Raw genomic sequence first — 246,782 nt, 5'->3', positions numbered from 1 at the left:
TGATATATTATTGTCATAAATAAAAAAAATTATTTTAATATATTCATAAGCGAAAAATACTTTTAAATCTTACCTCAGTTTCCCACTTAATTAACTCGAGATTGAACCCTAATTACTAAAAAGAATATTATAAAAAATCAAGTACTTAATTTGCCTCAATGGTCAATGACTCACTAGCTATCATTTTTCCTTGCAAATTAGGTCTCTTTCACAGCCGCAATGGTCAATCAGAACATTATAAATAAGACTGCATTCAATGCAAGAAATTTATGGCATTGCTTGACGGAGACATTTGTATGGGTTGCATAGACTTAATTACATATCTTTATTAGAAATTAATGATTTGCTAACAAACAAAGATTAATTCTGATGACTTGAGAAAATTACTTACAGCACACAATCTGTTGCGGGTCTACTACCTTTGTTGACGAGCATTTCAGGAGCTAGGTTTATGCGTGTCGTAGAGGGGCATCGTTGTTGCTGTCACGGATTTGCCATGCCCTAACTGCTCAGTTTCGTCAAGCAATTGCTCCCCTTCTTTTGCTGCCTTCATCCATCTCGAACAAGGAAGAACACATGCTAAATGCCCAATGGATTATTCATTCCAAATGAGCTTACTAGTTAATCCCAATAATTTGATGTTTGGTGTTATTAGAAGCATAGTTATATATAAGAAATCGACCCGGCTTAAAACCTAGATTATAAGATAGGTGTATTAATATACGAGTCGAAAAATCAAACCAAATTTGAAGTAAAATTAGGTTCAAACCATGTTTTGCATTGACGAGTTATTAGATTGGCCCTCCAGACCGGATTTTATAATACTGATTTGAATTCTTGAATTAGATCGTATCATTATTGATTGATACTATTATAAAAAATTAACTAAAAATTAATGAATATTTTAAAATAAATAACATTGACCGTGAACAAAACCTTTGATTTGTGATTTCAATAACACTCTTAGCTATACGTTGTTATCTTCAGGGATGGAATAATAATTGATGGTTCTAGCTATTCATATAATTATAAGATATTTAAAGAATATAAAGTATAATTTAAAAATAAAAATAAAAAACACAGTGAAGAGAGGAGGTTGCCCGGAATGGCGAGTGTACATGAAGGGCCAGGCCAGCATAAATATGATCACTTGGTCCACATTTTCTAAATTATTTCATGGGCTCTTGACGTGGGATCACTGCTTCATGATTTTGAAAGCTCTTGCACTGCTTCTATTACTCCCTGTTTATGAGCTGTAAAACAGAACCAATTGAATAATTAAATGTACAAAACTATATTCTTTATCAATAAAGTGATTGAGAAAAAAAGTAATTAAAACCATCACTTTTTTTTATTCTCATAGATAAAATTATGTTCTTCAGATTAAAAAATAAAATACTGTATGATTGGTGTGCTTTTTGACTCATATAAAGAGTGTTTTTCACGTAAAATATATTAAAATAATTATTTATTTATTTTTTTATATTAATATATTAAAATTATTGAAAAATATTTAAAAAAATAATTTATTATTTTTCAGAAACAGCTATATTTTAAAAAAATATTTAATATATAATAGAAATTACAGCAATTTCAAACAAAATCTAAGAAACACGGATTGTTTTAGTATTGAAAAACTCTATAATTTTTCTAGATAAGGTATATATTTTAAGATAAAGAGTTGTCTCCCAGAATCATTTTTATATGGACAAGGACTTTCTCCTCGAGTCTTATAAGGTCAAGCAATTCTCATTGACTGCCTCGCGAGGAAGAAACAACTATGATTATGATCCAACAACATCAAGGGCTAAGGTTTGAGTCATTATATTCTTTGAAATTGTTTACAGGAAAAGACACCCTTCTTTATATTATCAGCCTTTGAAATCTTGTTAAAGATATATGAAGTCGATTTGGAATTTTCTAACTCCCACTTTAATTACTTTTACCAAAGAAGAAAATCCTAAATGCCATTATAACTACTTATAAAGTCTCGAGTCTTTTGACGGGTTAATTTGAAATCCAATAATTTCAAGATCTAAACTAGTTTAAATTAAAAAAAATTCAAAAAAAAATAACATAACTTTACCCTATTAAAAACTTAAATTAACTTACGATCGACTTGAGTAAAAACCGGTTAATTTTTTAATCATTTTTAAAAAATAAATCAAATTGATGTTATTTTGATCCCTTGAAAAAATCCAAGTTAAATCTTTTATCTCGTAGTGAGCTTTAAAACTATACCATTATGTGAGAATTGGACCACCTAATTACTCCTCTCTTCAATTATGCTCTGTTTTTGTCCATCTAGTTGCATCTTGATTGACATATAAAAATTCGATTTTAGATGTTAATGGCTAATTGGAATAAGAAGATATGTTCGTCTTCTATCTGTAAGACATTTTCTACTGCAACAGGCAAGCTAGAAACAAGTGAATAAATCCATTTTCGTGCATGATGGAATATTCATAGCTTTTCGAAAGCATGGATTTTTTTACTTTGGCAAAGCTAAAAAGTGGTTTACCTGCATTTGTTACGATAATAATCAATCCAGGTATTCAAATTTTCTTTTTTAAATAGTTTTCTGCTTAATTAACTAAATAAATAGAAAAAAGCTCATGGAGGGGAAGAAGAAAACAGAAGGCAGGTGTTAAAGACATGGACGAGTCTCTCTCTTTTTCTTAAATTTATGATTATGGAAGTCCTCGATCCTTTATCTAAATTCTAAACCCATTTTTCAACAATTTAAATATAGATTATTATTATAGTAATCTAAAGTTTTAATGACTAAAGGTATGTATTTTTAAATACTTAACTCCATTGATAAGTGAATATTTTTTTCATTGATATCATTTAAGGTTCAATTTCAAAAACTAGCAAATACAAATGGAAATAACAACATAAATATTTTCTTGGTAGTTTGTGGTAAACTTTACCGACATAATATTTTCTCATTGTATCTATCGATAAACACCTCAGGGAATTACAGTGGAATAGAAATGAATTATATATAAAAAAAAACAAAATGTACAGTGACAAGTTATTTTTACATACAGAATTATCGACGAGTTAATTTCATCGACAACATTTAATTTATGACCTGATAAGTGACTCTTATCTCCCTTTCCCTTGTTTCTTCTTTTTTATCCTATCTCTGCAACAAACAAACAATACACCTACCCTAATTTTATCATAAATTTGGTTACCTCAATATTCAGTTTGTCAGTATTCTTGTTCTGATTCAAATTTTATTAAGAACTCTCTACCTCAAGTAAATAAAACTATCCATTTTTTATTTGAACTCAATTTTAAAATGTTAATTTTTATTGTATATTTTTATGGTATATGTATTTTATTTGGGTCTTTAATTGTCCTATAGCTTTTTCCATAAAGATTTATTGTATGAATATATGATCTATACATGTTAAAGTTTGTTTGAAATTTTATAAAATTATATTTGTTTGTAAATTAATGAAATTTATTTTGAATTTATGACTTAGGTGTTTTATTATGAAATCAATAATGGCTTATTTAACGGATTTGTTTTATATTTTATCAATTTTATTGTTGAGTTGAAAATTCCGATAAATGGTAAGATTTTTTTTATTACTTTCATTTTTTTTTAATTTGTTGTTTTTTGTAAATATATTTAACTAACAACAGTTTTTTCTTTCAGGCTTCGGTTCTTGGACGCGAACCAAACCCTGTTGGTAAAATTCATGTTAGCGGACTGAGAGTATAAATACCGACAAAATATTCTATGGACAAATTTAAAAATTCTGGTGGTAGTTGAATTTTTTTTAAAAAAAAAAAACTATCCAATTTTTTTAGTGCAATGATCTGTTTAAAATCTCATCAATTAATTACTTAATCACAACAAATAAAAAATAATTGAATGATATCATCGTCGTTATGATAAAATATCCTTTTAGAGACACAAAATTTTTAGTTTTGTATTTTGTGAGTGAAAACATGCGAGATTATTTGGGTAGCTCCTGAGACTGGATGAAGATATTGCTGCGTATCTTCTCATTCTTTCTTTTTTATTTGATGGTAAATTATATTCTTATATATATATATATATATATATGGACAATTTCTCATTGTTTTATTAGAAAAAAGAGAAGGAGAAGGAGATGCACAAATCCATGGGCTACGCTCTTCTTATGACACGACATGACCCAAGAGACTCATGGGCTTTTCCCCACGTGTAGGATCTCGAGATACAGAATTTCTAGTTATGGGCCAATGGCAATTTCATTTTGAATTAAGCTTTATTTTTCTCCCTTTTAGCAATAAAATATGATACGAAGCTTCTGGAAGGATATGAAGATTCAAGTAAATTGAGGCAATGGGCCTCGTTGCTTGAAATGCCAAGGGGCATTGCCATTCTCGCCACACCCACTACTATGTTTGTCACATCCGGCGGCAAAAGACATGGATTATTGGATTATGTGGTCAATTATGGGTTAACTAGTACTAAATCTTTTTACCAAAATAATTTTATTTTGTTTTTAAAAAAATAAAAATTCTTAGGCTAAATTTAATTAGGTTAACTAGGTCTCAGATAAATCCACCAAGTTAACTGAATTTAACTAAGTTAATATCAAAACTAGTTAAAATTAAAATTTATCCCAATCAAACTTAATTAGATCAACCAGATCACAGGTTAATCCATCAAATTAACTGAATTTTACTAAGTTAATATGTTAAAATTAAAATTCAAATTAGGCTAAATTTAGTTTATTTTATTTTATTTTTAAAAAAACAAAAATTCTTAGGTTAAATTTAATTAGGCTAACCAGATCACATATAAATTCATCAAATTAACTAAATTTAACTAAGTTAATATCAAAACTAGTTAAAATTAAAATTTATCTCAATCAAATTTAATGAGATCAACTATATTACAGGTTAATCCATCAAATTAACTGAATTTGACTAAGTTAATATCAAAATCAGTTAAAATTAAAACTCAAATTGAGTCAAGTTTCAGATCATAAGTTAATCTAATCAACTTGTAAAATTAAACTAGATTTAATAATCATAAACACGAATTTACTCAATAAACTTGCAAAATTAAATAAGATTTAATAACTATAATAACATCAAAGAATATGATCCATTGGATACATGATATCAACAACCGACCATCCCAATGGATTATGATGTTTCTTGTTGTCATCGTCGTCTTGTTGCAGTCATTCAAGTCAATATATATATATATATATATATGATGGAACTCGTTGCCACGAACAAGCAGCATGCAGTCAAGATAAATGCAGCTGTGCACTTGCAAATCTACATTTTTTGCAAGAGCAGTCCAATTGGATCATCAATTTCAACTAAGACTAACACATCTCACATCACCAATACTAAAAAACGTGAAAAATATTTGAAGAGCACTCCATATTGGACCATCCACTAAGAGTAAAAAACACTAGAGTGCACCGTTAATGGAGAACCCAGAGCCGAAAGCAGGTGACCCATTGGACGGTGAGCTTCCCACTCATGGGCAGGCTAGCTAGACACATGCACCACATGGGCTCTAACATGAGAAAGTCATCACCTTTCCTCTGCCGAGTATAGTATTTTTGCATGAAATTCACGTGGTGAGCTCCAGATTTGAACAATCGCTGCAGCGAGGAAGCTCTTCTCGTACTTTTGGACAGAGACGTCGGGAGAAAAAAAAGCAATACGAAGATGTGTTCACAGCCCCCCTTTTGTCAGCCTTGAAATAGTAAAATACGATTAAGCAGATGAACCCTATAAATTAATTTAATGACATATCTTTTGGTTTAATAACTATAGTATAAAGTGCCTTTAGATATGCTTTTTGATGACATATCTTTGGATAGTAATAGCTACAAGGTGTCTAACAAAATCACATATTGAACTATTTTTTTTATATATATCTATTATCCCAAATGATTTTTTTTTCTTTTTTTTTCCTTGGAGATAAGGGTGGGGTCAAATTCCATTTGAGTTTTGTATAATTCATTCAATTACTATAGTTTTTAATTGAAAACAAACTAATTAAACCCGGTTTAAATCAATGTTTAGGTCAAAGGTTGATGAATTAACCAAAATAATATTGTTTTTATTAAAAAAATTAAAATAATATTATTTTAAAAATTAAAAAAAATATATAACTTGATTGATTCATCATGAGTTAACTTGCTATGCTACCCAAGTTAAATTGAATAAACTTCAAGTTAAATTTTTCAAAACTCGGCAAGAATCAGGTTACAAGCTGCCTGCCTCACCTATGCGGATTCTTCTGCTGTAATCATTTTGCAGTTGTTTTCTAAAAGATTATATTTATTTATAGAAAATAACTTTTTTTTTCTCCCTCTTCCTTATTTCCTATTGCTTCCCCAATTTTATATTAATTAATTCACACCTAAAACGGTCTTTTCACGTTTTTTTTTTCTTACAACCTTTTATAGAATTCAAGATCATGACAGCATAGAAAGTAGATTCAATTAACTTACTAAACTAAGCTTTCAATAATAATTAGAAAAAATATAATCTCTAAGGAAATAAATTAGGGTGAATTTAGAAGCTTATTAAAAAAAAATTAACCCAACACATAAAGACTTGGTTTTTTGTTTCGTAAAGACTTGAATTTCATTTATTTTATATAAAACAATTCGTCTTATTTTAATCCAATATATATATATTTTAAAAAAATTATAATTAAAAATATTTTTTTAAAATAACAACCGTGAAAGATATCACAATAACAAACATATATCAACTATTAAAATTTAATACGAATAATTTTAAAATGAACAACAACAAAAATATTAAATTGTTTTTAGATAATAAGAGTATTATTGGATTAATTTACGTAGTAAAAATAGAATAATCATAGTAAAGCTAGATATGATTTTCAGTTCTATTTTTACAAATCACTCTACATGATTCAATTCTCGTTTTGTTTTAAAATAATAAGAGTATTATTGGATCAATTTATATATTATAATAAAAATAGAAAATAGAACTACAATAGTAAAACTATATATATTTTCAATTGTATTGTTGTTGCATATCACTCCATATGATTCAGTTTTTTTTATATAATAAAAGTATTATTGGATGAAATTTTTCTTGAATAATCTTAAATATTCGCGCTCTATATTAAAACAATGCTTTTTAAAAAATACTGACTTGTAAATATTTCTAGAGTATTACTAATTTATTTCTTGACCAAAATTTTTTAAAATGTAGAAGAAATAATATTTATATCTTATAAAACTTTTCAATATTATTATTAATTTTAATAAATTTAAAAATTCTCGACCTGATTTTTATTTAATCTAAATTAAATTAAATCGAATAAAAAATATCTTGACATGATTTTATTAACCTGATAAATTTTAAAAAAATAAAAATAAAAATAAAAACAAGCTAGGTTAATCAATGAAAAAAGTATTTAGTAGAATCAGTAGTAAACATTCCATTTACTTAAACACATGAATCATCAATGAATTTATATATTAAACTCAACTCACGACAAACCAGAATTCAAGCCAAGCCAAACCTAATTCTTAAAACTCTGATAAATTTAATGAGTCGACCTTAATCTTGAATTGATTTCAATTAAAAAAAATAAAAAAATAAAAAAGATTTGGTTCACCTAGACGCCTGATCCATAGTTATCAAACCCGGTTCGGGGTTGACCCGGTCAAGGGAGCGGGTTTCGGGTTTCATGGGTCAACCTGGAATTTTTTTAAAAAAAATATTTAAAGTTTTAATATTTCATGTGAAAAAATCCATATGAATATAGGCTATACATGTTGTAAATAATAAAGTTTAAAATAATATTTTAAAAAGTTTTTTATTCCACGTTGAAAAAACATAATTTTTTTTCCTGTGAACATAGAGTATATATACTAAAGGGCTTCAAATCTCACATTAAAAAGATATTATATTATCTTTTTAAGTTGAAGTATTTAAACTATGAGTATATATACTAATGAGTTTCAAATTTCATATTGAAAAAATATAACTTTTTTCTTGTGAACATATAATATATATACGAAATGACTTCAAATCCCACATTGAAAAAATAAATTTTTTATTGGGAACATGAAAGTATATATACTAATGAGTTTCAAATTTCACATTGAAAAAACATAATTTTTTTCTTGAAAATATATAGTATATATACTAAAGGGCTTTAAATCTCACATTAAAAAGATATTATATTATCATTTTTAGTTGAAGTATTTAAATCAAAAAGTTTTTTATCCCAAATTGAAAAAACATAACTTTTTTCTCGTGAACATAGAGTATATATACGAAAGGACTTTAAATCTCACATTGAAAAAATAACTTTTTTCTTGGGAACATAGAGTATATATACTAAAGGGTTTCAAATCCCACATTAAAAAAACATAACTTTTTTTTTTGAAAATATAGAGTATATATAATAAAGGGTTTCAAATCACACATTGAAAAAATAAAACACTTTTTTAATATTTATACAGTGAACTTTAAAAAATGTTAATGACCAAGTAAAAAAATATAAAAAAAAAGGCATAGGAGAAAAAGCATATTTGAAAAAAAAAAACACCAAGTCTTACCCGGGTTTGCCCGGGTCATGGGTCGACCGGGTTTGGTTGGGTCGTTGCACTGACCATTCTTTTGGCAAACTCAGACTAGTCCAATCACCGGGTCTCGAGTTGATCCACCGGGCTAATCCAGGTTTAATAACTATAGTATGATCAGTTAAAATTTGAAAATCAATATTTTAATTGTTTTTATATAATTTTTTTTATTAAAATAATATTATTTTAATATATTAATTTTTGAAGGAAAACTTAAGACCTAGGTCTCTCCAAACTTGTTACACGAGCTTTGCCAAGAAAAACCCAGAATTAGGTTTTACAATCCAACGAAGACGTGGTCCTCTCTTCTCACTTTCACTATTTGTCTCGTTCTTTCCAAAGATCATCATTCTACTTCAGTAAAAGAAAAATTCTCCGAATCTTCTCCTTTTCTCGCTCCATAATATCTATCCGTGGCCACAAAACAATCCCCTATATTTCCTCCCTCTCTCTCAGCCACAACATCAAACACTCAATAATCACTTCTCTCTCTAATATTTTCTCTTAAGGCACTGATCTTTCTTGCCGTCTGTATAAAACCCATTTGTTTTCACATGTTAAAGACCACCATGGACTGCTTAATTATCCTCTAATCACTCAAGCCCTCAACCTTTTCTGTCTCACAATGCATAACCCTTCAGCAGTAGCCACCAACCAAGAACCAGGCCTTGCCTTTGATTTTTTATCTCAATTGGGTGGCTTTGCTTTTAATAAAGCAGTTCAAAGCATAAATTCAAATGGGTTCTCTTTATCTAAGTCAAACTTTCTGTTTTTTGACAGCCCAATTGGTCAAAAAACGAGAAAGGTTAATGCTTCATTGAGTTTGAGTAGTAGAAGTGGTTTTAAAAGTGTTTGGAGTGAGTTTAACAGGGCTATTAGGTTTCACTGTGAGAGAATCCCTATCGGGTTTGCTTCAGTTCAGGTTGGTTCAGGAGATAATAATGGCAATGATAACATTAGTAGTGATAATGGTAATGGTATCAATGGATTAAGAGATGATGGATGTGGTGTTTTGGTGGATGATGGTGTGCCTTTGAATGGTGTAGAAGGTGTGAGTCCTAAAAGGGTTCTCATTTTAATGAGTGATACTGGTGGTGGTCATAGAGCTTCTGCTGAGGCTATTAAGGCTGCCTTTAATGAAGAATTTGGTGATGATTATCAGGTCAGTATTTTTTTAATGGTATATAAATTTGCTTTAATTGGTCAGTGAATAATTGGGTGCTTTGGCAAAATAGGAATGAAAGGAAATGAAAGTGTTTTTTTTTTAATTATTATTATCATTTGGAACCTGAGAAAATGACAATTTTGTTCTATTAAGTGTTGTGCGGCTGTTTGTGTTAATTGAGTTAGTATATGTTGGTTTATGAGAATGAAAGCAATGAAAAAAAAAAGGATTTTGAATCTAGGCTTTATTCTTCTTCTTTTGATTTTTGTGATTTGTGAGCAATTTAGAGTGGTAGGGGGGAACGGTTAGTTTGTGTTTAGATATGTTTTTGTTGATCATGTTCTGAGTGTTAAGAGTGCATGTCGCAGGTGTTTGTTACTGATTTATGGTCAGAACATACTCCTTGGCCGTTTAATCAATTGCCCAAAAGCTATAATTTCTTGGTGAAACATGGAGCATTGTGGAAAATGACATATTATGGAAGCGCACCACGTGTGATTCATCAATCTAATTTTGCTGCAACCTCAACATTTATAGCTCGGTGAGACTTTCTATCCTCTTTGGACATATATCTGTGAGTTATCTTTCAAATAGCAACACCAGCTTTTGTATAATTCCCATCAACTTGAATGACCAGTTTTGTTTGTATTTCTGGGCCTAATTCTTCATCATTTTCACAGATGTTGAACTTAAATTGATTGTTCAGGATGGTTTTATGGTAGTATCCGTGTGTCATCCTGTTCTTATCCGATCCTTAATATCTGTGTTGTTGCAGAGAAGTTGCAAAAGGATTGATGAAATACCAGCCTGACATTATTATCAGTGTGCATCCACTGATGCAACATGTTCCTCTTCGTGTATTGAGGGCAAAGGGTCTTCTGCAGAAGATAATTTTTACCACTGTAGTCACCGATCTAAGCACTTGTCATCCTACATGGTTGATTCTGTGTATGCTTTTTTTTTTGGTTAGTGATACCTCTATTATTGAATTTTGACATCTTATATCTGTATGTTTAGGTTCCATAAGCTTGTGACAAGATGTTATTGCCCGTCAACAGATGTATCAAAGAGAGCAATGAAAGCTGGGCTTAAGCCCTCACAGATTAAGGTTTATGGCCTTCCAGTTAGGCCTTCCTTTGTTAAGCCTGTTAGACCAAAGGTTGGTTATTGTTCTAGTTGATCACTAAACCTTGGCACCTATTTCTCGTTTTCTCTTTGCATCCTGATGCATTAACATTGCGCCAGTATTTTAACAGTATTATTCTCTGGATGGAGGATAATAATATTGGCTATTAAATTTATGTGATATTATTGTCTATGCAAACTTGAAGTTGAAGTACGAAGTCATTGCAAGCAGTTCCTAGAAAAGACAAATGTGACTTGATAAACTTGACCGTAGACATGAAAAATAAAGTCATTTATTTAACTCTACCTTATTTCATTTGAATTCATTAGGGTGAATTAAGAAGACAACTAGGCATGGACGAGGATCTTCCAGCTGTGTTATTGATGGGAGGAGGGGAAGGGATGGGCCCAATTGAGGCAACTGCACGAGCACTTGGGGATTCATTATATGATGAGAATCTTGAAGAGCCAATAGGCCAAGTGCTTGTGATATGTGGTCGCAACAAAAAACTCACTAACAGATTACTTTCGATTGATTGGAAGGTTCCAGTCCAGGTATCAACTTATGATTCTTACATCCCAATCAGAGTCTCTCATGATTTTGCCAGTTGAACTCTATATTATGTGTTATACAGTCAGGCAGTTCTTGCTGGACAATAGTCTTTTCCTGCTTCTCATGACAATGTTTTGCATCCCCTTCAAATAATCCACATCTGTCTTGTCATTGATATAGTCCTTGAAAATGCTGCAGCAGTCATTGAGGCTCACTATAGTGTAGGGTTTTTACATCTCTATCACATTCACAAGGCATAGAGCATACTTGTGCATTCATAGCCAGCCACAAGGCATGCATAGTACTGAATAAGATGCTCCATCATGTAGGTGAAGGGTTTTGTCACTAAAATGGAGGAATGCATGGGTGCCTGTGACTGCATTATCACAAAGGTTAGTTTTCCATGACTGTAATGTTTACTTTTCTACTGCTTCATTATCATCACCCATCTTGTGATAACTATGTTTCTGCAGGCTGGACCAGGGACCATTGCAGAAGCAATGATTCGAGGTCTACCCATAATTTTGAATGATTACATTGCTGGACAAGTAAGTTGGCTAGCTTTTTTCTGGAGTTCAGCATATTATATGTTGTAATCATGCTTGAGTTTTGATTGGTTTCTGCTGTGCTGCTTGGTTTCTGCTGTGTTGCTCTAGCGTGTGGAAATCTTCCATTAGCAAACATGCAATGCTGAAAGACCTTAAAATAGCTATATCTGACAATTGTAGGATAAGGCTTGTACTCTGGCAAGACCTCTTATGTTGAGCTCTTTAGAAAATATCTTTGATAAATAACGAGTGGCAGTGCAATGTCCATCCTTCCTGAATTCAGGAAATTGTGCATTGTAGAAATCAAGTCTATAGAAGCCTGTTCTGGAAAGGACGTGAAGTTAGGAATATGATGCTTGGTGCTGAATTTAGCCAATGTAAAGTCATAAGAATTATCCCACAGGTCCTTCATTGCATTTATTTACCTCAATCATGCTAAATTTCCAAGAAATCGCTCAAGTCAACCTCTTCTATTTTAGCTTAAGCATTGGAGTAATTGGTATCAGACAAGGTTGAATTACCATTTAAAACGGTCCCTTTTCCTGTATTTGTAAGGATTCTGCATAAACATGTTTCCATAATGTGGATGGAATGCGAGATAATTGGTATCCTGAAGAAATTCTTGTTGAAGCAGGTTTTTGCAAGTCCCCTACTGGACATGCTTTTTCTCACACCTGACCTTTAATAATGCAGGAAGTAGGTAACGTGCCTTATGTGGTAGAGAATGGATGCGGGAAATTTTCAAAATCACCAAAAGAGATTGCAAAAATAGTTGCTGAATGGTTTGGACCAAAGGCAGATGAACTCAGTGCCATGTCACAAAATGCACTGAAGCTGGCTAGACCTGATGCTGTATTCAAGATTGTCCATGATCTCCACGAGCTGGTTAGACACAGAAATTTTGTACCCCAGTTTTCCTGTGCAACCTGACATTTTCACCACCTATCAATTTTGATGAGTCCAGTGTGGCGTATAGTGGGTTAGCCTAGGGCCTGTTGAACCTCCAACTGAACCCAAAAAAGAAACATAGGTGCACCTTTTCTACTTCATATTATTCGATTGCTTTGTATTGATTTCATAAAGAAAGAGTAAAATAGCTTCGAATTCCCCTTCTCTCCATTTCCCACCTTAATCCCATTTCTTCTATACACTGTTTCCGTTTCATTTCGGTAAGATGCAGTGTTAATTATCCCGAAATATTTTCCTGAATATGGTCAAGTCCTGCGAGACACTGACAATTAATGGTTGATGTTATTCATCTTCATCTTTGTTGTCACTGGATATTAACTTACCGAATCCAGATCTCTCTGTGCTAACGTTAACCATTCATAGGTATTACACTTAACTCGACAGGTTGACTCAATAATATGTAAATTCAGAGTCTATTTCGAGTTGAGTTTTGACATTGATTTGATTAAATCTGGAGTGACTTGATGGCTTAATTCATTACCTGGTTATTCTAATCAAATTCTAGTGGATTCGACCAAGTTAATTCAAGGATTTTTGATTTTTTTTTATTTAAAACAATATTATTTTAATTTTTTATTTAAAATGACACTCATTGTAAAAAGAATTATTGAAATAATAGTAGTTTAAAATTTACTCAACTACCTAGTGGTCATAGACTCTGTTTGATCAAGTTTATGGTTCTATTTTTTGAATTGTTTATTTTTGTGGGGATAAAATATTTTTGTAAAAATATTTTTGTTTCAAATTAATTTTTTTAATAATTTTAGATTATTTTGATATGATTAAAAAATATTATTTTAATATATTTTTCAAGTAAAAAATACTTTAAAAAACAATAATCATTACAATACCAAACAAACTCTATATAAAATAATACTTTCTATTTCAAAAGGCAAAAATAACAGCTTAGACAAACAAAATCTTAAACCCTTTACCACCTCAAACCCCACATCAAATCTTACAACTATGTAACCATTAGCTTGAAAAGAAAAAAACAACTGAATGCTTTAAAAGGGCTAAATTAGGGTTTTTAATTGTTTTTTAAAATATTATATATTTATAAATATATAAAAATATTATTTTTTATTTTTTTTAAAAATTATTTTTAACATTAACATATAAAAACAATTCAAAAACGCTATAAAAAGATTAATTTCAAACAATTCTTTTAAAAAAGTCATAAAAAACAATTTCTACCGACAGCCCCTGAGATTACCGACACATATAATCCACAAAGCCATGCACTTTAACCAAAAAAAAAGAAGGTATTGCCATGTCATCTGGAACACGTGATGCGCTCCAAACGTACCTGGCAGCATCTGATGGATCCCCTTAGATTTTCTTTCCTAAGTAACCTGATGAGCTGCCAAGTCATCTCAAGAACTGGACGAGTTTGTGTCGAAAAATCAACACATGCACAAGTCCTTGACAAGTAGCTGACGCTATGAAACTGAAAACTTCAATTTAAGATTACTTTATTATTTTAATTTCTTTCCCCCAAAAGAAACCTCGAGCAAGAGTCAAACTTGGGACGTTGGCATTCATGACGCCTGTGACTAAGATAACCAAATTTAATACAAAAAACCTGAAAAAATATCAGCTTAATAGCAAATTTATGATGGCACAGTTCAAGTTTGGGATTTGTTTTTCATTTTCTTAGGATTTGGTGGTGTTTTGGATAATGGGTTGGAAGTACAAAGCTGGGTTAGGATTGATTAGCACTGTTGTGATAATATGGGTCACTTCTGCAGAAGTCACTCAGGTAAGACTCCGTTTCATATATTCTCCGTGTTTCTTTCTTTTTTTATGTTTAATTTTGGTTATTTGTTTTCTGTTTGGTTGCCAAGAAGAGGTAGGAAAAAGAACGGACAGCTAAACTTGTGTATCCATGTTAATGAATTGGAAGAAAACTCTACTTCTTGAAGTTTCAGATTCTTGGTTATTGGTTTCCTTAATTCACCACTGTTTGACTGATAAGATTCCAGCTTACAACATCATGATTCCATCTTACCATGGAAATTGAATTGAAAAATTCATGAATTTCCATATGTTGCTTCCTCTCTAAGATTTATTATATGATAAAATTAGAAATTTGTAAAATTCACTTGCTCCCTTGTGCTTTGGTAGTTAATCAGGATTCTGAGGAATTCAGTAAGGTCAGCTGCTTTGCTTAATGTTGTTTTGGTCATAAAGTGTTGATAAACTTTCCTCAACCAAGGTAGAAATCTGTAGAACTCACAGTTGTTTACTGTTATTTGGGTGCCAAAGATTGGAAAAATTTAGGACATCTGAGTATTTTCTTTTCCCATTTTCTTATTGTTTCCCACCATGCAAAAAGATTTCTTGAACCATCATACTTTCTGCAGTTACCATGGAAGTTTTGAATGCTTTTTTCCCTGTGTTGGATACTTTTGGTATATCTTCCTTATTTCCGAATTCATTGATGGTATACATGTTTGGTGTTTGTCATGTTATTGATGATCACCATCCTGACGTTCATATAAATAACTTGAGAACTCACACTTCTCGTTTTCTGCAGCGAATCTTTGAAATGTATAAACAACCATTTGCAATCACGTATCTGGGGGTATCTCTTATGGTGGTCTATCTACCTATAGCACTTGTAAGAGACTGGTTCTGTAGCTTGTTCAATTCTGGTTTGTCTATGAACCTTTACAGTGGCAACTCTGTCATTGCCTCTACCATTGGACTCAATATCCCGCCGCTTAGGGTCAATGATATGAACGATGACCCGGAAAGTGACCTAAGAGGTTGCCTAATCACCGACAAGGATATTGGTGAAGAGGGAGAGGGGTGGCCTTTGAACGTGAAGGACAAAGAAGATGAACCCAACTTGCTTCAGCAGAATTCTGAACTTTGTTCATGGGAAATTTGCAAGTGCAGTTTATATCTTGCTCCAATATGGTTTATTACAGAGGTAACATGATTTGTGCTATTGTCATCTATCCCATAAGAGTCTTTTTTTCCCCGGAGGAGCTTGTTTTGGTTTTCGTGGTTTTTCACGAAACTTCAATAATAAAGGTCCCCTCTTAACTAGCTTGTCCAACTAATTTAGTTCCTTTGGCGATGCAGTATTTGTCAAATTCAGCACTTGCGAATACAAGTGTCGCAAGTACAACAGTCTTGACTTCTACTTCAGGGCTTTTCACCCTTTTATTTGGAGCTGTTCTTGGACAAGAGACTATAAATTTTGCTAAGGTTGTGGCAGTTTTTATCACTATGGCTGGTGTTGCTATGACCACAGTCGGAAAAACTTGGGCACGGGATGAAGCGTCGAGCTTTTCTGAGTAAGTCAAATGCAACCTGCTTAGCAGCGGAAAGTTTTTTTTTTCAAGGCTCCATACTTTCTCTCTTTCCAACTTCAATATTAATACATTGAGTCCCCTGGACTCTATATAGAATTCATATTTTATGCAATATATCATGTTGTTTTCAACCATGGATCTGAGATACCTTAAATGATCTAGTTTGCATTAAGGGCTAGAGTAAAGAGCTGATGCACTCTAGGGAGGAATCTATCTGAACTGTTTGAAGTAATACTTGTTTCCTTTATAAATTCGCAAAAAAGCATCGGTCTTTAGTCCCACGCACCATTCTGATTGTCCCATCAGAAGGCTTGCTCTCTTGAATCAAAGGGATCCTTTTGTTTTGTTAATCATCTTCATAAAATATAATCCATGGATCACATCATCTGCTCTAACCTATAATTGTCTTTCTTTTCCAGTTTTCTAATACGGTGTTTTGTTCATATTGTTTCCAAGGACAAGAAGGCACTCCATCATAGGGGACATTTTTGGTCTTTTCTCAGCAATATCATACAGCTTGTTTACTGGTAAAATTGGGTGATGAACAAATTTGAAAACTGCACAAATCTTAACTTTGACTCGATTGTTTCTTAAATTTCCTGTTCGATTGTGGACTTCTGGTCTCAAATGCAGTACTACTCAAGAAATGTGCTGGATCAGATGGGAATAAGATTGATGTGCAGAAGTGCTTTGGATACATTGGTCTCTTCACGCTTCTTGGCCTTTGGTGGCTTTGTAAGCAGTTTAATAATTTTTGTATCATTGGCACTTAGCTGTTGTAAATTTTTTTAAGACAAGAAATACTTGAACGAGAAGTGGCTATAAAAGTTAATTACTGATTACATAGCAATGTTGTTCCATGCAGTGTGGCCACTAAATGCTGCAGGGATCGAACCAGCATTCAGCTTTCCGCATTCATGGTCTGTTGGCGAAATTGTGCTGTTAAATGGCTTTGTGGGAAGTGTTCTATCTGACTACTTTTGGTACGTTGCTAAGTATTTGTTTCTCTGTTGTGGACTCAAAATTTTCTACCTGTCTTTTCTGCGAGCAACACTCTGTTTTGATTCCTATAAAAAACTTATAAAAACTGCAGAAGAGAGAAGATATATAGCACAGTTTCTAAATGCCTAGGTTATGTTGCTGCAGGGCCCTCTCAGTGGTTTGGACAACACCATTGGTTGCGACGCTAGGCATGTCCTTGACAATACCCCTCGCCATGCTAGCTGACATGGTTATACATGGTCGTCGCTACTCCGCAATCTACATATTCGGATGCATTCAGGTACATACGCTTCCTTTCATTAATTCTGGGAGTTCATTTCATACAAACCCTTCATCAGAATACAGTGAGACGTTCTACTCTAATTCTGTAGCCTTCATTTCTTCCTCAAATCAGCCAGTTTCAGAGTCAAAAAACTCTATACTGTCAAAATCAGCCAGTTTCAGACTCAAAAAACTCTATACTGCGGTGACGATAAGAGCACAAACTTCTACTAATTAGCTTTGTTGAACACAGGTTTTTGCAGGATTTATTATAGCCAACATTTCGGATAAATTTTCAGTGAAGAGGGAGTTATTATAGCAGAGGCTTGTAAACAACGGGAATATACACACCATCTGGGAAGAAACAAGCTCTCCCCCTCCTGTTGTACTGTGAACAAAACAAGTAGCTACTGCTTGTTCTATATAACGTCTACTATATTAATTTGTCAAATGTTTTCACTGGCACAGCAATCTTTTAGCACTGGAAATTGAGTTTCTCATCTGAAATTAGAATAAATTGCTAAGCTCTATATTCTAATGTTTGTTTCTAACACAAGCTCAGTAATCAACCTAGTTCTGCTGCAGACTGTCACATAATGTTATGTTCCTTTTCTTTTCCATGCCCTAGCTGAAGTAGCTAAATCTACCAAGATCATGCTGGGCTGGGCTATTTCCAGCATGCTAGCTGAACATAAAAAACCAGTGTTATATGGCTGGGCTTGCCTAGAGGTATTTTAGCTTGAGTTCATCCGTCAACTCAGGTCGTGGCTCGGGTTGAGTTGATCCCAAGTCTCGAAACTATACAAAAAGCCCAATCCGTTCATGTGAGATGTCTCTTTTTTGCATCATTTGAATGCAATGCATCAATTAATCAAGTTATTTGTTAATCAAATTATTTTAAGCTATATATGGAGAGTGCACAGCGTTTGTTAGGGTTTTAGACAGGTTATCTATAACCTAGTACAAAACCTCATGAAGCTTGTGGCCAGGCCTGAAGACTCCAGCTACGATTCTAGTTTTCAAACGATTTCAATGTTAAATTCATTAAATGACCTCTTTTTTACCATTGTTTTGAGATTCTCAACGGTTTTAAGTGTTTTGCTGGATATTATAACAATTACGGAGATTCATAAGGAAAAAAAAAACTAGAAAATTAAGAAAAAAAGATAAAAGTCTGATGAGAGTTCATTGATTTAGAGTTTTTTTTTTTCAAAAATATTTTAAAAAAAATTGAATTTTTTTTAATTTTTCTTTTCTTCAAATTTTTTTCATATTGTTTTTGAAAATTGAGTTAGAGCATTTTTTTTTTACATTTTAAAAATATTTTTTAAAAAATTGAATTTATTTTATTTTTTTTTTCAAATTTATTTTTTTGATTGTTTTTATATTGTTTTTGATGTGCTAATATAAAAATAAATAAATTTTTTTAAAAAAAATATATTATTTTAATATATTATTAAATAAAAATTATTTAAAAAAACAATTATTATTTCATAACATATTCTGAAAAGAAATTCAATCTCCTACATTTATCTCGGAAAATCATATCTCATAGAGAGTTAGGTGTGCCCATCAATAATATAAATACTATAGCGTTGCTTTAATTTTATTGACTTCAATGGCATATTTGTTATTTTTGTAGGCGTGTTGAGAATTGTATTTGTATTTGTGGTTTAAAGTATTTTTTATTTAGAAATATATTAAAATAATATTTTTTTATTTTTTAAAAATTATTTTTAAAATTAACATATTAAAATAATTAAAAAAATATTAATTTTTAACCCAAAAAAATTAAATTTTTTGATCCAAACGGTCCCTTAAGGATATTCTCTGTAATCGAAAAAAATAGTAAATAAAAGTTGAAGCTTTTTAAAAATTATAGGGGTATTATTGAAAATGTGTAAATTCTTGAAACATAAATAGAATATCAATGAAACTATAAGGACAAAAATATAGGTTTCCATTGCTATCTTACGAGACTCCATTCCTCATTAGACATCCACTTCTATCCCTGTCTTCCTCTTCTTTGTGAGATCCGGGTTATCAATCAAGATCACACAAAAATCAGTGAAACCTGACTGAATTTGCAAAGCCAGTCCAATGGACAAGGGGAAAGCAGTGATGGGGTCAGGGAGAAGATGGGCCGTTGACTTCACTGACAATTCAACACTCCCTTCTTCTCGTGATATCCCTGATCCTCCTGGCTTCTCTCGCGCCTCTCAAGATCAGGTTTGGTTCTAATAACCCCCCTCTCTCTATTGATTTGATTTGATTAGTAGTTAGTTTTTGTGGGTTTTTTATGGTGATGTGTTTTACAGGAGGATTCGGCTGTTACCAAGCAAAAAAAGGATGCTGAAGCTAATTGGAAAGCTCAGGTTTTTTTTGTCCAAATTTTTATCTTTTTTTTTAAGAAAAATTTTGGGTTTTTGCTATTGATTTATTGGCTTGTAGGAATTAATTGATATGCATAGAGGAAATGAAAATCATGTCATTTGTTAATTAATGCTGTATTTAGTAGATTTAGAAACATGTAGGGATTGAATGTAAAAGTTGTTCTATTCATGGGTAGTGGTGGATAAAAGGTAAAAAGAAAAAAGGGTTACTTTGAGAATTCTTTTTTGGGTTGGTGATTTTGACTGTGTTAATAGTTGTGTTGATGATAACAATGACTTGGAAGGATGTCTTATGATTTTATGGATGTGGTTAATGTATAAGTGCATGGTCATAAAAGGATTGACTGAAGGTACAGTAAGTTGATATGGTGTAGATTTTTAATTTGTGGCAAAATGGGATTGTTGAATTAACAAATTTGTTTTGAATCTCGTATAATGTTTATATAGTCAGTCAATGGTTGTAAAAAACTAAATTTGATGGCTTATACACAGAGTGGGGGGCTTGGGGGGGGGGGGATTGGGTGGATGTGGGAAAGGTGAGAGATTTCGTTGTGAATGATGGAAAGGGAAAGGGATTTCATGAGCTGAATGGTTGCAATTACACTGTTTTGAATCTTGAAACATGCAAAACAAATATTTCATACTTGGCTGCTCAAAGAAATTTGACTTGGACTGAAGGAGAAGAGTGATGTTTTTCCTGCATGCTGTTAAGAGTTCTATCAGCTCTGTTTTCTTAGTCAATCATATGTTACCTTGGTTTACTTGTTTCTGAATTTTCTTTGAAGTTTTCAAATATGTATATTGTTAACAACGTAATCATCTTTATATTGTGAACAGAAAGCTTGGGAAGTGGCACAAGCCCCCTTCAAGAATTTACTAATGATGGGCTTCATGATGTGGATGGCTGGAAATACAGTGCATCTATTTAGCATTGGGATTACATTTTCGGCTCTTTGGCAGCCCATAGGAGCTCTTCAAGGAGTTGGGAAGGGTGAGCTGGCCTGAGTTCAATTTGTCACTACTCTGTTTTATGTGCTTTTTGCTTGTTCTAAACCTTGTTTACATTTTCTTAGAATAATAACCTAGGAAGAGAAAGGGTGAGTGGGGGACTTTTTAGTGGGGAAGAGTGGAGGGTCAAGTTTTTCACGCCTGGATGATTCATGGTATTCAGCCAAACCTTTTATAAGGATAAGATACAAAATTAGGCAGGCATTCTCTAAACCTCTCTCTCTCTCTCTCTCTCTCTCTGGGAACTTCTGTAACAATACAAGATACCTTTCAAAATTCAAACCAGTACCCTTTTCTCCCTTCAGTATCATATTTCTTGCTGCCTATCTTGCTCCCATAAAGAGTATATTGTAAGTACTTTTATCAACTTCTGAATCAGGGCACTATATTTGCTACCTATTCCCTCTTGTAAAGAACAGAAGGGATTGTATCATTGTTAATCAACTGCTTGATCTGTGCACATGGGATTTGGATTGTGTCGTGGGAAAGTCAATTAGATGCTTCTTCTCTACTCAATAGTTTCCCTGCCCTTAACTTTCAGATTTTTGTTTTTTAAGTATCTTTGTTCTGTTTTTTCTAACTTGTGGCCTTTTCTTTGTAGTTCTTTCCATAATGAGTATCTGCTCTACCATGCATTAGAGTGGTTAGGGATTACATTTGTTCCCATGATAGTTGGCATTTGCATTTTTTTGTCATGAAGCTCATTGATCTGAGATTCAATTTATGTTGTTTTGTTTGCAGTGTTTGAGCCTTACAAAGACAGTAAAGTGGATCTTCTTGTACCTAAGTTAGTCTTTATTGCCCTAAATTTGGGTGGTTTAGCATTGGGTATTTGGAAGGTAACATGCATTTTCCTCGTCTCTCTTACATGAATTGCACTTCAAGAAAGAAAAAGAAAAAAGAAAATTTGAAGCAAGGATATCCAACGATTTGTTTCATGTTCAATTTCTTTTATTTTGGCAGCTTAACACATTGGGGCTTCTTCCAACACACGCATCAGACTGGGTTTCATCCCTACCCCCTGCTAAGGTTCATTTCTTCTTCGCAATGATTTCAACTTGCAACCAAGCACTATAGAAAAAAAATGAAAAAAAATGACAGGACTTGCATTTTATCTTCCTTTCATGTGTTATAATTTGTTTGCATGTTCTTATATTGCGTGGTAAACAACTTCTGGTTGGAGTAAAAGGTGAGCTTTGTATTAAATTGCCATGCAATGTATGGCTCCAGTGGTTTGATAAAATATATAGAATAATTCTTATTTTTTACTAGGACAAGGATACTGCAAAATTGTTACCTGGTATTGTTTTCCGTCTCCATTCAGGGGATGGTATCACTATTCCCTCTATACATACTTGAGGCATTGACTTGAATTAGTAGTTATTTTTACTTCCTACAAGGAAAAAAAATACAGGATAAAACCTATTAGGAAACCTGTTAGACTAAATTAAGAAAACCAAGGAGAAAGGGGATTACATGGCTTACTCGAGCTCTGTAGATGGGTTCTAAGAGTTCCAAACAATCTTATGCTTTGTATTTCTTTTTTTAGCAATGTCTACCGGACACTGCCACTACTGGGTATATCCTCCATTAATGATCTCAAGGGCCAACGATTTGTGATTCTTTCTAATGATTTCTTGACAATTTTTATGATTTGCTCTTTCGTTCTGCAAACCAGGGTTTTGTAGTTTATCTGAGAATTTTCACACTGTGAAGAGATTCTATAATTGCCTTTAAAGCGCACATTAACTCAGTAAAGACCTAGCTATTTAGTTTAAAACTTTCTATGTCATGAATTTTGCAAGCACAAATGTTTTCGGAGTTTCTTCTCCAGGACTAGGAACTTTACTAATATTCGTTTGCTTGTTTAATTTTCAGGAGGTCGAATATTCAGGTGGTGGTGTTCCTCTGCTCTAATGTGCTTCTTTGAGATCATTTACCTTCTGTGGGCAAGAAGACAGGTTGGAACAAAGAACTTCCCAAAGCCGGACCAGATTCGGATCTATTCTTGGGTGTGGCCTGTTATTTCGTGGGTGTGGCCACCATGGACAATGGTACCATTTAGATTGTTTTAAATTTCTTAAACCATGTAGACATTAACAGGATTGGGTTTGTTGTAATGCAGGAGTCCCTATGACATACTGTATAGATGATTATTGAACTTGAGAGGTAATAGACTAATAGTCCTTTTTGCTAACACTCAAGTTTATTATTTCTATTAAACATAAGGTTTTAAGCAGTGCTTGTGACAAATTTTGTTGCATTAGTGTGTGGTTATTATCTCGGCACACAGAAGAGATGAGGACAATAGGGATACGAATGACATGTTTTCATGTGCTTATTATTTTGAAATTACATAAAATCACTTTAAAATTGTCTTGAAAATATATTTATTTATGTTTTTATTTCTGTTTTTTTAACCAAATATGTTTTTATCTCATATATATATATATATATATATATATATATATATTTGTCTCATTTTGTTAGGAGACATTAATCAAACATAACCTTAATCAAACATAAGATTATCTGGATGTCATCAAATGTGTTACCCAGTCTTGTCTTCCATTAATGAAGAAATACTTTGCACAGGAAATTGAAAAACAGATGGACTTTTTGAGCATCTGTATTTCTGTATTGCTGTTTGGTTGGCATGTTTAGCTCACAATCTTCTCTCTCATAGATGCCATGAAATCACACATCAGCATTTTCTTCAACTTGAAAATTTTTATTATGAAATGCTAGTTGGTGTGGCTAGATCAAAGTTAGCTCATACCATCCCAGATTATTACAAAAACACTTGGAAAACTTCGTATGATGAATATTGAAAATTTTCAAAGCTTGTTACATGACCAGCTTTCACTGAGATTTAGAAATTTCTATGACAAATTTCTGTTGATTTTGTTTTATGGTCAGACATTTGCTTGCTTGTCGGCCCACGGTGACTTGCATTACAAACTTAAAACCTAGTCTGAATTGAGTTTAATTTTGAATTATTTAGAGAAATAGATTTTCTCAAAACTTAATTAAAACTTGAGTGAGAAATTATTAATGTTTTAAAAAATATATATCCAAAATAACATTGCTTTAGACAATTTTTTTTTTTTTAAATGGATCACTACTATTTGATAAATTGACTCACCCAACCCTGACTCGAGCATTGAACTGGGTCGGGGCACGAGCAGAATGTTATAATTGGTTAAAGGAAAACACACTAGTTAAGAAGTAAATTTCTTTTGCAACTCAAAACCTGTCAGTGTTTGACATCCAAAAAATAACGTGTGGTTAAAAACTAACCCCAGATGATAGATTAACGATAACTCACTCACTCACTGCCCTTGTCTTTGTCTCTCTCGCTCTCACCAACCAAAACCCACCAATGGATTTCACAACAGATCAACTTCTTCAATACAATGGCACGGACCCTTCCAAATCCATCTACGTAGCAATCAAAGGAAGAGTCTTTGATGTGATGACAAGCAAAAGCTTTTATGGACCAGGTGGTTCTTATGTAATATTTGCAGGCAAAGATGCAAGCAGGGCTTTAGCTAAAATGAGTAAAAATGATGAAGACATCTCTTCTTCATTATATGGACTTATTGAGAAAGAGATTGGTGTGCTTGATGATTGGGAAAAGAAGTTTGAGGCCAAGTACCCTGTTGTTGGTCGTGTTGTGTCTTAAAAAGTTTGGAGCTTTATGTGTTTAGTGTGGTCTATTTGTGTTTTGCAATAAAGGATCATATGACTTTTGTAAGAGATTGTGGGTTATGATGTTTTTGTTAGGTTTGGATAGTGAAGGCTGTGTGAGTGTATAATAATGTGTTCAATTTGGGGATTAATGAATAAATCTGGGTTGTGCGGAATTGAGATTTTTGTGTTTGGTTAATGATCTACTGTAGAAATTATGTTGTTTTAGGGCTATTAGCCATGCTGAACCAGGGCGCTTTTGATAGTTTTAATTGGTTTTCTTTTACTTGTTTGCAATAAATTTTGGTCTATGCAACTTGATTTTGTTCATCTTGTGGAGATTGTTTTGTTTGTTCCCTGCCATGTGCTTTTACTGATTCAATGCAGTCCTTGCTTAGCCTATTTTAGACAATTAAGGGAGTGGAAAGAATGCTTTTGAGGTGTTGGCAGACGTGACTGTTTGTAGGCGTGAAAGAATGCTAGAAGTTGAAATAACGCGTGTGTGCTTTGAATAGGAAAATATTTGATTGGAAGATCTCTTAGGAAGTGCAACGTATGAATATTGTCCGATTTCATCAATGATTTAGTTCATGTTATTGAATTAGGAAGTTTTACTAATTTTTAGTTTTGTTGTAAAAGTTTCTTGCTTTGTTCTTTAACTAGATATGAATGAACCATCACATGTAATTAAAATTAGATTTTCCCAATATCTGTAAAGAAAAAGATAGCGACCCAACATGAATGGAGATGGAGTGCATAGATATTTGTACATTGAAACACGGGTTATACTTCACAAAAATTGGCTTGTTGGAAGTATTCCGATTGATTTTTTTGATGTGTTATAGCCGTTTTAAACATGACTTTTAGCCTTTTAAAGGATGAAATAACTATTAATAAGGAACATTCTTATATGTTTCCCAGAGAAAGTCTGGCACATGAGTTTCTAGAGTGGTGCTGCTATCTTCAAATGGCAAAAATTTATGCAAGTGGTGATGTGTGATTTTGAGAACTCGTGCATTTGTGAATGCTAGAAATAGAAACTTTTAATTAGTGTTTGAGGTAATTTGAAGGTGACTTGGAACTTGAAAGTAGACTCATTTATTAAGTGATTTAGCATATGAGATTTGGGGATCTAAGGATGAAGGCTTACCCCCTACTCTTGAAGGCTTTAATGACTAAGAGAAAGCCAACTACCCTATTTTTGGATGTCTTATTTCTTCAGTTCCTAGCTTTTATTTGCTCATGTGCTTGTGCATTTCACTGTGGTGACTGGTATTTTTTGTTGTTTTGTTTGTTTAGGCAAGGGTGGTTGTGTCGATGCTAATAATTCATGAAAGAATGGATGGATGAATATGGTTACTTAACTGCTAGCATATTCTCCTTTGTTTTAATGAACCAAAATTCTTAAGTGCATTTGAAGTTAGATTTTCCCAAACTTTGTAAAGAAGAAGAGGGCAATGAACAAAAATGTACGGAGACGGAGTGTATAGATTTTGGTGATATGCTGACTGTTTTAAACTTGATTTATAACCTTTTTTAGGATGAACAGACTACTGATAAAGAACATTCTTATCAGTGTCCCTAGAGCATTCTGCCACATAGATTTTCAGTGCTTGGTGCAGCTATTTTCACTAGAAACAATTTAAGCATTGATGTTTGATTTTAAGGGTTAGTGCATCGATGAAAGCATAAGAGGAACCTCCTATGTCTTTTAAGCTTATCTTCGAGTAGTAGAAGAAATTGAAACTATTAATTAATATTTGAAGTTAGCTAAGGGTGACTTGCATTGGACTTGGTAGTGGACCAAGTGATTTAAACTGGCACATGAGAATTTAGATTCTTAGGATGAAGACTTCTTCCCTACTCTAGAAGGCTTTAATGACTAAGAGAAATCCATATACCCTGTTGTTGGATGTCTTGTTTCTCGAGTTCCTAGCTGTTATTTGCTTCTAGGTGTATGTATCTTATTGTGTTGACTGATACGTTTTGCTGTTTTGTTGGTTTAGGCTAGGAGGGTGATGTCTATGCTAATAATCCATGGAAAATGGATTGATGGATGAATAACTAGCTTTGGATTTGGAGTCCTTTCTTGATACTTTTGATCTTCTACTTTAAGTTGCCGCTGACATGCACTTTTCCCTACAACTTGGGTTTATTGTGAGGATTGCTTATTTCTTGGTATCTCTAGGACTGAAGCTTTGCCGAGACATTGCCTTTTTTGCTTGTACCTTGTTGTATGGATAGATGAATACTAGGGTTCCTAATAGGGGCAATTCATGGCTCTGTTTTCTTGATGTATCATAGTTGGTTGAAAAGAAAAGATTATTCTGTGTTTTTTCGTAGTTTCTTGAAAGAGTGCAATTCATGTGAAGAGGTTTGATAAATGATCTATAGATCAACTCCTTGACAGCGTTTCAGGCTTGCATGGAACTTGGGTACTTTTACTTTCACTAGAGGTACTGCTACACAGAAGATTGAACACTAAACTAAAGTGTGCTGGATTAGTGAAGTAAACAAGAATTTACCTAGACAAATAAATTCCTTCTACATGAGATCTGAACTTGAGACCATCACTTTGAGAGAAGTGCCACTCATTACTCTCAACTAATTCCTCCCAAGTTCTTGTAATGCCTGATGCCCTGGTTCCTCCCAAGATCCTCTTCAAATTCTTCAATGAAAGTTGTCAACTAGATTCCAATGACACTAATGCATTTCCAGGAAGGAATGAAGGGAAAAAGATGTGAAAGAGGAAACAATGGACAAACCCCATTAACATGGTAGAGTTCTTTGGTGGTTTAAATACTTCCATGACAGTTTTCCAAGTAGAAACATCAATAAGTCGATATGTCCGAGTGGTCAAGGAGACAGACTTGAAATCTGTTGGGCTTCGCCCGCGCAGGTTCGAACCCTGCTGTCGATGGTTTTCTCTTTTATAGATGGATGATTTCACTTTGGTTCTTTTGTGACATATCCACAAGTGATGTATGAAAAAAAACAGCTTTTAAATCATGTACTTGGAAAGAATATCCTTCATGAATGAGAATTATGGTCACTCATTGTCAATTATATCACCATTTCCTTTTCTGCTCATAGCCACATGGTTTCTCATCTTATGACTCCTTTTTATAATGTATAAAAAGCTTCTTTTAAACCCTATCATTGTAAAGAATATATAATACTTTTAAAACTTAGCAAATAAGAGTAAGGCAGGCTTGAGTTGAACTTAGTATAGACATCACCCTCCTAGTTAAACTTAATCCAAACAAGGATGAGATTAGTATTAATAATTTTTTTTAAAAAAATTGAAATGAATAAATAATATATTTTTAATAAAAATTATTGACATGATGACTCACAAATTAATTCAATAACTTAGCAACTAAGCTTTTTTTTTATATATATAACAACAAAACAAAGTCAAGTATAGTTTTGTGCTTGTTTCTTACATTTATGTAAAGCCTATTGTCAAATAACCTGAACTTTAAATAACCTTTGCATTAATGTCTATTATGATTGATTTTATTAGTCGTGAATTCTAATAATTTAGATTTTTTATGGAGTCATTTGAATTGAGAATCCATGTTGAATTCAAGAGAAAAGGTTTCATCATGATGATTATTTATTTCGGGATATCAAGAGATGGAGTAACAAAATGGTAAATATTCCATTTAATCAACCAAGATCAAGTGTAGTGTTTTCATGAATCTGCTTAAGTGCAACAAATGAAAGAAATATTTGCTCGTTCATTCTCCATCCCTCCATGAGTGCTGGAGGTGTCTGTGGTCCATGCTCAGGCCCACGGTTGGCCTCTTGAAAACCTAACAGTAACAGGCCATTGTCCTCTCACTTTCAGAAGAAACTTCCACTGAGCATTACTATCTTCCAATTCTATACCTTTCTTGGGCTTTAGTTCAGGTTAATGATCATATCCTTAAATATCAAGCAGCATTGAAACGAGTCCTTGTTTGCAAATACTACAACTTTGTACAGAAACCCTAACCATCCAGAGAAGCAAGCAGCCATGGACAAGTAGTGTCTGCTCCATCATTGACCCACTTTCTTGATTGTCTTGATCAACAAAATGAACGGTTCATATTCCTCCAAAAGAGCCAAGACAACCTTTTCTTTCGTAAAGAAATGAAAAGGTTAGTCTATTCATCGAGAAAAAGAAAAAGAAAAAGAAAAAGAAAAGCCCTCCTCTTCCCTTCTCTACTAAGTAACTTCCGTAAAGGTCCTCCAAGCTTTGCTTTATTCATCATCCCTCTCTCTTTGTCCCTCTCTTTCATCAAATCAAGATAACAAACTTGCAAATCTAATCTTAGATCTTTAGTATAGTATCTCTTATTGTTAGTTTCATTTAAAGATTGAGTCTTTTTGTAACCAAAACATCAAGGTTACTGTTTTTTTATGTATTGAGATTACCCATTTGATCTAATAAATTCTTGTTTTTTTGGTTAAAGATCAAAACTTTTATCTGTATTTTGTTTATGGAAACAAGGAGCTCTGTGTTTGCAAACCCAAAACCCTGTAAGCATCTTGCAGATTATAAGCTGAGGCATGGCTTGAGTGGATACAAATTCCTTCAAAAATGGCTCAAAACCTTTCCAAATGGAAAGACAAGCATTAAAATGTGTGAAACAAAGATGCCCAAATGCAGTTTTTGTAGTGGGATTCGTCAAGGTAGACTGTTTCTGTGTTTGATTTGTTCTTCAATGTCTTGTTCAGACCATACCCTTTTGCATAGTCAATCTGAGAATGGCCATGATATAGCTGTTGACATTGAAAGATCAGAACTTTATTGTTGTTCTTGTAGTGATCAGGTCTATGACCTTGATTTTGATAAGGTAGTTGTGGCTAAAAATATTGTGGATATGCCAAGTAAGACACGTGATAGTGTTGTTGATGATTTAATGAGGAGATCAAGCAAGAGGAGGAGGTTGAATTCAGTGGTGGATTTGGATTTGATAAGGTCTAAATTTTTTGTTTGGATGAGGGGTCGAAGGGCCAAATCGTGCTATCCATTGGGATTAAGAGGATTGAATAATTTGGGCAGTACTTGTTTCATGAATTCTATTTTGCAAGCTTTGCTCCATGCACCACCGTTCAGGAATTACTTCTTGAGTGAGAGACACGACCGTGAAACTTGTAGGAAAAGATCATCGGATCAATCGTGTTTGGCTTGTGATATTGGTGTAATTTTCTCAGCTGTTTATTCCGGGGATCGGACACCTTATAGTCCAGCTCAGTTTCTTTACAGGTCTGACATTGCTATATATGTGCACCTTCTAGTTTCAGTGTGTTTTGATAGCAAATCTATTTTCATTATCATGATTTTGTTGATTGATTCATGCTAAATTGTCTGCTATTATCTGTTTTAGACCTGTTGAGAGGGGATGTAATCCGCCACTATTTTCTGAGATTCTTTCTTTGACAAACTTTAGTACATTCACATAGCTTGTTTGTTTTATAGATTCAGTTTTTTCTGCCACTGTTAAAAGGTAGACTAGAGATATGTTATATCCCATCAGGTATCAGCTAGCAGAAAGTATGGTGTCTTAAGGATTTTTTCAAGCAGGTTTTCTTCTCTTCTCCTATATTTCTGATAGAAAATTTCATTATCTTGTGGTGGAATTGGTTCTTACTTGGGTGTATAAGTGATTCTAATCGGAAGTCTTCTGTAATGGTGTAGTTACTGAGCTGTTTTACTATTCGGATTTTGATATTGATTTAAGTGTGGTGTTAGATTCCTTCATAGGCCTTCCATTTAATTCTCCAGCAGATGTTTGGAGGTGACTTGTGCTTTAGTAATGAGATTTTGTTTCTATATGAAGTTGGTGGCAGCATTCGGCAAATCTAGCTAGCTACGAGCAGCAGGATGCTCATGAATTCTTCATTTCAGTGTTAGATGGAATCCATGAGAGAGAGGGAAAGGAGAGAAATCCAAACAAAGGTAATGCCTCTAGGTTCTGGGATAAGGTGTACTTTCTATTTTGTGTTATGTTCTGTTTATCACATGATGGTGTTTAGAGATGACGTAAGGTTTCGAAAAATGATTCCTAGATGCGTTAGAATAAATTTGGGATTACTACCTAGTAGTTTTTCTTTGTAGGATAAGATAACTTCTGTATTTTTTTAATGTATTATACATTGTATTCTAAAGAAGTTGGGTTATGATTTCCAGGAGTTTGAGTTCTGGGATTTAGCAAATAACTATGGGTTTGTCTACAAGGAAATGTCACTGTTTTTGTCCCAAATCATGTGAAAGAACTTGTTAATTTCGAAAACAAACTCTGATTTGCTTGCAGTATCCAGGGCACTAGGGGGTGGTTCACACAGTGGTGAATTTTACATTATATGTTATTTTTACTGTGTTTGACTTACAATATATAGATCTTTTTTTGTGTAGATAATGGAGATTGTCAGTGTATTGCTCATAGGGTTTTCTCAGGTATGCTAAGATCAGATCTAACCTGCACAACTTGTGGGTTTACTTCCACAACTTACGACCCTTGTGTTGACATTTCGCTCAACATGGACACAAGCAGCTTTTCTTCAGTGGATGTGGCTAACAAATCTGTTAGGCCGAATGAGGACACCGGCAGTTCTACCCTTTTGGCTTGTTTGGATCTGTTCACAAGGCCTGAGAGGTTGGGGTCTGATCAGAAACTGTACTGCCAAAATTGTCAAGAAAAGAGGGACTCGTTGAAGCAAATGTCTATTAAAAGGCTTCCACTGGTCTTGTCATTGCATATCAAGCGGTTTGAGCACTCTTCCTTGAGAAGAACATCAAGAAAAATTGATTGGCATTTACAGTTTCCTTTTTCTCTGGATATGACCCCATATTTATCTCCATCAATTGTCAGAAACAGGTTTGGAAATAGAATTTTTGGGTTTGAGAGTGATGAAGCGGATATCTCTGCAGAATTTGAGATTTTTGCTGTAGTCACTCATTCTGGGATGCTAGACTCAGGTCATTACGTGACTTATCTGCGCCTGCAAAACCAATGGTACAAGTGCGATGATGCTTGGATTACTGAAGTTGATGAGAGGATTGTGAGAGCGTCACAGTGTTATATGATTTTCTATGTGCAGAGGATGCTTTATTACAAAGCAAATGAGGATTTGAGTTGCACGCCAATGCCTTCAAGGAGGGACCCGTTTGTTCCGATTGCCGGTTGTTGCTGACAACAATTTTCAATTATGGGCTGGTGATTGGCAGGATGTGAAATTACTTTGCCAGATGCGTCCAAGGTTGGTTATCTGTACCTGTGAGATGAAAGAAATGGCAAACTGTTTATTGATGGAGTCTGCTCTCAGAACCAAATCAATCAGCCAGGAACGATAACACACTGCTAAGATCAACCCTGAGCCCCGAAGAAGTAATCAAAACTGCAGATTCTTAAAAGATCAACCATTTGAACAAGATATGCGATACCAATACGAATCATCTCCAAATTGATATGTTAAATGACTACTTGCCATTATGCTTTGAGAGATATTGGCCGGGAAGAAGCAGCTTGCCTCTTCATATGAGATTCTCATGGCTCTCATTTCATGATTGTTTCTGGGAATTCTTTGACTGCAGGTCAGTCATGTATAGAACAAATTTTTATTACCAACTAATACAATCACTTATTCCTGAATGCATATATCTCTTTTATGTGCTGTGTATCCATTGGTTTCCAAGAATGAAAGCAAAGCTCTAATTTGCTAACAATTTCGTATACCATCTTGGTTTTCTATCCTTGCAAATTGCTTTGTTCATCGATTACTTAAACTAGAGGAGGTTAACCACTGTGGAAGTGCCCTCTGCTCAGCTTTATGAATGCCAGCCATCTGGCCAGCCAGCCATCATTCCCCCCTAGTTTTGTGTGAGAAGTGGGCAGCCAGCCAAACGCAGTACATAGCTATGTGCCACTGAGTAGACTTGTCTTGCCCCATAAAAGCACGAACTCTGTGGACTCACTAGAAACCATTGTAGTTAATCACTTGACTGAACAAACATAAATCATTATCTTTATCAAGGGGCATGATTAAAAGCTATAAAGCATGTGGAAAGTATTATAAGATATTGTTCGGTTATTGTTTCAAAACAGTAAAGAGAAGATAAAGATAATGACAAGGTAACACAGGGGAAGACAAGAACTTCAAGAGATTATACCAATTCTATATACGATGATAGATATTTTCAATTTTTTTCTTAATTAATGTGATAGCATAGATTTAATGATATTTGAATTTATTTTATGAAAAAGAAATTCCACTCTTCTCCAATCTTTTAATTTAACCCAGTCAACAAATGTTTTTCACCCTTGCTCACAGCATGAACAATATATTTTGAATTTAACTTTAATTTATTTTAATCTAAACTTAAATTAATAAATTATAAAAAACATTGTTTATGATGATTCACAGCGGTGCACGGAACACGAATATGATTATATCGATAATAAAAATCATTATAAAATTATTGTTATCATGTTTAATAATATTAAATTAGTTGGTGAAAAAGAAAGAGTACGCTAGGAATCAATTGTAAAGGTTTTTAATCCAATACACTCTTCTTTTAGACTTCAAAGCTATCTACTCGAGAGTTGGCCTGGTAAGGTTTTAAAAAAATCGGTGACAGTTGACCTTATGAAATTTGGATAAGTCGGTAAGTTAATTTTAAATTTGAAACGATAACCTTGCATGGCAGGGTTATCCTATTAAAATCTGGTTTAATTTTTTTAAAATAAAATATATTATTTTATTAGAAAAACAAAATAATATTTTTTTAATCCATTCAAATTAACCCTTTTAACCTATGATAAGTCAAGGGTCAAGCCGGGAAGATGGCATTTCATAACATGGAAATGATATTTAGAAGTTACTTTTTTTAAAATATTTTTATTTTAAAAAATATTAAAATAATATATATTTTCATTTTAAAAAAAATTATTTTTGATATTAATACATTAAAATAATCTAAAAATATAAATAATAATTTAATTTTTTATTTTTTTTTATGAAATACTGATTTTTCAAACTGCTATGAAATAATTTGCCTGCTGCTTTCTTTAATATCACCAGCTATTCATTGATTTGTTTTCATAGCATCTTTATAAGGCAAGAGTATATTATAATTTAGTATTCGTAGTTTAACAGAACTAATTTAATTAGTCCTCAAATTTTCAAAACCTTTATATATAATCCCTATTTTCTTAAATTTTCTTACGAGCTAGTCCTTTTATCGACTCGATTTTCTATTTAGAAAGATAAAAAAGAAATGCGTAAGATGAACAAATCTAACGAGAAAAGAAGATATTTTGGAAGAAAAAAAACTATTAAATCAAGAGTTTTCAACGATCGAAGAACTGTTTAATTATTTTTGATATTATAAGGATCATAATCATATAATTAATTTTTCTAAACTATTGGGCACAGGACAGACATGATGATTAAGGTTGGTTTTTTTTTTTTTGTCCCATTTGAGAACTACTATAGCAAGAGTAGACTTTAAAATCGTCTCTTGTTCAGACATGACATGAGCGAAAGTGTCCCCACTTGACGGGGACCAATGATATTTCGACTCGTGTCACATCCAAATTGGTGTGCAAGAATTTTTTACCTGTTTCCTTGGCAGCTTGTTTTGATTCTTTAGTACAAGGAAAAAAAGAGTAGCCAATCATATGATTCAGTTTTTGTTTTATATATAGGTTAGTGTTGTACTTGATGAGGCCTCGTTGCCCATTTTTTTTAGAGCCTTGCTCAGGTATTGATTTTTGCAAGCCGGGCTGGTCAAATGTGGTAGGGAGTATCAAGACATCTTTCTCTTACATTGGAACCACCTCTCTTTGTTTGTTCTAGGTTCAAAAGACCTGTCTTCTCGCTGATGCATCATCAATCTTTACCCTAGGGACATTAGCAGCTAGGCTTTTAGATTTGAAGATGCCTAGATCAGAAAAGACTGATTTTTGAACTTGGTTGTAATTCACATTTCTTAAACCCTCTTTGGAAAGGTCACATCTCGCAGAGATATCAAGAGAAACCCACTTTGGGAACACACCGATTTGTTACAGAAACTGTGTTTTTGGGCTTTCAAGTTGAACCAAATTTAGAAAGTTTTGGCCTTTCTTAGGAATTAAGGAAAGATTGAGGTTTTGAGCTGATCAGAATATTGCTTCTTCTTTTTTCCTGTTTATTGGCCTGAAGATAGCAAGTTATGGTGGAGGATGAGAAGTTGGAAGCCTGTAATGAGGTTGTGGAGGAAGAATATGAACAAAAAGGACGGTTCTTTGACTTTTTTTGGGCACCGATTTATTGGTTCAAGATGCTTGCTAATGAGACACATTGGAGTTTTGTATTTGGTGTATTGGCTGTGTATGGTATAAACCAAGGACTTGGTGGAGCTCTTAATCGTGTTGGCACTGACTATTACATGAAGGATGTTCAAAAGGTACAGCCTTCTGAATCACAGATTTATCAAGGAATCATTTCAATTCCATGGCTGGTCAAGCCCCTCTGGGGCCTCGTCACTGATTTTCTTCCAATTTTTGGGTACCGGAGGCGGCCTTATTTAATCTTCGCTGGTAGATTTCACCTCTCATTGCACCTTAATGTAATATTGCAAGGATCTTATTTTGTGGTGTTGCTAGTGCCATTCTTTGATGTTAGCCTGTAAATGATGCTTTATAGCTTGACATTAACTTTTGTATGCATCTGGTAGATTATTCTTGCATCTTACATTGGTAAACAAGCATGATATGATCTCAGTTATGTGTCAACATTATGCCTTACAAAGTGAAAAAATTAGGCTTCTCTCTTTAAGTTCAGGATAGAGAGTTCTCTAGTATCTTAAGTAGCATGCTACATGCAGAAGTGTTTAAAGGATTTGTATGAAATAGCATGCTATAGTGAGAGAATGAACGTAGTTAGTGTAAGCAACTAACGTGCCTGCGTAACAATAGGCTGCAATGTATTGTGTTGCATACATTGGGTGAAATTTGGTTGCTGCTTACTCGAAGAGTGTTTCAATGAAGAAGGAAAAGACTTTATAGCGTTTCTGAACTTCAGAGGGGATCTTTATGAAGTTTACTGCCTTGGCTGATAGAGTAGAACTTACATGTTTTGTGCATATTAGGAAGGAGGCCATACTTTAACAAGTTAGGATGATCTGCAGTTCCTAAATCAGCACAGTTTAAGATGATCAATATCTGTTCAACAGCACGATCGTTTTAGAAAATCTATTTCTCCGTTCACATAACTGAGCATAGCTTGAAGATACAAGGGTAGTCGATGGTTAGGATTAGGTGTTTATTCTCAACAGGTTGAGGATCATCATTGAGCAGCATAACCTGTGCTTGATGTAGGGCATTTGGTAACAGGATGCTTGTTCTTGTTTGACCGAATTAATTCCTGTCTTGTGCAGAACTTGATTTTTTAAGTTATGTATGAAGCATCTTTTGTAGCCTTATGAATTAGAATAGTTTTTACTCACAGAATGAGGCCATTTCAGGATTGCTTGGCACCTTCTCCACGCTCTTGTTGTCGTTCCATGAGAACCTCCATATTGTATTTGCTCTGTTGTCAATGACGGCTGGAAGTACTGGTGCAGCAATAGCAGATGTAACCATTGATGCCTGTGTGGTTCAGAATAGTAATATTCGTCCATCCCTTGCTGCTGATATGCAAAGCTTGTGTGCTCTCAGTTCATCCATTGGAGCATTAATGGGATTCTCTCTCAGTGGCATTTTTGTCCACCTGATTGGCCCCAAGGTTGACTGTTGTTTAAGTTCTTTGTCCATTCCTCCAGCAATTTCTATTCACTTTTTCTTTCTTTCCTTTAAAAAGATAAATCAGTTTGCACACTGAAACTTGAATATTTCATCCTCTTCCCTGGCAGGGGGTTTTCGGTTTGCTATCAATTCCATATGGACTTGTATTTTTAGTTGGAATTTTGCTTGATGAGCCCTTCATGCCTGACTTCTCTTATAGACAGGTACCTTTTGCAGCTTATGTTCACTCTTTGTCACTTCCAGGCTCATAGCCTAATGTTTCTCTTCGTTGCTCAGGTAAACCAGAAGCTTTTGGATGCTAGCAAGGCAATGTGGAGAACACTGAAATTCCCGGATGTGTGGAGGCCATGTGTATACATGTACTTATCCCTTGCATTGAGCATAAATATCCATGAAGGGTTGTTCTACTGGTATACAGACTCAAAGGATGGTCCATCTTTCTCACAGGTATACATGGTTATGCACTCGTTTTCTCCGACGGTCAAGAGATTTGAGAATTAAGTATCAAATTATCTAGGTACATAGGGAGACTCACAATGCACTCTTTTGCAGGAGAATGTTGGTTTCATATTCTCGATTGGTTCGATCGGATCCCTCTTGGGAGCATTACTCTATCAAAATGTCCTGAAGGATCACCCATTTCGAAACTTGCTTTTCTGGACTCAATTGCTATTTGGTCTGTCCGGAATGCTTGATTTGATGCTGGTGCTGCGTTTGAACTTGAAATTCGGCATACCAGATTATTTCTTCATTGTCATTGATGAGAGTGTCTCTCAGATGATTACCAGGCTAAAATGGATGCCCCTTCTTGTGCTCAGTTCCAAGCTTTGTCCCCCTGGCATTGAAGGCACTTTCTTTGCCCTACTAATGTCAATTGATAACATTGGAGTTCTCTCATCTCAATGGGGTGGAGGCGTCATTCTTCATTTACTGAACGTTACTCGGACAAGATTTGATAATCTTTGGCTTGCCATTTTGATCCGGAACATATTGCGAATCACTCCACTTTGTCTATTATTTCTGATTCCCAGAGGTGATCCCAATGCTTCAGTACTTTCAAATGACATCTTGGGTGCAAAAGAGGAGGCTGAAACTCCTGAAAATGAGAATATCGAATTGGTGTCCCTTGTAAGCAGTGTTGATGGCAAATAGCTTTAACAAGATTGTTCAAACAAAACATTTTCAAGTTTTCTTAGTTTAAATATAGAGTTCTATGCTAAAATCCCTCAGGATCACCCAAGGTTGATGGTGGGGTGGTCTGCAGCAAGAAACCAGCACGAGCGGTGCTTGTCTTTTCCCATCTTCTTTACATGATTCTTTGTACATCATTGTTCAACATGATATGCTTGAGTTCATCAGAAAAAATGCCTGGATGGGCAAATAAAGAACGTTGTTTTTTTTTTGACACAATCATTTGATTTTGTACGCTAAATATTACAGATTTTTAGCATGTAATAGTGCAACAGCAGTTTGGGGTTAACTTTGAAAGCTTAGGAAATATGGATTGCCATATTTTATGCAGCTACATTTTGCTTTTCAGTTTTTGTTATGGTGCCCGCTATGTTTTGTTCTAATAATAGATTTAAAAGTAATTACATACTATAATTTTATATGAAATATATCTCTTGAAATTTTACTTGCAAGTTTTTCTTAAATCTACCTTTTCAAGCTGCAATTAGTGTGTTGCTGCATATTGGTTAGCGAAGAGAAGAGTGAGTGGAACTTTTAAACATAGCTTGAGTTCCTTTTTCATTGGTGGATACACGCATGAACAAACTCAAGGTGCATGGTCATTGACACGTTGACTTTAGACTTCACTGAGTAGGGGAGCCTGCAAAAAAAAAAAAAAATTCTTGTGGATGCACTGGTTCAAAACTTTATCAAGAGATACAAAAAACTTCCTAAAAAATGTTCAAACAATAAGGAAATAACATTAAAAAAGAGGCTCGTTAATTTGATTTACGATAATGAGCTCCATCTTCTAAGTTTTAGGACTGTTTGGAACGTAATTATAGTTATTTTTTAAAAAATGTTTTGTGTTGAAATATATTAAAATAATATTTATTTTTATTTTTTTTAAAATTGTTTTTGAGATTAGTGCATCAAAACAATTTAAAACATAAAAAAATTATTTTTAATAAAATAAAATTTTAATTTTTTTTGTAAACACGAGTACAAGCTCATTTTCAAACACTTAATAATATAATTATAAAACTTAACTAGTTTAATAAGTTAATTTAATGATTTATTTATTCAAAATTTAGTTTGAATCATGTTTTTTTATTAAAATAAATTTATTTTTCTTTTAAAAAAAAGATATCATTTTAGTAAAAAAAAAAAAAATAACCTATATACTAACGAGTTGATTAAATTAATCTCCGCTATAGAACTTAGGCCGGGTCTTCTAGCTATCTTGCATAGAGGCTAAAAGTAGTGAAAATTTTGAGCCCTAAAAGGACAAAAATTGAAAAACAAAAAACCAAAAGCAAACGTTGCAAGACACGAAACCTTTTTCACGAAAACACCGTGAATAAGTATAATGGCAAGGAGTGTTAATAAATACAACTCAATGGGCATTTTTATATTGTCTTTACTCTTGACTCCAAACTGTACACACCCACAAAGGTTGCCTTTGTAGCCAAACAGGAAGGGCAACTGAGAGGCCCCTTATCCCGGATTAGGGTTAAACTCTTTCACCACCACAAGGCCCTCTCTTTATCAGGCGCCAAACTCAAAACCCACCATTATATTAACAGGTAACGAAAACCCTTTTCATTAATCCTTAAATTAATGTTGTTTTGTAATTAATTACTACATAATCAAAGAAAAGCTGGAATCTTTGTTAACTTTGTCTGCTTTAAAACAGCAATTATGCTAAATTGATTCATTTTTAATTAATTCTGGGCTTGAATTCAATTGGTTTTACGGTATTTCCATAGAAAGTTTGTACCTTTCTTCTATGAAACAAAGAAAGATTGAGCCTTGCTGAGTGTAATGCAGTGTAATTTGTTGTAATGATGTTATTAGTGTAAATATAAAAAAATGGTTCGTTTGATTGTTGAAATTTAGCTACAAAAGTATGCAATTTTCATTGATAAAGGGGTGTTGCATTTTTGCTCTTTGCTTGTTTATATTGGTTTTTTAAGGTGATTTTAGATGCTACCAAAGATGTGTGAGTTTGTTTGATGATGATGCGAACAAAATCTTATGGAGTTGTAATGTGCCTTTTTGGTTCGGATTTAGTAGTAGGGGAGTAATGGGCACGCAAATACCAACAAGTAATGATCGTTCAAGAACATATTGGACACCAACAATGGAGCGGTATTTTATTGATCTTATGTTAGAGCAGTTGCATAGAGGGAATAGGATAGGCCATACATTCAACAAGCAGGCATGGACAGACATGCTGGCTGTGTTCAATGCAAAATTCGAGTCTCAGTATGACAAAGATGTGTTGAAAAGTCGTTATACGAATTTATGGAAGCAGTTCAATGATGTAAAGGAGCTTCTTGGCCAGACTGGGTTCGCTTGGGATGAAAATCGAAAAATGGTGGTGGCTGATGATGGTCTCTGGCATGATTACATCAAGGTGCATTATTTTTCTGTTCAAATTGTATAATAGAAGTCTCTGTGAAATATTTCGTCAATAACATAGGATCCATGCAGGTTCATCCAGATGCTCGATCCTACAAGACTAAAGCAGTGTTGAATTTTAATGATTTGTGTGTCATATATGGATATACCAGTGCAGATGGAAGATACAGTCGATCGAGTCATGATTTTGATTTTGATGATGAAGTCCAAGGGGTAAACATGGGTATGTATCTTTGTTTTGCTTTTCCCATGAACCTTGATTTAGATTTCTATTCTATTACCCCCTCATTATCCTGATAGTAACCTGGATTCTCAATAAAGTGGACTATAACCAATAAGTAGGGGTATGGAATTTTGATTACATGTTCCTTAATGTGCAGGTGATCCAACGAGTAGCTTGTCATCAAATAGTGAGCGTCCAAGGACAGAGTGGACAGCTGCTATGGACCAATATTTTGTTGAGCTTATGCTGGACCAAATGGGAAGAGGCAACAAGACTGATAATACATTCGTCAAACAAGCATGGACAGATATGCTTTCCTCATTCAACGCAAAGTTCGGTCCTCGCCATGACAAAAGGATTCTAAGACATCGATACAAGAAGTTAGCTAAGTACTATAGTGATCTGAAGGTTATTCTGCAACAAAATGGCTTTTCTTGGGATGAAACACAACAGATGATTGTTGCTGATGATGATAAAGTTTGGGATGCTTATATCAAGGTACGTGGACCCAACATTTGAATTTGATTTCTTTTATTCCTTTCCTCTCCTTCCCTTTTTCTTTCCATTGATATTACTTAATATGAGTGTAGGCACATCCACATGCACGGACATATAGAATGAAGACGTTGCCAAATTACAATGATTTGGTCCTTATATATGGGAATGCAAGTGAAAATGGTGTTCAAAGTAACTTCCTTGAGGACAAAGACCACGAAGCTGACATTTCCAGAAAGAAGGCTGGTGAGTTATTACTTTCTTTTATCATATTGTTCAGTTATGAGATCTCTAATTTGGTCCTTGGTTTATTTACTACAATCTCATGGAAAGTTTTCTGTGAGAGTGATCAAGTGGACAATGGAAGCCCATGGAAAGATAAAACTCAACATTCTCTTTACCTGTGTTTGGTTTTTCTATTGAATGAAAAATGGTAACTTTTCACTTTACATGTTGAAGTAGGCTTAATTGTTTGAGAAGTTCTTGAGCCATCATGGATGATTTTTTTTCCTCCACTTCTTTCTGAATTGTATATGTGCTTAGGAAAAACACTTGTGTTGATTGATTTGAGATTTCACCTTGCACTTGGTATTCAGACTTATATTTTAGACTTCACATATATTTTGATAGTTGAAGTTACCCTTACAAATATTTTTTTTCTGCCTGTAGAAGAAGGAAAGGGGAGCCAATCCCTTGGCAGTAGTGATCGTACAAGAACGTATTGGACACCGCCAATGGATCGCTATCTTATTGATTTATTACTGGACCAAGTGCATAGAGGAAATAAATTTGGACAGACATTTATAAGCCAGGCTTGGATTGACATGGCTGCATTGTTCAATGTCAAATTTCAGTCGCACCATGACAAAGATGTTTTAAAAAACCGGTACAAGCATTTAAGGCGTCTGTACAATGAGATAAAAAATCTTCTTGAAAATAGTGGGTTTTCATGGGACGAAACACGAGAAATGATAACAGCTAAAGATCATATTTGGGATGCTTATATCAAGGTGAACTGTTTTCCCTCTTATATGATTGGTCATTTTTGCATTCTGTTGCTTACCTGTGATGCATGCAGGCACACCCTGATGCTCGATCATACAGAGTTAAAACTGTGCCGGGTTATCAGAAATTGTGTGTTATAGTTGGACAAGAAAATTCTGGTGGAAGATACAGCCGTTTGGCTCAAAGCATAGATGCCAATGAGGAAATGCCGGTTTTGATGACTGGTAAATAACCGCTGAGACTTGCAATCATTGAATAGTCCATAATACGATGGCATAACTATACATCAGGATATGAATTGGGTACATTAAATATGAATTCTTGCTTTCCTTGTAAAGGAAACAACTAATAAATTGCAATGTGATTTCCCTGAAATGCCTCCATCTATATACAGAAGATTGGACTATATGCTATTTCTAGGGAGACTGAACTTCTAACCAAAAAAAGGAAGATGAAATTATTTCTTCTTTTCATATTGTTTTCTTCCTGTACTGTTGCAATTCACTGGACTTTTTGTATAATAATGTTTGTTTGATTTGCAGTTGACCCTCTGACAGTAGATTGGCAGCCAGAGATGAACCGCTATTTTGTTGACCTTATGTTAGAGCAGGTGCATGGAGGGAACAAGATCGATCATACATTCAATGAACAAGCATGGGCTCACATGGTTAAATTATTTAATGACAAATTTGGACTTACATGTGATAAATACAGTTTAGAGAAGCAGTATGTCAGTTTGATGAAAGATTGTAACGAGATTAGCAGTCTTCTCAGTCATAGGGGGTTTGCATGGGATGGAACTCAGCAAATGGTTGCTGCTGATGACGCTACTTGGGAAGATCATGTTAAGGTGCATTCCTGGTTCTATCAATGTCATTTCTCAATTTTCTCCAAAACCACTAAACTTCGCTCCAGTTTGTAACCACAGTGTGAGACAGTTGCATTAGCATCGTCCTATGCCCTCTTTATGGAAGAGAGAGCCCCTGCCATTGTGCAATGGGCTCTTGTTGCCTGTATGAGTGCTTTCTACTTTTAAAAATGACTTGTGCATCAGGCCTAACCGTAGAAATTTAGTTTGCCTTCATTATGATGTTGGTAGCATGGAATTTTGCAGGGACATCCGGAAGCCATAGCTTACAAAAACAAAGTACTAGACAGTTATCTTGATTTGTGCTTCATCCAAAGAAATGAAGTATCAGATACAAGACTTGGCGATCCAGGTCCACCAATGCAAAATGAAGAAACTGCCATGAAAGTAGAAATAGTGATGGATGGACTGCAGGGGAATGAGCAATTTCCAGTTGAGGACATTGAAATATCTGATGCACAGAAAAAGCGGCCTGCTACAGTTGCTGAACTTTCTTGCAAGGCGCAGAAAATTGGCAAGGAGATGCGATGTGTAGTTTCAGCATTTGCAAACAAGAAAGAGAGCAAGAACCACATGTCAATAGAAAGTGCAATAGAGACCCTTCAAACTATTCCTGACATAGATGATGAGCTTTTGCTGGATGCTTGTGATCTTCTGGAAGATGAGAGGAAGGCAAAGACATTTTTGGCATTGGATGCAACACTGCGAAAGAAATGGTTATTAAGAAAACTGCGTCCGAAGGAGTCTCAATAGTGAAATGTTGATACTTGTAGCAACTCGAACGTATAGTTTGAAAATGTAGAGATACAAATCATATATTTAGTATTTGTTTGGCAACACGGTTCACTGTAGCCTTAGTTCCCATAAATTTTTTGGAATCTATTTTTTATTTAATCATATAATAATAAAAATAGATATTATAATTCTTTAGAACATTTGAGGTAAATTGAAAGGAGACCAGGTTGGGGAATTAAAGAGAGAAACAGAAGGGCTATTTGGGTATTACAAGGAAAGGATGAATATAGAAATGGTGAGAAATATAAGACAATGATAATCATGTAAAAATTAAATTTGAATAAATAATGTCTTAATTTATGAAAATTTTCTAATCAAATGAATTAACATCAAAATCAACCTTAACAAATTAAAAACAATTGGGATTTAATTAAACCCTAAAATAATGAATTGGATGGGGGGAAAAATGTGAGAAATTCAAAAATTCAAAAAATATACAATATTCCAATCCATGATAAAGACAATGAACAACAATATAATAATAATAATAATAATAATAATAATAATAATAGGATAAAATGTGAAGCAACGGGGAAATAACGGATACTTGTCCTTGTACGCATCTTAAAGTTGCTCATGCGTTGCTCTAAAGGAAAGGGAAAAAAATCTGATAAAAACAAGAGTCCAAATCACTTGGCTATTTGCCGAACTCTGAAAAGACGGTAAAGACATTCATAGTGATTACGGCTTCGTTTGCATCTCTTCTCTTTATGCTTTGTTGTTGCTTGAAGAAAAGATGGCGATGGCGCTGGCTAGGGTTGTAAATGGCCTGGGTTTGTTCGTTAGCAAGCTCTGGGGCCTCCTCCAGGAGCAGCAGTTCCTGGCCACCTTCGAGGCTGTAACCTCTGCTGTCACGTGCATGACCATGTCACTGACGTTGTGCTTCTTGGCCATTCATAGACATGCTAGAGTAGAAGCAGGTCCTCTTTTCATTTGAGTTTTCCTTCCTTCAGCAATGTTTCTTCAATTTTCTGCCATGAAAACAAATTGCGGGTTCATACCCTGTACTGTATACATATTACTTAGCTAGGAAAATCCAGCATTCTGTATGTTGCCCTCTTTTCCTTGGATAATTGTTTAGTCATCTCTGATTAGTGAGAAAGCACAAATTCAGTGATGGTATAAACTTGAATATTTGAGTAACTGATAACTGAAGAGATTGCGTTCTTGAATCATGCATTTATTTCCCATTTTAACTCATGTGATTGGGAAGTCATGATTTACACATTCATAAATACCATTACTTGCAATCAATCAAAATATTAGGGTTTTAAGATATGTCATTTTATACCTATTATATATATATATATATATATATATATATATATATATATATATATATATATATATGTACACACTCTTGAACGTAATTCACGGTAAAATGTTATTTTTAAATAATTTGAAAAGCATATTTTGATGATGCTTGCGTGTATTTTTTTTTGTTTATGATTTTTCTGGGAATAAAAAACAATAATAAGATTGTCAACTGTGTTATTTTTCTAATTGCAATTTAATTTCATGTTGGCTTTACTTCCTTTTCTAATAGCTAGCTTGTGTTCTATCCAAAGGGAAAGTAGGAGGCTGACGTTGTGACAAAACCTCAAAGGGCAACAAGCCATTCAGTAGTAGCATAATTGTAGGAAGAGTGAGCAATTATTTTCTTGTCATTTTCCCAACACATTCTCTCCCATGGATTCTGACTAGATTTCTGATCAAGAAAGAATGCTGGCCGTTCCAATCCATATATTTTCCATCCATCTAATAATTAACGTTAGGTGGTGGCCTGGTAGGTCTACTAATTCCTCAACACCCTTTTATTATATCATATACACCTGGGTGGGTGCCTTGTAGAGCCTGATGAGCAGCAGCACCTCTCCCAGATTTCGAGTTTAAAATTTGCTTTGGAACATTGTTGGGGCCGAGTAGATTCAGGAGGAACCATATGGTGGGCTACGAAGGCTGGCCACTAGTTATTAACTTTGTCAGGTTGCCTCCATGCAAGGACAAAACTATCCAGGACTTTATCTCCTCTCTATTTACCGCTTTATTTTTTTATATTTTTATTGTTGAAACGCAGATTACACCGCTTGGAGGATTCCTCTTACCAGCAACCGATAGCAAGTTGCACGACAAGACATGCCCACCTAATTAATTATAAGAGAAATCGTTAAGCATGGACTTGGAGCAAATTAAGCCTCCTGTTTAGGAATGTAAGATGTCGCAATTTCAAGTTAAGTAAAATAGGTTTCCCATATCCAAGGTATCAGTGCTGTGCGTGTTTTAAAAAAAAAAAAAAACACCTTGGCTGTTCACATGAACAGTGCAGTGAACAGTAGGATATTTGTTTAAGCAGGATCTGCTTTTCAAGTTTTGTAGCCCATTGATTCAACTCCCTGATGAATAGATTGATAAATTTATGGTCAACTTCTGTTTGCCTTGAATGGAATCTTGCTATGATTTGGAGGCAATCATCCAGCCACTTTTCAGATCTGAAGGGGAAAAAAAAAGAATCTGACAACAGATTCAGAAACATGTGACTTGATGCAGCAATGCTCTTAACTTATCAGGCACTGAAATACAACCTCGATTAATTTAATTGTGAAACCGAAATACATGACTATTGGTACAAAAGATTATCATGGCAGGCATTCTTTAGCAAGCCAAGTCTTCTTCATCTCCTCCTATGCACCACCACAATGTTCAGTCTGATCCCCTGAAAATCAACTCATCAGTTGAAATTTTGCAGGGGGATATAAAATCGCAGAGTTCACACACCAATGGGCTCATTTTACACGTCTCCTCCTATCCCTGTCTCTGCCTCTGTCTCTGTCATGATCATCCCGCTCTTTGCTTCCACTCTTTTCTCGGTAATCGCGGTCCCGTCTTTCACTTTCCAAATTATTTCCCCTATCTCTTTCCCTATGCCTTTCCCGGTCCTTGTCTGAGTCATGTCCCCTCTCTCTGTCCCTAAGTGATAGTTTTCTTAGTGGGCTTTCGCTTCTGCTTTCACTGCGGTGTCGCTTTCTTGAGGATTCATGATTATCATCACGTCTATCCCTCCTTTCAGAAGATATTCTCTCTGGAGTTTCAAAGCAAAGGGAAAAGGTTATGTTTTCCAATTATAGAATTGGAATTGTTTCTAGCCTCTAAGCTCACCAAATACGCTGAGTAAAGAAGCAGATGTGACTAATGACCAAATCATCAGAGAAGGTAAAGAATTTGTAAAACTAGCAGAGCACATGGAAACAAATATCATAACTGGCAGAATGCTTCCTAAGAGATTCAGTCTTGCAAAATGACCACTTACTGTTGCCAGTGACATCTTCATTTGAACTTGATAGGCCATATTCAGACTCTAGCCGTTTCCGATGTACTGCAACTTTCCTCTCAAATTCCTCTGAATTTTTCATTCCTTGCTCCTCGAGGGATTCACGATACTCTATTAAAGCAACTTCCAAACGTCTCAACTTTTGTCTGCAATATCATAATAGCCAAAATCAGGCAAATGCACAAACATGGACAACACAACAACACAAAGCTTGTTTTGCCAAGGAAAGTCAATACATGATTGCCCAAAGTTGGAAAAAACAAGAGTTGGGGGTGGAAACTCAATGTGAAAGAAGATGATCTTTCCAAAACCAACTCATTTGAAAATCAAAGAGTATGATCACAGCAAAGCAAAAGTAGAGGTGCATACCTCTGCTCTTCATTCATTCCACTCTCAGGTTGCGTTGGAATGCTTGCGTCAGTAGCAAATTCCATTTCATCTTCCTTACCTTGACCATCACCAGCATTTTCACTTCCAGAAGATGAGTAGCTTAACCCAAGGTCCCTAACACTTCTCTTTTGTTCATCATCACTTTCATCATCATCTCTAGCCCATTTAGATGCTGGCAGAACAGGATCATTCTTCTCTTTCTTTGCAAAGGCTTTTAGTTCAGGTTGTGGAATTGGGAGGGTTGAAACCAAAGAGACAGACCTTTTATTCTGGGATGGCGTATCATCCTCTCCATAAATGTTCCACCCTGTCAATCCCACTGGCCCTGGATCAACATTCACTTCTCTGTGAACACTTGAATATCTACTGGAACTTGAATTGCTCTGAGCAATTTTCAAGTCACCATCTAATTCATACCCCCTTTGTTTTTCTGCCTCTTCCAGGTTCAGCAATCGTGCCACCATCGTTTCTCTACCACCAACGAGCGACAATCCATTATGTCTGCAACGTCTTTCCAACTCAGCAAGGGGAAGATCCATTAGCTCCTTCGTAGCAGCTCCTTTGCCCATTGCCAATGCAGCATCTTGATTGGTCTTTCCCCCATCAACTGTGTCTTCTGTGCTATTCTTTTTCTCAATTTCAGGTGCATCACCGCACATAGAATGAAACGGGATCACACCAGAGTTACTAGAACGAAGAAAAGTAGCACGTAGTCCATTCACATAAGCATCTGAAAACAGAAACCAATCCGACCATACTTGCAACACTTTCAGAACTCGTTCCTGTTGAAAGCCACACAAGCTCATACTTAAAGCACAAAACAGAGAACACAAATTTGAACTATGAATAGAAATCAACATTACAGCTCACCTTAAGGGCCTCAGCAGTGATCCTTCCAGTTATACTACGATACAAGTCATTAAAGCTCTCCATTATGTCAGGCAGAGCAGCTTCAAATTTAGTTCGATAAGCAGATGCATTTTTTACAGGAGCACTACTATTATGAAGGATATCAGAGACAAGCATGAGTCTTGCTACTTTTGTTGGAATAGGAGTTTCTTTAAGTGTCAAAGATTCTGTCAGAACTTCAACTACCTGCAGGGAGAAAACAAAGAAACTAATCACATTAACAGTCATCAAGATAAATTGCAGATATGCTTCCCTTATTTATTATATGATGGATCACAACATCTCATTTGCAGGTCTAGGTGAAACAATTTGTAGACTAGTAGCACAGAAAACATAACAGGATCGCAGAAAGTGCTGTTTGTGACTTTGATGGAGAACAACAGATAATGGTGCACTAAACCTATCAAACAATGTATGAAAAAGATAATGAAAACAAAAGGCACTGATATCAGGCAGTACCTCCCCTGCAGCATCAACATTATCCAGGGCAAAACCCATAGCATCCTTTATTTGACTTCTTTCCAATGTTAAAGCACGCAACATATCCTCAAACTCATCCCTTTGTGGATCAGTCAGTGTTCTTTCAGGGTCAACACGCTGTAAAAAATCAATCTGTCAAATTAACTCTGCAATTATACAACTTAGAAAAGTTATTCCTGCCAGAGAAAAGGAAATGTACCCTGCTTCTTCCAGCAGCATGTGTGCTACCAGACTCCTTCTCGTGCTCTGGACTCTTTGCTGTGGGCAGAGATGGTGGTACCCATCTAAAAGAAAAGGACAATGCTATGTTATTCTCCAATACAACGTATCAACATTGTAAAAAATGTGCACGAGTCTTTCAAAACAGGCTAGTACAGATAGCCATTGGAATAGCAATACCTTCCACTACCAGTTATCATGATAAAAGGCTCAGTTCGCCACCTTTGAAGAGTATCACCCTGCATTTCAAACATAATTGAACGTTCTCAAATTCCCATAGAGGTAAGCAAATGAAATGATAGTTTTTCTTTGCATAAGAGATCACTATATTGAAAGTATTGCATAAAATACAAGAAATCAAGAAAGATGATTGTGGCCCCTGAGAAGAACCTCAATAGTTTGAGCAGGGAATTCCAGCTATATTCCAGCTATAAGATCTTGGATCAAATCCTATTGGAGGGCATGTTTACGGGATTGGGAGACCTATCTCTAGTTATTGATCCCAGGTCTAACATATGTCACAGTGCACCAGAGAAAACAGCAGATGCCATATCTAGCAACCTCATACAGGAAAATAATGCCATTTTTCCAAGAATGTCCAAAATTTCCACTAAGTAAAGTCCCAAATGCATGTGATTCATGTGATCCATGCATACAAGAAGAGATACCTGAGCAAAAGAATAGAGCCTCCAAACATAATAAGTATGTTCCTTCGAGCCAAGCTCGAACAAGAAGTTGAAAAGAGGATTCCCTCGACCCCTCTGCATTATAGCTTGTTCAAAAGCACATCCTCCATCCAGAACATATAGAGCCATTGTATCTATCACATGGCGGAGATGATCATCCTCGGGTGGAGCGACCATTATATCAGGAACATTTGGAGTAAGAACCTAGACACAAAGTAACTAACATGTGCTTAGAATAGCAGATAAAACCTTGACAAGTGAAAATTATTTTATCATCTCAAGACAATGAATCCAACACTTCAATTCATGAATGGACCGTAGTAACTATATTTTACAATTCAGTTGTCATGGGCTCAGAAATTATCAACTAAAAATCATTTCATTTAAAAAGACATTAAAACCATATTTCAAAGGGCCAACGAGAATAACTATCTTAATACTAGACAAACAAGACCTCAAGATAGAAAACTCTTTATACTAGGATCAGATGACCATACATGAAAAGAAAAAAAGCTCAACACTCTACAAGGAATTCATTTGCGATAAAACAAAACATGATGATCCTCTAGCCTTGATACCACATGATGATTCATTTTCATATTATTGCTCTACTTCAGAATAAAGCCAACATGAAGTTAGTGAACCTACCAGTTCAGAGTTCTGATTTGGGACAGAAGTGACTGGCGGGCCTGATGGACCAGAGAGAATCACAGTTGCACCCTATCAAAAACAAATAACATTTTAGAATCACGGCATATGAAGACAGCGAGCAGCCTGCCTTGAACTGCCCATTTAGAGAATGTTAAATGAAAACGCATTGGCTAAGTTCTTCTGTGCACAGGAAAATCGGTCTCGCAGCATCACATTAGTATGCATATCCATGTACCATATATAAATTAGTAATTCACAAGAGGCAAAAACTGCATGCACATAGATCAACCTGATCTGAACAATAGGTTTAGGCAGGAAACCATAACATACCTCTTTACTTCTGATAGCCATTTGTCCTGGTGGTGGAGCAGGTAATGCCTGCGATGGAAGGGCCACAGATTTACCCCACCCGATTTTCAACTCATATTCATACACAATAACTCCTGTGACATCAAATACATCTATTCAATCATTTTACTGTTCCACAACATATAATGAATATTTGAATAGTAGCACAAATATAATGGCATCCTTCTAATATCAACCACAAATTAGTGATATTGCTATACAATTATAAAAAAAGAAGCATTTGCTCATGTCATATCAAGATATGCCTTGGGGCAAAGTTAAAAAACTGTGCAACATAAACCCAAAAATCATGGATAAACAGAGTAAATAACTAAACCTTGCATTTCATCCTTTGCAGCCTGCCCATCAGCTCTATTCATGAATGCTACGAATCCACAGTTTCTTTGCCGCCTCCGCTCCTCCTCTGTCCTGGGCCACATTATCTTCACACTAGCAATAGGCCCAAATCTTCCAAAAGTCCGCAGAAGAAAATTCTCATCAACCTATTGTAAGATAAAAAAGGAATTATTATGTCCTTGGCCACATAAATAGTAGAGCATTAACAGGGTAGAGGTGAAAAAAAATTCAAAGCAATAATCAGACCTGTGGTGAGAGATTCCCAACATAAAGATTTGTAGTTTGTGGATCACCATCATCAAATGATCCAGGCAGCTTTCCACTTGGATCAAAGTCATCAGGTAGTTCATCAAATCGACTAGATGGCTGGAGGGGAAAAACAGTAACCGTAGCAAAAGATTCATTTATGTTCAAGAGTGATGAAAGATGCAACAAGGATATAGTGTGTACATATTCGAATTTGGGACTTACAGCAGAACTTTCAGTATGACGTCCTTCACGCCAATGTTCCCGTTCTTGATTTCGCCTCTCCCTCATCTCATGCTCATGCTTCAGCTCCTCCATAAAATGATCTATGTTTCGAGTCTTTCCCTTTTCCTTCTCCTTTGGTCTTTCCTCCTCCCTCTGCAAAAAATATGGAACAGTGGAATTGATTATGAATTACAAAAAAAAAAAACAGCTTGCTTGAGAACCAACATAAATGATGCCTCAACCAAAATACTAACCTTCCTCTCAGGTTCTTTTCCTTTAGGTGCCATAGGAGGTGGTATAAAAGATGGAACATACCTGCAGGAGTAATATTACAGATAAACTTCCGTGTCACGAAGACAACTGTTTACTTTGTTGTTGCAACCCAATCAATCAAGTGCTGTCCACATCCCTTTCCAAGACAAATCTCATACTATCTTCTCATATTCTCTATTTTCAAATTTTAAATGCACCTCGGAGCACTATTAGAATGCTTTATTTTTTTGACTTTGCAGTCTTGTTTTAGTCCCTCAAATCCAAAAATTGTAAAATTTGATAGTCAACAAATAAAAATGAAGTAGCTTTTATCGGTCAGTATTATTTCTGTTTAAAATTCATCTTAGAAATATAAAATTGTAAAAAAACTTCAATATAAAGTTACTTTCTACAAAGATTGAAAAGTTGTAGTGTGAATAAAGCATATCAGGGTTCACCATAAAATCAATGCTCTTATAATTGATTCATCTGATTATCAATTTAGATTTTTAAACCGTCAAGTTCAAGAGGCACACACCAAAACTTCACTTCCTATTTTCTTTGATGTACAGATCTAAAAAAATCAAAATTACAATAGAGGATATCATTGCTATACAATTCTCTCAATTCTACTATGCCTTACCAAAATTGTATGGGAACATGGTTAATCAATCAAAAGCGTTAATTTACCTACTTCCCTTCTTTGGAACAGATACCCCATCTTTGGACTTTTCACCTGCCATCCGTGAATGATAAAAAAGCCCATATTTTTATTAATGTGTCCGGTAATAATATAAAACTATCTATTTATCCATAGCGTGAAACAATTCAGAATAAAGCAAAACAACAGGAGAAATAGACTGCACATGTAAATATTAATAAGTCGTCAAAATTCTGACTGACCTTCAGCATCACTCTTCAATTTCTCATTGGGATTGATGGTTCCACCTCGAACAAAAGTCTTCGATCCAGGTGCATTATCCCCTTGAAATGACTCCACGAACTCCGCATACAATCGAGCTGTTTCATCCTCCGCTCTCTTCACCAAAAAACAGAAAATCAGCCCATACAAAAGACTAGCAAATATCTTCCCTAACAAAACCACATGAGCTTAAAACTCAGCAATGATAATAAACACACAATACACACCTTTTTCTTTGCCTCTTCTTCCTCTCTATGCTTCTGGAATGGCGTCTTTTTTCTCGTAATGGAGAAAGAACTCATCTTTGCATTAAATTCTAACATTACAACCATTTCAAATTCCAAACTTCAGTCAAAACCCACAAAAATAAATCGCATTCAAACTTAAATCAGTAGATTAATAAATCAATAAAAAAATCACGTCAACATACATTAAATCTCTACAACAACAAAAAAAAAACAGCAAAACCCTAAATTCCATTCCAAAAACCACCAAAGTCGTACATCAATCAACCTCTAATCATTCAACAAATAAATCTAAAACCCCCAAACTTCTTATTAAACTGAACCTAATTAATCAAACAATTCGAATTAGGGTTTCTTTCAAGTTCTAGAAGCAGAACATTAACATCAAGTTTCTAAATTTACTGTTCCAAAAACAAATAAAAAAACATTAAAAACGATATCATAAAGAAATCGAAAGAGGGATAGTGGTGGAGAAAGAACCAACCGAGTAGAGCTGAGCTGAGCTGAGCCGAGCGAGTTGAATCAGCAAAAGAATTGAGGTTTTTGTGGAGGGTGATTTGGGGCTCGTCAGGGACGTTTTCGGCTCTTCTTGTTGATGTTAGAGCTGTTGATTGAATCAATTAAAACAATTTGTCTCGATAGAGAGGGTGGGTGAATTTTATGGGCGTTTTTAAGGAAGGGTACTGAGCCATAGGCCCGACTATTTAGCCCACCAAAATGAGAGCTCCGAATAATGTTATTTATCCCAAGATATCTAAAAATTATTATATGGATTTATAGTTATTTATTGTATTAAAAATTCGTGTAATATGATTGGTTTGACATATATATAATAATTTAACTTGTGTAATTTGATTATTTAATTCATTGTAATAATTTAATTTTTTTTATCCATATTAATAGTATTCATGGGATATACTCATACTGGTTAAATAATTAATATTATTAAGAAAATTAACTTGAATTAATATTCTAATATGAATATGGCTTTAATTAAATAATTTTTATTAGAGCTCATTTATTATGATGATAGTAAAAGAAAATATTTTTGATATTAAAATAATTAAAAAAAATTAATTTGAAGAAAAAATTAAAATAAAATATTATTTAAAAAAAAATATTTCTCATTAAACTTGTGGACTTGGGTTTATATGAAACGTAAACCCCTAATTTCAATAATTATCTTTTTGAAGGAAAAAAATCTCTCAACAAATTAACTACCTACGAATTTTTTAGATAATTTCGGTAAAAATATTTACATAAAAACAAATTGACTTTGATTTCAGAAATCAAAATTGAAAAAACTAAATCAAACAGGGGGGGGGGGGAACATTATAAACTAGGTCTTTATTAATTCGAAGACTTTCAAAGATAATCCAAGTAAAAAATTCATGAACTAAATTCGAATCAATCAATTTGATTTAATTAGGCAATGCTATGTGATCATCATCATACAAGTAGAATGAAAATTGTTGATCATTAAAAAATGGCAGACAGCAGTCCTTAACAACCTCAATAGCAAGCAATAGATAGTTAGATCACAAGGTCTAATTTCATAAACAAGATAACACTTGCCATGAAAATACACCGGTCAAACAACAAAAGTGGCTCCTCATCAATAACTTGAGCAGAGCTTCAATTGTTATAATTATACAAACGATAGTGAGTGAGATGAAAAATGAAGCGGTACAATTTTCATATCAAACAGCTTGAGATATAGAACAATGCCTTCACAAGACACCACACTGAATCAGCAGTTCCATAAATATTGCATTCCTATTGGATTCAACCCACGGAAAACTTTAGTAATAGATAAATATTGATCTGTATATCATTTGTCTAGTGTGCCAATTTCTTAAGATGTTGAAGAAGCCGCTGTTTGATCCATTGTCTGTCGTTTGGAAGATATGCCTGAATTGAGTGATCATAACTGCAAGACAGAAATAAATAAACAGGATATCTGTTATCCTGCCAAAGCAACAGTCTGAAGAGAAATGCAGCATGGTAGTAATTGCTTCTTTGGCCTTCAAGCAAGGCCCAAACAGCCTGAAGTACCTTAGTCTTTCAAAAGAAAACTCTCATTCTCAAATAAGATGAAATTAAGTCTTGTGAGTCATTCTCTTATAGTGTTTAACTGTAAAGATTTCTCTTGGCAATCATCAAAACTGTTTGGCAAGAACGTTTCTGTTAAACAGTAACTGTGATTAGCATTTGACATGATCGGTGGGAATTCATACTTTTCACCAGCCAAATTCATAGATATGTAAATAACGTTAATTTTTTTCCCCTCCTAGAAAAAAATATTTCCGAAGCCAAGATGCAACAAGCTTAGCTACCCAGAAATGATAATTGACACAGATGTCTAAAGGTGTTCGATTGCCAGCTTCAAAGTGCTTAGATGTGCATGTGTGTGCGGAAGGAGGGGGGGGGGGGAGAGGGAAATACACTAATGCACTCATGTCTGCAAGGCCATCAATGAAATTGTAGAGATCCGCAATATCATAAGTGATGTTTCTGTTGGCCGGATTTAGGTCCTTGAGCTTCCTTTCATATAGTGTGCAAATACCTGCAAATGCTCACAATGAACATACTCAATGAGTAGGGAAACTTTAAAAGTTACAGATTCGTCAAGAAGTAAATCTAAGTGCTAGGCAAGTGATAAGAGAGCTTATGTTGGGCTGATTACATAAAAAAATTACTTTCATACATTTCATGTGGGTACCATCATTATTTGACCGCCTATTTCATAAGAGTTGCTTCAGCCATTATGCAAGCAAAGACATAGAAGGTTTTTGGTAGGGTGAAAGCCTGGACTACCAAATCTCAATAAGATGACACATGATGAGAACAAAACCAATCAACTTCAAACACAGCGTGTAAAAAACCAGCCTTTATCTTCATTTCCAACAAAAAAACTACAGGGGGGTAAAAACAGAACAAGGTAAGGAGAATCAATAACCTTAAAAAAAAAAAGAGAATTTTCAGAATAGTGTCAGACTAAGAAAACAATATTCATGTAACTACTGCAACTAAGATGGCTGAATTTATTTACAGAGCTCCTTAAGCAGTAAAATACACAACATAACCATAAACCCACAATCCATCACACCAATTCCATTACATCTGCACTATGTTAAAAGCAAGAAACATGAAAAAACGAAAAAACGAAAAACCCTCCTTGACTGAGGACACAAATCATCAAATTAAACCAAAAAAAAACTGGAAGCCTTTCAAGCTACTGCATATACTCCAACGCTAAAAAAACAAAATAAATCTCACTCGGGCAATTAAAAAAAACACTTTCAGTAGCAATTCCAGTAATTCATCCAAGAATAATAATAATAATAATAAGAAAAAGAAAAAAAAACATAGCAAACATACCATCCATAGCTTGACTTATTGAGTCATAATCCATGAAAGTTCTGGTGGATCTATTTTGCGAGTTCTGCATCAAAACTATAGTGTGTCTATTTGCCTACACATCAAAAACAAAACCAGTCATAAACACTATGAAAAAAAAACACAACGCATGAAACTTTATAAATAAATAAAAAAAACCATTTCAAATAACACGAAAAAGCTCAATAATTTAGTATCCAACAAAAAGAAAACTCAAATTTCCATTAATTACAGAACCCTGATTTAGAAAAAAGAAAACGAATTTTAGTGAAAATATTAGTCATTTGAAATAGAAAAGAATTGGAAATTGAAAATCATATGAAAAATAGAGAAAAAATCTTAGTACCATAGCTTGAATTGCAAGCGGAAGCAGTGGATTCTTAGAGAGAAGAGAGAAGGAATTCAAGGGTTTATGGCTTTTCTGTTGGCATAAATCGAAGTATACGAATCATGGGAGTCCTTTATTATCAAAGAGTCACTATAAAATTGCCACGTTACTTCTTGTTACCTTCAATACTAAGGCTCCGTTTTCTTTCTTTTTTATTTTTTTATTTTAAATTACATATTTGAAATCTATATATTTATATATTCAGTACACATTATAGTTTTTCACTAGCTTTGATACTCGCGGGATGCCGCAGGTTATTTTTTTTACATAAAAAATATTAAAAAAATCAAAATTGAAAAATCTTGGGTTTTTCTGTAAAGTTATACCTAAGAATCTTGAGTTTGGCTGCAACGCCTGACCTAAGAGTAATATTTATAATATTAATAATATAATTAAACTTGCATGACCCAAGTTTAAGTGAGTCTGGCTGTAACACCGGACCCAAGAATACTGGATGTGGGTCTGGCTATAAGGTCGTGTCATAAAAGTGTGATAATTAAATAGATTAATTAAAAAAAATAAAAAAAAATCAACAGAAAGGAAAAAACTAATGAAGAAAAAAAAACATTGAATTATTTGGGTCAACCTTTTAAACCAGGTTATCCCGTAAAACCTGTGATTTGCGTCATGAAAGTTTGATAACTAAGTAGAAAAAAAAATGACGGGTTTACCTAGAATTAACCGGGTTAACCCATCAAACCAAGTTAACTCGTCAAGCCCAGGATACGTGTCATGAAAGTATGAAAGTCTGATAATTAAATAGAAAGAAAATTAACTTTAACAAACTAAACTAAATGAAAAAAATAACTCGTCAAATCAGGTCAACCCATCAAACCCGAGATTCGTATCATGAAAATCTGATAACTAAATAAAAAAAATTTAACATTAACAAATTAAATCAAACAAAAAAAATTCATTAAAAAAATAAAAAGAAAAAACAAAAGAAAAAAACAGTTATATAATATAATACAATATAATTATAATTATAATTATAATTATAATTATAATGAAAAAACGTGGGGAAAATTTAAAAAAATGAAAAAAAAAGGTGGGGAAAGCTAAAGCTAAAGCTAAATTCTCAACCAACTCAATATTGAAAAAATAAATTTAACAAAGATAATTTAAAAAAAAAATATGGGGGAAACACTGTAGCCAAACAAAAACCATGTAAGGGAAAAACTGTAGTAATCCATAGTATTTTTTTTAAAAAAAAAAGCTACAAAGCTAATCTCTCAACCAGCTCAATATATAAAAAAAAAACCGACAAAGGCTATCTAAAAAAAAAGTCAATTTTGGGTAAAAGAAATGAAAACAAAATGTAAAAAAAAGGAAACAAAAGTGAAAAAAAACACGTGGGGAAAGCTACAGTGTTTTAAAGAAAAAGACAAAAAAACTGAATTTTCAACCAGCTCAATAGTAAAAAAATAAAATCAACAAAAATAATTCTGAAAAAAAAATATATGTAAAATATGACAATTTTGGAAAAAAGAAAAATAAAAAAATATATATAGGGAAAGCTAAAGCTAGATTATCAGCCAGCTCAATATTGAAAAAATAAATTCGATAAAGATAATTTTTTAAAAAAATATATGGAGAAACACTGCAGCAAAACAAAAACTATGTAGGAGAAACACTGTAGCAATCTATATTGTTTTTTTTTAAAAAAAAACTACAAAGCTAAATTCTCAACCAACTTAATATAAAAAAATAAAATCTACAAAGACTATTTTGAAAAAAAAAAGAATAAAGAAATCATAAAAAAAAACAATGTATGAGAATATTATAGCAATCCACAATGTTTTAAAGAAAAAAACTACATGGTTAAATTTTCAACCAGCTCAATATTTTAAAAAATTAGCAAAGATAATTTTGAAACAAAAAAATTTTTTTAAAAAAAAAAAAGAAGAAGAAGAAATCAATTTTGGGTTAAAAAAAGCAAAAAAAAAAACATGTAAAAAAAACAAACCAAAAAAAAAACCTGCTACAAAAAAAAACCCTGCTACAGTGAATATCCCACGCGTTTTAGAGTTCTTTAATTATTATATTGCCGCTTCATGTCATATCAATATCAATTTTTTTTTAGCACCGAGGCTTCTGGCCCAATAATTTTGACAGGGTTTCCAACTTTCTATACCTTTGCATCCTGGGTTTAAGCTTCAACGTGCACGCTTGTCATCCCCGCGGTGCCTTACCTGCCTACTGGGCTTGCAGGGTGTTCAGTGGGTTCGGGGATTAGTCGTGATGCGCGTAAGCTGGCCCGGACACCCCGGGTTATATATATATATATATCAATTTTTAAAAAATATTATAAAAATATTAAAAGTTTATTGGCCTAAATAAATTGGATCTGGTGGTCATGTCACGTCCAAGCGACTTGAATCTGGCAAATGATATCAGACCCAGCAAACAACAACAAAAAAGGCAATATTGTAGTTTAGTTGGTAGAAAAGAGAAAAGAATAAAAAAACTCAAACAATCGATCACCAACGGCAATCCAACCATGATATGTCATCACGCGCCGCTCCATGTGGAAAAGGGCATGGTTGCGCATCCAGTGATACGACACATGGATAGATTTGACCACCGGGAAGTCTCTCTCGCGCCTCCTTAAAGGCGTGGGCGCCTCCCACTCATTGGGACGTGTGAAAACGCGCTCCAACAACTTTTTGATTAAAAAATACAAAATACAATGTGAAAATACTAAGATGCCCCTCATGATCCTCTTAATTACACAAAATACACAAGTAAAAATACCAAAATACCCCCAAAGGAAAAGTTTCTTTTTTTGTCCTTTTTAGGCTAAAATTGTTATTTGCTTATACTTGAAAATTAAAAAAACTTGATTGCCTTTATAGAAGAGAGCCAAAGAAACATTTATCTGCTCACGAAATATAAGAAATTAAAAGTGAAACTACTATTATAATCCACAGTGAAATGTCTCTTGATCTACAGTGATTTCCCCACACTATTTAGCTTTTATTATAATGAAACTTCATTGTCGCAATCTACAATGATCTGTGTCTACAATTACAGTGAAAACTCCACGTCATTTAACTTTCTTATATATATATATATATATATATCATTGAAAATTTTCTTTAAAAAATTTAGTTAAGAAAAAACTATAATTTATAAAAATTTTAAATCTATTATTTTCAAATTGTAACCATGAAAATTATTACAATACTGAATACATATTAATTATTGTTATTTTTCTTAATCCTTTAAATCTAAAAAGTTTATCTGATTATTACATGTTTAGCATTATAATTGAAATTGTTTTTGAGTGCATTTTAAAAGTGTATTTAACTTGAAAATATATGAAATTGATATTGTTTTTTGTTAGATTTGATGTGTTAATATCAAAAATTAAAAATTAAAAAAATCATTTTGATGTGTTTTCAAGCCTAAAACACTTTTAAAAAACATCCAAAACAAAAACTATCGCATGCTAAAATAGACACTTAAGAACAATACTCTTTGTCCTTGGATAGAAAAAAATTGATTTTGGTTACAAATAATAACTTTTTTAATTAATTTTTAAAAATATATTTAAATACGATGAAACAATAAGAGATCTTATATGAAATTGTGAATAACAAAACATAAAGTAAAAACATATTGTTATTATCCACATTCACTATTTCTAAAATCATAGAAAATCATGCATATGGATAAAGCTGAACAAGAACTCAAGCATCAAAAGGATATCTTCTTTTGTTGCCATTTTTTATATCTTTTATCGTTTTTATTTTTTTATTTTTATTTTAATAAATATAAATAAATTTAAAAAAAACATGAAATTGATAAACTAGAAGGAGGGCCAATTTGTAATTTACTCCAATTAGCATCACTTCAGATGACAATTGACATGCTATTTCGTCTTCTTCTTCTTTTAAAAAAATGTTTGAATCTGATGGAGCAAAGGAAAAGATATCTTATTGAAAAAAGGTATCATACACATAATGTTTCCAGTAAATGAATACAAGAATACATAATAACAAAATAATTATAAATTGTAAGCAATACAAAACAATAATTTTTGCGTGATTGTTAATCAAAAAATCATATCATCCTTTTAATAGTTAAGATTATTTTGGAAGTTCTCAAGCTATATATATATATTTAGTTTGAGTGAAAAAAAGGTGAAGATTGAGATATACCATTTTATACCAAACTTGAGAGAGAGAGAGAGAGAGAGCTAATTTCATCAACATATTTTTAATATATTATTGAGATATTTTCCAGTTTAAGCTATATATTATTGGGTTTAGCAAGAGAGAAGAATGATGATTCATCTTAACAATATCTAGGGTCACCTCTCCGTTAGATAATAAACAAATCTCTTCACACACATATCTTTTATTTAAAAATATTATTTTCATCTTCTTGATTTTTTACATATTCATTTGAGCAACCAAACTTAAAAACTGATTTAAGCATCAGAGTTTCTTTCATTTCATGAGGGACTTATTTTGTAGGTACAAGTCGGACCTATAAAATTTTTTATTTATATGTGAGGTTTTTTAATGACTTTATTTGTGACGATGTTTGTGGGAAACTCAACAAAAATCTTATTCATTTTCTCATAATTTCTATATAAAAAAAAATGTGACATGGTTGACAAGACTCTATTATATGGGAGAGTTATTGATCTCCCCACAAGAACTTCAGTTTTCTTAGGTATCCAACAACTCTCCCAACAAGAGTAAGTATATAATAACACATTTCTAGCTATACAGGAATAGCTTCGCTCTCTTCAGTATAACCAATATAAAAGTCAACTCAATGCACAAAGACAATTTCAGTTTCAACAAGAAACTAGACAAAACAACATGTCAAATATGCATCATACTCCAACTCTTCAAATGAGCTAGAACTCCCTAGCAAATCCAAGCCATAACATGGCTATCTCCACCAATATTCTTCTGAGTCTTGATGTTCTCTTTTGTATGCTCTCGTCACAAAAAAAAAAAACTAGGCATGACATTCATAAGATTACACCAACCCTAACTTTTGCACAACATTCCTACCAAGTGGAAGAGTCTCCACTTTGTCACAAAGTGTTACACATTCACCTCGCCAAGAATTATGTCGCTGCTAAATCCAACCTAAACAACTATAATGATCATATTGACTTGAGGAAGCACATGCAAAATGTTAGAAACATCTTAGAGCTAGTGATAATAAAGAATGAATCTTCCCTACAACTTTCCATCGATTTGCTAGATCGATTTGCTAGGGTGTGATATTATAGTCTTAAACCTGGCTTTATTTTAGGTCTTCAAGATCTTTGCTTGAAACTCATCTCTCATTTCAACACCAGCATTCCTACCAAAAACAACACCACAAAGCACTTTTCCATCACACAATGAGGTGATGAAAGCACGAAGGCATATCTCTAAAGACTTAATGAGAAAATGCCAAGCGTGAAAAATTTGCTTGAACTCATCATCACCAAAGCTTTGATCAACGAAGTGTAAAACTATTCCTTATAGGTAAAGTTATACACATTATCTGAAAAGAAAATCTCATTAGCATTCAACATGTGATGAAAAACTGCATCAGGGTGGAAGAAGCTAGTGTGACCAGATAAGGTCACCAACGCTTCCATACATAAGAAGAGTCTCTATCAAGCCATCAATCTCTAACAAAAGCATCTAAAAAAATCACTAAGAAACACATATATGATCGCTTGTCATCCTCCAAGATCATGACTATACCTCTTACAATGAGACATGCTAAGGTGTTGGCTGTCACAAAGGGAAAAGACTTCTTACAATATCCACCTCCAATAAAAAGTGGCTCAGACACAAGAAACCTCAACAAGTTTTGTCTTTTTCACCATGGTCATGGACACGAAATAAAAGAGTGTCATGCACTCACAAAAGATTGATCTTTAAAGGGTACCTTCAATAATTTATGGAGGAAGAGATACAATATGAACAAAAAGAAAAAAGTCATCGTGATGTACTACCTCAAATACGATAAATTTTAGAAATTGTATCTCCATCATCTTTTAAAATGACAATATATATCCAAACATGAAATGTCTTAAAGAAGTTTTCATGGTGAAATCTCCATTGAATCTCTATTGTGTCTCTAGGTCCCCATGACTATCTATCTCCAGGTCCTCGTGACCACTTGTCTCTAAGTCCCCATGACCAACCATCTATAGGTTATTGTGAGCACTTGTCTTTAAGTATCGTGATAAATTGTCTAAAAAAAACCTCTCATGAATTCAAAAAAAGACAAGTATTCAAAGGTAAGTACATAAAAGCAATATTTTTATGCAAAGACATAGATAAACTCTTACACTGTCTTTAGTTATTTAAAAGTCTTTTAAACATATATATTTACAAAGAGGGGGGGGATGATAATATATATAAAAAATAAGGTAGCTTTATATAACATTGTTTTTATCTTCTTAATTTTTTACGTACTTTATCGCTTGAGCAACCAAACTCAAAAACTGACTTAAGCATTTACTAATAAAATTTAGTAGAATCTCAAAAAATTCATGGCATAATAATGCTAAAAAGAGCAAAGTGGTGTTTGATGTTGGAAAATTTGTTTAATAACATGGTTAATGAACACATTTGAAACCAAATTAAAAGTGAGATTAACTCATTTTTTGTGTTAAAACTTTGTTGGAATTTAATCTCCAACATAAGCTCTTTAACATGAAACATTAGCACGATTTAAACAAATTATAGGTGAATAAAAAATTGATTTCAAACAATCATTGGTTGGCTCTCTAAAATAACTCTATCCCATATAAAAAAGATACAAAACTTTCTTAGTGTTTATAAAGTGAAAAGTTAAGAAATTAAAATTGAATTCAAAAGGTACCCAAGCTTTTAGAAAAAAGAAGTCCTAAGCAAAGCAAGCTTTATGTTTAAACCTATACACGCGTTGGCCTGTGCTCAGGTTGGGCCCGGACTTAGGTATGAATTTATTGTAAAATAATATTTTGAATCACAAGATATTTTACATTTGAACCTTTTCTATAGAGGATTATTTTTTTCAATCCATTATTTTGTCTAATCCTTGAAATGAAACAATTTCATAAATATTTAATATCATGACATATATATACCTTACTTCTTTACAGTAATTTCATAAATATTTTAAACTTAATTTATTATTTTACATGACTCGATACAAAATGAAAATCATCAAACCTTTATGAAAAAAAAAATGTAACATGAAGATTAATTTTTTAAAATAAATTTATACATTTTTTTACCAAGAAACAAATTTGTTTAAAGTATAAAATTATTCATTTTATAGATTACATTTTTATATTGTTTTTTTATATACATCAATTATCATGTTGTGTTAAATGATATGTAATTTATTTTATATAAACTCTCTGATGAGACATCGTTTTAGGTTTTTTTTTTTAAATAAAAAACTAGTTTTTTTTCACTAACTCAATCTTACAACACTGCTTCAAGTTCTAATATGTAACCATCGTATTGAACAATCCAAGATATATAATAGTATGATATATGCTTTAAAAATAATTTTTTAATTTAAAAATATATTAAAATAATTTTTTTTTCAGATTTTTTTTTATCAACACATTAAAATCATCATAAAACACTAAAAAACATCTATTTAATATATTTTTGAGCTAAAAACACCTAAAAACAGAAATAGAAGCCGTGCCAAAAACCTCCGTAGATACTACCTTGATGCTAGAATTAATCAAATGCTCAAATGGTCCTTCAAAGAATCAAAAGTATTTATATCAGACCCTCAATTCAAAAAATTTGCACATCATTTTTCGTCAATAAGCAACTGGACTTCTTCACTTGTCTCCTTAACAGGAACAAGTTCCAAGCCATCATCATCTAGACTTGCAGCAGAATTTGCTGTCAAGATATCCGACGGGATCAAGCTATCTGCTTGATCACCCCTGGGAACAAGAAAAATCAAACCTAGTGTTGCAAACCTCAGAAAATTTCTTATGAGAATGACCAGCCACAAGTTTGTGAAATCAGTCCTTGTGACATGAAATAGATGAAGAAGAACTCCTCCTCCCCATTTGGAAGAGAGGGCGCCAAGGCTATCAATGCACATTAATAGTGCAAAAAATGTCCCTTCGATGCCTAGAGGGCATAGCCGGGTGCTTAACACAATCATTGGCATCCACCTGATTCTGGATATGATTCGAGTGACACATTCTTCCGCTATAACAAAGAAGTAATCAGGAATTCCAAGGGCTAAGTTCCATCGAAGGACAAAGGTGAGATCAAGCATTCCGGACATGCCATATAGGAGTTGTGCATAAAGGATTAGGCTTCTAAATGGACAATTCTTCAGAGCCTTCTGATATATCAGAACCCCAGCAATAGAAGCCAATGCACCAACTGCGTAAATTATCCCGACAAACTCCTGTTGACAGGAAAAACAAAACCTTGGTTGGATTGAGAATTGCTAACTATGATTAAGGTGATGTACAATGCCAAGACATGTCAAAGGATTCGAGATGAGTAGTTTATAGAAAGTAGGATGGACCTGTGAGAATGCAGGACCAGCTTTAGGATCTGTATACCAATAGAAGTGCCCTTCATGAGTACTTATACTGAGAGCCAAAGATAGATACATGTACAGTGATGGCTTCCACACTTGCGGCAGCTTAATAGTTTTCGACATGCCCCTTAATGCTATTTGTAAGCCCTCCACTGCCTGCAAACATATTATTTCTGAAGTCATGGTCTCTTACTTTGCAAGTATCATCATAATAAAAGAAAGGAGACAACGAGTGACTGTTTTTCGAGTGAGGAACTGTCGGTGCCTTAATAATAAAAGTCAATACACAGAATCGACGATGAACAGGCCTAAAGTGTTTCAAATTGAGAACTGCTAACTGTCAGTAAATAATATAGGTAAACCATTTTCTATTTGGTTAAATCAGGAAGAAATTTCAGCCCTCCTGTCAACCAGGAACCAAGACAAAAACTTGAATGCAAGTGAATAATGTAAGGAGGTTTCTAGGAAGCAGGTTCGACGCGAGAGAGAGATCAAATCACTTTTAATTTTCTTAATCTCTAGTTGATATCTGGGGAAGGAAAAGGAATCAGTTAGAACTCCAAGTGACACTCATTGTAGGCAGCAACTGATACAATTTACTAACATGCATACAAGACCATTTTTCTTTCTAGACTTGAAAGAACAATAACAGGGCAGCATAGTTCCGTAGTATCTGAAAGCAAAGCTCTCTGTCATTGCATTACAATGGCATACACACGGTTACTCTGATGTTATGGCTTGGCATCTGGTGCTTAGTTTAATATATTTGATGACAAAAGGATAGCTTTTCTAATGTGAGGTTTCAACTAGTCCGACCTTTGCCGAAATTACTCACAAGGTAAATCAACAAATTAGATATCCAATGACCCGTTTTCCAAGAAGATCTTTCTTCTTAAGAAGGTGATTGGCTTGCTTTTATTGCATGCTGGGTTTTTTAAGCTCCGAGCACGAGGAAAAGGTAAAGCAAGAAATCATGAATTACTCGAGTGCTAATCTGCAAACAGTATATAGAGGCTTAAATTGGCAAAGAAAATTCAACTTAAACAAAGGCCATAAGCATATCTTGAATGCAAGAACAATTAAAATGGAAAATGCTATATGAACAGTGCACTCCATGATACACAAACTGTCAAGTTGTCCCTGACATAGGTAAGTCAGGCACTTGTGCAGTTTTTGATAGGAGAGAAGGTTGTTCCAGTTCATTAATTTGCAGAATCAAAAGAACAATGAAAATAAGGTGGATTGTTACCTTCTTCTTCTCAGATTGGAGACTTGTAGATCTCACTTCATAGATCACAAATCCTAACACTATCAATAAAGCTGGTGGGACTGCCAAAAGAACCAATGATACCTGCAAAAGCATGAACTTCCCTATCAAGCAAAGAACAAGAAGAAAGGAAAGATTAATTTAATGAAACATATAAACCTGCCTGAGGTCCAAGATGGTGAACAAAAAAACCACTAGAAGAGTAACCAATCAAAGCCCCAAGTGAAGAACAAAACCCACATAGAGACTGCATGTCTGGTGCCAATGCCCTGATCTCAATACTGTTTTTAGCAATACAGGCATCAATAGTCACATCTGCTATTGCAACCCCAGCAGTTATACCTATCAAGCAACTCAAGGCCACAGCAATAGGCACCTTACCAAGAAGAGCTATCATCAACGCTGAGACACAACCAAGAACACCCGCCACTATAAAGTATGGCCTTCTCTTATATCCTCTGACAGGAAAAACATCAGTAAAGAGACCCCAAATTGGTTTCATGACCCATGGGATGTAATATAAGCCCATGTACAACTGCACTGCTGATGGTTGAACCTTTTGAACATCTTTCCAGTAGTAGTCTGTAACAACTTTAAAGAAAGATCTAGATAAGCCCTGGCTAAAACCATACACCACAACTACACCAAAAATAAATGTGGGGTTTAGCTGAGAAGACAGCATTTGTAGCCATTGAAATGGCTCCATGAGGATGTAGAGAGGACTTGTTCTTGAACATGTTTTTGATGACTGACAATCATCTTTTTTTGAGGAATCTGTTGGAGATTTCTCCACTAGCTCTCGGGTTTCAAGAGGATCCATGTTGAAGGCTTGGAGGAATGTATGCAATTGAAAATGCTATGGCTGTTGAGAATTAAAACGTTAATGAGAACCTGAGAAGCAATGGGTGTTGACTTCAAAAACTTGAGAACGAGGTTTGGGACTCCATGATCCCCCATGTGTGATTATTGCTTAATTAATTAAAAAAGAGAAACCGTGGGGGTACCCCTGGCGTGGATATTAAATTACAACTCGCCATGAGTATTTGACCAATTAAATCTGCCTCTCTGGAAAGTTACCAAAGATGTCAACACAAAGTAACCCTACAAAACAGGAAGACAGGACAGGCTTTAAGCTTGCCCAAATTATCTAAGGAAGTCTTATTTCAATGGATCTTCGGGAATCTCCGTGCAAAACCCTGTCAATTAAATGATATTTTTTCCCCATTCGACAGATGGAATTGGATTCCTCGGTTGATATTCTCTGTTTTTTTAAAGCATTTGAGGGTATGCAGATCTCTTTGAATACGGTTAAAAATAATTTATATTTTTTTAAGAATATTTTTAAAATATAAAAACCTCGAAAATACTTTTAAAAAAATTTAAATTTATTTTACTTTTTTCTTTATTTCAAATTAATATTTTTTTAATATTTTTAGATATTTTAATATATTAATATCAAAAATAATTTTTAAAAATAAAAAATATATTATTTTAATATATATCACCAAAAACACACTCTAGAAAGCTACTACTGAAACTTATAATCTGAGGCGGTAAAGAAGTAGACTTCGTAAATACAGATTATAAGTTAATGAAAATCAATCAACACTTCACAGCCGGTCTCAAAAAAGAAGTAGAACACGACGACAAAACGAACAAAAGAAACTTCAAAAATTTCTGGCAATTGAAACACTATTATATTAGATTCCTATTACAGAAAACATTTGTATATAAACAAACTGTTATGACTGGAGCACAAATTTACATGTATTGATTTGTGTTTCTTCTATTAGTACTGATGATACATCTCATACATGTCACTGCTGCCAGCGATCATTCATGCCGCGAGGAGCTTCTGAATGTCCTTCTGTAACAGGAAAAGAGAAGAAAATTTTTAAGAAAGCTGGTTGATACTTGAAATGTGAAGACAGGATTGGTATGCAGGTGGCATGGTTTATAAGAGCAGATGTTGCCACTTCCTATCAGTCATGGCGCATAGAAGAATTCAAAGAACATCCAAATGCTTGAAAAGAGAAGAAAAGTGTACCTCGATTTGGAAAGGTGATGTTGTTGGTTGATATCTCTCCACAACCTTGCCATTCTTGTCCACCAAGAACTTCTCAAAGTTCCACTTGATCAAATCACCTAAAAATCCTCCAGCACTTGATTTCAGAAACTGATAGACTGGAGCTGTACTTGGTCCATTCACATCAACCTGTCATGCAACACCTTGAGTAATTAAATTGTTCTTTTTCCAAGAGACATTTTACAAAAATAGGAGAGAATAATTCCGCTTACCTTATCAAATATTGGAAATTCTGCTTTGTACCTGGTACAAGCAAATTGTTTAATCTCAGGGTTTGATCCAGGTTCTTGCCCACCAAACTGATTGCAAGGAAAAGCCAGAATTTCGAAGCCTGCAATGAAAGTTACATAATAGAGATTAGCTTCATCAATTTAATGAAAGAGAGATCTTTTCACTATTGCTTTAAATTTCTCAAATCAAGTAAATAGATGATGCAAATATGCTACTTAATGGTGTGGATATCGAAATATCCCCAGGGATGTTCTCTTCATTATATTGATATGGTGTCCGTAAATTTATTGATCTGACAATATTGTTACTCTTACAATCTTAACAAAGATAGAAGCCTGCTATGATCCTGGAGATTTTCAATGTCCACTAGTTGCAGGACACCACACGAATACAATGTCAGAAGAGCTTCAGGTGCATGACAAAACATTAGATTGCTCATTAACTAGGGATAGCAGAAATTAAAATCTATATAACATGCATGAGACGGGCACAAACTCCCTATTCAAATAGTAGTTCAAATACCACTCCCCTATCACTCCCACATACAAATTGAGCCACCTGTTTTAGATGTGTGAAGGCTTTGGGTGCCAAAAGAAAGCAAGAACATATCAAATAGAGCGAAAGATCACACCAATTCCATCGACAGCCTCATCGTAAAGGTATTAAGCTTACAAAAGCAGAACTTCTTTCCAAAACAATCAGGTTGCAGGCACTAAAAAGCCAAAAATCAAAATGCTTTCCTCACAAAAATTTAGCTTACCTTGAGTTTTGTACTTCTCGTATATGTGTGTGAGTTCCGAATAATTTGATGATGTCAAACCACTGGAGTCAGAACAAAAACTTCCAATAAGATCTCAAGTGTCGTGAAAAAAGTAGATAAATAAAAATTTGGTACAACTTCGAAATATATGTTCTTCATATACAAGACACGTAACAAACCAAGCTAATCAACCAACTATGAGAGAACAAATCAGATCACAGAATAAAGCATTCTCAAAGGAGAGAGTACCATTTCGAAGCGACATTAACAATCAAGAGAGCTTTCCCCTTAAATTTGCTAAGAGCAACATCCTTCCCATTAATATCCTGCATCAAGTAAATGGAAAAAAAGGTTATTCCTCACTTTACATCTTCATATTTTCAGGGCTAATTATGAATCAATATCTAGGATCTTCAAATCTTACAGCCACAAAAACTATATTCCAGAGTGCATAGCTCTTGATTCTTATGCACTCTACCAGTCCAAGAAGTGCAAAAACATTTCAAGTTCAAAACTTTTACCAATTCAAACAGCAAAGATTTATCTTTACATCTACTAAGTTGAAACCTAACAACCTCATGAACAATCAAGTCCAAACTCCTAAATCAAGCAAGAGAAATCAAAACAAATCCCAGCTTCCATGACTCAAAAAGGTGATAAACTGAACAGTTGAACCAGTACTGTAAAAAAACAAAAAGCTTTATCAAAAGAGCTACTACCTTAACAGTGAAGTCATGAACAGATTTCTCTGTAGCAGCTCTAGCAAAAACACCAAAGGACCGGGCTTTAGAGGCAAACCCAGGAAGATTTGGAGACTGTAAAGAAAACCCACGTTGCAAAAAAGCAGATTTGGAAGGCCCAAGTGAGGACTTGATGGAAGTGACAAAGAAAGCCATTTTTGTAGGGTTTGGATGGATTTTCAAACCCGGTACGGATGAACAGGAGAAAGGTAAGGAAGCCATGTGGTACTACTGTTTGATCAGCGGATTCTGGGAGTTAGTGAGAGTTTCTAGGGCGATGGAAGCTTATGTTTGTGTCCTAATAGCATGTGAACTGGAGCTAGAAGTTGGAACTCGATGTTGGGGTTTCTGAGGTGAAGTCTGTGGTGGAGGTGAATGTTCCACGAGTCTGCCTTTTGTCTGCTTGCTTGATTTTCTTACATGGATGAGAGTCCATTGTCTGAAAGTTGACCCTGGATTTGAAAGATTAATCCCCATATCCAATAAAACATTGCTGCATTGAAAAATCTTGATATGTATCACATCAGATTGCAAGTTTTAATGTTTTTTTTTTCTTTTTTTCTTTTGGTGAAGGTTAAAAAAACCATTTACGTATCCATTTCGCAGCTGTTTTAATTAGATATATGTATTTTTTTTTAATTATTTTTTAAGATTTAATTGTAAAAATTATTACAATATTAAATATTCACTAAAAAAAACATGACATGCTTGATTTTGTGGAGTTAATTAATGATTTGGAGAAATATTATTAATTTTCTCTTTGATATGATAGATGCACTCTTAATAAACTCATTCAAAAATATTATTTTTCATTAAATAAAAAAATATTAAAATCATTCTAGACAATGAGTTTTAGATTTTTTTTTTATTCCATGATAATAAATACTCTTTGATATTTTTTTTTATTCAATAATAATGTATTTTTTATATTGATTTGCTGCAATATGATGATTTTAGCAATTTTTATTTTTAAGTATTGGTTCTAGTATTTGAACCCATGAAAAAAAACAAATATCCTTATAAAACATTAAATTAAATTCTATGGGAAAATATAATAAAATAAATTTATATAAATTATTATTCCAAAAAATAATGTCCTAGCAAAAAAAATAAAAAAATATTGCCATCCACACCAGAATTCTATCTTGGATAGTAAACCAACCCAGATCAAGCAACATTGGTCCACGTGTCCACTGATATATCCATGTATCTTGACTCTATTCAATAATACCAAACCCTGCCCTGGTAGCTATCCACTATTATATCCATTATCCATGTATTTTGTCATTGTTCACCTATATCTCAACCCTCAATTTTTAGAACAAAAGTCCTAAGCTGTTTTGATTTTTTGATTTTAAATTATTTTTTTCATGTTTTTGGAATCATTTTGATATATTAATATAAAAATAATTTTTTTAAAATAAAAAAATATTATTTTAATAAATTTTTAAACGAGAAACACTTAGAAAAATAATCGTTATCATACTCTCAAACACTATCTTAATTCTATTTATTCATAGTGTATGTCGAATTTCAAACCAGAATGAAAAATAAAATAATATTTTATTATTATTATTTCAACCATGATTTAAAATAAATTATATTACATCGACAAACCAACCCTATTCAGAATCATGCAAATACAAACACTAGAAATGCTAACAAAATAAAATAAAAGAGGAATGTTACTTGATTTTGGATGGGAAGGGATGATCAATAGAGCCATGGTTTTTGTTTTGTTTTGGATTTGAGAATTAGTTTTTTTTTTTCTAAACCAAGCTATGTATACTAAAATTAAGTTCACTTAAAGTCATATAAAGAAAAATCAAACACCAAACAAACTAGAGACATTCTCAAGTTAATTTATACATCGATTAAGATTAAATTTATAGGATATTATTTTAATGATAACCTTTTTTTTTAGTTTATAAAAAAAAAGTTACCATTAAAATCTAACTCGGTTTGGTTAACTAATTTAAGTAAGATTGACTTAATAAATTTAATTTATCAAAACAAATTTGATTTAACTTTGACCAAATCAATACTTAATTTTTTTTAAGGAAATAAACTATGTTATTTTAAAATAAATTTTTATTTAAGTTAACCTAACAACTCAGTACATGGGCAGTGACTGTTTCTGCCTCTCTCACCTTGCCACAAGCCCACATGGGTGTGATGGGCCAGGCACTCCCTTGAAGGAACTGAGCTGAATAATTAAGCCCAAAACATCTACTTTGTAAATCCCTGTTAGCATTATTGGAGTACAAAAAAGATTTTTTAAAAAATATTAATAGTGTATATACAAAAAACTATCTCATGGATTTCTTATTAAATTTTAATTTTATTTATAGTAACAGGGGTTAGTAAATTCCACTCATTTTTTTTCAAAACAAAGTTTTTATTTTTTTAAATTTTTAAATGATATAATTTTAAATTAAATATAATTAACTTAAATTGATATATTCATGTGATCAGAATAATTAAAGGCTAAATTTTAATACCATATAACAATGTTTTAATCAAATTAAGTTATTATTTTTTTATTCAAATAAAAAATAAATAAAAAAAATTACTATAATTTTATTTGCTATAAACTCCATCCATCTCAATTAAAAAAGTTCTTTAAAAGCATGTTTAAAAGTATAATACATATTATTTTTAATTTTTTTTTAAAATATATTAAAATAATATATATTTTTAAAAATATATTTTTGATATTAATATATTAAAATGATTAAAAAATAAATTTTAAATAAAAATAAATTTTAAATTTTGATAAAAAATAAATTTAACCACAATTCCAAGTGATCACTAAATATATAAAAGACAACCCATAATATATATAGATTTTTATTTTTTTAGATAGTTTTCCAATACTGTAAAATAAATAAATAAAAAAAAGAAAAAAAAGAAGAAGAAGAAACAGCTAGTACAGGAGCACCATAAAAAGGGTTTTTTCTCATAGCCTCGGCTTCCTCTTTCTCTTTTGCAGACAGAGAGGGAAAAACCAAAACCCCTCTCCTTCTTTTTATCCCAAATTATTTAAAAATAATCTTAAATTTTAAAACCCTGCAATTGAAGTTTGAGTTATGCAGGCAGATCAGACGGTGATAAGCTTGAGACCAGGAGGAGGAGGTGGCAGTAGTGCTACCCGTGGCACCAGATTCTTCACCCCTCGCCTTGACTCTGCTTCTCTTTCTGATGCTTCTCAATCCTTTTCCTCTTTCCAGGTACCCGAAAAGATTCAATCTTTAATTCAATTTTCATGTTCCTAGATCTGGGTTTTTTTAGAAGATTCAATCTTTTCATTGTTTTTGTCAGTTATTTGTGGTTTGTATTGTGTAATTGCGTTAAAAGCTTATTTTTTTACAAGTTTTTACTGCCAATATTGTTATTTTGTTTAAAAGAAGCAATCTTCGGAATGGTGTGAAAATTGTAAGTGAGAATATGATTAGAATTGTCCTAATTCTTGGCGGGGCACTTAAGTTTTTGTGCTACCTTCTGTAAATATGGACAAAAAGTAATGATTGTATGTGGGATTTAGGTGGGTTTTCATGGAGTTTAGTGATGCCCATAAAGAACCTACATTACATGAAAACACCCCTTTAGAGAAAATTAGAGATGCAGCAGCATGTTGTATGATATGTGTTTTGATCCTTCTGATTGATCGCTATTGTGGAATAGACTGGTGACTTGCGGTTTGAAGACCATGAGCGCATTCGCTACACGCGAAACCAGCTGCTGCAGTTTAAAGAGGTAAGTGTTACAATCAGCTCTCCTATTTTTTTTTTTCTGTCATGTTAATTATTGAGTGCTAGTTGGAAGAATTATTTTGTAGTTTAAGGCTAAACTGTGGGTAGTTTTTTTTCCCTTTATTTTAATTTGCTGAGGTATATAATATGGACCAACTGCTTTAATGCTTCCTATTTAATAAAAGCAAACTGGTTACATCTTAACATCACGTGGTTGCACTTTTTTTCTAGATTGAAAACGTTCCAGAGGATATTCTGAAGATCAGACAAGAAATTGAGTCCGAGTTTGTTGGTGACGATCAAATTTGGAGCCGTGCAGATGGCAGCGTAAGTTTTCAGATTATATCTTTTCTTCATGCTCTCTTTATACTGTTATTTTACATGTCAAAATTAGGTGTTGCTGTCAAGATGTGATTTTTGTAATTTTCTATCTTTTTCCCTTTTCTTTTTTGCTTTCATTTCGGTGCCTGTGCCTGTGTGTAGACTGGACAAACTTTCTTATGACAAGTCTTTTCTTATGTTTATTTTTATAGCTACCAAACAATTATAACTTTAATCTATTTTTTTCTGCTTTGTGTAGCCTCAATCTCAAAGTCGTTATTCTGAGCCAGACAAGCGTGATTGGCGTGATAGGTCAGGAGCATTTGGAGAGGAAAAATCTTTGGAAGCAATTCGAGGAAATAAGGAGTTCTCCAATCGGCAAGACCAGCTAAACTCCCAGTTTGCGAGGGCTCAAATCACTGCTAATAAAGGGGTAACATTTCTAGTTAGTTCACTCAGAAATTCATAGTTATTAATAATGCAAAATGTATTAATACTGTCTTTATGTTTTAGTATAAATTTTTTGTTGATATTGATACAACATGGAGGTTCTCTCTCTCATAGATAGCCGTGACAGGAGAGTGAGATTTTGGTTGTTACGAAAGCAAGAATAATTGATGCCCTTTGGAAATGATTTTGGTTGCCATTTTTAATGCATGTGTAGCCTGATTTCAATATCTTTTTGAAAAAAGGGTATTAACATCTTGTTCAAACCAGGTAGGGCCTGCTCCTGCTCTGATCAAGGCTGAAGTGCCATGGTCAGCTCGAAGAGGGACTCTCTCTGAGGAGGAACGTGTCTTGAAGACAGTGAAAGGGTAATTAGTCATTTAGTTGATCTGCTAACTCTAACATTCCTAAAAGAAAAGGACCCAGATTTTTAGAGGCTTTGACCTTGGAAACAATTTTTGAATGTGTTCAGTGGAGAAGTTTCTTTTAGTGCTTTATGTTGTGACTAGTGCTCTATTTTCTGTGCAGTATATTAAACAAATTGACACCAGAGAAGTTTGATGTTCTCAAGGGGCAACTGATTGATTCTGGAATCACAACACCTGATATTTTAAAGGTTCCCATTATACATATCTTCAGTCATTCAGATTTTCAGTGATTTTTAATTTTATAGTCAATAATATAACTGGAGCTGTTTGTATTTCAGGGTGTTATCTCACTAATATTTGACAAGGCAGTCCTGGAGCCAACATTCTGTCCCATGTATGCTCTTTTATGCTCTGACCTTAACGAGAAGCTCCATCCATTCCCATCTGATGAGCCTGGTGGGAAAGAAATCACTTTTAAGCGGATTCTTTTGAACAATTGCCAGGAGGCATTTGAAGGTGATGACAATCTGAGGGCAGATATTAGCAAGCTGACTGCTCCTGAACAAGAAATGGAACGCAGGGATAAGGAACGATTGGTTAGGCTGCGAACTCTTGGGAACATGCGCCTTATTGGGGAACTTTTGAAGCAGAAGATGGTGCCTGAAAAGATTGTCCATCATATTGTTCAGGTCATTCTTGGAATCAAAATTTTTCCTCACTCTTTTTTTGCCATGATTAGATTGCCAAGTGACTAAGTGTGTGTATCTTGTGCAATGCAGGAACTATTGGGGGATGACAATAAGACATGCCCAGCTGAAGAGAATGTCGAGGCAATATGCCAATTTTTTAACACCATAGGCAAGCAACTAGATAAAAATCCAAAAGCTCGGCAAGTTAATGATGTATATTTCAGCAGGCTGAAGGAGCTGACAACAAATCCACAACTTGCACCACGGTTTAGGTTCGTGGTTCGTGATGTTCTTGATCTCCGGGCCAACAGCTGGGTTCCTAGGCGTGAAGAGGTTAATTTTCCATGCGCTCCCTACTTTTCTTCTTTGCCCTTTTGTTTTGGGGTGGGGGCACAGGGGGTTGTGATTTTTCAGCATATCTACTCATGTAGAGGATGGTAATATTTTGAGTAGGGTAAACTATGAAAACTTAATTTTAGGTTTGTTCTATCTCTGTTAAGATACTTCACCATTTAGTGGGTGATTGAAAATATTTTAAAACTCAGGGGATATTGCAAAAGTTAAAACATCATTTTAAGACCCTCAACTATTTATATTGTAAAACGTAGCTCAGAATATGAAGGTAATGCCGATAGTTTAATGGAGAAAGGCAATGGTATAAAATCAAAGGGATGGTATTTTATAAAGTTGTAGTTTAGGTTGAAAATTAACAGAACCCCTGGATGTTTTGTAGTCTCCCATTTTGAAATTGTTCTCATTCTTCCATGAATACGAGATCTGCTGAAATTCTGTAAATTGTTAAAACTGAAACATTAAATGACGTGTTAAATTCTAACATGCTTGAAAAACTGAAGGCTTTTGTGCTGATCCTTGTTGTTATAGGTTAAAGCAAAGACAATCTCTGAAATCCATTCAGAAGCAGAGAAGAATCTTGGATTGCGTCCAGGTGCAACTGCAGTCATGAGAAATGGTCGTAATGCTACTGCATTTGGGGGTGTGGGTCCTGGTGGTTTCCCCATTGGCAGGCCTGGTGCAGGGGGTATGATGCCTGGAATGCCTGGGATGATGAAAATGCCTGGAATGCCCGGGCTTGATTCTGACAACTGGGAAGTTCCTCGAACTCGAACAATGCCAAGGGGAAATAATTTTGGCTCAACCCAGTCCACTGGGCGTATCCCCACTTCCTTGATCAACAAATCACCATCGATTAATGCAAGACTTTTACCCCAGGGAAGTGGTGGTGTCATAGATGGGAATACACACTCCTTATTGCAGGGTGGTGGCACTCCTTCCCGACCTGGTTTTGATACAAGAACTGAACTTGTAGGTCAAACTCCTCAGCCTGTTGCTCCAACTGTGCCAACAATTCCTTCTCCTCAGAAGCCACTAGCTCCTACTACAAGGTCAAATCCTGAAGATCTTCGCAGAAAAACCATTTCTCTGCTGGAAGAATATTTCAGTGTTCGAATTCTAGATGAAGCACTGCAATGTGTGGAGGAGTTGAAAGATCCAGCTTTTCACCCTGAGGTTGCTAAAGAAGCTATTGCCCTTGCACTGGAGAAGAGCCCACCATGTGTGGGACCTGTCATAAAGCTTCTTGAATTCTTGCTCACTAAAAATGTCATAACAGCTAGAGATATTGGAACTGGTTGCCTTCTTTATGGATCCTTGTTGGATGATATTGGCATTGATTTACCCAAAGCACCAAATAACTTTGGCGAGATTCTTGGGAACTTGGTCGTGGTCCAGGGTCTGGACTTTGAGGTCATGAAGGAACTTCTGGAGAAGGTGGAAGATAACAGGTTCAGGAAAGCCATCTTTGACTGTGCCATGAAGAGCATCAATTCAAACCCTTCAGGGCAAGAAGTGTTGGCAACACAGGGTTCTAATATTCAGGCGTGTGAGAGTTTGTTCTCTTAATTAGGGCAAGGTGCTCGTTAGCTTTAAATGGGAAGCTGTGCAGCTTTGTGGAACCTACGAAACCAAACCATTCTGCCCGTTTGCTTTCCAAAATTCACTGAAACTTTCCCGATATTAAAGATTACCGCATATCAGAAGCAGACCAGGAAGAACAACAGATAGTTTAATTGAGTTGTACATTTTCCATGGTTTTCTCATGATATTTGCTTGTTATGTTAGAAGCATAAAACGTCTGTATTTCTCGAGTGCCCAATAAGTCTCCCCCGGGACATTCGAGATCAAAAAAAGACTTTCACATTTTCCAGTTTCTTACATTAGATTTCAAGTCATGTACCACAGTTGAAAATTTTGATACTTGCCCATTTAAGGGGCCCAATTTTCTTCATAAATGATGTTTTTTTTCCTGTCTTGTAGCTTAAATGAATGTTCACCTTATCCTTTGAGAATCTTTTGGTCCACAATTTTTTGCCACACAAGTTGCCTGTCTGGCTTTTCTCCTTGCAAAATCTATCAGTTAGATTGAAAGGAGCAGTGAACAGGTTATAGGAGACTGGAGAAGCAAAACCTTGGAACCGCGTTAGATTGTTTTGTCAATTAAAAATGGCAGGCTTGGCCTACAATTGCGTCTTGCCGTCCCCTGAAATGCGACAATGGAATGAGATTATCAAGAAACACGTGCTCAATGGTGATGCAGTTCAAGCTATGGTAACGTATGTCAATGTGCAAGAAATTGGCTTTCATGCTGATAACTTCACTTTCCCTATTTTACTCAAAGCAGCCGGGAGTTGGTCTAGTCCTTGTATTGGGCTAGCCCTCCATGGCCAGACAATAAAAGCAGGTTTCTCCAGCCATGTTTTTGTCCAAACTGCTCTGCTGAACATGTACAGGTCTCATAGTTGCGTTGCTGATGCTTGTAAAGTGTTTGAGAAGATGCCTGTCAAAGATGTGGTTGCTTGGAATTCCATTTTAGATGCCTATGCTTCTACTGATCAGATGGATGATGCACTCAAAGTGTTCAATTCCATGCCTTTAAAGGACCTCTCATCTTTCAATATCATGATTTCTGGGTACTCAAGCATTGGAAAGACACTGTCTGCGAGAAGTATCTTTGATAACATGGCAGAGAAAGATATTGTCTCTTGGAACTCAATGATATCAGCATATATCCAAGGTGAGGATATGGAAAGAGCTTGTGATTTGTTTAGGGAAATGCCAGCGAAGAACATCATCACATGGAATACAATGGTAAAAGGGTTTCTACAAAATCAACTTTATGGTGAGGTTCTTGATTTGTTTGACGAAATGAAGACTACAAATTGCTTGCCTGATTATCTTACAGTGACTGGTGTTTTATCTGCATGTGCCCATTCGGGATCGCTGAAAAAAGGAACCGAAGTACACATATATGCCATTGATAACGGACTTGCATCAAGTCCCCATGTAACAACAGCTTTGATCGATATGTATGCCAAATGTGGAAGCATACAGCAAGGTTTACAGGTTTTCTACAAGTCGCAAGTTAAGGATATTTACTGTTGGAATGCATTGATTTCCGGGCTTGCACTTCACGGCCATGGCTATGCTGCTCTCAATATATTCAACAAGATGAGAAAGAACCATACAAGGCCTGACGATATTACCTTCATAGGCTTGCTTAGTGCTTGTAGCCATTCAGGTTTAGTGCAAGAAGGTAGCCAATTGTTTTATAGCATGCAAAAGGAATTCGGAATATCTCCCAAAATAGAGCATTACGGATGCATGGTTGATCTTCTTAGTAGAGCAAGGCATCTTGATTGCGCATTACAACTAATCAAAACTATGCCATTCAAGCCAGGAGAAGCCATCTTGGGTGCTTTGCTTAGTGCCTGTATAGTTCATCAGGATCTTGAGGTTGGTGAGAGAGTTGTAAAGCTTGTTTCTTCTAGGGGTAACTACCTTAGCGATGGAGAGCTCATGATGTTCTCTAACTTGTATGCATCATGTGGTCAATGGGAAGAAGCGAACAAATGGAGAGAGATGATGAATGACACAGGCATTGTTAAAACTGCTGGATTCAGTGTGGTTGAAGTTAATGGAAAGTTTCACAAGTTCCTGGCTGGGTAAAAATCGGCTAAAATGTGAGTGGTGGTGCCAATTCTGAGAGACAGTTTTTTTACTACGTGCCCCTTTAGCAACACAGTACACAACGGTGCAAACTGCATTTCACCAACAAAAACATAAAAAATAATGTTTTTGTTGCGGTGCACTGCATTGATAAACTATGCCTAATTGATCTTGGCCTTGTGTCAAGGAAAAACTTGCCTTCTGCTAGTTGGAGGTGTGCCTACCACTGGCCCAAATAGTTAGGTGCAGTCCTATCATTGATACTCAGCGATCTCATGACTATGTTATTTTGTCCCAATTTTTCTAATAACACTGACAATTTTCTTATTATGATCTGGTCTTAGCTTATTTTTTCCCCATCAGCTACAAGAAATCTAAGCCTAACCCATAACCTGGTCCAAGACTCAGAGCCATGACTTGCACGAATTCTTTAAAAAAGTTTTGAAATGATGTGATTCTGCAATTCCTTAAAAAAATCAAACCGGATCTCATCTAAGTTTTGATTAGATCATGAATTAACATGTTAGGTTAACTCTACCCAACTTGAAAAAAAAACTCAGCTCGGTGAAGTTCTAAATAACGAATCATCATGTTAACCTACTAGGCAAGACCAGGTTTTATAACACAGGTTTTTCCTCGGCAAGGAACAGGAAATGCAAAAGCAGTAGAACTCCTATGACCTATCACTATGCAGAAGATGATGTCATGCTCCACATCTTTGTCAAATACAAAATGAGACTAATAAAACCATGGAGCAATCCAAGTTCCATTATCAAAAGGCACAAAGTGGGTGCTCACCCTACTACAAAAGCAATACAATGAGGAGAGAGTACTGAAAACTATAGCACAGAAACAAACAGGTAGCTAACAAGCTATCTAATTTCCCACTTCAAAGTTTCCATTGGTTTATACAAGTTCACATCTGGGATTACTTTTAACTTTCTGCAACAATTTAGCATTTGCAAGATCAAAATTTGGACTTTTCTAGAGCTGAGTTGGATTTTTCCCAACGTATGTGCACAATTTTCAGCTCAAAATACCATAGAGTCCACCGCTGTCAGAGATTTTACATATTGCTCTTTAGGGGGAGCTTCTCCTGCCATTGGGCTCGTAGGCCTGGCACCCATCGGAAAACTCAACTACTGAACGGATGGAGAATCTAAATGTGGCGTTTGGTCTGAAAACAGTGTGCTTACAAACTATGCTCTCCATATAAATAGCTTACGGACATTTGTTGAGATCAAAATTAATTTTTGCAATGCCCCTTTCGAATTTTCTTCTTAAACGCCCTCTTGAGAAGAATCATGAGGCAATCCGAATTTGAACCTCTTCATAGTTCCTGCATCCTTGTTCTTAAAGATGACGTGCCTCAAGATGTGATCAAATCTGGCCGCTTTTACTTCTTAGCTTTGCCCCCTTTTTTTCCATTTTTACCAAACTTTCTACTCTTTGAACCTCTGTTCTTCGTATAAGAAATTCTGTCTGCCTTCTTCTGCCTCTTCTTCCGAACTTGTTCAAGATCCTTAATTTCTGAACGCACATTAGCATTAGGCAGAGAGCCCTGGCTTTTGCTCCCTCTGAAGTTTCTATTATTCCAGCGTAATCGGCAGTCTCCTGCAACAAAATAAAGAAATAAGCATCTATTGCTATGTTTTTCTTCTCGATGTTTATACAGCAAATCACAAGAAGCTTTTCTTCTTATGCAATGAACTAATATCTACCGTCGAGAAACTGGAAAAGGCCGTAGTCCAAGAAAGCAAATGCATTGATATTCTCCAGGGAAACATGTAAAGAAACCCTTCAACATGTTTTAAACTTGTACATGAATATTAATTTCCATAAAACAAAACAAGACAATCCAAAATATTACGTGTAGTATCAGAAAAGAAAGTGATTTTGATCACCAAAATATATATTTTATATTGGAGAAGTACAGACCTTTTTTCTCAAATAAGTTTTTTCGATAGCTAGGAAGGATATCTCAAATAAGTTTCACACAAGTACTTCCCAAGTCAAGTCCTGCTAACTAGTTTTGGAGAAACTTCTTTCAAGTGACAACAAATTTCAAAGAGAAAACATCAAGGCGTGGATATTGATGGAGAAGCAAAACAGCCAAACAAACAAACATGTTTGTAAGGTTACAACAAACCTAGTAAATATCGACAATCAATATCTATCGAGAGGGATTTTTTTTTTTAATTAATGTAGGTGTCCGGGTTAGCTTGTGTGCACCTCGACTAGTTCCACGGGCCCTGAAATTATTGACTAGAGAGGGATATTCTTGATACCAGACATTATTGCGTTTAATAAATCAAGAACCTTAAATCACATCAATCTTAGGGACATTAATTTTTCACACGCACGAGTTGATTGCAGTTAAACAACTCAAGTCTAAATCAAACAATTTATTTTATAAGATTGAAAAACCTTAAAAAAAATTACATAGACAACTTAGTAATTAATTTATATTTTGTTATTGTTATCTCAATTAAAATTACATATAACAGAATCAAAACATAACATTTTTTATATAAGATAATTTAATAATCTCAAGTCTAATAATAACTTACACAACTGTTGTGTGAGCCTTTCCATAGATATAAGTGATTTTTTCTTATAAAATTCTCATGTAGGTCAGTTTAGTGTGCATATCTTATGACAATTATTTCCATATTAGTTTTATGTATCACTTATATCTTAACTTATAAGAATAATTACTTCATTTCATGAAAAAAAAAAACACAATGTGTACCAATATGTACAGCTCTAATGACCGTCTAGTATTTAAAAGAGCATCGATTAAAAACATTTTAGAAATACTATTTTAATGCAATATGAATATTCATGTCTCATTAACTTTATCTTTATTCCAGGTACATTAATTTAATATTATATAAATATTAAAAATAAATTAAATATTTATTAATTCCCACACAAGTATACTAAAATAACATTCACCTCGGCATCTTGAATCACAGCCTTAATCCTGGTGACGGTGTCGTTGAGCTTCTGTAATTAATTGATCCTTGAGCCCCCCACCATGGTGCAACCTCCTGAGCAGTTAGGGAACATAGCCTGTTTATTATTTCCTCCGTAATATCGAAGAGCACAACTTCAGCCATTATTTTTTCGTAAATGGTTAGAAATGATGATCAGTTTGTATGCTAAAAGGGTTCTGTATACTGCAGAAAATAATGCGTATACTGTTGAAGCTACAGCAGAAATCCTTCAAGGGGGCTATTATTAATTGCAGGCAGCAGGAGCTAATTAAGGGTAAGGGGCAAGTGGGAGAGGTGTAGGACACAGTCTAGCCAGCCATTTATGACGACTTGATCAGCACTGATTGCGGTAAAAGAGACAGGAATCATTAACATGGGAAGAGTTCAAGGTCACAGACCTCGAATGCCTGGGTTCGAAGTAACATGGCGGTGTTTCTGAGCGTTTTGAAAAGTCTGGCATAGATACAAACAGGTAGCTAGCATATTTATTTTTTCAAAGCTTTTTGTTTTTTAAAGTATTTTTTATTTAAAATATATTAAAAATATATTTTTTATTTTTTAAATTTATTTTTAATATCTAAACATCAAAATAATTCAAAAATACTAAAAAAATATTAATTTAAAATTTTTAAGAATTTACATATTTTTAAAAACACAATTAAACCATTAAAAAAGTTGTTATGAACAATTAAAAAAAATTAAAACCACATTTGTTGTTTTAGATAAAAAAAAAAAATGTTTAGAGTTATATTCGGGTCTCTCCGGGTTTGATAAGTCAACAAGTCAAGATATAAATGAAACTTGACATAAATTAGGTTTAGTAATTGAAATCTTTAACAATCTTCTCTTTGAGAAAAGTATGGACAAAATAAATGCACAACACAACCTTGGAGTTGATAAGCTTAATAAACTGCTTGTTTTTACAATTAAAACTGTGTTTGTATGTATTTTAAGAGTATATTTGGTTTAAAAAAATATCTAATTAATATTTTTTAGTAATTTTTTGAAGGTTTTAATGTGTTAATATTAAAAAAACCTTTAAAATATTTAAATATATTTTTAAATAAAAAATATTTTAAAAAAGTACTCATGATACAATACCAAGATTAACAAAAACAAAACAAAATAAAATAAAATTATAGAGAACTTGCAATGGAAGTGACACTAGTGCCTTCTAAGGGCAGCAATCTAGCCAGTAGACTTTTCTTTTTATTTGTTAATTACTTTATCACTACCTTTGTGCTTCAGCTTCCCCCCATAGCTTACTTAGTACTTTATCCTTTCTTTACTCTCTTCTTTTCACCTCTTTTTTATTTGTTTCTACTTTTCATTTCCAACTAGTTATATGCAACTGTAATTCTAAACTCGGTTTAATTTATAACTTAAATAATATATTAGGTATATCAATCTTCGAATCGGTGGGTTTATCATAGTTTATTTTTTAATTTTTGCTAAAAAAAACTAAAATAATATTATTTTTAATAAAAATTATTGTTTGAGTTCCTCGAGCACGAGTTGATTTGTTGAATTATTTAAAATTGATGAATTTAACTTCCTAAACAGTTTAATGCTAAATCTTGCTTGGACTAGTTCCCAGATCAACTGCTTACCGAGAAACCAAATCAATCTGTTAAAATGGTCAAAGATTTGATAAAAATGTTGAAAATAATTCGAGGGGTGCAAAAATCACCATGAACTCACTCAATCATGAGAGAAGAAAGTTGGCCCATTAACAGGTGAGAATATTCTTCGATGGGCCAATGGAGAAAAATGCGAAAGTGGATTGGAAAATCAGCTGATCAGAGAAAAAAGTAATAAAATTTGCTGAACTTTTTTTTTTTAAAAAAAAAAATACAAAGAAAAGTCACAAAAATCACACCACCGTGATTGGCTGGCCACATCATGGACTTCTTCTTCATCATAAGAGCCAAATTATTGGCAATTTTCGTACCGTAATTCAAACCACCACGAAACGGCAGCCCAGTGTTGTCTCTTTTGTCATGGACATGTTTGTCTCTTTCAAGCTGGAATTGCTTTCCCACCTTGACAAGAGGCACCTTCCTTCTATTTTCCTATGTCCAATTCAATCAATGAAAGCATCTTTGCTTGGGTTCACGTAGAAACTTTAATTTGATTGATCGTAGGTATTTGATTTTCTTTTTAAATATACTATATAGATGTAAAAGTTTGGCTCTTAAACTCACTATAAAACGATGTATGGAGGTTGCACCGCAATAAAATATCATTTTTAATATTTTTTCTAGCAAAATGTCATCGTGTTGCTAAATAGAAAATAATATTACAGGATTCTATCGAACATGCAACTTGGTAAATTCATGCTTCATGTCGGGAGACAAATTGATTTAGAATTGTCACGGATGGAGTAAATTTGTAGGAGAACATGCATCCCTTGCAAGATCTTCCCCACATGATAATGGAGATTGAGTTTGAATAATAAATGATAAATAATAATTCCAGACCTCCCGTGATCTTGATTGTTGAGATGATTAAGGTATAATGCTGGCTCAATGATTCAAGAATCTTTGAATTAAATTACAAAATAAAATCCCTTTAATTGTTAGATTAATTAAAGTATATATAATTAGATACCGTATCACATGAAGCCAAGACTTATAAAACTCAACAGTACAAACTGTAAACAGTTAAACAATCTGAGATATTTGAGATTTTTTTTTAATAATATCTTCAATATTAACACATTAAAATCATCCATCTCTTACAAATAATTTTCAAATTTAATGGAAGACACAATTCCAAAAATTTGATCTTTGCATTGAAGTATACAGGGAGAGAAGTCAAGAGGGAGAGGAGAAACGGTGACTAGATAGAAAAACAAAAGGATACCCCATCAGCGGTTATCTTCTTTTTCCATTTTCACTCAACAACTCAGAAAAAAACATCTTCCTCGACAAAGGCTTCACCTTTTTCTCTCCTTCTTATCAATTCCTTGTCTGTCTCTTTCATTCTTGAATTCCTGTTGGTGTCACTTAAATTCTTGTGTTTTTTCTCTGAGATTCTTTGAAACTTCTGATGGTTCTTTCTTAGTTTTGAAAAGGGAGTTCATTTATAGATATTTTGGATTCCATTTCTGTTTCCCTTTTTCTCTTGGTCTGTTTCTTTGCTTCTGATCTCTTTCTCTCACAACCAGGTACATAGCAGTTTAAAGTTTTGATCTTTCTTGATTTCCCATGTAAATTTTTTTGCTGCCATGTTGTGATATCTGAAATTGGTATCCGGGCCTTTCTGCTATGTTGTGTTGTTGATATCTTTTAATGTGATTGACCCCAAGAAAAGAGGAGTCTGGTTGTTTGCTATTTTTTAAATTAGGCTTCTTTTTATGGAAAGTTCATGTTTTTTAACTGCTGTGGTCCAAATTACTATCCGGGTATGCTGTATCTTTCTTTATTTTAGCATATCTCTAATGTTGCTATTTTCAATGTATATTTTATTTTGTTCTGTTCTGTTATATTCATTGATCTGAATCTTTTTTTATTCAGTTACTGCATTTCAAATTTGCTGTTGGATTTTTGTACTTGGCTTACTTGAGCTCATCTAGGATCTTTACTAGCAGTTGTTTTTACATGGACATTAATTATGGCTTTAATTCTTTTTAAAGATTGGACATTTTTTGAGTGAAACCTAATTTCTTTTCATGCTGCTTGTTTGTTAATGGTTTGAATTTGTTTTGATCAGTTAATGACTTCATCTTTGATCTGGTGCACTGTGATGAATTAGGAATAGAAACAAGTTTGACAATTATCTTCATCTGAAAGATTTTTTTGAAAAATGGCTTGATCTTTTCGGAGGGTTTTGCTAGTTTTAAGCGTCACAATCTAAATTTTCAGATTCTTGGTAACTGAAGAAAGCATTAAGGCTAGAATAAAGTGCATATAGGAGCTTGTAGTTGACGTTGTAGTTTGCTTTTTTTGTTGGCTGGAGTTGTTGTGTCCAATTTTTTCTTGTGTTTTTACTTACTCGTAAATACTTGCTCTTTGATTTTGGATAGTGATGGGGATATACCTCAGTTCTCCGAAGACGGAGAAATTCTCAGAGGATGGCCAGAATGGTAGGCTTAGATACGGTTTATCATCTATGCAAGGTTGGCGTGCAACCATGGAAGATGCGGTGAGTCCAGCATTTGATCTATGTGAATATGCTAGGTTTTTAAATCTTGTTACCAACAACCTTGATGCTTTAATTGCCCATTGATTAATACAACATATGAATATACTGATGACATTATGTGGGGGTGTCTTAAAGATTTTGTAACAGGATAGTACTAATGATAAATTTGGTTAGGCAGGAATTCATCCTACTGGAATGCAAATACAATATGTGATGTATTTTTTCAAAGTTTGAGGAAGTAACTAATTACAGCTCTTAAAAAAAGTGTTGTGTTATAGGTTCTTTGGTGCCAAATTATCTAGAATCCATTTAAATTTTCCTACCTTTTTTCCTGTAGAAGTGGGGGGAAAATATGATCATAAAAAAATGGAATTTCTTTAATGTTCTTGGAAATGTATCTAGAGAAAGTTTTGTGAAACAGTACTTGCTCCTCACTTCCAAAGGCATCTTCTGCAAAACAAACTCCTCTCTTCTCTAGTCATAGACTATATTCTCCTCCTCTTACCTTTTCTATTTTTCTTGGCACCGATTCCACAGACATTTGATCATTGCCACAAAAAACTCGTTTAGTATCGGCATATCATCTCATTTTTAAGGTGTCATTATTGTCTGTTTGTATTCCAAAATATTGTCATAGTGCTCTTCTCTTGCATGCTAGCCAACTTCATAGCATATATTATTACATGTGCTGTATAGTTGAGTTTATTTTTTACATCATGGATATGATGTCAGTTACGTGGTTATTATTATTTGTGTTTTAGCATGCTGCAATAACCGATTTGGATGCTACCACTTCATTCTTTGGTGTTTATGATGGCCATGGAGGTAAGAACTGCAAGTTTCAGGTACATGTGAATATGGTACGTGATCATTGCTTAACTAAAATGTGCTTTTCCTGAATCTTCACCAAGTCCGATTTCATTGTTTTTTGGGTTGATTTCTGGTTATGCCCTTAAATGAACAAAATCAAAGTTGTATTAGCAATGTTCAATTCCAGTGAACAGAATATTAGTCTCTGACCATTTTAAAATCTTAATATTATTTTGCTTATTCTTTTTTCAGACTTAAGTTTTTGTTTATTACTCATTTTAAGTTTGCAATCTGCTAATGATGATTGTGGGAAAAGAATCCATGTATCCAAACTCAACTTGTTCAGACATGAGACTTAGTGGAGTCTGGTTATTTGTGATGGAAATATGCATCCAGTAGACAATGGCTGTGGGGGTTATGCAATAAAATTATCTGCCAAAAAATTCCCTTTTTATTGTCAACGATGCTTATCTCATATGGGTGGTTTTTCAATTCTAAATGCGTCCTTGTATGCTCTGCTTGTACCTAGGTCAGTGTGTTAGTATAATTGACGTTTAGGTCATTGTCACTCATATTAATCCAGTAACTTACAGGTAAAGTAGTTGCGAAATTCTGTGCCAAGTTTCTCCATCAGCAGGTTCTCAAGAATGAAGCATATGCAGCAGGAGATATTGGAACTTCTGTCCAGAAAGCATTTTTCAGGTTACTTGATTTAATTACTAGGAGTTTTTTCTTTCTCCCTCTTGAAGACTAATTTGAAGTGCACAGTAAGGTGCGGACGTAATAATGTTGCCACAGTGGTTTATTATGATCTGATGTTATTCTCCACCGTCTATGCATGAGTTTTGAGCCTTAGTAATTATAAACTAGTCATATCAATAATATATCTTATTAGTATTTTGATACAATTTTCTTAATGTTAGTTTCTTCTCTCTATTGCTTTATATTTTTTTGTACTTGGAAAATTTGTCCCTTTGCATGGACGTTTGGTTATTTTAGGATTTATAGTTCTGTAAATGCCCTCTTTTTATTTAAAAGGATATTGCAAATAATCATAGGTGCTTGCTCATGATTTCATTTTATGCATCTCATGCAGAATGGACGAGATGATGTGTGGCCAGAGAGGTTGGAGGGAATTGGCATCTTTGGGTGATAAAATAAACAAGTTTACTGGCATGATAGAAGGGTTGATATGGTCTCCAAGGTGTGGTGATAGCAATGAACAACTTGATGATTGGGCCTTTGAAGAGGTATTTTATACACAAATGGAATACACTGCAGCTATTGCCTTAGTATAATAGTCTCCAACTATGTTAATTTAAGTTATGCTTCTAGGTTTGGTTCTTTGGATTATAGAGGTCAACCACCCAAGTAGTGGTTGTTCCTGTGAAATCTGGAAGTTCAAACTCAAGTGTTACTCATGCGTTGTAGTTTATCCTTCTATTTGTGCTTAAGAGTTCATATTCAGATTGGAATCAGTTGACAGAATTAGTAAAGTTTTTTGAACATTCTTAGTTCTTTTTAAACCAAAGGTTAATGATAATTCATTAAGAAACCAATTACCATTAGTCATTCCTTGGAAAATGATGGTTAAAGACCTGATATGTGAGTGGTTACAGCTGTCAGCATCAAAGTTCTTGAACACAGGGATCAGGATTCCCCGACTTAGCTGTATTTTCATTTTTAAATGCAGCAGTGTTGCACTCATTTTTCCCAGTTATTATCACAACACATACTGTGTGTGCATGCGTACACCCTTTTGAATTCATTTGGTACAACTTGCTTCGAGACTGTATAATACACACTGTCGTTCATTTTTCCCAGTTATTTTCACAACACATACTGTGTGTGCATGCGTACACCCTTTTGAATTCATTTGGTACAACTTGCTTCGAGACTGTATAATACACTGTCGTTTATTTCCCTTTGATGTCCATATGCATTTGGTTTGTCAGCCAAGATGAATCTGAGAAAATGGTTGGATCATTATTACTTATGAATGAGTAGATAATTACCACATGAGGTCTTCATCCAAATATTTTGTTGATGATATGCAATTTATTAGACCATTAAATTATTCTTATGTTATTTAGCTATCTGGGGTTTTCTGTTTTCAGGAAAAAAAAAACGTGATTTTGTCTTTACTATCATGTTCTACAACGTTAAAATTTTAACATTTATTCTGATCGGGATCTTAGGTTGCTTGCTCAGACTTAGTTGAGTCCAAAGGTCATAATATTGATTAAAAATTTGCCTAGCCAATATCATGTTTTAAACACATTGGCCATTAACCATGCATACTGCAACAATGAATCTTTCTGTATTTCTCTGTATCATTCAATAATAATGGTTAAGAACTCATTTTATTCTTAACATGGTGATTAGGGTCCTCACTCTAACTTCTCTGGACCAACTTCTGGTTGCACAGCCTGTGTTGGGATTATTAGAAACAATCAACTCATTGTTGCGAATGCTGGTGATTCTCGATGTGTGATATCTAGAAAGGGCCAGGTATTTTTCAGTTAACTAGAAATGATGGTTTGATTTTTTCCCTGAAGACTAAAGGTTGTTTGTAGGGGAGGGTTTTTTGGAATTGTTAAAAAATCTTGCGACTTTACTTCTGCCTCAGCTAATCATCAATTCACCTTTTCTCTCAAGTATTAATGTGATGGGGATAGTATCCTGATAAATGGACATAAAGGTATATTGTTGATATGGACAAAACCTTGTATAAATATTTCGATAAACATTGCTCTTTTTGATGCAGGCATACAATTTGTCTAGAGATCACAAACCTGATCTTGAGGCTGAGAAAGAAAGGATTTTAAAAGCTGGTGGTTTCATACATGCAGGACGGGTCAATGGCAGTTTAAATCTTGCGAGGGCTATAGGTACCTAACATTCCTGTGAACTCCTGATCTCAGTCCCTTATTCTGAGTGTGGCTTTTATACTCAATCTCTGGGCTTACTGCGTCTGGATTTCCTCATGAGAAGTGATTAGGTGCCGAGCACAAGGCTAAAACTTTTTTGTTTTCCATACTGAAAAGCAATGAGTATGCATTGCACTTACAAAAGCATGTTTGCACCCACCCATCCATGTGCGCACTCACTACCACTCCCACTGACACCTGTATCTTTGTATTCATGTCCATGCTAGTATTTGTTGATGCACACATATAACATGGTATGCATCTTAATGAGTGTGCCCGCCCTCTTGCTTGCATTTATATGCGAGAGAGGTATCTTCTTTCAATTTTCATTTTTTCTTTTGTAATGCAGGTGATGTGGAATTCAAGCAGAATAAGTTTTTGCCTGTTGAAAAGCAAATTGTGACAGCCAATCCAGATATAAACATTGTATGCTTATTCTTCTTTCTGCAATGTTTTCATTCAAACAATTTGCTCTTCGAGATAAACCTTGCTTATCATTCTTTTTGAAGTATGGTTTTATTTTTTTCCTCCCTCTTTGGACCTTATTCTATTCCTGCATCAGGTCGAGCTCTGTGATGATGATGACTTTCTTGTGCTGGCATGTGATGGAATATGGTATACGTCTAATGTTACCTTTTGTAGTTAGTACCTTAGAAGGTTGTTTCATGATGTGCTGATTCTCTTTCCAAAAGAAATAAAACATGCATGGATCTTAGTAATGAAAATGCAATACCTAAAAAAACCAGGAGGGCAGGCTTTGGTAGTTTAATTGAAGGAAACTCAATGGAACATATAAAGTGAGGTTTAGCCATAGCTGTTGGCCACATATATACCTGAGAAGAACTTGCAAATTAGTGAACACTGTTCTATTCGAATTAGGGTACAAATCAGTCTGCAATGTTTAGTGACATAAAATCATTGATTGTGGTGTGTGGATGATTGGCGCTTGTTCATTGTGCTTCCATGACTTGGAAGATAACACTTTAACAACCCTGAAGTTTCAAAAATTGTCAAAGACTGCATTTGAATCTTTTGTTCACTTTACATGAATCCGTAGATCACATGGATAGGCCTGGGAACTCTGCTGATAATCAAATTTTATTCATTTTGTAGAACTATTGGTAGCAACTTCATGAATAATTAATTTCAAGCGGATAATTGGTCACTTTTCTTGTTTCAGGGATTGCATGTCAAGCCAGCAACTAGTAGATTTTATTCATGAACAACTTCAAGTGGTATGTGGTTTTGGACCTCTTGTTACGTTTGACGAGCATGGTTTTGAAATATTCGGTTTTAGCTTTTTATTCATCTCCCCATTTATGTCATTCTGAAGTTAGACCTCGCTGAACTATTTGGGTAGAGAGCTTATGTGATATAAGATCAGTATCAATCTACCATTCACTTGGAGGAAAAAATGAAAAAAAGAAGATCTTGTTGATTCTAGTCAATTTTACTCTCTGAATTATGTTCTTCGATCTACATTTGCTAAGTTATACGTGTCAAAAGTCTGACGGAAACTTCAATAATGCAGGAAAACAAGCTCTCTGCAGTGTGTGAGAGAGTCCTTGATAGGTGTTTGGCGCCATCAATAATAGGTGGCGAGGGATGTGACAATATGACCATGATCGTGGTACAGTTCAAGAAACCTATCGGGTCCACTGCCTCCGCAGACGAGCAATCCTCACAATCTGAACCTGCTGTTGCTGAATCTAAACCAGTGGAAAGTTAACTGAAGTACGATACATAACCTCCTTACAATGTCTCAAATGCTATTTTCCAGCCTCCGGATGGAAAAACATTACGAGGGTCCTGCTTTTTCTCGAGAAGCCAGGTCCTTGGATTCATATTTGTAGATGGTTTAACATGGATGGATGAAACATTAAGAACAATCGTTTGATGTTCTGATGCGTGCTTATAAAACCAACGTGTTCTTAAGTTTTAAGTATAGATGTAAAATCCAATGCTGGGGCTGGGATAAGATCCAGGTCGGATTGACCTTTAAATTTTTTTAAAAGGATAAGAACAATGTTTATATATATATATATAAGACGAGAGCGAGTTTTGACAATATCAACTAGGTTTTTTCCTTCTATTTTATTTTTTAACAGACTTCAAGTTATTCAGGTTTTCAGTATAGGTTTTATTGTCATCTCGAGAAAAGATATATATACCTTTTATTGTCGAAATAAAAAAACAAAGAAATTTCTATGCACAGATAGCAAGAAGTCTGCTAGTCTACGTTTATTCCGGTGACTGCTAATGCCCTGAACCATCTCCTTGCCGTACTCTGATTCTGCACCAAAAACCACGCCTCTAAAGTTTATAGCTACAATTACAAACTTAATTTAGAATTTATTACGGCAAGAAATTCCTAAACACATGGTGTTTATTACAAGAAACTATCTAAAAAGGTACATTAAAGATAATCTTAGCTATATTTATGTTAATATAATCTGCAAGATGTAATAAAATATGGTTATGATTTTAGAATCTATATTTTCCATTTTCTGAAAACATCTAAATATAAATTCAAAGTCTAGTCTGAGTTATTGCCTAAATTGTCTGTGCTGAGGACATGAAGATGCCAACTTCTGTTTTGTCTGTGGTCTCATTGGGAATTTTTTTGGTCTTGGTTTCTTCTCATGAAGGTATGTTCAAATCTAAAATCTATGTAGGTTGACAAGTAATCCACTTTGTTCTTTATGATTTTAAAGGTTTAATCAGGTGATTAAGTGGATTTTCTCTTTGTTATCATCTAGGGTTTAAATCATAAGAGAGATTATAACACACAAATTTCTCTTGACTCTCTAATTATTGATAATTTGCTCTAGTGAAGGGACCTTCATCCCTTGATTTATTGATGCCATTAACAATTTTTTTTTATTATATCGAGTTCTAACTTTTTTAAAAAATAAAAAAACACATTTTTTTTAATCACTCATTTTATTAAGTGATTTTGGTGCAGGCACACAAGATGACACAATTTAGTTCAGGAAACACCCTCAGGACTTCTCAACAATGGTAATGAAGAAAAAAATTGCATTTTTTATATTTTCTCTTAGGTAGAAGCAAGCCCTAATCTCAAAATTGTCTATATTTGTAGGGACAGGAAGGGCTAGGCAGTCCAGATGCTCACATAGAGATATTGTGATTGCACAAGCCCAGGTTCAATCCCAACCAAGTGGTTTACCAACTTTCTTGGTGGAAATTACCTATACAAATACAAAGGTGCAAGTTTCTAACATCCATTTCTATTGTGAGCAATTCAGCTCTGCAATCGACATCAGACCTGATGTATTCAAGTGCATTGCTGTCAATGACTCTCTCGCCAACGGGGGCAAACCACTCGCTCCTGGCTTAACCCTATCCTTCACATATGCTAACAGTACCCTCTTTCAGTTAACACCATTAAATGTTGAAGCATATGTAGACATTTTAGTTTCTAGATGTGTCAGAAACTGATGACAATGGATTGCCATTGTTATCGGTTTTTGACACACAAGATGGCAACATTGCTTCATTACTAGCCTCGGTTGTATTGTCATTAGTCCCCAAGTCGTCGTCGTCGTCATCTACATGTTGAGATTGTGTCATTTGGTAGTTTTCTCTTAAAACAAATCAGGTCTTCGTTCCAAGAGGAAGTCCTGGTGGTTAAAATTGAAATATGGGGGAGGGATACGTCCATTATGTAATCTAAGTCCCCTGTTGAACACTTGAACCTTCGGATTAAAAAGAAAAGGTAAATTAGAAGTCCCATAGGAAAGATTTTCCGGTTGATGTACAGAAACACAAGCAGTTGCTCATTCTTATTTAGCAGCATCCTTACTACCGTGCTTTTCTTGCTGCGATGCTGAATAACGTAGATACTGGTTATATCCTTCAAATAATGAAACTCCAGACTTGCAGCAATAATACCAACACCAGGCACTACTATGGATATAGCAAAGAAAACAAGTTGGCGGATACATACATTTTTGAGTTTCATAATTGTTGATGATGTCAAGGAATGAGTGTATGTGAATAATTGTTGGTGGTGTCAAGGGATGAGTCTATAATGAAATTCTATATCTAGTAGTGCTATTAGGTTAATGCAACCAAGACATGGCAACACAGGGAGTAGTCAGAGATGACAGTGGAGGCAAAGGAAGAGAAACACAAGGTGAGAATGTGAAGTAGGCAGTGAAACTACTCAACCGACTATCTGCCAATAAAATGTGCAACAAAGGGAGTAACTACGGGAAAAACATTATTCTGGGATGCTATTGAAACACAACCTTATGGGACTGATAATTTAGAGAGGGAAGAAATTATCATCTACTGAGTCCACATTCAAGGCTTGTAGGAAGGAAAGAACCACCACAGGCACAAATATTGTGAAACTTGAAAACAAAGAAGTATAATCAGCCATAGTAAACTTTACTATAATGATGTACAAGATGCATCAAAACTGCTCTTCGCACTTTGCAATATCAAAAATCGAAAAGATAAATCAAAAGACTATCCTGATGAATATACGAATAATTCTCTAGCCAGTCAATAGCTAAAAGACGTTAGACGTTCAAAGTCACCTGATCTTGCAATAAAATTTTCTTCTTCCCTACGCTTTTGCCTTTGATTAAGCCGTTCTTAGGTGTTATTCACTCAATGGCTTCCCAACAAACTTCCCTTGATATGGCATAGATGAATATTTCCCAGGAACTAGATCTTCTACAGGTGAAGATATCTTAGGAACAAGATCTTCCATGCATGGATCTTTCTCTGGAACAAGACTTTGCACCAGGTTACCCGATTGCATCTTCATAAAAAATTCATGCCGCTGTCTTAAAAATCTAAAAATCAAGAACGATAAGATCAATCCAGGAATGAATTATACCATTCTAGCATTTTATGAAGCTATGGTGATCCATACAATTCAAGAATACATAGAACATACCTAACTTCAGCCGAAAGAATCTCTCTTTTCTGCTCAACTGTTCGCAATTTTCTCTTCTTTGAAACAAAATCCTAAACAAAAATCAGCACAAAACTGTCAACAGAATGACCTATTATGCATCATCTTAAGCAATTTCAATTTTTCAATTCTTTTTATTACAAGACCCCAGAACTAAGCAGCCAACTGTCAGTTGAAGGGTTAAACAACTATGTTTGCTTTTGCCGGGTGGAGTTTTTGCCTCAAACTTGAGAACCAAAACATAGAACAAATTATTCAAACTCCATTGTTTTTCCTCATCAAATATCGAATCAAAGCATGATTTTCTAAATAAAAATCCTCAACAAAACCATCAAGAACATTAACAAAGGCACGTATCCATAAATACATGAAAATTGAAAAACAAGATTCTCAAATTAAAATATAACACATAAATAATTCAATTAAAAGAGAAAAAATCTGACCTTTTGCAATTCCAAGAAATCCTCCAGTAGGTTTTGATATTTCACTCTATTTATTGCTCCCTCATCAACAAATTGAGATTGATGAGAATTCACAGCAACCCTTTTCTTATTATTCTTCGACATTGTGTATCTCCACTATAATTCTTGCAGTTAAGCCAAAAATATTTGACAAGAAGGTATAGAAAAGCAAAATTTGGTGAGAACTAATGAAACCCTTTAGATTTCTTAACCCAAAATTCAATAAACACTCTTTAATAAAGCAAAACAAGAAATAAATCCGGTTGAAATAAGGATATTATTTTTAAAAATTCTCTTTTGATAAAGAAAAAAATATAAAGACACAAACTTGATGAAAACCTATAAAAAACCTTTCCATCTTCTCCTTCAAAATCACTAAAACTTGGTGATTAAGCAAAGAAAACAAAACCCCAATTCAACTTAAACAAGAAAACCAACGTTTTCGCATCCTAGAGAGAGAAACATATAAAGGGCAAAGATTTAGAGAGAAGCAAAAACAATATAAAAAGAACAAAGAAAATCACTCCAACAAGGAGACAGCCAGCCAGTCATGTAAATTGAGTTCTACTTCTGGGAAACTCCTATATATGAGAAACCAAAAAAGCCCATGTAGGAAAGAAGAAACTCTTAAACATGAGCTATGAAAATGGGGTTCAAGAAAGGGCATTTATGGAAAAAGATACAATCTTTTTTTCATTTTGGATGTTTTGGAGACAGAATTCGAGAGGTGTGATTGGATGACAATTCTTTGCTTCCATTTTTTACCTTAAGAATATATTTTGTTTTTGTGTAGAAATTTTGGTCCAGCTGGGCCATTTTAGAGGTGATAGAGAGGTGGAGGATGTGGTCATTGTAGTCTTGGAGGATTCTTCTGGGCATGGTAGAGAGTGTGTGTGTGCAGGCAGGTGATCAATGGCTACTGTTTTGCTACATGGAGGATCTTGGAATGGTTCTGCTTGACATGGCAAGGACAATGACTTAAATTACCAAATCGCCCTCATCCAATTTTTGGTGTGTATATATATATATATATTAAATTATTTTGACAAACCTAAAAAATGTTTCCTTTTCCCATATATTTTTTATATCAATTTTCTCCTTCAAGTTTCAAAGATTTTCAATTAAGTATTTGTTTCTATATTTGATTATAGTTTGCATCTTAATTATTATTTTTTTTTAAAAAAAATGATGTAATCTTTTTAGAAATAACATTTTTTATTAAGGAATTCTCATAAAAGGTTCTAATTAAGGAATTAAAATCTTTTGAGGATAAAATTGATATAAAAATTTATTTGGAGTAAAATTGATATTAACATAAAAGGTGGTACTTTTAAAGTTTGCCCATAAAAGTTTTGGGTGAAGTTCATTTTGGGACATGAAGAATGTATTTAGATGCAGCTCAAATAAAGGATAGAATTTCAATAATGATTTTCTCTTTGTAGGTTTTGGTTTAAATGAATGAGTTGCTTTATATAGCGAGGTTATTGTACTTAGTATGACTCATTATTAAATTAATCTAATTAAAAACATATTATTTTATTTTATTTTAAAAAAAAACAATTTTATTTAAAAAAAACAACCAAATCAAATTTTAATTAAGATAACTAAGTTTGATGAAGTCAACCCAAAAAAAGTCTCGAGTTAATGACTCACCAGAGTCCAGACGGTCTAATAAACAACATTTTTGGTGGAAATCACAAGCACAAATGTACAAGTGTCCATCTCAGCTGTGGTAAATTCAGCTCTGAGATCCTTGTTAACCCTCAACCCTGAAATATTCAAGAGCATTTCCGTCGGTGACTGTCGCTGGTGCAGCACTCTGCTTCAAATATGTCAACACCAAGCAATACCCTCTTTCGATTTTCTCCTTTACATGTTAAATCATCAGTAGACTAAATAATTTTATTTATTTTCAGCATTGTTGTTAAGTAGTCTCTTCTCTTCAACTCCTATAATTGTTCTATTTGACTTGTACAAGCACAATAAGACATCCTGCAATAGCTAAACATGAGGGATAGATAATAATCTTCACCAACCATGAGCGAGTAATCTCTTCCTTTATATTCAAGAAAGAGTCTTTCTAGTTTGTATTGTCGAGTAGTTGATCCAGAAAAGAAATATCATGAAGTACATTGCCTATTTATGCATAATTTTCATTCGAAATAAGGCATGTCAAGATACAGAAAAGCTTACAAAAATTTCTTGTATGCTGAATGGCGAGTACAAACAGCTCAACTTGATACAAGAATACTATGCCATTTACCAAATAAAATCACTGTACTATGTATTTGAAGATTTTACATAATGCATCGTTGTAGGGGTTAAATATTCACAGTTTTCATGGACAACAGATTAGATGGCCTTGAACGCACCTGGGTTGCAACCTGAATATATAATCGTGTACTCTTGATCTCTCTACAAAAAGAAAACTTCACTGAATCTGCAATGAAGGATGGCTAAGGTAAATTTGGAATGCCCAGGCTTGCACATATGCTACTCAGCATGCACAAAATCTTGAGAAAAATTTAAGCGCTTATAACCATCAACAAAACCATCAAGTCAGGGTAAAGTTCCCTGCAGATAACAAAGTTGGAACTTGTTTAGTATAAAGGAAGCATTCGTTAACACTTCAACGATGAGTTTTGGGGTCAAAATTGTAGAGATGCTTCAGAAAAGAACCAAACCTTTTAGATTTGGGATATTCATGAATTAGTTTAGATGGAAGTAATACCCAGTAAAACTTGAGTGGAAAGATAAACAGCCAAGTGAACGCATGACCAGTTGAGCATCTTTGAAGGGTCAGGATTGATTAGGAAGCTGAGCAAAAGTTCCAGTATTGGGGTCGCAACCACCAACCATCATCTTCTTGTAGATGCCATAGGCAAGTTCAGAATTTCCAGAGAGGGTGTATCCACGAATAAGAGCATTATAGGTGAACACATTAGGTTTAAGGCCTATAAATTGTAGTTCTTCATATATCTTCCCTGCTTCCTCTATCATTCCAACAATCCCAAGATTGAGTATCAAGGAATTGTAAGTGTAAAGATCAGGCACGATCCCTCTATTCTGCATTTCATGAAAAAGAGATAGAGCTTCTTCTGTCCTTTGTGATCGTCCAAGCCCATTAATCATGAGGTTATAAGCTACCAAGTCTGGATCTAGGCCAGCCTGCTTTAGTTTCTCAAAGTAGTGCAAAGCATCATCCACTCTCCCTGCGATGCATAGGATATCAACAAGAATGGTGTAAGACTTCAAGTCTGGTCTTATCCCTTCTTTGACCATCCTTTTAAAGAACTCGCAAGCAGTATCCACATGACCCAATTTCCCATAACCATTTACAAGAATATTGTAAATAGCACTGTTAGGCCTGCATCCATAGTGTACCATCCCGTCAAACATTTCATGTGCATCATCAAGTCTCCCTGACTTCAGAAGTCCATCTATAAGGGGGCCAAAGGTACAAGGAGTGGGAGAGAAATCACCACTAACAAGATTGTAATACAAATCCATAGCCTTGTCCAATCTATTAGATTTCACTAGATTGGAGATGACCATGTTGTAAGTTATGGTGTTGGGCTTGCATCCCCTAGTTAGCATTTCATCATACAGATCAAAAAGTTCATTGATCTTCCCAGACTTCCCATGAGCATCAATTAAAGAATTGTAGGTGAATGTATCTGGAGCACAGCCAGCACTCTTCATCTCCTCAAAAAGATTCCAGGCCACTTCAACATTATGAACTTCTAGAAACCCATCAATCAACAAGTTGTACACTTTGAGTGTTGGTTTCACTCCCAGTTCCTTTGTGAACTTCACAAATACATTTCGAGCAACAGAGGTTTTCTTATGCTTACACAAAACCTTAATTATAGGTATTAATACAGAGTCATCCTTGCAAATAGCACGGCATACCAATCTTTCACCAAATAAAATGGCCTTTTCTGTTCCAGCCTCAGTCAAAATGCCTCCCATAACATCTTCCCAAAATGACCTGTCTATGTTAGATCCAACCTGATAAAAAAAGTCCTCAGTGATCCTGAAAGCATCCTCTATCTGCCCACTCTTTATAACACCAGGAAGGAGCGTGCACAAAGTCACATGATCAGGTCTGAGCAATTTCTTCATCTGATGGAAGAGCCAGATTGCATTTTTAATTTGGTTTTGTTTAATAAAACCATGAATGATTGTGTTGAAAGTTAGAACATCAGGTCTGCAATTCATTGTTGTCATTTTGTAGAACATTTTCAGGGCCAAATCAACCTCATCATTCTTGCAAAGGCAATCCAAGAGTGTATTGAAAGTAATTGTGTTTGGTGAACACCCATGCCCATTCATACTCTCAAATAGCTGAACAGCTTTTTGGATTTGACCCTCTTTCCCTAATCCAGCTAGTAATATGTTGTAGGTCACAACTGTAGGAGCAAGGTTCATCTCCTCCATTCTGCAAAACATTTGCCATGCCTCTTCCACTCGGCCAGCCTTGTAAAGTGTGTCAATCAAAGAATTAATGACGATTACATCGGGTTCACACTGAACTTTTGACATCTCAGATAGTAACTTGATGGCTTCATCCACTTGCCCTACCTTACTATAGCATTTCATCATCATGTTATAGGTCACTGAATCTGGAGCAAGCCCACTACTTTTAAGCTCGTTAAACATAGCTTTTGCTTCACCAAGCCTTCCCATTTCAGCAAGACTATACAAAGATGCATTGCAAGCAACAATGTTAGGAGCAATTCCTCTAGCTTTCATCTTCTCAAAGGTCTCGAGAGCTTTTCCAGGGTGACCAGACTTTCCATGGTAGTCAATTAAAAGGATATATGTATAAGCAGTGGGTTCAACACCCAGAGATTCCATATTACTGAAAAGATCCAATGCATCATCTAACCTGTTTGCCCTCAAAAGTCCAGAAATCAATGTGTTGTAAGTATGGAGATTTGGTAAGACCCCTTGCTTTCTCATGGTATCCAACAGATCAAAGGCTTCATTAATTCTACCAGCTTTGCATAAGGCATTAACAAGTATGGTAAACGTAACCACATCAGGAGCATAACCATCAGCTTCCATTTCAGTCCAAATTTTTTCCACTTTGTCCAAGTGTCCACAATCGCTGAACTTGTCCAACAAGGTTACATAGGTTACCTTATCAGGTTTATGACTGCTTGATTTCATTTTTGTGAACAAACACATAGCGTCGTCAAGCTTTCTGGCAGTACAAAGAGCATCAATGAGAACTGTGTAAGTGACGACATCAGGACCGCATCCATCATCATCCATTCTCTTCATAATCCTATATGCTTCGTCAATTTTCCCATCTCTCCCAAGTACTCTAATGCAAATGGTGTATGTGTAAATATTAGGCCTCAATCCCATACTCTCCATCTCTTCCAGCAAACCCATCACAGTTTTAATATTCCTTCTCTTCCCTGATGCTACCATAAGTGCAGAGAACGTCTTAAGGCTAGGTTTAAGACCTTCCGAGACCATTCTTCTATACACCTCCAACGCCTCCTTACAAAATCCAGACTGAAGTAGAAAATGGATCAACCCATTATATGAATAAGCATTCAAAACAAACCCTGCCTCCCTCATCTTTTCAAGGGCAGACGGTGCTTGCCTCAGGCCACCCCTGATAAAAAGACTCTTAAATATAATCAAATAAGTATCCACATTCCTCCTAATTATTTGCCTTTGCATCAAGTCAAACACAAAAGCCATATCCTCCACCCTCCTATGAACCCTCAATATTTCAAGCATATGATTACAGGTTTCAGTGGTGTGAACAACATTTGGCAACTCACCAACTGATTTAAAGTAAAAAAGAGCATGAATTGGGTCTGAAATTGAGTGAAGAACTCCCAAAACTTCATCAGAAGATGACCCCTTTCTCGGCTTCCCATTCACCACCAGCTCCTCATTCTGGCTTTTCAATGCAAACCCACAAAAAGCCACTTGTTTTTTGTTATTTTTCTTCCAATTTACATTAGACCCAAACGGGAAAACCCTCAAAGTTCCAAACTTTTCACCTCCTAATGACCCATTTTTATGTCTGAAATCAGACAACCTATTCTGCTCACTAAAAGCAATACTATAATCGATACAACTACAACACATACTCGAAGAGCTAAGTATTAACACAGCCATGGAAGTAAGCTATAAGAGACAAAAGACTAAGCATAAGAGTGACAATCTCAAGAGACAAAAAAAAAATGGGTTCAGTTTTGCATGATAGTTTCTTGATGAATTGATAGTGAGAGAGTAAAAAAGAAACAAGTTTAGAGAGATATAAAAATGAAGCTTAAGACTCACCAGGCAGGTCTGGTCCTAGATGATGATATTGGCTATGGTGGAGATTGGCTTGGCTTGTTTGGATATTTGAATTTGAGGGGTTATGTGGTGAACAGAGACTACATGATTGCAGAGTAAGATATCTGTGGTCATTGATTCTGTTCTTTGAGATATTCTTTTGGAATTTGTGGTGCATCCATTTGCTTCTTTTTTAACTCAAGGGGTTAAAGCTTTGTGCATTAAATATATAATTGCTAGAACTATAAGGGCTAGTGAGTTAATTGTATTACACTATAGGGACTAAATGGATAGTTTACTCCCAAAACCTTGACAAAAGTAAATCTATCCTGTAAAAAAGCAGTGACGTGTGAATTACCAAACACGAACAGAATCATCACTTTAACCTTAACTGCCGCCATAAACCGCTCCCTGTGCACCTCAGAAGCCCTAGACACCAACTCACCAAAAACACCAACACAGCATTAGCCTCAAAAATCCTCTCAAAATCCTTACCAAACAGTGACACAGAGGAATCTTTGTAAGAAAAGTTGCTGTCTTTCTTGTCTAAGAGAAGCTAAAATGGAAAGCAGCAGCAGCAATAGCGATGTAGTGCCAGAATCAGCCATGGAAGCAGTGGAAAGAACCTTAGCAAATGTAAAACAAGTAGAGACCCATTTGCTTGAATTCTTGTCTCTTGCTAACCCTGATGTCCTTGATGAAATGCCACCTCTTCAAAGGGCTCAATCTCTCTTTATGCTTGCTAAGGCCACTTCTACTCTCTTTGCATGTATGTATAAGCAGTATATCAAGACCAGTTTTTTACCAATAATTTAGTCTTATTGATGTTGTTTTCGGTGATTTTCATTTGGTTTTTGTTTAATTTTGTGATTTTTTTCAGTGAGATTGAGAACTACTGGAATTCACCCAGATGAACATCCTATCAAGACAGAGCTTGTATGTGTTCTTGCACCCTATTATTTTTCCTTAGAGTTTTTAATTTGGGCATCTGGGTGGTTTGGTTTTGATGTTTACTGTGTATTTTACTTGGTTTTTGGATTAGGGTAGGGGTACTGTATGATGCGTCTGAATTTTTTTGATTCTCGCGTCTGGATTATGAGGTTAAAATCAACGGTTTTTATGGTTAATGTTTTATGAAGTTTTTTGTTTTTTCTCCTTCAATGTGTTGGTTTATTAATGTATGTCTTGAAGATAATGTTCATGAGCTTTACCTTACATATGCAATTTGGTGGTTTGTAATTTGTAGGAGAGATTGAGCTTGTATCAAGACAAACTAGAGCAGTTTGTAGATATAAGTAAAGGTACTTCTTTTGCCTTCTGTTGTTGATGCATGCAAATCTCAAACTGTCATTGCTAGGGAAGGACTAGGAAAATACACTTGAGATATATGGAAAGTTGTTGCCGTGTTCAAGTTTTTAAACTGCGACGAGCTTGGTTATATGGAAAGTCATTGCAATGTCTAAATTCCTAAACTACACCAAGCTTAGTTAGATGGAAAGCCGTTGCCTTGTTTAAAATTGTATTCTGCAATGACCTTGCTTATGCTAGTTATTTCACATATCTCTCATTGATTAATCAAATTTGAATTTGTTCTTGAAGAACCATTGCACCGTTCTACTACTTTAAATTACCAGGCTGCAACCCGTTTCATTGAGCATTCACTGCCTGACCTTACCCCCGGTAAGTCGTCAATCACTTTTTTTGTCATTGGCATTTTTCTTTCCTTTGTGATCTCATATTTTCTTAAAATAAATATTGCTGTTTGCAGAACAGCGGAAAAGCATGAGAAATATCAGTAAAGGAGAAGGGCCCAAGATTAAGTATACAGAGAGGAGCACCCGCAAGAAGAGAAAATGCGATACATCTGAAACGCAATCAGTACAAGCTGCTGCCCAAGAGTTTCTTGAAAAAGCTGCACGCGAGCTTTTTGGGGGCAGCACAGATGGTTTCAAGGGACCTCTTATAAAAACTGATTCATCATCTGAAGATAACCTGCCTGTGGACTGATTTTCTAATATATCCAGGTACATCATAAGATCATGTATATCCATAAAATAGTTCCTTTTTATCTAAAAAGTTTCGTTTGTTTTTTGCTTATTCTATTGTTTGATCTTACTGTTGTGGAAAAAGTATGGAATTCTTTCACTTTCTAGTTGTTGATGCTGGTATATGTGGGGTATCTTATTTGAACTCAATTCTATGGTCGTCTTAATTTTCCTTTGGATCTTTTTAGGCCACCGTTTTGCTTGATATAACTAGATAACCTTGTTTGGTTTAACTAACAAAATAGTACCTGAGGACATTTGAGTATGTTGAAATACAAATACTTTTGTCTCCAACAATGTCGAATATTTATTATCTTAAATTTGGAAACATGCTGCATAATCTGTAACAGTAAAAAGGAAACAGAGAGTGAATTTTGAGTATCGAGATAAAATCTTAACATGCTAATATGCTATTTTGAAGTCTTTCAAAACTTATTAACTTGTAGGGTTTATATGAAAAGCAATGGACAAGTTGGCTGTGGGATGTACAGTTGTTTGGCATGTGCAGCCAATGAAGGAAAAGCTTTGTAACTCTGGTTGAAGTATCTAAAATCTAATTAAGATAATTGCGAAGAGCTATAGATGTGAATGCTGAATGAAGTTGCACAAATATGCATGCATCCCAATATTTCTGTTAGTCTTCCTTCTTCTTAACCCCTTTAAACCTGCAGTTTAATATACCGAAATCAACTTTCCTTTTAGTAAGCTTTTGAACTTCATGAATTCCCAGTTCTTGTACTGTTGAATCTCATATCCCCCCTTTCTTACCTCACAGGATTTCATAGACGAGATCTGCCAGTGTTTGCATCAACTGGCGTATTTTTGTGAATGAATCCGGTATTGTCAACAGTGTATCATGACGATGGGGTATTCTAGAGCATCACTAGACCCTCCCAGAGCATTAACACTTTTGTTCCCTTATCCTCCGTGGTGAGGAAAAAGCACAATACTGTAAGTGCGCATAGCCAACTTTTCTCGCGCATTGTAATTTGGATTGGGAAGGACAGCTTTTAAATTTAGGGAGAGAGGTGATGTGGTTGTAAAGACTTTTATCATATAATTAAATGATTAAATGAATGAACAAATCAAAACCCTCCAAACCCAAGAACATCATCTTTCACATCAAAATTAACCCCAAAACCAAAACCCCAAAAGCCACCAAAAAGCCACCTCTCAAGGTATAAGCACTGCTTGTTGGAGCAACAGCAGGGCCACCCTCGAACTCAGCTGGAGAAGGAGCTGGAGAGATTCCAGTGTGTCTGTGCTTTTGAGACAGAACCAACACAACAAATTTCTGTCCCTTCTCACAATGACCCTCAGCTCCACTGATGAAGTAGAATGGCCCTGATCTATCAAGCTTCACCTTGGTATTCCCATCCTTGTATTCCTCAATAGGGCTTGTAGTGTTGCAGCTAGCATAAGCCTCCTTGGTCACTTGCAAGACTGAATCTTTCTGGCCATCATACTTCCACGCTGCCAAAAAAGTAGAGTTAGAAAATTGAAGTAATTGAAACCCAGATGATGTTTCAGCACATTTTGATTAAAAAAATGAGATTTACCTAGAGAATCGCCAACAAGAAAACGAGCTTTTTCGGCCCATTTGTTAAGCGAATCAGACTCTGAAGATGGGATTTTCCATGCATCTGTTTTGCCCCCGACTAACAAATCTTTAGCTTGTGATAAACCCACAAATAAAGACATCAGCACCAAAGCACATGCCACAGCTCTTTGAAAGCAAGCCATTGATATTGAGAGCTTAGAACGATTGAGAAAGAGACCGGAGGGTGGTTGGTGGTTCTGGAGAGAAACTCACAATTTGCTGAATTTATAAGAGAAAATGAAAACTAGCCGTTATTGAAAAACACGTTGATGTAGGGTTCCTGGGATATTGTGGGTCAAGGCCGTTTTGTACGTTTTTCAAAAGATGTGACAAGGTGATACAATATTAACGGTCAAAAGAAGTGGAAATCCACATAAATCTATACAAATTTTTTTTTCTTGTATATCAAAAGTATACATAAATTTGGTGTAATTTTTTTTTAGTGCTATTTTTTCTAAGAAAAATAATATCCAATGCACAAAAAAAATACAAATCAATTAGATTTTTATGTTATTAAACTAAAAATGAAGAGCTAACATGTTTATTTTCTATATTAATTATATTTTCTTATTTTATACTGAATTATTATAAAATGCGAAGTCAATTAGTATATTTAATTAATATAATCGACTAATATTTGAATATTGGATTTTTTATTCCTTTTTTAACTCAATTTATATATAAAAACAAGAAAACAAAAAATGTAATTATATCTATACACAGCTCAATATCATTAAAGCCCATATCTTGGTTTCAACTCCCCAACCCAAGTTGTCACTTAATTGGGTTGGGCTTGGTATCAACCCGCTCATATTAAAGTTAATAAAATTACCTAAATTAGTCTGCATCTCTCAAAAAAAAAAATTTCTTTAGAACTATTCTAGTTAAATTTAGATCAATTTAAATTAGGTTAACTAAATCATTAAAAACTCAATTAAATTAACTAAATCTCACCACATCAATGGTTCTTTTTCTAATAACTTAAAATCTGACAAGAATTAGACTTTGGATAACAATTTTTCAAGTCAACCCCTCAATTATAATTTAAAGTTTGTTTATTTTTACAGTTTAACCCACTTTTCCAAGTATTTTTCACCTGCAATGCTTTTTAGAATGATTTCATTAAACTAATATAAAAAAAAAATTATTTTAATATAATTTCAATTAAAAAAATATCTTCCGCGTTAACAACACACAATAAATATGATGCGAAGGGCAAAATCTCCAATCCGGGCTTCACATGTCTGGACTGCAATGATGCAATTGCTACGTGTTCAAGAACCAAACGTTCACGTCAAACGGGGCAACACTGTAAATTGCTTTCTTTAACCCTTAAGTCTTGCTATTTAAGGTTGGGAGATCAAAGCCAGGGAACGGGAGCTGGAGGTAAAACGCACACCCACAAGATGTCGAGTCCTGAAGAAGTTAAAAGGAACAGGGGTAGATGAATCCATCAATGTGTAAACGACCCTTCACCACCACTACAATGGCAGTTACCGGGTTCGTGTGATCACTGCTGCTATTGGATATGTGTTGCATGCCAAGAAATAACCTGAAGCCACTGCTCGTGACGTCGCCAAGGCGGCTACTGGTACTGCTGATCCTAGAGACACTCATCCTAGGAAGTACATAGATGGCTGTAAAATCTTTTGTTCTTTTGTTTGTAACAGGGAAGGGAAGTAGTTTATAATCTATATCATGATTAGTTACTTTTTTTTTTTGGGTAATTAGTTGTTTCCGGATCTAAACCTGTTTAAGATTCTGATCTAGAATATGCAGGCTGTGGTGCAAAGATACAGGCTGTGGTGCAATACATGTCTCCTACTGTGAGTTTTTGAAAAGGCAGCTTGCACCACAGCCACACTAAGAATGTTTAGAAATGTGGTAATAATTATGATTTAAAATATTTTTTATTTAGAAATACATCAAAATATTTTTTTTATTTTTAAAAAATCATTTTTAACATCAACATTTCAAAACTTCAGAAACATAAAAATATAATCAAAATTTGAGGGTCTAAGACCACAAGAAGATAAGAGATCAAATGGGAGCATCACAAGATCGGTCAACAATCTATATAATTAAAGAAGAGAGTGATTCTTAAACAAAAGTTGAATAAAAGAACTATAACATCAAAATCATGACATGTCTGTCTCAATCCAAAAATGTGCAAATTGGTTTACATTTGAAAACATAATAATTATCTACTAGCTGTGAATCTTACCCTGTTTTGGACGTCGAGGTGGAGGAAGAAAGGGATCTGCTAGAGTTAATCAATTTTCACTGACGAATAGATGAGCCTTGTGAACCATAAGCATGCATAGAATCCGATTGTCCCCGTTAGCACGAAAAATGCATACGATGCAATTAGCATGTATCCGAAGTACAAGGCCCCTGAAACAAGTTTGGTTATCTCAAGCTTTGTGAAGAAGTAGAATGTTGCATAGAGGAAGAGGTACAGTGCTGAGGAACCGGATGTGAGGTATGACCTCCACCACCAGAGGTAGTCCTCGCTGCATAACTGGAAGTAGCAGAGGACAATTGTTATTTCAGCACAGGTGACCAAGAGTATTGCGAAAACGAGGAACAGAAAACCAAAGATGTAGTAGAATTGATTCAGCCAGATCGAGGTGAGAATGAAGAAAAGCTCGATGAAAACAGCTCCAAATGGAAGAATTCCTCCGATTAGGATTGAGAAGGCTGGGTTCATGTACCAAGCCTGCTCTGGGATCTGTCTCGGAATTTTGTTTGTCTTCACAGGGTCCTCAATTGCTGGCTTCTTGAACCCAATATAGCTTCCAACAAACACTAGGGGAACTGAAATTCCAAACCATAAGAATATAAGAGCAAACATTGTCCCAAATGGCACAGCCCCAGAAGATTTCTGGCCCCAAATGAGAGCGTTCAAGACAAAGAAAATGGCAGAGACGACCCCTGGGAACATGACTGCAGTCCTGAGTGCTATTTTCTTCCATTCTGATCCTTTGAACATTTTATATAACCGGGTCGAGGCATAGCCAGCAAAAATGCCCATGAAAACCCAAAGTAAGAGCATGGCTGTCATAAGACCACCTCTGTTTGAAGGGGAAAGGAATCCGAGAATGGCAAAGATCATGGTAACAAGGATCATTCCAAAAAACTGAACGCCAGTTCCAACATAGACACACAGCAGATCTGAATTAGATGGAGGCCTGAAAACATCTCCATGAACAAGCTTCCATCCAGTCTCTTCTTGAGCTTCCTCCTGGGTCTCAAGTTCATTGTACTTCGATATATCACGGTAAAGGGTTCGTAGCATGATCATAGCCACCATGCCAGAGAGGAAGAGAACAATCATCAAAGAATTTACAATTGAGAACCAGTGAATTTGGTCATCAGTCATTAAGAGATAGGCATCCCATCTGGAAGCCCACTTCACATCACTATCCTGAGAGGTAAATCAAGAGAAAATATGAGAAAGCAAACTCAATCCGTGTAAGCAAAGTATTTCACTGTTATCTGCCCATGTGATAAATGAATAAAATGGTAAGGTGGCTTGCTGTATTATAGCTTGCCAAGGTGCTCAACAAAATACATGTCCAAACCACTGGCATATAGGGACAATAACTGATGACAATACAACAGCTTATCGTGAAGTTGAAATAGTAACAGATGACTACAACGTAAGTTTTAACTATCTGAAGGAAAAGAAAAAAGAAAGAAAGAAAAAGGAAAAATAAATGTAAACTGTGTAGTCATGTGCAAGATCTCACCTGGAATTCAACATCGTATGTGAAAATGATTTCCGCTTTGTCTTCAACTTCTTGAGGAGTGTTAGAATTAACAACAGTATGTCTTGTGTGGGGGTCACATGTTGTTAATCGAGGCTTCTCATCATTCCACTTCCCTTCATATGCATGTTTAACACTGGTATTTGAAAAAACAAATATCATAATCATGGAATCAGGTAAGAAGCAACCATTTTACAAAAACGATATGATCATTAAATAACTGACCTGAATGGTTTTACTTCAAATCCAACAATTCTTGCAGAATTAGATTGAGGATCTTTATGATACTTAACAATGAATGACAGGTGATTGTGGATAAAATATTTTTCCTCTTTGCTCTGCATATAACCAGACAATGTAAGCACAAGAAAAAACCAACACATTAAGAAGGGGAAATTTAAGTGCAATAATGCACATACCCCACTGTATTGGCCTTTGAGCCCAACATGATATCCAAGCTGATAAACAGGAGGAGATTCCTGGTCCAGCCTTTGGATGGGAACAACAAGAGGAAGGTTATCAAGGATCCTGTCAAATGAGTGATAGAATAATTAGAAAAACAAATTTCACATCTCTCATCATGAAATTTAGTAGATAGACTCCACGCCTAAAAACAGTGTTTCATACATGTTAACCCGATACTCGTCATCAATCTTCTCTTTGAATGCCTTTGCAGTTTTGGAATCAAGTGTTTTCCGGCAAAGAACATTGCACATCTTTGCATCCCCCATGTTAAACTGCAATAATTCCAATCAAAAGGTCAGGGAAATAATAGTGCATGCATGTGAAGAAGTTAATCCACACTCATCCAGCCTAACGAAACTGACCGCATAGGGGGAGTTTTCAATGCGATCACCACGAAGTACTTCCCCAAGATTCTCTGCACTGTCTACAATTTTGGATGGGGTACAGAAAGGAAGAGTATAGTATGAGTAAGGAAGTTGTGTTTTTATAGAGGTCAATTTGTTCACTTTCACCATCAACTCAGCACCCTGCAACCAGAAGAAAAAAAAAACAAATAAACAAATAGAAAAACCACACAATCAAAATGCAGCCTCTATCTTTATCTCAAACAATCACAACAAACACGATCCGAAAAACAGTATTGATAAAGCTCCTAATTATACAACCTCCCCAAAAAACAAAAGTCAGAAATAATTTCTTACTCTAAAAACACTTGGGATAATCAATATTAATTTTTTCATATTAAGCCATACCGCCACTAATTAACACTTCATCTCAATTACACTCACTAATTAACTACAGCATCTTCAACTATTTAATGCAACTGGAAACGAAACACAACACAGTGACTACAATACACCATAATGCAATAACAAATTCACACGATAACTTCAAAGTAATTATTTTTATAAAGCTAGCAAAAACCATAATGACTGTCAAGATTAAACATAAATAACAAAATTAGTAAAACTAAACAGCGGATCCTCCTCGTAACTGACAATGCTGATCTAGATTAACACAAATAACAGCTAATCAAATCCCTAAACCACCTCCATTAACCTAAAAAATCCTTCTACAATCAAATCAATCATTTTCACTAACAAAACAAAAATCTATCAAATCTCACATTCTCCTCGCACTAGAATCAAACAAAACCGATCTGAATAAAACTCAGACAAATATAACTCATAATAATCAAAATCCATAAGCAGCAATTCGTATCAGTAACGAACTTAATTTGAAATCAAATGTCATACTTCACTAGATAACAGCCTGATCAAATCCCTAAACCACCTTCATTAACCTAAAAAAATCCTTCTGCAATAAAATCAATCATTTTCACTAACTAAACAAAACCTAACAAATCTCATATCCTCCTCGCACAAATTAAAACAAAACCGATCCGAACAAAACTCGACAAATATCACTGACAATAACTAACTTAATTTGAAATCAAATGTCATACTTACAATACAAAATAACTAACAAATCACACATATCCCTTGCATAAATCAACAAGATCTCTATAAATCAAATAAAAAAAACCGCAAAATGAGATCTGAAATGAAAATTTGTAGATCATGCAGTGAGAGTAAGAGAGAGAGAGAGAGAGAGAGAGAGAGAGAGAGAGAAGTGGAGCTGACGTTAATGAAATCCTGAGGAGCGACGCCAGGGAGGTAGAAGGAGTGAGCGCCATGAATAAGGATTGTGAGAATTGTACATATCGGCAACAGCAGAGATCTCGATCTCGCGCGAGGCGCCATGGAGGAGGAGGAAGATCTAGAGGAGTGATTTTGTTGTGGAAATTTGTGATAGAGGAAGGAATTGGGGTGTTGGTGTTATATTGTAAAAAGGGGAGGGGAGGGTCAACTAGTTTTTTGAAAGAAACGATGCTTTGGAGCTGTTGGATCTAGACTTGGCTTTTAAATATTTTGGTGAAATTCATTTTGGTCCCTGTAAATTGAGATATGTTCCGCTTAGATTCTTATTGGTTTAATTTTGTTATTATAGCCCTGAAGGTGGAAGAAATTTTATTTAGTGCATTAGAGAAATGGATGCAAAACTAAGAGATAATTATATTTAAAAATAAGAAAATATTAGAAAACTTTCTTTAAAAAATAACTTTTTTTGAGGAAGATATTGTAATGTATGGTAATTTTAAAAAGTAATTTTTACTTAAAAATATATTAAAATATTATATATATATATATATATATATTATATTTTACATCAACACATGAAAATTATAAAAAAAATATTAAAAAATATTAATTTAATATTTTTTTCAAAACAAATATAATTTTAGAAATTATTCAGAAAAGAAAGCTACTTTTATCCCAAATAGGTTCTTATTATCTTAAATTGGAGTATGTTTTTTTAAAAAAACAAATTCAGCCTGTTTATTAAAAAAAATAGTAAAAAAAATAAAAATTGTCAATTGAGATAAAACAGGAATGTGAAAGAGAAGTTTTTTTCTCTCTCAAGGCAAGAAAGAAGAAGACGTTTGTCCTTGTAGGATTGATATAGGTAGATTATAGGGGTTTAGGAAAGCTATATCTAAACTTCAGGGACTAAAATATAGCTAACTTTTATTTTTTTTACAATTGGTGAATTTGACAAGGTGAGCATTGGCTTGGGTTTGCCGCGTTGGGGGATCTACAAGGAGGATCCAGCATTTGAGCTTTAATCATGGTAAGAAAATCGCACTAGATTTGGATCTTTGTGACGTGTCGGTGATGACTCGTGTGGAGAAAGCCGTCGGTGGGGTTGGTTGACATGTCGGGTTCATCAACTAGAAATGTTATTTGTTGTGCCTTTATTTGATTTATTAATTATTTATTTATCAAAAGGTGAAGCATGCGGGTATTCATTTAATAATGTTCAGAGCATTGGTGGTTCGAATGACTATTTTCTATTATTAAAAGATTTGATGTGAAATCATATAAATAGTCGTACTTTTTTATTTTTTTATTGATTTCATTCTTAACATTTGACTGTTTTCATAATTTATTATTTATTTTAATTTATTTAATTTCAAACAAACATCATAGCAATTTATTGGTTCTTAGACCCATTTGTTTGGAAAGTTTTTTTTTTTTAAAATCAATTTTGAGAAAATGAAAAAATACCTTTATAAAAATCAAGCTAAATTTTTCTTTAACTGGAAAGTGTTTTCCGTTAACCAACTTTTTTAATATCAAAAAAATACAAAAAAAATTAAAAAATAGTTTCTCAAAAAATAAATTTTAAAAAACAAACATAACATTAATTTTACAAGTATATATTTTGATCATGGCAGAACAAAACTTTGTTTACTTATCCTATTAATGGCTCAGCGAAGGCTCAACAAAAAGAAGAGCAGCTTGATGAATAGCTTGCGCGCGCGCGCGCGCTGGTTAGTCTTGTAGTGACGTTGTGGTGCCTTTGGCTAGTGGCAGTGACTCCATGTTTCAACCATATCCATGTGATTCAAGAGGTTATATAATTGACGACTTCAAGCTCCTTACGACATATCTGATATCTGCTCTCTTTCCATTGAAATCAATAAAAAGAATTCTGTTGATTTCAATGGGAAATCGCAGGATATAAAACTGATTCTCCGACAATCGATAGCAACATCATTTTCTCCAACGAATTGAGAGGTCCTTACAGTAGCGGCGGGTAACTGATAACAACATATCTGATATCTCCTACTGATATTCAGAGACTTGTGTTCATAACAATGGTTACATAACACGATGCTCTCTTTAATTGTAGTGTGTTTGAGAATATATCAGGCAGTGATGTTGCTATCATAACTGTGAAAGGTGTGTTCTGCTGATGAACTTATCGTTGAAATGAGAAGAAAATTCACATAACATATATGTTTACTATGCAAGATCACATTGCTTGGATATACTTCCAACGAAAGAAGATGATCCGAAGTGGTTGGTAGGACAGAAAGAAAGAGCAGGGATCCTTGAGAAATGGATTACCAGATACCATAAAGATAAACTAGTCCAACGAAAGAAGATGATCCGAAGTGGTTATTAAACTCGGCCTAAGATTTATTTTCACAAACTGAAATATTTTCTGTTGGTCCTTCTTACCATCCTTCTTTCTTTCCTGGATCGACCAAACTCCAAGGCCCATTTCCATTTTGCAGAGACTGAAAGTCTGAAACGTAGGATTGAGCTATCTTCCTTCATTTTTCCTTCCCATTTGTGCTGCACTTACAGCTCGACATTGAACCAAATGGGTCTCATCTCTCACTAGGAATTTGGGCTGTGTCTTTACAAAGAGAGTTCCATAAAAAAAAATAAAAAAAATAAAAAAAAAAAAAAGAGAAAAATTCTCCAAGTAATGATCTCAAGATTTGAACCCCGTAATGATAAAAGCCAAAAAGCATTTAATTTTGTTAATTTTCTTAGAAAAATCCAGCTTCTCAGAATTCTGGATAGTAATCTTGAACAGCTTTCCTTACTTTCTTTGATTTTAATCTTGTCAGCACCGATACTATGGGAAACCAATCCCGTTTGGATCAAGGCAAGACGCCTTGAAAAAGGCTAGCACTCTCGGATATTTCAAATTTCAACTCGGTTCAAGCTTTAGCAAACTATGCCGAAATTATCATCCACGTAGAGGAGGAATTCCATGCTAAACACTCTCCTTGATTGCCGTCGGAGCATCATATGGTGGCTGTGAGGTATTCCATGGCATATAAGTTTCCGAAAAACTTTGTTTCTCACCTCCTATTGTTAATTTGCTTTCGGATTCTTCTTCTCATTCCAACTTGTTCTTGTAGTGTTTGCTTCTTGGTTCCGGCTGAAATATCCACATGTTGCCCTCGGAGCTGTGGCCTCTTCGCCTCCAATCCTATGTTTTGATGACATAACACCAGCAAATTCCCACGGAGCTCTGGCCTCTTCAGCTCCAATCCTGTGCTTTGATGATATAACACCAGAAAATGGCTATGTTTCTATTTTCACCAAAGATTTCAGAGTAAATAACAAATTCTGATGTTTTTTCAGTTCTGGTTTGCTTCGAAGTTCAAAGTTTCAGCCAATTGGATTTCGGTTTGCAGGAAACCAGTGAGAGATGCCATGATAATATAAAAAATTCATGGACTGTGATTGACAAAACTTGCTTCCAAACCTAATAGTATTTCAATCCTGGGCTAGAAATTCATGACTTGCACATAATACTTTGGTTTTTGCAATCGGGTTTTGATTCCTAGATTTGAAAATTTATGATCCTGTGTGATCTTTCACTCTTCTCTTAGGCCCTAGAAAAACTCTTCTGAGCTCAAAGACTACTTGCCCCAGACAGACATACATGGCTGCTGCTTAATATGATTCATCACTGTATCCATGACATCGATGGATCTTCCACAGGATCAAATCCGTGTTATGTTAATCAACCCACAGAAGAAACTGAAACAGATATAGATGGAGTTGGCAGGTAATTAGATCATGGAAGAACTACGTTTTCCTTATCTTCAATGAGAGCTCAAAAAGATTATGCAGTCCTATATTCTTACCAAGTCTAACTCTGTGTTGTTGTGGGACTTAGAATGCACTGACGTTGTGATACATTTTGCCAGCGACAGTGATTCCAACACATTGGGTACTACTTATTTTGGAAGCCATGTATGCCATCCTCTTTCCCCTTCGTTTTCCTCTTTCCCTCCATCCTAGGTATTACTTGACTGCAAATTTTGGTCTGTTGATGTCCATGGAAAATTGCAGGCTACAAAACTGATTCAATATCATTTTCTCCAATGGACTAAGAGACCCTCTTTATGTCAAGAGAGAAGACAATTGCAACATATTTCATGGCACCAATTTATTTCACTGATTTCTTTCTCATACATGATATATCTCTGTCAACAATCTCGTCTTCTTCTTCGCCCTTGATTAAAACAGAATCAAATTTTTAACATGAACACGCGCTCTTTCCCGACTCCCCAGTTAACTCATGGACCGCCTATCTTTTTTTATCAAAAACAACGTTGTTTTTGTTTTATTTTTAAATTTCTTGGTTTTAATAGATCAATCCAGTTGAAAGTCAACCTAGCAGATGTCTAGATCAAGCTTCAAATACCGAGTAGGTCCGACGAGCTGGGCAAAGTTTAAAAACTAGGAGTGCAATCCTTGACCTTAATTACCATGACAGGTGTTGATTGTTCTACGTAATACGAGTGTGCATTATCAGCCCACGTAGAGAGCAAAGAATATTATTGTGAGGGGGCAAGGGTAACTAGCAGTCTGTGCAATCATGTCGAGCTCTAAGAGCATAAAACCTGGAGAAAAATCTCAAAAGCCATAACCTGCGGGCAAAACCCATCACTCAAAACGTGAATCCATGCTAAGAACACAAAAGGAGGTTTGGCATAAAGGGATCCAATGGCCCCCCACATTGCCCTTTTAGCCAAGGTAAAGCCCGTCCACACCGTAACCATTATCACCTTGGATCCTCCATCATTCCCATCATCATTAATTTATGATGGTTTTTTCCCACGCCTGACATAATTTTTTCCTTGGAGTCACACATGAGGATCATTTAGCCTAAGACTTGCTTTTTGTCAAAGAATATACAGTTACCCCCTAGCTATGGACTTTGGTTGTTAAACACTGTCCACAAGTAGCCAGTTCATCCTATCATTGAAGTTAGTCAAGGGGAATAATTTTCTGCTTATATTTACCATTTCAAGTAGTCCAAGACTGTTTCGGTATTCTATATTAGGCTTAATATAATCATAAAGTCGTTATGAAGGAATATATTACATCAACTCCACCAGTCAAATAAGTACGTATACGAGAAAGATTCAAACATTTTGGTATATTTTGACAAGATTTTAACCTAAAATATAGATGAATGTTTTGTTTTGTTTTTCTTTTTTCAACCAATACCAAATATACTGCCTAACATCTTGACCATTATGGAAAAATGAATGGTATTAATAATTGTTATTAAACTTTAATAATTTGGAGTTGGACGGGTTAATATGTAACCGGGATGGTATAGGGTTAAAATTGTCAATTTCATCATGTTCTGTCTGAAATAACTGGCATGTCTCATTCCAGTTCAAAAAATAAAATAATCCGGAACAAATTTCATCTTGCTCGAGTCTCGGCTTGTTCTGAAAATTCCAGTCGGAATGTTCCGATCAAATAGTGTTTTTTTTTAATCTATTTTTTTCTCTAATTTTATCCATCAACACACCTAGTTTATTGAAAATTGAACTTTGTAATTTATTAAGGTTTATTTTTTTATGATTATATCATTCTCCAAAACATACCGTTCTAGTTGAAAAAACAAAACACCACCCAGAATGGAATTTATAACCTTGCCTAATACGTTACTCGGGTTGAGTTTTAAAAAATCAGGTGGAAGTTGATCCAGTCAAACCTAGACAACCTAGTTAGTCGTCTCACTCCACAATCAAAACTTGATTTAAGTTTTTAAAATAAACTACATGGTTTTGATATTTTTTCATAAAAAAAATAAAATACTATCATTTTAATTTATTTAAATCAACATAAGTTAATCCGTTTAATCTATATAACCCAGATTGTACCTCGAGTCTTGTTCAATAAGTTTGGTGACAATAGACTCAGCTATGAATATGAATGAAGAAATGAATGCCGGCTCTTTCTGCTAACCCCAGGAAGTAACTCTTTATTTTAGAAGGAAAAGAACAGTCAAATTTCCAAGTTTGACATGGAAATAAAAGAGCAACAACTACCACCATTGCAGACTAGCATCTGTGTCTGTGTCTCTTCTAGGTTGTAGACTAGCGGGCTGCTAGCAAGCAAGCTAGCTAGCTGATGCAAGACAGTGGTGAATGTTATCATCATGGATATAATCATTGGAAAGGCAAACCTGTGGAGTAAACGAAAGAGTACTCCTAATTTGATGCTATAGATAGCCACTCTGTGTCTGAGATATCAATTTTTACCACTGCCACTGGTAAAAAGTACATGAGTCGTTGAATTGCATAATTATGAGGCAGCTGTAAAGGATGACGAGGGCTTGGTGGTGGTGGTCTGAAAGGAGCACTGGTCCAAATTTACTCATCAAGCCATTAATTTGAGAGGTCTGGGGACAGTATTCAACTCTATAGGGTCCCCTACTGTTTACCCCTACCCTTCACATGGAGCTTGGGACCAGTTAAGGTTGCAAGCACCAATTTTCCCATGCTAATATTATGTGGGAATTAGGGAGGGTTTTGAATTGTTTGCATGAAGGGTAAAGACCATTTTTACATGCACCCAACAAAAAAAAAAAAAAAAAAAATTATCTAGTAGGTGGCACTAATAAAAGCCTAGGACTAAGAGTTTGCTCTACTTGTGGTTTCATCTTCGAGCTATGTGGTTACTAATATGATGGTCACTAGAGGCTTACATGGTCGTTAACTTCAGGGCCCGTGAAATTAGTCGAGGTGCGCGCAAGCTGACCTGGACACCCACGTTAATAAAAAAATTATTTTATAGTGTGTTTGAAAACGGAGTACAAACTGTGTTTTTTAAATTTTAGAATTTTTTTTGTATAAAATAATTTTTTTATGTTTTCAGATCGTTTTGATGTGCTGATGTCAAAAATAATTTTTAAAAAATAAAAAACCTTTATTTTGATGCATTTCTAAGCGAAAAACACTTTGAACCGCCACTACTACCACAATCTCGAACACACCCTAGAGTATTTTCGAATCAAATTTCATGTATTATATTTTTTGTTTCATTGGACTTTAAATAAATTGTATGTTAACTTAATTATAGCTATTAAATCTAGCTCAACATGATGAGTTGACTCGATGATTCACTCGTTCTAAATTTGACTTGGATTGAGTTTTATTTCAAACTATTTTGGATATTGATTTGATCAAACACGAATGACCTAGCAAATTGACTTGCAACTCAATTGTCCCGGTTAAACCCAAGCGAGAAACAACTAGGTAAACTTTAATTTTTTAATGTTTTATATCAAAATTATTAAAACATATAAATAAAAATTGCTAATTTAATATTTTTTAGGTTAAAAAAACATAATATAAAGCAAGTCTGATTGCATTACCGGAAACATGATCCTTGATATTGGAAAGTGGATGTTCTTGATTTGGCTGTGATCCTCGGCCTTTCTCGGGAGAGTAGTAGTAGTGGTACAACAAGTCTGCATAAGGATACTAAAATCTACCAAATGGGATATACGAATATGCTGACCCATGGGGAAAGGAGATAAAGAGCACATCACCATATATAATAATATATTATTATTATTATTATTATTATTATATATTTGAAGTGTTACAAACAAGTCATTATGCTATAGATCTCAACTTCAATTTGCATATCATCGTGTGTGTGATAGCACGTTTTTCTTTTTCCAAATTCCTTGAGACTTAGATCTGGATTTGTTTGTTTCCGTGATGCTGTTATGTTTTATTATTATTATTATTATTATTATATATTTAAAGGTATTTATTTAATTAACGCATCTCATCATTTTATTTCAATTTTTTTAAAATAAAATTTAATTAAAAAAATTATAATTTATATTTTTTTCGTTAAACTTATCTTTTTCAAGCTCAAAAACTAATATAATATCAAACACACATACAAAATCCACCGTAAAATCTATTGTGAATGACCATTCATAATTAAATAAGGTTGCAGGCAGTAAGATATGATTTTGAGTGTGGTTGAGATTATGGTAGATGTTAATATTTAAAGTATTTTTTACTTTGAAATACATAAAAATAATTTTTTATTTTTATTATTTTTTATATCAACATTTCAAAATATAAAAAAAATATAAAAAATCATTTAAAACAAAAAAATTAAAAAAAAAGGCTCGTTACAAACATAAAAACAAACATGCTCGAAATCTCTTGATTTGCTACTAAAAAAGTAACTGAGAATTGTGGTCACCTTTTCCCTTCTTTGACACGGATAGTTTTACCTGCTCGAATCAGATTCGAACGCCAATCAATTTGGTAGGAACTAATCCATGTCAAGCATGCCTTTCATCTCTTTTCCACTTGTCTTTCTATTTGACCCCATTGATCTTGACCCCCTTGGAAATTCCCTTCTTGGCTAAATATCACCAATGCAAACCAATGGGAGAAACCAAAACAAAATCATTATAAAGTTTTTAGTCGGATTAGATAAGAAATTGATCCAACAAAACTCGTTCGATCCATGGATCTGGTTTATGGTAATTAAATCAATCTTGCTAAATTTCATCCAAATCCAATGTTAGGGATGGAAACACATGTAAATGTTAGGTCAAAGGTGTAATAAAAACACAGCAAATAGAGTAGTAGCTAACAAGGTAAGAACTGCAGTTTGTTGAGAAAACTGGGAGGCAAAATTCGTGTACAGAAAGGAAAGAAACAAGCATTAGCACAGGGAAAACAGAACATGTAATAAACAGTGGGTCAATTGAGAATGGACCTTTTTTGTCTCTGCCGGTCCAAAAGCATGTGGTGTGCTTTAACGGCATAAAAGCTCTCCCTTGAAAAGGTCACATCCTTATTCCTTAGTTGTAAAATACGACCCGGGCTCGGTTTGGGCTGTGGATTCGAATGTTCACCTAAGATTGATTTTTTATATAAAAAAATAATAATCAATATAATGTTATTTTCATCATTTTTTTTAAAAAAAATTAATGGGTTTAGAGTAAGGTTTCGACCAGGTTGTTAATCCAAGTCTTTTACTGTAAGACCCGGCCCATTCCTCCTTGCAGAATATTGTCCGCTATGGCTCAGCCCAACCCGGCTTCCACGCCTCACGGTTTTGTTCATGACAGCATACAGGCCCCCAAAACGCGTCCTACAAGGTTAGGTACCAATTGTCTTAATATGCCTTGGCTCTGGACACTCTTCTTTCGATGTGGGATGTTATAATCCCCTCACCTTAATAACGAGCCGTCCTCGGCTCTGATACCATATGTAAGACTCGACTCACTCCTCCTTGTAGAATATTTTTCGCTATGGCTCAGCCGAACCCTGCTTACACGCCTCACGGTTTTGTTCCTGGCAGCCCACAGGCCCCAAAACGCATCCTACAAGGTTAGGTATCAACTGCTTTAATATGCCATGGCTTTGGACACTCTTCTTTCGATGTAGAAAATTACATTTACTAAGTCATTTATATTTTTTTAATTCGAACTAGTCCAGACATCAAATCAGTTTTATCCTCCGGGTTTCAAAACAATGACATGTGTCTCAAAGTCTCCTCCTCCTCCTGCTTCCATACACATCACCGCAACAAAAAGTATCTAAAAAGAAATTAAATATTTTTCAATTAAGTCATTAATGTTCTGATAATTATCTGTGATACTCTTCTATCCATGTTTGTTGACGAATCCGTTCCCGTCTAAAAGACTGCACATTTCATTACAATAAGAATGATGGAGTAGTATTTCGAGAGGGTCTTGGAATTTTCTATTAGATTTTTTTTTATAATGTTAAACAAAAGGGTATAATTAGAATAGTTACCAAGTTAGAGGATTAATTTAAGGTCCGTGCAAAAAATACTGCCATGACTTATATTATATGACAAACTTGTGCATGGAGATATCGAAATACATTCATGAGAGACTATCTTCTCGTAATCCTAACAAGTAATAAGTTAAATCCTAAAACATAAAATATATAATGTTTTATACCTGAATGGATTTGTAAGTTGACAGTCTGTTTTATTAAAATATATTAAAATAATAAAAAATAAAAAAATAATTTTGTTCAAGAATATTTTGACAAAAAAAAGTTATGAGTTAACTCGTGTATCATCAAATAAATTATTTTTATTAAAATAATAATAATTGTTTTTATAATATCTTGACTTGGATAAATTTAGATAGAATTTAACTGGGTGAATTAAATTACTAGAAATTTAATTAAAATAATTGGATAAGTTAGGTACCTGTGTCTCGAATTAACGTGACGAGCAAGGTTTAATAAATAAAAAAAAATTCATCTTGGCAGGCAAATGCTAGTTAAAGAACACCATAAGCCCCTGAAACTGAAAAAACTAATCCTCTCTCAAGAAGAGAAGAAGAGTGGAGAGGAGAGGAGAAGAGAAAAGGAGGCAATGAAGTCAGATAAACCTGAAACAAGATTGAGTACACTCCATTAGAGAGACTAAGAAAACAAAAAAAAAAGCTTGCTTCTAATAGAAAGAGAGAGAGGAAGAGATGAAAAGGCTCATGTCCTTGAGATTTGCGTCTACAGAGAGAGTGGAGAGAGAGTGTGTGTGATTTAAAGCAAAGGCGGCGAAGAATTTATTGACATTGATATTGATATGATGCGAAAGGAAGTAAGCACCGCTACACTGAACTTTCTTTTATTTCTCTTCTTTTCCTCGCTAATCTCATAGCCATTGAAGCTCTCTCTCTTTCTGACGCTATATCTCTTATAAAAAAACATTTTTTCTCTCGCTTTGAATCCCAAGTTCTGTTTTTTCTTATTTCTTAATCATTATTTCTCTCTAATTTTGCAAAACCATAATTTATTTTACTTGTTTTGCTTCTCTTGTTGTTTTTGCGAAAATCCCGCATCAATTTTTTTTGTTAGGAGTAACCAAAATGGTAGTGCAAGAAGTGTTATTAAAAGGTTATTAGAAATCAATGGGACAGCTCGAAATTCGAGGTGGTTTCTGGTTCTTAAACGCAGAGGTTGTCTGTCTCAATCCAACATATATTATGGTCTGGTCTGCTGGTAGGGTGTTTTAGGAGAGAGTTCATTCATTCATTCCTTAAAGAACCTGCCATTTCTGGTTCTGGGTTTGAGAGATCGCTTGTTTGTTTCTCGTCACTGTTACTCTCTGGGTTTGGTTTTGGTGATTCATAGAAAGTGGAGAAGTCTCAAACTTTGCTATCTTTGAAGTGAAGGGAAGGGATATATACGAAGGCTTGTTGAGTTCTTGAGTGAAGAAGGCTTTCTCTTGGTGATTTGGAAGGTAATTTTGGGTAAAAAATGAAGTTTATGAAGTTGGGGTCCAAGCCTGATGCATTTCAAGCTCATGGCAAATCTGTAAGGTAAGAGTGTTTGGTTTATATTTTTTTCTGTTGTTCAAGCTCAAATCAGCTTCTTCTTCTTGGTTTTTTTTTCCTCTCGATTGTTTTGTTTTTCTTTTCCTTCGTTTTGTGTTACCATTGAGAGTTGCATTTGGAAATTTTAACTAAAAAGTAATGCTGATTTCTGTTGTTAAACACACTGGTTTGAGTAATGATAGATGGGGATTTTGGCCTTTAAAATTTTAGTTTGTTCAAATCCACCAGATTAAGCACACTGTTATCTGAGTGAATTTTTGTATGTTGGTTGATTGTTTTGAGTATATTTCGATGTTAATCAAGAAAATCACCACTTTTTCTTCCCTTTTGTTTCTGCTTGATGTGAAGTTGGTCTCATTAGTGCCCTGCCTTCTCTATTAGTTATTTTTGGGGGTTACATGTTATTTGTTGTTTGTGTTGTTGCTGCTATCATTATTACTATTGGTACTACTAGTTTAGGGGCGGAGGAGAGTGGGGGGGTGTTTGAGGGGTGGTCCTGAAATTGAACTGGCTCTTTTGTGATGGATTGGTGGTCCAAATGTAGTAAAGTCATGCAGTGTATGCAACAACTCCAATCATCACAGATGAGCAATTTCTTAAACAATACAATAGCATATGTCCTGAACCTACCATGGGATCATTTACATTTTATATATTGTAAACAAATCCAGAGTAGGGACCATTTCTGTATTTTTTAGGCCGGGCTGATGTGATTTCACTATAATCATATTCTTCTCCTTCCATCTCATGTTACTCGGAGTAATGAAAAAAAAGTGAATGGTTTTGGACATTTGTGTTAATCAATAGGCATCGTTACATGTGCACTATTTCTCTAGATGCATAATAAGATATGAGCTAAGTTGTTTGTTTCTTGGAATGTCATGAAAGCATAAGAGCACTCGGTAACTATCCTGTGGGTGTTTTAGCCAATGAACACAAGGGATCCCATGATTTGGGGTTTTGAGGAGCAAGAGGACAAGATTGTAGACAATATGAAATTAAGAAATCCATGTCACAGTGGAATGATATTATGGATCTTTTGGTTTGTCTTATGCAGGAAATCTGTAATTATCTTTCTGGATGTTTTGCAGCAATGTCACTGAAACAAACTCATGTTTGGAGACTGATCTTCTTCGTCATATTATTTTCATTTGTAAACCAAAAGGCGCATACGCCTAGCTTATCCATCTATTATTTTTTTGTTTTATGCAGACACAAGTTGATGTGCCGAACTTCCTTAAAATTTTGAGAAATTCCTTGCAGTAGTTGGGATTAGTAATCAGATTCTGAAAATGTTTGTCATGTTCTTATTTCAAGGTTATGGTTTCTTATCAGGCTGCGAGGCATCTAAAATTCCATGGCAATGAATTAATTTGCCTCTTTCTTGGTTACATGGGACTCCAATTTCAATGAACATAAAAAATGTTGTCCGTTCTCTTTGTATATTGTATGGTTCACGCTTTGTTATTGTTTCCCCTTATATTTGTGGTGTCTTACCCTGCCATTGCATTTATTGCTTGCCTATCACATGCTCAACATTGAATTCTCCTGTGAGCTTAGCAAGTTAGTTGTGCTTATGCAGGTATGTGGCATCCGAACTGGAAACAGATGTCACCATAAATGTTGGAGAAGTTAAATTTAACCTCCACAAGGTATTAAGTCTGCAGTATCTTTGCTTATAGTGAATTTTGGCAGGATATATCGAATTTAGTTGGCCACGGTGCTCTATTCCATCAACATCCACTCATAAACATTTTCAAATATCTAGAGAATAATAACTCTATATTGGTTCTTCTTGAGGAACTGTCAAGTTCATTGCTTTAGTCTTAGCAGTGGAATATTGTGGAACCGTTAAATCTCAATAATATGCAAATTTAAATAGGTGACTGCCTCAAGGAAATAAATTATTCTCAAGATTGTAAGTAATTACAAAATCAGAAACATGGTCCAAGCATGTACTTAATTTTTTTATTCTTTTCTTTTACTATCCCATGTTACCAATTGTATGTTGGATTGTGAGTTGGTTATAAATTAATTTCCAGTAAAAGCATATTGTCCATTGAAAGAATTGGAAAAGCAATAGAAACCAAGGGTTAATGGCTGAATATGTCCTTTTATAAGAAGATAATTTTCCAATCTGTCCTTATATCCCTAATTGAATCAATTTTATCCTCAAGTATACATTAATTTTTAATCTATCATCTGGTAAGATTTTCAAGCTAAATCACCAGAATTAGTCATGTGATTTGCATATGATTTTTTTTTTCTCAAAATGTTTTTGCAAGCTAGACAAATGGAATGCTTTCATGTGCAAATCACGTGATTAATTCTGGTTGTTTAGTTTGAAAATCATTTTAGAATGATAGATTAGAAACTTAACATATATTTAAAGATAAAATCGGATCAATTAGGGATATAAGAATAGACTGAGCCATTAACCCAGAAAAAAAAAACCAAGTCATGTTTTCATGAAAGGGTGATCAGAATGTTATTTAAGGTGTTGAATACTTGGTCAGCATAGATCCCTTTCACAGCTTGAGTTACAGCTCCTTTTATTTTTGTTTTTGTTTCCATGATTCTCTATGAGTTGCTTTGATGAACTTTGCAGTTCCCTCTCATGTCCAAGAGCAATCGCTTGCTAATGCTACTGTCACAAGCTGGTGAGGAGAATGAAATTGACATGGTTGATTTTCCTGGTGGGCCAAAGGCTTTTGAAATTTGTGCCAAATTCTGCTATGGAATGATTGTTACTCTCAATGCTTACAATGTTGTCACTGCTCGTTGTGCGGCCGAGTACCTTGAGATGACCGAGGATGTTGATCGAGGGAACCTTATTTTTAAAATTGAAGTATTTCTGAACTCCAGTATCTTCCATAGCTGGAAGGATTCCATTATTGTTCTTCAGACCACCAAATCTCTTCTGCCGTGGTCTGAAGATCTGAAGATTGTGGGCAGCTGCATAGATTCCATTGCATCTAAAACCTCTGTGGACCCTGCAAGTATTACCTGGTCCTACACATATAACCGTAAGTTATCAGTGCCTGATAAAATAGTCGAGGAAGGGATGAATTTCAGGGATAAAATTGATTCTGTTCCCAAGGATTGGTGGGTTGAAGATATATGTGAACTGGATATTGATCTCTATAAGAGGGTCATGATCACTGTGAAATCAAAGGGAAGAATGGATGGCCAAGTGATTGGGGAAGCACTGAAAACTTATGCAGTCAGATGGCTGCCAGATTCATTTGATGACTCAGTTTCTGATGCTCGTACCTGGAGGTACAGATATCTGGTAGAAAACCTCATCTGTTTGTTGCCTCCAGACAAGGCTGCTGGTTGTTCGTGTAGTTTCCTGTTGAAATTGTTGAAATTTGCCATTCTGGTTGGAATAGATGACTCAGCCAGGGAATATTTAGTGAAGAGGATCAGTTTGAAGTTGCATGAGGCTTCTGTTAAGGATTTGCTGATCCTAGCACGGCCTCCTCAAAACACATTATATGATGTGGAATTGATTCAGTGCATTGTTAGTCGTTCTTTGATGCATGGAAAGTACAGTCAGGATACGAAGCATGAGGAGAATGGCGACTTTATTTTAGGGCATGAGCATGTAACCTTGATGAATGTTGGTAAATTGATTGATGGATATCTAGCAGAAATTGCATATGACCCCAATCTCACCATCTCCAGTTTTGTTGACCTGTCACGGTCAATTCCTGAGTTTGGTAGACCAATTCACGATGGACTGTACAAAGCCATTGACATCTACCTGAAGGTAGTATTTTGTGCCTTGAGTAATTTCATTTAGTCTTATTTCATCTTTTGGTTTTATGATTTAGGCACCCATAGGATTTGTACATGTTTGCATAGTTAATACTAAATATCGTCATGATATCACTTTGTTTCTGATGCTTGCAACACTCACGACAGTTCTCGGATCAAGCCAAGTTAGATGGAAGATGCAACATTTGTTGGATTTCAAGCAGCATGGTCACCTGAAATCTGTTGTGCTTGGGGATTTTTTATCTGTATAAAATGCCATAAACTGCTTTGCCTATGCTGAAGAACCGACCTGTTTTTGTTTTTTTTTGGGGGTGGGGAGGGGGCGGTATAGGTATAGATAAATTGTGTATGATTTTCACCAACGTGGGGATTCTTCATGTCACCATCGTTTCTTTATAAACACTCTCTCTTATGAATGGAATACTTTTATGCTATGATTCACCAATGATCCATTTTTAATTCAGGAACATCTCAGTATGACAAAGGCAGAAAAAAAGAAGATATGTGGGCTAATGGATGTCAAGAAACTGACCACGGATGCATCCACGCATGCTGCACAGAATGAGCGGCTCCCTCTCCGTGTTGTCGTCCAAGTTCTCTTTTTTGAGCAGGTTAGAGCAGCTTCTGGAGTTCAAGCTCTCAGCAACAATGCCCGCGATACTTTAAATTCCACCACAAACACAGATGAAGAATTGGAGAAGACAGCAGCTGATGGTAATAAATCCCTCATGAAACAGATGAGTCGAATGAAGATAAAAGATGAAGATTTCCTGAAAAATGGAAAACTTAGGAAGAAAAACAGCAAGATTACCAAAAATGGTGTGCAGTTGCTGCCATCTCGATCAAAGAGGATCTTTGATAGATTGTGGGTTGTGGCCAGAGGGCATGTTGAGAATAGAAGCTCAGAGACTTCTGGGAGTTCGCAGAGCCCAACTTCAATCGCTCCTGGTGACACCAAGTCCTTCGGTTCATCTTCAAGACAAAGGAGACACTCCATCTCCTAGAGAATGAATTTGAGCTTCATCAGGACATAGCAAGGGAAGAAGATGGTCAAAAACTGTTCAAGTGTAAAAAGTGGTAGGCTTTTATTCCAGTAGATGAAGGGGGTTTTATTCTCTGTTTATGTATGAAATTCACATAGATTATCCAGGAAAAGTTGTCCAGCTAACCTATGATTTCTTTCATGTATATGATGACATGAAGGTTTAAATTCTTCCTCTTCTTGTTTCTTCTCTGCTGGTTAAATTTTTCATGGCCTCTCCTTGTGTCAATTTTTGACCTCATAGCTCTGTGATCAGGTCTATGTTGTCTGAAAGATTCTCTTGATAGCCAGCAGCAATGCTAAAGTTTCTCTCTTTGTACAAAGATATTTCTGGGTGATAAAACAAAGGAAAACTCAATTAAGATTTTTATTGTCTCTAGTAAAGATAGATAGGAAGAATAGTTTGGTTCATTAAGCAAGATTTCCTTATTTAGTACAAGACTAGTTTATTGCGGGTTGAATATTCTTTTTTTAATGTGAAAAAAAGTATTTTGTAATGATAAAATTATTAATATTGTTATTAAATCTAATTAATAAGTTGGTCTTCAAACCTTCCAACTTGATTTTTTTTTTACCATGGATTTAAAATTAATTTATGTAAAAGTTGTCTTGATATAATCTAGTTTATTTAATAAATTCAGAAACAATTGTTTGATTTTTTAAAAAAATTTAAATTATATTTTTTTTAATATTAAAACAATAACGGTAATATATTGGATCGATTCAGGTTTCGAGCTTAACCTATTAAACTCGTGGTTGGATTATAGATCTCATTTGGTTTAAATAATTTTTTATTTAATGATATGATAACAAAATTAAGTATTAAAAATTAAAATATCTATTTAAAATTGCGATAACCTTCTTTAAAAAAAATTAAAATAAATTATAAAAACAAGTCAAAATCAATGTATTATTGAAAAATAAAACTGAAAAAAAAATAATTAGAAAAAATATAAGATAAAATTTCAAAACAAATAAGAGCAACTTCTTCACTATTCATATTTACAAAATCAATAAGGTAATATCGGTAATCTTTGGAGCAATATCATTTAAATAGATGATAATATTTGGAGCAACATCTAGTTTTTAAGGATGACAAACAACGTTTTCTATGAGCATTTAGTAATATAGTTGTAACTGTTTTTTAAAAAATTTATTTTTTTATTAAAAATTAATTTTTTATTATGTTTTAAATCGTTTTAATATACTAATTTCAAAAATTATTTTTAAAAAATTAAAAAAATATTATTTTGATGTATTTTGATAAAAAAAATTTAAAAAACAATTACAACTACACTTTCAAACAAGTAAGTTAATTCTTAGGATTTTATTGGGATATAATAAAATTCTCAAACGTAAATTAAACCCTCAATAAGATAAATTCAAAGATTTTATTAGGAGTTATAGGCTTTGAGAGTTAATATAGATTAAATTTTTTAAAAATATATATATATATTAAAATCACATTATTTAAAGAAATTAAAAAACCAAAATTTTTTTATCAAAAAATATGACAATTCAGGTTTTTATAGTTCTAGATGAATTCTTTCTATTTTTTTTTTTAAACCCAAACCGGGTCAGGTCCGAGGTTAACCTGCGTCCGGATTTTAAAACTGTATAGTCGTGGTGCATCCCGTTAAAGAAAAACCCCGGAGCCTCTAGGAAAACTCCCACACTCGGTCACTCCCCAGCGAGAGCTAAACGCCCTGAACAGCGAACTAAAACCAAGGGAAGGTGGCTCCATCGATAGAGAAGCGAACTCAAGAAACAGCAGTAGCAAAGAGAGCGAGAGATGATGCAGAGATTGAAAGGACTGATAAATTTAAAGCAAACAAGAAATGGGTTTCTCTCTTATCAGAGAAATTTCTCAGCTTTACCAAACTATGCTCCAAATGATGATCCCCAAGACCAGGTCAGTTTCTATAGGTGTTTCTGGTTAGAAATGTTTGCACCCAATTGAAGGATTCAGTCTCTTAGCTTAAATTTTTGGTCTCTGTGTGTGGCACTTGGTTTTCTTTGAGAATTGGTTCATTTATGAAGAGAAGACTCACAAGGATGGAGCTTTCTTGTATTTTCGTAAAATTGTCTGTACCCAGTTGAAAGATTGGGGTTTGTAAGTAGAAAGTTCCAGTCTTCTAAGTTCTAGCTTTAAAACTTGTTCTTTGTGTATGTTGTGTGTGTGTGCCATTTGGTTTTGAATCGAAATTTTTTTCGTTAATTAAGATCAGATTTAGAAGAATGGAGCGTCTGTTCATTAGTTTAAAATATTTGCACCCAATTTAGAGTTTGAGTCTTTTTAATGCAAGGTTTCGGTCTTTTTTGCTTAAGAATTTGTTCCTTGTGCATGTTGGTGCGTATGACATCTGTTTTGTTTTGAGAAATGGTTTATTTATGTAGAGAAGACTCACAAGGATGTATGTAGAGAATGCTCACAAGAATGGAGCTTTTGTTTATTTGTTTAGAAATGCTTGTGCTCAATTGAAAGGCTCGAGTCGTTTTTGTTTTTAGTAGCTATATGGAAAAACTGTAAATAATTTGACGGTCTTTTACTTGGTAGGTGGCTCAGTTGAAGAGACTGTATGAATCATGGGAAGAGAACCCTGATATTGGATTTTGTCTTAATGAAGGTATAGAGCTTTGAATTCTTGTGACCATATGTTATAAACATGTTTGCCAAATGCTTTTACTTTATTGCTGTAAGGGTTTTTTTAAAATTTAACACTGCTTTCTGTACTCCAAATTGGTCATGCTCAGAGTTTGACCCGCTTTCTTCGTATATTATGAATATGAATGGTAGTGGCAAGGCTTTTTGTTCCAGGGCAGATGTTGTTTCCCTTTGTGAATTTTTAAATGAAGGTGGGGTTTCATGCTTGTGTACCGCCACACACATGCAATTAAGTGTGCCTGATTCTCGGAGTTCTTGAGCCACTAGGCTGCATGTCCATGGAATTTTGAATTGGAATGAACCACATCCCTTCCTGTACATTAGTGATCCTATGTCAATGTTATATTTAAGAGAGATTGTTCGAACTTCAAAGGCCAAATCAAACCCTTTTTTTCTGGTAACTGATGAAAGCCAATCCCTAAACACTGATTAGATGTGTTTGCCACTCACAAATAACTGCTTGAGATGACCAGGCCCTGACTTTGATTATAAGTGTTTCACTTCATCTGTATCATTCTTTTGATCACTGGGAAATAATTGCTGATTTGTAACCTTTTATGTCAACTTTTCATGTCACTTCATGCTTAACTTTGAGCTTTTTAGTGTTGCTTCTTATTCAAATGCAGCCTTTGGTTCACATTTACAAATACTAATGATTACTGATGTTGTTGCTAATATACTTCCAAACTGTATTTTGATCATGTACAGTGAAATTTGAAGAATGCAAAACATATTTCCAGAAATTGTATAAGTTTGTCTACCTACAAGCAACGTATTTGAAGCCACATGTGAGAATTCAATCTCTTAGAAAATTTCTATGTGGAGTTCAATCTGTTAAGAGCTAAGTAATGGTATCTGGATATTCTAGTATCTTGCTTCTCATGTTTGCGCTACAAGATTTATGAAGGGAATCCTGTTATCTCGTAACAAGAGCATAATTTTTTTTGTTGGACAGCATTTGCAGATAGCTTTTAAATTTACTTTCTTATTGTTACACATTCTTTCAGGTGGCCATCTTGGATGGTTTCTCCATGGGATCTGGGGCTGGGATTGCAGTAGCAGGAATGTTTCGTGTGGCAACTGATAAAACTGTGAGTGACTGGTGCTACAGGTTAACATCTGAGTGAAACGTTAATAATTTTCTTGAATTTGAGTCAGACAATTTTGAAACTGTGTTTTCTATATATAATATTGATGTAGTTGCCATGGTTTTTATTTTACACAAAGCTCACTGAGGTAATGAGCTTCTTACTTATGCATACATGCAGGTTTTTGCTCATCCAGAGGCTCAAATAAGTTTCCATCCTGACGCAGGGGCCTCCTTTTATCTTTCTTGCCTGGTTACTTAAGTAACACCAGTTGTCTCTGCTTTTGAGTATGCATTGTTTACTAAATGTTCTGTTTGATACTTTTATTTTCTTATGAACCGCATTTTTCTCTCTCATGATTGTATTCTTTGTTTCAGGGGAATACTTGGCTCTAACAGGAGACAAGCTTAATGGTGTAGAAATGATTGCTTGTGGCCTTGCTTCTCACTATGCGTTACATGAGGTCTGTTCTCACTGTAGTCTACTGCTATATTCCTTCTTTTGTAGTACTCTTTCTTCACATCTATTACTTTAGCGTGGCCTGTAATAATGTCTTCCTCAACAGAGACTTGATTTGGTTGAAGAACGCCTCGGTAAATTGATCACTGATGAGGCTACTGTCATAGAGACTTCTCTTGCACAATATGGTGACCTTGATTTGGTTGAAGAACGCCTCGGTAAATTGATCACAGATGAGGCTACTGTCATAGAGACTTCTCTTGCACAATATGGTGACCTTGTCTATCCAGATAAGACAAGCAAACTGTACAAGTAATGTCTTAATATGCATTTCTTACCCTTTCACTCTGTTTTCTGTTGCGTTGATTTTAGTTACATGAAAAAAATTATTAATTTGACAGTGATGACATATAAGCATTCTTACAAGACATCATAACTAAGCCACTGAGATTGGGCCAGTGGCGAGGGAATTGGGTAGTTTCTTGGGAAGTCCTGGGTTCAATTTCTTGTAACATCCAAGAAAGAAAAGAATAAAAAGAAAGGCATCTTAGCTTTTATACATGATATGGCACTTATAACCTGTATGTCCTACTTTATTTCACCATTTCCATCAATTCTGTTTCAGGTTTGAGACATTTGATAAATGTTTCAGCCACGATACAGTTGAGGAAATTGTTGATGCACTGGTAAGCTTCGTTTTATACATGATGTCCTTCATGCTGCAATTACGTGTCAGGCATTTCACCATTTATCTTCTCAGGAAAATGAGAAAGCTAGCACTTATGATGAATGGTGTGAAAGAGCCATCAGCAAAATAAAAGAAGCCGCTCCACTGAGCTTAAAAGTTACATTACAATCGGTAAGTTAATAATGCTTCACAACTATGGTGGTGTCTATTTTTATTTTATTGTGTTGACTTCAGTTTCTGTTGCATTTAGATACGAGAAGGTAGATTTCAATCTCTTGACCAATGTCTTGCTCGTGAATATTGTATATTTCTAACTGGAATCTCCAAAAGAGTGTCTAATGATTTTTGTGAGGTAACTTTTTCTCACCTTTTTCCTCCTTGCATATATTTGCCTTCCATGCTGCAAAACATTTTTAAGATCCAATATCTTGTAAGTACTGGAATTATTTTTTTTTTTTTTTCCCATAGGGTGTTCGTGCTCGGTTAGTAGATAAGGATTTTGCTCCAGAGATATTTAGTTCACTTATAGCCATTCTTTTTCATGTGATCTTTCTTGCTTAAATTAGTAATGTGCTTCCAATAAAAAAAACTTCAGTGGGACCCTTCAAGATTAGGAGAAGTGAGCAAAGACATGGTGGATAGCTATTTCTCTCGACTCGGGGAGCTCGAAGACTTGGAGCTGCCAACAACATTGCAGGGAATGCTGGATGCAAATGACTGGGGCCATTTACAAACAGGAATGATGAGGGTCCTTGAAGACACGGGTGATCTATTGTTTTCAGCTTTGCATTACTTGCCTGCTCTATTATTGCAGCAGGAGCTGGAATTTAGCCTTTTTCATGTTTTTCTTAGAATAGGTTCTTACATAATTTGTTTTGCAAGCCATGCCAACAGCATCTTTCATGGCCATTATTTGAGGCCTTTTTTTTGGTTAACTCAGATAACATTTTGCAGAGGCGATGGTACTTTTGCTCTCTTTTTTCAAGGATGATTCAACAAACAGAAGTCCATTATGATTTCATCATCGTTTATGGCCTTTGTTAGAAACAAAATCTGATCTGCATAATAATATATATGGCTTGCCTTTATTTTGGGGATATCTGCAACATTTGGCAGGCTTTTTTTCCATCCATGTTTTTCTTAAGAACCGAGCAAGGGACCAGGAACTGGAAACCTCACTCTGAAGCTGCTTAACGTCGCTTCTAAAGTTGTTGCTGTTGAAATTGATTAAAGGATGGTTGGGTTGTTAACAAACGTGTAAAAGAGCATGGACTTGAAGAGAAACTGAGAGTTTGGTTTGTTTACAGGTGTTTGATAAAATGCCTGAGAAAAGTTGTTTTAAAATGACTAAATTGTCATGTTTTAGAAAACGGGGTAATGAGTTATTGATTTATTATGCTTTGATAGTGACAAAGATTTGATCTTTCTTGAGAATGACATGATGGATTTCTTTTGTTATCAACTTATTATGCTCTTACAGTGATTAAAATGTAATCTTTCAGAGAATGAATTCCCGGATTTCTTCTGTTATTAACTTATATATAGTTGCTTTGGAAATGATAAAAGTTTACTCTTTTGTGGAATCGCGTAATGGGGTTTTGCAGGTTATTCTAGAGGATGCATTGAAGGCCGAGTTTCCTAAATTTGATCTAGTTTAAGAGAATATTCCTTATGGGGATATCTTCACCTCTCTTGGCTAAATTAGTGTATGTGGCGAATCTGTTTCGAAGTGCGACACATCTTCGGAAAGAATTTGCATGGCGGTTGTTGGCGAAGCCTGGTGATTCTGAGTTAATAGGTTGGCTGTCAAGAGATTTTCTTCCTGCTCCCAAAGTTGATTCTTCGGTGGTTATCATTCAGCCAAAAGATCAGATTCCTGGTGTGAATCTTGATGAATGGTGTGAGTTCACGAAAACGTGTTTTGAGAAGAAGAATAAGACCTTGGGGGTAGCATTTAAGCAGAAGGTGATAGAGCTATTCGGGTTATCAAAAATGGCAAGCTCTAACAGAGAAGAAATGAACAGGAACTGATGATGATGGGGACAATGAGGAGGAGAGTGATGGAGAAGACTGTCATCCTCTTCTTGTGCAGATACGGGAATAGGTCTGTTCAAGGAGAAGGTCATTGAGGCTCCAAAAGCCGGTGGTTTTGAAGACAAGAGACCTTCAAAGCTGTGGAATGAGAGTTACTCTAATTACTTTCCTTGCTTAATGAAGCTGGAATCTATTTTCATGAGCAAACAAAGCCAAGTAATGTAGACAATGTAGCATTTTCTGCTGCTTACGGTTAATAATAGCATCTCGTTACCCCTTGCTCTTGTTGATGTTCCATCTTTTTTAACCATCTCTTGCTGATATTTTATTTTGTGCTTTATTTTTTTTATTTTTTTTTGAAAAAAATTCAAAATTATATTGTTAATTACTGTAATTATAAAACCATCAAATATCTATTGAGATTATAATGAGAACCATAATAATAATGTTTCAGTTTTTTAATGACAGTTTTTTTGTTTAGAAATATATTAAAATAATATATTTTTTATTTTTAAAAAATTATTTATGATTTTTTTTTTAGAAATATATTAAAATAATATATTTTTTATTTTTAAAATATTTATTTTTTATAATTAATATATTAAAACAATATAAAAATATAAAAAATTATATATTTTTAAAAAATACAATTTTAACAGCATTTTTAAATAGATTTTACTAGTTAACACACAAACCCAAACTGGGCCCAATGACCATATTTATGAAACCTCAAGGGTGATTTTAGATTGTGACCGATTTCATAATTGTTCGTTAAATATTTTTTATTTAAAAATATATTAAAATAATATATTTTTATTTTTTAAATTTTTTTTCTAAACAATAAAAAATTATAAAGAAATAATTTAATTAAAAAAATCAAAAATTTTCAAAAATACTTTTCTAAACACAAAAACAAACAAATATCTCCAAATTTTCATTGAAACTCAAACTGATAAAGTATGTATAATTTCCACGAAAAACAGGCTCATGATACTATATTTTGCATCAACCACTACAAAAATTTGTTTCTCAGCAAGGCTTGAGTTCAACACCAATGCTGAGAAGAGTTTGGGCTGATTCTAATGCCTCCTCACCTCCAAGCTCCAAGATCTTCTCACCCATTATATCTACTTCACTGTCCATCGAGCACTTGCTTGAAGGCCTTCGACTAGATAAGCTTCTGTTTTTCTTGCAGCAGGCATTGTCTGCGGAAGCAGCCGGGGAAATCAGACAACTTTCTGAACCATGTCTTTTCTTAGGTACTGGAATATCATGTTCATGTCTTTTCTTAGGTGCTGGCATACCATGGTCATGTTTCCCTTCGTATGTTATAGTGGTGGATGTCGCCTCATCTGCAGCCCTCTCAACATGCTTACGAGCAGGACATGCTGACGATGTGCATCTGTAATAGCTCCTAACATTTCACCAAGGGATAGATAAAAGTAAGAATAATAAGGTTTAGAAGAGGAAACACAAGATAAAGAGTCTACGTAAGAAAATTTGAAGAGAATCTTGATTTGATAGACTTAGATTGGTTGGGAAAAGTATTCTCCAGGCCAAGTTCAAATATCAGACATGTGGAACCTTCAAGTTCAACAAGGTAAGAAAAAAGGAGTCCAACGCTATTTATAGGCGCGGCAGCAAAAGAGTGCCTTAAAATTAATTCCACTAAATGCACAAATTAGCATGAATCAAAATCTACCTTATGAATGAATTCCCTTTCAACATTTTCTGACCATACTTGCGCCATCGATAGCCATCATTTGAGCTCCCCTCATCAGGAACAGTGTGTACAGCGATTTCAGGCTCCTTTTTCAAGACAGGAACTGAATGTGCCGCACTTCTTTCTTTAATCCTGCTCGTTGACCAATTGAATTGAATTAGAAAACTCAAAACTAAAATAAATTTCAAGAGAGCCAAATTCCTAAAAGGACATGCCTTATTTTCAGCCTTGGTTCAGCACCATGCTTCTCCTGAACCTCGGTACCTGCAATCCCACAGGGGCCATTTTGTTGGGGTTCCACTGCCCTGGGACCAAAGCTGTAAAATGGTAACGCGATGCCAACGAAAATATTAGCAAAATAAACAGCAAAGACATTTTAAACTATCATGTTTTCTCAAATTACTTGCCATCGTTTTGACTCTGGCTCATCACCATTTTTCTCTTCAATCTTAGCCCCCACATTTCCATTAGAACTGCTTGAACTCTGTTGTTCTGATTCAGGCACATGCAGAGATGAACGCCTGCCATCTGCTGAACAGACAGAAATATCCGACCCATCTAGCTTTTGAACTGAAGGGTCTACAATTTGACTGCCTACAGTTGGCTTAGCAGATGATATAACCCTGATGCATTTTCTATGAGGGGGGTCATGATTATGGTCACCTATGTAAACAACATCAACAACACGACCAGATTGACAACAATGTTGAACCTTCTTCTTTGCATAGCAACTACAATGGACACATCTATAGTAGCTTCTTGAATTTTTAGAACCCTTCACTGGCTTCTGGCCATACTTCCTCCAGTTATAGCCATCCGCAAAGGGTGCATCCATAACAACACGTGGAAGACCAGTTTCATGGTGAGAATTTTGCTGGTCTATTACTAGTCCAAGTTCACACTTCGACATTGGCTTTTGAGTTACAGATGCTGAATGTGGGACAGATATTGCAGCTGGTATAACAGACAATGCTTCACTAGAAGTATTTGCACATTCAACCTGGTGTTCTAACCTGACCCAGTCTGCTTCAGGTTTTGTACCCACCTGAGCGTCCCGTTGGAACATCTCATTTTCCCCCTACAAAACAATTACTCTTATATAATTGACTACACTGACACTTTATAACAAAAAAACCAAAACTCATATCAGACTATGCAAATTGGACAAGCATCACATTCAATTGTCTCTGATGGATTCTCCATATTAATACTAATTGTCAACGCTCATTATAAAATTGTCATCAACAAACCAACAAAATCATTCCAAAATAGACCAAACAAAACAGCAAGTCTCATCATTTTGTTCTGACTTCATTATCACAAAAAAAAAACTCCAAACAACACCGCACCGCACCAAAACCAGCCAAACCCTTCTTACTAGTCAATGTTACCCTGCAAACTAAACCGAAATCACCCAAAAATTGAAAACAAAATAAACCCAGTTAAAAAAAAACCGAAAGATGCAAACTTTCATAGAGAAAAACAAATTCTTGATTAGAAACTACACAAGAATCTCTACCATTATAAACATAAACAAAAACAACCGAAGAAATCCAACAACACAGATAACAAACGGAAAAGTCAGATGAGTCCATTAATACACATAAAAGTTGATAAAAGACGAACCTGAAACCCTGATGAATTGGAGGAAGTCATGACTTTTTTGAGTAATTGGGAAAAAGAAGAACAATCATAGTTTTTAAATCCAATATCCGAATCTCCCCTATGGTATTTTCTCTGTTCTTGCATGGTTCTTTTAGGTTGTTTATATATAAAGTGAAAGTGTTTAAGGTTAAGTATTGGAAAGAAACAAAACAAAAATGAAAGACAGGAGAGTTCTTGTCTGTCTAAAACAAGGGTTTTGGTTTTGGTTTTAGAGGAGGAGAGGTAACTAACATCTGTGCCCTTTTGTTTCCTTTTTGACTCTTTGTTGACTTGACAGGGCGGTATTGTATTTTACTTCCACTTAGGGCTTTGACCATGGATTTGCTAGATATCTCCTTTTATTTATTATTCATTCATTCTTCCAACATCTTATTATTATGAATCAAATTATTCACTTTGCTCTTAAAATAAGATTACAATAGAGCTAGGATAGTCTTTCCCTATCACGTGTGAATCCTGTCGTGATGGCCAGGACCGGTTGCCAGTTCAGATCCTGCTCCTAGTTGGATCAAACTTCGAGGAAATAACTTTTTGTTTGTTCTTGGTCCAGCTGACCATCTTTATTGGTTTGAAAATAGGGGTTTAGACTGTAGTCTATAATCCTACACTGAACTGGTTCAACTTGAAATCCTGCCAACTCATTGGAGTCAAGCTATAAGAAAACTTTTTGGGAAGTTTTCTTCATCCGGCCTTGGATGGTGTGGCTTTATTCAAATTGAAAGCAGTGAATATTTTAGGTCGAATCTTTGACAGATGCATGAGAATAAAGAAGGTTCGGATTGGCAGCCAAATTGATTTCAGGATTTGCAGGCTTGCCATTCATGGGCCAAAAGCATGGAACCCAAGTTTAAGCTCCTGGTCCATCATCATTTACATGGTTAGAGCCCAAATGATAACTGGTCCCTGAAAGGGAAAAACAAGGTAACTTGCGCAATAGATGAAGGAACTCGGCTGAACTGATCAGACCATACCAACCTTGTAGTACTAGGTCATACAATGCACAGATTCAGGGGACATAACCTTGAAAAAACATATCCTACAAGTTAGCAATTCCCATTAACACGAAGGCAACAAGCAGATATACTACAATAATAGCTCAAGAAACCCGTGTTTCGAATTTCAAACTTATGCCCATGCTGAAAAGCTCTTGGCACCACTTTGCCCCATAAGGTACTAACGGAACTTGAGAAAGTCATCAACAGACTCACAAATCTGGCAGTAGGGACCCCTATCCTTGCGGTCACCGGGCACTGCCAGTTGGATCACGTTGGCCACATTTTTTGCATTTCTGGCAGATATGCATTTCAGAGGAGTCGCTGAAAGTGAAGAGGCACTCGTGCAGGTTTGCAGATGCACCATGAGCTATAAGGCAGTCACGCTCTATCTCACCGAACTTAATACCACCAAAACCTGCAACTGGATGACTTGTAAGTGGGTGCACTGGTCCAGTGTTGCGAAATTTAACTTTGTCTTCAGCCATGTGGATCAACCGCTGATAGAATATTGGTCCCACAAATACGAGAGAGCATACCATTTCACTGGTTCGACCATTGTAGACTCTTTCATTCCCCCATCTCGAAAATTTAGCCCTGCCTTACATATTTGATAGGATGTCACTCTCAGAATAACTTGAAAGAAAAACAAAAGCATGAACAGAAAGAGATGACAGGAACTTGGAATGGACAACAGCATGAAATTTTACAATAATGTGTGCCAGGACGGTGTAGTCTGGTACACTGAACCACCAAGAGTGAGACAGCATTGACTTTTTTATTATTTTTTTTATTCTAAAGCATTCTCATATAAAATGGAAGTTCAAAGAAATTACGTATTAACATTTACAAATGGCACGATTGCAGTCCAAAGAGTAGTATAAGTAAATGCAATGTCACCTGTGAAGCTGGTCTACGATGTCATCAACAGAGAGAGTGAAGACAGGAGTAGCGCATCTCTTCGAGCCACCACAGGCAATTCCCTTTCCCAAAGCAGCCTCTAATAATTGACCAGGTATTTGTCATGAAGGAAATGCATGTGGATTTATTACAATATCAGGAACAATTCCTTGAATTGTGAAAGGGAAGTTCTCTCGAGACCCTAGAAAGTCCAGAACACCCTTTTGCCCATATGCATGCTTGAGAGCTTATCTCCAGGACATGGAGATCGAACTTGCAACAGCGATTATGGAACAGAAAAATGACAGGAAATGTGTTTTAAGAACGTAATGCAATAAAGCCAAAAGCAACATCGATAATATGCAAAACACACCCACTCGCTCACCACACACATTTGTTTCAAAAGGACAAAGGGACTACACCAAAGAAAAAACAACCCCAGAAAAGTCCACCAACAATGAATTACATAAAATTGGTCTAGAGAGCAGCAAAATCAAACACGATTATCAGCTCTTTTGCATCCATGTATTTCTGTTTCACATCACCAGACCTTACATTTTCTACGTGTGTGAGCAGATGGTTATCCATCCGGGAATTGTGCTTGTATGTTGCCTGAAGCTAGAAATCAACTCTCAGATTTGCTACTTAAGGCAACAATAGAACCTTTCAATCATAAGAGTGAGACATTACAGTATCAAGAATTACCCTATCAAACACAGTACAGATGGTATCAGGTCAAAGTGCAATCACCAATAAAAGCCACAACTCTTAGATAGAATCATGTACCTGAACATCAACAAGAACTTTCATTCTTGCCAAATATGTCATATTCTGAAGTCTGGCATGCCAGTGACACTAACTGATGCCCGTTCCCTTTCACCATCTCTCTGTTTACACATGACATATCCAGGCTCACCAGCTACCTCACCAAATGAATCAAAGGCCCTCTGGAGTCCACTATCGATGAAGGCATTATATGAGTTGATTTGGTGGCTAATGAGACCATACTCGTCAAAAACAACGATGCTGCCTTCCTACAGAAACTTTGCAAAGTTTCTTCCCCCAAGTCATATAAGTTAGCTGTGTCCATCAAATCATCATCTATATCCATATCATCAATTCCAACCTTACTACTCGGACCCATCTCCTCCACATGATCTGATGATGCACCCATTTAATTCAAAATCTGCGAAAAAATAGATGACAGAAACATCAATGACAAAGCTGCAATCACAACTGAAACAATTTAACTCTTGCTGAAATGGAAGCAACATAGAACATACAAGTGAAAACAACTTAAGCTTTCAAGGCTCAGTAAAAAACAGTTATGAGAACCCTTTCCTGCTTAAATTAAGAATATCCTCAGAACATCATAAGTACTAAAACTCAACAAATCAAGCCCAAGTGCTCAAGCAGCATCAACATTTTACTCTACAAATATATTTCCTCTACCGCAAACGCCAGTAAGCATTTGGATTTCACTCTGAATTCCAAATGATAAAATAGTTTATCATCTAGGTTTCCTTTAAAACACCTTAAGAAAAATAGCTCATTAGAACTCTGATTAATAACCAAAATATGTCAAAAAAGGGCATATTTTTTTTATTATGAAAAACCAGAACTTTTGACAAAAAACAAAATCATATTCAACAACGTATCCATGTTATCATATTAATGCAAAAAAACTCATCTGTTTTTAGTCTCTCGCACTACTTTTTCCTTCCAACAAAAAAAAAATTGTAAACCTTAGTCATCTGGGTTTTTCTCTAACGCAACAAAACTGTCATCTAACCACTAGATTTCCACTAAAATGTGTAAAAAAAGGGGTATCACCTTACTTAGCACAGACAAAACAAAAACCCCAAAAGCTACAATAACCAGTTTTAACAAAATAAACCCAAAATGGGAAGCGAAAGATGTAAAAAATTAACAGAGAGTAGAGAAAACTTACATTAATCCCTAAGAAATATTTTCTTGATCAAAGTTTGAACCTTTAGGCCTTGAAATGAATGAAAAAAATTCTCTATGCACAATGTCAGTGTTAAATTTTGAAGGGTTTTTGGTTTTCGATCAAAGAGAGCTCTGAGTGAGTGATTTCCCAGAGAAAAAAGATTTCTTTTGGGAGTCAGTGGGGGTGCACTGTAAGGTGTGTCGCAGGGGAAATATTGTCATTCGGAAAGAAAGAGACCAATGCTTTGAGAGTATGGATTCTGGATATTTTGCGTTGTTGCTTTCAAAGAAACCCTGCAGAGAGACCGTCAAGCTACCATGTTACTAGAACGTGAATGTTGAAAAACTCTCAGCAGCTTGATGTCTCATCTACCATCTAGTTAATCGATGCAATAAAAAAACTGTAAGGTAGCGTCTCGTTAAGGAAGGAGACGGTGGAAGGAAAACCCTATTAATTACTCACTCAGCAGTCAGCACGATCAAATTACTACTCTACTGTGGAATAGAAAGTATATATTTTTTGTTTTAAAAAATATAAAAAACTTTTTTAACTTGTGATACGATCGAGCTCCAATTTTTACTCGCTCAGCACTATCGAAGAAGCTTACTGTGTATTTGCTATTAGGATAATTTTTATTATTCAAAAAAGTTGTTTTATAAAAATATTTTTAGTTGTAATAGATTTGAAAAAATATAAATTTTTATTAAAATTGTGGTTGAAATTGAAATTAAATAAAAAGTAGTTTAATGTATTTTTAGTTAAGAATGTTTTTTAAATTAAGGTTATAAAATAATTAAAAAAAACATATATTAATATTGATGGTTTTTAATTGAAATATTGTTGATTTAACTACTGTTATTAACTCATGAAATAAACAATATTTTATATAAAGTATTTTTTATTGTTTCATTAAACTATTTGTAATTCTATCACGTATGAGATTCATCCAACAAGGATTACAGTTTCCATGGTTTCCTGAGTGTGCAACAATATCATGTAAAATATCACTAGGAATAATTGAGATTGCGATCAAATTCTGCAAATAGTACATCATCATGAGATCTTCTTCTAATATAATTATGTAGTGTCATTGAATAATGTTAAATACTAGTTTTTCGAATAAAACACGATACCTGAGAAATTTTATTGGATTTTTTTTATTTTACTAGGTCAGATCCAATCCAATGCATTTAGGTTTGGGCCAGAACTCGTCCAGCCAAGAACAATATAGAATGAATTAATTCATTTTCCACTATTACGTGAACAGTAGAAACTCAGCTGCTGTTTGTAAAGCACAGAAATTGTGCTTTTATTAAACTTGAGGTACAACAGTGATTTATGATGGATCCCATCAAAATAAAATTTTGTTTTTAACTTAACCAAACATTAATATTTGTGGCTGACTATCAATCTTGCCCACAATCATAACCACAATATCAACAGATACTTAGTCGTGCAAAACTAACATATCAGTTAAAAATTATATTTTTTAGTATCAGTGATATAAAAAAATTTTGGGAGATTTTCGAAACTTAGTTCTATAAAAAAACTTATTTATTGGTCCATTTGTTATATGAATTTCTTGAAATTAGACCCGTAAGATCTAATTTGGTTAATTTTTTTGGATTTTTTAAATTTATTTTAAATTTTAAATTTTATATTATTTTTCTTTATATTTTAGAATTCTAATTATTTATCTAGTGTAGGTTGGTTCTTTTAAAGACTTTGTAAATCTCTATACATCATTTTTTTAATTAACATATAACAAAACTAAATATAAACATTTAACTTATGTTTTTATTTTTATATTTTTAACCGAATATTGTATCTTTTTATTTAATTCTTAAATCCAATGACAATATCTAAACGCAACCTAGCCTATCAGTGCCATTCCATTCCCATTTGTTGTTTTTTTTCTTTTAACAGTTACTTTCTTCATCATCCTTCCATGGCCTGTCTTCATTTCTTGACCATATAATTAAATACATGCTCATATGTGTCGTATTCTGCTCTTGCATGACTGCAGGCTCCAGCAAGATTGTCCAACGACGTCCTCATGAAACTTCCAGTTTAACAGACAAAATGGCCTTCCATCATTCTCCTCATTCAGTTCATGAGGTTCTTCCTACTTCAGCTCCTCTGCGGTTGGGTCACAGCATACATCACGCCAGGTCCTCTTCACCAATGCCTGGTTGAAGCAAACGTGGCGCTAAATTTAACTATGGTTTCGGATAACACAGAACTGGAAGAGCCTTTGCCTGCTTTTTTTAACGGGATAAGCTAACGAAAAACTCTAAATTGAAAAGTGACGCAAATGGAAGTGGAGGATACACTTTGCCTTGTCTCTCATATACACTTGATGTTTCACGTCATAGATTTCTGATGGCCATAGATTGCTGCAGTACGTAGAACTTCTTCACTTTATCGTTATCATAGTGCTTCCAGATGCTTCATATGCTTGTTCATCCTGAAACATAGGCCATGTCAAAGGATTTTAGAAGCAGGTTTTTTTACACAACTCATTGACTTTAGAGCTTCGACAATTTCAGAATTCTTAGTTGTATGTATAGTTCTGAAGGTAATGTTCTTGCCGCAATGTAATATCATTAGATTTTAGAGAACAGTTGTAACTATTCATCTACCATGTTCCTGTTAATTCTCCAAGGAAATATCATGTTAAGAGGTAATACTAGTAGCTTCAGTGTGATTGCTTGGGCAGGCAGTCCCCAACCGTAAATTCTTCTAGCAAATTTTATATTTTAGTAGTTGGTCTCGAATCTTATGATTCTTTTCTGAAAGATGAAATTTTTTTCCTTGGTTTTTTTTTTTTTCCTCTCTTTGAATGCTTAGCCTTTTGTCCAGACTTCGTTTGGTGTTTTAGGATAATTGTCCTGGTCAGATTATTTTTTACACTAAGTTTGTCTCTCTAGGGTTTGATTTGCCACAATCTTTTCTGGACGATTCTGCTTTTGCTCAATTTAGATGGCAGTAAAATAGGTGACCTGCCTTCTAAATTTCAATGGAGTTTTGCCCTTCTCTTAAAAAAATGCTGGCTCCACCTATCTCTGAAAAACTAAACAAAAAAAGTCGGTCCCTCGACGAAATAGAGGCTGGCCTTGGCTAGTTTCTGTTTCAAGCCTTTTCTTCTATAATACCAGATAAGCATATAGCGGATGGAACCCTCATGGTTCTTCAAGTTTGCCACATCTTTTTCTAGGAACTTTTCTTCTTCCTGGCTCTCTGGGTTTGTAATATAACTACGTTGGAAAACACAAAAATTGCACAAGCTGCAGTATGTAGTTAGAAAAACGACAAAGGAAAGAAGAATCATTATTTATTGGGCTTCAAAATTCACCTTAAGCTATTCAAATTGATGAACAGAAATTTGTACATGAACACAAAGACCTGTACTCGTATTGCTCAGTACAACAAAAGCAAAACGGAAATCTTCAGTTTCAATCGCAGCCCATCTGTCCTTTGTCTGCGTTACTCCATGTCCAATATTTGGCAGATACTGTGCAATCCAAAGGCAAAACAGTTTTATTACCAAACACCAATCGCAGTAACTCATGAACAATCCACTATCAAAAGTTGCTGTACATTAGATGCTCAAGTTAAGGACTAAGAAGTTTTGCACAGTGACGTGAATTGAGTTTCGAGGATTCTGGAAGGTGACAAGAAATAAGACAGGCAGTGTCTTTCCACCAAGAAACTTCCATTTCTTTCTCCCGAAGCTTGTGCCTAGCACATTCTATCATACCTTCTAGCTCTCTTATCTGTTCTTGCTGTCTTGATTCCAGTAATTCGTGCAACCTTCTCTCCAATTCATGAGGCGAAACACCACAATGCTCTTCAGAACCTGCTGCTTTTTCAAATTTGAAAGCAACTACTTCTCCAGAACTAACAGTCTGGCTTTTTGAAGTAGCAGTGTTCACATCGGTGACCTTCCATTTCAAATTTCCAGAACTTACAATCTGGCTTTTTGAAGTAGCTGTGTTGTCATTGGTGACCTGCCATTTAAAAATTCCAAAACTGAGTAGATGCAACTATGAACATGTAATATTGTGGCAGGAAGATGAACAGAAAATAATCCTGGAAAACTTAGGGTCTAAACACGTCCTAATTTGCAATAGAACTTCCATGAATCTTTAAGGACAGGGAATCCAAGACAAATGGACTGGATATAAAATACAATTCCAGTGAGCAGATTGGTTACGAATTCAATTGTCATATTTTAGAAAGACATTTATAGTTAACATAAACATGAGAGCAATGAAATGGAACCATTGGCCATAGGTCCTCAAAATTTCAAAACCATTTCTCCATTGAAAGACAGAAATTCCATGATTCCAAGAGAAATAACAAACCACAGAAATCAACACATGATTCAGCTTACACTTCTCCCTTTCTGTTGTGGATGTTTCACCGAATTCTCGACTGTATCCAAGTGAAGTTGCAAACTCTGAAGCTCAACTTCAAGTTCCGCCTCAAGTTTATCCCTTCCTTCTGAACACTCTCCTTTCTTAGGTGTCTCATATCTCAAAGACTGGCCACAAACTGTAATTGTTGATGACCCTGGCAAAACATGACAGTGTAAGGATTTCCGGAGAAAGTTGGTTTTCAAAATCCAGACCATCTGCAATACCTGTGGTGGAATAAGCACACATTTCATTCATCTCAGATGGCTTAGAGAGCCCGTCTTTCTTTTGCAATTCCTCCCTCACATCTTCAAGAAGCTTCTCCATTTGCATTCGCGTTTTCATTATCTTATCAAGTTCATTTTTACTCTTTGCAATTTGATACAATAGACAACATCCAACTCCAAGGTTGACAGTAGCCTCCCTGTTACACTGTCCTGAAAATAATTTCAAGACAACAACATTAAACATGTAAAAACTCTTCCTTGTATATATGAAGAAAGAAAGTACATCGCGACACCTGCTTCCATAACATTACATTACTACATATTACTTTCAATTGCAAAAACAGAAGTACTCAGTTGCAACAAAATAAGTCTATGAACAATTGCACAAAAATTTAACTGGGTTTCTCGTAATTTTCATATGAACAAATTAATCATAATTTTTATGGATTCTTCTTTTCTTTCTGGGTTTCTCATAATTTCAGTATAATAGGAAAGAAACTCCACAAAAGCACCAAAAAGGGAAAAGGATTAATTTTTTAGTCTTCTATCGCTCCTATTCACAAAAGTTTTATGCCAAAACAAAATTTACCTGGATTGGCAGTCTGGGAAGCCGAATTCAAGGAAGCCTCGCCGTTGAATCCATTCGTCGAACTGTTAACCTGCACAATCCGATCACCAGCCAATCCATTCCTTTTACTCTCTTTCTTTCTCTTCCGCCTCAAATCAGAGAGCCACCGAGCAATGCGAGAAAGGTAACAGTGTGCAAACTTGCGCCGCTCTCTACAGCCCAACCCTTCTTCCATCATCAACAACTCCTACAAAAGTCTTTGTTGAAAGACAAGATATCGGCAATACCAAAAATAAGAAGAGAACCGTCGTGGGTTTTTTGAGATTCTAAATGGGGAGATGGAGAAAGAAAAAAACAAGGGTTTGGGGCTTTAAAAATGGAGCCTTGGTGACGAATCTTCATGGGGATTAGGAGATTCAGATTTTTTGGGAAGGGAATTAAATGTGAGGGATAGAGTGGAGGTGTGTTTGGATTGTTGGAAAATTTGGAGGGAAAGTTATAAATGTTGTGCTCTGTTTCTTACTTTGCTTTGTCTCTGTGTTTATATGATTGATTGAATTTATGAGCGCCAAACATGTGTGTTGAATTTATACCTAAATTTAAAGGAAATAATTAATACTATTTTAGTGATAATAATTCTATAATTGATGGTAATAAAATTAAATTCTTGTTTGTTTCGTGTAAAACACTTTCCTCAAGCTATTTCGTGTTTTCTTTTTCACAAAAGCAATAACTAAGTTACCTTTAAAATTAATTAGATTGGCATCCAAGGGTTCTTTATGTTTTAAACTTGGTTTTTTTTTTTAGTAATAATTAGGTTTACTATAGAGAAATTTAGTATTTTAATAAATATAAAATATAATTTAAAAGTAAAAAATAGTTAGCATGTGTATTAGACATGCTAATGTATCAGACATGTCTCCAGATTAGGTTGCGCATGAGACCGCGTACGGTGTCCAAAACGAATTTTTTTTATGTAGTTAGAATTGTATCGGTAACCTCTCTTTTTGTAAGCGGCACACGTGTAGCTTACCAATTTTTGGTATGGCATCAACAATATTTTTTTCCTCTTTATTTTATCTTTTCTTTTTGATTTTCACATCTAATCCTTTAAAATTTCAAAGAGCATTTCAATTTGTTTTTCCTTAAAATTTGGTTTATGTTTTTTTTATTACTATTTGCTTTATTTGAAGTAATTTATAAAATTAAATAGTTTTTTAATTTCATCTTCTTTCAGTTTTTTTATTTGTCAAATTTAGTCCTTATTCTCTTGATAAACATGAAAAAAATTAAAAAATATATATTTTTCAGTTCATTTTTCATGACATAGTCAATCATTATAAATTATTTTCCAGCTTATTTTACATGCACTAACAAGCATAAAAAAATCATTTTTTTAGAAATCAACACTTCATGAAAACTATTTTCCAAGATCAAACTATTTTTAACAAATGAGGTACAAATTAGTCACCAATCTTCAAAAAAATGTAAAAGTGATTTACTGGTCCTTGTCCGAAAAAATAGTGGATTTGGGTTTAAGTCAAGTATCACGCATCCAAAAAGTTCAAGTCGAATTGTTCGAGCAATATATTATTTCGATCTATGTGTATATGTGCTCAAATTGAAGGGAAAAAATCATTTGTTTCTGGTTGGAATAGAATTATATATTGGTTGAACAAAATAAAGATAAATTATCCAATAATAATTTGGTTCGGTTCAAAATCACAAGAACTTAATTTTGAATTGTAGTTTCTGAGGTTATTTTGTGTAAACGAAGTAGTAATGACTAACTAGATGCATTGATCTTGATCAGGAAAATGATTGAGTTTAGAGGTAAATATTACATTTCTTTCAAACAAATCAATATACATTAGCATACTTTATCAACATATAAATCATACAATTGAAGAAAAATTCTTAAAAGGGTACAAGATTTCCATATAAAACGTATAAGTTCTTGAAATTTTAATTAACTTGATTAGGACATAAATTATTTTATTGACCGTGTTATAGTTTGGATTGAAAAAGAATTGAATATAAAAAAATATATTTAGACAAAAACTTTTTGAGATTATTATGAAACTCGATACAATGATTTAAATTTAAAAAATTTCAACCCAATTATTTATTTAACTTGACTTTTAAATTAAATTGTTTGGGAGATATTTAAACATGACTTTGTTCATAAGGTAAGTTTAAAAAAAACTCAACTCAATAGTGAATGATATAATTAAATAAAAATTTATATTAAAAAATAAAATTAGAAAAGAAATCACAAAAAAAACTAAGAAACCCAAAGGAATTAAAAACCTCATATTAAAGAATGGAGTTGAAAAAAAAAGATAAAAAAATACCAAATTTTTTTTATTATATGATAAAAAATACAAATATCAATTTACTACCAACTAAATACTGAATGATAAAAGTAAATAAACACTTCATTGACACTTGAGCCTTCTTCAGACCTGCACACTTGGGGTTTTGTTAATAGGCTCGTGGTTTTCTTTATTGGCCATTTGGGTTTTATGGTTTTTTTATTAATTTTATTATGTTAAATTTTAATTTTTTGGGTTATTTAACTTTTTTTTTCATTTAATATTGTAAATAAGTTACATTTTGTAAACACAACATTTACTTAGTGTTTAATTTTCCAATCACAATTTTTTTATATATTATGTTTTGAAACTGCTTCGCTAAAATCTCCTGCAGATGTATTATTTCACCAAAATTTTAAATTTGATGTGCTAATAATCTAAAATAGCTAGATAAAAGTAGAACAAACAAGCATAGCCCAAGTAGTCAGCCATGGACACCGTGAAGAGGAGGCGCCTTACTGATATTCGAGTACACCCAGGTTAGGACTTGGTAAACTAACCTTCCTTCACCAACTAAAAGAACAAATAATACACTCATTCAATGCAAACACATGCCTGGGATTGTGTTTTCTTAAAAGACAATGACCATAAACCTACAAGTATTGGCTCCACCATAGCTTGTTAGAATCAAGAAAAAATAAATCTACATTTTTAAAAAATTTAAAATTATTATTTTTTATATTTTCAGATTATTTTAATATACTAATATTAAAATTAATTAAAAAAATGTAAAATGATGGAATAAAAAAATTGACCAACCAACAAGATTTTTTAAGATCAGGACTTGTTTGTCAATCATTAAATTGTTCAGGATTGATTCGTAGCTATCTCAACACTAATAATGCTTTGAATATTTCTTTTTTTTTTATGATATTTATTGATTGGATGGAGCATATGGTGACATCATTGTCCAAAATTTAAATACTATCTTTTTTTTTTTAATATATAGAATAAATTATGATTTATTTGAGAGCAATCATACTAATTTAATGCTGCCTTGTAAAAGGAAGATAGTGAAAGAACAAAAACCGAAATAAACAACAAAGCAGAGGGGATTAGGATAATTTATTTGGCTTAATTAGTAATTGTACCATTTGTCTTAAGCACCTAAATTCAGGGAACGGAGAATAGAGTTTCTTCCTTTATTTATCAAGTTTAAAATGGTAATTAAGTTGTCCATATAACTCTATAATTTTAAAACCTATTCCGAGACAAGGCTCCAGCATGAATCCAGAGAGTTTGTCTAGGATAACACCTTTTTTTTTAAAAAAAATAATAATAATAAGTCAATGGATTTTACCTAACCAATTTAGATTTTTGATCAACCAGTCAATTCGTTTCTATATTTTGTTTTTTTAACTTGTATTGATTTATGTTATAGATCAATCGTGTTCTAGATCGATCTATATAGCCAATTTAAGTTTTATAACTAGATCTTATTCTTAAAAATAATCATTATTTTTTAAGAAACAATTGTAGATTGAAAATTAAAAACTTGGAACCTTGAGTTAAATACATGTTCTAGTACATGACTTCATTTGATTTGTGAATGGGTAACATCTCAAACATAAAATACATGTTAATTTTGCATAGTTTAGCTACATACCAAAAGAAAAATTATAATAGCTTCACTTTATGCATAAATATATAATGTTCGAAACTCAATTCAAGATCTCACATCTAAGTGTTTAAGATAGATATTGGTTTAATAAAAAGGTTATGATGTATTACATTATGCACATAAGTTAATATAAATAACAATAACATTTTTTTATCATATCATTTGTAATTTGTTTTGTTTCCATTATTACAATAAGTGGAAGTCTGAAGATTTATTCAACATATTATACGGTTCATTGAAATTAAATTTAACAGAGAAAGAACGAGTTTGTGATATATAGGATTCGGTCTTGATGGAACAAGTATCTTAACACCAAAGTTGTGATGAATGAGGTATGGTCTTGATGAAACAACTATCTTGACACCAAGGTTGTGATGTATAGGGTCATACCCTAATAAAGTAGTCCTTTTGACACCAAAGTTATGATATATTAGGTCTAGCTCCAATAGAACAATCCTTTTAATACCTTTGATGTTATGTAAAGGGTTTGGACCCGATGGAATAACTATCTTAACACCAAGATTGTGATGTATAGGATTAGAATTGATCGAACAATTCTTTTGACACCAAGGTTAGAATATATCAGGTCTGGCTATGATGAAATAATCCTCTTAATGTATATGATGTTATGTGAGGGGTTTGACCTTGATGAAATGATCATGTTTACACTTATATTCTTAAATATTGTGGTTTAATACCATTTGTCAATAATAATAAAAAACTAAAAGCAATATCATTTTCAACTCATAGCTATTTATTATCACCACAGTAAAAAAAATGATAGTTTGATTAATAATTGAAAGTGATGCCATGTGTGTGTATATGTATATATAATTGCTAAAGGTCATTTATAAAATTAATTTCTTAGGTTCATTGTTGAATTTGAATTTATAGTAAAAAACTAGGGAATGAAAGAAGAATTCTTGAAATGGTAAAACATTTAATACAAAACATATAAGTTTATAAAAAAAAATTAATTGATTCAATTAGAAAATATATTGCTTATGATATTTATTTTTAGTAATCAATCTAAAAAAATGAAGAAACAAAGGCATGATCATTACGAAAATACTCAATCAGGTTTGGATTTGATATATGAATTTAAGGATTTACATTAAATATGATATACTCGAGGTAAAGATGTATCCTTATATCTCATCTATGAAAAAACTACGTGACACGTGGAGGTATTATGGTTTATTACCAGCGTATTCCAATATTCAGATAGAGCTTAGATAAATATAGAACAAACAAGCATAAATCAAGCCAACCATTAACATAGGAAAGTGTCTCATTAAGATTCGAGTACATTCGAGTCTAGATTTAATAGACTGACTTATCTACCCTTACTTACCAGAACTTTAAAACAAATCATATAACTTTTTTAAAATTTCATTTAACTCGATTAGGGTATAAATGAATCATAATACTTTTAAGTAATTAATCTAAAAAATCAAATGTTTAATCATCATAAGGATACTTATTTAGGCTTGATTTTTATACATGAATTTAAGGATACATTGGCTATGATACTCAAGGTAAAGATGTATCTCTAGATTCAATCCATGATAAAATTGTGTGGCACTGGGGGTATTATAGTCTATTACCAGCCTACTCCAATATTTAGATTGAGCCTAGATAAATACAGAACAAACAAGTATAGCTCGAGCCAACCATCGACATTATTGAAGAAAAATGTCCCACCAAGATTTGAGTACATCCGAGTCTAGATCTAGCAAACTAACCTACCTACCTTCACCTATAAAAAAATTAATACAAAACATATAACTTTTAATTTTTTTAATTAATTTACTTAGGGTATAAATTGGTCGCGATAAATTCAGTAATTTATCTAAAAAATCAAAAGTATAATCATTATGGAGATACTCGTCTAGGTTTGATTTTTATATATGAATTTAAGGATTTACATTAGCTATAATATACTTAAGGTAAAGATGTATCCTTAGATCCAATTTATGACAGAACTGTTTGAATTGTAGGGGTATTATAGTCTATTACCAACTTATTCCAATATTCAAATAAAGTTTAGATGAATACAGAACAAACGAGTATAGACCAGGCCAACCATTAACATTATTAATTAAAAGTGCCTCATTAAGATTTGAGTTTGGATCCAGTAGATTGACCTACCTACCAATACCTACCAAAATTTTAAAACGAAACATGTAACTTTTCAATTTTAATAAGTAATATTGATTTACTTATTAAACAAACATTCAAATTAAATGTGTATTTGATAATGTGGTGCAAAATGTTTTTTAATTGAAAGTGAATCGAAATGATTTTTTTTTTAATTTTTAACATCAGCATATAAAAACCATAAAACTTTAAATGCATTGATTTGATGTCTTTTAGACAAAAAAAGTTTTTGAAAAAATACTTTGAAAAAAAAGAGATTACTATAATGTCAAACATAAACTTCTTCTGTTATCTAAATGTCTTCATTGATTTCTCTAATCATGTTATTATGAAAAGTGGAAGAACACTAAGCAAATGAAAACATAACACAAATGTCAACTTTTTTTTATCTTTATAATGAGAAGCAAAAAGGCCATGAGATGATGGCTTGGTTAATGCTTAATTATGGACTTTGACAAGATATTGGATAACGAGATTTGATAGACCAATTGTGTTTTTTTTTTAAAGGTTTAATTTTGTCATGTTTTATATTAGGAAATAAGTCTGATCAATTATATTTTTTAGGACAAGATGAATATTTAATTCATTAAATAACCTTAAATGGTCCCTAAAGTTTTCTCCTTTATTCATTTTAATACTCCTACTAGAATTTTGGCACCAACTAATTAGATTTGTTGTTTTTTTAGTCATTTTACCCTTTTACGGATGTTCATATGGTTATACATGGTAGTCATTCAATGGTCATGGGTTATATAAAGCATAGTTATATGACTCGACTTAGTTGACAAGTCAATTCGGTGATATACTGATTCGGAGCCAAGCTTGAGCTGGGTTTCTTATGGAATAATATCTTTTTTTTAATTAAAATGATGTCATTTTATTTTAAAAAAACTGAAAACAAATTTTTCTGGTAAAAAATTAGATTGACTCATTGATCCGTGAATTGACCTAGCTAAACCAAAATGAAAAATCAAATACTAAGATATTTATTTGAGACTGTGATAACCTCATAAAAAACAAACCAAACAAAGTTATTAAACCCCGTGAAACCCATGACCATGGTCATAGGTTTGACGGGTTAAACTAGAAAAATCAGGTAAATTCAATATGTTATCGTCTTAATATTAAAAAAAAAAGATGTCATCTTGTTTTTTTTAAGCCAGACCAAATTTTTACTGGTCATTCAAGTAGCTTTTAGACCCTCCAAGTTGATTGGGTCACGTTGGAATAACCCTCACATGGTTTAACTTGAAACTCAGGCTAGGCAAGAAATTGAATCTAGTCCTTTAAAGGTTGACTTGATGGACAAAATTTAATAACAATGTCAAACAATTTATTATTGCTTGATTTTTTTATATATATTCAAAAACTTTTTAATTCAATTAGCAATATATCGCGATACAATAAATTAATGTCTTGTAAAAGAACTTGAATAGGTAAGTTTTTTTTCTTTTTTACAAATTCAAACAACACACACAAGATGTGGATGCAAAGTTTTGTAGTTAAACCTTCGGTTCATGAAATATTAGCTTTGAATAAAATACATGGCACCTAACTTGATAGAAGACTAAACATATCAATAACTAACAAAACTTTTTCTTGGCAAGTTAGTAGCATAAGCTAGATTTTGGGTGTTAAACTTGGTCGTACGAATTGATTTAGAAAATCTATAATCTAAGCTAAATTTTAATTTAAATTGGAAAACACAATGACTAGGTTAAATCCGACTGACTCATAGATTAGGTTGACTTAGCCAAACTTAGTTAAGTCAACACTAATATTTTTTGTAAAAGAATGAAACGACATTGTTTTAATAAAGAATGATTAATCTAAGTTGATTTGATGAATCCAAACTTTTTTCAAAGTTAGTCTCGATAATTGCAATTTTTCAATTATAATAATATAATAAAAAATTACCTTCTATTATGCGGTTGATAATCATTTGATCTATTGATGAATTAAGAAAACATCATTCAATGGTGGTGTCATGTAATCTAAGACCCGTGGATCTAATTTATTATATCCAAGTTTAGTGATGTTTAATAAACCCATTGAAATTAAAGATTGATCATTAATTTACATCCAGTCTAACTTAATCTCTATTTTACAAAATTAGCAAATAAAATTATATAATTGAGAAAAATATGTTTAGTTTATAAATATACAATATAATTAGTATACAGTGACTTATAATCATAACAAAAAGACTGGCATGCTTACTAAACAAATATATAATATTGTATAAATGATCAAATCACAATCATAACATTTATACTCAGGTGTAAGATTAAACAAAACTAAAAGAATATTTACTTGTTAAAGCAATTTAAAATTAATTAAGTTTTGTTATTGTCAATGATCAATTATTTGTCATAAGGTTTTATTCCTCCTTACTATGTGCAATAAGATTTTCTTCAATAAGTCTCCTATGATTTAACAACATCACCTTATATAGGTGTACTCGTAAACAAAATCCAACAAACTAAGAAAATAATACTAAATTAACCCTCTATAAGGTTAAACCTAAGCTTTAGATTAAGAAAAACTTTGATAGGAAATGAATGTTTAAAACAAAAAAACCAATGTTAGAAAACAAGGTGAAGAAGAGTATCAAATTCTGTCAAAATAATGCAGAATTAACCAACTTTAAATACTCTTCTTCAACCCATTTGTATAAAGAGTTTTAAGAGATAAAAGTTGATGGATTTACCTTACTAACAACTTTAATTACCCATAGTAAACCAGAATTAAACATGTATATTTTTTTATTTAAATCAGATGACTTTTGAGTTGGAAAATTTGTTTAGGTGGTATTGAAAAAGTTTTGAAAAAAATAATTAGATTCTTCCTTCTATGGATTGGACAAACCAATGAGTAAAAAAAATTCTTCATAGACTAGGTCCAAGTTCAAATCCTAGTTGTAAAAAACAATCTCTTATAACCCAAAATATTATTTTACAATAAACCTAGACTTATACCTAGGCCCAAGCACGAGCCGTGCGTGTGCGAGTTTAAGACCAAAGTTCATTTTGCTTAGTTACTCTCTTCTTCAAAAGCCTGAGTGCATTTTGGGCTCTATTTTAATTTCTCAATTGTCCACTTTATAAATACAATTTTTTTCTTCTACGTGAGACAGTTTTTTTAGAGGGTTTCGGGTTTCACCAAAACATACCAACCTAGATTTTTCTAAAATAATTTATCATTCACCTATAATTTATTTAAGTTACATTATTGTTTCATGTTAACGAACGTATATTGGATATTAAACTTTAATAAAGTTTTAACCCAAAAAATAAGTGGATTTCATTTTTATTTTGACCTCAATTGTGTCCATTAATCATATTCTTAAACAAATTTTCCAACAATCTTGTACTTTAATATGGACTAGTTGATCTTACTAAACTCATTGTTTTTATTTGATTATGTTTGATATTGTGATTGAGATTGTATTTTATTTAATCCACATGTTTAATTATGTTTGATTAAATATTATCTATCATAAATTTACATGAGTTTATTAAAAATTCATTTTTAAATTTTAATTAAAAAACTATAACTTATTATTTTTATTTTTTTTAAAAAAATTGCAATCTTAATTTTTATAAGGTATTTGAGAGTGTAATATAAATTATTTTTTAAAATGTATTTTTCTTAAAAATATATCAAAATAGTATTTTTTTAAATTTTTAAAAAATTATTTTTAATATCAGCATATCAAAATAAATAAAAAAAATATATATTTTTTAAAATTTAAAATTTTTAAAATGCTATTTCAAATACAATTCCAAACTAAATCTACCTGAACTTTCCTAACCCCTCATTAAACTAATCAAAATTTCCTTGTCATGTCGTCCTTTCTTCATAACACGTGCCATCAAGCAACTTATAGTACAAAAAATCCAACGTCTAATCTTTCTGTTTGACACAAACACCTGCGAAGAAAAAAGAAAGAAAAATCATTACATGTACACAAACAACATTCAGATACAGAACAAAACCTAAGAGAGACAAGCTTCAGATCCTTGTTGGATTCCCATTTCTGTTCCTTAACAACAACAACCTCCATTTCCAAATCCCTGTTTCTGTCTCTGTCCGTCCCTCTTGAAAAAAAGAAAAAAGAAAAGAAAGGAAACTGAATATTCTTCCTATTTCTATCTGTATATCTCTCTAGCTATCAAAGTATGTTGATTGAAAGCAAATTTTCAATCTTTCTATGATACAAAGGCAGAGAGAGACAAAGTGTGAATTGGTAGACAAGAATAACAGTTACCCACGAAAAAGGGTTTCTTAAAAACCCAGCAAAATTAATGCTTTCTCTGGTTCCTCAACAGACACTGCTCTGTTTTGTGCAATCGTTTATTGGGGTTTCTTGAGCTTATTCGAGGAAGGTTTTCTTCTTGGTGCAATGTGGGTTCAATTTTGTAGGTGATTCCATTGGATCTTCAAAGGAAAGAGGAAAGGAAATAAATAAATGGCTTTGTTTAGGAAGTTCTTCTTTAGAAAACCACCTGATGGGCTTTTGGAGATCTCTGAAAGGGTTTACGGTATGCTTTAAATTTGAACAATTTGGCAAACTTTATGGTTAAAGGTTGATGGGTTTTGGTTCTTTTGTGTTTTGAATTACTTGCATTGATGTTGGTAGGCAATTGGTCTTAAAAGTCCGTATCTTTTGAGATACTATTGTGGGTAATGTAGATGTTATGTTTGTACTGATTTTAAGTTTTTTGAATTACCTGCGTTGGGGTTGTGGATAATTGGTTTTGAAGTCTCTATCTTTAACTTCAGGTTTGAAGAAGATTCATGGGTTTTATTTATTTTTTGATTTGTTTTTTCTATCATTTGATTTTTTAGTGTTTGAAACTACTTGTATTGATGCTAATAGCTAACTGGTTTTAGAGCCTCCATCTTTTAATATACTATTCTGGATAATGCAGATGTTGTGATATGTAAATAGCAACTATTTGCTTACTGTAGGGCTCAAGATTATCGGTTTTCTTTTGTTTCTTATATCATCTATTTGTCATTACGTCTAATGTTTTATAATACTTGCATTGGTGTTGATGGTTAATTTGGTTTTAAAGTTTCTATCTTTGGAAATACTATTGTGGATAATGCTGATGTTATGCTTTTATCTTTGTAAATATTAATGATGGTTCGTGTTGTTTGGTTTCAGTCTTTGATTGCTGCTATTGTACGGACACTTTTGAAGATGAAGAATATAAAGTGTACATTGGAGGCATAGTGGGTAAACTTCATAACCATTTGCCTGATGCTTCATTTATGGTGTTTAATTTCCGAGAAGGCGATAACCAAAGCCAGATTTCTAGCGTATTGTCCGAATTTGACATGACTGTGATGGACTATCCCCGACACTATGAAAGTTGCCCCATACTCTCAATGGAGATGATTCATCACTTCTTACGGTCGAGTGAAAGCTGGCTGTCACTTGGGCAACAAAATGTGGTCTTGATGCATTGCGAACGAGGTGGGTGGCCAGTTCTGGCATTCATGCTTGCTGCCTTATTGCTATATGGGAAGCAGTTCACTGGTGAGCAGAGAACTCTAGACATGATTTATAAGCAAGGGCCTCGAGAGCTTTTACAGCTGATGTCCCCTATTAATCCATTACCTTCGCAATTGAGGTACTTACAGTATGTATCAAGGAGGAACGTGGGAACACAATGGCCTCCTCTGGATAGAGCACTTACATTGGATTGCATTATTCTTAGATTAGTTCCTGGTATGGATACAGAGGGGGGTTGCAGGCCGATATTTAGGATATATGGACAAGACCCTTTTATGGCTGCAGATAGGAATCCTAAAGTTCTGTTCTCAACACCAAAAAGGAGCAGATTCGTCCGGCATTTCAAGCAGGTAGCTCAAGTTTCTTCAATTTGTACAATTTCTATCAATTTTTATTTGAAAAGTTAATTGTATTTTTTCTCCAGAACAGAATCTTATCATTGTTTATGGTGTTCTACATTACTTAAATAAGATGGCCTTTCCAGGATCTGTCTTACTACTAGGAGCAGTAATAAAACAGTTGAATTTCTTTGCAAGAGCAGTGTCTGTGTGCATATTTTTTCCCATCTGATTGACCTTTTCAGTTGGCTACTTTCATGTTTTTTTTTTCTATTTATGATGGTTATTAGCAAAGAGTTGTTATCTTTAACACTCATGTTATATCTGCCGATGCACATGAAGTAATTCTAAAAGCTTAAGGTGCTGGGTCGTCCATGCCATTCTTTTCGACTTTTCTGAAATAAGCATCTGTTATGTTAAGGTGACTATTATGGTTTTCTGTGATCAAAACAATATTATGCCTGAGATAGTATTTTCATCTCTAAATTGCTTATGTTTACAGCTGGTGGTTTTCTTCCCCTTATCTTTAGAGATTTGTTAATAGTACACATACTGATATGAACTCACACACACATTACATACAAAATTATGCTTTCTGTTTGCACCATAGTCTATTGATAATCATAAATTTATATGTAATCATCTCTATTATTAGGTAAACTTGTTCCATTCTCATCCTGTCTCTGAAAACTGCATTTATACTTTTTGTAAAGTTTGCTGTGCATGCTTTCAAATTCTTCGTTTATTTTGGCAGGCAGAATGTGAATTGGTTAAAATAGACATCCATTGTCATATACAAGGTGATATTGTCATGGAGTGTATTTCCTTGGACAGTGATCATGAAAGGGAACAGATGATGTTTCGGGTCATGTTCAACACAGCCTTTATAAGATCAAATATCTTGATGTTTAATCGTGATGAAATTGACACGTTATGGAATGCAAAGGATCAATTTCCCAAGGACTTCAGAGCAGAGGTATCTAGTTATCTTTCATTTCTTGAAATTTACTATGACTAGAGATAATTTAATGTTTTGGGTCTGGATGAAGGTTCTTTTCTCAGAGATGGATTCTGCTACTTCAATTGCTGCAATTGATTTGCCTGGTTTAGAAGAGAAAGATGGCCTACCTATGGAAGCGTTTGCAAGAGTGCATGAGATTTTCAGCAACGTGGACTGGCCAGATACAAAAACTGATGTAGCACAAAATGTGCACCAGCATATCATAGCACCCCAAGAAAATTTGGACAGTTCTCCCCAGAGGGCAGAAATAGGCAGTGTATTGATGGAATCAACCCTTGTTAAAGTTCAAGAGAAATTGAAACTAAAAGAATCAGAAAACAAGACTCCAAGTCCCACTTCCATTACCCCGATGAAACAATCTATCCTCTCTTTTGAACCATTTTCAGATACAAATTCAGTAAGAGAGGAGGCTGAACCTCAAGAACTAAAGGTTGCCCTCCACTCTGTGCCCTCTATAAAATCATCTCCTGATGAAAATTCAGCTGGGGAGAAGGTAGAACACCAAGAACTGAAGGTTGCCCTCCAATTTACGCCCTCTATTAAGCCATCTTCAGATGAAAATTCAACTCAAAAGAAGGTTGAACCACAAGAGCTCCAGGTTGCTCTCCAACTGTCAGCTCAATCTAAGCTCATATCACAGCGAGTACCTCAGAGATCGCACTCTTCTCCAGTTTCCTATAGCAATTCCTTGCAGGCCTCACCTGTGCCTATGTCAAGATACCATGGTGCACCCTCTAACCTTGGCATCACAGCTTTGTTGTATGATCATGCTGCATCTAAAGGCGAAGAAGTCGTTTGTCCAGTGACATTATCTCTACCTTCCTCTGCTATATCATCTCCAGTCACAGGTGTACTTAAAATTGCACCACTCAGTAATGTGTCTTCTCTGAGGACACCACCACTTCCTACGCCATTGCAATCTTCAATTGGAGCTCCTAAAACTACCGAAAAGCCTTCTCCAACATGTCCTATTCCTCCTACTCCTCAACCCATTTCAATTTCTTCTTCCGTCACAGAATTATCCAAACCTGCACAACTCAATCAGGTGTCTACTCCGGGGACACCACCATGCCCTCCTAACTCATTGCAATCATCAATTGAAACACCTCAAACTATCAAAAATTCTTTTGTTTCTTGTTCTATTCCTGCTCAATCTTTTTCCAAAGAAACAGATTCTTTACTCAGTCAACATCCTCAGGCAACATCTGGCAGTATTTACTCACCGTTGGTTCCTTCTCCTCTTCACTCTTCTCTTTCTGCCTCTTCGTCTCCTGTTATCAAGAGTTCATCTTCAGCTCCCCCAGCCCCTCCTCCACCCCCTTCTTTTTTAGGAGCACTTCCATCTTCTGCTGACAGGAACTCGTATCCAGCTCCCCCTCCTCTACCCCCGGGAATGGCCTCTATGGTTGCTAGCTCAGTTACTTCGCAGTCTGTGAAGAACTTGGCTGTTGTGCCCAGACCACCACCACCACCTTCTCCTCCCCTACTTGCTGGATCTGCTTTGGGCCCCACTAGTGCTCCTTCAGTGCCGCCGCCGCCACCACCTCCTCCTCTACATTCTGGATCTGCCTTGGGCCCCAGTACTGCTCCTTCAGTGCCACCACCACCACCTCCTCTGCATTCTGGATCTGCCTTGGGTCTCACTAGTGCTCCTTCAGTGCCACCACCACCACCTCCTCCTCATAGCTCTGCTGTTTCTTCATATAACAATGTCGCGCATATTCCTCCCGTGCCACCTCCTCCTGCTCCTTTGGCCAACGGGTTGTCAAGAGCTAGCAGTGTCTCCTCACTATCACATGCTGGAGTTAGTAATGGAAATGTACCTTCAGTTCCTGGACCACCTTCTGGTGCTCCATTTAGTGCAAAGGGGCGGGGCATGTTTCGTATAAATTCAAAAAATCAACCCAGAAAAGCCAACCTGAAACCTTATCACTGGTTAAAATTAACTAGGGCCGTGTCAGGCAGTTTATGGGCTGAGGCGCAAAAAGCTGATGAAGCTTCCAAGTATACACCATTTGTTTTATTGTTCTCTTCAAAATGGCCTTCTTCTATTATCTCTATGTTGTCACTTATTATACCTTATCAAATTTGTCTGTACTAGGGCTCCAGAGTTTGACATGTCAGAACTTGAGACTCTTTTCTCAGCAGCTGCTCCAAATTCTGATCGTGGGAGCACAGCAGGGAAATCAAATCGGCGCACCGTGGGACATAAATCTGATAAAATCCAGCTGGTAATCAGTTTGCATTCATGGGAGTGGAGCCTATACTTAATTTTATCGATTGCATGACTTAGATTTATTAATGCCAAGTTCAATTCACTACTTGGGGCATCCTAACTAGCCTACCCATTTTAACTCTACTTAGTATTCACTAACAAGCATCTCAAGTGCCATCGTGTTTAGTTTTACCAATACTTGCAGATAATTATAGGTTCCTTAAACAACGAAGTCAGGTCTAGGTGGGTTGCCTTTCTGGTGTAGCCATGTAGGGTTAGGGTAGGGTTTCTTCAGTTGATTGAATTTGGTCATCTTCAATTTAGGTTAGGCAATTGGTTTTGCGATATTATATCAAACAGAATTGCTCACCTGATGTTGGTAGTCCAAATTTTATCTGTTTAATATTGTTTTAAAGAAAGAGATTAATATGAAATTTGTACCCAACAATTCATTTGGTTGAAAGATCACTCTTATTTGGTTTTTATTTGCAAATTACAGAACTGTATTATTGCAAGCTCTCATGTTCAGTGCTTGGGCATGCATTTTTGCAGTGTATCCTGTATTCTGGATAGTAGTAGATAACTAGCAAAACATCTCATTTGAATTTGTTTCTTCACGAGGTGTTTACTGGTTCTGCAGATTGAACTTAGACGGGCATATAATTGTGAAATCATGCTTTCAAAGGTTAAAATTCCTCTGCCAGATCTGATGGTAAGATGAACCTTGTTGCACTTGTCTGAGCTAATTTTTTCGTAAAACAATGTGTTAAAATTAGGTTGTACAAAATTTGTATTATGGACTGCAGTTTCAAAGGTGAGGAGATTTTCATAATTATTTTGTGTTCAAAGCTTCTGTACCTATCCATAAATGTGAGAATGTTTGTCATAGTGATTTCATGGTGGTGATTGAAAACTTAAAAGTTTTCTTGTTGTTCCATGTACCTTGCATTCCTACGTGATTCCTTTGAATGTTAAACATATACCAGCCTTCATGCTGCGGTAAATAATTCTTCTGGAATCTACTAAATGATGACGTGTAATTGGTTTTGAATTTGAGAAAACATGCCAACCCTGATACCTGACCCTTTTTAATGCAAATGAACAAAGACATACTTTTCCTGCTGAAGTTTGCTATGCATGCTTGCATTCATTTCAGAGACTTTAACTGCTCAAATGTTTTTGGTCGGTTCTCTTACATCCTTGCTTCTCTAACTGTCTTGCAGAGTTCGGTTCTTGCTTTGGATGATACAGCATTGGATGTTGATCAGGTTGATAACCTTATTAAGTTTTGTCCAACAAAAGAAGAGATGGAATTACTCAAGGTATTACAAATTCTTTTGCTGCTTTTTTACCTTTTCTGTTCATAAATCCTCTACCACTTCATGCCATGTTGAGAGCTGTCACCACCAATTATTTATTGTTCTATTTGTTCATAATTTAAAACATCGATCAGCTAATGCAGTCCCTCATGTTCATTGAGTTAAAACCAGAATTTCTTACATTCAGGGTTATAATGGAGATAAAGAGAACTTGGGAAAATGTGAAAAGGTGAGTGAAGTATTTATTTTTCAGATTAACTTTCTTGTTCTTATTATTGTATTTTCTATCTTGTTATAGCTCATGCCCTTGTTACAAATGAAATGCAAAAGGTTGGCTTATTTTGCTCTTTACTCCTTTTTAATTGATTAATCAACCATTAGACAATGAATAATGCTTATTGACATTTGTGAACCTCTGGTTCCTACTTTTGTAGCATATCATTGGAAACAAATCATGTAAATGAGCTGCAATGTGGTTTGAGAATGTCAACTCCATACATGTTTTGGCCTTGTATTCTAATTCAACACCTTTTGCATTTTTCATGATAGTTTTTCTTAGAAATGATGAAAGTGCCACGTGCAGAGTCAAAGCTAAGAGTTTTTTCGTTTAAGATACAATTCCAATCCCAGGTTATTGGCCAATCTCTTTGATTATGTTGATTCTATGATGTTTTCATCGTTGTTTGTTGTTTTTTTTGGCAATAGAGGTTCCTATGGTTCAATGATTCAGTCACATTGAAACCTGCGGTTTCAAAAGGACTATTGGATTCTTGAAATGACAAAGTTAGTCCCTCCCTCCAAGTTCATTAGAAATTTCTGCTAATGTCAAATTATTAGCTTAAGGGCACATGGCACTCACCGATTGGCTGAGATTTTGGTCAAGTTTGATCATTGACCAAACTTGGCTACAGATTGTAACTTAATGGAAATTGGTTATGGAATTGGATGGAGAGACTAACTCTGTCTGAAATTCAAATCTCAAGACTCAATTGCCCTTTTTTGAACCATGGGGTTCGATGTGACTGCAGCATTGAAGCATAGGGACCCCTGCTGCAGTAAAACCATTGTTTGCAAATATTTAGCCCTTGTCTCACACCTATTTCAGGTTTCTGATCTCAGAGGTAATTTGAATATTGTAAATTCGGCTTCTGAAGAGGCAAGTCGGATCTTTTTACTTCTCTAGTTTCTTCCAGCAATGTTAGTTCTCTGAAGATTTTCAACTCTAACAGCATTTCCTATCATGTATTTTATCAGATCAGGAGCTCAGCAAAGTTGAAAAGGATCATGCAAACAATTCTTTCTCTTGGTAATGCTCTCAACTTTGGTACTGCAAGGGGTAAGTTGCAACTCCATTGGTTAGCATCCTGTTGTTATAACACTTTAGAGAATATGAAATTAGGCATAACAGTAATGCACATCACTCTAGAGAATATGGAATTAGGCATAACAGTGTTGCACATTAGTTTGTGCCCATGTTAGAAAAGTCTTAACAGACAGCTTGTTCGAGAGAGCCATTAATCTAATCTATAGGACCTTTTTTTGCAAAATCATTATACTGATGACTCTTTATTTTTTTGTCTGGTTTTTATGTCTCTTCTTGAAATCCCAATTTTTTGTTTTAAATAAGATGCTGAATTCTTTGTAAATCCAGAACCTCCTCCTGTATAATCTCAAGTCTTTGATTGTAAGATCCAAACATTTACTGTAGGATTCTGTACCAGACATTGTTGCCCAGAAAGTGATTAAAGCTAAAGAAGTAACAAGATAGAAAACTATACCTCACACCTTGATGCAATCTAATTTTGTAATTACACTGAGGTTGGAATGTTATACTTGAACCTGGACTTGCAAGATCATGTGGTTGAGCATGCACCATACATATATGGTCAACCAAAGCCCTTTCTCCCACCTTATTAATGGGACCTAAAATATGCAGAATATTTTCTCTGAAATTGAAGATCTTATTTGATGAGATTAATTCCAGGAGTTTTGGAGTTAATCTCTCTGCCTGTCTTATTCTTTTGTGCTTCTCTTGTATCCTCTTGATGTGCTTGCATCAGATCTGGATTGTTCTTTCAGTAAATTCAAAATTTCATTGCTTTAGGTTCTGCAGTTGGATTTCGAATGGATAGTCTCCTCAAACTCACTGATACACGAGCTCGAAACAACAAGATGACTCTCATGCATTATCTTTGTAAGGTAGAATATTTTCCTTTTAAATTGAATTGCAGCTTAAATCATGAATTTATGATTTGTTTGGTTACCATCAGTATATGTGAGTTAATTTTAGACAATGAAGACCATTGAATTGTCCAAGAGGCTGTTTCAAGACCAAGGGCAATTGATTTCTGCATGAATTAAACAAGACCTACTCCCCCACCTTAACCCTCCCTTGGTCTATTAGCTAAAAATTCCTCCCCACTCCATTCCTTTTAGTTGTTTGAGATAACATCTAGAGGGCGGGAAAGAGGAAAATTGATGAAGTTGCACTGTCTATGACTGTTTAAGAGTGATTTTTGTACTGTCCTTGCTCCTAAAGCTGAATCAAGTCACTGGTGCTGAACAGATGAGAAAAGGTTTACTTGGATTTTGGAGAGCTAATAAATGAAAAGTTTTTCGTGTTACATCCTTTGATTTGCCTTTTATGTGGCTGTAAGGTTCTAGTGACTGAAAGAACATATATCCAGAAATATAATTGACTCAGCTGTTTCGTTAAATTGATCGGATGGCAATTGATACCTACACTAAAACCCGTCTTGCTGAGGCTGGGCTAGCTGAAAATGCATTTAATGACGCTGAGTGTTGAAATCTAATCATCACAGAGTGCGTGAATCTTTTTTTTTTTTTTACTGAGAAATATATTTGCAATTGTTAACTTTTTTGCAGAATATTCATATATTTTGTACACATTGAACATTAGAAGATACTGAAGAAATGGAAAACAAAACTTCTGATAAAACTATTTATTTGGGTTTGGTGTTGAATCTTTTTGCATGAATCAATTGGTAGCCATAGAAATCTTAGCTTCTTCATCCCACCACAGATATTTATCTTTCACTTTTCTTTTCTTGCTGGCTTCTGAGTTGTAGGTACTTGCTGAAAAGCTCGCAGAACTGCTAGATTTTCCAAAGGATCTTGTGAGTTTGGAGGCTGCAACAAAAGTAATCTTCCTCCTCCTTTCTTTCCTTTTTTTTTTGGAAATTCAGTTTCCTTTACTTTGTTTGCTTGCTAAGTTATACATTCAATTTTGTGCAGATACAATTGAAATATTTGGCAGAGGAAATGCAAGCCGTTAGTAAAGGACTTGAGAAAGTTATGCAGGAATTGAGTGCTGCCGAGAATGATGGTTTGGTCTCAGAAATTTTTTGCAAGGCAAGTCCTTCCAGCTACTCTGTTCATTGTGTATAAAGGTTTCTCAGGATTTGCTGCAGGAATTACCTGCAATTAATGGAATTACTCGCCATTGGCATGCATGCAGGCACACATGCACACACCTGTATAATATCCTTTATTGTGGCAGATTGTAATAATTAATATATCTTTCCTTTTCCTTGGAAATGTTCAGATTCTTAAGGAATTCCTTGCTTTTGCTGAAAGTGAAGTGAGGTCTTTGGCTTGCCTTTATTCCTGCGTGGTATGTATATGGAATTTTATTTTGACCAGCTGCTTTTGGACAGTAATTCTGTACTCGAACTTGAACACTCAATACCAGAGGTTTTTGTTTTCTGAATCTGAATGTTTTAGGGTAGAAATGCGGATGCACTGGCTCTTTATTTTGGAGAAGATCCGGCACGTTGCACATTTGAGCAAGGTATTGTCCAGTATGTGCCAACGTTGTTAAAATAAATTGGGCGTGAAAGTGAGTGTTTCACTGTAGCATTGGATATAGTTCACCGTGGATTGCAATCCACATTGAAATTATCCTTTTGTTTTTGGGTGGAATAAAAAGAAGCCTCGAGGGTGGGGGTGCTTTGGTTTTTTTTACCAGCTTAGTGGTCATTATAAGATTGGTGGGTATGTTAGTCTTTTTCAAATTTTTTATACATTAAAAATATGCATTTCTTCTTCAATGTTAACAAAATAAGGTTGGTATTTGGGGGTACTTTTGTACTTTCACATAGGTTGTTTTAGTAATTAGCAGGGTGTTTTGGTATTTTTCACGTTTACTTTTTTATTCAAGAAAGCTGTTATTGCATGCTCATTATGTACTAGCAAGTGAGTGGCGTCATCGCCATTTAGGCAGCGCATGTGACGCCACCCGGTGCCCAAACATAACCTTCCGTCGTTTTTTGGAAGCGCCACCATGTACTCTTTCTTATGGTGTGGTGCGTGACGATGTATGGTGGTTGGATTATTGCCGGTGGCTTTTTTTTTCTTCTCTCTCTCTTTCCAAATAAAATGCACAATTGTCCTCTTTGTTTTTTCTTTTTCAATTTCAATTCTCATTCTTTTGATTTCTTATTCTTTTTGTTAAAGTGTTATTGGCTTTCAATTTAGTTCTTCAATTATAATTTTTTTCATCTCGGTCCTTATTCTTTTGATTTTTAATTTGTTTCCTTAGCCTTTTTGTTAAAGTTTTATTGACTTTTAATTTCATCATTCAATCAACATTTATGTTTTAATTTTTTCAATTTAACCCTAATTTTTTTTATTTGTTTTTTCTTTTGTTAAAAGTTATTTTTCAATTCAATTTAACCCTCCAATTGAAATCTTTGTTTGTCCTCTAATTATTATTTTTTTATTTTCACCCTCATTCTTTTAATTAAATTTTTTTCTTAGATCCTCTTGTGTTATTGATTTTTTTTCTTGGTTTCATCTTTCGACATTTAATTTGTTGGGGATTCAGCTTCGTATTTTTATTATTTGTAGTGCTTTCAATTTAATGATTTCGATCACGAGTTTGAAAAGTTAATATTGTTTGGCATCTCTTTTTTTGCTCATTTTCTTTTCCGATCATATCGTTTCACATTAGTTTTTTTTTTTTAAATATTGGTTTTGTGATTATCTTCAATTTCTTTTCCACGAGTTTATCTTAGTCTCATGACATATATCACGAGTTTTGTATGCCTTTTTTGGATTTAAGTTTTTTTTTTAAATTATTTTGTTTGTGTTTGATTTTTGAAGATATTATTCTAACTTATCTATATATTTTTTTGTTTGTTCTATACATATGGATTTTATTTTTCAAAATAAAAAATATTTATTTTTAAATAATATTTTTTATATGTTTGGCCTTGTGAAATATTTTTTTAGGATGTGGGTTTATTCAATCAATTTTATTTGTGTTTTTATATTATCTTTTATTAATTTAAATAAACAAGTTTAGTAAACACAATCGGGTAAATGTTTTATTGTGATTGAATATCTTGATTTACATTTATCTCTTAATTTTTCAATTTACCTTTTGATTATTTGTTAACATTTTTTTTTTTGTATATTTACGTAGATGATTATCGATTTATTTAATTATATGCTTACATAGACTTTTCGATTTATATTTTGAATTTTTTATGTAAAAAATCACATCGAGAGATAGCCTGCATACCGAGTATTTGTTTGAAAAAAAATTTATAGCTCGTGGCGGAGCGCAGATTAAATAACTAGTTATATTATAGTTATAGTATAAACTAAAAGAGGTGGTGAAACACTATTCATTTCAATAGTTTCCCTATCTAATTTCACACTTCAACATTTAGTTCATTAAAGATTAAGCTTCATAATTTATTGTGATTGCTTTATACGTGGTTAGCTCAGTCTCATAACCCGTGTCACGAGTTTGATGAATTAACTTGATTGACTCAAGTTTTATTTTTGTTATTTTTTAATTGATATATATAGTTTTTCAATTTCATCCTTTAACATTGAGAATTAAACTTCTTATTTTGATTTATTTTCTATGTGGTTATCTCGATCTCATGATTCGAGTCGCGGGTTAACCCAAATGACTAAGTTTTTTTTATTTTTAATTTCATCATTCCGCATTGAGTTGATTATGAATTAGGCTTCATGATTTATTTTTGTTTGCTTTCTATGAGGTTATCATGGTCTTATGACCTGAGTTATATGTTTTGCAGGTTAATCCGGGTAGACTCATGTCATTTTATTGTGTCTTGCTTTTAGATTGATTTTTTTTTAATTTCATTCTTCAAAATTGAATTTATTAAGAATTGAGGTTTATAATTTATTTTAATTTGTTTTTTATGGAGTTATCCTAGCACATGACCTAAGTTGTTTGTTTTATGGTTTTTTTTAATTGATTTTTTTTTTTTGTAAATTTCATCCTTCAACATTGGTTTAATTGGGAATTGAGTTTCATTTTGTGTTTTGATTTGCTTTCTATGAGGTTATTTCGGTCTCATGATTTGGGTCGCGGATTTGACAAGATAACCCGAGTTGATCCAAATAGATCTAATGTGTTTTCTTCTCAATATTTTTTTTAAAACATGTCATCTTGATTTTTTTTAGTCAAAATATATTTTTAATGGTTTTCTGGGTTGTCTTTGAACCTGTCAAGTTGATCGGGTCATGTCGGGTTAACCCTCACTTGGTTTAAATTTTTTCTCTACTAGATAACATATTAGTAACACCTAGATATTTTTTTTTATGTTAAAAAAATTGATATGACCTGCAATATAGCATAAACAATGATATAGCAGCGAGTGCTAAATTAAGGTGTATATATGCATATCCATGTTTTCTGTGCATGGTTATGATATTCAGGTCATTCTTGAATATTATCATCAGCTCTTGAATCTCTGTTTGTACAGAAGGGGACCTTTCACTTTTTTATCTTCATTCATTCTGCAGTTGTGTCCACTCTGCTCAATTTTGTGAGGATGTTTGTCCGAGCACATGACGAAAACCAAAAACAACTTGAATTGGAAAAGAAAAAAGCAGAAAAGGAGGCACAGATTGAAAAGCCCAAGATTGCTTCTCCCAGAAAACTGTCTGAAAACTTGGTACAGACACCCATCAAAAGTGGGAGCATCCAATGATCAAGTGCTATATTCTGCCAATCCAACCAAAACCTGTTCTCGTATAGATAACATCATTGCAAAGCTGAGCTAAAAGGGAAAAACTAGAGCTCAAATCTGGAGAGAAGTGTTTACCTCTGCAGCAAAAATAAGAACTTAAATGCAGGTGTACAAGGCAGGGACGGATACTCTATTTTTTGTGTGGTAATCCTTGCTTACATGTCTTCTGTTTCAGTGTTCTGTACTTGTGTTACTGTTTCAGTGTCATCTTTGATACTTCACTTGTGCCATTGCTTACCAAGTTTCATCGCTTTCAGAGCAGAGATGTCAGCGATCTTCAAAGACCTCCTCGATGAGTCCTCGACAAGTCGCAAGATACCTCCAGGATTTTGTTGTAAAAATCAGTTAAAATTCGGTTAGCTAGAGATGGCAGGAGCATTGTTTGTTATGTACATTTTAATGTACAGTGATGTAAATGTCTATATGTAGCCATTGTTAAATACTATTATTATTCATCAAGAGCCTCATTTCTCAAGGAAATGAAGAGGGTGATTTAGTTTGTGATTTAATGTTATTATTGTCTTAACCTTTTCATAACTTTCATGAAAGAATTTTCAGTGGGATCCATGTACAATCGTGGGATGAATTAATTAACCAAACATTTTCAAAACTATAATTAGAATAAAATGTAGTTTTAATCAGATTTCACCACTATCTTATTGCTATGCATCCTTTTCTGTTCATGATTATGTCATGGTGTTCATTCTTTTTATCCTCCCTGATGTCCAGCCAGGTAAGATATGATACAAAAAACTGGGATCGTCTTCCTTGCTTTTCTGCAGAAAGAGGATGAATTGCTGGGTTTTAAATTTAGAGAGAAAAAATAATATTTTCTTACCCTGAGATCTAAATTGATGTAAATTTTATTAGCTCAAAAACCACCAGAAGATAAATCAAAACTGAAGCTAGCAAGAGGTTTGCTCTCTCTGTGGTCTCAGGTTCGAGCCCTGTGGTTGCTTATATGATGGCCACTAGAGGCTTACATGGTCGTTAACTTCAGGGCTCGTGAGATTAGTCGAGGTGCGCGCAAGCTGGTCCGGACACCCACGTTAAACTAAAAAAAAAAAAAACTGAAGCTAGCAATCTAATTAAATTTATGAAAATAAAATAAAATCGTGTTACCATAAATGAACTAATTTCCATTTTCGCTACAATCCATAAAAATCTTAGTTATTAATCTTGTCGGGCTTGACGAGTTGATTTGAAAAACTTGGAGTCTAATTTGAGTTAGATTTATAGTCGAATCAAACCAGAAATTAACTCAGTTCGCTCAACTCAAACAAGTTTTTAATGATTTATTTGACTTAATTAAACTCGATCCAAACTTGATTGGGTAAGTCTTATAAAATAATAAAAAAATATCATTTTAATAAAAATAATTAATTTAAATTAACTTGATGACTCGTGGATTGATCTAATAACTCAATAATCTAGGCCTTGTGTTTTTTAAAACAAGATTTATTATGTTTATTAAATTCTAAACTTTAAATTTTAATTAATAGTGGGATTTGATTTAACAATTTTTTTAAAAAAAGTATTTGAATTAAAATGGAAATAAAAATTTAATACATGCTCTATTTCTCTCTTTTAAAAGATTATACTAGACTTAAAGAGTAGAGTCACACGGATTCACGTTGGGTTATTATGACTTCATATTGTATTGGAGCTTGGATTATCGTATATTCCATGTAAATATAAACTAGATGAGTTATGACAGTTGTAGTCAATTTATAGGTTTTGAAGTTTTTTTTCTTGCCAAAAAAAGAAATTTGACTATTATTATAAAATAAAATAATTATGAAACTATATTTTTTTATTAGCAATAGAATACAAATATTAATAGAGAGTAGAAATGAAAAAAAAAAAGATTAATTATTTGCTTTTTATTTATTTTACAAATAAGAATTGTGAAGAGAAGATAACATTAAAAAACTCAGTGGTATTTCTTATTTGTTGCATTAGGAAACCTAGGATTCTATAAACTCTAGGTTTAATATCTTTTATCCATGGATCGGAGTTGATTTAGTCTAAGAATTTCACGCTATTAAAATATAGCATAATTCATATATTTGGATGTATATACAGACATATGTAAGCAGGGACTAAGACTACAACTTTTTTTTCATGAGGGCCAAAACTTAAATTTTACTAATTTTAGCTCAAATGTAAAATTAATCCTTTTATTAGGGACATAATATATATATATATATATTTTGCAGGGCAGCCTCCCTGTATGTTAGAGTATAACATGTTAATCTTAAGGGGTATAACTTAACTGGTCAGATCCTGGATTTGCTTCTTAGAGATCACTAGTTTGAGTGCCATAAATCTCATGGCCATTCAAGGCTTACCTAATTGTTAACTTCAGGGTTTCAGGGGATTAGTCGAGGTGCGCGTAAGTTGGTCTGAACACCAACAATTAAAAAAAAATAATATAACGTGTTTAAACTTTTTATTTTTAAGAAAAAAAACCTAATTTTATAACCCAAAATTATTCACCAAATTTAAATATACATATAGTTTGTTTGTTTTTGTGTTTGAAAAATGTTTTTGAAAAAAATTAATTTTTTTAATTTCAAATTAATTTTTTTAATATTTTTAAATCGTTTTTACATGTTACATGTTAAAATTAAAAATATTTTTAAACAAAAACACTCTTTTATAGAAGAATTACTGATACACTGCTGAGCAATCCATAAGGAGATGCGGTGAGGCTCATTGGCGGGGATTGGATAAGAATCTGGAAAGATACTTAGAGACAAAAACAAGGCCACGAGCACTGGTGGGCGTAAGGCAGCCATAAGTCTTTCTTTTATTCTGTCAGAGTCAATAATGTTACTTTGAAGTCAAGCACTTGCTGTCAATTATAGAAGCCCAATCCATGCACGAAATCATCCCCATCTACAACTATGAATCATCATTCAGCCTGCCTCTCGTTTTTAACATCTCCACCTGCAACAATGCTCTGCAAGACATCTATGAATGGTAACCCGTCGATCGTAAGGTTAATCAGGTTAATTATTTTTATTAAAATAATATTGTTTTGTTCTTCAAGAAATCTTTTAAGCTGATATAATTGGATTTAGTTGGGTCAAATGGATTCCTAAAAGCTTCGAGTTTTACAAAATTAGTATTATTATTTATTTAACTTAAAATTTAATTTAAATTAAACTCTAGAATCATTTATATTCTATATCAATCTGTCAAGTCAGACTGAATTTAATAACCATATATGACTCAGTAAGATACATTTCTCGGATGAATTCAACCTTTTTTTTCTTCATGAGGAGGCGTCGAAGGGTCGAAGTTATCCATAGTCCAGAGACTCAAATGACTTTGCTCGTCAAATATAATTTCATTATGCAAGAATACCCGGTGGTGCCTTGTTGATTCAAATTCAAACATGATATATTTTCTATTATAGTTTTATTCTCTTCATTTCATTAGAAAAAAATTAATATAATAATTTCTGAAGATAATTACTTTTAAATTAAATAACAAGCAATTTTTAGAACCCAAAAATTAATGCCTGGTGAGTATGAGTTCTTAGGAATCATCTTGAGGAATATATTTGTGTATTTATTGTGTATTATTAATGAGCTTATAGTAAGGTGGCCCGCGCGTAGAGTCTATAGTCCATGCCAGTTGTGATCTATAACTTGGAGAAATGTTCTAGCTAAAAATTCTTTTAGCTTCCTTTCTTGACTTCATAGGTTTGAACTTTGAAGCCGATATTTAAAGAAATTTATTTTTCTGAATGCATCACATTAATTTGAAAGACGTGTTCTTAAAAAAAAAAAAAAAAGTCTAGATTGAAGGAAAAGTTAGCTTGGAAGTATCTTTTAAGAGCAATGTACTTGTAATTCTCTCTTGAAAGGCTTGGTTCAATGGTCAAGGAATATCATTTTCCAAGCACTTCATTGAGTGAGGATGGATTACCTTTCATTAATTATTCATAAATTTCAAAAAATCTCACCATCATATATATTACCTAGATTGTTAGTTTTTATCATGTAAAAAAACTTTCTCGACCCGAGTTTTTTTAAACCGCAACCATAAAAACTATCATAATTACGGGCCAAAACTAACGCATCCATTGGCAAACATCATCTCATGAAAAATGCGAGCAAAGTAGGCAAAGTTTGATGAGCTGAAACAATCATGGGTGCCCACAATTCTGTGGTCAATAATATACAGCTTATACGCGTATGTGATAGAGTCTTAATGGGGGCAAGATGTCATGGCTACAGTCATGGAAAGCAATATGTTCCACTAGTCGGCCACCTCGTCATTGCTTGCTTCTTTCTTTTTGTCTTTTTTGAAGCATAATACTTATGCTACGGCTCAAGAACGACCCTAGGATTTTGTCACTTGCTTCTGTTTTTTGCCGTGGCAGGCGGTGTATCTCAGCACTAGCCAGTCAGTCTACTGGTCCTACCCACTTAGTACTAGACTTTCTAGATTTAGGAAGTCTTTCAAAACATATTTGGATGCAAGATGATTCGGAATATATATATATAATTTTAATACGGGAATGTTAATAGTTCTTAAGATGGGCTCCAAATTTGATCTGGTTTAGTGCTGGAGTTAACTTAGATTTATCTTTTTTGTTTGGAATGATTTTTAATTTTTTTTAAATAAAAAGTTTCTTAGTTTTGATTTAGTTGGATTTAAAATGAGTCATATCAAGTCAATTAAGTCAACTAAGGTTGTAAATTAACTTGTTGAATCATCCGAGTTTGGTGAAGTCAATAAAAACAATTCAAAATAAAACTTAGCCTGAATTAATTTTCAAATCAATTTAATAACTATAAATTAAGTATTACCAAACACATAATTCTAACTCCCATGATGAATCGTCATCGAAGCCAACTGGTCAACGTGCTAATCTTTTGGCAGCATTTTGATAGCCTGAACGAGAAGCAGATAAATTTGAATTAGGATCCTTCCTAAGTCGTAAAAAGGGCAACTCAGTTAAGCCTGCACTGGCTGCACGATGATGTCTGAATATTGCTGTTAATCACTATATGACTAAAATGGAACTTGGAAAGGAAGAGAGCACCTTTCATCAATCCTAACTCAATCCACGGAGCAATAATAGCACAACAATGTCAATGAACATTTTGTTAAGATATTATCCTGTTTTTGGAAATTAATTACTCCTATTTAAATTGCATTTTATCAATATTACATGATATAAAAGACATTCATATGTTTGATTGAAGGAACAAAAACAACGAAAATATAAAATAATTTTTTTATAATAGTTTTACGATAAATTTTTTTCTTTTAAAAATAAAAAGAATAGGAGAGTAGTCTCCTAGCCTCTTCTATCCATGTATTTTTTTTTATCTCAAGATAATAATGTTAACCAAACACTATTTAAAATACATGACATTATATTAGTTAAATTATGGCTCTTAAATTCAAAGAAATAGATTAAGCTTTCTTTAGGGCCACAACCCCTACATCTTTACACATTAGTAGCTTAGTGACTCTAGATCTTTTAATCTTCATTGCGTTAAACACCGATATTTTCCTTTAATTGTTTTAATCATATTAGATTTAAACTTCAGATAATAAATAATTATAGAAGAGCAAGCACAAGTTTATTAGCCTGATTGATGTTAGTTGCTACTATATATTATAAGTGATCAAAATGTGCATGTCACAAATTAACTAACCATTTGATGTTTGGTGATTAATCTCAACCACTACTAGAGAATTGAAGGGAAAAAAACAATGAAAATGTAAATGAAGAATATTCTATCATGGTTTATGGATGAAATTTATGACAACAAATTTCATCCAGTAATTCTAGATGGAAAAAGTAATGGAATAAAAACAATTTTATCAACAATTCTATTGATATTGTTGACGTGCCAAATTGCTAACAAAAATCTCATTGATATTTTTAAAAGAAATTAAAGCCCGACAATCATCTCATCTTCTCATTTCATCTCTTCTTTCATTTGAAAACACAACAAACGTCTCCTCTTTCTTTAAAAAAAAAAAAAAAACAGATTGCCACCCCTTATAAATCCGACCACCACAACTTGCTGATGTTAATGCAACATCTCTCCAATAGCGTAATCTTTCCTCTCTTGGTTTCATTTCTGGTCAAGCTTCACCACCAAGCAAGCAAACCCACCCATCTATGTTTCAAGTTAATTTATTAAAATTTGTTTATAGTTTTTGTTGTTATCCATTTTTGACCTCATAAAAAATAAAATAAAAATTCCAAATTACAAGAGGATACACATGAAGAAAGCCTAAAAGATTTTCAAAATCGGTGGTGAAGGACCAAAATGACATGTGGACAAGTTGGAGGACTAGAATTTTCAAGATTGGCAAAATTGACGACCCAATTCTGATTGATAAAAGACCCATTAAGTGATTTTTTTTATTTGGGGTAAAGAAAAACAAATCTGGATGATCAAAGACTTAATGAGGGAAATCAATTTCTTGGAGTCAATTTGGGTCTTAATTGGAAGAAATTAAAGCTTGGGGACTAGAGTTGGACTTTGAAAAGTTTAATTGGTCAAATCAAAAGCTTAATTATAAGAAAATAGCCAATTGGAGGTTTGATTGAAGAAATTCAAAACCAAGGATCAAATCATAAAAGGCGAGAGACTTCAAGGGTTGAAATTGACCAAATCAGGGGCTAAATTGAAAAAAATTAAGAGCTTGATGGTCAATTAAGGGTCTAAATGCACATATTAGAAACCAAGGACCAAAATGAAAATGACGCTAAACTTTGAGGTTGATGATTGAGTTTGGTAGAGATGAAATTGCATGAAATTAAGAGTTTGAGATGTAATAGTGGGTTCAATTAAAAACAATTGAAAGAATATGGATTAATGAAATCTAATCAGATCCCAAATTAAAAATCCTAATTTCTAGGGGTTTAACCTAGATGACGCGTCGTTCACCCACTGTTCATCTCCTTCCTTTGTAATTTTGGGTGTCAGTTCGGCACCTTTTGAGAGCTCGTTGTGGAGTTCTAAACCTTCAAATGACACGATACTTTTTGCAAATGGAAGAAGAACATCCTCTTTACAACCCTATTGCTTTTGTTGGTTATATCAAATTTGATCCTCAAACTTTTGATTGCTATATATTTTATTTTGAATCTTTTTTTTTTCAATTTGATCCCTTAGAATTTGATTTTTTTTTTCAACTTTGGTCCTCGTTTTTTTAATTGCTATTTGTTTTTCTCTTATCCTTTTTTTAATCGAAATTTTTTATCTATCATATTTGGTTCTTATTCTTTTGATTGCTATTTATTTTATTTGAAATAATTTATGAAATTGTAATTATTATTTTTTTAATTTCATCATCTGTTAACTCTTTTATCTGTCAGATTTGGTCTTCATTATTTTGATTATTATTTATTTTTTATATATTTTTTCAATTTCATTCTTATTCAACCTTTTAATTTCTAAGATATGTTTCTCATTCTTTTAACAAACTTAAAATAAAATAAAATATTAATAAGTTATTTTCAAGACATAGTCAAACACTGCAAAGTGTTTTTCAACTTATTTTTTATGACACTACCAAATATCATAAAATAATTTACTTTTCAAAGAAATTATTTTGCAAAAGAAAACTACTTTCAAACAAATAAATATGGCCTAAAAATAAAGAAGATTCCATGAATAAGGGTCCAATTGCTAAATGATAGACTTCAAGGTGGAAATGAAAGATAACCATTTTAGTCGAGAAAACGATACTGTTTCTAAATCCACTGTTCATCCATTTCTTCCTCATCTTAGGAAAGACCGATTCAACAAAAAAAAACTGCACCAAATCTGATCCAAATCGTGGATCAAATTCATCCCCTACTAAACCTACTAGCTGCCTCAGTATCCCTCACCCACACGATGCTTCTCCAAACACCAGGATGGGTTGTCACCAACAATCCTGCAATGGCAGGACTGTTGGTCCCTTGTTTTCCTCAAACACGGATGAACAAGCCATGCTTATCCCCATTCCCAGGATCATTATCCTGGGAAGATAAGAAGAACAGCCAGGGCATTCTCTCGCCCTATAAAAGCCAGAGAAAGGCCACTAACCAAGGGGGACCGCGGGATACAGAGGATGACGAACAAAAAACATAGAGAGAGGGGGGGGGAACCAAAGGCATTTTTGGCTTTCCTTTAGAACTCCAGCAATGGAACTTCGGCTTTCCCTCATAGCAGGTTGTTGATCCAACCAACCAAAGAAAAAAAAAACATAGAGATAAAAAAAACTAGATTGGGCCAGAAAGGGTGATATAGAGAGAGAAAAAAGAACAAAAGAAATAACAACACACATAAGAAAGAAAGAGAGAGAAAAAGAGGAGGGCCATCGCAGAAGCGCCACCCGATTAGCTAGAGACCACCACCTCGTGTCTTCGTCTCCAGCAGGAGCTCACCAAGTAAGTTCTTCTCTTTTTCATGTTTTGCCATTTTAATTACCTCCTCACCGTGTAAAACGTGAATTAATTCATGTGTACTCGTGATTGATGACTTGGTCACTGAGCTGAGCCAATGACTCGGCTGGGCCGGCTAGATCTAGTTTTTTTTTCAAACTTATATTATATATATACGTAACTCAATGCTCTCCAAATTACATATAAAAATGCAAAGTGTCTATAAAACTCTAAATTCTCTACAATAGTACTAGTGTTTTCAACCTCACAATTTCTCAATCCGAGTCTGGTTGAATCTCCCAGAGATAGCAGCTGCCAGTGCAGCTGTAAAATTTGGATCCCTTGTCAAAGAAGAAGCCATTTGTTGGACCAAAACTTTCTGAACTTCTGGCACTTGAAGGTTTTCTTGAACAGTCTTTTTAGCACTGTCAACGTGCATTCCACTTTGGATCAAATCAAGGGTCACAGTGGGAACTGAAGTTCTGATGGATGATGGACTGGGAACTGGACCAAAACTAGAACTTTGGCTTGAACCTAATGATAGTTCAGGTTGAGAATGGCTAGCATGGTTGTGCTCTCCTTCATAAGTTGCTACCAAAATTGAAGGGTTTTCAGCACTTTTTTGGACCTAAATAAAACCAAGTAAAATCTCTCATAAGAAATCTGAAATATCCCTCTAATCATAAGCAATAATCATAAGAACTGGGGTGATTTTAATTACCTTCTTCTTGACAGGGCAACTTGGCGCAAATGAGCACTTAAAGTACGCCCTAGGAGAAGGATTGTCTCTGGTAACCTTTTGACCATATTTTCTCCATTGATAGCCATCCCTCACAACCTAAGAACACAAAACAAGTTTATTCATATTAGAAAGAAGGCTAATTAACCATTACTAACAAAATTTTATGCATAATCAATCACATCACAAGCAAGTAATTAAAATGTTAATCAAGGAACTTACCAAGCTTGTATCGGATGCATTAGTCGGAAAATAAGCCCTTGAAATCTTTGTCTTCAGATTCTCCTGTGGCCTTTTACTTGAGTCTTCATCACTAGAACTACTTTCTGTGTTTCCTCCATTAATTGCATTAATCAAGTTGCTATAATCTTCACTCTCTGCCTTTCTCTTCATTGATATTACTGGTGTAGTCATGAGTTCTTTTTCTGAATTCTTGCTCGTCAAATCAGCTAAATGTTTTTGCAAAGTCAGGTATTTTTCGCATACAACACCAAGCACTTCTGTTAACTTCTGGTTCTCACTATTCACCCTATTTAACTCTTCAACAAGAGCACTAACACCAGCCTGTGAACAATCATCAAGTTTCTGATTCAATACTTGGAGAAGACAAGACCAGACAATAAATAGCTGATCATCACCCTTCACAGGATATAAAATAATAGAAACTGACCTCTTTTTTAACTTGTAATTTCTGTTCAACCCTAGTTGAATATCCCTCAAACTCTTTGCTCTCCTGATTCAAAAGAAAGTAAAAAATTCTTTTAGTTTGAGAATTCTAGAAACCAAGAAAAGAAAAGGGAAAGATCGAAGAACCGAAAGCTGATGCGAGGATATCCGAAATGAAGAAGAAGAAGAACTTACTTGAGCTTGAGTTTCATTGACATGCTTGAAGGGATTGATGTTGAGATCAAGAGAAGTGTTCACCCATGATGAATCCATTGATGAGTTCCTAAATCTCTTTCTTGAAGAAGCTACCTATAAACTTAACACAGGAAAAAAAGAAGAAGATTCGAGACAAATAATAATCAGGTACCTAGCAAGAGATTATCACTATGGTCTGAAGTTGGTCAAGTGAATGGGAGAAACACACAAGAATGCTTCAGTATTTATAGAAAAAAAGATTAGCCTGTCAATCAACAATGGCGCTTGGTTTGTAAGGAAAGCCCCAGGAAATAACAAGGAGTCGACATCAAGTTGGAATTATAAGAATCTTAAGGTGTCCACATTCATCTATATAAAATAAAGAGAAAAAAAAAAAGAAAAGAAAAAAGGGAAAGAGCACAAGAAAGTCATGGTTCACGTCCTTACAAGTTGAATAAATATTTTCAAATTCTTATGGAGCATGTCAAGGTCAAGGACTATGGCTCCAGTAATGGATTGAATTATTAAGGTTAATTAGAAATTTTTAAACAAGATCAAGAAGCTTCATGGTGTGTTGACCAGTGAATTATCTCGTAGACTTCGAGCCCCGTGTCGCTAACCTTCCATGTTCTTTCATTTCCTAACAAGTTAATGGCAATGAATACTTAAAGGAAATGGTTTTCTCTTGTCGTGACATTAAAAAAGAAAGTCTTGAGTTGATCCCAAGTTCACTCTATAATAATACAAGAACTAAGAGATGATGCGAAGTGATAATTACAAGACCAATTGGCACCTGTCCAATGGGATGATTGAGAGTTGATGATGTCTCGATTCCAACTATACAATATTCTTAAAATATTAATTTTGGAAAAAAACAAGTCCTTAAAATATAAATATGCATAATGCCTTCGCCGTTAGTTTTTAGAAACCAGTTGCTTAAATCTTAGTGTGCTATCATTAGTTTCTCGTGATTGTTTATTATTAATCCCTTCAAACTATATATATATATATATATATATATATATATATATATATATATATATATATATATATATATATATAAAAGCTTTTTAGGCAACCAAAAAGTATATTACTTTTTTATTTTAAAAGTGGAGTTTTTGGTCAACCTAAATGAATTGATCTCGATCAAGTTATTAATTTTTTTAAAAAATTTAAAATGATATAACTTTTAAAAAAACAAGGTTTTTTTTATTGACCTAGCTCGTGCCAAGCCCCTGATCAATAGGAACCTGTAACCAAGTAAACCATTAAAATGGAAAATTATAATGTGCTTAAACTAATTTGAAATTACCTTAAGGAGAGCCATTAGAGTGCAAGATAATGTTCATTTCTGTTCTTGGGTCTTGTTTATGTTTGGACTCAAAAAGCAGAAGTTAAGCGGACGCGGGTTTGAAATGTTTGATGTGCCAACTTGCAACTAATTTCGAAGACTTTTTGTTTGCTTTTATTGGGGCAGATTCCCAGTCTGGCACTCTTTTAGAATTTACCCGCAGAAAGTTCTTCTTCTTCTAGCAATGGCAACCTCGACGATTTCCATATTATTACCGTTATTTTAAAACTTAGTATTCATCTAACTGGTTTAAGATTTGTACCGGTCCTAATTACAAAAAAAAAAAAAAAAAACTTAGTTAAAAACCTAGATTGATCAATTATTCAATTGACCTGGCCCATACCCAGTCAAAAACCGGCCATGAAATCATTGATCTTTCTTTAAATTTTTTTTTTTTGTTAAAATGATATCATTCTCATTAGTTTTAGAATTTTTTTATTGATTTTTTCTACCTATAACCCGGGTTTTGCTTTGATTTGTGTTTTAAAAACCATAGTTATTTTCTTGAAGAAACCCACAAAGGACAAGGATACAACTACGATCTAGTTTTTTATGAAGATTTATTTGTGAGAAAAATCATGTTTAAAAATAAAAATATTGTAAGAAGAGTAACTTAACAATCCACACGCTTAACTACTTTAAATATTTTTGTAAAACTCTATTATAAAAGAACTTAATAATAAACAGAAAAAAAAAACACCTTGCTGATTAAGCATGTAAAATTAGTTTTCATCGCCTGTAAAACCCTCTAAACCACCTGAAAGAACATCAATTTGTTTGGGATTTCATTTTTTTTATATAGGATATGATTTGAGATTTAAGAAGTGAATAAAGATTTAATTCAATCTTAATTAGCTATGAAAAAAGAATAACATAGTATAATATAGGAATTAACTTTAGCCTTTTCTAAAGAAGGGATAAATGAAATTCTTGAGATGTTGATTTCGATGAGGAAATTCTGTTGAAAGTAAAAAGATTCAACAAAGTTGCATGCTAGCTAGTTAAGATAAAACTTTTAAGAAAATATATAAAAGTAGGAAAATAAATAAAAATTAATTAACCCAAAAGAGTATCATCCAACATATTCAACGCCAGGAAGCAATTATTAATTAATTCTTGATGCTGGGCTATATATAAAGATAAATAACAAAAAGCCTTTTTATTAATTTTATATTTATATTTTATAAATAGGTCTTGACTCCTAATTAGCCCTTGACCTTGACCAATTGACCTTATCTGTGTAAATTGAACCAATGAGTGATGAACAGGTGGAGATTAAATATCAGAAGAAATTAAACCAAAAAACCAACCAATGTGTTTATATCGGACAAAAAGAAGAAAAAAAACATATAAATGAAGTTTAAAAACTAATTTAAAATCTTAAATCTTAAGGATAAATAATAATAAACTTATCCAAATATCATGTAGATTGTTTTTTTTACTAGAAAAATACTTTTTTTCTTGATAAATTAATTACCAAATAAATATTTTACAATATTAACATATATTCCAAGAAATCATCATTAATTTCCATCCAAACGAGCTAGAATTCCACTACGTATTCTAGATATATTTTTCCCAATACTTTTCCTTGAGCCCTAAATTTCCACGCATCCAAGAATTTGGGGTGCCAAAGAACAGTCTACCTAATTAATTAATAATTGCCACACTTCAATTAATTATATATACATCATGGCAATTGAATATTAAACTTGTGCCGCCTGACTCCCATATGAAACGACTTGCACAATTTGGGTGATTTCAAGGAAGAGTTCAACATATTGCATTTTCACACAACCGACTCTGCAAATGCCTTGAAAGAATTGGAAGGAAATTAAAGGTATACGGCTCACCCACGTTACATACACAACAAGAAACCCAGCAACTACCAGCCAGCTTAAATGGTTGACCCCAAATTCATTCCGATGAAGACAATGTGAACATGGCTGCAGCCACATAGAATATGTTTTGTATCATTAAATGATTTTGAGAGAAGACTGGCTTATAAACCCGCGCTATAAATACCGCGGGTTAGATAAAAAAAAATCAAGAAAAAAAATAAATATGTCCTTCTAGAGGCTAAGTTCATGAAGAAATTGAAGGGGGTGATAAATATATAAAGCAAAACTTAATTCACTCTATCTTGACTGATCAATCGTCGGAGAGAATGTGACCTAGCTAGACGACGTCGGCCTCTAGGGACAGTGTAAATGGGTCATAAGTTCACAGGAGATTTGGCCAAGGTTCCGTAGGGGATCATACTTTCTTTTTTTCTTGTGTTAGGAGCCGGCAACACTCAAATTAATTTTAAAATACTTTGAACGATTCATTCACACCTAGGCATTTAGATACATGAACATATATATATTGACATTATATTTATGCTGATGAACACCCAAAAGTAAGTTTCGGAATTCATACATCATCCATCTTATTCTCATAAATTAAGATTAATTAGATTTATAAAGATGATGAATTAAAGACAAAATCTAAAATTTAAAATAAGTTGAGATAATTTCTCGAAGAAAAAGACGAGGGTACTGAAACGATCAAGTCTTCAAAGTTCTTGTACTGTGTACTTCATGTTAAAGTTCTTGTACTGAAACGATCAAGTCTTCAAATTAAGGATTGGGAGGATTTAATCACGAAAAGAAGAACTTTACTTTAATTAATTAATTCGATATTCTAATTCACAGACAGTTTCCTAAAAAGCAAGGTTCCCTCGGTCTAGAAACTTTGTACCGCCATTGTCAAACAAGAGAAAAACCTTTGCCTGCCATCTTTTGTGTTTCCAGGTACTTACAACTCATGTCGTGTTTCATAAGCCTGGCTAATGGCTATAGTTTTGACGGGACGGTCTTCTCAACTAATTTCCATTATAATTTGGGACCAATTAATTATCGTATATATATAATCGATGAAGTAATGATTCCAACGATTTTTCTACAAGGTTGGATCTTCATCTAGTTACTTCACTTGCATCTAGAAGGGGAATTAACCCGATCTGAAGAAGAGAGGAAAATGACTTCTGATCTAACTCTATGTCGGCAAATTATCCACCTACCTCTCTTTTGGCTTGGCTACAAGTAATTATTGTATATGTTTATTAACATGAATCAATTAATCTCCCTGAAATGAAACATTTATAAATTAATGTTCTCCAACAAAGATAATTTGTTGGTTGGTCAAGATATTATTTAAATTTTAAATTGAAGTTGAGATCAGAACAAAAATATTATTTAATAGATGTTATAAGTGTACTTTATCATAAACAAAATTTAGCCTTAATTTCAAAGGGTTGGTTTAGATGATAAAAAAAAAAAAAATTGGTAATTTTATGTTTTTGATGATCTATGGCGCCCAACTTGAGACACTTTTTTTACCTTAATGTATGTTTTTGTTTGTCAGTGTAAAAACTATTAACTTTTGTTGATAATTTAGTCTACATATTTCCATTTGATTTATCCTGTTTACAGAGCTCTAAGCTTTGGTTAGGCTAAATATTTGTGAGTGTAAAATGCTTGGCCTATTAATTGTAATATAATGTGGAAGGATTAAACCTCATTGGGGTGTTCTGGGCCTCCCATAAGAAAAAAATAATAATAGTTGATGCATTATCAAATATAATTGTCACTATTTTTTTAGATTAGTGATGAATTGACAAAAATAATAAAATGCCAAAACTTGAGACTTCACTAGTAATATCCCACATCGACGAGTGAGGATTTAGGGGAGGGTCTTATATAAGCATGCTCACCTTAACTAATAAAACGTGTTTTGGGGTCATACATGGTTGTCAAGAACAAATCTGTGAGGCCCGTGGACTAAAGCGGATAATATCTTACTAGTGGGGTGGGTTGTTACATTAAACCTCCTAAACCATGCATCAATCATATGTTTCCATTCCGAATGTTTGAAAACCTGACTCCATTGAAACAATAAAATTTTCATCGATGATTTCATAGCCGATGTTATGGTTCTGACAACCTCAATGTTTATAAACATGAAATTGCATTCATTAATTGAAATTAATTTTTCAAAAATTATTAAATGTCGATATGAAGAAAAAACAATCCTATATTGAAAGGTCGTTCTTTCACTAAGCCTGGTAGTTTCGAATAAATGAATCTCGTTGTGAAGAGAACCTCTCTCAACATAACGACATCGCATTCGACAAGCCTGCATGGTGAGTGGATGCTTATATCTCAGGTGTTTGTTCTTGGTCGGCACCTAACGACTCATGATCGTTAGAAGCTCTGCTAGAAGAACCAGCAGTGATCATATTCGTACGACGTGCTATTGATTTTTTCCTCGGTATCTACACAAATTAAAGGATTAAGATACCGTAAATCATTCATATTTTAAAAAAAATCAGCAACGCCTCTTTTATATGGGAGACTACCCAAAATTCTTAAACCTAAAAATACACAACAATTTGAATTGAATTGTCACAAATCAGTTGATTTTATTTCAATCTATGTCAATCGAATAATTTCAATTATGTTAATTTAACCAAATTTTCAATTATCTTTGCAATGGTCATTTGCGAAAGGATCATATAAGATTAATATAAACACATTAAAGGATTTATAGTATCAATATTTCACATTAAAAACTATTCATTTATCCCAACTTTTATCTTGCTATTTTCTTTTTTTTTATGATGGCTACTATTTTGTTTATTTTTTAAACTAATTTTTATTTTTCATGAAAATAAAAGCTGTGTGTTCACACCAACAAATCAACTAGCTAACCATATTAATAGGAGAAAGTTAAAAAAAAAACTCTAACAATCATTAAATAACAAAAAATTAAAAAAATTCCACTAATCTATATACAATCATTAAAAAATTAAAAAATTCCAACAATCTATATACAATCATTAAAGAATATAAAAATTTCCAATAAAATTTATACAATTATTAATAACATAAAATAAAAAAATAAAAAATTTCCATCAACATTTATGCAATTAGTTATAACAAAAAGATTTTAAAAATTGCCATCAATATTTATACAATTATTTATTAAAAAAATTAAAAAAATAAAAAATTCTCAATAACATTTATATAATTATTAATAATGGATAAATATAAAAAATGAAAAAAAACACAAAAAAGAAGAAGAAGAAGAAAAGAAGAATATTATGTTAATGTTGAGTTTTCTTGAGCCTGGGAAGAGAAAAAAATCTAAACAAATCATTAAATAAATAGAGAAGAAAAAAAAAGAAGAGAGGAGAATACATATCTATGTGTGGAGAAGAAAAGAAGAAAAGATAATGAGTTAAGGATAGAAGGAGAGAGAGAAGAGAAAGAAAGATGAAGATTTAAGAGGAGGAGGAGAGAAGAAGCTACAGAGGGAGAGAAAGAGAAATGTGCCCATCTGATCTAATGTTAGGGATTCTGGTATTTTAATTCGAGGGTTTTTTACTGACGATTTTATCGATGAACAATTACATTTCAATATTTGTAATTTTTCTATTGGTGTATCCGTCTGTAAAGTCTAATTAAAATTTTCAATTTAATCAAAAATTTTCATAAATCCGCCAGCTATCACTGACTACTTTTTCGTCCATCGGTGATTCTGTATGTACTGGTCAATAATAAACAATGTAAGTGAGAAGTGAACAATACCTTATCCCTCAAGAAAATACTAATGTACATTAATCATCGATGATTTTGTATGCACTGAATAATAATAAATAGTACAAGTGATGAGTGAACAATACCTTAGCTCTTGAAAAAATACCGATGGATATTAACTATCGATGATCCTATATGTATTGAACACAATTAATAGGCCAGTGAGAAGGGAACAGTTCTGATGCTCTATAAAATAAATTGACAGACTTAATTCATCGGTGTATCTATTTGTATTTTACAGGTCCGTCAGTATTTCTATCGATGCAAAACAATTTCTGTTGTCAAATTATATATGTATTCCTTATGTATCCATCCTGCAAATACTTAAAATCATAGCAGAACACACATCATAATAACACCAACTCTGTGTATAATAATAAAATCACATGAATGGAGGAAGAAAAAGAAATGAGAGAGGGAGAGAGGAGGATCGCTCATCAGGTCATAAATTAAATATTACAGATGGATTTACCAACTGATCTGATTTAAATTCATCGGTAATTATATCTATAAAAATAACATGTCATTATACTTTTTTGCTTTTTAATATTTCTGTCGGTATAACCGTTTGTATTTGTCAATTTTCTAGTAGTGTTGTATTTTATGGCGCTTAAGAAGTAACTAGAGATTTTCTATTAGTTACTCTATACGCTCACTTAAAATAAATAGGTAAATACAAGTATGAGAGAGAAATCATAAATAAAAATATTCTTATCACATTTGGTGGGTCATGAATTTTACTTTCTCTCTTCATTTTATATATTTTTTTTTTCTTTAAAGTGGTCATTATACATCATAAAGTTTTCCATAAGGTTTGAAGGCAAGCTCATGTGAAAAAGATTTATTATATGGTTGAATGTTAGAAAATAAATATAAAATTAATTTTAAAATTTTATCTAATAATTCAAACTTTCATATTGAAATGGTTGAATAGCACCTTTTACAATTTTGATTTTTAGATTGTGATTTGACAGTGTTTAGACTTTGAATACATATGCATATGCATATGGTTAAATATTCCTAAGAAAGTACAAAGATTCAAAGGATTCATCTAAGTGGTTAAGAATGGGTTTTTTTCTTAATTAACTTTGTAGGTTTAAACTTTAAGATCAAAATTCAAAAATAATTTATTAATTTTTTTAAAATATTAAAAGCTAATTTAATGGACGTGCTTTCTTCTAGATATTTTTTAAAATTTCTTTCAACAATTCAAACTTTCAGATTGAAATTGTTGAGTAATACCTTGTTAAAATTTTGATTTGTAGACTGTTTTTTTATTATATAATAATTAAATGTATCAATCAAAAGGTAATCATTCATATTGTGATTCTTATCATATTTGATGGGTCATGAATTTTACTTTCTCTCTTCTTTTTATATATATTTTTTTCTTTAAAGTGGTCATTGTACATCATAAAGTTTTCTGTAAGGTTTGATGACAAGCTTGCGTGAAAAACATTTATTATATGGTTGAATGTTAGAAAATAAATATAAAATTAATTTTAAAATTTTATCTAATAATTCAAACTTTCATATTGAAATGGATGAATAACACCTTGTTACAATTTTGATTTTTAGATTGTAATTTGACAGTGTTTAGACTTTGAATACATATGCATATGCATGTGCATATTGTTAAATATTCCTAAGAAAGTATAAAGATTCAAAGGATTCATCAGAAAGGTTTTTTTTTTAATTAACTTCGTAGGTTTAAACTTTAAGATCAAAATTCAAAAATAATTTATTAATTTTTTTAAAATATTAAAAGCTAATTTAATGGACGCGCTTTCTTCTAGATATTTTTTAAAATTTCTTTCAACAATTCAAACTTTCACATTGAAATTGTTGAGTAATACCTTGCTAAAATTCTGATTTGTAGACTGTTTTTTTATTATATAATAATTAAATATATCAATCAAAAGGTAATCATTCATATTGTGATTCTTATCATATTTGGTGGGTCATGAATTTTACTTTCTCTCTTCTTTTTATATATATTTTTTTCTTTAAAGTGGTCATTATACATCATAAAGTTTTCCATAAGGTTTGATGACAAGCTCATGTGAAAAACATTTATTATATGGTTGAATGTTAGAAAATAAATATAAAATTAATTTTAAAATTTTATCTAATAATTCAAACTTTCATATTGAAATGGTTGAATAACACCTTGTTACAATTTTGATTTTTAGATTGTGATTTGACAGTGTTTAGACTTTGAATACATATGCATATGCTTGTGCATATTGTTAAATATTCCTAAGAAAGTATAAAGATTCAAAGGATTCATCAGAAAGGTTTTTTTTTTAATTAACTTCGTAGGTTTAAACTTTAAGATCAAAATTCAAAAATAATTTATTAATTTTTTTAAAATACTAAAAGCTAATTTAATGGACGCGCTTTCTTCTAGATATTTTTTAAAATTTCTTTCAACAATTCAAACTTTCAGATTGAAATTGTTGAGTAATACCTTGCTAAAATTCTGATTTGTAGACTGTTTTTTTATTATATAATAATTAAATGTATCAATCAAAAGGTAATCATTCATATTGTGATTCTTATCATATTTGGTGGGTCATGAATTTTACTTTCTCTCTTCTTTTTATATATATTTTTTTCTTTAAAGTGGTCATTATACATCATAAAGTTTTCCATAAGGTTTGATGACAAGCTCATGTGAAAAACATTTATTATATGGTTGAATGTTAGAAAATAAATATAAAATTAATTTTAAAATTTTATCTAATAATTCAAACTTTTATATTGAAATGGTTGAATAACACCTTGTTACAATTTTGATTTTTAGATTGTGATTTGACAGTGTTTAGACTTTGAATACATATGCATATGCTTGTGCATATTGTTAAATATTCCTAAGAAAGTATAAAGATTCAAAGGATTCATCAGAAAGGTTTTTTTTTTTAATTAACTTCGTAGGTTTAAACTTTAAGATCAAAATTCAAAAATAATTTATTAATTTTTTTAAAATATTAAAAACTAATTTAATGGACGCGCTTTCTTCTAGATATTTTTTAAAATTTCTTTCAACAATTCAAACTTTCAGATTGAAATTGTTGACTAATGCCTTGTTAAAATTGTGATTTGTAGACTATTTTTTTATTATATAATAATTAAATGTATCAATCAAAAGGTAATCATTCATATTGTGATTCTTATCATATTTGATGGGTCATGAATTTTACTTTCTCTCTTCTTTTTATATATATTTTTTTCTTTAAAGTGGTCATTGTACATCATAAAGTTTTCTGTAAGGTTTGATGACAAGCTTGCGTGAAAAACATTTATTATATGGTTGAATGTTAGAAAATAAATATAAAATTAATTTTAAAATTTTATCTAATAATTCAAACTTTCATATTGAAATGGTTAAATAACACCTTGTTACAATTTTGATTTTTAGATTGTGATTTGACAGTGTTTAGACTTTGAATACATATGCATATGCATGTGCATATTGTTAAATATTCCTAAGAAAGTATAAAGATTCAAAGGATTCATCAGAAAGGTTTTTTTTTTAATTAACTTCGTAGGTTTAAACTTTAAGATCAAAATTCAAAAATAATTTATTAATTTTTTTAAAATATTAAAAGCTAATTTAATGGACGCGCTTTCTTCTAGATATTTTTTAAAATTTCTTTCAACAATTCAAACTTTCAAATTGAAATTGTTGAGTAATACCTTGCTAAAATTCTGATTTGTAGACTGTTTTTTTATTATATAATAATTAAATATATCAATCAAAAGGTAATCATTCATATTGTGATTCTTATCATATTTGGTGGGTCATGAATTTTACTTTCTCTCTTCTTTTTATATATATTTTTTTCTTTAAAGTGGTCATTATACATCATAAAGTTTTCCATAAGGTTTGATGACAAGCTCATGTGAAAAACATTTATTATATGGTTGAATGTTAGAAAATAAATATAAAATTAATTTTAAAATTTTATCTAATAATTCAAACTTTCATATTGAAATGGTTGAATAGCACCTTTTACAATTTTGATTTTTAGATTGTGATTTGACAGTGTTTAGACTTTGAATACATATGCATATGCTTGTGCATATTGTTAAATATTCCTAAGAAAGTATAAAGATTCAAAGGATTCATCAGAAAGGTTTTTTTTTTTAATTAACTTCGTAGGTTTAAACTTTAAGATCAAAATTCAAAAAATAATTTATTAATTTTTTTAAAATATTAAAAGCTAATTTAATGGACGCGCTTTCTTCTAGATATTTTTTAAAATTTCTTTCAACAATTCAAACTTTCAGATTGAAATTGTTGACTAATGCCTTGTTAAAATTTTGATTTGTAGACTGTTTTTTTATTATATAATAATTAAATGTATCAATCAAAAGGTAATCATTCATATTGTGATTCTTATCATATTTGATGGGTCATGAATTTTACTTTCTCTCTTCTTTTTATATATATTTTTTTCTTTAAAGTGGTCATTGTACATCATAAAGTTTTCTGTAAGGTTTGATGACAAGCTTGCGTGAAAAACATTTATTATATGGTTGAATGTTAGAAAATAAATATAAAATTAATTTTAAAATTTTATCTAATAATTCAAACTTTCATATTGAAATGGTTGAATAACACCTTGTTACAATTTTGATTTTTAGATTGTGATTTGACAGTGTTTAGACTTTGAATACATATGCATATGCATGTGCATATTGTTAAATATTCCTAAGAAAGTATAAAGATTCAAAGGATTCATCAGAAAGGTTTTTTTTTTTAATTAACTTCTTAGGTTTAAACTTTAAGATCAAAATTCAAAAATAATTTATTAATTTTTTTAAAATAGTAAAAGCTAATTTAATGGACGCGCTTTCTTCTATATATTTTTTAAAATTTCTTTCAACAATTCAAACTTTCAAATTGAAATTGTTGAGTAATACCTTGCTAAAATTCTGATTTGTAGACTGTTTTTTTATTATATAATAATTAAATGTATCAATCAAAAGGTAATCATTCATATTGTGATTCTTATCATATTTGGTGGGTCATGAATTTTACTTTCTCTCTTCTTTTTATATATATTTTTTTCTTTAAAGTGGTCATTATACATCATAAAGTTTTCCATAAGGTTTGATGACAAGCTCATGTGAAAAACATTTATTATATGGTTGAATGTTAGAAAATAAATATAAAATTAATTTTAAAATTTTATCTAATAATTCAAACTTTCATATTGAAATGGTTGAATAACACCTTGTTACAATTTTGATTTTTAGATTGTGATTTGACAGTGTTTAGACTTTGAATACATATGCATATGCATGTGCATATTGTTAAATATTCCTAAGAAAGTATAAAGATTCAAAGGATTCATCAGAAAGGTTTTTTTTTTAATTAACTTCGTAGGTTTAAACTTTAAGATCAAAATTCAAAAATAATTTATTAATTTTTTTAAAATACTAAAAGCTAATTTAATGGACGCGCTTTCTTCTAGATATTTTTTAAAATTTCTTTCAACAATTCAAACTTTCAGATTGAAATTGTTGAGTAATACCTTGCTAAAATTCTGATTTGTAGACTGTTTTTTTATTATATAATAATTAAATGTATCAATCAAAAGGTAATCATTCATATTGTGATTCTTATCATATTTGGTGGGTCATGAATTTTACTTTCTCTCTTCTTTTTATATATATTTTTTTCTTTAAAGTGGTCATTATACATCATAAAGTTTTCCATAAGGTTTGATGACAAGCTCATGTGAAAAACATTTATTATATGGTTGAATGTTAGAAAATAAATATAAAATTAATTTTAAAATTTTATCTAATAATTCAAACTTTCATATTGAAATGGTTGAATAACACCTTGTTACAATTTTGATTTTTAGATTGTGATTTGACAGTGTTTAGACTTTGAATACATATGCATATGCTTGTGCATATTGTTAAATATTCCTAAGAAAGTATAAAGATTCAAAGGATTCATCAGAAAGGTTTTTTTTTTTAATTAACTTCGTAGGTTTAAACTTTAAGATCAAAATTCAAAAATAATTTATTAATTTTTTTAAAATACTAAAAGCTAATTTAATGGACGCGCTTTCTTCTAGATATTTTTTAAAATTTCTTTCAACAATTCAAACTTTCAGATTGAAATTGTTGAGTAATACCTTGCTAAAATTCTGATTTGTAGACTGTTTTTTTATTATATAATAATTAAATGTATCAATCAAAAGGTAATCATTCATATTGTGATTCTTATCATATTTGGTGGGTCATGAATTTTACTTTCTCTCTTCTTTTTATATATATTTTTTTCTTTAAAGTGGTCATTATACATCATAAAGTTTTCCATAAGGTTTGATGACAAGCTCATGTGAAAAACATTTATTATATGGTTGAATGTTAGAAAATAAATATAAAATTAATTTTAAAATTTTATCTAATAATTCAAACTTTTATATTGAAATGGTTGAATAACACCTTGTTACAATTTTGATTTTTAGATTGTGATTTGACAGTGTTTAGACTTTGAATACATATGCATATGCTTGTGCATATTGTTAAATATTCCTAAGAAAGTATAAAGATTCAAAGGATTCATCAGAAAGGTTTTTTTTTTTTAATTAACTTCGTAGGTTTAAACTTTAAGATCAAAATTCAAAAATAATTTATTAATTTTTTTAAAATATTAAAAACTAATTTAATGGACGCGCTTTCTTCTAGATATTTTTTAAAATTTCTTTCAACAATTCAAACTTTCAGATTGAAATTGTTGACTAATGCCTTGTTAAAATTGTGATTTGTAGACTATTTTTTTATTATATAATAATTAAATGTATCAATCAAAAGGTAATCATTCATATTGTGATTCTTATCATATTTGATGGGTCATGAATTTTACTTTCTCTCTTCTTTTTATATATATTTTTTTCTTTAAAGTGGTCATTGTACATCATAAAGTTTTCTGTAAGGTTTGATGACAAGCTTGCGTGAAAAACATTTATTATATGGTTGAATGTTAGAAAATAAATATAAAATTAATTTTAAAATTTTATCTAATAATTCAAACTTTCATATTGAAATGGTTAAATAACACCTTGTTACAATTTTGATTTTTAGATTGTGATTTGACAGTGTTTAGACTTTGAATACATATGCATATGCATGTGCATATTGTTAAATATTCCTAAGAAAGTATAAAGATTCAAAGGATTCATCAGAAAGGTTTTTTTTTTAATTAACTTCGTAGGTTTAAACTTTAAGATCAAAATTCAAAAATAATTTATTAATTTTTTTAAAATATTAAAAGCTAATTTAATGGACGCGCTTTCTTCTAGATATTTTTTAAAATTTCTTTCAACAATTCAAACTTTCAAATTGAAATTGTTGAGTAATACCTTGCTAAAATTCTGATTTGTAGACTGTTTTTTTATTATATAATAATTAAATATATCAATCAAAAGGTAATCATTCATATTGTGATTCTTATCATATTTGGTGGGTCATGAATTTTACTTTCTCTCTTCTTTTTATATATATTTTTTTCTTTAAAGTGGTCATTATACATCATAAAGTTTTCCATAAGGTTTGATGACAAGCTCATGTGAAAAACATTTATTATATGGTTGAATGTTAGAAAATAAATATAAAATTAATTTTAAAATTTTATCTAATAATTCAAACTTTCATATTGAAATGGTTGAATAGCACCTTTTACAATTTTGATTTTTAGATTGTGATTTGACAGTGTTTAGACTTTGAATACATATGCATATGCTTGTGCATATTGTTAAATATTCCTAAGAAAGTATAAAGATTCAAAGGATTCATCAGAAAGGTTTTTTTTTTTAATTAACTTCGTAGGTTTAAACTTTAAGATCAAAATTCAAAAAATAATTTATTAATTTTTTTAAAATATTAAAAGCTAATTTAATGGACGCGCTTTCTTCTAGATATTTTTTAAAATTTCTTTCAACAATTCAAACTTTCAGATTGAAATTGTTGACTAATGCCTTGTTAAAATTTTGATTTGTAGACTGTTTTTTTATTATATAATAATTAAATGTATCAATCAAAAGGTAATCATTCATATTGTGATTCTTATCATATTTGATGGGTCATGAATTTTACTTTCTCTCTTCTTTTTATATATATTTTTTTCTTTAAAGTGGTCATTGTACATCATAAAGTTTTCTGTAAGGTTTGATGACAAGCTTGCGTGAAAAACATTTATTATATGGTTGAATGTTAGAAAATAAATATAAAATTAATTTTAAAATTTTATCTAATAATTCAAACTTTCATATTGAAATGGTTGAATAACACCTTGTTACAATTTTGATTTTTAGATTGTGATTTGACAGTGTTTAGACTTTGAATACATATGCATATGCATGTGCATATTGTTAAATATTCCTAAGAAAGTATAAAGATTCAAAGGATTCATCAGAAAGGTTTTTTTTTTTTAATTAACTTCTTAGGTTTAAACTTTAAGATCAAAATTCAAAAATAATTTATTAATTTTTTTAAAATAGTAAAAGCTAATTTAATGGACGCGCTTTCTTCTATATATTTTTTAAAATTTCTTTCAACAATTCAAACTTTCAAATTGAAATTGTTGAGTAATACCTTGCTAAAATTCTGATTTGTAGACTGTTTTTTTATTATATAATAATTAAATGTATCAATCAAAAGGTAATCATTCATATTGTGATTCTTATCATATTTGGTGGGTCATGAATTTTACTTTCTCTCTTCTTTTTATATATATTTTTTTCTTTAAAGTGGTCATTATACATCATAAAGTTTTCCATAAGGTTTGATGACAAGCTCATGTGAAAAACATTTATTATATGGTTGAATGTTAGAAAATAAATATAAAATTAATTTTAAAATTTTATCTAATAATTCAAACTTTCATATTGAAATGGTTGAATAACACCTTGTTACAATTTTGATTTTTAGATTGTGATTTGACAGTGTTTAGACTTTGAATACATATGCATATGCATGTGCATATTGTTAAATATTCCTAAGAAAGTATAAAGATTCAAAGGATTCATCAGAAAGGTTTTTTTTTTAATTAACTTCGTAGGTTTAAACTTTAAGATCAAAATTCAAAAATAATTTATTAATTTTTTTAAAATACTAAAAGCTAATTTAATGGACGCGCTTTCTTCTAGATATTTTTTAAAATTTCTTTCAACAATTCAAACTTTCAGATTGAAATTGTTGAGTAATACCTTGCTAAAATTCTGATTTGTAGACTGTTTTTTTATTATATAATAATTAAATGTATCAATCAAAAGGTAATCATTCATATTGTGATTCTTATCATATTTGGTGGGTCATGAATTTTACTTTCTCTCTTCTTTTTATATATATTTTTTTCTTTAAAGTGGTCATTATACATCATAAAGTTTTCCATAAGGTTTGATGACAAGCTCATGTGAAAAACATTTATTATATGGTTGAATGTTAGAAAATAAATATAAAATTAATTTTAAAATTTTATCTAATAATTCAAACTTTTATATTGAAATGGTTGAATAACACCTTGTTACAATTTTGATTTTTAGATTGTGATTTGACAGTGTTTAGACTTTGAATACATATGCATATGCTTGTGCATATTGTTAAATATTCCTAAGAAAGTATAAAGATTCAAAGGATTCATCAGAAAGGTTTTTTTTTTTAATTAACTTCGTAGGTTTAAACTTTAAGATCAAAATTCAAAAATAATTTATTAATTTTTTTATAATATTAAAAGCTAATTTAATGGACGCGCTTTCTTCTAGATATTTTTTAAAATTTCTTTCAACAATTCAAACTTTCAAATTGAAATTGTTGAGTAATACCTTGCTAAAATTCTGATTTGTAGACTGTTTTTTTATTATATAATAATTAAATGTATCAATCAAAAGGTAATCATTCATATTGTGATTCTTATCATATTTGGTGGGTCATGAATTTTACTTTCTCTCTTCTTTTTATATATATTTTTTTCTTTAAAGTGGTCATTATACATCATAAAGTTTTCCATAAGGTTTGATGACAAGCTCATGTGAAAAACATTTATTATATGGTTGAATGTTAGAAAATAAATATAAAATTAATTTTAAAATTTTATCTAATAATTCAAACTTTTATATTGAAATGGTTGAATAACACCTTGTTACAATTTTGATTTTTAGATTGTGATTTGACAGTGTTTAGACTTTGAATACATATGCATATGCTTGTGCATATTGTTAAATATTCCTAAGAAAGTATAAAGATTCAAAGGATTCATCAGAAAGGTTTTTTTTTTTTAATTAACTTCGTAGGTTTAAACTTTAAGATCAAAATTCAAAAATAATTTATTAATTTTTTTAAAATATTAAAAACTAATTTAATGGACGCGCTTTCTTCTAGATATTTTTTAAAATTTCTTTCAACAATTCAAACTTTCAGATTGAAATTGTTGACTAATGCCTTGTTAAAATTGTGATTTGTAGACTATTTTTTTATTATATAATAATTAAATGTATCAATCAAAAGGTAATCATTCATATTGTGATTCTTATCATATTTGATGGGTCATGAATTTTACTTTCTCTCTTCTTTTTATATATATTTTTTTCTTTAAAGTGGTCATTGTACATCATAAAGTTTTCTGTAAGGTTTGATGACAAGCTTGCGTGAAAAACATTTATTATATGGTTGAATGTTAGAAAATAAATATAAAATTAATTTTAAAATTTTATCTAATAATTCAAACTTTCATATTGAAATGGTTAAATAACACCTTGTTACAATTTTGATTTTTAGATTGTGATTTGACAGTGTTTAGACTTTGAATACATATGCATATGCATGTGCATATTGTTAAATATTCCTAAGAAAGTATAAAGATTCAAAGGATTCATCAGAAAGGTTTTTTTTTTAATTAACTTCGTAGGTTTAAACTTTAAGATCAAAATTCAAAAATAATTTATTAATTTTTTTAAAATATTAAAAGCTAATTTAATGGACGCGCTTTCTTCTAGATATTTTTTAAAATTTCTTTCAACAATTCAAACTTTCAAATTGAAATTGTTGAGTAATACCTTGCTAAAATTCTGATTTGTAGACTGTTTTTTTATTATATAATAATTAAATATATCAATCAAAAGGTAATCATTCATATTGTGATTCTTATCATATTTGGTGGGTCATGAATTTTACTTTCTCTCTTCTTTTTATATATATTTTTTTCTTTAAAGTGGTCATTATACATCATAAAGTTTTCCATAAGGTTTGATGACAAGCTCATGTGAAAAACATTTATTATATGGTTGAATGTTAGAAAATAAATATAAAATTAATTTTAAAATTTTATCTAATAATTCAAACTTTCATATTGAAATGGTTGAATAGCACCTTTTACAATTTTGATTTTTAGATTGTGATTTGACAGTGTTTAGACTTTGAATACATATGCATATGCATATGGTTAAATATTCCTAAGAAAGTACAAAGATTCAAAGGATTCATCTAAGTGGTTAAGAAGGGGTTTTTTTCTTAATTAACTTTGTAGGTTTAAACTTTAAGATCAAAATTCAAAAATAATTTATTAATTTTTTTAAAATAGTAAAAGCTAATTTAATGGACGCGCTTTCTTCTAGATATTTTTTAAAATTTCTTTCAACAATTTAAACTTTCAAATTGAAATTGTTGAGTAATACCTTGCTAAAATTCTGATTTGTAGACTGTTTTTTTATTATATGATAATTAAATGTATCAATCAAAAGGTAATCATTCATATTGTGATTCTTATCATATTTGGTGGGTAATGAATTTTATTTTTTCTCTTCTTTTATTTCCCATAATTAAACTAGAACTCGAAGAAATTAAGATTTTCTTATAGAATTACTTGCACAATGAAATTAAGTTGGCTCTAGACCTGAAAAATGAAAATTTTATGTAGGAGATGATCGATTAAATCCTTGATGATCAACACAGTAGAGTACAACAGCACATGAGAGATCACAAAGAGCAGCAATGATTGAAGAGTGATACTGATCTTTTTTTTCGTGGAAAATCCCAAATGCCAAGGGGACAATATCTTCACCTAATTATTAATCTTCATCCACATCCACAATTAATGTGAAGCACCTCGTGGTAAAATATTGAATCTGTAAAGTAAAAGATCCATGGCCTTACAAAACGGAGACTAATTGTTCAAGCAGATGCTTTCATGCATGTCCTTTCATGTCGATATTGTTCAAGCTAGGTGACCGCAAGTTCAAGGGTAACCATTAATTCAAGCTCATGTCAGGCAAGACAGATACGCATAATGACAAGTGTGTGTGTATCTTGAAAAGAAATACACATTGCTTAATTAATTATATCAATATTGAAACAAGATATTTTCGATTAATTAATTTAATTAAGACTTCTGGCTGTCGAGATTGAGATAGATAGCTAACTGAGAGTTGCCTCATATATATATATATGTTCATATATATTTTGATAGCGAGATAATATATTTTGACAAATTATCAAGAACCCTTGAAAGGAGAAAATTTTCTTGTCATTCAAACGAGGAAAATTAATCTTCTAGGTGACCTCTCGATCGAGTTTGATTAATCTTCTAGGTGAGAGAAAGAAGATGCTTTGCCTGAGGGTAGCGATTGTTAAAGCGTTTTTTTGCTTTAATATATATTTAAATAATATTTTATTATTATTTTTTAAAAATACATCAGCACATAAAAATATGAAAACACAAGAAAATATTAATTTAAAATAAAAAAAAAATTACATTTTTTTCAAAAATATTTTTGAAACGCGAAAACAAAATATCTCAAAACCTTATTCAATGTGTTTTTTTAATTATAATTAAAATTTCAAATTAATATAAAATTTTAAAATGCTGATTTTAAAAAAAAATTAAGAAAGAAATTGTGCAATAAAACAAGTAGATTATGTCTAAATGTTTACGAGTTTAATTTCCAAGAGATACAATTAAGTTATATAGTTGAAAGAATTTTGTTTTCTTGCAAACTTGAGAAAATCTAAATGAAAAATATTGCAGATTTTATAGAAAATCCACTCAAAAAACCATGTCAGGTATTTTCTTAGGGTGCCAAGAATCAAATAACATGCATCACAAAGCATTAATTACTCACATTTTATTAGTCTTTTTATTATTTTCAAAGAAACATAAAAGGGTTAATCTAAATGAAAAATATTGACAAATTATAAAATTCATCAGCATACACATACACCTACGCAGGCGCTTTTGAAAATTAATTAAAGTCTTTAATTAATTGTTAATTAATCAAGTGGTTAGCACACTCCCCCTAGTCCACGCAGGCGGAGGTGGAATTCTTATCTTTGAAGCAAGATGCCCAGCTACTACGAAGTTTCCTCGCCGTCGTACCTTTCAATTTCTTGTGATTAATGTTGCTAAAGAATGCAGGGAACACGACTCCCATGGGGATTTCTCGAGATGGGCATCTCCAGGTTGATTAATTATTGATGATCAGTGAGAAAAAGGCTTCGCTTGTAAACTTGTGATGCAGTCAATTGCTGAGAACTTCATCAGCAAAGTTTCAATTAGAACTATAATTGCATGGAATGAAAGGGGTTTTTTTTTTTTGTTTATTAACTCCATTTTTAAAATAAAAAACAAATTTGGCCAGATGATACTGAAAGAAAAAGTTAAAACTCAAATAGCATAGTTTTTCGACATTTAAAGTTTTTGTGATTGGAAAACATAATATTTTTAAAAAAATAGTAAACGGATGGACAAAAAATTTTATGGGAAAAGAGGGGGGGGGGGGGATATATTGAAAACAGATTGAAACTCTAATTATAACACCACTTAAAATGCTTTATTATTTATATTATTTTCTAATATTCTCTTATTATAATTTATATTATCTCATCTAACAATTTCTTTAAAATATCCGTTTCTCACGAGAGATATCTTAAAATGCTTTATTTTTCAATCGCAACATGCACTAAACTGTGATATTTCTCCAAAACGTTTTTAAATTTGTGAAGATGAAAGTTTGATTTGTGATAAAATTAGGGGGTAAGGGTTTTATGTGTTGTTTTCTGCATAATAAAATAAAAGAAGAAGAATAAATGGGAGGAGGGAGAAAGGAGAGATCGTAAGTCAAGTTATAATTTAAATATTATTGATGAATTCATCAACACGTATTAACGATGGGTATATTTTATTGGTAATTATATATATATATGTATTTCAAATTTTAAGACAAGTCGCTAAATAAATCATGTCACTGAAAACAAATTAAGATGCCGAGAGTCATATAATATGTATCATATAAATATTATTTCCTTACAAATTAATCTCTTTATAATGAACAAATTAAAGTAAATATTTTTCATAATTGAATTTTCAATAAAAATGACAATATTTATATATATTAAAAAAATATTTCCCACTATAAATTCCTCTCCTCAAGGATCAATATACCTAACTATTTCCCACTATAAATTCCACCTGCTAGTGGAGTTCCATCTCTACTTTTCAATCAATAAAGTACGCATTTTCTTCCAAGTATCACAAAATTAATCACACCTTATTGCGTAGGATTTGCAAGTCAATATTTATTTATTTAGTTATCATAAGTCCTTTGTAATATTAATTATATTCATCAGTGACGTCTACATATTGCATCATCGTCCCCTCGTCATGCATACCTCTAAAGTAATCAAGACCTCTCAACTTTTCCTCGAATGTTATGTGATCCACATATTCTTGTCTGCCAGGGTACTTTTCATTTTCCTCCACCAGAAAATGGGATCTCTTGATTCAAGAAGTCCTCTTCTAGATGAACTCTTTTTTTTTTGCAGCCAAGAACAAACCAATGGGTAAGCTCGTGTTTCACGACAGCCTTTGCGGTTATAATTTAAAAAAAAAAAACATGTTAGAAAAATATATAACCTATAGTCTTTTTACATCAAAGTTCTTATCGTGATTTGAGATGGAAAACATATTTAATTAACGATGAAACCATAATATTAAACGAAACTAAAACATGAAAGTACAAGGGGAAATGTTTTACACCATACTGTCGTGAAAGGAATCGTGGGGACAAAGGCCTGGTCCTTCCACTTTATTAAGAACTCAAAGTCGATTGTCTTCTAATTAAAGATTGAATCAAGATATTTACGTGAAAGACTTAAACTTTTGTTTGAAGTCAACACCGGCATGCACTTCTATCATGGCTAGAAATCATGTACCTAACACATGGCTACAAGCTGGAGGTTGTTCTCGTGATGTGGTAATCCATGAGATCACTACTCATACGTGGTCTTGATGATGTATGATATTCCACTTGCTCGTTTGTAATTTGTTCCTCCTTCTTGTTGTTGAAGATTTTGTGTTTTGCATGTTAAATAATTATGTGTATAATTTCTTGATGTTGTTTCATGTTCTTCGGGGCTAGCTAGGCCAAGATATATCCCTCCAAGGTCGTCATGAGTCAACTTACTCTTTGTTGGGGAAAATGGGCACTAGGGAAACTGGCTAGAAAAGAGTCGAGCCATTTGATTAATATTTTAGTGCTGTGAATGTCTGCAGGTTGTGGGTATGATTAACTTATTTTGAACAGGCGATAAGTTTTCAAAGAAGAACACTTGTTTATCTTGAAGAGACGCCCAGATGGGGATGAGAGAAGCAGCAGATCTCACCAACAAACCCTAAGAAGATTGAATAAAAAATCATTGACATCACTCGTGCACATGTAATCACGCAATAACCTATTCTTAGAATGAAGAATTTGGATTCACATTGCATCAATACTGTCTGGTTTCACACACCAAGTATTGGTTATAGGTCATTTTTAAACGGTTAAAAAATAATATAAATCATATCTTGTGATTTTATCTAATGGTTTAAGTTTTTAGGTTGAATTGATTTTTTGACATGGTATCAGAGTTTTAATGACCAAACGGTCACGAGTTCAAATCTCATCATCCCTATTTATTTAATAAAAATTAAGCACAAGATAATGTAATCATGTGTAAATTTCAAGTTCAATGAACTTTCACTTAGGGGAACATGTTAGAGAATAATATAAATTATATCTTAAAATTTTACTTAATTTAAATTTTTTGGTTGAATTATTTCATTAACACCAACCAACTCGATCATGAACGTTTCTACACCAATTCATGAAGCCACTTAATGTTTAGGAGGAATGGTCAGAGTGAAAGCAAAAACTCAATTGACCTAACATTGATATGTAACGACAACGATAATAAAAGCACGAGGTGATGGGCAATTTCATCACTAGGTATAAAAAAGTTCTTTATTGGTTTTATATATATATATAGAAAATAATATGAATGAGAATTCATCTCACATTTCAGCTTAATCTTTTTAAATTAAATTAAAATGGTTTTGACAATCTCTAAAAACACACCCTCCTTTTGAAAACTGACCATTCAACTTCTATCAAAATTGCGATTGGTGATTGCGAGTATGAACGTATCTGCATTAGTCAGATCACCAAGATATAAAAAGAAATGCTTAATATATATCAAGGAGCAGGAATTAAAGGTGAGATTACCAAGAAAAGTTGTTAGTTAATAGACCTTGACTTCAAACTTCTATGAAAATAATAATAATAATTTGTTGAAGACAGTCATCTGCAACCATCAAGTAGTAGGAATGGAGTGAAGGTTTGCCTATCTGCAACCATCAGCTGTGTTGCAGTTTTTTCGCATTAAAAAGAAAAGACTGACCAGAGTTTATCATTTAATTAACTAATGTGGGGTTTTGTTCAAGTACTGGTTTAGTTTAGATCTAAAAATATAATTGATTCGGATTTTTTTTAAATTATTTTTAACCAAACCAAACCTAATATTCTTCTTGGTTCGGGTTTTACATTTTAAAAATTAAATAAATCCAATTTAATTCACCAGCCGTTTAGTTAGGCTATTTTTTTACGGATTTTAGTTTATAATGGATTTTCTAGTTTGATTCGTTTAGTTTTTTTATTTTGATTTTTGAAACCAAGTCTAACCAAATTTTTTAAAGAGATTTCTAGCCAAAGTTTAGTCAAAAAATATATTTTAAATCATCAAGTTCAGTTGTTTTTTGATTAATTTTTAAGAATATTCTGGATAATTCGAGTAATTTGCTCACCCTAAATCTCTTATAAGCTACCTTTCGGTCTAATAGCTCAGCCATCAAATTAATGCAGGCTTATCTCTCGAATATGGTTTCTAGCTTTCATTAGATATATGGACCCGTGCTGTGCCGGGAGTTTGCTTTTTGTCCTGTGAAAAATTAATGCTATCTAAGTATCTCAAGCGCGTTCCAAATAAATAAAGAAAAAAAATGGCTTGAGTTATAGACTTAATTAGGTTTAATATATTAATTTTATTTTAATTAAATAATAGATAAATAAATAATAATAGTAAACATATAAAAAAAATTAAAAAAACCACGATAATTTGAAAAATAAAATCTTTAAAAGTACAAAACTAGATAAAAAAAATGAACAAAAAAAACTACCCTAAAGCAACCTAAGGTAACATAATAGACATGTAAACTAAGTAATAAGAGGCGAGTCAAATTGGATTAACCCGCAAATCTCATGATCTAGATCATAAAATTGAGATAACTCAATAAAAAGAAAATTAAAAAAAACCACAAAGTTAATTTAAAAAAATTAATGTCAAAAGATTTAAAAAAAAAAAAACATTGACCCGCATTAACTTTTCAAACCTATGACCCAGGTCACTAGACATGAAACACAAAACATGGAGAAAACATGAAACTCAATCCCTAGCAAATCAAACATTGAAGGATGAAATTGGAAGGGGAAACAATTACACAAAATGATCTAAAATAAAAAAAAAATATAGTTAAAATAGTAAAGGTGAAAATAAAAAAAAAATAAATTAAAAGAAACTACATGTTTTTAATTGGAGGATTAAATTGAAAAGATAAATAAATTTAACAAAATGATAAAAAAAATCAAAAGAATAAAAACCAGATTAAAAAAAATAATATACAATAAACTTGGATTGAAAAATAAAATTAAAAACTATTAAAATTTTTATAAAAGAACTAAAAAAAATAGAAATAAAAAGAGAATACAAGAAAATAATAAAAACCATAATAAAAATAATTTTCAACGGCTCTAAACATCCTTCCCAAAAAAAAAAAAAAAAAAACCTCATGCTCAAGCAAATAAAACCACAAACTTGGAACCGGAAGTGGACAGAGCTCTTTAAGGCTTGTTTTTAGTTGTAAAACATAAATAAAGAAAATTCAGTGGACAAAGTTTGAGAGATTTGACTTCGTTGATTATGGCCCAATAAGAGAGAAATATGATCTTCATTTATGGCCCAATATTTTCTTCCACTACAAGAATCTTGTGTTGGGCCCATCAGAGCTAAAAATTGAAGCAACAGAGCTCATTTGGTGCAGGCCCATAGGTAATTTTCTAAGGGTCTTGTAAGTTCTGTCTGGTTCATTTATGTCTTTTTCTTCCTTTTCAACTCCAGCTGGCCCATTCTGTCTTCTTTTCGAGAAACGGGGCCCATTAATGAGTGGCGATGTACTGTGGTAATTAATTACAAGTTTTTCCAAATCCTAGGTTAACTAGTTGTTGTGTATCGAAGTGTGTTGTGTATCGAAGTGTGATGGTTGTGATTATATTTTAAAGTGTTTTGTTTATTTAAAAATATATTAAAATAATTTTTTTTATTTTTTAAAATTTATTTTTGATATCAGCACATCAAATTGATCTGAAAACATAAAAAAAAATATTAATTTAAATTAAAGAAAAAAATAAATAAAATTTTAAAGTTTTTCAAAAACGCTTTTGAAACTAAAAAACAAACAGCATTTTATGAAACTCGGTTAAAAAAGCATGTAAAAACTACTTCATAAAAATTACGTTTCAAACTCAATTTTTTAGTGAGCTCCATAATATAAAACGCAGTTTGGTATGTTACCAAACATCTTATTGTGTTTTTAATATCGCAAACGCAAAAATTAAAGGTAAACAAACACTTGATTATTTTAGTTTTTTAAAAAAATGGTTTTGACAAAACTTGATTGGATCGACTTGGTTCCATCATGTAAATATCTGTTTTTTTCAAAAAAAAATTGCAGTTGATGAACAAAATTGTCCAAAGAGACTAGCCAGCTAGACACATGATTTTATAGCAAATTCAAGAACTAAGTCAAAAAAGCATCAGGTTAATCTTGGGTTATTAATTAATCTAGATCAATTATTTTTATTAAAATAACACCATTATTTTTTAAAAAAGAAATCATCAATGCATGCTAAGTTTTGTCAGATTAATATTCTTCGATTCAGTTCAACTAGACACCTGAATCAGGTTGGATTCTTAGATTTCAAGTTGTTCGTGTCAACCTAATTCACCAGCAATAGCAGTATATATGGTTAGACAGGAATGGACATGATCATAAGGTTGTCCAGTAAGAGAAATTAGGGCAGAAAAAATTAAGATGACAGAAGCTATATATCTTTTGTCTTGATCTCTCATGCGCGTACGTATTCTTTGTCTGTGATCATATCCCATGTACCAAAAACCATCTTATTATATAAACAGAGATTATAAATCTCTTAATCATTCAGATTTGTTTATCATTTTCTGTGATCATTTCACATCTCCCAAGACGTTTCTCCTAACCTTCTCCAAAACAACCACTTGGAAGTCCTTCATTAGCCTTCTATACATAGATTAGATTGTGCTTACATGTCTCAAACCAGTAGCTAGGAGAAAACAAAGAAGATCAAATCCATGATTAATGGTCAAACATAAGCAACAGTACTACTTGTGTCTGCTCCCTATGGTTGCTTTCGTACAGGACTTGAATTAAATAGTAATATATTTTGTTTTGTAATGGAGGTGGAGCTCGTTGTTTTGATCCAAGTGAGTGGGCAAGCTTTTTTCTTTATTTATAATGATTAATTCCCATGCTGACAGTTTTGTGTGTTTGATTTGTTCGATTGCTTCTTTAGTCAAGTGGCTGTTATTTCACAAGGGATTTTGCAATTTCAATGATTTATATATGGACCCCATATATATATATTTGTAATGTGAAGATGCAAGAAATTCTATGATGTTGCTTAAAGTTAATTGAGAATTGATTAATAATTTTAGTATGATTAAGATTGTTTATTATGTATTTCAGTAGATTTTGATAAATTTTAATAAAAAAATTATTCTCTTTCTATTCCATGAGAGATTATGTATCATGTCTAGAATTTTTCTCAATCTTTTCTTTTTATACATGTATTTGGTATTACGGTATACAATGCTTTTCAAAAATAATTTTTGCTAGAAAATATATCAAAATATTTTTTTTAATTTTAATTTTATTTTTATATTAGCATATTAAAATTATCAAAAAATACTAAAATAAACATCAATTTAATATTTTTTAAAAATAAATATAAAAACATTTAAAAATAAAATCTACTATACCCTCAAGACAACACTTATTCCAATGGACATCACAATAGAATCAATCTACAAAGAAAAATGATATATTTATATTTAAGATAGATCCATTATTCCTCAATTTATACTCTTAAGTGGGAGATAATATCTATGGATTATGTATAAATCCTTCGTGCACAAAGATTTATATATTTTTTCAAATACACATAACTCTTTAACAAATCATAATTTTGATTTTAACAGTTTTTTTTTTACTTAGTTTCTAGCAAAGACACGCAAACACATATAGTTTAATCTAAATATCATTTTCCACTTTTAGCTATGGGAGTTTGCTTGAAAACTTCGAAGTCTCATTGATCAAACGAATGCTGGAGACTTATCACTCATTAATCACAAGATCTATCATAGGATTGATGCTACTGAATTCTTTGCTAACCAACATGCCATGACCAAAGATTTCGTTAAAAAAATTCAGAAGTTCTAAAGGTTGTTAATTAATTATAATTTATGTCTTATCAATATAATTTATTTGTTTGAAATGCATAGATCTTGATCTTCGCATCTTTTTCCCGATTTAGTGCTGCTTCGTAGCTTCTCCATGATATTTGCGCCAATCTTTATTTTAAAATATGTTTGGAAATATAATTGTGGTTATTTTTTAAAATATTTTTTTTATTGATATATATTAAAATAATATTTTTTATTATTATTAAGATTAGCGTATCAAAACAATCCAAAACATATAAAAAAATTAATTTTTACAAAAATAAATTTGAATTGTTAGGGAACGGTACCCAAACAATTTCTTAATCTCGATGCATCTTTCCAAATCTTCAAATAAAGTATTCGAAATAATTCATGTGAAAAAGTCTTATAGAATTCCCAATGTTCAACACCTTGATCTTATCCATGCATAGAAAATTTGCACACCTAACTAATCAATTTAGGATAGTTTTTTAGTGAAGTAATTATTATTATTATTATATAATAAAGTTGGTCTCTATCATGTTATATATTCAAGATTCATTCACCTTCCACTGAAAAAAAAGGCTATAAATTAAGATTTATAAGGATGGCTATATATTGCAAATTATTTTTGGAATAATTTCCATACAAAATAAGGATTAAGTGTTTAAAAGTCTTGGAAAGTTTGCTGGATAGAACAAACGGTGGATGGAAGCGGTTGCCAATTTTTTTGGAGGTAGGAGGTCGACCAACCTTTTGTCAGCAAAGACTGCGATGACGAGATTTTTTTGAAAAAATCGAAGGAGAAGAATATTACAAACAAATTCCAAAATATTGTTCCCTTGAGAGCTCAAAATATATATACTTGCACGCAAAAATAATATTTTGGACCCGTAATTTAGTTTCTACACGTTGTGTTTCTACTCAAGAATTATTAATTTATCGACTCTCCGTTGTTATTATGTTAGATAAATAATATAAAATTATTTATATGGTTTTATTTCATGATTGATGTATATTGCGTAACAAAAATTTTAGTTTAAGAAGAAATCTAAATACATCAAACAAGGCAATATATATATTATTATTATTTTTACGGGTCATGTTACCTAGAAGAATATGAAAAAAACTTCTTCCAAGTCTGCCAATATGTCCAATTCATCCTAGAAGTTTATGTTCAGGATTTCTTTTATTTTCCTTGTATTTGGAGTTTTTTTTTAATTAGATTGAGACTTTTAATTTAATTAAGGTTTTAATAATTATAATTTTACTAGTTATAATGTTTTTTTTTATATTCAAACAACCTTGTAGACTCTTTTTTTTTCAAATTAGATTATTGAATTTCAGAATTTTCAGAAAATATCAATTTTTTATCTTTATTTCTCTCTAGTTTGAAACTATAACATTAGAGTTTAAAAACACTAGTTTTTATTCACTGTGTTAATAATTTAAATATTTGAATTAAAATAATTTTTTTTTATGATGTATATCAAGTTTCTTTTTAGTAGTTAAAAAAATAGTTTAGTTTGTGCAAATTTCAAGCGTATTTACTTAATGGATTAATTTTTAAAATTGAAGTATTTTTATGATAACGAATAAATAAATTAAATGTGTTCATTATCAAAGAATCCAAGTACGATGATCGGTGAATTTAATAAGATTTTAAATGAATAAAGAATTAACATGGCATCAACTTTTATCTATGGATTAATAATATATATTTTTTATTTAAAAGATCTCGAATTCAACCAAGTGGTGTTTGATTTATGGAGGTACTAGGGCTTTTTTCTATTCAGAAGTCATGCCCAAAGACTTTCTCTTGTGAAACCAAAAAAAACATAGTCTCGACGACAGAAGCAAAGACACTCACGTTTGGAGGGATTTCATGGCAATGAGTGGCCAAGACTTGTTTTTTTCTCTCAATATAATAAATCTAAGCTCTATTATTGTGTGAAGAATATCTTAGTTTCTAATTTTAGAAAAATAGGGTAAAACAAGAAAAATAAATAAAGAAATGGAAATTGAGTGGTGGTGAGTAGCTAGCAAGGGAGTTATCCATCTAGCACTGTATGATGCCTTGACCGCCCAACTCAAGCACTCGCATTCCCTCCCATATCCTTTCCTTTCCTTGTCGTTATTAAATTATGCACAGCCCCACGTTGCAGTTTCTGGTCTCTCCCACTTGAGAAATGGATTTTTTATATATATAAAAAAAAATAATATAGTTATAGCAAAATTTTAATAAAATGGTAGAGCTAGAAACTTTTTTTAAAAAAAAATAGTATATACACAATTTGCTACAGTGCTAATTTCAGAAAAAGCTTGGAGAAATGCCACCCCTCTTTTCTTGGATGTGGCCATGCCAGAACTGGTGATGGTTGAATGCGTGTCAAGACGAAGAGCATTAACACAGATGGCTCGGAAGGGAAACCATTAGGAAAATGAAAGCTTAACTACTTTTATATAGTTCTTGCCTACCATTCGCACATCTTCCAGCCCGTGAAGGCCACCTTTTAAGTTTAAGTTTTTTTTTGTTTTTTTAGATTAACTTGGAGTTCGGGTTAACTTTCATGTATATTTATCATGTTAAATAATCATCTCAATCAATAATTTAATTAAATTGTTAGGTAAAATCTCAATATATAATTTATATTATTTTCTAACACATCCCCTCAAGTGAAAGCCCTTTGAACTTGAAACTTGCATAGGTCCACATTACCTTGTGCTTAATTTTTTTAATCAAATAAATAGGGATGATGAGATTCGAACTCGTGACCACTTGATCATCAAGGCTCATGATACCTTGTCTAAGAACCGATTTAACTCAATAGCTTAAGTTGTTAGGCAAGGTCCCAAGATATGATTTATATTATTCTGTAACAGACTAATCTCACGGACCCTGAAGTTAACGACCATGTAAGCCTTCGGTGACCCTGAGATTTGTGGGACTCGAACTGATAATCTTTGGGGAAGCAAACTCAGGGTCTATTCAGTTAAGTTTTTGTTTTTGTTTTTGTTTTGTATAGTGGTGGTTGTGTTTTAAAGTATTTTTTTTATTAAAAATATATTAAAATAATTTTTATTTTTTAAAATTTTATTTTTTAATATCAGTACATCAAGATTACCTGAAAACACTAAATAATAATTTAAAGTAAAGAAAAAAAATTAAAAAATTCCAAGATTTTTTAAAAACGTTTTTGAAACATAAAAATAAACATATTTTAAGTTGCATGAGAGTTCTCACTTATTTAGTTATTTTATTTGGAGATAGGTTAGGAGTAGATTTATATCATTTTAAAATATAAGATATAAGAGGATATAATTTGTTTTTTTTTATTGTTTCTGTCTTTTTTATTTTGAGATATTAATCAAATATTATCCTAAAGTTTTTTTAAAAACATTTAGAGGATTTTGATTTTGATAAGTATTTTTGTATTAAGATTGTAATGATTCAAAATGATAATGCATATATTCGTTTAAAATCAAATTGATAAACAAACAAATTCACTTATCATCCAAGTCATTTGTTTTAGCTAAATTTTAGTACAATTAATTAGGTTAACGACAAGTCATTAACAAGTCACCGAGTTGCTCAACTAGCAACATTCAAGTAATAAAGAATATGTTAATGTAATTCAAATTAATAAAAACAAATACAAATATAAAAAAAAATTAAAATTCTTATTAATCTGTTTATTCTAAGTACTTGTGTTAATCTAAATACAAAGAAATTATACATAAATTAAACTAAAAATATTATTCTATTCTTAAAAAATAAAACAAAATAAATATATTAGTTAACAGAATCAACTGGAAAGAGAAAATATTTCTAGTTTGAGTGATATCACTTGAATTTATTAATTTACATGTATATAAGTGTACGAGTAATTAAAAATCTCAAATTAACTCTTCTTACTTGTAGGTTGACTCTTAAAAATAATTATCCAACTGGAAATCGCATTCAAAAATATATACAAGATATAAAAAAAACAATTCAATCCCTTGAAACCATCATTCTTAAGCATGTTGAAGAAGAGAAGAATCATGATTGGAGAACTGATTCCTGCTGGCTAGCATGACAAAAGACTTGAAGTATCAATGGATTACACAAATCACCTCGTCTTCACCTTGTTATTTTAATAATTGAATCCATAAGATACCAAAAACATGACTTCTTTACTGTTTCTTAAAGTCCACTCGTCATTTTTCAGTTTTAATCAATCTTTTTTAATTAATCAACACTAACCCACCTATAAATAATTATGTTTGGTGGCATCCAAGATTATGGAAATATCTTGCAATAAAAACTGAAATTAAGATGATCCAATTAAACCAATTATGATCATATATCATTGAAGATCATCTTTCAAATTTTATGATAATTTTGGCATTGTTAGAAAAATGTATAAAAAAAATTAGTTCTTATAAATGAGTTGTGTCTCAACTGATATTAGTGTTTTTTTTTAATTTTAATGTTAATCTTGAATTCAAGCTTAATATATATATATATATATATATATATATATATATATATATATATAGACACACACTGTGCTAGCTTAACAAAAACACTCAACTTGATGCATTAATTAAATAACGAAAACTTATTTACAGATTATATAAAATCCTAAAATTAACTCACCAAATTAAGATCAAAGCCTTAATTTCTACAACATTTGAATTTCACGATCTTCTACATGACTATTGTTGTTATCTTTATTACAAACATTGTCTCCTTGCCATGTCCAAACGATGTCTTTTAGTGCAGGCCTAACATCTTCCTCACAGAACTTAGTATACTCCAAGGTATCTCCGGAAGACTTGGAGAACTCCACCACCGCAACCTCCGGTGCCACCTCGAACACCTCCGCCGTCACTGCCAGCTTCCCCTTTCTACCCTCGCATGGACCTTGTAACGTCACTTTGAAATCTTTGACTTTTGCCACCTTATAACTCAGCCCTTTTGCAACCCCTTCAATTTTTTCCATGATAGCACTCGCTGAAAATTTTGAAGTGAACATAGAGCCTGATTTCCTCTTAGTCTCAAAAAGACTAGACAGATCAAAGCCGGATGACATTGAGGAAATAAACTCGAATGCATTGAAGAATTCTGGTGATGATACCTTGGTGTTGACAACAGAACAAGAATCAAGATCTTGTTCTTGTCCTGTTTGATCCATGCTTGATTCTTGGATAGAAAAGGCCACTGGTCTTGAAAACCCTTTAAGAAACCAATGATTTCTCATTATGGCAGGAATTGTGATTCTCTTTTCAGGATCAGCAACAAGAAGTCTTGAAATCAACCTCTTAGAATCTGTTGAAAACCAAGGCGGAAACTGATATTCAGCCTTGAAAACTTTCCTGTACATCTTCATAACATTCTCATCTTGAAATGGCAAGAATCCTGCAAGAAGCACATAAAGAATCACCCCACATGACCATATATCAGCTTTTGATCCATCATAGCCTTTCTTTCTCAAGACTTCTGGGGCAACATAAGCAGGAGTTCCACACTGAGTATGCAAAAGCCCATCTTGCCGAAATTGTTCAGGCAAGGCTGACAAGCCAAAATCAGAGATTTTCAAGTTCTCATCTTCATCAAGCAACAAATTCTCTGGCTTCAAATCTCTATGATAAACACCTCTGCTATGACAATAATCAATTGCGCTGATTAGTTGCTGGAAATATTTTCGAGCAGCTTCTTCTTTCAGCCTTCCTTTGGCTACTTTGGCAAACAACTCTCCTCCTCGAACATACTCCATGATGAAGAAGATTTTTGTCTTGGTAGCCATGACTTCCTTGAGCTCTACAATGTTGGGATGACGAACAAGACGCATGACTGAGATTTCTCTCTGGATTTGCTCCATCATCCCTTCTTTCTTGACTTGATCTTTGCTTATGACTTTGATTGCCACACTCTCTCCTGTCACCAAGTGTTTCCCATAGTAAACTTTAGCAAAAGTTCCCTTCCCTAAAAGCCTACCCATTTCATACTTCCCAAAAATAACATGCCTCTCCTCCATATTTGAAAAACGAAAAACAATTCTCCTCCTCCTCTCGTTTAGCTCAAGAACTCAACAAGATTTTCTCTTTTTGTTCAACTTTGGTGATTTGGCTATCAAAGAACATGTTCTAAGGGAATCCAAGAAAGGATTGAAGAGATGCTAATTCTGATGGAATCCATCAAAAGGTTGTTGAAAGAAGGTGTTTTTTCTTTAAAATATAGAAGAGAAAAGGAACGCTGTTGATGGTTTTGCAGCCATTGGAGAGCACCTAGTATTATTTTTATATTCTTGGAGCACACAGGATGTAAATATCAAGAAGTTGTTATTTTTATTTATAGGAGAAAGGTACAAGTCAGGAAAGGACGCGTTTATTGGGTTTGATGTTAGATTGTTAACATTAATTCGCATTTTTGTTTTAGCATAATTTTTTTTTCTTAATTAGTAAATCTGTAGATATAAAGTTGTAAATGTTTTACTGTCATTGTCATTTCGCTCGGTTTTTGTGGGGTTATCTTTGCTGTGTTTTTTGGTCGGTCAGGCTAGATTCAAATGGATTGAAGATAATGTATAGTATTTTTAAAAATATATTTTTTTTAATTAAAAATATATTAAAATATTTTTTTTTTATTTTTAACCTTAATAAATCAAAATAGTTGAAATAATATTTTTTGAGTGAAAATAAAATGCATGTCCAACCAATGATTTAGGGTTACTATATTTATTCTTTTAATAGTGTGCATGAATGTGTATAAAGTTACCTACCCAAATGTCACTCTCTTATTGGTGTATGAAACTTCCCTAGTTTAAAAATAAATAATGAAAAAAAATATCACATTTTTTCTTCGTGAATTTTTTTAGTTACTACAAGGGATTGATGATAGATCCGTGTCAAGTTGATTTTTTTTCTTAATTATTTTTAGTTCATAGCAGATTTATTTTTAAGAATAATTGAGATTAAGTTTATTTTTTAAACTATGTTAAATATATGTTCATGCTGATTCAACTTGATTTGACTTAACAATTAATCTAACAATAATTTGTCCCGGAGGGTTTCATCTTGAAGCAATTTGAAGGTTTATTGGGTTAAACAGAAAGTTAACTCAATTAAATTTAGTAGATTCGGTTAAATTTAAATGAGATCAAACCGGGTTGACTTCAAAGATTTTTTATTTTAAAAAAATAATATATATTTATTAAAATGAGTTATTTAAAATAATATCATTTTATAAAAAAAAAATATTATTTTAAAATAGACGCAGCAAACCCGCAGCGCACGGGCGCACGGATTAAAGCGCACGGGCGCACGGATTAAAGTCTTTTACTCTGAATAATTTTTTTTTTTTAGTGCCAGAATAAAAGGGAAAAAGTATCACGCTCCATCACTGATTAATTATAATATACTTTAACTGTCATTAAGAAGAAGAGGGTGAGAAGGGAGATTGATAATCCCTTTATATAACATCCTTTCAGCTAATTTTAATTTGTTGATGATGGCTGACTGGCGCCTGAAGATACTCTAGGGTTTCAAATATTCAAATGATCAGATGCCGACCAAGAACATAATTCATGCAGATTTATAATTAAGACTTGAAAGACAAGTTGATCGAGTGCATTGTTTTAAAAATATTAATTTAAAGTTTTTTTTAGAAGAAATTAAGATATTCTTTTTTCAGAAAACTACCAATAAATTCACTTTTTAAAAAATAGATGGTCATTAATTAAGTTTCATGATAATTTCTGAAGATCAATAAGTTTATATTTATAATTTATCCTTTAATAAAATATGTTTAATTATGATATCATTGATCATTTATTTTTTAAGAGTAAAATTCTTTATTTTTCCTTTTTTTTTTGAGATATTCTGTGTCATGAAAGGAAAGATACATGCATCAACAAAATCCCACAAGGTTGGGGAAGCAAAAATATTTTTTTAATTTAACAATAATATTATTTTGTGGTTGGTTTCAGTGAATAGATTTTTTTTTTTTTTTTACTCAAATAAATTATCCAAATTACTATATTCATGAAAAAAAAATTCTTACAACTCCCTCCCAGATTAAAAGAAAAGGGCATGCCTTAAAAAAAATTCCCTTGACTATATAGGTAGCCTTGAATAAGTGCTCAAAACATTTTTTTTATCTCAATTAGACGCCAAACTTTAAGAAGTTCTCAATTAAGCCCTCCATTCATAATCATTCATGGATTCCATCCAAATTGTTTTACGTAAGAAACATTGATTTCTAGAAAATTTAACGTTTTATGTTAAAGATTTGTGAAGAGTTTAGATTAAAAAAAAATTAATTAGAGTTGTTTAATACTTTAATGACTCAAATTGAGATTAAAAAAAAATCCTTTAAAGACTCAATTGAGACTCAAGACATTATCCATAGTTGGGAGACTTTTTTGAGGTTTCTTGTCCAAATTAAAAGCTAGAGATTCTAGAATGAAATAAATTGAAGGCCTGCCAATTTATGAGATGGAAAAATCATTGGCATTTGACAATGCAGGTATTAATGTATAATGCTAGTCATCAATATTACACCATTAGCATAACTTTCAAATAAAGCAACTAGGATATATCTAGGCAAAAGCGATATTTGACCTATAAATTTCAGCAAATTAAAGTCTTTTTTATTTATTTATTTTTGCTTTTCTTTGTGATCTTGACTTGACCCCATCGAGGTTGGAATTTTGAAGCTCACAATTGTCTATTTAATTTAATTTGTAGTATGATTTTGATCCAGGAGGTCCGTGATCCCATGAAATTTAAGCTCATTCTAGTTTCTCTTTCAAATATATTTAATTATATACACTATAAAATGCTAAAATTCCAGCTGCTCTGCCTTAGGATATAAAGAATTATGAAGTGACCCAATTTTTTCCCTTTTTAGGGCCAATATGAAACTTAATTTTGTATTTCTTCTAGTTGCAATTGAAAGTAATACATTTGTTTCTTTTTCTTGTTTCTAATTATCAAGCTTATGTCAAACAAGTTACAGCAAACCTCTCTGATTTAGATCTTGTAAACAAAGTGGTGACATGTGAACATATTCAAAAAAATTAAAAAAAACTATTAATGATAAATATTTCATCATCATTATTTTCTGAGAAAAATTTCATCGCTGATGAAATGCTGGCGAAACAAAAACCTCCATAAGATATTTTAAATGACATTTTTCTATCAAGAATTTCATTAATAATAAAATCACCAACGAGATTTTACCTAAACATTGATGATTCTCGGTTTTCTTGTGGAACAAATTTAAGATGTAATTAGGACAGAATAATTAGCAAACACATAGTTATTAATTAAGGTGTCCGGTCCCTCAACTTTCTATTTCTCTATCCTTGTATTCTTGTATTGTTTCTTGAAAATCGTATTCAAAAGGGGTAGGGAAGTGGTCAATGTCTTGGCTAACCATCAACCTCTTCCACCAGCAGCCATGGTGGCCCCTAATACCAAGAGAAATAAGCAACACCTTCGTATTCACGAAAGCATACCCTTTTAATCATGTAAGATTTTTCATTTTGATTTGGTAAATCTACACATAATTGAGAATGAAGAGACAAGCATAAGCATGAAGGATTTTGAACTAACCATCTAGGTGGTGGTCCAGTGGTAAGAGTTTGGGACCAAGAGGTTTGCTCCCTCTGTGGTCTCAGGTTCAAGCCCTGTGGTTGCTTATATGATGGTCACTGGAGGCTTACATGGTCGTTAACTTCAGGGCTCGTGAGATTAGTCGAGGTGCGCGCAAGCTGACCCGGACACCTACATTAAACTAAAAAAAAGAAGGATTTTGAACTATGTAGCTTTACAACTAAATGGTGTAGAAACAATCCATGTGTAATGCAAAGAATTGCTGGGCACATTGATTCACATATATCTCTTCCACTAAAAATATAATAGTTATTTTTTAAAATATTTTTTTTATTTTATTTTTAACATTACACCTCAAGACGATTTGGAAACAATTAATTTAAAGCAGAAGAAAATTCTCAAATTGTTTTTAAAAATATAAAAAAAACTATTTCTTATTGCCACTTTAGTGGATTAATAATTAGGTTTTTGGGTCCCATAATTATCGTGGTGGCAAGCATAATTACACGCCTTGGTGCATCATTACAGAAACCAAACATTTCTTTTTTTGATACTAGGTCGAACTTTGCAAGTAAGGCAGGCACCAACCACTATTTTCTCTTTTTGAGATTCCTTGTAGGGCATGGTTATTGGTTAATTATGTATGATAAATAAATATATCTTGCCTAGATATCATCACGCACTATTTTGAGTTACAATCACAGAAAGTTTCTTTGAGATGAACTCTATGGCAAATATATGGCAAAGGTATATATATATTATTTCATAATTATATATAAAATCCATCTCCAAAGGTTAATTAGGTGAGCTGTAAACCTATAACTTGAGTTGACTCATCAACTCGTGTCTCCCACCCTAAACTGAATCTTCCCTGGATTGAAAGAAGCACACACTCGATGGTATAACACTTGTTTGTTTAAGTTCTACGACTTTCAAAGCAGATCACTGCTACCTGATACAAGAATCTTAAACACTGATCTGGTTCATGGCTACTATAATCTCACTGTATAATTTTCTCCTGACTTGACTCCATTAATGTAGCCCGGAATGTGGGATCGAAGTGTCTGCTCCTCCTGTGCATGATAGCCAACGGTTTATGATCAGCCACCAGAATCTAGCCAGTAGTACTGCCACTGCCACACGACGTTATACTAGCTAGTTGGTGTTTTGATTTCAGACCCACCACACCAGTGGTGACCACAGAGATTGGAATTTGAACGGGACAAGTGGCTTCCAAAATTTGAAAATGCCAATTTTTGCCTAAACCAGATTCATTATTGTTGGGTTTTTAACCTATTCTTTTTCTCTTTTTATATATATATATATATCATGAACGATTATTTTCAAGAACCAAACTATGAAAAGAACATAGTGATTTAAATTTTATTTGAAATTACTTCAACTTGATTAGAAGCTACGTGAAGATGGTTATAAAAAACATTTAAGAGTTGAACCCTAAAAAAAAGTTAAAAAGGATTAAAATAATATTACTTTGATAAAAAAAAATATATTTTTAAAAAATTAAAAGATCAAGCACATCAAATCTCAATCTATTGCTATCTGTAAATAATATTAATTGCTTGATGGTTGGTGTTTTATAAGATTAAAAATTAATTCGTTCTCTCGAAAAATATTAACAATTAATTAGATGTGTTCCAAATTAACTTCTAATATTGATGGAAGACACATGAGATGGCATGCTGTGTGCTTAAGACAACATGTCATCCATTGTCGGTTAGCTTATACTGTTGCTACGTTATCATCTCCATGGCCCATCATATTATGATATGCATTTAATTAGTTGCAGATATTTTAGCTTCTACAATAAATTAAATTATCTTATTTTCATCACCTCCATTGCTATTGACAATATCGGTTGTGTTTAATTTAGCTAGCAACCGATACACCTGAAGATACATAGAAAAATGCTTGTGCAATTGTGAGGAATATCTTTGATTAATTAGCATATTCTCGAATTGTGTTATTAAACTTTGATTTTTTTTAATAATTAACTCAGTAATCTATTGAAGTAAATTCTAATCTAAATCAAGTTTTATATCAAATCAAATAATTAGAATTATATTGATCTTGTTGATCCAGTCAAAATTTAAGTGATACTTTTTACCAGTCATCCAGATTTTTATAGACCTGTAAAGTCGACTAAGTGATGTCAAAAAAAATCTCGCATGGTTTAATTTTAAATTAATTTGAACTAGAAAAAGAGTCAAACGAGAAGTTTCAAGGTTATGAGTAAGACTGAATTTAATAATAATGTTAAATAATTTTTTTGTGACCTCAACTTCTTTTTATGTTCAAATTGTTTTTTGATTCAATCGTAGCATAGTGTGGACATGTAACTAGTTTATATCTATATTATAAGAATTTTATTTTATAGCATCGTAGTTTCACAGTTTGTTTTGTATTTATTTTCTGCCATATGGATGCTTCATTGTTAAAAGAAAATTAAGGTAGATTTTGTATTTAATTTCTCTTGCAGCGGTTAATATTTTTATTATTAAAAAAACAACAACATTAATATTTTTCCATAAATGAGATAAAGGAAAGTAAATTGAACTAAATATTAAAATAATTTATTATAACAAATATAGTATTATTAACTTACCAGTTATTTCTTTATATTATTTTATTTCCAAATGTTAGGCCTAATTAAACAAATCTCAACGGCAATTTTTATCATAGATACAACCCTTTTGATCTAAAATCAATAGTTAAACAGTGAGAAATTGTAATCTAAAATCAACTTATTTATAACCATTAACAAAAAATAGATTTTCGAAACAACTCAAGGGTTATGCAATTTTTAATCCAAAAAACAGTACTGTCAAGTAATTTGATTTTAAATATCCAATTACATTAATATCGTTCCAAGTTATGTGATAAAAATAATTTAATATTTAAAATTGTGTCTGGGGATTTATAAATATTTAATTATTTATTTTAAATTATGGATAGGGTTCTGGCAGAGTGGGGGTACAGCAACTTATTTATTTTTCATATAAAAATAGATTTTTGAAACGACCTAAGGGTTATGCAATTTTTCATATAAAAAAGGGTTAAGTAATTTGATTTAAATATCCAGTTATATTTATATTTTATTTTTTCAAGAAAATAAGTTTTTTCAACATGGTTTTTTATATTTAGATAGTAATAAATGAATTTGCCCGAATGTAACCATCATAGATGAGAATATTCCTTGAAGATGGGGAGAATATCGTGGCCCTCACATGGTGACATCAACCTCAATAATAGTGGCCCTTGCATCATGCTACTTCCAAATTCTCTTGTCAATTATGAAACCATTCAACCTGCCAGCGGTATTTAGGTGAGGGATAATGATTATTTTTAAAAATAGTTTTTTATTTAGAAATATATTAAAAAATATTTTTTATTTTGATATTAATATTAATATATTAATATTTAATTTTTTTAAAATGTTTTTAAAATACAAAAATAAATACTTGCAGGGGTTAGGAACAGGTGTACTAGCTATATGGAAGTATGATGGTGGGGATATAATATATATTCATGGTCATGGTATTGTCAGTCAAACACTTATGGGGATTAAATATTGAATTCTTTACCTATTTTATTATAATTCCATCACGGGACAATTGTGTTAGGGTGATCTTGGTATAGTTGTTAAACTCAATTTTGTATCTAATTAGGTTTAAAGCTTGAATTATTAGGTTATCGTGATAGTTCGTGACTTATTACTGACTTATTAGGTTAATTATTTAATTTAAAATATTATTTTTTTAGAGTTTGATTGTTTTTGTATTTTAAAATTATTTTAAAAAATATTAAATATTTTTATTTTTATCTTTACTTTAAATTAATAATTTTTTATATTTTCAAATCATTTTTATTATTTTTTATTTTAAAAATCGAGACAGTATTTTCAAACACATTTTAGGTATTAGAGTTATTGATAACAAGGCCTGAGATTAAATTAAGATGAATAAGAAATAAATATAATAACTTGTGAGTTAGATAAAAAAAGAGAAAGAATTATGTATCTTTAAAGATTCCTCCCCTTGTTGATTTTTGACTTGAGAAAGTAAGAGATATAGTTTAATTAGTGTGCAAGAAATAATAGTTATTAACAACCCAAAAGCATTATTGAATAATATTTTTATCAATCATATCTGATTAAAACTCAAAAGTAAACTATTCATGAAGAATTTGTCTAACATAATCCCAAAGAACAATAATTCACATGTCGGTAGTAATTTAGAAAATTCTGTTAATCTTATAATTACATTCTAGACAAAGATAATAATTTTAATGTTTCAATTATTTTATTTTTTATATTTTAAAATAATAATCAAATGCTGACTAAATATTTTATTAGGGATGTCAATTTAATCCGACCTTGATGAATATCATTATGATCTCACCAAAATAAACATATATTTTTTGGATAATAGATAGTATATAGATATTGTTAAACCCGCTTGAACTTAACCCGGAATATATATTTATAAAACATTTAAATTTTATTTTAATATAATATAATATATACATATCTCAATATTAATATAAAACACATATATGTTTATAATATTTATAATTTTATTATTTAATATATATATATATATAAAAATTATTTTATTATTTATTAAATAATATATGATAATAAAATAATGAATAGTTATATGAATATTTAAATTTTTTTATAACTTTCAACATGCTGCGTTCTGTCAGAGAAGCAAGGAGCTCCATTTCATCATCTCCTCATCTCCAAGGTTATTACTTCCGAAATGCAATCGACAGAGATGCTGTTGTTTTCCAAGAGTATCAGGTATTTTTCTTGTTAAACTGTTGTATGTAAAACAACTTCAATCTCAGAAGCATTGGATAATGAGGTTGGAATTGGCCTGGAAAATGGGTTCTGCCATAATGCAAGCCATTGAAGATGGGGAAAGGATTGGCCTAAATTTGACAGGAGGCTCCAGTGAAATCTACTGGCAGCGAAACATAAAGTAGCAATCAATGGTAGATTGTATATAGATGGAGAGATGAAATTCATTTTTACCAAGCACAAGACTAGTTGATCTCTTCAATTATTCGAACGTATCCAGATCAATTGTTCCCTCAAAAACATTTGCTCGCAAAGATTATCTTTCAGGAGCGGTAAGATTACCAATGAAGTGCGGTATCTTTCCTCGGAGATTGTTCTGACGAAAAGAGAGTATTGTGAGTTCTAACAAGAAACCATATTCCATAGGAACTTTTACCTCCAGGCATGTTGCCACCAACAGGGAGCTCTACAAGGTCGGAGCAGCCTGACAGGTTGGCTGGAATTTTGCCTTGTATGTAATTGTTGGTCAGCATCAGACCTCGCATACCTAAACTGACGCCCAACTTCATGCGGAATTTCACCATGAAGAGTGTTGTTTGCTAGTCTTGTTTCTCAAAGCAAGCTAAGATTTGTGTTTAAATCAAATATATTTTCTAACCATAATTATTAAACTAGTCATATTTGCAGTTAAATTGAATCAAGAAAATCATTGACTTCGTTAAACTCGATTGATTCATCAAGTTTTTAGTGATTTGATTGATTTATCCCAACTAAACTAGTTTTCCTAACTAGTTTTTTTTTTTTATTAAAATAATTAACTTATATTGATTTAATAACTCATAAATTGATTTGGTAATATAGTAATGTAATTTTTTTTTCTGAGTCAATTCCTGAACCGGATCCAAAAACTATGTTACTAGGTTTAAAAGTCTAACCTGCGGTTTCATTCAATAAATTTTCGATCTTCTCAAGATTCATGATTAGATTTGCAATATGTGAGGCGAAATCAAATAAATATACTTCCTAAGATCAAGTCCATCCTACAATCCCAGCTGCTAGATTGAAGCATTGAGCCCCAAACTCAATTACAAAACAAAACGAGGCCCAAAAGACAAATCTTGCTGGGCTCCATCATTGATACTTCAAAGCCCTAATCGCCATCCCAAATCAGCAAGCCCCGACAGAGAAAAATCAGCGAAGCTTCGACCAAGGAGCAAAACGAGAGAGAGAGGTGGTTCATTTCGAAGAACACAAAGAAGGATTTTGCAGTGTTTTATTCTTACTTGAAGAAGAAGAAGAGGGGCAATTATGGATGAAGAAGCTGTGGTGAAGTTTGTGGAGACGTATTTGAAGAAGAAAGGGTTCAAGCAAGCAGAGCTTGCTTTCCAAGAAGAAATCCAACAACAACAGCAAAAACAAAACAACAGCAAAAATGCTATCAATATCCACTCGGATCCTGATCTCTCAACCCTCCTTCACTCCCTCTCTCAGTAGCTCTCAAACCCCACTTTTTTTTTCTCTCTTTAATTTTTACTCAATTTGATGCTTTTATAGATTTTTTGGAGTGCAGAATGTTTGAATGGTAAAAAAAAATAATGGGTTTTTTGAGTAGGCAAGTAGGCAAGGAGTTTTAGCTGATTCTGTACTGATTTTAATGTAGGAGAAGAAAGAAAAGAAATGGCTTTAATGGGCAATTTTTTTGTATTTTTGTAATAGAGAGTGTGAAGATTTTAAGTAAGCATTAGTAGTGAAGAATTTGTCTGCTTTTATGTTGTTTAGTTTGGAAATATTTGTGTTTGGATTCATGGATTTTATCAAGATTGAGTTTTTAGAAAACCTATTTAGAGTTTTAGCTTAAGTGAGGAAGTAAACAGTTTCACAGAGCCTGTACCTGTTTAACATTTATCAAAAAGGAATAACCTGTTTAACATTATCAAAAAGGAATAACCTTTAAGACAAGTCGAGGGTAGAAATTTGTAATCAAATGTTGTTTTATGTTCAATTAATGAAACTTCAATGACACTGTAACAGCCCTTTGTAAAAAGAAAAAGGGACTTGAAACAATTATGTGTGTGAGATACTCTAAATATGATCCTAAAATTGATTGGTTGAAAGTGAAGATTTTGAATAAGAATGTGGAAACAAAAATGGGACCTGAAAACATTAGAAATGCTAAATTTGAAGGATGAAGGAATGAGGGATGTGCTTTTCTTTTTTTCAAGTTTTTTAATAGTTTGGTTATTTATTCATTATTGATTTGAAAATTAACTTTATTGTTGTTATTCAGACCAGAGGATAGTCCAGCACGTTACCAAGAGGAATATAGTAAACTAAGAACTTGGGCTTATAGTTCGCTTGATTTGTACAAGGTAAACTAGTCAATGATTTCTTCTTTGATGCATGGTTCGATATTTGCGTATTTGTTTTGGCATATGATTTTTACTTTGATAATGTGGATTCCTTTGAATTCTGCAGCATGAGTTGCTTCGAGTGCTTTATCCAGTGTTTGTCCATTGTTATATGGATATTGTTGCTAAAGGGCATATCCAAGATGGTAAATATTGAAATTTCTGGCTCTTATTTTATCCTTATCCTAAACTTGAAAATTTCAAAGTGGCTTGTCAGCGTGACAATCGTCTTGTTTTTTTTTTTTTTTTTTTTTTTCTATTTTTTCTATTATCATATTTTGTTCCCAGCAAGAAATTTTTTCAACAGCTTCCGTGAAGATCATGAAATGATGCACTCACGAGACCTTCAAAAGTTGGAAGGAGTTCTTTCTCCCTCTCATCTGGAGGTTGATGCCATTCTAAGATTTTGTGTTACTTTTTCCATCCTCAATGTGGTTAAATTGCTTCTGTAGAAGATCTAATGATTGTAATTTTTGCCAGGAGATGGAATTTGCTCATACTCTTAGGCAGAGCAAAGTCAACATTAAGATATGTCAGGTGGTTTAAAGGTTCTCCTGTTAATTTGTAACACATAAGAACACTATTCATCAATTTGTGCAAATTTCTGAAAAGCTGGTTTTAAACCTATTATCAGTACTCCGATGAGCTCATGATGCAGTATCTTCGGAAGTCAAAATCCACTATAATACTTGGGATTGTCAATGAGCATATTAACTTCCAAGGTATATCATTTTTCTCTGAAAATAGTTGCATATCCATGTTTAATTCATGAAGAAATTGGTAGATAAGACATGTTCTCTTCTGCTGCTGGCAGTTTCTCCTGGACAGCCCATCTCAATTTCTGATGATCCTGATGCTGTTACATTAATTGGAAGCAGCCAGGATGCAGCTAATCAGATAAATAAAAAAGAAATACATTGGGGGGTAAGTGTGTTCTGCATCTTGGTTGTGAATGAGGAGGTTGTCGGTTATTTTTATTGCATTTGTGTTTTTAGGTGTTAATGTTGAACTTTTTAGTATTTTCTATAGTTGCTTGAAGATTCTTTAGAAGAACGCTTGGAGAAGACGGGGGGTTTTCTCTCAGATTCTGAAAAGACAGAAGGAGAAACCAAAGAGGGGGACATGGATGAGAACAAGGTAGAATGCTCATCAAAAGCCCGCTTCTCCTCCATACTTGCTTTATGTGGATTTCATATACATATGTTAATAATTCATGCTTATTTTTAATTTAATTTTGTAATATATGCTGTTTCTACATTTCATTGTCATATAGGTTTTTCTTTTCTATCAAAGACTGAGTTGTTTCGTTACATTGATGTCATCCATGTCCTGTTCAGAAAAGATCAATGGATGGTGGAAAGCAAGGTGCTTCAATAAAAAAGTCAAAAAAGGATAAGGCAGCTAGTGCAACAGCTAAAGCTGTTCGTCTTGAAGCAAATACAGTACCTGCAGCACCACGAGTCAAACCCGAGCTTCCTTTGCCAGTAATGTATTTTCTAGAATCTTATGTCATTTTATTCATTACATCAATGACCTTTTTGTGATATATATACACACACGTGTGTGTGTGTGTGTGTGTATATATACACATATTATCTAAATGGGATATGGAACCATAGTTATAAAACATGGCCTGGCGGTTCAACCTGGTGACCCACCGACCTAGAGGCTAGTCTAGGGCGGATTTTACTTCGTGCTAGTCTTTTTATTTTTTTTTAATCAAAGCAATGTCATTTTCAGTTGTTTTTTTTTTTTTTTAAAAAAAATGTAGCTTGGGTTGACCTACCCGCCCAACCCGTGACCCTGGGGTCTTGGGCCAGGTCGACCCTCAGGTTGAGTCAGAATGTGGTAATATGTGAAGGCTAACAAAGAGGAGGGTGTTGCATAAAAGGCTAAGGCTAAAGCATAGATAATGTAGATGAACATAGGAAGCTTGATTCTGGCACAACCTTATGGCTACCTTATATAGCCTATGGGAATCCTTGCATGTTATACACATAGGAATGCTTATTCATCAAAGCATGTTCAATACACTTGAACACAGATGATATTTTACATCTATATGTTACAACTGCCATGACATATCACATGTGTCTTCAGGTGTGTTAGAATAAAGTGAATGTGTCCTTTACACATGTTATGAGGACATGCAAGGTAAAAAACTCACTTTAGTTAGGCGTTAAATCATGGGTTGCTGCACAAATGTTTATTAACACCTAACTACTTTAAGTTGTTACTTCACATGTCCTCATTGTGGCTGTGACTATGATCAGAAGCTAGGTTCTATGGGGATTGGTCCATTGATTCAAAATAACTTTACCGATCATCTGTATTAACTAAGATTAATACTTGTTGACTGTTCAAGGTCTTTTTTCATTTATTTTGTCTTCTTCCTCTTTTGATTGCTCTATTATATTATCATGCTTTATCATTGACCTTTCTATCCAAACTGGGTTCACACTGTACATAACCTGTACCTGTGAATGCATCTTTGCATACATGATATTTTATGCCATGTTTCTTCCATAAGGTTCTTGCATGACTTAGGTCCTGCTGGAACAAGCAATTGATTCTCCTGCTAGCATAAGTTAGTGCTGCATTCTAAATTTCTAATAATTAATAAATTAACGATTCCTTCAGGCCAGCTGAAGTGGAACAGTCTATTCTTGAGGACTTGAGAAACCGTGTACAGTTGAGTAGTACGACACTGCCATCTGTTAGCTTTTATACCTTTATCAACACACATAATGGGTAATTTCATTACTTATATATTTGTATTAAGCTTCTCCATTTTCTTACATGATCAATTGCTCATTATTTTATTTGGGATCTCTCTCAGTTTAAACTGTTCTTCAATATCCCATGATGGATCCTTGGTTGCTGGTGGATTCTCAGACTCCTCACTGAAGGTTCTTCTCTCATACTTAGCACCGCACCCACCATGATGCCACTACTGTTGCTAATTCTGATTTGTGCCTTTACAGGTTTGGGACATGGCAAAGCTTGGACAGCAAGCTGGCAATTGTAAGTCTCTCCAAATAGGGATTAGTTTCTGTGATAATTTCTTATTTTTCCAATTCCACCAGCTGTTTTTGGGTACAATGCAAATCATCTTTCAGGATACTACTAATTTAAACTATGTTCTTGACAGAATAAAATGCTGACATTTTGGTGTAGTTTAGGAAGAAAACAGCAGTAAATCTGCAGAACTAAGGATAAAAGCAAGTAGGATAGAAATTGGAACTCTATATAAAATGTAGGGTTTAGGTAAAACTCTAGTTGAATTAATACTTTTTTACAGCTTATTTATAGTAGGGTTACAATAAAAGCTTTAATCCCAGCTCTAGATTGAACTTATAAAGAAAACTTATAATTGTAGCTATACATATATAGGAACATGTCTAATAATTATTAAAATAAACACTGAAATGATAGAATACTAAAATATTAGTTCCTGCGTCACAATTTGATGAAGTATTCTGTTCATTTTTTGTACACTGATTATGTGTTCAGAAAAGTTTTCAATTGTAATCAACCCAAATAACAAGTACAGAGACATTTGATGAGAAAACAGTGTAGATGTTATCCAGTCATAGTCCTGGATTCTTTATCCTTCTGACATGGTTGTACATTGTAGATGCTAGTTTTCATGTCAAGACATTCTGGGCAAAGAGGACCTATGACAATAAACGTTTCTTCTGCCAGCTATTTTGCAGGGTGAAAATGATGCTGCTCCGAGTGAACATGTATTGGGGCCAAACAGTGGCAAAAGATCTTATACTTTGTTTCAGGGTCATTCGGGCCCGGTTCATTCAGCCACTTTTAGCCCCCTTGGGGATTTTATTTTGTCTTCTTCAGCAGATACAACAGGTATATTCTCCTGGATTATCATTTCATTTTTATCTTCTTCTGCATGCATAAATGCTCTTTTGTTAATGGTTTTTTTACTGTATATTTTCTTTTCGGAATGATACTACACTGCTCTACTACAGTTCGATTATGGAGCACAGAACTCAATGCAAATCTTGTTTGCTACAAAGGCCATAATTACCCTGTCTGGGATGTCCAGGTATAAACTGGACCTTCTGCACATCATCTTGATTTGATTCTGTTGTTTTACGCTTTCCCTTGTCTTTTAATGACCATGATGAAATTGAGGAAGAGTATTGCGGAGATTTCCATAATACTTCATGGTCATGCTTCTCATACATTCTTACTAATCTATTGGGGTGCAGTTCAGTCCCGTGGGACATTATTTTGCCAGTGCTTCGCATGATCGCACAGCAAGGATTTGGTCTATGGATAGGATACAGCCTTTGAGGATAATGGCAGGTCACTTGTCTGATGTTGATGTAAGCAGCTTTTGCATTCTATTTATTTGTCTGGTTGTCTGGAATCTGGATAAAACAAAATGGTTCTTGTTATTAAAATGGAAGAAATGGGTGAAATTCTTTCTTCAAGTTAACCTCCCTCCACAAATTGGTGTTTCCTCCAAGGACAAAGCTATCATGTTGAGCTTGCTTTATGTATAATATTAAGTCAGCAAATTTAGTTAAGTGCATTACTCCTTTTGTTTTCTAATTTTGCAATGTCAATTATATTTGATTGGATTGCATATATTTCAGTGCGTGCAATGGCATGCCAACTGCAATTACATTGCCACTGGCTCCAGTGACAAAACAGTTCGACTGTGGGATGTACAGAGTGGGGAGTGTGTCCGCATTTTTATTGGTCATAGGAGTATGATTTTGTCATTGGCCATGTCACCTGATGGTCGATACATGGCATCTGGTGATGAAGATGGCTCTATCATGATGTGGGACCTCTCAAGTGGCCGCTGCATATCGCCTATGATGGGACACCATTCATGTGTATGGTCACTTGCCTTCAGGTGCAAATCCTAGACACTTCACGAGATTTCCAAAGCATTTCTTAGACTTGATAAAGTTCTATTTATTGATTGCTAGATTACTGACACAATCTGCTATTCTCTTGTGTCAGTTGTGAAAGTTCCCTTCTTGCTTCTGGTTCGGCTGATTGTACTGTAAAATTATGGGATGTAACTACAAGTACAAAGCCGGCAAAGACAGAAGAAAGGTAAGGTTTCCTGTGGAAGTAGCTCATAACATGTTTCTCTTCTCTTGACGTTTACAGTATGTGTTTCTTGTAATCAGCAAAAGTGGAAATACACACAGATTGAGATTTTTAAAAACTTTGCCAACGAAGTCTACTCCTGTTAGCACTTTGAGGGTAACTAGTCCAAATGCTCAAATTCTTCGACTTGATTTTCTTCCTTATTTGTGCCTTTTGATATTGGTCTTTCAGTACATAACCTTTGTACCATATTCTCGGAACAGTTTTCGCGTAGGAATCTCCTTTTCGCTGCTGGAGCCCTCTCTAGAAGTCAGTGACCACTATTAAAGCTTGATGTGACTGACTAGGAATTGACCAACTGGAAGTGGTGCGAGTTTCCCTCTGCAAGGCCATCATCACTTGACATTTAACTTGTAATAAAATCAAAATTGCTGTACAATCTTGGTGAGTTATGACACTCAATTTTTTCCTTTTCTTTTAGCTTGGCGCATAGTATATTTAGCAATTTGCAAGGCTGTTCATCGACATCCACTTTCCAATTTTTTCCAAGCAGTCTCCTTGCTTTATGTGCCCTGTCACGCTCTTAACTTGTTTTCTACGTGTCTGGCCTGGTCTGTGTAGCAACTTGTCACGTCATATATTTCTAAATTTGTCTATCCATAGCTTGAGTAAACTATAAAATATGGAGATTCCAAATCATAAAAGTTAAAGCCAACGAATTCGACAGGATCAACAAGTACGCCCTAATCCATGTGATCAAGCTTTTCTTTTTAATCATCACAATCAATAAAGTCATAATCTCATAAAATGCACCAAAACGACTTGATAAAATCCTTGGAGGTTGCGTACATTTTATGTCGTCCTTATTTTTCGACCCGAGATGATAATTATCTATTTTATCTATTCCGATGATGACCCCACAATATCTTATAGCCTAATTTATGCGTCCGTTGAAACCCTAAAAAAAAAAAATTTGAAATCATGAGCACCGTAATGCTCTGTTCTCAATAAAACAGTACTTCCCGCAAACAGTACAGATAACGGTACAACCTCCTGGAAGAAGAAAACAGTTTGGATTTGGGAATCATCCCTGTATTTTCCCGCCATAGGACCTTTTCTCCACGTATCGCCATACAAGTTTATGCACCAAAACAAACTCAGGCACTACAAAACATAAGGTATGTCACATTTCTGGTTATTTTTTTCTCCAATATCTAGTAAAAATGGCGTGTAATTTTTGCATGCATCTCCCCTTCCGTTCCATGCAAGACCTTTGAAGGCTTTTGAAGCCGATGCTTGCCGGGGCACTGGTGACACCTTGAGTTCTTGTATCTGCGCAAGTTTCATGTAAGCAATCAATATCTGCTTGCCATCTCTTTCGTAGTACAACAATAAACATGTACTTGAAATTCGTTGATGGGAGAAAATGTCTGCTACTGCTGCTTTCTATTATTTCAATATGATTTCAGTGTTTACACCTACCTGTTATTTTTGGTCTGTGGTTATCTTGTTGGTAGAGGTTGTGAAACCCCAGACAAATTTCTCTGTAATTCACAGGAAAACTTGACCAGAAAATAGGCATAAGATAATCTTTTCGATATAAGCAGGGATGGAGACAGTGTTTATTTTTCTTAACAAATGCCTTCGAGAGAGAGCTTTCATTTCAGCCATCAGATTTTTGACAACCCCCCAGAGAAAAATGTTCAAAATGAAAAAACCAACAGCAGACCTTGATATTTCAAGTCAAATTGCCAGCAACTAAGAATTAAAATCTCCTGCAAATTATATGCTGATCTGGGGCATCACAATCCCGCAATCATTCAATTTAGGACTAATCAAAACATAGAATTTGAATTCCATAGATTACGAACACATTGCAAACAAGGAAACCTTTGACTCCAACAATCACTACCTCGTACGCCTGGTTATAGCTTAATCGGGACTGCTAGTATTTGATACAATCAGAATTGACTAGACATCATGAACAGCCATTGCCATTTATGTAATAGCATTCCATTGATTGTCTTCAATTTTTGAATTTTCATAAATTGGTTGTTGATATCTGCGAGAACAAAAATCGCTCTAGAGATTAAGACCTCGAAAATGCAGGTAAGAATGAGATAGATGAAGATTTGAGAGAAAGAGCTTAAGGTTGAAGCCTTAGGAGTTTAGTGGCTGATTACAATCCCCCACCCACAAACTATAGAACAAACAAAAAAAAATCCATCAACTAGTTACATGTTACAGTGTTGCCTGGCATGCTTTATGGTAATTAGAAGCAAACCAAATCCATCTATGATCATGCTTTTAGCTTACAAGCTGTTCGACATTTAGTTTTCTTAGGTAAACCAGAGAAGAGAATCAAATGTTATTAATGAAAATTAATTAGAGACTCCAGCTTCCAGGTACATTTCTAGGTTATATTACCTTTAGCATCATCTCCACAGTACCTCCAGATGCAAGGGAAGTTTTTCAATCATGAAACAGGCACCCCTATCACCAATGGGCCATGGGGCTCCATTATGCTAATTCCTTTTTTTTTATGTCACTCTCACCATTTGTTAACACAGGCACTTTATAGGGTTAAGGAAAATCAAAGAGACGAAAGGACTTAGTGACTCGGAGGAGAGTTTTTGAACTTTCCAAAAGAAAGTTCAAAGAGGTTCTCTTGTATTTACCAATTCCTAACTTTCCACGTTTTCAGCATGGTGTTGGCCTGCTAAGATGATGATAGGGACAAATCAGCCGATATTCGTACTCGAATGAAAGCCAAAGAAAACTTAAGATGATAAGAATGAATGCAATCATCACATAAATGCCATCACCTTTTACCTTATTTTAAGCTTAGTTTGCATAAATGTAGAAGGTTCGAATCGCAAAATAGTACTCGGGCAGAACAATAGTATTATGGTTTCACTAAGAACCATGCACACAACTACAGTACATGATCAAAATACATTGCAGCAGTGTAAAATCAGCAAGAAATTGCAAAATTATCCACCGAATATAACAGCTTATGTTCATTTCGAGCAGAATATCATGCTTATGTATTATACATTTTGCTACAATCCACTAGAAAACATGCATTAATAGGCAGCAAACATAGGAAAATATGTTGAAATGTTGTTGAGACCCATGTCCCTATATCCTTGTGAGCTTTTCATATTAATTAGTAAATCGAAATCAATGAAACATGTTGAAAGCATACCTCAAAGAGAATCTAACCTTAAAATTCCTTCGGATACCGAATGAACATGCCAAATTCAGTTGGCACAAAGTCATAGGTTCCCCGGCTCTCTGTTGATTCTACATACAAGTGAAGGCCGAATTTTAGAATTTTATAAATAGGCAGAAAACATGGGAAAATATGACGACGAATACGGCAATGAACTACAGGTAAGGACTATAGAGAGCATGTAACCTTTGACGGAGTTGAATTTTGTGGAGAAGAAGCTTGTTTGAAAATTCAACAGTGATTGAGATGTATAGAGATCATAAATTTAAGAATTTCATGGTGCATAAACTCATGGCTCATATAAATGCTAGAATCAACAGAAATTTCCTGAAGAAGGTGCCTTCATACAATCTATGATGACTTCTAAGTCATGCTCTTCTTCAAATCAAATCGGGACCCTTTTTTTTATAATTTTATCTATATTATTATGTATGAATTTATAGGTATAATCAGAGAAAATTTGTAGTGCAATGATTGAAAAGTTAAAGAATTATATCAAATGACTTTAGTAAAATTCAACTAAAAAAGGGAATACAAGATCACATGCATGTACGTGTCACTGTTATGTTTGTGCCATGTTGTAATTAAGATCAGATAAGGCTTCTGGCTAAGTGTTACACATGCATGAATAGTGCCATGCATGTAAACAGAAGGTCCTAAGATTTATGCATGCATCCAACACCGATGTATCTGCAAGTGTGCGTGAAGATTTCACGACATCCTATCACCTATAAAAGAGGTGCAAAGCTAATGTATAATCCAAGATTAGCTATCAAGTAAATATTTTCACTTGTCCAAGTGTGTGATCACTAACCTTAAGCAATCTCCCTTGTCTTGAGGTGTCTCACTAGGATCGATGCCATAAGCCGAGTTAGACCTTAGGACATGCATCCTATTCATGCATGTATAACCATTGCCTATAACTTTATTTTAACCTTGACCACTCGAAATATTATAAAAAATCATACATCTGTTGTCGCATTCTTTTATAAAAATAAAAAAAAACGTAGAGGCCGAGAAAAATATAAAATTTGTAGATGAATGTTACAAATTTTCAAATTTAAAATTACAAAATGTAAGTAGAAGTTATGAAACTTAAAGCAAAATATAATTTTTCTGCCTTTTCTCTGTAACGAGGACTTGAAATCACTCATTGACTTCAAGCTACTATAAGAAGCAACGCAATGTCTAAATCACTAATTACTCGAATTAAGATTAACAAAAGCTACGAGGGTCATCTGTTCAGGCTACTTGTACCAATCCTAAAGTTGAAAGTGATCATCAGCAGAGCTAATCTTTTATCCTTCCTAGCTAAATCCATACCCCCCCACCCCCCTTCTTCTTTTTTTTGGATTTCCTCCATGATAGGCTGGTCAATTCCCCATCTGATGATCTAGTTAATTCATACAAATCCTCGCGAGCTACCTGTTTTCGAAAGGTCGAGAAAAAAAATGAGATCGCAACACACCTCTTTCAATATGGTATAGAAAAAAGACGATTGCTAGAGTGCAATTTTCTTTATCTTTTTTAATTTAATGATAGCCACAATATCAAAATTATTAAACGTCTTTTTAAATTCCTGCTGCTTCAAACACTTTCCTTATCCTTTACGAAAACCTTTCTAGTGTCACGAAATATAAATTTTATAAGCACCGGTTCGCACGCCATCCACATCACAAGAAAAGGTTAGTCTTGTCTTCATTTCCTTTATCACTTAATGTATTATATGATGGTTGAATTCAAATTTTTACACTTGAATTCTCCAAAACATCAGCATACTTCATGTTTAAGTGCATCCACAGACAAACAATGTATTCAGCTATTTTTGTGTCTAGCAACTCAGAAAGACAAGGACCTTACATTTTTTTAAAAGTAAATTCATCATACATTGTATCAGGAAAAACAAGACAACAAAGAGAAGAGAAGACAAAGAAATCTGTGTCAACACAATGTCCACATTCATATAATCTTGAGAAGGGCTGAAATGCCTAATTTATGCACCAGCTACCTCAACAACATAAACGAGTAATTCATTTTACTTTCCAGGAAATCCCCAAGCTTTCCAACTAAGACATATTGGTAGAGTAATTAAACCCCAGATTATTCCTAAAATTCTCCCAACAAGCGATGATGATCATGCATCTGGTCCAAGAGGTGATTATGCACGCACATGTAATTCTTAAAGTGGTAGAAGTCTATGCTGGGAACAAATCAAAATGTTGGAAAGAGGTGACAAGAGCTTTCACACGAATTATTTCATGAACTGAACAACTAGAACAGTATCAACTTTAAAATCAAAGAACGAACAAAATGTAAGTGTTCAAGGGAATTGAATAATTAAAAAATGGGTACCTAGTCAAACAATGAGCTATAATTATATTAGACACTCCATGGATCCTTACCGTTAGATCTCTAAAGCAATTGAAGGCCGGCCCACGAGTCAACGCACAGAACTATCACATTTCTCATACTCTTGGTGATGACCCTGCCATTATACAAGAAGCAAAATGCTGTATATTGTAATTATAACACAAAATTAGGGATTAATTAAGCACTCTTTCATGAGCATAGAGAAGAGATGAATCAAGGTTATATGATTGTTTATAAAACCGGGAATGGATGAAGAAAACAAGAGACAAAAAGAATACCAAGATGCAAGATCTGAAAAATATTATCATGATTTAAATTTTATCAAGACTGAGTAAAATAAAGTTGAACACAAGATATAGAAACTTCTTTGGCTTTATAGTACACCTTCATTTCCGATCTATACTCCCAGCAAGAATCTTGGGACATATCTTGATGTGAATCAAGAATAGAAGAAACAAGTTGATGATTTAAAAACTTGAAAGCCAGGAACCACACAGACCATGTGAGAGATTTTTGCTCGAATTTGCACTGCAAGAATCACAAAACAAGATGAATATATGACAGATAAAACCATTTAGAAGTTTAAATTATAGTCCTTAAGCAACCATTGAAATACTCTAAGCATAACACATTAAAGACATCCATTACAAGCCAAAAACTGCATAAAATAAATAGAAGTCAGTGCTATAAATGCTGAAAGCTTGCTACCTGAAGTACTTCCAAAAACCTGTTTTTGACTAGATTTTGTCTTCTTCGTGATAAATGAGTTGACCATCCCATGCCTATCTGCAAAAAGCTAAAAAAAAAAAAGAGCACAGCAAGGAGCAACTATGGCTGCAGAAATTTCATATTTCTGGAAAGATATCACTACATGCGATAATTTAAAGATTTCATGTCTCTTATTTTGTTCTTAGAACATCACATGCACTTCAAATCAAAAGAAGAAAAATATAAAACAAAACCCATTTCCAAGAGCCAATGGAAAATGATCAGATCAGTTTTTACTAAGAGCAAGCAAAAGACGACTCACCACAAATCCCTTCTCCATTAATACAAGAAGCAGCCCTATTTGTAGCTAGACTAGGGTTTTGAAGGAAAACTCATTTTCACAAACAGTATAAGAAAAGATTCAGGTGAAGACAAGGTCAAATCAGATTCAAATCTCGAGTAGATAATAACATAATCGCATGCGCAAGAGAAAGAGCAAAAGAAAAAGAAAAGGAGGGTGTTTGGCTTTGCAAAGAGATACTCGAAAATATTAGCAAGAGAAAACGTGAATGAAATGGTCCCATGCTATATATACACTACCCTACACAGTGTTTTGCCGCTATAAATTGCACAGTAATCTGGCTTAAACTCCATCAAAAGACACGCTATTAAACTAAACTATAATTTAATACATCAGAAACTAATCAAGATTCAAACGCAAAAAAAAAAACGAAACACAAATTAGATACCTTGCTGCTGCTTCTCCATTTTTTGCCTACTATACACCACCATCTTCATCTTCCAGGAGCCTTTTTTGTTTGGGTTTGTAAAGAGACGTAAAAGATGAGAAAGAAAGGAATTTCTGGAGCAAAAAACAGGCCGAATTCCGGCTCTGGAAGCTGACAGAATGAGAAGTGAGCACGCAAAAGCAATGGTATAGATTTATACAAATATGCCTCTGTGTGCTCACTCTCTTCTGTCAGTTTCTAATGTCCAGAAGAAGAAAAAACAAAAACAAACGAAACCCTTTTTTTTCGTGGATCAGTTCTTGAGTGAAAGATATAGCTTACCAAAAAATGGAAAGAAAAGAAAGAAATTTAGCACAAAATGCATAGAAGAATTCAGTCAGATCTGAGAAACAAGTGATACCCTTTTAAGGAAAGTTGCCAAAAGATCTACCTACCATTGATCACCTCTCTTTTTGGTGTTAAAACACAAATCTAAGAGATTTACATGCACCTGATCGGATCCAAATATTGTTTTCAGCTGTTTAAGTAGATGGAATTCATTTGATTTGCTTGGAACACGATTTAAAATTATGAAATTCATTTCACTTGAGGTAACTTGAAGTGATGAAAACATATTGTTTATGGAATTAATTAATTTGTTATTATCTTAAAAAAAATATTTCAAGTATACGTTGAAGAGAAAAGAGTGCTAATGAAATTAGTTTTTAATGGAGTAATTCTGAAGCAAATTGCATCTCTTTTAGTGTAATTTGTAAGTGTAAATCTATAAAAGAAGATTTTGTTTTAAAACAATTTTGTTTTTACTCAAATCATAAATTTCGAAAAAGCATACTAGGGTTTCTATCTCTTGATCTATACCAAAAATCCAAGAAAGCAAGCAATAATTAAACAAAAATTACCACAAAAATGGAATTCAAGAAATAACCCTTGTTGTTTCTTCTCTCTATCTTCTCTCTACTTCCACACACACTCACTTCACCAGAAGGAAGGAAGTAGATAGGAGCTAAAACTTGCTTGGCTTTTAATAGGATCACATCACTTTCTTGCTTTCTTTCTTTCTTTCTCTCTCTCTCTCTATCATGCAAGATGAACAGGTGTCGGTGACACATTGACAAGTGTCCTTCCCTCTTACAAAATCTAACAGTTCGTGTTGACGCACGCCCAACCACTCATAAAACTTGGAGTGGTTTTCCAACCACAAGATTTTTACCAAAAAAAAACAGCAAAACCCTACAAGGAAAGTAAAGAAAAACTAGGGTTGGGTTTGTTTTGTCTTCTTGTTTGGATTTTGTGCATTTGTCGGCTTGCCTTCTTGGGTTAAATTAGGGTAGATTCTATAAGAGAGTACGGTGCACGAAGCTTTTTCGAGAAGGTAAAAGGAAAAAAGAAGAGGCTTTTGATTGGTTGGTGGAGATTGTTTCAAGGGGAAGTACGTACGTATGTGTTGCTTTCATTGAGGCCAAATGAAGACCTTTGATAGATTTATATATAGCCGTTCGATTGGACTTCTTTTCAAACTCAATTCCCAGCCGTTTGATTGTCATAATCGTGGGTCCAATGGTAAGATAACGTCTTCTTGGAAATGGGGCTTCATGCGACTGCGTCATTGAGGGAGGAGATATAGGCTAATGCTATTGGTTTTCTTGTGGTTTTCTCTCTCTATAAAAAGCCTTCTTTTGCATCTGTTACAACCCTAACATGGCAGCAAGCATGCCACCCATTTAATAATTCTTCTCTTCGTTAGCTACTCTGGGCCAGTTTATTGTATACATCACTCATGGTGGCGAACCCTGGATGCCTCCAGGAACCTTTTCTCCGTTTGTTTTTGTGTAATTGGAGCTGTGTTTTGCCACAATAATTACACGTTCAAAGACGTTTGGTTATTAGTGCTAAACCACATGTTTTACATGGATCGTGTTGGAAACTCATTTTTCTATCTTGGTTTTGAAAAAAATATAATTTATAATTATTTTTTTAGTTTTTTTTTCAAACCTCAAACCGCAAAAGATACTAAAATGTTAACTACGTGTTAAGGTATTGTTTGGAATTGTAATAATGATTGTTTTTCAAAGTGTTTTTCGTTTGAAAATATATCAAATTAATATTTTTTTTATTTTTTAAAAATTTATTTTTAACATCAACACATCAAATAATCCAAAATTATAAAAACAAACACCCTTTTAGTCAACAAAATTATTCAATAATCACTTGCAATTCATGTACTTTATCCTTTCCCATAAGAGATATGTGAAATTTCCAAAACTCCTCATATCAATAGAAAACACTATGTAAATTAAGGAACACAAAACCATCGTAATTTTTTTTTTCATATAATATGGTATGTTACATGATGGAGAAGAGGGGAGTTCTAAAAGTTATAGAAATTTTAGGGATAAAACAAAATAAAATATTCAAAGACTAACATGACAGCCCCAGGATATAATTAACTTGTAAGGTACCTTCCAGTCATGTTAAATATTAGGGGTCAAGTAGAAAAAAAATATTGAAAGCAAACCGAAATTTTTTATTCAGATTTAATCAAGAAGTATAATCTTCAGTCAATTTAATTTTAAATGATGAGATCGCTAAAAAAAATATTAATATAAAAAACCTGCAAAACAAATTAAAAAAATAAAGATCATATTTTAAAAATAAAATAAAAATAACAGGGGGTGAATTTAAAAACATATAAAAAAATCAAGCAAATTTAGACAAACATCCTAAATATGGTCAAATCTTAAAAAAGTCACAGCTTATGAAAACTTGGATCCATGTCCTATCGAGAAGTTTATTATAAGTCAATTTTAAAATATAAATTAGAAAAATTTATCAAAGTAAAAAAAATAACAAAAAAGTCTCGAGCGAACCCGGGCCAACAAATCAAGTACATAATAAAGGACATGAGACTGGGATGATGCTATAAACAGGAAAGCTTAAAAAATACAGGTAAAAAATATTAAAAAAATACTTTAAAAAAAAACATAAATCAACTTGAGCTAATCTTTTAGATCTATTACTCGAGTCATAAGATTGGTGTGACTCGAGTAATAGATCGATGGATGAAATTGAAGTCATCAAAAACAAACCTAAAAAAACAAAGAAGTCATATTCTTAACCAAACAAAGATCGATGGATGAAATTGAAAAAAAAATCAATAAAAAAACAATGCAAAACAAAAAAAATAGCAATTAAAGAAATTAGAACTAAATTCGATATAAAAATCAAATGAAATTAAATATTATTCAGAGATGAAATTGTAAAAAACCATTCCACTAAGAAAATGATTAAAAAATAGCAATCAAAAGAAGTTGAACCAAATTTCATGCAAGAATTAAATGAAAATAAATGCCTAGGGGTGGAATTGTAAAAAAAACAAATCAATTAAGTAAATGATTCAAAACAAAACAAATAGCAATTCAAAGAATAAGCATCAAATTTGAAAACAAAATTCAAAAATCAACTAGGGATGTAATAAAAAATAAAATTCAATTAGAAACAATCAATGTAAATAAAAAAACTACAAATAAGAGAAGAGACACTGCATCCAAAGAAAAGATAAGTTGAAGGGCTAGTATGATTTTTTGTATGGCCAGCACGCAATCCTATGAAGAAATAAAGGGAAAAGAAAGGGGAAAAAAGTCATTTTCGACCAAACCTTGTCGAACCACCATATACGCGCCATCCAGGAAGGAAGAGAACACCGAGACGAATCAAATGATGCGGAGAAAGTGCCATTACAACGACTGAAGTCATCCGCACGTGCTGCCCAAAGACGATGAATTAAGTTGTTGACACGTGCTTTGCACGCATCAACAACTTTTTTTTAATTATTTGTACAAAATAAAAAATGCCCAAAATCAATCAACAATAACAAACAAACCATAAGAAAATTACTACGAAGTCCCCGAATCCAAGGCTACAAAAATTAGAATGGCATGGGTAATATAGTAATTTCATTATTCTATCAAAAATGAAAATACAAAAATACCTACAAAGAGCATTAGATTATTTTATTATAAAGTTACATTAGTTATTTTACTGTGTATTTTAAAACATAATTACCAAACTAACACTACTCAATTCTCAAAATACATTTATGTCATGGGAAAAAGACCACTACACGTCCGAAACAAAAGCAAATGAGAAAATAACTAAGGGACAATAATGTAATTATACTTAATCTATATATGCCTTGGAACACAGTAATATCACCATCATTTTTTGCTTTTTTGTTAATAATAACTATGATACATACGTTAGCATAAATTACTGAAACTTAAATTCAGCTCATGACAGAAGATTAATTGCTAATTAATGAAATACATTTAGCCAAAGGTCAAAAAATAATATATATATAAAATCTCTAACTAGAGAAGGAAACAATAAGAAAAAAAAGTGTTTTGTTGAAGATAAAAATAAAAATATAAAACAAATTTACTTCTTAAATAATTTTAAAATTAATTTTTATAGTCTCAAAACAGAGATTAGATATACAAAATGCAACAATTAATATTGAGTCCATATAGATTTTCAATTTTACTATAACTACCATACATAGTCCTTGGTCTAAATCAGGATTTGAAAAAAAAGAGAGTTAAACTGGATTAACAACTTGATTTAACTTTTTTTTAAATCTTAAAACAGTTTCATTTAATATTAATGATACATGCCAGATTTAATAATTCTACATTGTTTTTTTGTGGTGTCTTGATTATACACGGCGTACAGGGCGGGGACCGACCGTACTCTAATGCCCTACTGATCTTAGCCTTATAGTTTCCTTTTTTATTTTCAAATCTTAAGCAGTGACAATTTATAGTAATTTATTTGCCTGCGATTTGGATCACCCTTTCTCCAATATATAAAGAACGTCTCGGTTAAATTCAAAAAAATAAAAAAAAATAAAAACACTTCGATTAGAAGGGTCACAAGGAGATTGAATGATCAGTGCTTAGCCTTAAGGTTCATGGGACATTGTAGTGAGGTAAAGTCTTTGCATCCATGTTTTAAGTTATATATATATATATATATATAACTGATCAAAACTTGATTGAATTAGGTCAATACAAAATTATTTTAAAAAATATAAAATCTTTTTAATAAAAATAATTGATGCGGTTGACTCAGTCATCCACCTATTAATTCAATAATTCATACTATTTTACATATTTGTCCTTGAACTCATAAATTAATATATACATGAATTTATTCTATAATTTTTATATTTTTCAAAATCAATTCATTTTAGCAATTGTTTTTGTAACTTGGGTATTCGGGTCAACTTACACGCACCTCAACTAATCTCTCGAGACCTTGAAATTAACGATCATGCAAGCCTCCAATGACCCTGAGGTTTATAGGACTCGAACCAGTTATTTCTAGAGAATAAATTTAAAACCTTACCAGCCAAACTATCCTATAATTCATTTTAGCAATTTTATCTCTGCTGTTGGAGGTGGGAAATTTACACATTGAAAGGATCAGGTGCTCAAAACACTGTGCAAATTGATAAATAAATTAAGCACAAACAGACTGGAAAGAATATGAATTTATGGGGAGTAGTGACCATGCTTCTAAAGCCCCTAATGACCCCTCCACGCATCAAACCTTTCTTCCCTCATTTAAATACTTGAAAGCTTGCAACTTTAGGATATGGAGGACGGATCTAAACTAATTCGGAGATGACAGAATCTAAACTTGATCACAGCTTGGAAAATTGGCTACAATTATACATAATTGAGTTAAACATATATATGTACACACACACATAAATAGTGTCATGGTCAAGAGATGACATCTTCGGATCTTCAAACCAATTTTATGCGATCATACTAAATTAATTTCTTGAATTTATGAGAATTTTACCTTTTATTGTATAATTTAAGGTTTATAGTTATGGTAGGAAAAAAAGAAGTATATCCTAGGTCATTAGATAGATCCTTAGATTTATAAATTCGAATGCTCGTAAATGTTTAAATTTCCAAACTGTTTTCTTTCAGAAGATTTTTTTTAAAAAAAATCAAGCTATGATGTTGGGGAAAATTCAATGATTTAAAAAGTAGTTTACAAATTGCTGGTTCTGTAGCAGACAAGACTTGTCATTGCTTCTGTGCTATCCCCACACTCCTCATTGGGAACCTTTGACTACAAATCTTGATTGGACGGGGATTGCAATCCCATTAGATCACAGGTATCCATTTTTAAATTCTAATAATAACTAGTTTACGCCAAAAAAAAAAACACACTATTTAGTATCGGTAATAATTCTAACCCGGCATGTTAATATTAATATTGAATCTCTTTTACCTAATCTAATGGGTTAAAATTAATCTAATATATAATTTAATCAATTTAATAGGTCTAAAAATAATTTAAATAACTAATAAAAAGTGTGGTTTGACTTTAAGAAAAATAAAAATAATTTATTTTTTAATATTAAAACATCAATATATTGGATGGATTTAAGTTTTGTGGTTTAACCCATCAAATTCACGATCCAGATAATGAACTCCATTGAGTTTAAAATTTTTATTTTTGAAAATTAATTTTTATTTAATTATATGATAATAAAAATTTATAAAATTAAACATAAATCAAATGTCAGGACACAAATTAAAAGGTAAATTGAAATAATTTATGAAGAAAAATTTTAAATTAAATAAATATTAAAAAATAAAATTAAGAAAAAAATTATGAATACAAAAGAAAAAAAATAAAGGGACGAAATACAAAAATAAATAAATAAATCCATCTCCTCTTCTATCAACAATGATAGGGATGAGTTGACTTCGTAATTGTTTTTAGATGTATTAGGTAATGTTATCCTATATATTCATAACAATGATGCCTTTACATCTTTCTACATCGTTATTTTTTACACGTTACCATCAATGATGAGCATGGTTGGTTTGGATTGAAAATTTTCCACCAAATCAATATTTTTAAATCAAATCGAATCAAATAATTAGTTAAAGTCAAATGGTTTGGTTTGGTTTTTTATTAAAAAAATAGAATTAGTATATATGAGTCTTTAAGTTTGATTTTTCTTTTACTAGCTTTAATGTAATGGATTTTTTCTTGTTTTTTTACAGTTTTTTTATTAAAAAAAATCAATTTGGTTTGGTTTGTTTTCAAATCTAAAATTAGAACCGAACTAAATTGTTTTTTTTTTAAAAAAAATATTCTACTTGGTTTTTGGTTTGATATCTCATATCAATTATTTCAGTTTTTTTTTCCTGTTGCTAATTCATTATTTGTTTATTTTGCTTATCCCTAGCTACTACTGTTATATATTATCATTTTGAATTTGAGTATTGTATAACTTTTTATAAGCCATTTATCGTATTCTATTAAATATAACAAAGTTTCTAATAATGAAAAATGAAAACACAAATGAATTATCCTAGGACTCTCTAATTGAAATAAAGCTAGCATATTTGACTCGTTCGAGTTTATGACCCAGCTCACGCCATATTTTTGTTGGTTGATGATACTCATAGTTTATAACTTGTTATCAAGAATGTGTATGAAATCAAAGTTCATGTTTTTATTTACGATCATACTCTGTCCTAATAGTCCGAGTAGGAATATAGATGTTTGTCTTCGATCGTTAATTGATGAGTTGAATCAGTTGTGGTCCTCTAGGAATTTGAAGTATGATGTATCAAGGAAATAGAATTTTCAGATAAAAACAACTTTGATGTGGATTATCAATGATTCTCTTATATATGAGATGGTTTCTAGTTGGAGCATGTATGAAAAATTAGCATGTCCATAATGTATGGAAAATAGCAAGGTCTTCACCTTAACAAACACTGGTAATTAATACGTGTTTTTTTTTTTTCCACTAGGAGGTTTTACCAACCGATCACAAGTACAAAAAGAACAAAAATAATTTCTTTGTAAGTAGTGTTGAAATGGATGTTGCAATGCCGGTACCGTCAAGTGAAGAATTGTATGATGTGGTCTCACGGTACGGGGGTATTGTATTTGGTTTTCAATTCGGTAAGCAGAAATTTTATGGTTTTGGTGTGACCTATAATTGGGTTAAACGAAGTATTTTTTAGAAGCTTTCTTACTAGAAAACTTATCTCCTCTGTCTTAATCTGGATGTCATACATGTCAAACAGAATGTGTATGAAAACATTGTTAACACGGTGATGAATGTGAAAGGCAAGACAAATGAAAACATAAAGGCTATAATGAATATATTTTTGTTTTGGGACCGTGAGAATATGGGGTTTATTTATAATGGGTCACGGGTCGCAAAGCTCAAAACTAGCCTTAACCTGAATAAGAATGCACAATTACTTGTCTACCACTAGCTTAAAATTCTGCGTTTTTTTTTTATGGATGTATAAATACTCAACATTTTTTTTATTATGTCATTGTTTTTGTTTGCAGTTATCAATGAAAATGTTTTGTCGCTATTTTCATTAAAATAAATATCAATAAAATATTTTTCATCAATATCTCCGTTGCTATTTAAAATTTTATGGTAGTGGTCAAATCATCAGCATTTCCTATCCCTATAATACCCTTGAAAGCTAGATAAATTGAAGGCTTTAGATGCAAATCACATGGCTAATTTCAATGATTTTGTCTAACATTGAAGAATAAAACTAACTCAATTAAAAATATATAAAAATTGAAGAATCATCATATTATACAAGAATTTGTGTCATTAGCCTATATAAATATATAAATGTTGATCTAATAATATAAGTTACTCACATCCTTGTATAAAAACATTGTTTCTCATCCTATAAAACACTATATTTAAAATTTTTATCATCACCACATCTATAGCAAGACCGAAATTTAAAGACACTTCACATAGAATAGCAATTAGCCACAAGTTCGTCACCAACCCA

The 246,782-nt window shown here is 32.9% G+C and overlaps 26 protein-coding genes, 3 long non-coding RNA genes, 2 other non-coding genes and 3 pseudogenes across 71 annotated transcripts; 19 read left to right on the top strand and 15 right to left on the bottom strand.

The window, feature by feature from the left end:
- Positions 1-8,867: 8,867 nt before the first annotated feature.
- Positions 8,868-13,116, top strand: LOC7468702 (monogalactosyldiacylglycerol synthase, chloroplastic). 2 transcript variants are annotated; one of them, XM_002309653.4, is made up of 8 exons: positions 8,870-9,774; positions 10,146-10,318; positions 10,553-10,714; positions 10,795-10,936; positions 11,233-11,457; positions 11,785-11,847; positions 11,929-12,003; positions 12,697-13,116. In XM_002309653.4, exons 1-8 carry the CDS (start codon positions 9,238-9,240, stop codon positions 12,931-12,933), a joined length of 1,614 nt encoding a protein of 537 aa, XP_002309689.1. In that variant the 5' UTR covers positions 8,870-9,237; the 3' UTR covers positions 12,934-13,116. The 2 variants fall into 2 exon arrangements, with proteins under 2 accessions (XP_024460267.1, XP_002309689.1); XM_024604499.2 differs by lacking the exon at positions 10,553-10,714 and having other exon boundaries at positions 8,868-9,774.
- Positions 13,117-14,361: 1,245 nt separating this feature from the next.
- LOC7468701 (thiamine-repressible mitochondrial transport protein THI74) lies at positions 14,362-18,099 on the top strand. Its single transcript, XM_002309652.4, has 8 exons — positions 14,362-14,734; positions 15,512-15,910; positions 16,066-16,280; positions 16,755-16,825; positions 16,932-17,033; positions 17,164-17,281; positions 17,445-17,580; positions 17,815-18,099. The coding sequence occupies exons 1-8, from the start codon at positions 14,654-14,656 to the stop codon at positions 17,878-17,880; spliced, it is 1,188 nt and encodes a 395-aa protein (XP_002309688.3). The 5' UTR covers positions 14,362-14,653; the 3' UTR covers positions 17,881-18,099.
- A 1,417-nt stretch (positions 18,100-19,516) lies between these two features.
- Positions 19,517-23,215, top strand: LOC7468700 (uncharacterized). The gene is made up of 6 exons (XM_002309651.4): positions 19,517-19,790; positions 19,880-19,936; positions 20,792-20,945; positions 21,704-21,801; positions 21,926-21,991; positions 22,841-23,215. The coding sequence occupies exons 1-6, from the start codon at positions 19,662-19,664 to the stop codon at positions 22,877-22,879; spliced, it is 543 nt and encodes a 180-aa protein (XP_002309687.1). The 5' UTR covers positions 19,517-19,661; the 3' UTR covers positions 22,880-23,215.
- Positions 23,216-24,221: 1,006 nt separating this feature from the next.
- LOC7468699 (probable steroid-binding protein 3) lies at positions 24,222-24,832 on the top strand. The gene has a single exon (XM_002309650.4). It carries the CDS (start codon positions 24,345-24,347, stop codon positions 24,645-24,647), a length of 303 nt encoding a protein of 100 aa, XP_002309686.2. The 5' UTR covers positions 24,222-24,344; the 3' UTR covers positions 24,648-24,832.
- A 2,658-nt stretch (positions 24,833-27,490) lies between these two features.
- Positions 27,491-27,572, top strand: TRNAS-UGA (transfer RNA serine (anticodon UGA)). Its single transcript has one exon. It is a non-coding gene; the product is annotated as a tRNA-Ser (tRNA).
- Positions 27,573-28,592: 1,020 nt separating this feature from the next.
- LOC7468698 (ubiquitin C-terminal hydrolase 22) lies at positions 28,593-32,295 on the top strand. The gene is made up of 3 exons (XM_024603887.2): positions 28,593-29,909; positions 30,484-30,602; positions 31,059-32,295. Exons 1-3 carry the CDS (start codon positions 29,140-29,142, stop codon positions 31,835-31,837), a joined length of 1,668 nt encoding a protein of 555 aa, XP_024459655.2. The 5' UTR covers positions 28,593-29,139; the 3' UTR covers positions 31,838-32,295.
- A 2,047-nt stretch (positions 32,296-34,342) lies between these two features.
- LOC7468697 (probable folate-biopterin transporter 2) lies at positions 34,343-37,909 on the top strand. Its single transcript, XM_024603194.2, has 5 exons — positions 34,343-35,223; positions 36,150-36,409; positions 36,537-36,632; positions 36,706-36,876; positions 36,982-37,909. Exons 1-5 carry the CDS (start codon positions 34,857-34,859, stop codon positions 37,579-37,581), a joined length of 1,494 nt encoding a protein of 497 aa, XP_024458962.1. The 5' UTR covers positions 34,343-34,856; the 3' UTR covers positions 37,582-37,909.
- Positions 37,910-39,013: 1,104 nt separating this feature from the next.
- LOC7468696 (L10-interacting MYB domain-containing protein) lies at positions 39,014-43,547 on the top strand. 4 transcript variants are annotated; one of them, XM_024602456.2, is made up of 9 exons: positions 39,014-39,185; positions 39,676-40,018; positions 40,096-40,246; positions 40,404-40,744; positions 40,837-40,987; positions 41,411-41,751; positions 41,820-41,970; positions 42,289-42,596; positions 42,861-43,547. In XM_024602456.2, exons 2-9 carry the CDS (start codon positions 39,686-39,688, stop codon positions 43,365-43,367), a joined length of 2,283 nt encoding a protein of 760 aa, XP_024458224.1. In that variant the 5' UTR covers positions 39,014-39,185; positions 39,676-39,685; the 3' UTR covers positions 43,368-43,547. The 4 variants fall into 4 exon arrangements, with proteins under 4 accessions (XP_024458224.1, XP_052309810.1, XP_002309683.2 ...); XM_052453850.1 differs by having other exon boundaries at positions 42,846-43,547; XM_002309647.4 differs by having other exon boundaries at positions 39,673-40,018.
- A 2,400-nt stretch (positions 43,548-45,947) lies between these two features.
- Positions 45,948-53,317, bottom strand: LOC7489161 (protein RRC1). 2 transcript variants are annotated; one of them, XM_024603841.2, is made up of 18 exons: positions 53,152-53,317; positions 52,650-52,738; positions 52,404-52,539; positions 52,191-52,236; positions 51,503-51,563; positions 51,249-51,401; positions 51,024-51,143; positions 50,758-50,923; positions 50,403-50,515; positions 50,070-50,141; positions 49,404-49,625; positions 48,916-48,974; positions 48,716-48,800; positions 48,496-48,633; positions 47,998-48,222; positions 47,107-47,909; positions 46,717-46,883; positions 45,948-46,488 (listed from the first exon to the last, which is right to left on the bottom strand). In XM_024603841.2, exons 2-18 carry the CDS (start codon positions 52,722-52,724, stop codon positions 46,193-46,195), a joined length of 2,937 nt encoding a protein of 978 aa, XP_024459609.2. In that variant the 5' UTR covers positions 52,725-52,738; positions 53,152-53,317; the 3' UTR covers positions 45,948-46,192. The 2 variants fall into 2 exon arrangements, with proteins under 2 accessions (XP_024459609.2, XP_024459610.2); XM_024603842.2 differs by lacking the exons at positions 52,191-52,236; positions 52,650-52,738; positions 53,152-53,317.
- An 853-nt stretch (positions 53,318-54,170) lies between these two features.
- LOC7489160 (enhancer of rudimentary homolog) lies at positions 54,171-56,579 on the bottom strand. Its single transcript, XM_002308677.4, has 4 exons — positions 56,413-56,579; positions 56,049-56,142; positions 55,113-55,233; positions 54,171-54,597 (listed from the first exon to the last, which is right to left on the bottom strand). Exons 1-4 carry the CDS (start codon positions 56,413-56,415, stop codon positions 54,507-54,509), a joined length of 309 nt encoding a protein of 102 aa, XP_002308713.1. The 5' UTR covers positions 56,416-56,579; the 3' UTR covers positions 54,171-54,506.
- Positions 56,580-64,153: 7,574 nt separating this feature from the next.
- On the bottom strand, positions 64,154-67,097 carry LOC7489159 (probable folate-biopterin transporter 6). The gene is made up of 4 exons (XM_024603785.2): positions 66,426-67,097; positions 66,245-66,346; positions 64,981-65,151; positions 64,154-64,857 (listed from the first exon to the last, which is right to left on the bottom strand). Exons 1-4 carry the CDS (start codon positions 67,080-67,082, stop codon positions 64,240-64,242), a joined length of 1,548 nt encoding a protein of 515 aa, XP_024459553.2. The 5' UTR covers positions 67,083-67,097; the 3' UTR covers positions 64,154-64,239.
- Positions 67,098-67,911: 814 nt separating this feature from the next.
- Positions 67,912-70,522, bottom strand: LOC7468695 (phospholipid hydroperoxide glutathione peroxidase 1, chloroplastic). Its single transcript, XM_002308675.4, has 6 exons — positions 70,059-70,522; positions 69,589-69,665; positions 69,340-69,401; positions 68,561-68,679; positions 68,310-68,477; positions 67,912-68,129 (listed from the first exon to the last, which is right to left on the bottom strand). Exons 1-6 carry the CDS (start codon positions 70,299-70,301, stop codon positions 68,100-68,102), a joined length of 699 nt encoding a protein of 232 aa, XP_002308711.3. The 5' UTR covers positions 70,302-70,522; the 3' UTR covers positions 67,912-68,099.
- Positions 70,523-73,026: 2,504 nt separating this feature from the next.
- LOC7468694 (eukaryotic translation initiation factor) lies at positions 73,027-77,980 on the top strand. The gene is made up of 9 exons (XM_002309645.4): positions 73,027-73,309; positions 73,764-73,835; positions 74,063-74,158; positions 74,412-74,585; positions 74,870-74,967; positions 75,128-75,215; positions 75,306-75,656; positions 75,747-75,989; positions 76,539-77,980. Exons 1-9 carry the CDS (start codon positions 73,169-73,171, stop codon positions 77,574-77,576), a joined length of 2,301 nt encoding a protein of 766 aa, XP_002309681.1. The 5' UTR covers positions 73,027-73,168; the 3' UTR covers positions 77,577-77,980.
- LOC112328085 (small nucleolar RNA snoR103) lies at positions 73,560-73,674 on the top strand. Its single transcript, XR_002982736.1, has one exon. It is a non-coding gene; the product is annotated as a small nucleolar RNA snoR103 (small nucleolar RNA).
- A 132-nt stretch (positions 77,981-78,112) lies between the features above and the next one.
- LOC7468693 (pentatricopeptide repeat-containing protein At3g29230) lies at positions 78,113-80,009 on the top strand. 3 transcript variants are annotated; one of them, XM_052453849.1, is made up of 2 exons: positions 78,113-78,286; positions 78,464-80,009. In XM_052453849.1, the coding sequence occupies exons 1-2, from the start codon at positions 78,177-78,179 to the stop codon at positions 79,677-79,679; spliced, it is 1,326 nt and encodes a 441-aa protein (XP_052309809.1). In that variant the 5' UTR covers positions 78,113-78,176; the 3' UTR covers positions 79,680-80,009. The 3 variants fall into 3 exon arrangements, with proteins under 3 accessions (XP_052309809.1, XP_024458507.1, XP_002309680.2); XM_024602739.2 differs by having other exon boundaries at positions 78,113-78,852; positions 78,964-80,009; XM_002309644.4 differs by having other exon boundaries at positions 78,113-80,009.
- Positions 80,010-80,412: 403 nt separating this feature from the next.
- LOC112327818 (uncharacterized) lies at positions 80,413-81,791 on the bottom strand. The gene is made up of 2 exons (XR_002982189.2): positions 81,618-81,791; positions 80,413-81,293 (listed from the first exon to the last, which is right to left on the bottom strand). It is a non-coding gene; the product is annotated as an uncharacterized LOC112327818 (long non-coding RNA).
- A 3,624-nt stretch (positions 81,792-85,415) lies between these two features.
- On the top strand, positions 85,416-92,506 carry LOC7468692 (probable protein phosphatase 2C 60). 2 transcript variants are annotated; one of them, XM_052453848.1, is made up of 11 exons: positions 85,416-85,847; positions 86,706-86,824; positions 87,586-87,649; positions 88,228-88,336; positions 88,731-88,884; positions 90,020-90,145; positions 90,402-90,525; positions 90,914-90,990; positions 91,127-91,179; positions 91,745-91,799; positions 92,096-92,506. In XM_052453848.1, exons 2-11 carry the CDS (start codon positions 86,708-86,710, stop codon positions 92,291-92,293), a joined length of 1,077 nt encoding a protein of 358 aa, XP_052309808.1. In that variant the 5' UTR covers positions 85,416-85,847; positions 86,706-86,707; the 3' UTR covers positions 92,294-92,506. The 2 variants fall into 2 exon arrangements, with proteins under 2 accessions (XP_052309808.1, XP_024459636.1); XM_024603868.2 differs by lacking the exon at positions 85,416-85,847 and adding an exon at positions 85,884-86,084.
- A 2,320-nt stretch (positions 92,507-94,826) lies between these two features.
- On the bottom strand, positions 94,827-96,966 carry LOC7489157 (uncharacterized). Its single transcript, XM_002308674.4, has 3 exons — positions 95,959-96,966; positions 95,498-95,568; positions 94,827-95,393 (listed from the first exon to the last, which is right to left on the bottom strand). Exons 1-3 carry the CDS (start codon positions 96,079-96,081, stop codon positions 95,198-95,200), a joined length of 390 nt encoding a protein of 129 aa, XP_002308710.2. The 5' UTR covers positions 96,082-96,966; the 3' UTR covers positions 94,827-95,197.
- A 1,128-nt stretch (positions 96,967-98,094) lies between these two features.
- LOC7468691 (pentatricopeptide repeat-containing protein At4g31850, chloroplastic) lies at positions 98,095-102,483 on the bottom strand. 2 transcript variants are annotated; one of them, XM_052453846.1, is made up of 3 exons: positions 102,289-102,483; positions 98,708-102,132; positions 98,095-98,550 (listed from the first exon to the last, which is right to left on the bottom strand). In XM_052453846.1, the coding sequence occupies exon 2, from the start codon at positions 102,121-102,123 to the stop codon at positions 98,776-98,778; it is 3,348 nt and encodes a 1,115-aa protein (XP_052309806.1). In that variant the 5' UTR covers positions 102,124-102,132; positions 102,289-102,483; the 3' UTR covers positions 98,095-98,550; positions 98,708-98,775. The 2 variants fall into 2 exon arrangements, with proteins under 2 accessions (XP_052309806.1, XP_024459180.2); XM_024603412.2 differs by having other exon boundaries at positions 98,661-102,483.
- Positions 102,484-102,627: 144 nt separating this feature from the next.
- Positions 102,628-105,421, top strand: LOC7489156 (uncharacterized). Of its 2 annotated transcripts, none has more exons than XM_052453847.1 (6): positions 102,628-103,054; positions 103,166-103,221; positions 103,532-103,586; positions 103,885-103,965; positions 104,054-104,326; positions 105,106-105,421. In XM_052453847.1, exons 1-5 carry the CDS (start codon positions 102,847-102,849, stop codon positions 104,290-104,292), a joined length of 639 nt encoding a protein of 212 aa, XP_052309807.1. In that variant the 5' UTR covers positions 102,628-102,846; the 3' UTR covers positions 104,293-104,326; positions 105,106-105,421. The 2 variants fall into 2 exon arrangements, with proteins under 2 accessions (XP_052309807.1, XP_024459182.1); XM_024603414.2 differs by having other exon boundaries at positions 102,629-103,054; positions 104,054-104,309.
- LOC7489155 (early nodulin-like protein 1) lies at positions 105,365-106,143 on the bottom strand. The gene is made up of 2 exons (XM_002308672.4): positions 105,890-106,143; positions 105,365-105,803 (listed from the first exon to the last, which is right to left on the bottom strand). The coding sequence occupies exons 1-2, from the start codon at positions 106,071-106,073 to the stop codon at positions 105,448-105,450; spliced, it is 540 nt and encodes a 179-aa protein (XP_002308708.1). The 5' UTR covers positions 106,074-106,143; the 3' UTR covers positions 105,365-105,447.
- A 1,848-nt stretch (positions 106,144-107,991) lies between these two features.
- Positions 107,992-112,059, bottom strand: LOC7468690 (transmembrane 9 superfamily member 8). Its single transcript, XM_002308671.4, has 7 exons — positions 111,809-112,059; positions 110,528-110,692; positions 110,328-110,437; positions 110,120-110,228; positions 109,926-110,038; positions 109,683-109,836; positions 107,992-109,357 (listed from the first exon to the last, which is right to left on the bottom strand). The coding sequence occupies exons 1-7, from the start codon at positions 111,926-111,928 to the stop codon at positions 108,200-108,202; spliced, it is 1,929 nt and encodes a 642-aa protein (XP_002308707.1). The 5' UTR covers positions 111,929-112,059; the 3' UTR covers positions 107,992-108,199.
- A 2,464-nt stretch (positions 112,060-114,523) lies between these two features.
- LOC18100708 (uncharacterized) lies at positions 114,524-115,173 on the top strand. Its single transcript, XR_002982217.2, has 2 exons — positions 114,524-114,849; positions 114,949-115,173. It is a non-coding gene; the product is annotated as an uncharacterized LOC18100708 (long non-coding RNA).
- A 6,967-nt stretch (positions 115,174-122,140) lies between these two features.
- On the top strand, positions 122,141-128,193 carry LOC7468689 (BTB/POZ domain-containing protein NPY1). Of its 4 annotated transcripts, none has more exons than XM_024604669.2 (5): positions 122,141-122,464; positions 123,034-123,185; positions 124,783-124,852; positions 125,809-126,972; positions 127,445-128,193. In XM_024604669.2, the coding sequence occupies exons 2-5, from the start codon at positions 123,124-123,126 to the stop codon at positions 127,982-127,984; spliced, it is 1,836 nt and encodes a 611-aa protein (XP_024460437.1). In that variant the 5' UTR covers positions 122,141-122,464; positions 123,034-123,123; the 3' UTR covers positions 127,985-128,193. The 4 variants fall into 4 exon arrangements, with proteins under 4 accessions (XP_024460437.1, XP_024460436.1, XP_052309805.1 ...); XM_024604668.2 differs by having other exon boundaries at positions 122,722-123,185; XM_052453845.1 differs by lacking the exon at positions 123,034-123,185.
- A 1,400-nt stretch (positions 128,194-129,593) lies between these two features.
- On the top strand, positions 129,594-133,711 carry LOC7489154 (3-hydroxyisobutyryl-CoA hydrolase-like protein 2, mitochondrial; annotated as a pseudogene).
- A 202-nt stretch (positions 133,712-133,913) lies between these two features.
- Positions 133,914-135,234, top strand: LOC127905467 (ribosomal RNA small subunit methyltransferase, mitochondrial-like; annotated as a pseudogene).
- Positions 135,235-135,869: 635 nt separating this feature from the next.
- Positions 135,870-138,698, bottom strand: LOC18100707 (probable WRKY transcription factor 32). The gene is made up of 5 exons (XM_006382047.3): positions 138,306-138,698; positions 137,087-137,757; positions 136,895-136,996; positions 136,659-136,811; positions 135,870-136,370 (listed from the first exon to the last, which is right to left on the bottom strand). The coding sequence occupies exons 1-5, from the start codon at positions 138,426-138,428 to the stop codon at positions 135,986-135,988; spliced, it is 1,434 nt and encodes a 477-aa protein (XP_006382109.3). The 5' UTR covers positions 138,429-138,698; the 3' UTR covers positions 135,870-135,985.
- A 584-nt stretch (positions 138,699-139,282) lies between these two features.
- Positions 139,283-141,410, bottom strand: LOC7489152 (DNA-directed RNA polymerase D subunit 2b-like; annotated as a pseudogene).
- A 4,094-nt stretch (positions 141,411-145,504) lies between these two features.
- Positions 145,505-147,941, bottom strand: LOC7468687 (protein POLAR LOCALIZATION DURING ASYMMETRIC DIVISION AND REDISTRIBUTION). Its single transcript, XM_024603589.2, has 4 exons — positions 147,422-147,941; positions 146,833-147,042; positions 146,584-146,762; positions 145,505-146,197 (listed from the first exon to the last, which is right to left on the bottom strand). Exons 1-4 carry the CDS (start codon positions 147,636-147,638, stop codon positions 145,802-145,804), a joined length of 1,002 nt encoding a protein of 333 aa, XP_024459357.1. The 5' UTR covers positions 147,639-147,941; the 3' UTR covers positions 145,505-145,801.
- Positions 147,942-157,471: 9,530 nt separating this feature from the next.
- LOC7468685 (formin-like protein 18) lies at positions 157,472-171,516 on the top strand. Of its 4 annotated transcripts, none has more exons than XM_052453843.1 (18): positions 157,474-158,100; positions 158,730-159,430; positions 160,173-160,394; positions 160,468-162,443; positions 162,541-162,670; positions 163,295-163,366; positions 163,878-163,976; positions 164,161-164,202; positions 164,523-164,603; positions 165,079-165,129; positions 165,228-165,279; positions 166,078-166,172; positions 167,063-167,134; positions 167,229-167,345; positions 167,539-167,607; positions 167,718-167,784; positions 170,781-171,151; positions 171,265-171,516. In XM_052453843.1, exons 1-17 carry the CDS (start codon positions 158,028-158,030, stop codon positions 170,966-170,968), a joined length of 4,107 nt encoding a protein of 1,368 aa, XP_052309803.1. In that variant the 5' UTR covers positions 157,474-158,027; the 3' UTR covers positions 170,969-171,151; positions 171,265-171,516. The 4 variants fall into 4 exon arrangements, with proteins under 4 accessions (XP_024459703.1, XP_052309803.1, XP_024459701.1 ...); XM_024603933.2 differs by having other exon boundaries at positions 157,475-158,100; positions 165,228-165,309; positions 171,270-171,516; XM_024603932.2 differs by having other exon boundaries at positions 157,475-158,100; positions 165,228-165,309.
- Positions 171,517-179,266: 7,750 nt separating this feature from the next.
- On the bottom strand, positions 179,267-181,411 carry LOC7489150 (probable WRKY transcription factor 40). The gene is made up of 5 exons (XM_002308668.3): positions 181,024-181,411; positions 180,833-180,895; positions 180,385-180,726; positions 180,145-180,261; positions 179,267-180,051 (listed from the first exon to the last, which is right to left on the bottom strand). Exons 1-5 carry the CDS (start codon positions 181,099-181,101, stop codon positions 179,689-179,691), a joined length of 963 nt encoding a protein of 320 aa, XP_002308704.1. The 5' UTR covers positions 181,102-181,411; the 3' UTR covers positions 179,267-179,688.
- Positions 181,412-213,479: 32,068 nt separating this feature from the next.
- Positions 213,480-215,242, bottom strand: LOC7468684 (CBL-interacting serine/threonine-protein kinase 25). Its single transcript, XM_002308667.4, has one exon. The coding sequence runs from the start codon at positions 214,941-214,943 to the stop codon at positions 213,588-213,590; it is 1,356 nt and encodes a 451-aa protein (XP_002308703.2). The 5' UTR covers positions 214,944-215,242; the 3' UTR covers positions 213,480-213,587.
- Positions 215,243-224,496: 9,254 nt separating this feature from the next.
- Positions 224,497-231,413, top strand: LOC7489149 (transcription initiation factor TFIID subunit 5). The gene is made up of 19 exons (XM_002309636.4): positions 224,497-224,835; positions 225,633-225,714; positions 225,821-225,899; positions 226,042-226,139; positions 226,234-226,290; positions 226,388-226,475; positions 226,568-226,677; positions 226,783-226,890; positions 227,091-227,242; positions 228,394-228,504; positions 228,593-228,662; positions 228,738-228,777; positions 229,459-229,623; positions 229,746-229,822; positions 229,989-230,105; positions 230,379-230,644; positions 230,755-230,850; positions 230,928-231,003; positions 231,111-231,413. The coding sequence occupies exons 1-19, from the start codon at positions 224,654-224,656 to the stop codon at positions 231,162-231,164; spliced, it is 2,028 nt and encodes a 675-aa protein (XP_002309672.1). The 5' UTR covers positions 224,497-224,653; the 3' UTR covers positions 231,165-231,413.
- Positions 231,414-231,647: 234 nt separating this feature from the next.
- LOC112328016 (uncharacterized) lies at positions 231,648-239,304 on the bottom strand. 25 transcript variants are annotated; one of them, XR_008059458.1, is made up of 7 exons: positions 237,161-239,299; positions 236,837-236,980; positions 236,485-236,567; positions 234,073-235,507; positions 233,275-233,563; positions 231,898-232,909; positions 231,648-231,805 (listed from the first exon to the last, which is right to left on the bottom strand). It is a non-coding gene; the product is annotated as an uncharacterized LOC112328016 (long non-coding RNA). The 25 variants fall into 25 exon arrangements; XR_008059473.1 differs by lacking the exon at positions 231,648-231,805 and having other exon boundaries at positions 231,820-232,909; positions 237,161-237,248; positions 237,910-239,304; XR_008059462.1 differs by lacking the exon at positions 231,648-231,805 and having other exon boundaries at positions 231,820-232,179; positions 232,760-232,909; positions 237,161-239,300.
- Positions 239,305-246,782: the final 7,478 nt, after the last annotated feature.

This window comes from Populus trichocarpa, chromosome 6 (genome assembly GCF_000002775.5).
Source record: "Populus trichocarpa isolate Nisqually-1 chromosome 6, P.trichocarpa_v4.1, whole genome shotgun sequence".
In the NCBI taxonomy this organism is placed as follows: Eukaryota; Viridiplantae; Streptophyta; class Magnoliopsida; order Malpighiales; family Salicaceae; genus Populus; species Populus trichocarpa.
This window is presented reverse-complemented; position numbering and strand designations above follow the sequence as displayed.

What these genes read in the sequence shown, in the direction of transcription:
- LOC7468696 (XM_052453850.1), top strand. Translation starts at nt 39,686, where the DNA reads ATGGGCACGCAAATACCAACAAGTAATGATCGTTCAAGAACATATTGG. An exon ending in TTTGGGATGCTTATATCAAG is followed by an intron (nt 40,745 to 40,836) that starts GTACGTGGACCC and finishes ATATGAGTGTAG; the next exon opens with GCACATCCACATGCACGGAC. An exon ending in AATGCCGGTTTTGATGACTG is followed by an intron (nt 41,971 to 42,288) that starts GTAAATAACCGC and finishes TTTGATTTGCAG; the next exon opens with TTGACCCTCTGACAGTAGAT.
- LOC7468691 (XM_024603412.2), bottom strand. Translation starts at nt 102,123, where the DNA reads ATGGCTGTGTTAATACTTAGCTCTTCGAGTATGTGTTGTAGTTGTATC.
- LOC7468701 (XM_002309652.4), top strand. Translation starts at nt 14,654, where the DNA reads ATGGGTTGGAAGTACAAAGCTGGGTTAGGATTGATTAGCACTGTTGTG. An exon ending in GTTCTATCTGACTACTTTTG is followed by an intron (nt 17,282 to 17,444) that starts GTACGTTGCTAA and finishes ATGTTGCTGCAG; the next exon opens with GGCCCTCTCAGTGGTTTGGA. An exon ending in ACATATTCGGATGCATTCAG is followed by an intron (nt 17,581 to 17,814) that starts GTACATACGCTT and finishes TGTTGAACACAG; the next exon opens with GTTTTTGCAGGATTTATTAT.
- LOC7468685 (XM_024603933.2), top strand. Translation starts at nt 158,028, where the DNA reads ATGGCTTTGTTTAGGAAGTTCTTCTTTAGAAAACCACCTGATGGGCTT. An exon ending in AATCTGATAAAATCCAGCTG is followed by an intron (nt 162,671 to 163,294) that starts GTAATCAGTTTG and finishes CTGGTTCTGCAG; the next exon opens with ATTGAACTTAGACGGGCATA. An exon ending in CTTGCCTTTATTCCTGCGTG is followed by an intron (nt 167,608 to 167,717) that starts GTATGTATATGG and finishes TGAATGTTTTAG; the next exon opens with GGTAGAAATGCGGATGCACT.
- LOC7489161 (XM_024603841.2), bottom strand. Translation starts at nt 52,724, where the DNA reads ATGAGTTCTTTCTCCATTACGAGAAAAAAGACGCCATTCCAGAAGCAT. An exon ending in GGCTCTATTCTTTTGCTCAG is followed by an intron (nt 48,975 to 49,403) that starts GTATCTCTTCTT and finishes TTTGAAATGCAG; the next exon opens with GGTGATACTCTTCAAAGGTG. An exon ending in TGAAGATGTCACTGGCAACA is followed by an intron (nt 46,489 to 46,716) that starts GTAAGTGGTCAT and finishes TTGAAACTCCAG; the next exon opens with AGAGAATATCTTCTGAAAGG.
- LOC7489155 (XM_002308672.4), bottom strand. Translation starts at nt 106,073, where the DNA reads ATGGCTTGCTTTCAAAGAGCTGTGGCATGTGCTTTGGTGCTGATGTCT. An exon ending in TCTTGTTGGCGATTCTCTAG is followed by an intron (nt 105,804 to 105,889) that starts GTAAATCTCATT and finishes CTTTTTTGGCAG; the next exon opens with CGTGGAAGTATGATGGCCAG.
- LOC7489149 (XM_002309636.4), top strand. Translation starts at nt 224,654, where the DNA reads ATGGATGAAGAAGCTGTGGTGAAGTTTGTGGAGACGTATTTGAAGAAG. An exon ending in CTCCTTCACTCCCTCTCTCA is followed by an intron (nt 224,836 to 225,632) that starts GTAGCTCTCAAA and finishes GTTGTTATTCAG; the next exon opens with ACCAGAGGATAGTCCAGCAC. An exon ending in TGAGCATATTAACTTCCAAG is followed by an intron (nt 226,476 to 226,567) that starts GTATATCATTTT and finishes TGCTGCTGGCAG; the next exon opens with TTTCTCCTGGACAGCCCATC.
- LOC7489150 (XM_002308668.3), bottom strand. Translation starts at nt 181,101, where the DNA reads ATGGATTCATCATGGGTGAACACTTCTCTTGATCTCAACATCAATCCC. An exon ending in TCAATGAAACTCAAGCTCAA is followed by an intron (nt 180,896 to 181,023) that starts GTAAGTTCTTCT and finishes CTTTTGAATCAG; the next exon opens with GAGAGCAAAGAGTTTGAGGG. An exon ending in ATGCATCCGATACAAGCTTG is followed by an intron (nt 180,262 to 180,384) that starts GTAAGTTCCTTG and finishes TTGTGTTCTTAG; the next exon opens with GTTGTGAGGGATGGCTATCA.
- LOC7468684 (XM_002308667.4), bottom strand. Translation starts at nt 214,943, where the DNA reads ATGGAGGAGAGGCATGTTATTTTTGGGAAGTATGAAATGGGTAGGCTT.
- LOC7468694 (XM_002309645.4), top strand. Translation starts at nt 73,169, where the DNA reads ATGCAGGCAGATCAGACGGTGATAAGCTTGAGACCAGGAGGAGGAGGT. An exon ending in AAATCACTGCTAATAAAGGG is followed by an intron (nt 74,586 to 74,869) that starts GTAACATTTCTA and finishes TGTTCAAACCAG; the next exon opens with GTAGGGCCTGCTCCTGCTCT. An exon ending in CAACACCTGATATTTTAAAG is followed by an intron (nt 75,216 to 75,305) that starts GTTCCCATTATA and finishes TTTGTATTTCAG; the next exon opens with GGTGTTATCTCACTAATATT.
- LOC7468700 (XM_002309651.4), top strand. Translation starts at nt 19,662, where the DNA reads ATGGACAAGGGGAAAGCAGTGATGGGGTCAGGGAGAAGATGGGCCGTT. An exon ending in CTCGCGCCTCTCAAGATCAG is followed by an intron (nt 19,791 to 19,879) that starts GTTTGGTTCTAA and finishes TGTGTTTTACAG; the next exon opens with GAGGATTCGGCTGTTACCAA. An exon ending in TAGCATTGGGTATTTGGAAG is followed by an intron (nt 21,802 to 21,925) that starts GTAACATGCATT and finishes TTATTTTGGCAG; the next exon opens with CTTAACACATTGGGGCTTCT.
- LOC18100707 (XM_006382047.3), bottom strand. Translation starts at nt 138,428, where the DNA reads ATGCAAGAACAGAGAAAATACCATAGGGGAGATTCGGATATTGGATTT. An exon ending in CCAATTCATCAGGGTTTCAG is followed by an intron (nt 137,758 to 138,305) that starts GTTCGTCTTTTA and finishes ATTGTTTTGTAG; the next exon opens with GGGGAAAATGAGATGTTCCA. An exon ending in GAACCAAGGCTGAAAATAAG is followed by an intron (nt 136,812 to 136,894) that starts GCATGTCCTTTT and finishes GTCAACGAGCAG; the next exon opens with GATTAAAGAAAGAAGTGCGG.
- LOC7468699 (XM_002309650.4), top strand. Translation starts at nt 24,345, where the DNA reads ATGGATTTCACAACAGATCAACTTCTTCAATACAATGGCACGGACCCT.
- LOC7489157 (XM_002308674.4), bottom strand. Translation starts at nt 96,081, where the DNA reads ATGTCGAAGAATAATAAGAAAAGGGTTGCTGTGAATTCTCATCAATCT. An exon ending in ATTTCTTGGAATTGCAAAAG is followed by an intron (nt 95,569 to 95,958) that starts GTCAGATTTTTT and finishes ATTTTTGTTTAG; the next exon opens with GATTTTGTTTCAAAGAAGAG. An exon ending in ATTCTTTCGGCTGAAGTTAG is followed by an intron (nt 95,394 to 95,497) that starts GTATGTTCTATG and finishes CTTGATTTTTAG; the next exon opens with ATTTTTAAGACAGCGGCATG.
- LOC7468697 (XM_024603194.2), top strand. Translation starts at nt 34,857, where the DNA reads ATGGTGGAGGATGAGAAGTTGGAAGCCTGTAATGAGGTTGTGGAGGAA. An exon ending in CTGACTTCTCTTATAGACAG is followed by an intron (nt 36,633 to 36,705) that starts GTACCTTTTGCA and finishes TTCGTTGCTCAG; the next exon opens with GTAAACCAGAAGCTTTTGGA. An exon ending in ATGGTCCATCTTTCTCACAG is followed by an intron (nt 36,877 to 36,981) that starts GTATACATGGTT and finishes ACTCTTTTGCAG; the next exon opens with GAGAATGTTGGTTTCATATT.
- LOC7489156 (XM_052453847.1), top strand. Translation starts at nt 102,847, where the DNA reads ATGGAAAGCAGCAGCAGCAATAGCGATGTAGTGCCAGAATCAGCCATG. An exon ending in CACTTCTACTCTCTTTGCAT is followed by an intron (nt 103,055 to 103,165) that starts GTATGTATAAGC and finishes GATTTTTTTCAG; the next exon opens with TGAGATTGAGAACTACTGGA. An exon ending in ACTGCCTGACCTTACCCCCG is followed by an intron (nt 103,966 to 104,053) that starts GTAAGTCGTCAA and finishes TGCTGTTTGCAG; the next exon opens with AACAGCGGAAAAGCATGAGA.
- LOC7468687 (XM_024603589.2), bottom strand. Translation starts at nt 147,638, where the DNA reads ATGATGGAAGAAGGGTTGGGCTGTAGAGAGCGGCGCAAGTTTGCACAC. An exon ending in GTGTGCTTATTCCACCACAG is followed by an intron (nt 146,763 to 146,832) that starts GTATTGCAGATG and finishes ATGTTTTGCCAG; the next exon opens with GGTCATCAACAATTACAGTT. An exon ending in CACAACAGAAAGGGAGAAGT is followed by an intron (nt 146,198 to 146,583) that starts GTAAGCTGAATC and finishes TTTAAATGGCAG; the next exon opens with GTCACCAATGACAACACAGC.
- LOC7468698 (XM_024603887.2), top strand. Translation starts at nt 29,140, where the DNA reads ATGGAAACAAGGAGCTCTGTGTTTGCAAACCCAAAACCCTGTAAGCAT. An exon ending in CCAGCTCAGTTTCTTTACAG is followed by an intron (nt 29,910 to 30,483) that starts GTCTGACATTGC and finishes TTCTATATGAAG; the next exon opens with TTGGTGGCAGCATTCGGCAA. An exon ending in GGAGAGAAATCCAAACAAAG is followed by an intron (nt 30,603 to 31,058) that starts GTAATGCCTCTA and finishes TTTTTTGTGTAG; the next exon opens with ATAATGGAGATTGTCAGTGT.
- LOC7489159 (XM_024603785.2), bottom strand. Translation starts at nt 67,082, where the DNA reads ATGGATCCTCTTGAAACCCGAGAGCTAGTGGAGAAATCTCCAACAGAT. An exon ending in TTCACCATCTTGGACCTCAG is followed by an intron (nt 66,347 to 66,425) that starts GCAGGTTTATAT and finishes ATGCTTTTGCAG; the next exon opens with GTATCATTGGTTCTTTTGGC. An exon ending in CTGGTCCTGCATTCTCACAG is followed by an intron (nt 64,858 to 64,980) that starts GTCCATCCTACT and finishes TCCTGTCAACAG; the next exon opens with GAGTTTGTCGGGATAATTTA.
- LOC7468689 (XM_024604669.2), top strand. Translation starts at nt 123,124, where the DNA reads ATGAAGTTTATGAAGTTGGGGTCCAAGCCTGATGCATTTCAAGCTCAT. An exon ending in TTAAATTTAACCTCCACAAG is followed by an intron (nt 124,853 to 125,808) that starts GTATTAAGTCTG and finishes TGAACTTTGCAG; the next exon opens with TTCCCTCTCATGTCCAAGAG. An exon ending in CCATTGACATCTACCTGAAG is followed by an intron (nt 126,973 to 127,444) that starts GTAGTATTTTGT and finishes TTTTTAATTCAG; the next exon opens with GAACATCTCAGTATGACAAA.
- LOC7468695 (XM_002308675.4), bottom strand. Translation starts at nt 70,301, where the DNA reads ATGGCTTCCTTACCTTTCTCCTGTTCATCCGTACCGGGTTTGAAAATC. An exon ending in CGAGAAGTACAAAACTCAAG is followed by an intron (nt 68,680 to 69,339) that starts GTAAGCTAAATT and finishes CTTTCATTGCAG; the next exon opens with GCTTCGAAATTCTGGCTTTT. An exon ending in CATCACCTTTCCAAATCGAG is followed by an intron (nt 68,130 to 68,309) that starts GTACACTTTTCT and finishes TTCCTGTTACAG; the next exon opens with AAGGACATTCAGAAGCTCCT.
- LOC7489160 (XM_002308677.4), bottom strand. An exon ending in AATAAGTCAAGCTATGGATG is followed by an intron (nt 55,234 to 56,048) that starts GTATGTTTGCTA and finishes GAGCATTTGCAG; the next exon opens with GTATTTGCACACTATATGAA. An exon ending in GCAGACATGAGTGCATTAGT is followed by an intron (nt 54,598 to 55,112) that starts GTATTTCCCTCT and finishes TCTGTCTTGCAG; the next exon opens with TTATGATCACTCAATTCAGG.
- LOC7468690 (XM_002308671.4), bottom strand. Translation starts at nt 111,928, where the DNA reads ATGGCGCCTCGCGCGAGATCGAGATCTCTGCTGTTGCCGATATGTACA. An exon ending in TCAAAGGCCAATACAGTGGG is followed by an intron (nt 110,039 to 110,119) that starts GTATGTGCATTA and finishes GGTTATATGCAG; the next exon opens with AGCAAAGAGGAAAAATATTT. An exon ending in CATACGATGTTGAATTCCAG is followed by an intron (nt 109,358 to 109,682) that starts GTGAGATCTTGC and finishes TTTACCTCTCAG; the next exon opens with GATAGTGATGTGAAGTGGGC.
- LOC7468693 (XM_002309644.4), top strand. Translation starts at nt 78,177, where the DNA reads ATGGCAGGCTTGGCCTACAATTGCGTCTTGCCGTCCCCTGAAATGCGA.
- LOC7468692 (XM_024603868.2), top strand. Translation starts at nt 86,048, where the DNA reads ATGTTTTTTAACTGCTGTGGTCCAAATTACTATCCGG. An exon ending in GTGCAACCATGGAAGATGCG is followed by an intron (nt 86,825 to 87,585) that starts GTGAGTCCAGCA and finishes TTTGTGTTTTAG; the next exon opens with CATGCTGCAATAACCGATTT. An exon ending in TGTTTATGATGGCCATGGAG is followed by an intron (nt 87,650 to 88,227) that starts GTAAGAACTGCA and finishes AGTAACTTACAG; the next exon opens with GTAAAGTAGTTGCGAAATTC.
- LOC7468702 (XM_002309653.4), top strand. Translation starts at nt 9,238, where the DNA reads ATGCATAACCCTTCAGCAGTAGCCACCAACCAAGAACCAGGCCTTGCC. An exon ending in TTAAGCCTGTTAGACCAAAG is followed by an intron (nt 10,937 to 11,232) that starts GTTGGTTATTGT and finishes TGAATTCATTAG; the next exon opens with GGTGAATTAAGAAGACAACT. An exon ending in ATTGGAAGGTTCCAGTCCAG is followed by an intron (nt 11,458 to 11,784) that starts GTATCAACTTAT and finishes TCCATCATGTAG; the next exon opens with GTGAAGGGTTTTGTCACTAA.